The 288,358-nt window shown below is 35.1% G+C and overlaps 5 protein-coding genes across 6 annotated transcripts in view; 4 read left to right on the plus strand and 1 right to left on the minus strand.

Annotated features, from left to right (window-relative positions):
* Window positions 1–89,697: 89,697 nt before the first annotated feature.
* On the minus strand, window positions 89,698–231,390 carry LOC123537502 (cysteine--tRNA ligase, cytoplasmic-like). Its single transcript, XM_053529287.1, has 19 exons — window positions 231,233–231,390; window positions 225,360–225,454; window positions 133,892–134,077; window positions 132,796–132,894; window positions 130,497–130,646; window positions 129,608–129,748; window positions 125,686–125,774; window positions 123,719–123,840; window positions 123,240–123,352; window positions 122,786–122,914; window positions 122,013–122,246; window positions 121,572–121,672; window positions 116,649–116,689; window positions 115,645–115,790; window positions 112,417–112,488; window positions 109,192–109,273; window positions 101,637–101,785; window positions 101,076–101,219; window positions 89,698–99,728 (listed from the first exon to the last, which is right to left on the minus strand). The coding sequence occupies exons 1-19, from the start codon at window positions 231,246–231,248 to the stop codon at window positions 99,570–99,572; spliced, it is 2,268 nt and encodes a 755-aa protein (XP_053385262.1). The 5' UTR covers window positions 231,249–231,390; the 3' UTR covers window positions 89,698–99,569.
* On the plus strand, window positions 134,371–224,422 carry LOC123537501 (uncharacterized). Of its 2 annotated transcripts, none has more exons than XM_045321234.2 (7): window positions 134,371–134,825; window positions 178,664–178,750; window positions 203,883–203,980; window positions 212,659–212,785; window positions 216,255–216,431; window positions 221,836–222,017; window positions 222,662–224,422. In XM_045321234.2, exons 1-7 carry the CDS (start codon window positions 134,705–134,707, stop codon window positions 223,013–223,015), a joined length of 1,146 nt encoding a protein of 381 aa, XP_045177169.2. In that variant the 5' UTR covers window positions 134,371–134,704; the 3' UTR covers window positions 223,016–224,422. The 2 variants fall into 2 exon arrangements, with proteins under 2 accessions (XP_045177169.2, XP_053385263.1); XM_053529288.1 differs by lacking the exon at window positions 134,371–134,825 and adding an exon at window positions 147,072–147,117.
* Window positions 231,391–232,437: 1,047 nt separating the features above from the next.
* Window positions 232,438–236,380, plus strand: LOC128550163 (uncharacterized). Its single transcript, XM_053528620.1, has 3 exons — window positions 232,438–233,821; window positions 234,777–234,848; window positions 235,466–236,380. The coding sequence occupies exons 1-3, from the start codon at window positions 233,419–233,421 to the stop codon at window positions 235,729–235,731; spliced, it is 741 nt and encodes a 246-aa protein (XP_053384595.1). The 5' UTR covers window positions 232,438–233,418; the 3' UTR covers window positions 235,732–236,380.
* A 19,842-nt stretch (window positions 236,381–256,222) lies between these two features.
* On the plus strand, window positions 256,223–278,908 carry LOC128549926 (uncharacterized). The gene is made up of 4 exons (XM_053527711.1): window positions 256,223–259,461; window positions 272,110–272,353; window positions 274,507–275,101; window positions 275,155–278,908. The coding sequence occupies exons 1-4, from the start codon at window positions 256,223–256,225 to the stop codon at window positions 277,938–277,940; spliced, it is 6,864 nt and encodes a 2,287-aa protein (XP_053383686.1). The 3' UTR covers window positions 277,941–278,908.
* Window positions 278,909–287,558: 8,650 nt separating this feature from the next.
* LOC128550285 (uncharacterized) overlaps window positions 287,559–288,358 on the plus strand; it is a 6,741-nt gene continuing 5,941 nt past the window's right edge. Inside the window, exon 1 of the mRNA XM_053529023.1 lies at window positions 287,559–287,946. Within this exon, the coding sequence (XP_053384998.1) occupies window positions 287,616–287,946 (331 nt within the window). The 5' untranslated portion in view covers window positions 287,559–287,615. The remainder of the gene's footprint in view (window positions 287,947–288,358) is intronic.

Here is a 288,358-nt window from a genome sequence, read left to right on the forward strand (position 1 = left end):
TAGAAATGTGGTGAAAGCTAGAAAACAAATCGTGTATGAGGTTATTACTATGTAACTACTTAACAATTCCATCGAACAATTACATGTACATGTAGCTGATAAAATATCAATCAAACATTTACATCTTACATAATTTTGTTTTTGGAACACCTTTTACGTGTGGTAAGTTGCCATCCTTGAATTCCTGATAGATTCATGTTTGTTTTGTTATATTTTCTGAAGCAAACACATGCTTACCCTTTTCGAATATATATTTATGATGTATTCAATTTTAAGACGTTTTTTTTTTTATAAAGCAAAACGAGTAAACTTGTTTATCTCACATTCAACATACAATCATAAAGTCCTTATGTTTCAAATAATGAAATCACATTTTGATCTATATGGATTATATTACAAATTCTATCATCAAGTGAGTACTATAACTTCATTTTCAATAATCAAAAGGAATATTTTCAATGCAAACCTTAAGATAATTTTCGAATCAGTTTTTGAACAAAAGACAGACTGTTATCAAATCTGTTCTCGGCAAATTCGAAACCAATCAAAGATGTTGCACGAAATGATCTATAAAAACAAACCAATTAACTACCAGACACATTAAATGGTAACATTTCTTTCTTAATCGATACGGCTACAAAAGGCAATCCGTGTTTATTTTATTGCAATGCTGTTTTCGTTTTCTTTTATTTTATTACTCAACATATAGACTAAACAATCGTTATTCAGTATACTCTTTTTATTTGAGTATAAAAACAAGTTCTCAATAGTATAAATAGGTGAAAATATTTATATGACATGAACCCTATCGTATTCAATAAAGTGTTGGTGGAGTTTTCTGGCCGCTCGTGACTAAACAGGTTTCGCCGTGTTAAGTCATTTAAAAGGACAAAATCCGGTCGACCGAAAGGAGAACGAACCCCGCCATCAATCATTCCAATCTAACAACGCAAAAGTCATAAGTCCGATCCCCACGGGTCACTCCGTTAAGGGGTCGAACCCACAACCCACGTCGATTAAAAGGCTAGGCAATGCAAGGCAAGGCAAGGTAGTACCATACAGCTAACAGCAAGGCAAACAACGTATAAATCGATTTGCAAAGTGACCACTGTTTGCTAAGAGGTGAAATACATATGTAACTGCGAAATATCGGTCAATATTCCAGCATCAAATCGCCGACCCATCTACTCAGGTTGACTCCAAGCAGTAGGTGGTATCGGCAACCCGATCCAGAATGTAAGGAACGCTATGGCTATGTAACGCAGATCAACACCTTTCTAAGCAAGGAAGCAAAGCTAAGTAGGTATTGCCAAGTACTAGGGCAAAAACCTTTCCACACACGGTCACAATAGAGCGAGTGCTAAGTGGCAACATATCTCTCGAAGCAAATAAATAGGCGACATTTTAAACTTGAGTCCGTTCACCTCCCGGTCGACAGAATTTTCCGCCACAATAAATTTCTAAAATTTATCCGCCAAAATTCTCCAGATCTTAAAGACCTGCTCCGGCCCTACCTTTTAACCTTAAATTGTCACTTTAAAGGCATAAATAGTGCGCCTATCAAAATAAAGTCAGCCAGTTTATATAAAATTCTACTTAATTATCTTTGGTTTAGCGTGCGCGGCCATCAACTGTTACCTATTGTAATTATCAGTTGCATACACACCCTAGAATTAGAATAGCCGCGGAGCTGGGCTTAAGAAGTATTCCTTAATATGGCATCTCTTAAATAGTCAAGATAGAATTCTAAGCCTACATCATTAAGGTGGACACCGTCCCCTCGAAAAAAAAATTGTTTCTGTATCAATATCTGGTTCACAATGTCTGCCTTTCCAGAAGAGAGGACGAGCTGCCGCCCTAACCTGTTTAATCTGAGTAGTTTTTTCTCAATGGTTTTAAGATTTGTAGCCCCCCCCCCCCCCCCCTCCATGTGCGCCTAGGTAATATATCTACCCATATAAGTGTTGCTTCAGGGAAGGCTTCACGTAAATAGGTTATTTCCTCACGTATGATAATTTTGATTTGTACGGTGGTAGACGACGTAATGTCGTTCCCCACTAAATGTAAAATAATAATAGACGGGGGAGAAGAAAACAGAACCTTTGCTTCTATTTGGTTTCTCAATTCGCTCCAGTGAAGGCCTCTCACACCTTGCCACTCTACCGTCAGTCCATTGAGACGAAGGTGTTCTTTTCCCGTCTCCCTCGCTCGGACACCAGCCCAGTAGGGGATTGAGTCCCCAAGGACCCATACATCTATACAGTGAAAATCAACATTATTTCAGTAAATAAGTCGACATATACATGTAACTATGTTGTCCATTGTTTCTCTATAACGTTCGCGCCAGTGAGCTATTTTTAGAAATCTTTTCTTTATTTAGACAGGAAAGTTTAATTGCGAATATATAAATTAACACAATTGGAAGACCATCGACCCAGCCTCATAATTGTCTCTGATGGTATGCCCTGTGTTGCTAGATCAGTAGCCCTACCAGTTCTAAAGCTGTGTGTTTTATAACGGGATCCGTCGCACATACCAGATCCTATAATACATTTATCTAATACAGCTACAAATTGTGACCTTGTGACAAATCTGCCGTCACGATGAATGAATAGCGGACCTCCTACAGTGGGTCTGACTTTTAGAAATTCTGATAGCGCTCGGACTGGGCATGTGATGCCTATGTCCGTTGGCAGTTTTAATGTGATCTGATTTCCTGTTTGATTAGTTTTAGTAAAATAAAGATGAAAGATTACATACTTTGTTTCAATTAATGTTACATCCGACCGCTGAATAACTCTTTGTGTATACGTTTTAGAAGTGGGAACGAGTTCGCTCACCCGAAATAAACCAATATAAGCCGTAGTAAATAAAGCAAGAAATAATTTGGTCTCGTAATCATTATAGCATATTGTCGGTAAAACATTACCCACAGTAATCAATTTGTCTTTAGTCAAGGGGGCCCTATTGTCCCGTGTAGGGCGATTTCTACGACATCCTTCTAATAATTTACTTATTATGAAAACACTCAGTAAATCATAAAAACCGTGAAGTTTATTAAAATAATTTAAACCAGCCACGTATGTAGAAATCGTCTTGGGTGACTGCCCCTTTTCAAAAGAATATGCTATAAATAAAACAACGTCTTGTACAGGTGCAGGCCATTGAGAGCGTAAATGATATACACTTCTAAACTTTTCGAAGGCATTGATGGCATTACTATATGTTAAATGTGAATTTGGTGCTATAGCCGTCTGTAACAGTGTTCGAGCTCTAGATCGAAGACACTCCATAGGAATTCCGGAACCGGATGGGGTTCCCAGTCCGCATTTGGGGCTAGTTTTCTGAATCTGGTTGTCTGAAATCGAGATATTGAATCACAGATATCATTACATCGGCCTGGAAGATGGGCAGCTTTAATAAGGATGTTTAACCTCATACACTGTAAAGTTAAAAGTCTGACCAGGCGCATGACTAATTCGGACTTAGATGAAAGTTTATTAAGTATACTGACAACCGCCATATTGTCACAGTGGAATTTGATTTTCTTATTAACCAGCTCTGGTCCCCAAATAAAAACCGCTACAAGAATTGGGAATAATTCTAACAGTGTAATATCTGAAGTAAACCCCCGTGCATGCCATGGCTCGGGCCATTTCGCTTGAGACCAGTGACCCTGAAAATATATGCCGAAGCCCAAATTTTCTGCCCCTGCACTATCTGTGAACAGTTGTACATTCTCATTTGTGACCCAATATCGGTCATGGAAGACTGAAACTTTTCTTTTTTAACTCTTATGTGTTGATATGGTTTTGTAAGACCGCAGGTTGAATTTATCAAGCGGCGACAAAACGGGCGTCCCACTACTATCACCCTGCAGCAAAAATTCAGTGATCCAATCAAAAACTGGACTTTTTTAAGTGTCGATTTCGGATGGGCCAATAATTCTTTTATTTTCTGAACAACTTCCGCTAATTTCGAGGCTGGAATTCGTACGACCATTTTATTAGAATCTAGTTCAAGACCTAAAAACACTAAGACTTCCGTGGGTCCTTCAGTCTTTTCGGTCGCCAGCGGGACGCCTAGATCTGACATGGTGTTTTCAAATATACTAAGGGCCTGACTGCATGACACCAAATTTCTATCCCCGCCCAGAAAATCGTCAAGATAATGTATTAATTTTGCCGACGTCAATTTTGATTTTATACAAAATTCCAAAAACCTACAGAACCTTTCAAAAGTAATGCAGCTAATTGAAGCGCCAAACGGTAATGCTTTGTCAAAATAATAATTTCCATCAAAAGAAAAACCAAGAAGTTCGAAGTCTGTTGGCTTTATAGGAATCAGGCGGTATGCGCTCTTAATGTCTGCTTTAAATAATTTACAGTTACGTCCTAAATCTTGAACCATTTTAACTGCCTGATCAAAACTCGTGTACTGAACCGTGCAAATAGCTGGATCAATAAAATCATTGACCGACTGTCCTGACGGGTATGACAAATGGTGTATCATTCTAAACTCACCAGGAGTCTTTTTGGGGACTAGACCTATTGGTGAAACAATAAGATTTGGTAGAGGGCGCTCTTTAAAAGGGCCGGCGACTCGGCCTGCTTTCATTTCCTTATTTATTTGCTGACGTATCAACTCAGGGTTTAAATCAGTAGAGCGGAGATTATTAGAATCCCGGGCAGCACGCGGTCCTGTGTATTGAACGGGAAACCCAAACAAAAACCCGTTAAGTAAGAATTCCGCCTCTTTTTTATCATAAAATTTTAAATAGCGTTTAAGAACTGAAATGTTAATTGGTGATTTCGCCATATCCATAAATTCTGTGCGAGATGAAATTTTGGGGGATTCATTGTTTAAACTGACCTCTACCTCGTCCACGACCCCCAAACCCTGGTCGAGAAAATCTGCCACGAAAGGAGGACCGAAGTGAAAGTGGCCCTTGACCGTTTGATGCATTTTTTCTAGTACAGTAAATTTAAGGGTGAGGACCCGAACATTTAGAACATGCGTGAGAGAATTTACAACTCGGCCACGTGCATCTGCCGATGTTGAATTCATTACAGGTGTACCTGTACGTATTTGACTGATTCCCAAGCGCTGGTTTAACCTGAATACAGCGCCACCAAAGATCATTATTAATTTTCGACCATGACATAGGGGAGATGGCCTGACGTAGACGGAACTGCTCGTCATATGACTTCCAAGCTAGACCTCCCTGACGTAATGCACAGTCTCGTATGTTATACATGTAATGAAGCAGTTCGTAAATTCTATCTGAATGATTGGAGAGGTAAACCGAAGCGTAAATAATAAAGGCATTGGTCCATTTTTCTATGCACTGAATCTGTTCTCTGCATTCTTTTTGTGCCGACTCAATGTGTCCGTCACTATTAAGTTTAAACACTGAACCCTTGCAAAACTCAGACAGCTCAACGGCTCCTTTTAGAAGTAAAGCTAAATTTATATATTCCCCACGACAAATTTTTTGTTTAAGAGAAGCGGGCACGTGTGCCGCCAAGTCATCGTCGGCCAAGCGTAATATGGGTAATGTGTTTGTGGTACCTGAAGTTTCAGTAAAATTAGAATTCAAATTCACACCACACCCCGCAAGATTACTAGCAGTATTCTGTGTACTAGTACTCATACTCGGCCTATCATTTGGAACAATTTGAGCATCTTGAATTATTTGTTCAAAGTCAATAAAATTACCAAAATTAGACCTACCAGAGTTCGACTGCCTGACTCTGTCATCCAAAGCGTCCTCCTCTAACGTCTCATGTGTCCGCTTCTGGCCACGGCCTGTACTCCGTCTGTCCCCCTGGGCTCTGGGGCTTCCCTCAAGCGCCTCCTGTCGTTGTGGTTCTTCCTGCTGTGGTGCGGCTGGCTCCTGCACCTGCGGCCCCTGTATACGAGGGTACCGGCGTTCCTGCCATTGTGGTGCGGCTGGCTCCAGCACCTGTGGCCCCTGTCCACGTAGATTCCGGCGTTCGTGCCGCTGCGGTGCGGCTGGCTCCTGCACCTGCGGCCTCCTATTCCTAAGCACCCTTGGGGGTGTAGCTTCCCGCCTACGACGTCCGCGTGGCATTTTACTATCTCAAAATTCGTACGTCAAAGTTAGTGTGTAGCTAGCAAAAGTGAAGGAGAACACGAGTTTTCCTGTTTTTATATGCACTGTAGGCAGTGGTACCAATACGTTCAGTAGGAACCAGCCGTGCTCATTCAGGTATAACTAAACCCGTATAATAGTAATGAATAGGTAAAGCAGACGACTGAAATGCAGACGACAATATTGAGAAAAAATAAATGAAATTATTTTAATTCTAAATTAATTTGTATTATCGTTGAACAGACCCATCAAACACTCTCGTTGTAGGAAACTCTCGCGTTGTCGCAGCTGGGAATAAGACACTGGACAAATTAAATGAGATAACTGGAGACTATTCAAGATGTGACACAGTAGCGTAATAACCCCGCCTTCAATAATAAAACATGAAAAGAATACATCTTTATGCTGATTTTGTAAAATAATGGACTCAGACATTGCAAAAACTGGAATATTTGGCTCAATCCGGATTATTTATGTTGTTCAGACGTCCTCGAGAGACACGCTGCAGTGAAACTGGGATAGCTGGAACCTTTCTGTACATTAATTGTTATACAGTAAACTCCGGTTATAGTGAACTCCTTCGGATCGGCAAAATCTGTTCGTTATATCCTTAGTTTGGTTCAGTCCGGATTATCTTTATCATTCAGATACCCTTGATTGGCAGGCTGCAATAATACTGGGATAGCGGGACTTTTCGGTGTTTGAATTTTTATATAAATACAATTATAACTTTGAACTATTTACATATTCAGATAAACATCCTATTGACTATTGTTTATTGTTACTTTTTTCCAAACGTTTTACACATAATTTATGTCATAATTTTATTTGTTAATATTTTGAGCTATTATAATAAAACATATACACTTTCAAAGATAATATGATGCAACATTTTGAATTTGTTTTGTCTCGCAACTTGCCTTGTCGTGTCCTGAAAAGTTACGCCCTTGTTGCCCTGACTTAAGAAAAGAATATTGTACTGATACCTTGGACCAATATGTTTAATTAATAAACACACTTACATTAGAGCTTATTTCAGTGGTAAATTATTCCATTTACACTGTCTCAACCATGTCAAGAGTGAGATTAGCATATCCTTAACGCATTCAAATGTCGCTTGTTCTTTGACATAGGCTTCTGGCTGTTCCAATGGCGGTGATTTTATTGGCACGTTTACTTTACTTCTGCTAAAGACATTTTATGTGACCTAAACCATATCATGACATGCAATCCATTGTTAAAGGTATTGTCAAATCTATTTCTTAAAATGGTCTGCAATAGCAAATTAATTGGATATTTAAACAACAGTTCATATTTAATAATTACCTTTTAAAGCAATTAGACCAGATAGAAAAAAAACGGCATTCAGTCAGAAAGCCATCGATAAAATAAAAACACAACAAAAACTGTGGGTACAGCTTGAAAGACTTCCGTTATAGTAATCAATATGGTTAAAGCAAAATTTATAAAAACAAGCAAATTCGATGAACTGGTATCCCCCGTCAAACGGGTTTGTGGTGAGGAATGGCAAAAAGATATATCCGGCAAAAAGTTAAGGATGTTAATAAGAAGCAAATAAGTTCATTAGTCAAAATCAAGTTAACAGAAAACAAATGTTTAATTAAAGAGTACATAATAAATGTATGATGCTTTGATCCTGACTAAAGAATTTATTTTGAATGGGATATGCTCACTGTAATAAGCTTAGCTTTTAAAATTAAATGCAGTTAATTGAAATGTGAGCTTGAAGTTTAACTGGAACGAAATATTGTCTTTAAGTGGTTTGGCACCAGGTGTTGCTGTTTAACATGTACATTTGACCTTAAAAGAACAGATGTCCTTAAGAGAACACAGGTAAGATATCTTGAACATGGCTGAGGGCAAGGTTTGTGCAGTCACAATGCAGGGTTAGACATTTAAATACGGAAACTGATAAAAAAAGGCAGCAAAATATCAGTGATGATGCAAAGAAATAAATTTAAGCCCTTGACAAAAAAATAGTATGTAGGCTTCGCTATGGAAGCCCTGGAGGGACAATTGATTTCCGTACTTCCCACTTCTGACTTCTAACTTTTGCACTTCTCACTTCCAACTTCTTGACTTCCTACTTCTAACTTTCACACTTCTGACTTCTAACTTCCGCACTTCTGACTTCCAACTTCCCGACTTTCGACTTCTGATTTCCAACTTCCACACTTCTTACTTCTGACTTTTGACTTCTTTCTTCCTTCTTCTAACTTTCGAACTTTTGACTTCTAACTTCCGCACTTCCGACTTCCAGCTTCCTGACTTCATACTTTCGACTTCCAACTTCCACACTTCTTACTTCCGACTTCCAAAAAAAGAAAGTTGGCAGTCAGAAATGCGGAAGTTGGAAATCGGAAGTCGAAAGTCTGGAAGTCAGAAGTGCGGAAGTTAGAAGTCAGAAGTGCGGAAGTTAGAAGAAGGAAGTAAGAAGTCAAGAAGTCGGAAGTAAGAAGTGTGGAAGTTTGAAATCAGAAGTCGAAAGTCAGGAAGTTGGAAGTCAGAAGTGTGGAAGTTAGAAGTCAGAAGTGTGGAAGTTAGAAGTAGGATGTAGGAAGTCAAGAAGTTGGAAGTGAGAAGTGCAAAAGTTTGAAGTCAGAAGTTGGAAGTACGGAACTTCCAGGGCTTCCATACTTCGCCCATATATTAAACGATTTTCCTTGTTTTCCCTTAATTCATACATGCAACTTTTCTGCGCGAATTTATCAGTCGAACTGAAATTTGTTGCTGATCTAACATGCAGTATGCATCATTGGTTATTTTCATTTGATTTTGAAGATAGGATGACCAATTATATGCATTGCTTTCCCAACTGATGTGATAAACATGTACATGTACTTGTGGGAAGTTTAAATAACAGCAGAATAGGCGGGACCCTAATTAACAACTTGTCCGTATGTTTTACTGATGACCTAAATGCACACACAAAGGGCCTTAATATATATAAATAAGATGTCGTACGCTCGAGATAATATGTTGATCGCTCGAGATAAGATGTTGATCGCTCAAGATAAGATGTCGTGCGCACGAAATAAGATGTTCATCGCTCAAGATGATATGTTGATCGCTCAAGATAAGATGTCGTGCGCACGAGATAAGATGTTGATCGCTCAAAATATTATGTTGATCGCTCGAGATAAGATGTCGTGCGCACGAAATAAGATGTTGAACGCTCGAGATAAGATGTTGATCGCTCAAGATAATATTTTGATCGCTCGATATAAGATGTTGATCGCTCAAGATAATATGTTGATCGCTCAAGATAAGATGTTGATCGCTCGGTATAAAATGTTGATCTCTCAAGATAATATGTTGATCGCTCAAGATAATATGTTGATCGCTCAAGATAAGATGTTGATCGCTCGAGATAAGATGTTGATCGCTCGAGATAAGATGTTGATCGCTCAAGATAATATGTTGATCGCTCGAGATAAGATGTTGATCGCTCAAGATAATATGTTGATCGCTCAAAATAAAATGTTGATCACTCAAGATAATACGTTGATCGCACAAGATAAGATGTTGATCGCTCGAGATAATATGTTGATCGCTCAGGATAAGGTGTTGATCGCTCGAGATAAGATGTTGATCGCTCAAGATAAGGTGTTGATCGCTCGAGATAAGATGTTGATCGCTCAAGACATGATGTCGTGCGCGCGAAATAAGATGTTGATCGCTCGAGATAAGATGTTGATCGCTCAAGATAATATGTTGATCGCTCGAGATAAGATGTTGATCGCTCAAGATAATATGTTGATCGCTCAAAATAAGATGTTGATCGCTCAAGATAATATGTTGATCGCTCAAGATAATATGTTGATCGCTCAAGATGATGTGTTGATCGCTCGAGATAAGATGTCGTGCGCACGAGATAAGATGTTGATCGCTCAAGATAATATGTTGATCGCTCAAGATATGATGTTGATCGCTCGAGATAAGATGTTGATCGCTCAAAATAATATGTTGATATATCGAGATAAGATGTTGATCGCTCAAGATAAGATGTTGTGCGCACGAGGTAATATGTTGATCGCTCGAGATAAGATGTCGTGCGCACGATATAAGATGTTGATCGCTCAAGATAAGATGTCATGCGCACCAGATAATTTAATCTAAAAAAAAAATAACTTGTGTCCTAAGCATACCACCGTACATAATGGCTTTCCTTTGATGTTATATTCTTCAACAGATTTTTATTAGATATTGGTTTATACTCTTTCACACCTCTTACATCGTCAGATGAACGATTTCTATTTGATTGTCAACAAATCCTTGAACGGAATATTACTTTACGGGCTAAGTTGTGAATAGAGTGAAAGATTAATGAAATGTAGCAAAGGAATCCGGATGAATTAAATCCTTGTGCAAGAAGTTAAAAATAAAATAGACAAGACGGTCATTTTGGAAATACAGAATTGTAGTAATGAACTGTATAACTTAGATAAAAATTGTTCAAGTTACATTCATACAATTTGTATCTGGTTTTGTGCGTTTTACGTTTTGGAATTTCGATTTTACAACAAACGAATACCTTACACAATACTGCGATACTCTGTGACTGCACAGTTAAAACTACTTTAAATTTAATTTAACACATCTTTTGTTAAATTTACATTGCAATTCCTGACTTGACAATGAATTAGATAGATTGATGATAATTTAAGCAAAATTTCCAAGAAACAGTATAATGTTGCCCTGCGTTTATGTGTAAGTGAATAATGAATCTTGACACGTGTCATGCGGGTGTCTAGACTACTATTGAAAGAGATATGTTTCTTTAAATTTATTTATTTTGTTGGGTTTAACGTCGCACCGACACAATATTATGTCATATGGCGACTTTCCAGCTTTGACGGTGGAGGAAGACCCTAGGTGCCTCTCCGTGCATTATTTCATCAAGAGCGGGCACTTGGGTTTCATAAACCAGCTGAATGGCTTCCTCACATGAAAAATGCAACGCCCCGAGTGAGGCTCTAACCCTCATCGATGAGGGACAAGTGATTTGAAGCCAGCGACCTTAACCACTCGACGGAGGCCCAATGTTTCTTTAAAAGACTAAAACAAGAAGAAGCGGGTAATTTCTGAAATTACTTACATGTATTTCTTGTATTGAAATTCAAACATGTCTACATTGAAAAAAGAATTTCTAATTTGATGCAAAAATACTAAAGATTCTCTATGCAGACTGATGTTCTGTACTGGTTGCAAAGACAGAATCACTTGCCGTCTACAGGCTGAAGGTTAATGGTCTTCCAATTTGTGTATTATACTTGTACCCTTGTTTTGCCGTATAGTTGTAGTTGCATATTCGTGTTGCATAGACAACAATATGAGTTTACTCAATGTGATCAATTGTTGTGTTTCAAGAGAATGACCTGTGATGTTCTTTTTTTCAAATTTCCTCTTATTTATATTGCATACTGAGGAGGTATTTTTTGTGTGTGGTGATTTTTGTATGGTGTATTTGCCGCTGAGTGTGTTTTAATTTCTTTTTTCTAAATAATTGTGTGACTTTGTCTCTGCTTTTTGTGCATGTTTATTGTTTACACGTACACCAGGATTTTGTGAAACTATTTCTAATAAGTAAAACATTTAGGCACTTCGTCTACAATTGTGTCTATGATTATCTGTAGGATATTTTTTGTGGTTACGACGCGCCAAAAAAAAACGTTTAGAAAACCGTGGTGATTTAAAATCTATATTCAAGACATAGACAGTTTGAATAAAGTCGGTGCTTTCATTTTCCCTGTTATTTAGCAAAGCCACAAGTTATCATGTACGAATCATAGGTGAATTATACAGAATATTACAGTAATGTCAATGTTAAAATGATGAAGTATTTGGATTTGCATGCGTTTAGTTCTTGTGAAAAGATACGTGAAGCATGCGCACAATGCTTAAAAGAACTAGCGTGTAAAATGAAATATAATGCAACTAGTATGGCATCTTATCTACAAAAGTCGTACCATACTTTAACCATTTTAAAACATTAAAACATTTTTTTTCTTTGTATTGACTGTGTATGAATTGGATCTCCCTTGTGTTATAAGAAGATACAATATATCTGTATTTGTTTTTGGAGAAACATTTAAAAAATACGAACATATGGTTATTACGAAAGCTAAAAAATGTAATGAAACAAGATTTCCGATGTTATAAACATATTGCTTAACAGATAACAATCTAGAACAATTCCAGTGTAATATCTATAAAGTTTACAACTGCGAAGCATTTGACAGCTATTTGCTATTAATGTCATCGTAACTTAAGTCAAAAGAAATATCAACACGCAATCTGGTGCTTTTTCATGATTAAATGTACATGATATATAATCTTCACTTTCTCTACAGAAACTAGTTTCCAGACGTCGTTGATTTCAGTTTCTTACTGGAATAATTCAGTGCGATTTTCAAAATCAATAATCACGCATCATGCACAAGAGAGTCTTAACATCGGGGAAAATAAAGTACAAAAGTCCAGCAGAAAAAAGGCATATCTAAAGAAATCAAGAACCCATACAGCAATTCAAATGTAAGATAGATTTGGTAGGTGTAAATGTATAAACCTGCAGAACAACAATTTGTTTTGTTTGTTTTGTTGGGTTTAACATCGCACCGACACAATTATAGGTCTGGTGGTGGAGGAAGAACCAAGGTGCCCCTCCGTGCATTATTTGGTCAGGGGCGGGCACCTAGGTAGAACCACCGACCTTCCGGCTGGATGGTTTCCTCACATAAAGAATTCAACGCCCTGAGTCAGGCTAGAACCCACATCAGTGAAGGACAAGTGATTTGAAGTCAGCGACCTTAACCATTCAGCCACGGAGGCCCCCGCAGAACGTCAGAGTATACATAAACTCAAATGAATGCGATAATAAACAGAAGTCACAAACAACGACAAACATAAATGAAGAGGGAACACAACAGTAAACCGCATCCACCACCATCACTAGAGAATTGTTTTCGCGGTATTTGCAGGTATTTACAAAATAATATATTTGATAATAGATATCAGAGAATGGAAAAGCCATGTGTAAGCAGCTGCGTAATTGATGAAATATCAAAGACAGAATGCCTATAGTCATTCCGGATGGACGAAAATAATTACAATGTAATGATGTTGCTAAACAACAGCTTAACATTGCTAACAGTGGAAAGTAAATAGATTATGGATTTCATCCTGCCTCATAGCAACTTATATTAATACATAGAAATAACATTTTTATCAAGCAGTGAACACATTCAAAGCAATAAAAGTGCTACTGTCTGAATGGCGTGCGTCATACATTTACGAATTTCTACAAAACAACTTTATTTTGATATCCTCTACCTTTGACATTTTGCAGTTAAAGTGTTTCCAAGTCTTCCCTAAATCTTCACCTTTATAGAGATGTTATTTACAACCTTCGTAAGATAAAAGGTTATAGCAATTTTCCAATTGTACGTTTTATTACAAGCAGGTACGACCTGAATATTTTGGACACATTTTTTTGCAGTGTTCGATTTTCATAATATAGATGTTTAGGTAGTTTTTGAATCCTGCTGAGACTGAACTGCATTGATACTTCATGGTGTCTACTGGCCTGTTTTTTAAGAGTGAGGTTTGGTGCACACCGGTCCAAACTAAGTGGCGTTTTTCCCACTGATAGTTGCAGCACTGTATCCTTTATTTATTTATTTATTTTTGAAAATTGTCTGTGTGAATTTGTGCGTAAGTATCCATAATTTACCAATCCACATATACACTGCTGTAGAATTCCATTTTGAATAGGATGTGCTCTTAGTTAATCTTTGTCCTTTTCTTTCCAGAAAAGACGAAAAAACGGGTATTGATTTTTCCTATTGCAGTAACTGTGTATGTCGAGTATCGAAACAAACAATTAAAAGTCATTTTAACTAGTCCAAAGAAGAAGACCCGAAATGCTATTCGTAATTTTCCGTTAGGTTACGTTTTCTCCGTATGTGATTTTGGTACTTTCCGGCATTTAGGGAAACCACCGCTTCTATGAGGTAATAACGATCGTTAAAAGCCGAAATAACAGAATAAAATACGAAACTGATTGATTGTCATTACGGGTCCACTACATTAAGTTTGAAATATTTTCACTATGCAGAAACTTTAACGTGGGCACACGTTGTATGATGTATATCAGTTTCCCTGTTTTGTTAAATATTTATTATATTTCGAAACCAATTCAGTTTTTGCTTTTTTATGCTAAATTTCAAACATTTATGATGATTTCATGACCCTCCTTGATATAAGAAATATTCTAGGTAGGTTTTAATCATTATCAGAACATGCGGCAATGAGCTTATAAAAACACCTACACTAACATGGCACAGACAATATATTATTTTTACTTTTGAGTTTTCTGTATTTTGTTACACATTAATCCGGTATTTCTGTATTTAAAATGGAATGAGTACTAATAATTCAGTTGTACGGAGGAAATATTTTTAAACCAGTTTTGGGACAAAAATTATTATTGATTAAACCACTAGTGAACAAATTTTAAGACAGCAAAATATCTTGCAAAAAATGTTTCGTCTGCCTTTTCTATAAATAAAAAGCAATTAACTTAATGACATGCTTGCACTGAATATTTGCAGATATTTCCTGTAATGGAAACTATTTCTTTTTCAGTCAAAACGGAACTTAAGGATACCGTAATTGTGTCTTCATTTTCTGATTACTTTGAACATACAAAGAACACATCGGCGATTTTTCTCTTGACTTAGGGAAATTTCTTTTTGTCGCAGCAAAATGACTTTTTGGTTTTGTCAATCAGTTCTTAATTATCTACTGGGTTCCGATCTCGAGAGACCGGCTACTATGACGGTTCGTGCGTGTTTATGGCAAATATATAGTTTGAAAAACAGAGTGAAACTCTATACACTATTTCAAAATATATCAGACTACGTTTCTTGCTTAGTACTTAGAAATATTCTAAACATAAAATTTGTTTTGGTTAAATTTTCAACTAACACTAAAAGAAAATGTTTGAAAAGTAGAAAAATTGTCATCTTGAACATATTGAAGTGTAAGAGTATAAAACTAGTGAAGTAATTAGTAGTTGCCCTTTGCATGTTCCATACTTATCCTTCTTAATCAGGGTTTCTATGTTTATACATAAAGCAATTTTACTTTGCTATCGTAAGTCAAACTTTTGTGTGAAGTATGACATACCTAACAAACACCACGATACTCTGTAAATTAATCAATATGTATTTAATACATATTGAATTCAACTATCGGATCTTGACAATGTACTAGATAGATAAATGACAATTTTACGAAACAGTATTAAGTGTTGATATGTGCCTATATGAATACTTAGACAAGCTACGCAAATGTCTAAAGTTTTTTTTAAAATATGTAGTAAAAGCGGGTTATATCTAAACATTCTGGTCGGTATTCCTGGCATACAGGTTCCCAATGGGGTGAAAAGGGGATAAATAGATTGCCTAAAACTGAAATACTTACAATCTTGATGAAAATATTTATATTTCAAGACCAGCTGACGCAGAAAAACAGGTCCAGCTACGACGACTTTTAAACCAGAATATAGGACAAGACTAATACTTTCAATGCATATTATTTGCATGCGTTTGTACTGCTTTATATTAGGTTATTGACCCGAACAAATGGTGCCTAATTCATAGCCAAATTCCAAACGGCAAGACCGGAGGACCAATAACCTGTTTAGTTAGCAGTGCCATTGTCGTCTGCTAGCATAGAAGTAGCTTTATGCATAATGTCAAATAGCACGGTTTGTGACGATAAAAATATGTTCCTTGAAAATCTGTTCTGTTACACAGTATAAACTACTTTTCAAACTACCATGTTGATTGAGAATCAATATTCAAGACAGTTGAAAGATGTCATTCTGTCTCTGAATAAAGTTCTATAATAGCTTACCGTGAAGCGAATCTCTTATATGAATTCACTTTATATGAGATGATTCTACGCTGGAATACCGCTGGGTTCTTATTTATTAGCACATGCCTTTCAGCACTAAGCTTCTAGTGGAATGTACGCATATTTTGAAAAGAATGTCGTAGTAACAGTGTTGAAATATGAAAATTCGCATGTTTTTGTTACTCCAGAAAGAGAATGTCAAACAAGAAAACAATGCTTGCCACTAATAATATTTGAAGGCAGTTATGTTCCAAAGTATGACTTCTTTAGCTTGCAAACATGTGATTCGTTTTCTGCATTTGTTATCGTAAGAGCTTTTGAAAGTTAAGAACTTTTGTTTTTACAAAACTCTGAAACAAAAACAATTTACAATATATATATTATGTTAGGAATTAACCAATCCAATGTGATAAACTTATGCAAACAATGTACCAAATTTTCCTGGAATGTTTTCAGTATAATATCTATAAAGTAACAGGCTTCGCAGAATTTGGCAATTATTTGCTGTTAATGTCTTTGACGGTAAAATTTTGGATCATAACTTATCGCCATCGTTACTTGTGTATGACATACAACCAGAACTCTTTGCATCAAAATCAGTTTCCTGCTTGAGACGTAGTAATGCATCGTATGAAGAATCTAAATATTGTTGCAGCCACGATATGAATTAAACTGCGGAATAAATTGGACTATTGTTTTACAAACAGCTGTCTCAGTTGTCTCAAATTTGTGTCGTTACTAATTCATTTGCATCCTTAAAAGGAAACGTAAAACGGTTTTCAGGGTAAGGTGTAAATTTTCGGTAACAAACACATAAACTGATCGTGCATTTATGTTAGTACACAGTAAAAAGGCCATAGCAGACAATTTTGACCTAAAGAATATACAATACAAATTTTCTCTTACTTTGTAAATCTGCATATTTTTAAAACGACTTCTAACTAAAATATATAAGTTTGTGTTCAATTCCGAGATATTTGCCCATAATTATATATATAGATTATACTGATTTTATTACATTGCTTTGAATTATTTCAGGTGTTAACATTTTTATAATCATATAGAATCTTCATAGAGACAGAAACTTCAGCTTTAATGAACACAAATTCGTGACATGATTTAAGCTTCCATATGTCGTATGTCACCCTGGCATTGAAGAACATACGGGTCGTTGTATCCTAGAAAGTAGTTCTTTGAGAGTGTGAGTTCCATTTCAAATGTAATTATTGACATTTTGTAAATTTTATGTCATTTCTTATGTCCTAAACAGTTACTTCGTCTGTTTTCTGCAGGACTATATTTATGTTCAGATGGATTAAAAACATTACTCCAGGTCAGTCAGCCATGACAAATGTGCATGAAAATGTGGAATGTGAGTGTAAAGATTGATGTATAGCAAAACAAATCCTCGTTCGTGACATTCTACTTAAGTCTTGATTGACTTTGGTTGTGTTAAACTTTAGAAATACAGTATTGCCATTGTTATAATTTTGTTGTGAAATTCATCTTCAAAAATGGTTTTTTCTATACATCAGAGAAGGAGCTTTTTGTGTATATGTCTTTGTTGTTTGGCACAACGTCGCACCGACACAATTATAGGTCATGTGGCAACTTCCGAGCTTTGAAAATGGAGGAAAACCCCAGGTGCTTCGCTTTGCATTATTTTATCATGGGCGGGCACCTGGATAAAACCACCGACCTTCCGTAAGCCAGCTGGATGGCTTCCTCAAATGAAAACTTCAACGCCTCGAGTGAGGCTCGAACCCACATTGATGAGAGGCCTTAACCCGTCTGCCAGGGAGGCCCCATAGAGAATCTCTATGTATCACTAATAATACCGGGCCGACACCTTCATAAAAGATTATCCGGATAAATAACGTGACGGCATTACTTCTGGTTTATCAAACTTTCATAACAAGCTTAAAAGTTGACGTAAAAATAATTTGTAAAACTTTTCAACAGGACGCAATTTTGTCAGTACTGAGTTCATTCTATTAGAGATATATCTGATATATAATATTTATTCTATAAAGTTACAAAATGAGAAAATGGATATGCATCAAGGTTTAATGAAAATATTACTTGACATATATATATATTCAGTTAACATACGTTCTTTGTAATAATTTCCCACACACATGGAAAACCATTCAGAAAAGAAGAAAACAAGAGGGCCATGATGGCCCTATATCGCTCACCTGTTATCATTGCACTTGAGGACAAGAAGGTCCTCAGAAAAAATATCTAAGTCCATAGGACAGGAACAACAAAGGGAAGAAATTTAACCAAAAAGAAAAAAATTCTTACAAGGCATAGATATTTCAAAATACACCTAAAATTGGAGGTACCATCCATGTTGTACCACAGAAAAGTGGTCGCGGGTTTTCCCTCCGACCAATAATATAAGTTTCTAAAAACTACAGATGCTTTTGAGAAAAGCGCATGTCTCCCACAACTGCCCCTTTGAAAAATGTCTAGTTTCTCTAGATGGTTTAGACGAGTGGATCCAATTAGATGGTCTGGATGAGCGGATCCAATCAGTAATTCAAGGGCCATCAATCAAAAGTGCCTTGACGGATTTGGTTAGTTATCGTACTTGGCTAAGGTCTTATGGCCAAACACATTTTGTTCAAGTTTGGTGAAGATCGGGTGGGAAATGTTCGACTATAAGAGCGGATAAAAGTAAAATGTCGGATTTTTCGGTAATTCAAGGGCCGTAACTCCAAAACGCCTGGACCAATTTGGCTAGTTATCGAACTTGGCCGAGGTCTCATGGTCAAACACATTTTATTCAAGTATGGTGAAGATCGGATGAGAAATGTTCGACTTAGAGTGCGGACAAGAGTAAAAAGGCCGATTTTTCGATAATTCAAGGGCCGTTACTCCAAAATGCCTGGACCGATTTGGCTAGTTATCGAACTTGGCCGAGGTCTTATAGTCAAACACATTCTGTTCGGATGAGAAATGTTCGACTTAGAGTGCGGACAAGCTTTGTGACAGACACACACACAGACACACACACAGACTGGAGTAAATCAATATGTCTCCCATACCACTGCGTGGTGGGAGACATAATAAGCTATTTATAGTAACGTTAAAGGGAAGTTATTAAAAAAAATAAATATTGTAAGTGAACAAAAGAAGGGTCTGCCAAATAAATCTGTTGACATAAATGAAATTTCAGATCAGTATCTTCATTAGTTACGAAGATATACGAAGATATACCTATCTTAATTTGAAATAAATGGAGGTAATTTGACATAAAATCAGTCCATAGTTATCTACCTTGATTGTCTCAGTCCAACTAATAACAATAATGAAATTTCAAATAAGTCCTATAAGTACTTATTGATATAAATCCATTTTGATTACAATCAGGGGAGGTAATCAGATATAGAATAACTCTGAAACCTACGATTGGATCTGACTTGTCATGGAATCCAAGATTTATTGTTGTTGAAGATACTTTGGAAGTTTGTATCAAACAAAACCATAGATGAAGTCTCTATATGGCTGCAAAAGCCAAAATAGCCAATTTTGGACCTTTAAGGGGCCATAACTCTGGAACCCATTATGGAATCCGATCAATTGAAGAAAGGAACCAAGATCTTGTGGTGATACAAGTTGTGTGCAAGTTTGGTTAAAATCAAATTATAAATGAAGCTGCTATTATGCCGAAAAGGTCAAAATAGCTAATTTTGGCCCTTTCAGGGGCCATAACTCTGGAACCCATAATGGGATCTGGCCAGTTCAAGAAAGGAACCAAGATCTTATGGTGACACAAGTTTTATGCAAGTTTGATTAAATTCAAATCATAAATGAAGCTGCTATTGTGCAGACAAGGTCAAAATAGCTAATTCTGGCCCTTTCAGGGGCCATCACTCTGGAACCCATAATGGAATCTGGCCAGTTCAAAAAAAGAAACCAAGATCTTATGGGGATACAAGTTTTGTGCAAGTTTGGTTAAAATAAAATTATAAATGAAGCTGCTATTGTTCAGACAAGGTCAAAAAAGCTAATTTTGGCCCTTTCAGGGGCCATAACTCTGGAACCCATAATGGGATCTGGCCAGTTCAAGAAAGGAACCGAGATCTTATGGTTACACAAGTTTTGTGCACGTTTGATTAAATTCAAATCATAAATGAAGCTGCTATTGTGCAGACAAGGTCAAAATAGCTAATTCTGGCCCTTTCAGGGGCCATCACTCTGACACCCATAATGGAATCTGGCCAGTTCAAGAAAGGAACCAAGATCTTACGGTGGTACAAGTTGTGTGCAAGTTTGGTAAAAATCAAGTCATAAATAAAGCTGCTATTGTGCAGATAAGGTCAAAACAGCTAATTTTGGCCCTTTCAGGGGCCATACCTCTGGAACCCATAATGGGATCTGGCCAGTTCAAGAAAGGAACCAAGATCTTATGGTGATACAAGTTGTGTGCAAGTTTGGTTAAAATAAAATCATAAATGAAACCACTATCGTGCAGACAAGAAATTGTTGACGGACGCACGGACGCACAGACGACGGACGACGGACGAAGGGTGATCACAAATACTCACCTTGTCACTATGTGACAGGTGAGCTAATAACTATTTAGCAATGTCTCTAAGAACACCTTAGCCGTTATAGCAGTCGAACGTATAATCGATTGTAGATTTTAGTCTGTCTCATAGCAACTTATGTCAAACGAAATAACTACATCATTTCGCTTTTTAATTTAATCTAAACTATGTTACATAATATTATATTGAGCATATCAAATAAACGTATATATCAAACATCACAAATATTGAATTATATTCCCTTATGGGTTAACGAATGAAATTATGGTGCAGACGCAAATAATTGAATTTTAGTGACGTGTTTCAGCAGAATTTTAGCATTGTGGAGCATTAACAGATCAATTGTCCGCAACCTCCACCCAATATTCCTGTCTGTATCGCCACAATGTTCAAATGTTTAAAGACAGTATAAATTAAGCTTTCTCCGCTGGCGAATTAAAAACAAACGTACCGGTACGAAAGGAACAATGCGGATACTCGATCTAGACATCTACGAGGCAGGACTGTCACGATTATTATATCGTTTCAACATTGGTGTACCGGCTTTTTTGACAGGGAAAGTAAGAACAATTTTAGTTTTGTCTTAGAATAAACTTTTTTCTGAAGAACACGAATATTTAAGAAGCTGAAAGTTTTTCTCGGCAAAGTGTGTGTGTTAAGTGCTTTGAAGGATTCTACATACAGTTTTGGTTATAATAAAACATAGAGTTGTCACTTGTAAATATTGAAATATGATATCTAATAATGCAGAAAAGACATTTGGAATACTGTCACTTTTCATTTTTGCGGTCTTGGTTTACCAAATTCCTAATTTGCATACACTTTGGTTTTATTATAATTTACTATCATAACATTATGTTCAAATAAACTCAACAGGCACAAAATGTATCAAAATATTATCTAAAAAGATATGGCGAAATATTTATTTTTCTCTAAGTTCGTTCTGATCTCTAATGTCGTTTTCATCATCAGTTACACTTACTAGGAAAAACCCGTAAAAATAGACAAATAAGATAAAAGTCACTGTTTTACAGAAACAGTTTGAATCGGACAGTGTTATATCGTCTAAATTAAACGCATCGTGCAAATCAGATTAACATTGTTTTATCATGACACATTCATAAAAAATTTATAGTTGGCTTAACACGTTTCAAAGTTTCGGAATTGTGATGTAACAGTATTTGACAAAACTTAGGTCGAAATTGTGCGATGTATGACATAGCCCACAAAAGCCGTGGTACAATGCAGCTCTACATAATTTTTGCAGTCTTACTTGCGACTTGATAAGTAAGCTTATAGATCTAGTTTGGTGTCTGTGACATGTTCTGCGATTTAACATGTTAAACTTTACAAGCAATATAACCGATAAACTAGCCTAGATGCACTAACTGTATAATGTTAGTTTATTTCGTTTTATGAAATACGACTGTGAAAAAAAATGGAAATAATTGATGGTCTCTGTGAAATAATAAAGCATAACAGGGTATGGACTTTTGTTCAAACTATCATGATGATTGAGAATCAACATAGAAGAAATTGGAGTAATGTCATTCTGTCCCTGAACGAACATCTATGATAAATGCCGGAAAGCGAAACATTTTTAAGAGTTCAACTTGTGTGAGCTAATCTCCACTTGAAAAGTGTCAAGCGCAAATCCCGTGTCATATTTATTGAGCGTCTTTTTAACAGCAAGTCAATCTGTACGAAGCTTAGTTGAATAGTATGCCATGTTATATAATGAATGTCTCGTTGACAATATTGAAATACAGAAGTTTGTATGTATTCGGTCACTATGGAGACGAGACGTAGAACACAGGCACAGTGTTTACACGTATCAATCTGTTAAAGGAGTTACAATGCAGTTTTGCGTCTTATCTTGTTTTCGCATTTTAATAATTTGTAACATTCGGAGCAGGTCCTCTATTTGTTTTTGCAAACACATTTGATAACATTTTGTTTACTTACATTTTAATGAATATAGTGCGAAAAATGTATGAACAGAAACCAATCGCTCCTAGAATATTTCCCTTAAAATATAAAACAATGGACAGCATTTGACAGATATTTACTATAAGATTCAATGTAACTAAAATAGTAAGATATATCAGCACGACATAGTTCGTGTTTTCTTGACTACATGCACATAATATATAATATGTACTCTGTGCTTTGAAACCAGTTTACAGACGTTAAGATTTCAGGTTTATATGAAAAGTTTTCTAGTCATGCATCATACAAATAAGAATCTAGACGAAGTGAGGCCGCAATATAAATCAAGAAGAGAGATTCATTTATTTGTTTACAAAGATAGTATATTTATCTACATTATTTGACGTCACTGACTCAACACCGAAAAAAGATTTTGAGATTCAGTCTAAACCATTGATGGTCATATAATAATTGACAGCTCACATGTATTTCAGTGAACTGTAGTATCTGTTTTTATAAACGGCCAATATATAAATAACTTAGGCATTGTATTCATGAACATTTCAATAATAGAAATTGACATTCTGATATGTAGATATGAACCTTGATTCAATGCGGAGTATATGATATACCCAGGCATGTACTTGCCGGCGATCTCATGTACACATATAAAACTAAATGTCTATTATGTGAATCTTTTGTATATAGTTTCAATCTGAAACTGAATATTTTCTAAACAAATTTGAGATATTAAAAAACAATAAGATTCAATACATTCTTGTTTTTGTTTGTTTGTTTGTTTTGGGTTTAACGCCGTTTTTCAACAGTATTTCAGTCATGTAACGGCGGGCAGTTAACCTAACCAGTGTTCCTGGATTCTGTACCAGTACAAACCTGTTCTCCGCAAGTAACTGCCAACTTTCCCACATGAATCACAGGTGAAGGACTAATTATTTCAGACACAATGTCGTTTATCAAATTGTCACAGAGAACATATGCCGCGCCCGAGGATCGAACTCACGACCCCGTGATCCGTAGTCCAACGCTCTACCTACTGAGCTAAGCGGGCGGGCTAATATATTCTTGTTAAAGTAGCTTTGAACTGTACAAGACGAACATTTATTATACATTTTAAGAGTTATGAAATTGAACTTTATACCTCAAAAAAGTAAAATCAAGGACGTCATGTAAAAATGGACATTCTGTAATATGACATTACTTCATAAATACGTGAAAAAAAGGTGTACAATATCTATGTTTAATGATATGCAATAAAGAAATATATTACATTACTTCTTTTCTGCAATGTAGAATTTGTACAACCTTGATCATTAAAAGCATCATGATTACAAAGGAAATTACGCTAATAAAACTAGAGGTTAACCGCATTTGATTTTGCCGGACCGATACAATGTATGAGGTTAGTAGATCTCAAGCAAGTTTTTGAAATGGTGATCTATGAGAAATCACACTTTAATTTACACTTTCGAAACAAATTTCTAGATTTTAACGAACACTTTTCATCGTATTTTCAAACACGTTGTAAGTTTATAAGTATTGATCCCTATTCAAAAGATGTCTGTCCTTGATTAAAGAGTTCACCAAATATCAATTTGATTTTATTACGTTTTTAATTGTTGTTCTTTTCAGCTGATTTTAATGTAAAAACACAAGAAATTTGAGCAAATTAACAAAACCAAGATATGTGTCCATACAACACTGGTGCTTCCTCTTATTGGCATATGTTACTTGTTGAAAATTAGGTTTACTTTGGCTAAGTGATTCAAAAAGCATCATCCAAAAGACAAAAGAAACTGAGAGTGATAAAAAAATTCGGATGTGGCATAATGTAAGTGTATGAATGGCGGGGGTAAATCCTAAATAAAAACCTTGATGCACAATTTCACATCCTAAAATGCTTCATAACGCCCTGTCAGATACTTACGACACCAACTTTTAGGCGCATTAAGCATATTTCTTATTAATTTTAATGGCCATAACTCTGGTCTGGCTGAGTAAATATCCAAGCAGCCGTAAGTAAACAACTTCATATGCTTAATAATATTCCGAAAATATTTAGGTCATTTATGCATATTTTGACTACATGTAAGTCAATGGCCATGTCTCTGGTATGACTGAAAGAATCCAATGGGCACAGCTTTACATGCTGAATAACAATTGTATGGAATTTGATGATGCTAGGTCAAGTACTGTTTGAGATATCTACGACACCAATTCAGACTGACAACGGACGGACGGACGGACGGACGGACGAACGTACGGATAAAGGCAAATCTTAGTGCCTCTCTCCCTCCCGCCCAAACCACCAAGCCAACATCGGGTCAAACACTTGCGAACAGCTGAAAGGAAAATATAATGTAATTATAACAAAGGAATTCTGTTTTTCGGAGTTCATGAAAAAGGAACAACAGGATATGATGGGCAAATAAGCCATTAATGCTGTGTGTTTTCTGAAAAGGTATTGAAAATATTGATTTTTTATATATATTTAAGTTTCAAAATCAATTATGTGTTTTACATACCGTGCTTTTGGTTACCATAAAAAGTGCAAGGAATCACCTTTATTCTCACTGTCCTTTGTTGTATCATTAACCATTATGCATCACGAAAACATATCATTTTCTACAAGCACTAAACATAGACTATTTACATCTCAACTAAACTTAAGTGTTTTTAGAATTTCCTCTGCCAGTCAACCTGCCAGTCAACGCCTGCTATTTTCTTAAAGTGCCAAACCATGTGATCATTATGCCTTACAAATTTTCATTAAAATACATAAGCCTTATAATAACAGATGCCAAATCGGTTATGGATTGTATTCTGTCTCATACAATGTAGCAACTCATGTAAGATGGAAGTTATTATATCGTTTCACTTTTTGATTGAATTTCAATCGTGTATTTTAGTAGTACAAACATATTACAAATAATGAATTTTATTCCCTTATGAATTTACAAATTACGTTATATTGTAGACGCAGAATATAAGACTGCTTACATCAAACGTGAAGTTATTACTCAGTATTAAAATGTAAAGTAGTCCAAATATAGTTCTATGTTGTTGAAAATAATTATACAATGAGGCATATATAATGATGTTACAGAGAATGTTTTGGTTTAGTTTTATTTCTGTTGTATGGAGAACAAAAAGTCATATTCATTTTGCATTTTAAGGTTTTAATTGTTTTCAAGTATATGTTTACATACATGTAGTTGCTCAACAAAAATTTACATAACAGCATTTTCAAAATGTATTGTTTTCGAAACTTATAATCTTAAATCTACAGATAAGCGGCTGTTTTACTACTGTTCGCGTAAAGTTATGCTGTTCTCAGAATTCGAGAAAACTCTAAATTAAGTCTAAATTCTCGTCTTATCAATGAAACTTACAGGTGAAAATGACGTCATGGGCAATGCATTGCGCAAAGTAGATTAATATTTTTTTCTACGTGCATTCATAAAATTTTCAAAATTGACGTTTTCAGAATTCTATGAAACGCTATGTAGCAGGACACTAGTGTAGCATTGAGTGTTCCACTTTTTCTATTTTATTATCACAGCAGCGTTGTTTGTGCCGTGTGGCAGCCGTAAAATGTTTCCCCGTACATTCATTCAGGGCCGTTATATTTCGATCTTCTAAGATCGTTCAACACAATTTTTATGTCGTGTTATTGGTACTGTTTAGTTTCTCAGCATGGACATTTCGGTCTGGGTGGTTCCAACACTCCCGCTTTCACAGCTTTCAGTATTGTATAATCACCCCTTGGATATAGTGCCTGCTTTTTAATTTTGTCTTTTGGCAGTTTTTGTGATATGCAGGCTCCATAACCTCAGATTCCCTTTTGTTTAGTTCTGCCCATTATTTTCTCGTTTAGGGCAAACCCATTATTTTAACTGGGGACCATACGCCGCTTTTCATGGAATTACACACTAGTGTAGCATTGAAGGTTCCATGTGCACCACCATGAACACATCTGCGGATTTCTCTAAATTGTTTTTTGTATTTTTGGCATGTGTAACTTTTGAGTTCTGCTCAACCCGGGGCTAGAGGTCGTAGATGATAGCATGCATTTCCACTACTGTCCATGAACAGGCTCAATCAAACCGAGCCTGCAACATTTTCGTATTTGTTGAGCGAACTGTGGAGTTTCCACTTCTTCTATTTTAGGAACTATATTGCGAAAAATTGAATTTCTAAAACAAGTTTTGATATGCTGTAATGTAGAGTAACGTGTTTTGGCATTAATTGAACACGTTCGTTCTTCCTAATTACAATTTTATTCATGGCTTGACAAGGAATTAGATGGATCGATGATAATTCAACGAAAGTTTCCAAAAAACAGTATGTGCTTTTCTGTAAGTGAATAATTAACACTGGCATATGCCATTCAGGTGTCTAGACTACCATTGAAATAGATCTGTTACTTTGAAATATTAAATTGAGCAAAGCGGGTAATTTCAAGACATTTTACCAGTATTCTTTGTATACAGGCTCTCAATCCCAAAACGTCTGCATAGATAAAATACCTACGATCTTAATAACAATATAATGTAGCTTCAGGCCGAACATATGGAGAGACGCACATACGACCCTTACACAACTGTACATGCTCAGTTTACTTACAGAATACTTTTGTCTTCATGTCAGATAACTCATTTCAAATTTCTATGAGGCGGGTCAATGTTCGTATGTGTCAATGTCAAGAAACAAATGCGTGTTCTGACGTCACGCCGATAACTCAGTGGTGTAGTGTATCTGCTATTGGTCAGATACATCTATAAAGCTCTCTTATTGTTCTTAAAGAATAAGGTATTCAGACAGTGGTTCTGAGGCCTCCCTGGAAAACTAGGTCAAGAGATAATGCCTTCTGGTTACTTGCTTTTGCATAAATGCCCAGTTAAAATTGTTCCTCATACAAACAGCAGAGGAATTCAAGCAGAATAATCGACCAAGTCATATGAATAAAAATAACTGTCACAACGCACAGCGACGGAAGCAAACGATGTTAAAGAACATTTTCGTAATTTGCCAAAATGAACACCTGTTTGGTGATTCCGAGCCCAGGTATAACCAATGAATTACTAATGTTTGTTTACATCAACATTGGAATGAGTTTCGGACCAATATTATCTGCGGTTGTATAGAGGCAGAACGGACTGATTTTTATTCGAATTGGAATAAACAGAAATGTGTCTAACATGTGACCGCCAACAAGTATAAACTCACTGTGTTGCTATATTATCAGTGCTTGATATTAAAATTTGTTCTACCAGCTTTTAGATACAATATTTCTGCATTTGTTTTCGGAGAAATGCTGGAATAATACGAAGTAAGGGTTATTACAAAAGCTCAAACCTATGATTATACCTAACAAACAGTGTGGGATGAATGAAATATCCGATGCGACAAATATATTGCAAAATAGCGCAGCATTTGGCAGCTTTTCGCCATCAATGTCACAGCAGCTAAATACATTTGATATATGAGAACGACATCGTCAATTGTGCATATTCAATGCACTGAAATTGACGATTTCAGTGCCTTTCAACGTGATGTCTTAGGTCACACAATTTTCAATATTTACGAAGCCGTACGTTTCATTTAATGAAAATTAATGTTGCAAAGGTATGAAATGATAACTGTTTGCATAACTTCTGATAAATGTTAAACAGTGGTAGGTAGAGAACAACGCTGTTATCATTTCTGCAACATGTCACGAAATAACACATGATAGTTTTAAAATGTAATTACTAGGTAGCACTGTTGTTAGGTTTGAACTGATAATTATTACAATTATATCACATTCGTTTATATTGTATCGTTTGTACTGAAAACATGCACAATTAATCTGTGGGATGGATTTAACTGGACACACAAATGTACATGTTCTGAAAATGTATGGATAGGTCGAGTCAAAATAGGCCACGACCTAAGGATAGCAACAATAGTGAGGCATCACAACACTTTGGACAGATCAGTGCCATTTGGGAAATTTAATCCGTTTAACTGTTTAAATAGAAAAAGTGGAAACTCCACAGGTCGCTCAACACAACAAAAACGAAAATGTTGCAGGCTCGCTTTGATTGAGCCTGTTCATGGACGGTTGTGGTAATGCATGCTACCGTCCACGCCCTCTAGCCCCGGATTGAGCAGAACTCAACATTTACACATGTAAACCCTTTTTCCGACTTCTATGTGAATTGTTCAAGTATTGTACTATCAAATTGATATCTAAACCTCTTATATCAAATTATAGCTGTATTAAATTATGACTTTTAACAATGCCCTATTATTTTCGAACTAAATACTAGCTATCTGCATAATATCCCATTGGTACTCTATATTCACCTGCGTAATTGTTTTTGGATAAAATAATGAAAACGTTATTTGCTCAAAGAATCTCTTTTCTGTGTTTTATGCGTTGTATAACAAGGACAATATATTTTCCAGAACAACCTGTTAGTTGTGAATCAATACACGATACATTGGAAATATAGCAATTCAAGTTTCTGGATACAAGACTATAATATATGTATCTAGGGTGGGGGATTAAATATTCTATACGACTTCACTTTGTGAGGGTTAATCTCCTTTTGAAAAGTGTCAAGCGCGATTTACATGTTGCAGTCATTGAGTACAGTTTTAGCAGCATAGTATACCTTATGAGGCTTAGGAGGATTATGTTATGTCAGTGCCATGGTAACAATATTGAAGTGTTGATGTTTAAAGTGATTTATTGCAAGAGAGGAGACAGAATAGGGTCACGTCTTTGATAATTAAAATATGCCTACCTCGTCTTTGAAAAAGATGCATTTATCATTACGGTACTAGGAAAACTATATATTGAATGATATCTAAATGCTAAATGGATCTGTGAATATGATCACATATTATGATAAATAATAATATATTTAATATAAGCATACTTATTTTGAAATATAACTGCCATAATATACACATTTTTTCGGCTATCATAATCAGCAACTTCGCCAATGTTCTACGAATCATGAAAAAGTTAAACTACAAAAATGATCACGTTTGCAGCGTACTGTTAAAGTATTACTGGCTCTCGACGGCATAGTGGTGGAGTGTCCGCTTAGGTTGTGAGAGGTCGTGGTTTCTATCGACGGCAGCGTGATATCATAGACGTGAAAATGTACCAGTAACCACCTTATTTGGCGCTGAGCATTAAAAAAAGAAACTAGTTTCTCTTCTCTCATGCCCTCCGGCGACGGAATCCATCGAGAATCATGTATCGAGAGTGATAAATATAGTTTACAGAACTTTATTCGCAGTCGACCTGCAAAAAAATAGTATCTGCTAAAGGTATGGGAATTTGAATTGAAACAAATTTTAAGTCGGTGGCATCTGACTAATATGTCGTCAACTATTATTATGTTTATGCAGCAGTACTTTTCTGAGAAATAAAACCAACTAATATAATGCGTACAAGATTACTCGCCTAGCTAGCATATGAAGTGAACAATTGCGCAGTATTTGACAGCATTTTGATATTAATCATACTTGCTAAACTCGTTAGATATATTATAAAGTCAACGTGGGGTTTAATGACTGTTTTTGCAATAAATACTAATTAGCAGTCTGCGCAGTTTCCAGACGTTGAAGATTTAAGTGTCTGAATACAGTGCCAAGGAGACACAATACTGCATTTTCAGATGTCAAATTCAGTTTTTTTTTTATGTTTGCATTCGAAATCCATGAAGGATTGATATTTCAATTAGAATGGAATATCTAAGTACATGTGAACTCACTTTGAAGCTCAAATCCTGTCGTCCCAGTTACTTTTTCATGTTCTTATATTAAACCAAAAGACAATACTAAATACATACTTTAAGATATCATTTATGATTAAACGAGTTTATATTGCAAACAGATATTCAAACAAATTGAATAACAATATATTTTGAACCACGAACCTTATTAAAAGCAGTCTATTATTTTATCTTTACAAAACCAATGTAAACTTTGAAGATTTTCAAAATGATAGAAATATTGCAGGGTTTAATAACACAAACATTTAAAAGCTCTTACACGCCTGGGAAACAACAGAGCTAATTCTTTCAGAGGTATACGGTAAATCGCTCTGTCGCAACTTCCGAGCTTGTGCACGTCGCGATAAAAGAACATCTAACAAAGGTGGGTGTCATCACATACTTTGCATTTTAACAAGCATTGTATCGAATATCAAAAATCGGGGAATGGTAGGCGATGTAAATATAATTAAACTTTACAGAGAAGTTAAAGTAAGCTCATTTATTCTTAATTTGTGGCCGTGGTGATGTTTACCAGCAAGCTGATCTAGCAGTGAAATGGGCTGTTTCGTCATGAAAATACTTTCATTGTCAAATATTTACATTTTAACTAACATTAAGAAGCAAACCGAGTAGGCGTGATATAGCTGTGAAGTATACAATTCATTTGGAAATAACATGTGTACCGAAAATGGTTTGAGAGTAAAAATATTCTTTTTTTATTGTCAGAGGCAACTCTGTCGTGAAGGAAACAGTCATGTCGCCAAGGAGATAGCTCTGTGTTGCATTAACATAGCTCTTTGTTCATAATTTTAATGCTATACTGAAATGTTTACAATATTTACGTTGGGTTGTCCCATTTTGAAATAATATAAAGTCACTGTTCCGTTGTATATACATATGTATGAATGTGCCAAGTATTGCTTTGATAAAGATTTTTCATAAGGCTATTATTGTAAATTTTGAACAGTTGTACATTCTATTAACGATTAAGCTCACCTGCGTTCCTGTTAGTTATTGTGATAGTTCGATGTCCGTCGTCTGTCGTCTGACTGTCTGTCAACATTTAGCTTCTGTATGCGATAGAGGCTGTATTTTTCAATTGATCTTCATGAATTGTGGTCAAAATGATTGCCCTGTTTAAATCTAGGCCAAGAAAATGTATTATCTGGGGTCAAAACTAGGTCAAGTCAAAGATTTTCATACTCTATTTTCATCATGAAATTTGAACAGAATTTTTGTCTGGATAAAATCTAGGTCAAGTTTGAATATGGGCCATCTTGAATAAAAAACTCGGTCTAGTATTTGCGATAGAGGCTTTATTTTTCAACTAATTTTCATGAAATTTTGTCAGAATTATTGCCTTGTTGAAATCTAGGTCAGATTTGAATATAGGTCATCTTTGGTAAAAAACTTGGTCACTAAGTCAAATCAAAGAAAAACATTGTGTATGCAATAGGGACTGCACTTTACACCGGATCTTCATGAATTTGATCAGATTGTTTGTCTAAATAAAATCTAGGCAACATTGAAATAGGGGTCATCCTGGGTAAAAAACTAGGTCGCCTGGTGAAATCAAGGAAAAACCTTGTGTACGCAATAGGGGCTGCATTTTACACTGGATATTTATGGAATTTATAAAGAATGTTTGCCTTGAAAACATCTAGGACAAGTTCGTATATGGGTAATCTAGGCTCAAAAACTAGGTGGTTATGTCAAATCAAAGAAAAACCTTGTGTATGCAATAGGGACTGCATTAATTTTTACACTGGATGATTCATGAAATTCGATCACAATGTTTGTTTGGATGAAACCTAGGTCAAGTTCGGATACGGGTCATCTTGTGTGAAAAACTAGATCACCTGATCAAATCAAAGAAAACCTTTGTGTATGCAATAGGGACTGCATTAATTTTTACACTGGATGGTTTATAAAATTCGATCACAATGTTTGTCTGGATGAAACCTAGGTCAAGTTCGGATATGGGTCATCTGGAGTGAAAAGCTAGGTCACCTGGTCAAATCAAAGAAAAACCTTTTGTATGCAATAGGGGCCACATTTTATAATGGATATTCATGGAATTGGACCAGAATGTTTGTCTTGATAAACTCTAGGAGGAGTACAAATAGGGGTCATCTGAAGTAAAAAACTAGGCCACCCAGTAAAATCAAAGACAAACTTTCAGAATGCAATAGGGGCTACATTTAAGGATGTTCATGAAATTTGATCAAAATGTTTGCATTGATGAAATCTTTTTAAGTTGAAAATGCGCGAATTAAAGCCCGTGCGAAACTGTCTTTTTGCCGTTTGTGCGCAATTTCATGCTAGCGAATTTAAATGACTTCACTGTACATGAATAAGGAAATGCGATTACCGGCTCGGGCATGTTTTTATCCTTAATTTCACATTTTTATGATGCTAATCATTGCTCTTACGTCATAATATGACGAACTTTCAATTCTAAACAAAGATAGTTTTACACAAAATCTGAAGTCCAATCCCTTTCGATAAACACGTCTGATCGGTTCAGGGAAATGATAGATTGATAGAAATAAAAATAGCCGCGAATATAAGAATTTCAATTATACAGAAAGTTCTTAAATTTAAATTTGTATGTGGAATTGAGGTTGCTAATTTAATGCGTACATTGATAACACACTAAATGCATGATGATTAGCTTCTACGTAAAGTTGTCCTATAAATTTGATTTAGCTGGTAAATCAGCATGACTGTTTAAAACTTCAGATTTTAGATTCATAAGTGCACTTGAATGTGCTCGTACAATGATGAAGTCACAGCGACTGTAGTATCTGTACAAAGTACACATTTTATTTACCGGTACGTACAAACAAACTGGTCGTGTTCTCAACGTAAACCATGTGACCCCCAGGGTGGGGCCACATTTGACCCTAGGGGCATAATTTAAATAATATTGGTATAGGACCACTTGATGAGGCTACATACCAAATATCAAAGCCATAAGCACTGTGGTTTTTAGACAAGACGATTTTCAAAGTTTTCCCTGTATAAATCTATGTAAACAAGAGTTCTGTATGGAGTTCTGTATGGAACTCAATTCTTTGAACAATTTTTAATAAAGTCAGGCAAGGAACATCCCTGTGAAGTTTCTTCAACATTGGGCTGGTAGTCGACGACGGACGCCGGACAATCACTGACCACTAAAGCTCACCTTTGAGCACTTTGTGCTCAGGGGAGCTACAAGTAACAAAATGTATATAAACCTTTACAGTTAAGAAACGCGTAGTATTTGACAGCATTTGATAAAAAGTCGCTTTCATCAAAATCATTACACGTTGTATCACAACAAATTGTGCTTTAAATGATTGTTTGCGCAATAAATGAGACTAGTGACTAACTGTTTGTGTGGTTTCCAGACGTCGAAGATTTGTTTCTAAAAATGCTACAATTACCCATGAAGAATGGTTAATTCCACCCAAAGAAACTCTTTCTGAACGAAAACAGCTTTCTTATTTTGCGTAACTAGTCGGTTGTTTACCAGTAAATATCCTTGACAGATATTTCAGTCTAAGATATGATGAACATGTGCATAAAAAGGACCGTTGACTACAGCTTTAAAGAAAGCTAACCGTTTTAATACACCAAAACAACCTAGAAAACGAAATTAGGTGAACCGATGTAAATTTTTATGCTTCTTTTAACAAATTGTACGAGATAGAGCAGTCTATGAAAATCAAGCATGTTCAAACACTTGACATTAAGTTGTGATCTTCACACTTTTTTCTTGTGAACAAATCTTAATGCAAGAGATACACGCGCTGTTTTCTGGAATGTGATATTCCTTTCCGAAATTCAATGTATATGTCAGTATTCTGATATTTTTTGTAGAGTAATATACATGTTTTATATGCTGTTCAATTTTCATGTAAAACAACCCATTCTTTCTATGATTTGGTTTTGTTTGAAATTCTTTCTCAAAATATAAGGCTAATCGTTAAAAATGCTTGTTCTTTTGTACATTAGAGAAGGAGAATGTTGATGTTTTTGTTAGGTTTAACGCACCGACACAATTTTAGGTCATAAGGCGACTTACCAGCTTTGATAGTGGAGGAAATCCCCAGGTGCCTCTCTTTCCAATATTTCATGACGAGTGGGCACCTGGGTAGAACCACCAACCTTCCGTAAGCCAGCTGGACGGCTTCTTCACATGAGCAATTCAAGGCCCCGAGTAAGGCGTGAAGTTAGATCGGTGAGGTGCAAGTGATTCGAAGTCAGAGACCTAAACCACGCGGCCTAGAAGGCCCCTACAGAGATGGAAAAATGATCCCGGGCCAACATCTTCATTAAAGATTATCAGGATAACAAACGTGGCGGAATTACATCTGGTTTATCAACTTAGAACTGGATGTGAAAATAATTTGAAGCCTTTTAAACAAGATGAAAAGTTGCAAAATAATAAAGGTATTACCCAAGGGTTCATTGAAAATATTACTTGACATATATGTTCTGTTCAATAAACATATGTTCTTTGTAACAATTTCCCACAAACATGGAAAACCATTCAGAAAAGAAGAAAATAGATACTTAGCAATGTTTCTAACCATTATAGCAGTCGAACGTAAAATCGACTGTAGATCTTATTCTGTCTGATAGCAACTTACGTCAAAAGAAATAACTGTATCATTTCGCCTTTTTATTTGATCTAAACTGTGTTACCAAAAAATATATTGAGCATATCAAATAAACATATATATCAAACATCACAAATTTTGAATTCTATTCCCTTATGGGTTAACGAATAAAATTATCCTGGAGACGCAAATAATTTGTTTCAGTAGAATTTTACCATTGTGGAGTATTAACCGATCAATTGTGTGCAACCCCCGCCCCACATTGCCCGTCTTTATCGCCACATTGTTCCAACGTTTAAAGACAGTATAAATAAAACTTTTCTTCTCTAGCGAATTATCTAGACAAAGCAGGACTGTCCAGATTATTTGTATCATTTCAACCTTGATGTACCGGCTATTATGACACTGGGAAGGTAAGAACAATTTTTGTTTTGTCTCAGAAAAAAGAACATGAATATTTAAGAAGCCGGCAGTTCTTTTTCTCGGCAAAGTTTGTGCTCAGTGCTTCTAAGGATTCTACTTACACTTTTAGTTATGATAAAATATAATGTTCACACAAATAGTAAAATCTGATATCTTATCATGCAGAATTGACATCTTGAAAACTGTCACAAGTAACGTGACACAAGCTTGATATAACACAACCGTTCTTACGTTAACTGTAATAATTTTAGCAGATAGAAGACGATCAGCTGATAGTGAAACAACACATTTCCGGTCTTAGTTTTCCTAATTCCTAATTTTATAAAGACTTTGGTTTTATAATAATTTACATGTACTATCATAAAATTATGTTCAAATAAAATCAACACAAAATGTGTTAAAGTATCACCTTGAAAGATATGGTGACATATATATTTTTCGCCTTTATTTATGATGATCGTTACTTTCCCTTTCTATTGTCTTTCCATCATCAGTTACACTTACTAGAAATAAACCGTTAAAATTAGATAAATTCACTATTCTACAGAAACAGTTTGAATCAGACAGTGTTATATCGTTTAAATGTAAACGCATCTTGCAAATCCGATTATCATTGTTTTTCATGGCACATTCACAAAAATTTCATAGTTGCCTTTTAACGTTTTCGGAAATGTGTATGAAAGTCATGATACAATGCAACTCTACATAATAACTACAGCCTTATTTGCGACTTGATAAGTAAGCAAATATATCTAAAGTCTATAGTTTGGTGTCCGACATGTTCTGCGATTTAACAAACAATATGACCGAAAGACCAATCACCCGTTAGAAAGCAATGCCATGGTATTGTCGTTCGCTAGCAAGGATCTGCTAAATGTATAATGTTCGTTTATTTCTTTTTCAGAAATACAACTGTGACACAAAAACAAATTAGTAATAATTGATGGTCTCTGTGAAATAATAAAGTATAATAAGGTATGTACTTTTGTTCAAACTAGCATGACAGCTGAGAATCAATATAAAAGAAATCGGAATAATGTTATTCTGTCCCTGAATGAAAAGCTATGATAGATGCCGGAAAGCGAAACATTTTTAAGAGTTCAATTTGTGTGAGCTTATCTCCACTTGAAAAGTGTCAAGCGCATATCCCGTGCCACAATTATTGAGCGTCTATCTAACAGCAAGTCATTCTGTACGAAGACTAGATGAATAGTATGCGATGCTATAATTATAATGAATGTCTTTTTGACAATATTGAAATACAGAAGTGTATATATGCGGTCACTATGCAATCTGACTAAAGTACATCTCCTATTACGCTACGCATAGGATCTGAAAACGACCTATTCATTGCCTCGTTCTGACGGCCCTTTCACTAGCCAATCAGAGCCTAGCTTACAACATCTTGCAAATCTACCTCTAGCATTGACTTTTGATATTTACAATTCTTATGTCGTAATGTATCAGATAGCCGGTTAGCTCAGTCGGTAGGCCACTTGCTTTGTAAGCGAGGGGTCCCAGGTTCGAGTCCTGGAATAACTGCATATTTTTCTTACTCTTTGACAATCGAACAAGTCGCCTGATTGGATAACATAAAAATAGCAATAATGGAAATCCAAAATATACAGAAGACGAATGTGAATGGGTCGTTCTCAGATCTTCGTTTAGAAGATCAAGTACTTTAGTCAGATTGGGTCACTATGGAGACGAGACGTAAAACACAGGCACAGTGTTTACAAGTATTAATCTGTTAAACGAGTTACGATACAGTTTTGCGTTTTATCTTGTCTTCGTAATTTAATAACTGTTTATGTTTCAAGCAGCTATTTCTTTGTTTCAACAAACAAGTTTGACAAACTAGAGATTTGCCGCGTTTTATTTTCTTACATTTTAATGAAAATGCGGAATGTTCGTTTTTTTCTTCAAAAACTTAAAACAAAAAATTAACTGCAATAGATACTGGAATTTACAATATAGTGCGAAAAATGGATGAAGTATGAACAGAAACCAATCGCTCCTGGAATATTTCCAGTAAATTCATAAAACAACTGCGCAGTATCTGACAGCTACAAGAGTCATTGTTACACCAAGAGGGCCATGATGGCCCTATATATCTATCACCAGAGTTGATCTAGCCTACTGACCTAGTTTTTGACCCTACATGACCCACTGTCGACTTTGACCTAGAGATCATCAAGACTTACATTCTGACCAAGTTTCATAAAGATTGGGTCACAAATGTGGCCTCTAGAGTGTTCACAAGCTTTTCCTTTGATCTGGCCTACTGACCTAGTTTTTGACCCCACATGACCAAGTTTCAAATTTGACCTAGAGATCATCAAGATAAACATTCTAACCAAGTTTCAGAAAGATTGGGTTACAAATGTGGCCTCTACATCGTTCACAAGCTTTTCCTTTGATCTAGCCTACTGACCTAGTTTTTGACTCCACATAACCAAATTTCAAATGTAACCTAGAGATCAACAAGGCAAACATTCTGACCAAGTTTTATAAAGATTGGGTCACAAATTTAGACTCTGGAGTGTTCACAAGCTTTTCTTTTGATCTGGCCTGCTGACCTAGTTTTTGACCCAACATGCCCCAGTTTCAACCTTGACCCAAATATCATCAAGACTAATATTCTGATCATGTTTCATAAAGATTGGGTCACAACTGCGGCCTCTAGAGTGTTCACAAGTTTTTCCTTTGATCTGGCCTACTGACCTAGTTTTGACCCCACATAATCCAGTTTCAAACTTGACCTAGAGATCATCAAGTCAGATATTCTGACCAAGTTTCATAAAGATTGGGTCAAAAATGTGGCCTCTAGAGTGTTCACAATCTTTTCCTTTAATCTAGACTACTGACCTAGTTTCTGACCCCACATAACCCAGTTTTAAACTTGGCCTAGAAATCAACAAGACTAACATTCTTACCGAGTTTCATAAAGATTGAATCACAAATGTAGCCTCTGGTGTGTTTACAAGCTTTTCCTTTGATCTGGCCTACTGACCTAGTTTTTAACCCAACATGACCCAGTTTCAAACTTTACCTAGAGATCATCAAGACAAATAGTCTAACCAAGTTTCATAAAGACTAGTTTACAAATGTGGCCTCTAGAGTGTTCCCGAGCTTTTCCTTTGATCTAGTCTACTGACTTAGTTTTTAACCCCACATGACCCAGTTTCAAACTTGACCTAGAGATCATTAAGATAAACATTCTGACAAAGTTTCTTTAAGATTAAGTCCTAAATGTGGCCTCTAGAGTGTTCACAAGCTTTCCCTTTGTTCTGGCCTACTGACCTAGTTGTTGACCCAACATGACCCAGTTTCAAACTTGACCTAGAGATCATCAAGACTAACATTCTTACCAAGTTTCATAAATATTGGGCCACAAATGTGGCCTCTAGAGTGTTCACAAGGCAAATGTGGACGGACGACGCACACCGCTCGACGCACGCCGACGGACGCCGGACAATGACCAGTCACAATAGCTCACCTTGAGCACTTCGTGCTCTGGTGAGCTAAAAATCATAAGATATATCAGCACGGCATAGTTTGTTTTCTTGACTACATATACATGATATGTTATATGCACTCTGTGCTTTAACACTAGTTTACAGACGTTAAGAGTTTAGATTTATATGAAAAGATTTCTAGTCACGCATCATGCAAATATGAATCATAGTAAGGCCACAATATAAATCAAGAGGGAAAGATTTTTTTTGTTTACAAAGACGTACGTATATGTCACTGACTCAACACAGTAAGAGCAAAACAGAAAATGGAGTTTGCGATACAATCTAAACCTTTGCCGGTCATAGACATAATGATTGACAATTCACATATATTCCAGTGAACTGTAGTAAGCGTTTTGTTTTAGAAACGACCAATAAATAACTGAAGCATTATTTTCATGAACATTTTAATAATAGACATTGCGATATGACATTTTGATATACACCATGATTCAATGCGAAATATATGATATACACAGGCATTTACTTTTGACCTAGCCTCCGTAACATTTCATGCACACATGCAAAGCTAAAAGTCTTGTATATGTGTACTTGATTACATGGAAATTTGAATTCTAGTTTTGTGATATTTTTTTTTGTAAATAGATCCAACCTGAAACTCAGAATATTTTCTACACAAATAACAAATATTAGATCAAAAACAATAACATCTGCTCATTTATTTTGTTCCAAAGATTCATTATGTTCTTGTTAAAGTAGCTTTAAACTGTACAAAACGAACATTTATAATAAACTGTAGTAGTTTTGAAATTTGTTCCTCAAAAGAATACATTCAACGATGTCAAATGAAAATGGTCATAGTGTAAAGTGACGTTTCTAAATAAAGACGTGAATTTGTAGAACAATATCAATGTTTAATGATGCCCAATAATGAGGTATGTTACATCAAAATTATTCTGCAATGTAGAAATTTGATTTAACCCTGGTCATTTGAAGCATCATGAATTCAGACAGTTAAACAGATAGGGTTATCTGTCTTGATTTTGCTGGACTGATATTGTGTACGAGATAAGTAGATCTCAAGCAAGTTTTTGAAATGGAAATCTATGTGAAAATCACACTTCTATTTCAATTGTTGGGACAAATTTCTACAATGTGAATTTTAATTAAACTTTTCATCGTATATCCAAACAGGTTGTTAGTATATAAGTATTGATCCCTCTTCAAAAGATGTCTGTCCTTGATTTACCAGATGACCAAATGTCAATTTTATTTTATTACTTATTTATTTTCTTTTGAGTCTTATGTTAAATACACAAAGATAATGAGCAAATTAATCAATCCTAATTTGTGTTCATATAGCACTTTTGCTTCCGCTTACATGTAACTTGTTGAAAATACAAGGTTTACTATGGGTAAGTGATTCAAAAAGCATCATCAAAGCTTCAAAAGAAACTGAGACTGATAAAGAAATCGGATGGGGATGTGGGACGGTAAATTCTCAATAAAAAATAAAAACTTAGTTGAACAATTTAACATCCTAAAATGCTTCATGTCGCTATGTCAAGTACTTACGACACAAACGTTTAAGCGCATTTAGCATATTTCTTACTAATTTGAAGGGCCATAACTCTGGTCCGGCTGAGCAGCCGTAAGTAAACAACTTCATGCGCTGAATAATATTCCAATAACGTTTCATAACTTAAGGTCAATTACTTTGTAAGATATGTACGACATAATCTTTTAATCATATATATGCATATTCTAACTAGGTCAATGGCCATATCTCTGGTATGGCTATAAGAACCCCATGGGCACAACTTTACATGCTGAATAACAATTGTATGGAATTTGATGATGCTAAGTCAATTAATTAGATATCTACGACACCAGTGTAGAGGGACGGACGGACAAACGTACGGACAACGGCAAATCTTAGTGCCTAATCCCCTCCCGTCCAAACCACCAAGAAAACATCGACTAAAAAACTTGCGAACAGATGAAAAAAAAATATAATGTAAATATAACAAAGGAATTTTTTCTTTCCGAGTTCATGAAAAATGAACGACAGGATATGATCGGCAAATAATCGATTAATGCTGTACCATTTGAAAGGGTGTTGAAAATATTATTTTTTATATATATATTTGAATTTCAAAATCAATTTTGTGCTTTACACACCATGCTTTTGGTTACCATTACATGTGCAAGGGATAACGTTTATTCGCACTGTCCTTTGTTGTACCCGTATCCGGTTTGAGGGGAGTACGTTATTTCTTTGGGATACGGTCTCTCAGGTGAATATTTATCTGTTTAAATTTGTTTTAATACAAGAGATGCCCAATTAAGTCTAGAGCTGTCATAGGAATGACGAATTATACCCCCACAATACGGCCTTGTCACAGACGTATGGCAACCATAAGTTGGAAAGCGATCATAACTACGTAAAAAAAAATGGTGGTTTATAGCCAGTGTCGACTTGACCTGTATTTTATGATGTTACACATGTGTACAAAAAATTATTTTAATTTGTCAAGCCTTTCATGAGTTATTGTCCGGAAACCATGAATTTGGCAAATTTTAAGTTGGAAAGGGGCTATATCTACGTCAAAATTGGTGGTTTGTAGCCAAAGTCGAACTTGACCTGTATTTTATGTATCAAAAATTATTTAAATATGTCAAGCCTTTCATGACATATTGTTTGTAAACCATGAGTTTGGCAAATTTTAAGTTAGTTGGAAGAGGGCCATAACTACGTCAAAAATGGTGGTTTGTAGTTCGGTTCGCAGTTTGTATTGTCCGGAAACAATGAAAACCAACGGACGGACCGACCGACAGGTTCATTCCTATATACCCCCTCCCGCCATTCCCCTCCCCTCGAACTTTGTTTGTGGGGGTATATAATGTTCCCTTTCAATCATTTTACAAGTAGAAGGCAGTATCACTTAATCAGACAAATGAACCAAGATATGTGTAATATTTACTCTTAAACGACCTGATTATCTAAAACGTTCAAACAGATTAAGCTGACTCTTATACAGTATGCATCACGATAACAGGTCATTTTCTACAAGCGCTTAACATATCGTTAGATTTTATATCTCAACTAAACGTTTGTTTTGTGAGAACTTCCCCTGCCAGTCAATGTCTACTATTTTCTTAAAGTACCAAATCATGTGATCATTATGCCTTTTATATAGAGAAAGAGGATTAAACAGTTTCTTAAAAATACATAAACCTTAATAACAGATTCAGGTCAAATCGATTGTCTCATATATGCTAAGCAACTCATGTAATATGGAGGTTCTTATATCAACTCGCTTTTTAATTTAATTTCTGCCGTGTATTTAGTAGTACAAACATATTACAAATAGTAAATTTTATTCCCCTATGAATTCACGAATGACGCAGAATATAAGACTGTTTACACCAAATGTGCAGTAATTACTCAGTATTATATGTAAAGTAGTCCAAATATAGTTACATATTGTTGAAAATAATTATACAATGAGGCATATTTGTTAAAAAGAATGTTTTGGCTTAGTTTTATATCTGATTGTATACAGAAAACAAAAAACAAAAAGCATGCAATTTTCATAACAGCATTTTCAAAATGTATTGTTTTCAAAACAGATAATTTTTCTTATAACCTTTAATCTACAAAAAGCGGGAGTAAGGTTTTACAACTGTAAGCGTAGAATTATGCTGCCCTCAGAATTCGAGAGCTCTAAATTAAGTCTCGTCTGCATTATCAATTAAACTTACAGGTAAAAATGACGTCATGAGCAATGCATTGCGCAAAACAGATAAATATATGCATTCATAAATTTTTTAAAATTGACGTTTTTAGAATTCTATGTAATTCTATGTATCAGGATTTAGCAAAATCATTGCGAAAATTGAACCTTTAAAACAAGTTTTGATATGCTGTAATGTAGAGTAACGTGTTTTGGCATTAATTGAACACGTTCGTTCTTCTTAATTACAATTTTATTCATGGCTTGACAAGGAATCATATGGATCAATGATAATTCAACGAAAGTTTCTAAGAAACAGTATGTGCTTTTCTGTAAGTGAATGATTAATAATGGCATATGCCATTCAGATGTCTAGACTACCATTGAAATATATCTGTTACTTTGAAATATTAAATCTAGCAAAGCGGGTAATTTCAAGACATTTACCAGTAATCTTTGTATACAGGCTCTCAATGGTATTACAATCCAAATATGTCTGCATAGATAAAATATGCGTCTCTCGATATGTTCGGCCAGAAACTACATGCGTATTTTTATCAAGATTGTAGATATACGACCCTTTTACAATTGTTCAGGATCAGTTTACTTAGAGAATACTTTTGTCATCATTTCAGATTAACTCGTTTCATATTTTTATGTGGTGGGTCAATGTTCGTATGTGTCAATGTCAAGAATGTCAAGAAACATATGCATGGTTTTGACGTCACGCAGATAACTCACTGGTATAGTCTATCTGTTGTTGGTTGATCAGATATATCTATAAAACTGTTTTTTTTCTTGTTCTTCTCATCAAGCACTCTAAATGTATTCAGACAGGGGTTCTGAGGTCCTCCCTGGAAACTAGGTCAAGAAATAACGCCTTCTACTTACTAGCTTTTGCATCTATAAAGCTGTTCTTTTTTCTTGTTTTTTTTGTTGTTGTTGTTTTTTTGGAATGAGTTTTGGACAAATTTATCTGCGGTTGTATAGAGTCAGAATGGACTGATTTTCATTCGAATAGGAATAAACTTAAATGTGTACAGTTAAACATAAATGTGTCTAACATGGGACCGCCACCAAAGTATAAACTCAGTGCGTTGCTTTATTATCAGTGCTTGATATTAAAATTTGTTCTACCAGCTTTAAGATACAATATTTCTGCATTGTTTTTGGAGAAATGCTGGAAGAATATGAAGTAAGGGTTATTACAAAACGTATGATTATACGCACCAGTGTAGGATGAACGAAATATCCGATGCGACAAATACATTGCAAAACAGCGCAGCATTTGGCAGCTTTTCGCTATCAATATCATAGTACCTAAATTTATTTGATATTATGAGCACGCCATCGTCAAATGTGCATGTTCAATGCACTGAAATGGACGATTTCAGTGTCTTTCAAAGTGATGTCATAGGTCAAAGTCACACAATTTTCAATATTTACGAAGCGGTAGGTTTCATTTAATGAAAGTTAATTTTGCAAAGGTATGGAATGACAAATGTTTGCATAACAAGCACAAAACGTTTGGTAAATGTTTAACGGTAAGTGTTTGGTAAAGAACAACGCTGTAACGATATAATTCATGATATTTTAAAGTGTAATTACTGGGAGGCACTGTTGTTAGGTTCAATCTAATAAATAATACAATTATATCACATTCGTTTATATTGTATCGTTTGTACTGAAAACATGAACAACTAATCTGTGCGATTTAACTCGACATACATTACAGTGAAAATTTAACAAGTACTCACAATATATGGATGGGTCGGGTAAAAATAGGTCACAATGTAAGGATAGCAACAACAGTGAGGCATCACCTTGGAAAGATCAGTGCCATTTTGGAATTCTAATCCGTTTAACTGTTTAAACCTTTTTGTCAGATCACTACATGAATTGTTTAAGTATTGTACTATTAAATTGATATCTAAACCTCTTATATCAAATCATAGCTGTATTTAATGATGACTTTTAACAATGCCCTATAATTTTGCAAGTACCAGGTGCTACCTATCTGCATAATATCCGATTGACACTCTATATTCACCTGCGTAATTGTTTTTGGATAAAATAATGAAAACGTCATTTGATCAATGAATCTCTGCTCTTTGCTATTTTATGCGTTGTATGACAAGGACAATATATTTTCCAGAACGGCCTGTTAGTTTTGAATCAATACACGAGACATTGGAAATGGTGCCATTCAAGTTTCTGGATACAAGACTACAATATAAGGGTGGGGGATTAAATATTCTTTACGACTTCAGTTTGTGTGGGCTAATCTCCATTTGAAAAGTGTCAAGCGCGATTTTATTGTTGCAGTCATTGAGTCCTTATTTAGCAGCAAAGCATATCTTATGAGGCTTAGGAGGATTATACTATGTCAATGTCATGGTAACAATATTGAAGTGTTTATGTTTAAAGTGCGTAATCGCAGGGGACAGAATAGGGTCATGTCTTTGGTAATTAAAATATACCCACCTCGTCTTTGAAAATGATGCATTAATCATTACAATAGTAATATAATGCAGCATTGACAGGCACTATGAAAACTGTGTATTGAACATGATTGATATCTAAATGCTCAATGGACCCGTGAATATGATCACATATTATGATCAATAATAATATATCTAATATAAACATACCTATTTTGAAATATAACCTTCTAAACATTGCAATTGCACTTAATATTTACAACAGTATTTCCAATTAATTCTTCTGCTATGATATACACATTTTTTCGACTATCACAATCAGCAACATCGCCAATGTCCTACGAATCATGAAACAGTTAAATAACAAAAACGATCACATTTGCCACGTACTGTTAAAGATTACTGGCCCTCGACGGCATAGTGGTGGAGTGTCCGCTTAGGTTGTGAGAAGACGACCGTGTGATACCAAAGACGTGAAATTGTTACCAGTAACCACCTTATTTAGCGCTGAGCATTAAAAAGAAACTAGTTTTTCTTCTCTCATGACCTCCGGCAATGGAGTCCATCAGGAATAAGGTATCGAGAGTGATGAATATAAATGTTACCAGTAACCACCTCATGTAGAAACTAGTTTTTCTTCTCTCATGCCCTCCGGCGATGGAGTCCATCAGGGATAATGTATCGAGAATGATGAATATAATTTACAGAACTTGTCTCGCAGTCGACCTGCATAAAATTAGTATCTGCTAAAGGTATGGGCATTTGAATTTAAATGTTCATAGTTGCTGAAACAAATTTTAAGGCGGTGGCATCTGACACGTATGTCGTCAACTATTTTTATGTTTATCCTGCAGTACTTTTCTAAGAAATAAAATCAACTGATATAATGCGCACAAGATTACAATCTCGCCTAGCTAGAATATAAAGTGAACAATTGCGCAGTATTTGACAGCATTTTGATATTAATGCCACCCTCGCTAAACTCGTTAGATATATTATAAAGTCAACGTGTGTTTTAATGACTGTTTTCGCAATAAATACCAATTAGCAGTCTGTGCATGTTCCAGACGTCGAAGATTTAATTGTCTGAATACAGTGCCAAGGAGAAACGATACTGCATTTTCAAATGTCAAATTCAGTTTTTTTATGTTTGCATTCGAAATCCATGAAGAATTGATATTTCAAATGGAATGGAATAGCTAAGTACATGTGAACTAACTTTAAAACTCAAATCCTGTGTATTGTAAACCCTGTATACTGTAAGACACATATTTTAATGGAACCGTCGTCCCAGTTACTTATTTTTCATCTTCTTATATTAAACCAAAACACAACACTAAATACATACTTAAGATATCATTTACGTTTGAACGACAGATATTCAAACAAATTGAATAAAATATATTTGAACCTCGAACCTTATTAAAAAAAGTTTATTTATTTTATTTTTACAAAAACAATGTAAACATTGAAGATTTTCAAAATGGCAGAAATATTGCAGGTTTTAATAATACAAACATTACTTCTTCTGACAATGTCAAAAGCGATTCATGAGCTCTTATCGGACATGTTATTCCATCAGTTGACATTATAAATTGGGTATGATATAGCAATACATGTACATGCACAGGCGATTTAACAATTTGTTCTACAGTACCTGTTGTTGACAACAGAAAGTTTGCCATCGCAATAAGAATAACATACATTTGTATTGTGGTTTGTTACAAACAACGTAATAAGACATTATTTACTGTCAGGAATAGGAATGCTATGCGCAAGATTCCAACATACCCTGAAACACTTACTGATTAATAACTAACATTTTGAATCTGATAAATAGTTGGCAACTATAATTTGTTATTAATGGCATTGCTACTAAAGTTCTATGTCATACAGCGTGTCCCATAATATTCATATGCTTTTCACGAAAATATGCATAATAAACGGGCCGCTGACTATACCTTTTACAGGAAGTTTACTTTGTTAATACACTACCAACCTTGTTTGTTTGGGTTTAACGCCGTTTGGTTTTTCAACAGTATTTCAGTTATGTAACGGCGGGCAGTCAATCTATCAGTGTTCCTGGATTCTGTACTAGTACAAACCTGTTCTCCGCAAGTAACTGTCAACTTCGCCCTAACGAATCAGAGGTGAGGGACGTATGATTTTAGACACAATGTCTTTTATCAAATCTTCACGGAGAACATTCGGCCCGCCTAGGGATCGAACTCAAGACCCCGCAATCCGTAGATCTACGCTCTACCTATTGAGCTAAGCGGGCGGATTACTACCAACATTGAGTATGGAATAGGTTTACAGATGTAAATATTGATATTTTTTTTACAAATTCTACGAACTACCAGAGCAAAGTGCATGAGCCATGCTCAAACGTTTGAGATTCAGTTGTGATCCTGACACTTTCTTCTTGTGAACTATCTTTATTTAAGAAGTGTCGAGTGCATTTTATGTGTCACAACAATTGAGCGCTTAAGATTGAACACATGTCTTAATGCAAGAGAAATACGCGCAGTTTCTCGAATGTAATGTGCGTATGTTTTTATGCAACGTTAAGCTCATCTAGAAATGCGACTGTTTCCAGGAAGAAATTAAACATATTGGATGCAAAAAATTAATTACGTAACAGATTCCAATTTCGCTATAATGTGTATGTGCAGTATTTTACAGTTGTTTGTTATTAATGTCAGGTGTGAACGTAGTTTTGATGGGTAGATTATTAAACCTATGCTTGTTAATTATCCTTCAATGAATATAGTAGTTAATTTGGATGGAATGACAGTGGGCAACATGAAGTACTCGGCGGAGATATAGAGCATCATAACAAAAACTGAACAACAGTTTGAATTATTAAATTGAAAGTCATCCAACTACACGAAACTAGTAACATTATATCTATTTGTCAAAACAGCTTGTCTTATCTAACAGTTCAATCTATATCAAGTCACAGGTGATAATGTCAGCATTAAAACACGTAACAGCTCTGTCTTTTATTACAAACATATCTGTTTATTCGACAAGCATGGCAGTTTGGAATCAGAAAATGATGGCATTCCGTCAGAGAATAACATTCTGCGATAGCTTGTCAGAAAAAATAGAATCTTATTAGTTTACTTTATACGAGATAATCTCTATCTAAAACGTGTCAAGCACCATTCATGTTTTACAATTACTGAGCGATTATGTATCTGCCAACCTTTCTGTATGAGGCTTCGGTTGATTGTATGTGTCATGGTATTGAAATTCCATTGTTTTCTTTCTGGAAAGAAATCAAGATTAAAGGATGTGCAATTTGCTTTATAACGAAACCGTACCAGACTCCTCTTTGCATTTACCAGAGATATAGAACAGACTTAACCATACAGTAGCTCTTGACATTTACATGGAAACTGCTGACTGTGTATTTACTATGCTTGAGATATCAATATTAAATGTCTTTTTTAAAATTTCTTCAATACATTTCTTACTGGGTTTTTTTTTTTTTTGTTAAAACGTCCAGTTTATACTTTTGAAATAATTCATACATTATTTCGTTAATTTTAAGACATATTGCAGTTGGCCCTCCAAGTCATATTCATGGTCATTGAAATTCAGTTTTAAGATCGGTGTGTAAAATTGTACATGTCATTCAAATTTCAAGGCTACGTCTTAAAAACAAGAAAGTAGGTCAGTAGATCACATTCATGGTCACTGAAAGTCAGTGTTAAGATTGATAAATTTCAAGTCTGTATCTTACATGTTATCCAAATTTCTGTATCTTTAAAAACAAGAAAGTAGGTCAATAGGTAACATTCATGGTCTCTTAAAGTCAGTTTTAAGATCGGTATGCAAAACTGTAAATGTCATCCAAATTTCAAGGCTGTATTTTAAAAAACAAAGAAGTAGGTCAGTAGGTCATATTCATTGTCACTGAAAGTCAGTTTTAAGATCGGTGTGCAAAACTCTACATGTCATCCAAATTTCAAGACTATCTTAAAAAACAAAAAGTAGGTCAGTAGGTCACATTTATGATCACTGAAAGTCAGTTCAGTTTTAAGATCGGTGTGCAAAACTGTACATGTCTTCCAAATTTCAAGGCTGTACCTTAATAAACAAGAAAGTATGTCAGTAGGTCAGGGTCACTGTTTGGTAATCTCTAATCACTTGGGTTCATCAGGTAATAATAATTAAACAGCCTAGGAAATATGATCTGATAAGTTTTGAAGTATTTTCCTATACATGTATAACTCACATAACAAGTGACCCCCGGACCTCTTTTCATCCCAGCGGCATAATTCGAACAATCTTGTTAGCGATTAACTAGGCAATGATACATACAAAATATAAAAGGCTTAGACCTTGAACTTTCAGACCAGAAGATTTTTAAAAAATATTCAACATAAGTCTACGTAAACTTGGGACCCAAGTGAGGGAGGTGGGGGGGGGGGCTCTTTTCATCCCAGGGGCATAATTTAAACAATTTTGGTAGTAGACCACTAGGCAATTCAACATGCCAAATATCAAAAGCCAAGGTCTTGCAGTTTTAGACAAGAAGATTTTTAAGTGTTTCCCTATATAAGTCTATGTAAACCATGTGACCCCCAGGGTGGGCCATATTTGACCCTAGGGGGGATAATTTGAACAATCTTAGTAAAGGACCACTAGATGATATCACATACAAATATCAAAGCCCTAGGCCCTGTGGTCTAAGACATGAAGATTTTCAAAGTTTTTCCCAATATAAGTCTATATAAAAAATGTGGCCCCAGGGGCGGGGCCATAATTGACCCTAGGGGAATAATTTGAATAAACTTGATAGAGGACCACTAGATGATGCTACATACCAAATATCAAAGCCCTAGGCCCTGTGGTTTTAGACAAGACGATTTTCCCTGTATAAATCTATGTAAACCATGTAACTCTCACCCCGCTCCCGCCACCCCACCCCCCCCCCCCCCCAAACCCAACCCCGACAGTTCGAAGCCATATAGCCATATTTGACACTAGGGGGATAATTTAAACAAATTTGGTAGAGCACCAAATTAGAATTAGAAACAAATGCACAGGTAACGAAGGGAACACTGTTAAGACTCCATCTAGACTACAAAGCAGGACTGTCCCGATTATTTATATTGTTCCAACATTGATGAACCGGCGATTATGACACTGGGAAAGTAAGAACAGGTTTGGTTTAGTCTTAGAATAAACGTTTTTCTGAAGAACACGAATATTTAAGAAGCTGACAGTTTTTCTCGGCAAAGTGTTTGTTCAGTGCTTTGATGGATTCTACTTACAGTTTTAGTTATAATAAAACATAAAGTTACCACTTGTAAATATTGAAATCTGATATCTTATAATGTAGAATTGACATTTTGAAAACTGTCACAAGTAACATGACTCAAGCTTAATATGTCACAACCGTTCTTACGTTAACAGTAGTAATTTTAGCAGATAGAAGATGATCAGCTGATAGTGTAACAACACATTTCCGGTCTTGATTTTCCACATTCGTAATTTTGTATAGACTTTGGTTTTATTATAATTTACTATCATAAAATTATGTTCAAGTAAAATCAACAGGCACAAAATGTGTCAAAGTATTACCTTGAAAGATATGGTGAAATATAAAACAAAACAAATCGCTTTTATTCGCGATGATCGTTACTTTCCCGTTTCTAATGTCTTTCTCATCATCAGTTATACTTACTAGGAAATAACCGTTAAAATTAGATAAAATTCACTATTTAACAGAAACAGTTTGACTCGGACAGTGCTATATCGTCTAAATGTAAACGCATCTTGCAAATCAGATTAAAATTGTTTTATCATGACACATTCATAAAAGTTTCATAGCTGGCTTTACACGTTTTACGTTTTCGGAACTGTGATGTAAAAGTTTGTGACAAGACTAAGGTCGAAAGTATACGATGTGTGACATATCCTACAAAAGCCGTGATACAATGCTACTCTACATAATAATCGCAGCCTTGTTTGCGACTTGATAAGTAAGCAAATGTATAATGTTTATTTATTTCTTTTTCTGAAATACGACTGTGACACAAAAAACAATTGGTAATAACTGATGGTCTCTTTTAAATAATAAAGTTTAATAGGGTATGGACTTTTGTTCAAGCTACCATGACGACTGAGAATCAATATAGAAGAAATTGAATGAAGATCTATGTTAGATGCCGGAAATCGAAACATTTTTAAGAGTTCAATTTGTGAGAGCTAATCTCCACTTGAAAAGTGTCAAGCGCAAATCCCGTGTCACAATTATTGAGCCTCTATCTAACAGCAGAAGAGGTGAATAGTATGCCATGTTATATAATGAATGTCTCTTTGACAATATTGAAATACAGAAGTTTATATGTATACGGTCACTATGGACACGAGACGTAAAACACAGGCACAGTGTTTACAAGTATTAATCTATTAAAGGAGTTACGATACAGGTTTGCGTCTTATCTTGTATTCGCATTTTAATAATGTGTAATATTTGGAGCAGGTCCTCTCTTTGCATTTACAAACACATTTGATAATATTTTGGTTACTTACATTTTAATGAATGCGGAATATTGGTTTTTACAAAAACTTAAAAAAAACTGTAATAGATATTGGAATTAACAATATAGGGCGAAAAAATGAATGAAGAGAAACCAATCGCTCCTAGAATATTTCCAGTAAAATATAAAACAGCTGCGCAGTATCTGACAGCTATTTACTATAAGAGTCATTGTAACTAAAATCATAGGATATATCAACACGACATAGTGCACATGCATATGATATATAATACGCACGCTTTGCTTTGAAACCAGTTTACAGACGTTAAGATTTCAGGTTTATATGAAAAGTTTTCTAGTCACGCATCATGCAAATAAAATCTAGACATTGTGAGGCCAAAATATAAATCAATAAGAGAGATTCATTTACTTGTTTACAAAGACTGTACATGTATCTACATTATCTGACGTCACCGACTCAGCACCAAAAATGGACTTTGAGATTCAATCTAAACCTTTGCCGGTCATATAATAAGATAATAATTGACAGCTCATATGTATTTAAGTGAACTGTAGTATCTGTTTTTAAAAACGGCCAATGAATAACTAAGGTATTGTATTCATGAACATTTCAATAATAGAAATTGCGATATGACATTCTGATATGTAGAGATAAAAATTGATTCAATGCGGATCATATTATATACACAGGCATGTACTTCTGACCTAGCCTCCCTCCGCGGTTTATAACATTTCATGTGCACATGCAAAGCCAAAATTCTGTTATGTGATATTTAGTAAATAGATGCAATCTGAAACTGAATATTTTCTAAACAGATAAAAAAATTTAGATAAAAACAATAAGATTCAATATATTCTTGTTAAAGTAGCTTTAAACTGTACAAGACGAGCATTTTTAATACATTTTAAGAGTTATGAAATTGAACTTTATACTTCGAAAGAATATAATCAAGGACGTCATGTAAAAATGGACATTGTGTAAAATGACGTTACTTCATAAAGACGTGAAAACACGTGTCATTTGTAGAACAATATAGATGTTTAATGATAATACAATAATGAGATAAGTTACATCAAAATTAAATTTTTTCTGCAATGTAGAAATTGATTCAACTATGAATATTAAAAGCATCATGATTTCAAAGGAAATTCAGCCAATAAAACAGACAACGTTAACCGCATTTGATTTTGCTGGACTGATACAATGTATGAGATAAGCAGATCTCAAGCAAGGTTTTGACAGGATGATCTATGGGAAATCACACTTTTATTTACACTTTCGAGACAAATTTCTACAATTTAAATTTTAACGAAACATTTCATCATATTTTCAAACACGCTGTTAGTATATAAGTATTGGTCCCTGTTCAAAAGATGTCTGTCCTTGATTAAACAGTTCACCAAATGTCAATTTGATCCTATTACGTTTTTTATTTTATTTATAGCTGATTCTAATGATAAATACACAAGAATTGTGAGCAAAATTAATAAAACCTAGATATATGTCCATACAACGCTGGTGCTTCCTCTTATTGGCATATGTTACTTGTTGAAAATACAAGGTTTACTATGGGTGAGTGATTGTTCAGGCTCAATGATCATGTAAACAAACACAATCTTCTACCAAAAAAACCAATCTGCTTACAGGAAAAACCATTCTTGCGAATCTGCACTGTTACGTCTTGTAAATGATTTACTGGATGCTATGGAGAAGAAAGAAGTTACGGCGCTAATTGCCATCGATCTCAGTGCCGCTTTTGAAACTGTAGATTATGACATTCTTGTTGATGTGTTAAACAAGCAGTATGGCGTTCGTGGAACAGCACTGAGCTGGGTTGATTCCTATCTGCGCCCCAGAAGTTGTCGTGTAAGTGTCAATTCAGCCATGTCATTTCCACGCCAATTAAATTGTAGCGTTCCACAAGGGAGCTGCTTAGGAACGTGGCTATATTTGACATATGCCGGGACACTGTTTGATGTTATTCCGCCGTCGATTTCAGTTTACGGCTTTGCGGATGACCACACTGCTAATAAACGCTTTAAACCATCATCTCCAACAGTAGAATCCCAGGCAATACGAGAACTTGAACAATGTGCTAAAACAATCAACAACTGGATGAATGAAAATAAGCTTAAAATGAACACTTCCAAAACCGAGTTCGTCATGTTTGGTAGTAGGCAACAGCTCTCTAAGTGTTCAACTGACAATGTATGCATTGTAGGTCATGAAGTGAAATCAGTGAGCTTTATTCGATATCTAGGTGCATTCCTGGATGAAAACTTGAATTTAAAAGAGCATGTAAAACGAAAGTGTAGAACAGCAATGCTCAACTACTTCAGAATAAAATGTATCCGGAAATATCTTACCAAAGAGCCTACCGAAACCCTTGTCCTGTCATTGGTGATATCCCATTTAGATTATTGTAATGTCATTCTGTATGGTATTGCTCAGAGCGAAGTAAACAAAATGCAACGAATTCAGAACATGTGTGCAAAACTTGTCCTAAATCGAAGAAAATATGACAGTTCCAAGCAAACGCTGTATGACCTTCACTTGCTGCCAATCAAAGCCAGAATCACATTCAAAATGCTAACCTACATGTATAATTGTTCAGTTAGAAACTCTCTAGAATATCTTTCTGAACTTCTCATAAAACAAACACAGACAAGGAACTTGCATTCTTCAAATTCTGTTACTGGGTGTTTCGTTGTTCTTTTCAACAAGCGCAAAACGTTCAGCGATAGAAGTTTTGGTACTGTTGGACCTAAACTCTGGAATGAATTGCCTCTCGAAATAAGGAACTCAGACACAATAGATGTTTTCGAAAAGAAGTTGAAAACACATTATTTTGGAAATTACTTTGCACTCTTTTAGAGACTGTGACTGTAATTTTTAAGAGATTGAAGTAACGTGAACTGGATGATTTTATTGTGTAAATACATTCGAATATGAACTATATTATAACAAATACAAAATACAGTTGTTTGTAATAACTTCTGGACATGTTGCAATAAGCCACTTATTCTTACTTAATAACAAACAGCTGTCTTACTGTATCTTAATATTCAAATATTTTATTAATCTTATCTGATATCTGATTTTTTTTAATGCTTACTAAATAGTTTATTCACAAAGATATTTATGCTCATTTATCTTATATGTCATTAAATATCTTAATTTTTGTCGTATTTTTTATGTATTTGTAAAACGCCATTGAATATGTTTTGCGTAAAAATAGGCTTTTAATCAAATAAAACAGTTTCAGTTTAAAGCAAACATCTGCTCAAAAACTTGCCAACAGATGAAAAGAAAATAAATGTAAATATAACAAAGGAGTTCTTTTTTCGGAGTTCGTGAAAAATGATCGGCAAATAAGCTATTAATGTTGTGTCTTCTGAAAAGATATTGAAAATATTGATTTTTATACTTATTTAAATTTCTAAATCAATTATGTGTTTTACATACATGCTTATGGTTACCGTTACATGTGCAAGGGATAACTTTTATTCTCACTGTCCTTTGCTGTATATTAACCGGCTTGACGGGAGTACGTTATGTCTTTGGCATATGGTCTTACCTTTTGAATATTTATCTGTTTAAATTTGTTTTGATACACGACATGTCCAGTTTTTGAAAAAAAAATCCATTCTGTATCAATTTATTTTACAAGTAGAAGGCAGTATCACTTAATCAGACAAATGAACCAAGATATATGTAATATTTACTCTCTCAACTAAACTTAAGTTTTGTCAGTATTTCCCCTGCCAGTCAACCTGCCAGTCAGCGCCTGCTATTTTCTTAAAATGCCAAGCCATGTGATCATTATGCCTTTTATATAAAGAAAGAGGATTACACAGTTTCTTAAAAAATACATAAACCTTAATAACAGCTGCAGGTCAAATCAATTGTGGATTTTATTCTGTCTCATACAATGTAGCAACTCATGTAATATGGAAGTTATTATATCATTTCACTTTTTGATTGAATTTCAACCGTGTATTTTAGTAGTACAAACATATTACAAATATCGAATTTTATTCCCTTATGAATTTACAAATTACGTTATATTGTAGACGCAGAATATAAGACTGCTTACACCAAACGTGAAGTTATTACTCAGTATTATAATGTAAAGTAGTCCAAATATAGTTTCATGTTGTTGAAAATAATTATACAATGAGGCATATATAATGATGTTACAATAAAAAAAATCGCTTAGTTTTATTTCTTATTATATGGAGAACAAAATATCATGTTCATTTTGCATTTTCAGGATTTAATTGTATTCAAGTAAGTGCTTACATACGTCTAGTCGCTCAACAGCAATTTTCATAACAGCATTTTCAAAATGTATTGTTTTCAAAACAGATATTTTTTCTTATAAACTTAAATCTACAGATAAGCGGTAATGAGGCTGTTTTACTACTGTAAGCGTAAAGTCATACTGCTCTCAGAATTCGAGAACTCTAAATAAAGTATAAATTCTCGTCTTATCAATGAAACCTATAGGTGAAAATGACGTCATGGGCAAAACATTGTGCTAAACAGATTACTTTTCGAAATGCATTCATAAAATTGTCAAAATTGACGTTTTCAGAATTCTATGTAATGCTGTGTAGCAGGACCTAAAAATATTGTGAAAATTGAATCTCTAAAACAAGTTGTGATATGCTGTAATGTAGAGTAAATTGGTTTGGCATTAATTGAACACTTTCATTTTTCTTAATTACAATTTCATTCATGGCTTGACAAGGAATTGGATGGATCGATGATAATTCAATGAAAGTTTCCAAGAAACAGTATGTGTTTTCTGTAAGTGAATAATTAATAATGGCATATGACATTCGGATGTCTAGACTACCACTGAAATAGATCTATTACCTTGAAATATTAAATCTAGCAAAGCGGGTAATTTCAAGACATTTTACAGTATTCTTTGCATAGAAGTTCTCAATATGGTATTACAATCCCAAAATGTCTGCGTAGATAAATACCTACAATCTTGATAAAAATATAATGTAGTTTCTGGCCGAACATATTCAGAGACGCACAAACACAATTGTACATGATCAATCTACTTACAGAATACTTTTGTCTTCATTTCTGATAACTCGTTTCAAATTTTTATGAGGCAAATCAATGTTCGTATGTGTCAATGTCAAGAATGTCAAGAAACAAATACGTGGTTTTGACGTCACGCAGATAACTCAGTGGTATAGTTTATCTCTTGTTGGCCAGATACATCTATAAAGCAGTTCTTGTTCTTCTCATCAAGCTCTCTTATTGTTCTTCAAGAATAATGTATTCAGACACGGGTTCTGAGGCCTCCCTGGTAAACTAGGTCAAGAAAATCACGCCTTCTGGTTATTTGCTTTTCTATAAAAGCACTGTTAAAATTGTTCTTCAAAAATCAGCAAAGGCATATGAATGAATAAACTGTCACAACGCACAGCGAAGGAAGCTAACGATGTTTTTGTGATTTACCAAAATGAACACCTATTTAGCGATCCCCAGCTAAGGTATAATCAATGAATTACTGATGTCTGTTTAAATTAACATTGGAGTGAGTTTCGGACAGATATTATCTGCGGTACGGACTGATTGATATTCGAATTGGAATAAACAGAAATGTGGCCAACCGAGTATAAATTTAGTACGTTATTATCAGTGCTTGATATTAAAATTTGTTCTGCCAGCTAATAGATTACTTTTTGGAGATATGCTGGCAGAATACGAAGTACAGGTTATTACAAAGCCTCAAACCTACGATTATTCGCAACACAGTGTAGGATGAATGAAATATCCGATGCGACAAATATATTGCAAAATAGCGCAGCATTTGGCAGCTTTTCGCTATTAATGTCATAGAAGCTAAATTTATTTTGATATATAAGCACGCCATCGTCAGTTGTGCACGGTCACTGCACTGAAATGGACGATTTCAGTGCCTTTTAAAGTGATGTCATTGGTCATAGTCACACAAATTTCAGCCGTAGGTTTCATTTAATGAAAGTTAATGTTGGAAAGGTATGAAATGATAACGGTTTTCATAACAAGCACAAAAATTCTGGTAAATGATAAACGGTAAGTATTGGGTAAAGAACAACTCTGTTATGATTTCTGCAACATGTAATGATAATTATAATACATGATAGTTTTAAAGTGTAATTACTGTGAAGCACTATTAGGCTCGATCTGATAATTAACAGAACGATATCACATTCATTTATATTGGTACTGACAACATGCATAATTAATCTGTGTGATTTAACTGGACATACATTACAGTGAAATTTTACACGTACTCAAAAGATATGGTTAACTCTGGTCAAATTAGGTCACGACTTACGGAAAGTAACAATAGTGAGGCTTGGAAAGGTCAGTGTCATTTTGGGAATTTTAATCCGTTTAACTATTTATCCCTTTTTGTACTATTAAATTGATATCTAAAACACTTATTTCAAATTATAACTGTATTAAATGATGACTTTTAACAATGCCCTATCATTTTCGAACCAAGTACTTCCTATCTGCATAATATCCCATTGGCACTCTTTAATCACCTGCGTAAATGTTTTTTGATAAAATAATGAAAACGTCATTTGATCAATGCATCTCTTTTCTTTGCTTTTTTGTGTTGTATGACAATAACAATATATTTTCCAGAACAGCCTGTTAGTTGTGAATCAATACACGAGACATTGAAATGGTGTCATTCAAGTTTCTGGATACAAGGCTACAATATATGTATCTAGGGCGGAGGAATAGACTTTCTTTACGACTTCACTTTGTGTGGGTTAATCTCCATTTGAAAAGTGTAAAGCGCGATAAACACGTTGCAGCCATTGAGTACTTAATCAGCAGCATAGCATACCTTATGAGGCTTAGGAGTATTATGTTATGTCAATGTCATGGTAACAATATTGATGTGTTGATGTTTAAAGTGTTTTATTGCAGCAGAGGAGACAGAATAGACCTCGTCTTTGAAAAACCTCGGCGATATATGACCATTTTGTGTCGATTCGCCGTAAAACCCAACTCACTCGTCTTTGAAAAAGATGCATTAATCATAACGATTGTTATATAATGCAGCATTGACAGGTACTATGAAAACTGTGTATTGAACACGATTGATATCTAAATGCTAAATGGATCCGTGAATATGATCGCATAATTATTATGATAGATAATAATACATGTATATCTAATACAAACATACTTATTTTGAATTCTAACACGACCAGCAAATAACCTACATACATGTAGAGCAAAATCTCTGGTTATTCTGCAATAAACCACTCGCGTGCAATGACGTCATCCGATCTAGGTGCGTAGCACGGTCGTAAAAAGTAGTTTCTATTTTTTCTAACACTGTTGATACTAGTATGCCGTGTTAGAATATTTAAGTGCAATTGCAATGTTTAGAAGTCATATTTAAGAAATAAGTTTTAAGTGTGATTTATCGTAGAATAACCCGAGTTTTTCGTTCTCATGCGAAACAATATATTACTCAGGCCTACGGCCTTCGTGATATATTCTTACGCATAAAAATTAAAAACTCGGGATACTCTACGATAAACCACGTTTGGGAACTTATTATTTCTTAAATATGACTTCTAAACATTGCAACTGCACTTAAATATTCATAACAGTATTTCCAATGAATTTTTTCTGCTATAATATACACATTTTTCCGGCTATCATAATCAGCAACTTCGCAAATATTCTACGAATTATGAATCTGTTAAATTACAAAAATGATAACGTTTGCAAAGTACTATTAAATATTACTGGCCCTCGACGGCATAGTGGTGGAGTGTCCGCTTAGGCTGTGAGAAGTCATGGCTTCTATCGACGGCCGCGTCATACCAAAGACGTGAAAATGTTACCAGTAACCACCTTATTTAGCGCTGAGCATTGAAAAGAAATTAATTTCTCTTCTCTCATGCGCTTCGGCGATGGAGTCCATCAGGAATAATGTATAGAGAGTGACGAATATAATTTAAAGAACTTGTTTCGCAGTCGACCTGCAAAAAATTACTATCTGCTAAAGGTATGGACATTTAAATAAAACATTTCATAGTTTCTGAAACAAATTTTAAGTCGGTGGCATCTGACTCATATGTCGTCAACTATTTTTATGTTTATGCTGCAGTACTTTTCTGAGAAATAAAATCAACTAATATAATGCGCACAAGATTACAATCTCGCCTAGCTAGAATATAAAGTGAACATATGCGCAGTATTTGACAGCATTTTGATATTAATGTCACCCTCAATAAACTCATTAGATATATTATCAAGTCAATGTGTGTTTTAGTGACTGTTTTCGCAATAAATACTAATTAGCAGTCTGTGCAGTTTCCAGACGTCGAAGATTTAAGTGTCTAAATACAGTGCCAAGGAGAAACAATACTACATTTTCAAATGTCAAATTCAGTTTTTTTTATGTTTGCATTCGAAATCCATGAAGAATTGATATTTCAAATGGAATGTAATAGCTAAATCCATGTGATCTAACTTTGAAGCTCAAATCATGTGTATTGTAAGCCCAGTATAATGTAAGACACATATTTTAATGGAACCTTCGTCCCAGTCACTTATTTTTCTTGTTCTTATATTAAACCAAAAGACAACACTAAATACATACTTTAAGATATCATTTACGTTTGAACGATTCTATATTGCAAACAAATATTCAAACAAATTGAATAAAGCATATTTTGAACCATGAACCTTATTAAAAGGAGTCTAATTGTTTTATCTTTATAAAAACATTGTAAAGTTTGAAGATTTTCAAAATGGTAGAAATATTGCAGGTTTTAATAACATAAACATTACTTCTTCCAGCAATGTCAAAAGCTGTTCATGAGCGTCTATCTGACATGTCATTCTATCACTTGACATTATAAATTGGTATGATGTAGCAATACATCTACATGCACAGGCAACTAATCAATTTGCTCTACGGTACCTGTTGTTGACAACAGTAAATTTGCAATCCCAATAAGAATAACATACACTTGTATTGTGGTTTGTTACAAAAAAAACGTAATAAGACATTGTTTACTGTCAGGAATAGGAATGTTATGCGTAAGATTCCAACATACCCTGGAACAATTACTGATTAATAAATATCATTGTGTATCTACGAAATAGTTGGCAACTATAACTTTGTTATTAATGGCATTGCTACTAAAGTTCTATGACATACAGCGTGTAACATAATATTGAAATGCTTTCATATGCATTATCTATGAAGGATGCTACAAATGTATTCATAATATGTAGTCGGAGATATTTATTCAGCATATATTAAAGTTCCGTTTGTTGTGTAACATGTTAATCTTTCAGCATGAAGAAACTCCATAGTTTCGATATATGCATAATAAACGGGCCGCTGACTATAGCTTTTACAGGCAGTTAACGTTGTTGATACACTACCAACCATGTTTGTTTGGGTTTAACGCCGTTTGTTTTAACAGTGGTTAAGTTATGTTATGGCGGGCAGTTAACAGTACAAACCTTTTCTCCGCAAGTAACTGCCAACTTCCCCACATGAATCAGAGATGAAGGACGAATGATTACAGTTAAACGTTTTTATATAAAACCTCACTGAGAACCTACGGCCCGCCCAGGGATCGAACTCAATTCATAGATCTGCCCTCTCCCTATTGGGCTAAGCGGTCGAGTTACTACCAACCTTGAGTATGAAATAGGTTTACAGATGTAAATATTGATACTTCTGTAAACATATTTTATGAAAGAGAGCAAAGTCTTTGAGGAATGCTCAATCGTTTGGGATTCAGTTGACACTTTCTTCTTGTAAACTTATCTTCATTTAAGAAGTGTCGAGTGCATTTCATGTGTCACAAATATTGAGCGCATACTTAAGATTGAACACATGTCTTAATGCAAGAGAAACACGCGCAGTTTTCTCGAATGTGATGTGCGTATATTATTATGCAACGTTAAGCCCATCACGAAATGAGATGGTTTCCAGGAAGAAATTAGATATATTGGATGCAGAAAAAAAAACGTAACAGATTCCAATTTTGCTATATTGTGTATGTGCAGTATTTTACAGCTGTTTGTTATTAATGTCAGGTATGAAAGTAATTTTGATGAGTAGAATATTGAACCTATTCTTGGTAATTATCCTTCGAAGAATATAGTCGTTAATTTGGATGGAATGACGGACAGATGATCAACTTGAAGTATTCGGCGGGATTATAGAGCTTCATAACAAAATCTGAACACCAGTTTGAATTATTAAATTCAAAGTTTTCCAACTCCACGAAACTTGTAACATTATATCATTCTATTTATCAAAACAGCTTATCTATTTTAACATTCCATCTATATCAAGTCACAGGTGATAATGTCAGCATTTAAAACTAGAGCTATCACTAAAGGTGATGAATGTACACCCCCCCCCCCCCCCACCCCGCATGCACTGACACAGTACATTGCAATTTGACGCACACAAGATTGCATAATTATGTGGACTGTATATATATAGACTGTATATATACAGTATAGTAACAAAAAACAAAGTCCTATAACTATGCAGAATATTTATCTAAAAGAATGTAACATGCACCATGCACAACTAGGGTTGGTACTGATCACTTGTGTGAAGTTTAATTAAATTGTGTGCAAGGGTTTGGTAGATTAGGCACGCACAAGATTGCATATGCAGACTGTATGTACATAGTATGTTAACAAGAAACAAAGTCCCATAACTCTGCAATTTTTGTCGCTGAAAGAACCTAACATGCCCCATGCACAACTACTGTTGGTACTGATCACTTGTGTGAAGTTTCATTAAATTGTGTCAAGGGGATGAGGAGAGATGGTGCGCACAAGATTGTGTCTATGTATATAGTATAGTAACAAAAAAACAAAGTCCTATAAATATGCAGATTTTTTTTCTGAAAGAACGGAACATGCCCCATGCACAACTACTGTTGTTACTGATCACTTGTGTGAAGTTTCATTAAATTGTGTCAAGGAGATGAGGAGAGATGGTGAGCACAAGATTGTGTCTATGTATATAGTATAGAAACAAACAAAAAAACAAAGTCCCATAACTCTGCAATTTCTTTTTCTAAAAGAACCTAACATGCCCCATGCACAACTACTGTTGGTACTGATCGCTTTGTGAAGTTTCATTAAATTGTGTCAAGGGGATGAGGAGAGATGGTGAGCACAAGATTGTGTCTATGTATATAGTACAGTAACAAAAAAAACAAAGTCCCATAACTCTGCAATTTTTTTTTTCTAAAAGAACCTAACATGCCCCATGCACAACTACTGTTGGTACTGATCACTTGTGTGAAGTTTCATTAAATTGTGTCAAGGGGATGAGGAGAGATGGTGCGCACAAAATTGTGTCTATGTATATAGTATAGTAACAAAAAAAACACAAAGTCCCATAACTCTGCAAATTTTTTTTCTAAAAGAACCTTACATGCCCCATGCACACCTACTGTTGGTACTGATCACTTGTGTGAAGTTTCATTAAATTGTGTCAAGGGGATGAGGAGAGATGGTGCGCACAAGATTGTGTCTATGTATATAGTATAGTAACAAAAAAAAAACAAAGTCCCATAACTCTGCAAACTTTTTTTCTAAAAGAACCTAACATGCCCCATGCACAACTGCTGTTGGTACTGATCACTTGTGTGAAGTTTCATTAAATTGTGTCAAGGGGATGAGGAGAGATGGTGCGCACAAGATTGTGTCTATGTATATAGTATAGTAACAAAAAAAAACAAAGTCCCATAACTCTGCAAATTTTTTTTTCTAAAAGAACCTAACATGCCCCATGCACAACTACTGTTGGTACTGATCACTTGTGTGAAGTTTCATTAAATTCTGTCAAGGGGATAAGGAGAGATGGTGCGCACAAGATTGCGTATACGGACAGACGGACAGACAGACAGACAGACAACCTGAAACCAGTATACCCCCCCCCCCCCCTTACAACTTTGTTGTCGGGGGGTACAACAAGTAACAGCTCTGTCTTGTATTACGAACATATCTATTAATATCCAGACAATCATGGTGGGAATCAATATACGAGATACTGACAATTATGGCATTCCGTCTGAGAATAACATACTACGATGGCTTTCCAGAAAAAATAGTATCTTATTAGTTTACTTTGTTCTAGCTAATCTCCATTTAAATCGTGTCAAGCACCATTCATGTGTCACAATTATTGAGCGATTATTTATCTGCAATTCTTTTTGTAAGAAGCTTTAGTGGATTTTATGTGACATGGTATTGAATTTATTTTTTTCTGGGAAGAAATAAAGACACATGCACATTGCTTTATATTGAAAATTTACCAGGCTCGTCTTTGCAAAAGATTCATCTATTGATATAAAAGCAGTTTAACATACAATAGCTAATACAAGTTTCATGGTGTATTTAACATGTTTGAGGTATCGATATTAAATGTCAAACGCAGTAGTAAACACACCTTCAATACATTAGTCACTGATTTTTGTTAAAACGTCCAGTTAATACCTTTGCCAAAATTTATACAATACTTTTCGTTAATCATAAGACATATTTCTAGATTCCACGATTCTCGAAACCTTTGAAAGAAATAAAGACTTTTGAAACAACATTGAAATGAAATTGACATGCATTAGTAGCATTTTGAATTGCCAGAGAATATGATTCATTCAGAATACTTGAAAAATTAAGTGAACTCATTTCATGCAAGTTGAATGCTCTGGCATTTTTGCAATGATTCTGACTGATAATTTGTCATGTAAAATCATTAAAAAGACCTAGAAGAACTAACAAGAGCGCCGACAAGCGGGGCAATATACGCCCGAAGGGTTACATCAGAGGATGGGTGCAAAATTTAAAGAACTTGACTGTTGAAGCCCAAAGGACAGAAACAACAAAGGGAAGAAAATAAAAAATCTAAGTCCAACAAAAAAATCCTTACCAGGTACATGTGTGTCAAAATACACCTAAAAATTGGAGATACCATCCATGTTGTACCACAGGAAAGTGGTCTCGGTTTTTCCTTATGGCCAATAATAAAAAAGTTTCAAAATAAGCTATTTATAGTAACATAAACGGGAAGTAATTCAAAAAGAAATATTGTAAGTGAACAAAAAGGGATCTGCAAAATAAAAACAAGAGTACTGCAATGCAGAGCAATATACACAAAGTAAAATTTGGAGAACTTGGCTGTTGAAGCCCAAAGGACAGGAACAACAAAGGGAAGAATATTTTTAAAAAATTCTAAGTCCACAAAACAATCCTTACCAGGAACAGGTATGTCAAAATACACCTTAAAATTAGGTACCATCCATGTTGTACCACAGAAAAGTTGTCTCGATTTTTCCCTATGGCCAGTAATAAAAAAAGTTTCAAAATAAGCTATTTATAGTAATATAAAAGGGAAGTAATTCAATTTTTTTATTGTAAGTGAACAAAAATGGAATCTGCCAAATAAAAACAAGAGCACTGCAATGCAGAGCAATATACACAAATCAAAGTCATATATGAAGTTTGACACCTAAGTGTGACCTTGAACTTGAAGCGAGTCATCCGAAACATGCGCTCTGCACGTCGTCTCAGTGTGGTGAACATTTGTGCCACGTTTCTTTGAAGTCCTTCAAGCAGTTCAAGACTTACAGAGCGGACACGAAACAAACCTTGACCTTAAAACGAGACATCCAAAACATGCGCTCTGCACGTCGTCTCTGTGTGGTGAACATTTGTGTCAAGTTTCTTTGAAATCCTTCAAGGGGTTCAAGAATTACAGAGCGGACACGAAATTGCTAACGGACGGACGGACGGACGGACAGACGGACACCGGAGGTATAACATAATACGTCCCTTCGGGCGTAAAAAACAGTAGTAAAACACACTAGATAATAATTCCGGCGATTTGTTTAAAAAATATTGTACAAAAGATTAATTCCAGAATAGAACCTACGAACTTAACAATTGTGCAGTATTTGGCGGCAGTTTGCTACTTATGTCACTCTTACTAAACTTATAAAAAATATCATCATGCCAGATAACCCTGCACTATATCTATAGAGTTAACAATTGCGTAGTATTTCCCAGCTCTTTGATAGTAATGTCACTCTCGCTAAACTCGTTAGACATATTATCACGCCAATGTGTGTAATATGTATATAAACCTGTACAGTTAACAATCGCGTAGTATTTGACAACATTTGATATAAATGTCACTCTCATAAAAGTCATTAGACGAAGTACCATGCACATGTGTGCTTTTAATGACTGTTTGCGCAATGCATAATAATTAACTGTCTCTGTGGGTTCTAGACGTTGAAATTTGTGTCTGGATTCGGAACTACGGGGCAACAATATTGACAAAACTGAAGTTTAAAGCTCATTGTCCTGGGGACTGTTTATTGTTTTTAAAATTGCTATATAGCTATATAACATTAACCCATGAAGAATGGTTAACTTGACTGGAATACCTTTATTTAACTAGAAATGTCAGAAGTAGGATTTTCATTACTTTTATCTCACAAGAAAATCACAAAAGGAAGAATCCGTCCTCAGTCATCATTTCTCGACTTGCATGTCAAATTACTTTGTTCAATGCTTACTTGCACGTAATGTATAATCAACACTGTTTATTCCAGACGCCGTAGAACTTTTTAATGTCTTACTTGAAAAATCAGTGTCCTATATAAATTGAGATTACTAAGCGAGAAATCCGGAAATTTGAAATGTCACATTGAGAATAATGTGTTTATAGTTTTCTGTGAATGATTTGACAAGCATTCGAGTATCTGGTTATCTCAATGGTAGCAATTGACTTCACATGACATTTAAACAAATGTTACAAACTAGTTTCGCCTATGATCGGATTTTGAGGTCATATGGAGAATTGTTTCTTATTCGAGCTACAGAAATCAAGTTTTCTAAACATTCTTTCGCTTTAACCAGAAGTAATGTACACATGGCATCGTTTTCAAGAGAGGGTCGAGACAAATTATAGGACAAGATTTAGCTTACAAAAAGGTTCCTTCTAGCGCATATGCAATATTCGGTCTTTTAAGAGAATCTCTTTTTTTTGCATCGTGTTATAGATGTTTATTATGACAGAGATGAAAATCTGTTTGGTTACTTTATGATAATTCTGTACAGAAGCAGGCCTCCCCGGATATTTTTGTCGCGTGATTAACACACGCGAGCACCAGCAAATAGATACACAAAGGTTTATACACAATTATGCATTTACCAAAATGCAAAAAGAAGATCTAGGTAGGTAAAAGAAAAATTAAATATGTGAAGAAGCATCTGCAAACTTGACCTTTAGCCTTTGCAAATTGCACAGATATATTTGAAGAGCTATAAAACATGATTATTTGACGAGGGTCTGTTTTAAATCTTGCATATTCATTGCATTAATTTGTAGTCTACAGTTACTGTATCAAATATTCAATGCATTGGTTACTGCTCTATACGAATTACAGTTTCTGGTCACCTGCTTTTATTCACTTGCAGACTTAAAGATGCACGAACGCACATTGGCATAGAGGCTTTTTGTAATAGATATGCATAAGTCCAAGATGGCGGCGCCCTACTGACGGACTACGAAAAACGGTACTACTATAAAACCTGCTAATAAAACATATTTTCTCTTCCCATTTTGCCACAAGTAGTGCAAATTCACCTATGTTGAGAGACCACCTGTCAATTAAAGACCATTTTCTTTATTTTGCAGGGGCTGTCTTTACAGACAGGACTGACTGTATTTATATCATATGTTTATTGAGAGACAGCTGCAGTAGATAAACTTTATAAACATCTTCTACACAATGCGTTTTCTATATAAAGAAACTGCATAACTATGTTGTTACTTCCATAAACAATTTCTTTTAATATAGACTCACTTCATATCTGGAAATGTGTCCAGATGAAAACATCTAAACCTAAACAAGCGACTTCTTTCGTTCAATTTGTTTCTCCCGTTGAATATGTTTTGCTCAGGTGAGGCTAATGAAATATTGCTAATGTGCTGTGGGTGCTATTTGACTAGAAATAGTAAGGTAGTAGGTTTGAACTATGTAAGAGCACCGGTAAACTTATAACTTGCAGAAACCAAAATAGCATGTAAGTATGCAGAGATTAGTTTTATTTAGATATATAATATGATATTGCTATAAGAGTTCTGTGTTACAAAATTAGAATAATTGATGTAAAAAAGGAAGAATGTTCTAACGTTTAGCTCCTCATAAAAAGGGATTGTTGACAACAAAGAATAAAACATATTCGAGACAAAAAAGAGAAAATGAATTACAGATTTCAATCCGTCTCGAATAATTCCAGTAAGTATCTATGCAGAGCATTTAACAGCTATTTGTAATTAATGCCACTGTAACTGAAGTCATTAGACATATCAGTAGGACATCGTGTGTTTTTCATGATTACTTGCGCAATATATGAGGGTCATTGGTGCGTTTCAATATTCCTGCTATACTGTAAACAGTAATATACCTTTGGACTTTTGAAGCGAGTTTAAATGATGCAAAATCGTATATCTAAAATATGCATTGTCTTAAAAATAATGCGACAAGTACATACCCTTACAGATTGACAAACGGGATTTTCAACTTATGGCTTTTTGTCTGTATCGTTTCTTTTTCTATATGTGTTGTATGTTACCCCTCACTCATCCTTTACATTATTCTTGCATCTTGCTGATGGGTATCTTTTAATTAAAGTGTCAGTTTTGTGGGTGGCCTACTTTACTGGGGACTCTGGTTGCGTTGTTGTGTGCTAAATTCTTCTAACCTTTTTCCCCACGAAAAACATTCAGTAATATTTTATCCTGCATGGAATAACATTTATCCGACGCGACAAATAAACTGCACAGCAGATTCCTGACACTCCTGGAATAGTTCTACAATGGTATCTGATGTGATATCTGTGAAGTTAAAAAGTGTGGAACATTTGACAGCAAATTGCTTTAATGCCACTGCAAGTAAAGACATTAGGCGTATCAGTACACCATCAGTCGTTGTTCATAATTACTTGTGAATAATACGAGGATCATCCAAGACCTTTTGATAATAAATAATTGAATGTTAATAGAGTACTATTAGCCTTTACGGGATTACTTTCTGACGGGTATCGTAGAAATAAAATATTTTAGGTGCTTCTACCCATACCAGAAAATCCCATCTTACATCCCCAATGCCAGATGGTCAGAGACGACTTATTTAAAAAAGTATTTGAATATTTATTTAGACACTATTGCTATATTTGGCGTGTATTGTTATAAATGTTGTATAAATGTTTAATGAAACACTTTTGTCCCACCTGTATACCGGGGATCATATTATCCCTACGAAAAATATAAAAAAAGTTATCACTACTCATATGTTTTTGTCTGTTAGTTTTGTGGATCTAAGAAAGCTTTTAAATAAAATGTGATCAAATGCATATATTTCGACAGGAAGGCCGTTTGCGGAAAAAAGTTAGTCATTAATGAGATTACCCTCGTGTTGTAAATGATGTCTAGCAAAATACATTTATTTAGTAAATTCGTGCATTTATGAAAAAAAAACATATTTAACTGGGTGAATTCGCATACCTTGACATTTGCTCCTTGTTCCTTATAGTATGTATAGTTCTGAACTCAGAAACATTTTTATGCTATGAATAATAAGACTTAACTGGTAATACACATTCTTGGGCTTGTATATATGAAATGCAAATCAAATACCGTTATACAGGACAGTATGATATGGATGACGGGCAATATGTGTTAAATGCCTATTTCAATCCCGAATATTAAAACGATAACCGACCGCCGCAATTAATTATCGCCTTGAAAACTTAATCCTAACAAGAGATGTTTGTAAAACTTAATCCTACAAGAGAAGTTTGTAAAACATGTATGCCCCAATGATGAATTTTCCCATTTTCAGTCCCGTGATCACTGTGACCTTGACCTTTGTCCTACTAACCCTCAAACCAAAAGGTGTTATCATTTCTACAAACCCAATCATGCTATCAAGCTGGATGATACTGGGTCAAATAGTTCTGGGGCTAGAGAGCAGAATGTTTTTTCAAAGTTCAGACCCCTGTGAATTTGACCTTTGACTAACTGATATCAAAAACTGTTGGGGTCTTCTACTTCATTCAGCTCGATCATGCTATCATTCTTTTTAGGTTCGTGGACAAGTGATTCTCAAGTAAACTTGCACAAACAGTTTTCAATGTTCAGGTCCATGTAATCTTGACCTTTGGGCTATTGAAACCCCAAAATGATACAGGTCACCGACCTTAAAAGCCTACTCATGCCATGAAGTTTGAAAGTTCTGGATCGAGTTGTTCTCAAGTTATTCGATGGAAATCTTTTTCAAAGTTCAGGCCCCTGTGATCTTGACATTAGTCATTTCTGTGACCTTGACATTTGACCTACTTACTTTGAAAACAATAGGGTACAATCAGCTTACTAAGTGTGACACACTGACCCCCCCCCCCCCCCCCCCCCCCCCCCCCCCCCCCCCCCCCCCCCCCCCCCCCCCCCACACACACCTCCCCCAACACACACAAATAAAAGACAAAAAAACAGCAACAGAAATCATCTAATTTATAAGCCCAATCATGAAAATTCTTGGTCAAATGATTCTCAAGTTACCGTGTACAAATATTTTTCAATGTTCAGGTTCCTGTGACCTTGACTTTTGACCTATTGACCCCCACCACACACACACACAAACTACCAAAAAGGGGGAAACAATAGTTGTCATCAACCTTTGACGATTCACCGTTAAACAGTAGGATTAATCTCCTTCGTAATCCAAATGAAGCTACTAAGATTGAAAATATTTGGTTAAACGGTTCTCAGGTTATTGGGCGTAAACCGTTCACTTTAACGACCGACGCGACCGACAGGTGGAAAGCAATATTCCGGGGGCATTTTTAAAGCACATCCACCCGTCACCATAACTCGAACAAAGGGAACGATTTATTAAAGTTTGACGCTTTTGACCTTAAGGTTCAAACTAAGTATAAGTTACTGGATCCGTAATGACAATCGGAAATATACGTCCGAGGAATGCCAAAACGCCATGCAATACCACGTAACCGCACGGTGTTCTTGTTTGTGACAAATGATTAATCATTTAACATCCAGGAAATAAAATGAGGATTTCAACAGGAACTTAAAATAGTGACAAAACAAATTAGACATACTTAAGATATCCAATTTAATTTTGCAAATTTACTAAACACAAGATCGAAGTCTCCTCGAGAATAATTCAAATAAGATATTTTTGAAGAAAAGCAGCAGCATCTGACAGCTGTTTGATATAAATGCCACTTTTACTAAGTTCGTTAGACGTATCATCACGCAAACGTGTGTTTTAAAGAAAATTGTCTAGAGCATTATGTATGATTAGCAATCTGTGCATAACAATTGGTTTTCAAATCGTGGAATACTTTAGTGTCTGAATTCAGGGCTACAGTGCAAAATCCCATTTTTCAAGTGTGAATAATTTGTTGACTGTTTGCTTTCGAAACTGCTCTTTCGCTCATGAAGAATACACAATTTAAAGTTTAGCAGTATATCACAAAACAACAGAATATATTAAGTAAACGAACAGCATCTTGACCAACAATTTATCTGTCCAATACATGTCTTACTGTTCTGTTCCATAGAGATGGATACTTAAAAGTTTCTAAAGGAGTTGTCCCCCTTTAGAAAAGAATGTCATTTGTAAAGAAATAAATGTAAACAATTGTCAAAAAGGATGTTTTACCTAGTTATGTTAAGTTTAAACACTGGTACTTTATTGCAAATACATTAAAACGAAGGCATGTAACAGCTTTTTAAAAATGGTGTTTTTTTTAAAGGCGCTAAACTGTCCAAAAGTGTCACACCTTCATGCAGTCCCATTCCGAAATTCAATACACATATGGGTAAATTTACAATGTTTTTTAGATTAATATAAATGTTTTTATTTGCTGTTAAACTTTCATATAAAACAATGCTTTCTTTCTATGATTTGGTGATGTTCAAACTTTTTTTCTCCGAAACATGGACCTAACTATTAAAATGGAATGTAATATCAACCTTCAAATATCAACCTTAATTTGTAAATCCTTTATAGATAGGATTGATTATTAAAAAAATATATGACAGTTTCAAATTTTAAAAAATGGCAGGTCAAAGGGGTAGCCATTTTAAAGTTTATAACCAAGATTTCATAGCTTTTTTCACTGATTAGACAAACTTCAAAATAAATCTCATCCCACTGATTACTCTTTATTTTTGTAGCTATATTTAAACACTTTCTTTTTGAGCGTGGTGAATATTTCACATATTTTGCTGTCAGTTTAAGAGGGTAATGTCTAATTATGTTCATATTTGCAAAAGCAACGCAATTTTCAAAGATTCCCAAATATGGTTAACGCAAATATAACTTCAATTTTCAAAGTGTCAACGCTTGTTTGACAATGAAGCTTATGTGGATAATATGTCAAGATGACAAGTAATTAAAATTTCAATTTTAAGATGCCTCGGAGAAAAACGAAGTGAAAAAAAAGAGCTTAAAAGTTATATAGTAAAAGCAACGTCATGATGTTGTGTATGTACGAAGGGTGATCAAGAATTAGCCGCATTTTTTTATAAATCAAATACAAGAAGGGTTACTTAAATATATTTTCATTTCTAAAATAACCAACATATTGCTCATTTATGTACGAAATTTTAAGTTTGTGTACCAACTAAAGACAATGCTGTCGTAGCAATAAATAAGGGTAGGAAAAACGGGGCAGCTTAGTAGTGACAATGCAATTTTTTTCGACGACTCCAGTAAATGAATAAAATCAGATATTGAATCAATATCTGCGCATACTGGTGATGATATTATGTATCAGGCAATATAAAACCTTGACAAGTAAATTTCCAACTGCTTGACCAGCAATATGCAATCATATCGCTAAGTTTTAGATAATACGAACGCACGATGTTGAAATTCTGTATTGTTCATAAAGCTTGCAGTACACGTGCAAATGTGCCACAGCTGATGTCAAATATATAAACATTTGAATTCTGTAGGAAACATATATTCTATTACTGTTTTATTATCGTTATGACCGCCTCATGTTTAAAAGGTATTTGTTTGTAAACTGAAATGTGTTGGTAAAAATGTAAAAAATGAGTTACGTTAGAAGACGTTCAGTGAGTGAATAAATGCCCTTATGTTTCCAATAACAACGAATGTTTTAATTCCATGATACGCGACAGAAAGTAATCCCGTAAAGGCCAATATCACCTTTCAATTACTTTCTGCAATATGGCAACATTATCACAAGTTCTTGGATTATCCTCATAACATGCACAAGTAATCATGACAAACGCTTGATGGTGTACCGATATGTCTAATGACTTTAGTTACAGTGACATTAATAGCAAATAGCTGTCAATTGTTCCACGGTTTTAACTTCACAGATATTACATCAGATATCATGATTAAACTACTCCAGGAGGGACTGGAATCTGTTTTGCAGTTAATTTGTCGCATCAGATAAATGTTACACCTTGCAGAATGTTATACTACTTGATGTTATTGTAGGAAAACTGAAAAAACAGAATCCCTGGAAGCATGTAGCACAAAAATGCAACCACAGCCACACACCGTAAAGTAGGCCACCCACAGAACTGATATATAGTGCTTCGAAAATGCTTTTTTTTTCATCATCTGTATTCGACCCAAAAGTCAGAAAATGGTATATTGCTTTACACAGTACTACAGCATTATCCCAAATTCAAAAATGACCCTCATACAACGCACCGTTGTTCATGAAAAACACACCATGACGTGATGATACAATGTATGTCTAATGATTTTAGTTAAAATGGCTAAAAATCGTTAATGTTGGATAACTTCTCGTAATATATATAGTGTAAAGTTTTATGAGCGAATTTAACAATCTAATATTTTAACACAAGAATTGTCTCCATAGTACATGGGTGCCCCCACATTCTGTGTCATCCTTTATGGTCGTATTGAGATAAGGTTGTGTATCTGAGCAATTTTGAATCCACTTCTTCAAACAGTGTATGAGAAATTGAACACAAAAAATTATATTCACTATGGCATATTTTGTGAAATTAAGGAAGTACCATAATTCTAGAAAAATAGCCACAGAAAAAAAGTCCATTATCTATTGTCATCTTTACAACAAGGTCCTTCGTCTGTGCAACTTTCAATAGTGTTTGAGGAGTAGGACACATAAGATTTTCTCTATATTCTGTATAGCAAAACTATCCTTCCTTTATGACCATCTGCACATCAAGCTTGTACATCTATGGAAATTTGAAGCAAATCAGGCTATTAGTGTTGGAGGAGTAGGACACACAATGTTTCGGGACGCACGGACGTACGGATAGCAGCAACGCTAAACATAATTGTGGGGGCATAAAAAGACGAAGGTATAATACACATATAAAATTTACGAACAGACCTATAGTAATAAGTATTAAGCGTATTGGTAAAAGAGAATTTATAATATTTATAATACTGGTATGATATAGCCTAAGCGGGAATGAATAGGCGGGTACCGTTTGTGCCACGATGTCTGTTGTTAATTTACAATATATCTGACAGAATATGCACCGTCACAGTTGATGATATAGTATGGTTTCTACGAAACTTAAAATAGTAATAAAACAGATTTAGACATTATTTACTGCCAGGCAGAGATATGCGAGGCGACTAATACATTACTTGACAGATTCCAAACCTCTCTAGAACGTTTTCTGATGAATATCTATGAATTCCATTACAGCGGAACAGCTTACAACTATTTTCTATTAATGTCAATGTAACTTAAACCTTATGACATATCAGTCAGTGCGCCATCGTGTTGTTTTCATTATCACCCTATTTTATGTATAATTATACCTTAAACGTACTTTCCACAAAAGTTACAAAAAAATGTTCTACTTTTACGTTGTCAAATAGTGTTGTTTTGAATATCTTAGCACTGTTAAATCGGCTAACTTTTAAAGATTTTGATGGAAAATACCTTGAAACCACCAACTATCGTCCACGACACTTACTAATAGGTAATTATAAAAAAGCACAGTTACCCTTGGCGCATGTGCAGGCATCTATTTCCGGATAAAAACAATGTCAATGTCAGGCTATAAGAAACCGAGATAGAAACGATTAACGGTTACGTGGAAAAATACAAGTTACGGTCAAGTTCTCGGAACTGCTGCTTGCAGTCGCCTTTGTAGTTTGTTTACATCCGGGGATTTTTTAACTTTTGGAAATTCGACGAAAATACTATACTTTCGATTTCACGTTCTAAAATAGGTTTCGGTACTCCAAGAAAAATAAGCGATTACAAAGTAGCTTAAAGGAATTTAAAGGCATGACCCCAGATCGTACGACAACAAAAAAGGACAATTTCAAGTTATCAGAAAGTTATTGCTATAATTCTTAAGAAGGTTTTAAAACTTAGTTACGGACAGGATATATAAAACACATAAGAATCAGTTATTTTTACTAATTTTCAAGATTAAAAAGAGTTTGTGACGGGGTACCGGAGGTAAACTCCTTTATATTCAACTCGGGTTCGACTCCCGACTCTAGCATGCTGTAAGTTTTTTTCTTGATTTTGGCATTTTTAAGACAGTTTAGAAACAAAAACTTATATTCTATAGTATGACCAAACTTCAATTTTAAAGAAAGATTATTTTTAGCCAAAACCTGACGGCCAGTGCCTTTAAATATAACCATTGCTATTTGCATAATCTGGGCTATAAATGGTTGCAAACCCATGAAAGGTATTTCAACAGGTTATCAATTAAGCAACAATACTGAAATGTGAAATGTGCGCTTTTTGGCAATTAACTTTTTTAATTTGTATTCATTTTTTTTTCTTTTTCTGACAGGAATGACTTTGTTTAAGAAATACTCGTGTAAGAAGTTTATAAATTTTGTGGTTACTTATCAATATTTAATTCAGTGATATGCATCGGATACACATGCCGTATGACGTCAGTTGTTACATCCCCAATGTCTGGTATCATTTGCATAACCCTAGAATTACTACTTCGAACACCCGTCTCCATCGAAAAAGTCGTTTTGTATATATATTACTCTCATATCAAGCAGGTTGGTTTCATTTATGTGTCATTGCTTTCATGAGGATTTTCTTTGCTTGTTGTCTTATAACAATGATATCGACAAAATGTTAAAAAAAGAAAACTCTTACAATAACGAAACTGATTATTTACATATACCACATGTGAAATTCTGCCTGAGGACACGCAACTGATTAGGCAGATTACAGAGAAGTTTCATAGACGAAACGTTTACAGAGAAGTTTCATAGACGAAACGTATCTACCTGAATATTACAAACATCTAAAATAGGCAGCTTACAGAGAAGTTTCATAGACGAAACGTATCTACCTGAATTTTACAAACAACTGAAATAGGCAGCTTACAGTGAGGTTTCATAGACGAAACGTATCTACCTGAATATTACAAACATGTGAAATTGGCAGCCTATAGTGAAGTTTCATAGACAAATTGTATCTACCATATTTATGCATATACGCAACGTAACTTCTTGACTTATAGCGTAGCTGATAGATACAACAACGAAAAGCGTGCTTGATTTCTCTTTCAGTCTCATAATTTCAGTTACACTCTAACCCTTTTAAATGCTTCACACTGTCTGGCTTATAACTTTTGTCTATTGAGACACCCTGCATGGTAACCATACAGCCCCTATTGTGGGAGGTTTATTCTCTCTCCCTTGTTTCTATTCATTCAAAGGATACTACAAGGGGCAAAATTCCCTCCCTAATTATTTATATGATTTTTTGTTGGATTAAACGTCACACAGTTATGGGTCATATGGCGGCTCTCCAGCTTTTGATGGTAGAGGTAGACCCCAGGCATTGTTTCACCATGGGCGGGCACCTAGCTAGAACCAAAGACCTTCCGCAAGCCAGCTGGATGGCTTCCTCACATGAAGATTTTTACATCCAAAGTGAGTGTTGAACCCACATCGGTGAGGGCCAAGCGATTAGAAGTCAGTGACCTTAACCACTCAACCACGAAGGCCCCATTTATATGCACAGGGTATGAGAGATGGTGTCCGAGTTCAGGAATAGGGTGTCATAATAGAGAAAAGTATAATACAGACAACGTAGATACTGCGATAGGATGTCAACAGTGGCTTGCAACAAAGATTTCCTCATTTAATTAAGAGTATAAACAATATATATCGGTAAAACCGCTTGATGCTCCCTGAAATATAATTCGTGTATATTTTAATAAGCAAAAGTGGACTTCACTGACTGGGCACATATATAGATTACTAATGTTAAATAATCAAAGGGCAATATATCATTGAAATATCAGTCCACCGAAACATGAAGAAAATATGCGCACCTCCTCTTGAGAGTGAAGCATCCTATGAATTTCCGCTGTATTCCAGTCAGTGGGTGCTGAGGAATACTCCAGACTTCGATGGCGCTATAGCCTTCATTGTACAAGATTCATATAGCGCCTTTTTCATGGAAAAACACTTTCAATATGCGCATCTCCTTTTAGGAGTAAAGCTTCCCATGAAGTTTCGATGAATTCCAATCAGTTGTTGCTTAGGAATACTCAGGACAAGAAATGGTACTTCAGTTAACTTATGTTGAATTATCAAAGGGCTATAACTCAATGAAACATTATCCGACCGGAACATAAAGACAATATGTACATCTCCTCTTGATAGTAAAGAGCTTCCTATAAAGAACGGCTAAATTCCAACCAGTGGTTGCTGGGAAATACTCCAGACAAGAATTTCACTATAGTATACTAATGTTGAATAATCGAAGAGCAATAACTCAGTGGAAATTGATCCGACCAAAACACGGAGACAATATGTGCGTCTCCTCTTGATAGTAACGCTTCCTATGAAGTATGACTGAATTCCATCTGTGGTTGCTGAGGAATACTCCTGACTTGGATGGCGCTATCGATTACATTATTTCAGATTTATATAGCACCTTTTCATGATAAACACGTGCATAAGGCTACTAATTTTGAATAATATAAGGGCAATAACTCAGTTTAAATCATCTGATCGGAACATGAAAATAACATGCGCATCTCCTCTTAGGAGTGAAGTTTCTCATTTATTTTCGATGAATTCCAGTCAGTGGTTGCTAAGGAATAGTCCAGACAAGATATTGTACTACAGTATAATATGTTGAATGATCAAAGGGCAATAATTCAGTGAAAAATCATCAGACCAGAACAAGAAGACAAATGCGTATCTCCTATTAGGAGTGTTTCGATGAATTCCAGTAAATGGTTGCTGAGGAATATTCCAGACAAAATATTGTACTACAGTATACTATGTTGAATGATCAAAGGGCAATAACTCATGCTTCCCGTCTTTAGTATGCTTTTACCGATCCTTTACATTTTAAAAAAAAATATGTGTATGTTCTCTTTACACACCTTTCTTGGACAAGAAAACCTTTTCATGAAATTTGTAAGCATCCGCTGGCAAAATAATTAGATAATAATGCAAGATCGGAACTTTTTCTAACACAAAATTCGATTTCAAACATTTTCAAAAACTCGAAAGATTGAACATTGTAATGAAAATATGTAATAAAACAAAAACGAAAATTCTAAAAATAAACCATTTTGGAACTATTTCAGGAGCTATACCTTTCAGTCGTACAATGCCATTCAATATGACACAAAACTGATTTCTCTTTGTAAACAATGGCAAAGTTCTATTCAATGATTTGCAGTAAAAAGAAAAATGCTTACTTGTTCAGTTGTTTCACGTTTACGTCTTGTAGAAAGCAATCGACTTGCAACTTCCAATGTATCTATGTTCCATAATTATTCCAATATTAAAACTGTCTAATCGTTTCCATGAAGAATAAAACGAATCAATTTTGACTATTTGTTTACACTTTACTTTGTGAATTAAAGGGATATGCTATCACGAGATTTCCGTGCATTTTGAACCTCGTGTTTACTTTAAAGTGTGGTGTCTCAGGCGAGCCGGTTATCTATTAATTTGAGAGAACATACATTAAAGGAGTAGTTGAGATTGTGCATGTGTGTAACATTATTGAAATGAATATTTCAAAGTCTTCTTTATGTAAATAATGATGATAGAAAGACTATTATTTTCAAATTTTAAATAAATTGGCGTAGCATAATATCTTTTACATAATCATATATGTATACAAATTGTTCACGGGTTAATTGTGACGTCTTAAATAATCATCGTCAACATCTATATGGGCAACTGCTCTAGAAGCTATAAGTAATTTTAGTGGCACAATAGTGCAAGAGACAGAAGACTCTCCGATTCCAGGAGCTGCCCTGGTTCTTTAGCATGCCAGGTGTAAACTGGACTCTTATCCCAATGTTAAAAGGTTAAATAGGCAGTAGCAATAGCAGCAGCAAACACGTAAAACTGGCAGTAGCAGTAGCAAAAATGTGAAACTAGCAGTAGCACAGTTCCAACACCAGTAGCAAAAAAAAACGTGAAATGGGCAGTAGCAGCAGTACATGTAGCAATAGCAAACACGTGAAACTGGCAGTAGTAGCAAAAGCAGTAACAGTACTGCCACTGCAAATTTCACATATTCTAATTTTGCTACTGCTACTGCAACTATAGTCTGTGTTCAGATCCTATGTTTTGTTCACAGGAGATAACTCCTGAGGCTATTCAAATTTTGTATAACTATGTCCCTTTTCTTCTCAAAACATATAAGATAATCAGAGCCAAGACTGATGAAGCCAGAATATATAAAAATTATTTTGTTCTAAAAAAAAATAAAAAAAAAATAAATAAAGATTATTTAGTCGGTAGCCAGACTACTGCAACTACTAATTTCACGTTTTTGCCGCTGAAACTGCTCGCTTAGCTCAGTAGGGAGAGCGCAGATCTACGAATCGTGGGATCGTGAGTTCGATCCTCGGGCGGACCGTATTGTCTCCGTGACAGTTTGATAAAAGACATTGTGTCTGAAATCATTCGTCCACATCTGATTCATGAGAGGAATTTTGCAGTTACATGCGGAGACAGGTTTGTACTGGTACAGAATCCAGGCACACTGGTTAGGTTAACTTTCTGCCGTTAAATAACTGAAATACTGTTGAATAACGGTGTTAAACCCAAGACATACAAACTGCTGCTACATTTCACTATTTTGCTACTGCTATTGTCACTGCCCGTTTCACGTATTTGCTATGGCTGCTACTGCTACTGTTGGTTTCACGGTTTTGCGATTGCTACTGCCATTGCCAATTTCTCACATTTGCTACTGCTACTGCTACTGCTGCTATTGCTACGGCTTGTTTCATAATTTTGCTACTGTCACTGCACATTTCACGTATTTGCTACTGCTACTGCTGCTACTGCTACTGCCCATTTCACTTTTTGCTACTACTACTACTGCTGGTTTCACTTTTTTGCTACTACTACTGCTACTGCCTATTTCACGTTTTAATTACTGCTACTGCTATAGCCAATTCTACTGCCATTTCTTAAAAGTTTTGTTTTCTTACTTTGCTACTGCTAATGCTACTACAAATTTCACGTTTTTGAATCTGTTACTGCTGTTACTGCTACTGCCCATTTCACGTATTTGCTATTGTTTCTACTGCTACTGCTGGTTTCACGTTTCTTCTACCGCTGCTACTGCTCATTTCATATTTTTGCTACGGTTACTGCTGCTACTGCTACAGCCCATTTCACGTTTTTGCTTGTTACTGTTGTTACTGTTGCTACTGCTTCTGCCGGTTTCACGTTTTTCCTACTGTAACTGCTGCTACTGCTACTGGTCATTTCCCGTTTTTGCTACTGTTACTGCTACTGCCCATTTCAGCTAATGCTGCTTATGCGCTTTTCATATTTTTGCTACTGTTATTGCTACTACTGGTTTCACGTTTTTGCTACTGCTAATGCTGCTACTGCTCATTTCAAATTTTACTACTGTTACTGCTGCTACTACTACTGCGTCTGCCCATTTCACGTTCTTACTACTGTTACTACTGCTACTGCTGGTTTCACGTTTTTGCTACTGCTAATGCTGCTACATGCTCATTTCATGTTTTTGCTAATGTTACTGCAGCTACTGCTACTACCCATTTCACGTTTGCTACTACTACTGCTGCTACAGCTTATTTCATGTTTTGCTACTGTTACTGCTGCTACCGCAACTGTCAGGTTTTGCTACTGTTACTGCTACTGCCAATTTCACATCTTCTAATTTTGCCACTGCTACTCCTACTGCACACTGCTACCGCTAACTTCCTATACAATTGGTGTCAACCCTTTTTTGTTTTGCTGTTAATTTGCCATAATTTACAAAGATATGAAAAGACGTGATTTTAGCTGGACTACACTTGGTTGGTAATGAAGCCATTTCAGAGAAATACTTTGCCCTTCATTGCTATGATTGTTTGCAAGATAAAGCATGTTAGTGCCACGTTCTTTGGAAAGGCGGTGCTTCTCTACTGAAACGCCCGATATCAACTTAGAACAGCTTGCCGTCCAAGCCTTGCGGCAAGTGGTCGGGGACTAGAATCACAATGTTCACGCTACTCTCTTCTTCTGTCGTTTTTACTCTCTCACAAACACTAGTCAAAATCGTGGTGGGACAAAATTTCTTTAATCATGTTTCGAGGCCTTGTGATTTAGAGGTTCTATTAAAACATTGGATTTCTCGGATGACATTATGGTGTCGAAACATGCCAATGACAAGTCTGGACACATGCATAGTCAAAGAAGTTCATACATGGCAAAAAAACGGTACTGCTCATTTTTGACTTGTAACTTTCTAGTCTAATATGCTGCAGTTGATCTTTTTTTAAACACGATAGTTCTACATGCGTTTGCATACAGATACATTATATTGACCTAGTACTTGATGCAAACGTAAACTTCTTTTGTAGGCGATTAACAAACTAGCTTGTTTTTTGTTGTTTTGTTGTTTTTTTTTTTTTTTGTTTTTTTTTTGTTGCTACGGTAGAAAATGATCTTGCAGACATAAGACTTATGTTTAATGCATTGTATTCTTCCGTATGAGATGGCATTTTCTATACTTTTTCTCAGTGTTTGTAATCCGACAACATTAAATCGTCCCTATTGAATGTACGCAGGGTTATGTTTAACATTGGTTTTAATATATACATTCAATGCATGCGTACACTCATTGCGGGAGATTTAATGCCAACCGTCTGTAATCGAAGAGAGTTAAATCACAAGGATTCTTTACAGTATGTTTGTACACTTGTGAAGAAAACGGATGAACATGCTTAATCGTTGTGTCGACGTTAGATCGTCTAGTTACTAGCATGTATCAAATTCATTCGTCTCCAGATTGAGTTCGCATGTGTGTGTCCATTATATTTGCAGGACGATGATGCAATGCCACGGTATTCAAGCTGCGTTTAATGTTTACCCAAGTTTGGAAGAAGGGTATAGAAGAACTGCTTTGGTGATAGTGATGTATTGTTGGGTCTTGCTTCTGTTTAATTTAATTGAGACATAGTCGTACATTTAATGTTGTTTGCCATATCGTAGTTCGTTATCTAAGAAGCGTTAGCATAAGACCAAAATACAAAGCAAAGCAGAGTAGGGTTGTAGTTGTTTTGTCATCATAATAAAGCAACTAAAATAACATCAGTCAGTCAGTCTCATTCTCACGCTCGATTTTACTTTCGCCAGACAAAAGAACACTTGCCCTTCGCTTGTATCTTACTAACACAGTCTTTTCAAAACTACAGTGCGTTCTTTCCTACCCGACAAACATATTACACATATCAGCAGTTCATCACTTGCCTCTTGCTTAAATTTTTGACAGTTCTTTCTGATGAGCCGTAAATAATTCATTTTCTCTTTTAATAGATAAGAAATGAATTTCACATAACTTGCTAGTCCAGCAAACATGCGTTGAATACAGACCGTTCACAAAGCGTAAACTATGAACCGGTGATTTATATAAGGAGTCATGTAATAATTGCTAATAATATCACAGTTAGCACGTCATCGTGTATTATTTTGATTACTTAAGCATTGCATGAGGGTCATTCAAGAAGACGTTCTGATAATATTTTCGTATTGTAGAAAGTAATACAATTTCCGGTATTTGGGACAAATTCATGAATTTAAACTGGACGTATATGCGGGCCGTACAACAAACTCAGGCTCCAAAGGTAGACCTTTAGTTATGACCTTGACCTTAGGTCAGTGCAGTTGGAACTTGGTTGCGCACGTTGTCTTGTTGAGTACAACATTTAAACCGTGTATCATGAAAATTCTTCAAGATGTTTAGATACGTAATGGACAAGAATCAGAGAAACAAACGTTTGACTTTCATTAGTGACATTGACCTTCAGTTGGTCTAAATGGAACAATATTTTTGTGCATCATCTTAATAAGATGGAATTTTCATCATATTTTCACATGAACAAGTAAAGAACATATGGTCTGTATCTGAAACGGGCGGACGGTGGACATAATTGCAAAAAAGTAGAATACATGTCTGCAATCGTGTAGTTCTTTAGGAATGGAAAAAATGTCAAATTTAATTGCTTCATCAATGGGAGAATGGAATGTGTAACACAGTTTATTACAAAATTGACATTTCTTTTCATCAAACAAATTTAATGTGCATAGTCATAAAATTTTCATACGCATGCAGCTGATTTAAGTAATGAGGGGAACGCAATTAGTTCATCTCCCTTTAGCGGATTTTTACACACAACGCACGTGCATGCATGTCATGAAGCGGAACTCGCAGCTTTTATGGGTTATGCAACTTATCATAATTAGTGTTTGCAGGATAATTTAATTTCTAGAACTTAACAGAAAAATGAAGAGGAGTGATTGGAAAGGTCCAATTTTAAATATTTACATTCTCTCCTATTCGTCCTATTGAAAAAGAATACGTTAATTTTGCTTGAACCGCGAAGTGAAATGCACGAAAGTTACGATAACGCCGCCGCTTTTGTATTCGTTTTCATGTAATAATTCCGTTGTCGATAAATTAAATACTTTTAGGAATATGTTTATGTGGTCTTCAAAAGTTATTACAAATCTAATTATCATTATTCAATTATGGGAACCTTTTATGAATCTGACTCCTCTTTAAAAAATGCATCGATCGCTGTTCAGTTATTAAATTTTACATTTGGGTGCAAAATATTTGTGCATTTTCAAAGCGTGTGGAGACAGAAGACGTAAATCTACCGTGATTTTTATCAAAATATTTCAAATCGCATATACGATTGAAAACAAGCAAGGCTTTCTTGTTGTTTTTCTTTCACATCATTTAACCATTTAGGTTAACGCCGTCTTGGTACAATTCCTGCGCATCTGAACTCTAGACAATGCTCGAAGACCTTGATTATTTCATAAAATAACACTAATCGAAAATTCGTTATTGTCTAATACAAGGTCATTCTGCTCTATTTTATAGACGCTGGCAGTGAGGAATCGATATACAAAACATTGAAAATATCTCTCTCTGAATAATAGTGTACAATAGCCAGCTGAGAAGAGAAAAACTTCCTATACGATTTCATTTTCTGAGAGATAATCGCAATCTGAAAAAAGTTAAGCGCAATTCACTTTATTGAGCGCTTATTTAACAGCAAATTATTCTCTGCGAGACTTAGTCGGATTGTATGCGTCAATGTGACAATATTTTTGAAACTGCGGATAAGTGGACTTCGGCGCGCAACAGTTGTACGAAGTGGATTTTTTATGCTATATATAGCTTTTCATAAGAGTGGTCCAGTGGTAACGCTGTCTGACTACGAAACCAGGGGTCGTGAGTTCGAGCATCCGCTCCTCCAACTAAAAATTACTAACATCTGGGACAACAGTCCCGTGTATTGGTGTTTTACACCCCGTACGCTAATGAACCAGGGAAGCTTCTGGAATTGGAGCATCTTCTGTATCTTGCACTATCTTCCCACTATCTTTACTAACATTCTTCTGGAGGAGTCGCTCATATGGGTTATCGGTTGCGACTATAAATAAACACGGTTTTTTACAGATTTTATTACATACAAACAATTATCACGTCAGTACAAGAAAAAGTTGTTTGTGGTGCAGTGTCAATTTGCGGGTGGCCTGTTTTGCTGTGTGCAGCACTGGTTGCGTAATTTTTTTCCAAAGATTCTTATTTTTTATCTACAAAAAAAATCAAATAGTACTGTTTTCAGCAAGGAATTACAGAATATCCGTCGCGACTAATAAATTGCGCAAGAGATTTCAGTCTCCTGAAATAGCTCTATGATGATATCTGATGTAATATCTAATAGTATGAAGGTAAAACTGTGGAGCATTTGACAGCTATTTGCAATAAATGCCATTGTAACTAAAGTCATTACACATATCAACACATCATCAAAACGTGTTTCATGACTGCCGGCGCATTGTATGACTGTCATTCAAGAAATTGTTATTATAATGCCACAATGCTGTATGTATATAGAAACTCTCGGCTTTTGGGGATTATAGTTTGACGTGTATCCGAGAGTCATCGATTCAAATTTATGAATAATTGTAGAAAGTCAATAAGAAAAAAAAATCTGATTATCAAAAGGCAATGTGGGTAGTACTAGGAGAATCAAAATGTAATATAAGGACGACTAGGATAATCAAAAGGCAATACAAGCACGATTAAGTACTCACAAGGCAAAATTAGTATGACAAAGCTAATTAAGGATAACATGGTGTAATAGCCATATTTCATATCTTGTAACTGGATGGTAATATTTAAATTAAATTTGGTCACTTTAAAGACATTCAAAATGAAAACTTTTCACCGAGAGATTTTTCAAATTTTATCATTTTTGGGGGAGATAATCGGTATTGAAGTTAACATTGATGCCTATGGGAAATATACAATTTCTTTGATTATGAGAATCTGAACTTGAGTTTCGAGAAAATATTGCAGTAGAAAGCTGCATTTTATGATTCTGATACAAATATTAAAAAGAAATTCCCCGTAGGGAAAAGGAGAAAATCATTTTTTTTCTAGTTTTCAGGGGAGGTAACTCATGAAAAACTAAAATTATTAGGGGAGGTAATCTAAAGGAAATTTTTGAGAACTTCTGTCACTATATAACTTGTCAGTATGCACCTTATTTCTATCGTTTGGCATTTTTAAAGCTTACATTATCAAGTTGTTTGTACGCTTTTGGTGAAATTGAGGCCTATTACACCATGTTATCCTTAAAAGGCAATGTTGGTAAGATGGCAGTTTGGGTACCATTAGGCGATTCAAAAGGAATTTTATGTCAAGACAACATGGGTATGAATAGGATAATATCAAAAGGCAATATGGGAATGTCTTCATGTATCAAAAGGCAATACGAGTATGACTAGTCGAATCAAAAGGCAATGTGGGAATGAATGCATGAATCAAAAGAAAATACGATTATGACTAAGTTGGTCTAATTGATTGAAAAAGCAATACTAGTATGTTGAATCAAAAGGCAATGCTAGTAAGGGTAGCACTATGATAATCAAAAGGCAATATAGGAATGACTGCGTTAATCAAAATAAAGTACGATTATGACTAGTCGAATCAAAAGGCAATACTAGCATGGGTAGCACTAGGTAAATCAAAAGACTACATGCGCAGCACTAGGAGAATCAAAAGGCAATATGTGTACAACTGATTGATGCAATCAATTTGACGTTTGTCATATATTTTCATGTCATCAAAAATGCATGGAAGTAAGATGTTTGGCACAAAGTAAGGCATTTACAAGTTCATGCAAATACGCAGCTATGTTAATTCTTGGGTATGTTATATCAGTTGCCTAGCAATAGATACTTATGTATGACTTTCCACGTAAAGATATATTACAAAAAATAACAACAGACTACATAGCCTCCCTGTGACAAGCACAGCAATGCTCACAGTGCAGTGTTCATGGCATTGAATTTAAGGTCGCTTAGCAGTGTTCATGGCATGGTTAAGAACTTTCATGGCACTAGGAGTACTGCTCACAGAGGTGTTCATGGCATGGTTAAGAACTTTCATGGCACTAAGAGTACTGCTCACAGAGAAATGTATCGGGGTAGTTAAGTCATTCCTGAGACTTAGACAAAATGTGTATTCTGCATTACTGCTGCATTAAGTTTTACTGATTCAAATGAAACTTTATCCACCAAATCATCAGCTGTACTGGGCATTTTAAGGGTCAATTTATTGCAGACTTATACATCATTTAGTGATGTTGCGTTCTTTTCATTCACTTTCAGTGACAGCTTAAAGTTTCAAACAAGTGCCATTGACTTTAAAGTATATTTTTTAATGATTAATTGAAAAACTGAACAAGGCCACTGCCTGAAAGTGTCTTGCCCGCAGGAGCTTTGACTCTTAAAATGAGTTTTAAAACCATCTTCCAGAGCTATATCTGTAACAATCTTCGTTATTTTTTAGTTCTTGAAACATCCTACAACGGTTCTTGAGAAATTGTCATTTTTGTGAATTTTTAAACTTAAGGTGTAAAAAATTCTAAAACATGCTAATTTCCTAAAAGTCAAAATCACTAGTGGACCAGGATTCGCCATGGGTGTTAAATTAGTTTTGAACCATCCCAAAAGGTTTCAAAGCAATACTATAATTATGTAACGTTTTGAGAAATTGCCATTTCTGTGAATTTTCAAAGGCATCAAAAAGATCCGAATTTCTTCAAGATCAAAGTCACTAGGGGGCTAGGACTCACCGTGGGGGTGTAAAAGTAGTTCTTGAACCATCCTACAAGGTTTCAAAGCAAAATACTTAATGGTTTTTGAGAAATAGTCATTTTTGTGGTTTTACAAAGGCATAAAAAATGCTAATTTTTTCAAGGTCAATGTCACTAGGAGGCCAGGACTCACCACTGGGTGTAAAATCATTTTCTAAATCATCTTACAAGGTTTAAAAGAAATATATGCAACTGTTTTTTGAGTTATTTCCAATTGTTAATGCCGTCACCGTCGCCACCGCCAGACATTGGATTGCTTAAGTCTCGCTTCCAACAAAAATGAATTCTAAAGTTCCTTTTATTTTATAGGGATTTAAGCCACACTAACATAGTAAAGGTCATATTGCAATTTTCTAGTTTCAATGATAGAACTTCAGATGCTTGTATATGCATGGCAAAGTTATTGAACAGAAAAGAATAGGATGGACAGACAATGCCCAAATGTACAGTTCTGAAAACCGGTTAAAAACCAGAATGGGATTGAAAAGGATAGAGATCGGACAACCAGAATACAAACGAATTAAATATAAAGTTACTCTCAAAAAATTGGCTTGATACTGGCATATTAAGTACCACTTGATAAAGAAGAATACCAAAGACAAAATAATTTCACATTTTAATTTTGACATGTATACATTGCCATTTATAATCATGCAAACACTAGAAGCACAAATAACATGTAAAAACAAGAGGACCATGATGGTCCTGAATCGCTCACCTATCCCCACATGACCCAGTGTTGAACTGAGTATGACGTCGTTATTTCTATTATTTGACACAGTGACCTAGTTTTTGAGCACATGTGACCTAGATATCATCAAGATAAAAAATTCTGACCAATTTTCATGAAGATCCATTGAAAAATACGGCCTCTAGAGGTCACAAGGTTTTTCTATTTTTAGACCTACTGACCTAGTTTTTGACCGCACATGACCCAGTTACGAACCTGACCTAGATATCATCAAGGTGAAAATTCTGACCAATTTTCATGAAGATCCATTGAGAAGGACGACTAGGATAATCAAAAGGCAATACAAGCACGATTAAGTACTCACAAGGCAAAATTAGTATGACAAAGCTAATTAAGGATAACATGGTGTAATAGCCATATTTCATATCTTGTAACTGGATGGTAATATTTAAATTAAATTTGGTCACTTTAAAGACATTCAAAATGAAAACTTTTCACCGAAAGATTTTTCAAATTTTATCATTTTTGGGGGAGATAATCGGTATTGAAGTTAACATTGATGCCTATGGGAAATATACAATTTCTTTGATTATGAGAATCTGAACTTGAGTTTCGAGAAAATATTGCAGTAGAAAGCTGCATTTTATGATTCTGATACAAATATTAAAAAGAAATTCCCCGTAGGGAAAAGGAGAAAATCATTTTTTTCTAGTTTTCAGGGGAGGTAACTCATGAAAAACTAAAATTATTAGGGGAGGTAATCTAAAGGAAATTTTTGAGAACTTCTGTCACTATATAACTTGTCAGTATGCACCTTATTTCTATCGTTTGGCATTTTTAAAGCTTACATTATCAAGTTGTTTGTACGCTTTTGGTGAAATTTAGTTTTGAACCATCCCAAAAGGTTTCAAAGCAATACTATAATTATGTAACGTTTTGAGAAATTGCCATTTCTGTGAATTTTCAAAGGCATCAAAAAGATCCGAATTTCTTCAAGATCAAAGTCACTAGGGGGCTAGGACTCACCGTGGGGGTGTAAAAGTAGTTCTTGAACCATCCTACAAGGTTTCAAAGCAAAATACTTAATGGTTTTTGAGAAATAGTCATTTTTGTGGTTTTACAAAGGCATAAAAAATGCTAATTTTTTCAAGGTCAATGTCACTAGGAGGCCAGGACTCACCACTGGGTGTAAAATCAGTTTCTAAATCATCTTACAAGGTTAAAAAGAAATATATGCAACGGTTTTTTGAGTTATTTCCAATTGTTAATGCCGTCACCGTCGCCACCGCCAGACATTGGATTGCTTAAGTCTCCCTTCCAACAAAAATGAATTCTAAAGTTCCTTTTATCTTATTGGGATTTAAGCCACACTAACATAGTAAAGGTCATATTGCAATTTTCTAGTTTAAATGATAGAACTTCAGATGCTTGTATATGCATGGCAAAGTTATTGAACAGAAAAGAATAGGATGGACAGACAATGCCCAAATGTACAGTTCTGAAAACTGGTTAAAAACCAGAATGGGATTGAAAAGGATAGAGATCGGACAACCAGAATACAAATGAATTCAATATAAAGTTACTCTCAAAAAATTGGCTTGATACTGGCATATTAAGTACCACTTGATAAAGAAGAATACCAAAGACAAAATAATTTCACATTTTAATTTTGACATGTATACATTGCCATTTATAATCATGCAAACACTAGAAGCACAAATAACATGTAAAAACAAGAGGACAATGATGGTCCTGAATCGCTCACCTATCCCCACATGTCCCAGTTGTTGAACTGAGTATGACGTCGTTATTTCTATTATTTGACACAGTGACCTAGTTTTTGAGCACATGTGACCTAGATATCATCAAGATAAAAAATTCTGACCAATTTTCATGAAGATCCATTGAAAAATACGGCCTCTAGAGGTCACAAGGTTTTTCTATTTTTAGACCTACTGACCTAGTTTTTGACCGCACATGACCCAGTTACGAACTTGACCTAGATATCATCAAGCTGAACATTCTCACCAATTTTCATGAAGATCCATTGAGAAATATGGCCTCTAGAGAGGTCACAAGGTTTTTCTATTTTTAGACCTACTGACCTAGTTTTTGACCCCACGTGACCCAGTTTCGAACTTGACCTAGATATCATCAAGTTAAACATTCTGACCAATTTTCATGAAGATCCATTGAAAAATATGGCCTCTAGAGAAGTCACAAGGTTTTTCTATTTTTAGACCTACTGACCTACTTTTTGACCCCATGTGACCCAGTTTCGAACCTGACCTAGATATCATCAAGGTGAACATTCTGACCAATATTCATGAAGATCTCATGAGAAATATGGCCTCTAGAGAGGTCACAAGGGTTTTCTATTTTTAGACTTAATGACCTAGTTTTTGATGGCACGTGACCCAGTTTCGAACTTGACCTAGATATCATCAAGGTAAACATTCTGACCAATATTCATGAAGATCTCATGAAAAATATGGCCTCTAGAGAAGTCACAAGGTTTTTCTATTTTTAGACCTACTGACCTAGTTTTTGACCCCACGTGACCCAGTTTCGAACTTGACCTAGATATCATCAAGGTGAACATTCTGACCAATTTTCATGAAGATCCATTGAAAAATATGGCCTCTAGAGAAGTCACAAGGTTTTTCTATTTTTAGACCTACTGACCTAGTTTTTGACCCCATGTGACCCAGTTTCGAACCTGACCTAGATATCATCAAGGTGAACATTCTGACCAATTTTCATGAAGATCCATTGAGAAATATGGCCTCTAGAGAGGTCACATGGGTTTTCTATTTTTAGACCTAATGACCTAGTTTTTGATGGCACGTGACCCAGTTTCGAACCTGATCTAGATATCATCAAGGTGAACATTCTGACCAATATTCATGAAGATCTCATGAAAAATATGGCCTCTAGAGAAGTCACAAGGTTTTTCTATTTTTAGACCTACTGACCTAGTTTTTGATCCCACGTGACCCAGTTTCGAACTTGACCTAGATATCATCAAGGTGAACATTCTGACCAATTTTCATGAAGATCCATTGAGAAATATGGCCTCTAGAGAGGTCACAAGGTTTTTCTATTTTTAGACCTACTGACCTAGTTTTTGATGGCACGTGACCCAGTTTTGAACTTGACCTATATATCATCAAGATGAACATTCTGACCAACTTTCATAAAGATCCCACAAAAAATGTGACCTCTAGAGATGTCACAAGGAAAAGTTTACGCACGGACGGACGCTGCTTGATCACAAAAGCTCACCTTGTCACTATGTGACAGGTGAGCTAAAAACAATATGGGTGTGGAATTCACAAACGTACACTGGGGCTTTTAAAACTGCATACAGTACAGACACAATAAACAAGGAAATAAAAAAAGTTTTCACTATCTTTTATCAAACTTACCAGTCGAACAAAAGTGACACTTCATAGTTTAATGTTTAGGAGTAGATCTTCAAATATTTGATAAAGGTACAACATCTTTATCAACAATCTACCTGACCATTATATGTTCTAGTGTACTGTCCCATACAATGGATACTTAAAATAGTCTCAAAAATTTGTCCCCCTTGAAAAATGAAGAACATAATTATGTTAAGAAATAAACAAGAGGACCATGATGGTCCTGAATCGCTCACCTCTTCCCACATGACCCAGTTTTGTGTATGACATCGTTTTTTCTACTATTTGACATAGTGACCTAGCTTTTGAGCTCATGTGACCCAGTTTTGAACTTGACCTAGATATTATCAAGATAAAAATTCTGTCCAATTTTCATGAAGATCCATTGAAAAATATGGTCTCTAGAGAGGTCACAAGTTTTTTCTATTATTTGACCTATTGACCTAGTTTTCGAAGGTACAAGATCCTGTTTTGAAATTTACCTGAATATCATCAAGGTGAACATTCTCACTAATTTTCATGAAGATCTCATAAAAAATATGGCCTCTAGAGAGGTCACAAGGTTTTTCTATTTTTAGACCTACTGGCCTAGTTTTTGACCGCACGTGACCCAGTTTCGAAACAGGCCTAGATATCATCAAGTTAAACATTCAGATCAATTTTCATGAAGATACATTGAAAAATATGGCCTCTAGAGAGGTCAAAAGATTTTTCTAATTTTAGACCTACTGACCTAGTTTTTCACCACAATTGATCCAGTTTCAAACTTGACCTAGATATCATCAAGATGAACATTCAGACTAACTTTCATATAGATCCCATGAAAAGTATGGCCTCTAGAGAGGTCACAAGATTTTTTTATTATTTGACCTACTGACCTAGTTTTTTAAGGCACGTTACCCAGTTTCTAAACTGACCTAGATATCATCAAGGTGAACATTCTGACCAATTTTCATGAAGATCCATTGAAGGGTATGGCCTCTAGAGAGGTCACAACGTTTTTTCATTATTTGACCTATGACCTACTTTTTGAAGGCACGTGACCCACTTTCGAACTTGACCTAGATATCATCAAGATGAACATTCTGACCAAATTTTATGGAGATCCATTCACAAGTCTGTCCTCTAGAGAGGTCACAAGGTTTTTCTATTTTTAGACCTACTGACCTAGTTTTTGACCGCACGTGACCCTGTTTCAAACTTGACCTAGATATCATCAAGATGAACATTCTGACCAAATTTCATACAGATCCCATGAAAAATATGGCCTTTAGAGAGGTCACAAGGTTTTTCTATTATTTGATCTACTGACCTAGTTTTAAATGGCACGTGACCCACTTTCGAACTTGACCTAGATATCATCAAGGTGAACATTTAGACCAACTTTCATGAAGATCTCATGAAAAAATCGTCCCTAGAGAGGTCACAAGGTTTTTCTATTATTTGACCTACTGACCTAGTTATTGATGGCACGTGACCCAATTTCGAACTTGACCTAGATATCATCAAGGTGAACATTCTGACCAATTTTCATGAAGATCTCATGAAATATATGGCCTCTAGAGAGGTCACAAGAATTTTCTATTTTTAGACCTACTGACCTAGTTTTTGATCAAACGTGACCCAGTTTCAAACTTAACCTAGATATCATCAAGATGAACATTCAGACCAACTTTCATACAGATCCCATGAAAAATATGGCCTTTAGAGAGGTCACAAGGTTTTTCTATTATTTGACCTACTGACCTAGTTTTTGAAGGCACGTAACCCAATTTCGAACTTGATCTAGATATCATCAAGGTGAATGTTCTGACCAATTTTCATGAAGATCTTTGTAAAATATGGCCTCTAGAGAGGTCACAACGTTTTTCTATTTTTAGACCTATTGACCTAGTTTTTGATGGCACGTGACCCAGTTTCGAACTTGACCTAGATATCATCAAGGTGAACATTCTGACCAATTTTCATGAAGATCTTGTGAAATATATGGCCTCTAGAGAGGTCACAAGCTTTTTCTATTTTTAGACCTACTGACCTTGTTTTTGATGGCACGTGACCCAGTTTCGAACTTGACCTAGATATTATCAAGATGAACATTCTGACCAACTTTCATAAAGATCCCACAAAAAATGTGACCTCTAGAGTGGTCACAAGCAAAAGTTTATGGACGGACGCACGCACGGACGGATGACGGACACCGCGCGATCACAAAAGCTCACCTTGTCACTTTGTGACAGGTGAGCTAAAAAAATAGACAATTGCTGAAAATTATGTTCCACTTAGATAAGCGAAATTTCAGCACTGGGACATTTTTGTAAATGCATTAAAAATAAGATATTTAAAAGTTCTTTGAAATTGGTGATATTTTTTAAAGGCGCTGAACTGTCTGTAAGTGTGGCCCCTTTAAGCAGCCATTTTCCAGAATTTGATGTATATATCAGCAAAGCCCTCTACAGACGGTAGGTTTTTGTTGTACAACACCAACTAAATTCAAGATGTACAGCCAAATATTATCATGTGTATGATGCTATTCCTTGATTTCGTAAATCTTAAGTCTTGACTTACAGATTAGGACATGTTCTATTTCGTAAGTTTTGCCTTACGTACCACCCAGGTTGACAAGCAACAAATTGGTAAATAACAAGTAAATTCGATGAATTGGAATTCCCCTGCCGAAAGGGTCAGAGCTGAGGAATGGCAAAAAAATATATCCAGCAAAAAGTTAAGAATGTTACCAAGAAGCAAATAATTTCATTAGTCAAAATCAAATTAAAAGAAAATGAATGGTTTGTTTGGGTGGGGGGTGGGGTGAGGATACAACAGTTTACATGTTGATTATAAATATTGATAGAAAACGAAAAATGAAAAAAAAAAAAAAAAAAAAAAAAAAAAATAGGGGTGGTGGGTGGGGGAGGGGGGGGGGGAGTGGTGAGGGGGAGGGGGGTGACCAAGGTAAGGTGGTGACCAGGTGTAGGTACACAACATCACATGTTTATAATAAATGTTCATGGAAAAGAATGAAAGAAGTTTAATGATATTCTTCCAATTGGTTGGTTTGTTATGTACAGATCTGTGGATTTTTAAACAATTAAAGGGCAATAACTATATGGAAAATTGACCAATCGAAAAAAAACTTGAAGGGCATCATCGCAGTATCTTGGTTCATGTCTATTTCAAGTTTGATGAAATTCTACCTGCTAGTTACTGAGAAATGGCTGCAGACGGACATTTTTCATTAAATCAAGGGCAATAACTCTGAGGGAAATTGACCTAACAAAAAAAAAACTTGACGGGCATCAGCACAGTAACTTGGTTCATTTCTATTTCAAATTTGATGAAAAACTACCTGTTAGTTACTGAGAAATGGCTGCAGAAGGACGTATTTTATTAAATCAAGGGCAATAACTCTGAGGGAAATTGACCAATCAAAAAAAAAACTTGACGGGCATCATCGCAGTATGTTGGTTCATGTTTATTTCAAGTTTAATGAAATTCTACCAAGTAGTTACTGAGAAATGGCTGCGGACGGGCGGACGGAGGGGATAATTAGCTGATAAGAGGCAAGTGAACGAAATTCCAGAAACAATTGCCCATAAAATAAACACAAATCTGAATATAAAATGGTTTCTAATGCATAATGGAACAAGGCAGTCCGAAAGACAGCTAAATCCCCCGCCACTGCTATGGATAGTGAAAGGGTAAACCTTTGATTTTAGCTGTGACCTTGACCTTGAACTGACATGGCTGACTCATGAATTCTGCACAACGTCTTGATGAGGTGATCATTTGACCAAAGTTTCATGAAAATCCTTCAAGGGGTTTAGGAGATACAGAGCTGAAACCTTTGACCTTCAGTTGTGACCTTGACCTTGAGTTGACATGGCTGACTCATGAGTTCTTGATGAGGTGATCATTTGACCCAAGTTTGATGAAAATCCTTCAAGGGGTTAAGGAGATACAGAGTGGACACCAAATGGAAGGCTCAAACCTTCGACCCTTAGTTGTGACCTTGACCTTGAGCTGGCATGGTTGACTCATAATTTCTGCACATCGGTCTGATGAGGTAATCATTTGACCCAAGTTTTATAAAATTCCTTCAAGGGGTTTAGGCTGACTCATAAGTTCTGCACATCGCCTTGATGAGGTGATCGTTTGACCCAAGTTTGATGAAAATCCTTCAAGGGGTTTAGGAGATATACAGGGGACACAAAATGGAAGGCTCAAACCTTTGACCCTAAGTTGTGACCTTGACCTTGAGCCGGCATGACTGACTCATGGGTTCTGCACATCGTCTTGATGAGGTGATCATTTGACCCAAGTTTTATAAAATTCCTTCAAGGGGTTTAAGAGATATAGAGCGGACACAAAATGGAAGGCTCAAACCTTTGACCTGGAGTTGTGATCTTGACCTTGAGCCGGCATGGCTGACTCATGGGGTCTTGATGAGGTGATCATTTGACCCAAGTTTTATAAAATTCCTTCAATGGGTTTAAGAGATATAGAGCGGACACAAAATGGAAGGCTCAAACCTTTGACCTGGAGTTGTGACCTTGACCTTGAGCCGGCATGGCTGACTCATGGGTTCTGCACATCGTCTTGATCAGGTGATCATTTGACCCAAGTTTTATAAAATTCCTTCAAGGGGTTTAGGAGATATAGAGCGGACACAAAATGGCAGGCTCAAACCTTTGACCTCGAGTTGTGACCTTGACCTTGAACCGACAAGGCTGACTCATGGGTTCTGCACATCGTCTTGATGAGGTGATCATTTGACCCAAGTTTCATGAAAATCCTTCAAGGGGTTTAGGAGATATGGACCGGACACAATTTTGTTAAGGAAGGACGGACAGACGGACGGAAGGATGGACGGACGGACGGACGCAGACCATTCCTATAATCCCTCCGCCACGGCGGGGGATTAAAAAGGATGACACTGAAAAGTTTAATGATTTGAGCCACGCCATGAGAAAACCAACATAGCGCGTTTCCGACCAGCATCCGCGCAGTCTGGTCCATGATGTTCGCTAACCATTTCTCTAGTTGCAATAGACTTAAAAAGGAAACATCAATGATCCTGACCAGACTGCACAGGCTGGTCTGCATCCATACTGGTCGCAAAGCCACTATGTTGGTTTTCTCATGGCGTGGCTCATTTGTGTCATGCGTAATCAAATTCATTGGACATAAAAAGGTGAATATTATTTTTTATTATTAATGGTTACATTCTTTTCAGTACCTGATGCATTATGTTTACTAGGTAAATCTCTGTGATTTATATGAGGATGGAATACTGTCTGTATGTGAAAAATGTACAATTGTACATCTTTGAGATAATAAGTGTTGTACAACAAAAACCTACCGTCTGTAGAGGGCTTAAGCTGACAGTTGTTGTGTAGAGTAAAATACATGTTTTATATGCTGTTCAATTTTCATGTGAAACAACCGCTACTTTCTATGATTTGGATATTGTTTGATTTTTTTTCTATCAACATGTTAGGCTAACTCTTAAACAAATTGTTATAAAGAAGCAAATCCATAGTACATGCTTTTGCTGAAAATGTAAGTATCTAACTTTACTGAAAATGTGTAGATATTGAATGAAACTGGTAAAGGGATCGCTATATTTTTTTAAGCATACTCAAACTAAAAGTGGAGAAACCAAAAGGCCAGAACTTAGTTAAACATAAATAATAGCATTGAATGAAAGTGTATCTGAACTATCAGTAAAAATATTAGATTTTATCAATATCATATATAAGAATGATGAAGAAATCTTTATGTAATTCATTTAGATTTAGTTACTGTGTTCTCTTCTTTACTTCAGGCATGATCTATTAACAAAGTTTAATCTGCATACTAATTAGTGATACTGAGGCTTTTTAAATATCGTTCTGCAATTAACTGACCAATTTGCCTAAACTTTTCAACCAACTGCAGTAGATAATAAACAAGAGCTGTCTCCATAGGATGACACATGCCCCCGATGGCACTTTGAATGAATAGTTATGGCCGATGTTAGAGTTTAGGACCTTTGACCTACGGAGCTGGGTCTTGCGCGCGACACGTCGACTTACTGAGTCACACATTCATGCGTAGTTATTTTAAAATCCATGCATGAATGACAAAGATATGGACCGGACACGCCCATCAATGCACTATCATGAAAAATGACCTTTAACGTCTAAGTGTGACCTTGACCTTTGAGCTACGGACCTGGGTCTTGCGCATGACACGTCGTCTTACTGTGGTACACATTCATGCCAAGTTATTTAAAAATCCATCCATCGATGACAAAGATATGGACCGGACACGCCCATCAATGCACTATCATTTAATGTCTAAGTGTGACCTTGACCTTTGAGCTACGGACCTGGGTCTTGCGCGGGACACGTCGTCTTACTGTGGTACACATTCATGCCAAGTTATTTGAAAATCCATCCATCGATGACAAAGATATGGACCGGACACGCCCATCAATGCACTATCCTTTAATGTCTAAGTGTGACCTTGACCTCTGAGCTACGGACCTAAGTCTTGCGTGCAACACGTCGTGTTACTGTGGTACACATTCATGCCAAGTTATTTGAAAATCCATCCATCGATGACAAAGATATGGACCGGACACACCCATCAATGCACTATCCTTTAATGTCTAAGTGTGACCCTGACCTTTGAGCTACGGACCTGGGTCTTGCGCGCGACACGTCGTCTTACTGTGGTACACATTCATGCCAAGTTATTTGAAAATCCATCCATCGATGACAAAGATATGGACCGGACACGAAAATTGCGGACAGACTGACAGACTGACAGACCGACGGACCGACAGACGGACAGACGGTTCAAAAACTAAATGCCTCCCTTCAGGGGCATAAAAACTTGACTAATTTATAGTATTTCATATTTTTCAACATAAAACATCAGCATAAATATTAAGTCAGATTTATCTTTTATTGAAATTTGTAAACAAATAAATCTTATGTTGGGTTTTGCTACAGCACAATGGGGTGTATAATTGTATATATATATATCTGTTGGGTTGTTTATATGAAAAAAGAATGTAAAACATGTACGTGAAAATATTTATCCACAAATAAATATTAAAACAAATATACTACAGTATAATTATACCAACTGCCATTATATCATTTTCATTTCAGTGTGTTACCCCATACCAACAATCAGATATTTTTTAAAAGATAAAACTGAACAAAAATATGACAATAATAAACTAGAGCTGCTTTTGAGAAAAGCCCATGTCTCCCAAAACTGCCTAATCATCTGAATAGTAGTATAAGATCGGATGAGAAATGTTCGAGCATAAACCCTACTCCCTATATATTTTTAATTCCCAATCAGACTTTCAGTGCTTTGATTATCAAAAACAACCCAATCAGACTTTTAGTGCTTTGATACAACCTGTTCATATGACTGAAAAAATGTTGAGAAAGACGTTAAATCCGAACACACACACGCACACACAACCTAATCAGACTTTCAGTGCTTTGAGTATCAAAAACAATATTTCAAGGACCAGAATTAGGAAGTGCCTGGGCCGATTTGGCTAGTTATCAAACTTGGCTGAGGACTTATGGCAAACACATTTTATTCAAGTTTGGTGAAGATCGGATAAGAAATGTACAACTTAAGAGTGTGGACAAGATTTGTGACAGACAGACAGACAGACAGACAGACAGGAGTAAATCAATATGCCTCCCACCACACAGTGATGTGGGAGACATAATTAAGGTGAAAATATTAGACAGAAATTTAACAAGCCATATCATTTAACTGTATGCGATAAAGCAATCTTCATTTTTTTTTTTTTTGACAAGTTTTAAAACTTCAAATATTGAAGCATGATTTTCAGAAAGTTAAGGTTTGGCCAAGCATTTCCCTTGACTATCCTAGTAGTCTTTTGTTTTAGTTTTCTATACCAATCAAATTCTTCACAACTTATAACTTGAGTTTCCTAATCACTTGCACTGTGTCAATATAAATATCCTGGTCCAGACTGGTTTCTATCTGAAATATGTCCCAGTCTATGACTTTCACTCAGTCTGTGTCACAGTCCTTTCTAGACTGGTTGCCTATTTTCTATCCAGACTGTGCCTCTGCCCCAGCAGACTGCTGACTGGTTTCCTGACTTTTCAAGAATTCCTTGTATTTCTTCTCTTGTGCCTCGTATACCTTCATGTTTTTCTTCAGAGCAGATTTAGACAGTTCCTTCCCTTCTGCATCATGTGTTGGAAGTCCCTGAAAAGAACAGTTTACATACGTGTCACTTTTGTAACAAAATTATCCTAATCTTTTACAGTTAAAATTTGTTCTCTCCAAATCGGATAATTTGAACACTGCCCTTTGCTCAAACTCCTTGTCAGGTGCAGGCAAAGTCCCTGTATAATAAATGCACTAGTCGATGGCTAGAATTACTGATATGAGCCATGCCACAAGAAAACCAACATAGTGGCTTTGCGACCAGCATGGATCCAGACCAGCCTGCGCATCCAAGCAGTCTGGTCAGGATCCATGCTGTTTGCTTTCAAAGCCTAATTCAATTAGAGAAACTGTTAGCGAACAGCATAGATCCTGACAAGATTGCGCGGATGCGAAGGCTGGTCTGGATCCATGCTAGTCGCAGAGCCACTATGTTGGTTTTCTCAAGGCGCGGCTCACATCAAGAACAAATTTTGCTTGCCCCATATAAAATGAGAGAACCAAGTTTGATTGTACTTGATTTTCGGTTTTTTTTTTTAGGTATATATTATTCATCTGCCCTACCAACCACTTCTTTTCAAGGACCAACAAAACAAATTGTCAGCTGGTAAAAGATTGCCACTGTTAGAAATATCAACCCTCTATTTCTTAGTGTTAATATTTTTTACCTGCATATCTTAATTCCCATTAAAAATTGTCTAAACACAATATATGTTTTTCTTTTTACAAATTATCTGAAATTTTAAACAAAAGTTAGTTATTTACAATGAAATCAATGCAAACTACTTCTGTTCATGCATGCATCTGAATTTCACTGGAAATGGAAATGTATTTTTTTTGCTGTTTTCTAAAAAGATTTAGCTTCATTTCAAATCTGGAATTCCTTTGATACAAGATATAAGGTTTAACCTTAACGTTCTAAAGCATTGATGTCATGTTAAACTTTAATTAATCATTCCCAATGCCAGTATTAATGATGATAGCTGGATGTGCTTTAATCAGGATCGCATTTTCAAGGTGACAATTATTGTTATCGCTCCATTATCAGTGACAATATCCGGTTATAAAATACGCTTGTCATTATTTCACACCGTGATATATTACCATATTAAACTCGTATTTTTTACATCAGAGCAGAATCTATATAAATGATGTGTTTAATATGTTTGTGTTGTATTTAATGTCATTGGATATAATTTTTGCAAGGTGACTGCAAGTAGTTAGCGTATATTTCTAACATGTGCTCAGCCTTATTCTTTCATGGAAGCCTAATTTGTTTCGAGGCATTTCCATTACCTTTCTTGTCCAAAACTTATACTTTGCTTTTATGGGCTGCAATCTGAATGCTTCTAACCAAATTTAGAAAAAAACTGACATTAAAGATACCTTTTCATCAAACTTGGAGTACTTGTCTGTCTCCTTTCTGAAGAGTTCTGATGGAGGTATTTTCTTCTGAGCTTCCTTTTCTGCCTTTTCTTTCTCTGCTTTCTGTTTCTTTAGTTCCTTTTCTTTTCTTTTGGCTTCTTCTTGCTATTAAACAGAAAGTACAGATTTAAAAAAAAATGCCTATATGGTCGTACACCGCTAACCTAAGTAACAAAAAAACTTTCCAGGTACGGCATGACAAAAGATTTTGAAGATGGGAAAACATACCAGTTTCAAACTTGACCTAGATTTAATCGTAATTTAGTTTCCAAAGATTTTTTAGCATAATTATGCAATAAAATACTGTACGTGGGCACAAAATTTCATTGTTTTGTTAACACCAGCTATTTTGTGAGGCTACGGATATGTGGATTTCTACCATTTAACACAGAATGAAGGAGTTTTACTTATTAGTTGGGATTTAATTAAGTGGAGTGACTCAACCATCAACCATGAAATCTACAAATTTAATCCCCCACTTATATTAATGGTTTCACAGTAAATATGCTGATTTATACTGACCCTGAGCTTTTCTTCTCTTTCCTTCAGAAGTGTTTCTCTATCAACCAGTTTGATGACTGGAGGCTGCCCTTCTTTGTCTTCCAATCTTACCCCCAGATTGGGGAGCACCTCATCACGTAGATTGTCACACACCTTCAGTACAGAGGTAACTGTTGAATAGAAACAGAAGTTCCTAATAATGTGACTTCACTCAATGTCAGGAAACAAGAATTCACATTCTTTTATATTCCCATTCTGTAACTGAAGGACCAAATGATATGTACATATTTTGTCCCCTTCAAAACATCATTTACTAACATGGGAAACCTCAAACGTCCTCACACTGACGTCATTTCTGACAGTGTCTTTCAGCATGCTAAACTGTTCATTGATGTTCATATTTTCAATTTTACTCCATCAATGGAACAAAATTAATGTCTATCATTTATATGTGTAAATTTTTTACTCAATCTATGAAAAAAATGTGAATCATTTATATGCTTAAATGTTACTCAATCTAGGGAACAAATGTTTATCATTTATATGCGTAAATTTTACTCAATCTAGGGAACATATGTACCGGTATATCATTTATATGCGTAAGTTTTTTTCAATTTATATGCGTAAATTTTACTTAATTTAGGGAACGTAATATGTATATCATTTATATGCGTAAGTTTTTCTAAATTTATATGCGTAAATTTTACTCAATCTAGGGAACGTATGTATATCATTTATATGCGTAAGTTTTTCTCAATCTAGGGAACGAATGTTTATCATTTATATGCTTAAATTTTACTCAATCTAGGGAACGAATGTATATCATTTATATGCATATTTTTTCTCAATCTAGGGAACGAATGTTTATCATTTATATGCGTAAATTTTTCTCAATCTAGGTAACGAATGTTTATCATTTATATGCGTAAATTTTACTCAATCTAGGGAATGAATGTTTATCATTCATATGTGTAAATTTTACTCAATCTAGGGAACGAATGTATATCATTTATATGTGTAAATTTTTCTCAATCTAGGGAATGAATGTTTATCATTTATATGCGTAAATTTTACTCAATCTAGGGAACGAATGTTTATCATTCATATGCGTAAATTTTACTCAATCTAGGGAACGAATGTTTATCATTTATATGCGTACCTTTTACTCAGTCTAAGGAACGAATGTATATCATTTATATGTGTAAATTTTACTCAATCTAGGGAACGAATGTTTATCATTTATATGTGTAAATTAACAAATGTATACCATTTATATGTGTCAAGTTTACGCAACCTAAAGAACAAATGTTTATCATTTATATGTGTAAATTTTACTCAATCTAGGAACGAATGTATATCATTTATATGTTAAAATTTTACTCAATCTAGGGAACGAATGTATATCATTTATATGTGTAAATCTTACTCAGTCTGAGGAACGAATGTATACCATTTATATGTGTAAATTAACAAATGTATACCATTTATATGTGTCAAGTTTACGCAACCTAAGGAACAAATGTTGATCATTTATATGTGTAAATTTTACTCAATCTAGGGAACAAATGTTTATCATTTATATGTGTAAATTTTACTCAATCTAGGGAACGAATGTTTATCATTTATAAGTGTAAATTTTACTCTATCTAGGGAATGAATGTATATCATTTATATGTGTAAATTTACAAATGTATACCATTTATATGTGTAAAGTTTATGCAACCTAAGGAACAAATGTTTATTATTTATGTGTAAATTTTACTCAATCTATGGAACAAATGTATATTATTTATTTGTGTAAAAAACCATTACCAAAAAAATTATTAGTTATGCATTGAAAACGTTACTCTTATTCTCTTACAAAATATTTAGTTTGCTTCTGAAGTACCACAATAACCCCTCTACAGAACTGGTGCATATTCCATAAAACAAAGCAAATAGCCTGTGTTAATACTCAACTCCTTACATAAAGTCAATAGTTTGTGTTATGTGACTTGTCAGTATTCAGCATTAAAATTATCTGGGCTAAATTCAAATGTAAAGAAGAAGTAAAGAACGTTTCAGAAATGCATTTCTTTTGTCATATAATAAACACTGAATGGCTTACCAGTCAACAGTCAAAACAATTGGTCCTTCAGACCACGGGCAATAGATTTGATAATTAACTGGCAAGCCATTCAGTATCCTTTCAAGTCAATGTTTTATGGGTATAAATATAACAAGAAGGTCATGATGACCCTATATCGCTCACCTGTTAAACCTGGGCCCGTATTCATAAAGCTCCTAAGGAGAAAACTTAGGAAAATCCTTAACTTTGTAAACTTTCCTGAACAACATAGCACAAAAGAAAAGTGTAGACTTTATAAGATTTATTGATAATCTTCAATACTACGCCAGACTGTATGTGACAATATTGTTAGACATTCCAACTATCTCGAAGATTGTCAAATGCTTTGGAACTTTTCCCTTAGTTAGTCCCTTAGGGAAAGTTTTCCCTTAGGAGCTTTATGAATACAAGCCCAGGCCTTTGAATCATAAAGATAAACATTCTGGCAGTTTCATGAAGACAGTGGCATAAATATGGCCTCTAGAATGTTAACAAGCTTTTCCTTTGATTTGAGCAGGTGACCTAGTTTTTGACCCCACATGACCCAGTTGCGAATTTGGCCTAGGAATCATCAAGATAAATATTCTCGCCAAGTTTCATGAAGATAGGGTCATAAATGTGGCCTCTACAGTGTTAACAAGCTTTTCCTTTAATTTGACTGGGTGACCTAGTTTTTTACCCCACATGACCAAGTTCTGAATTAGGCATAGGAATCATCAAGATAAATAATCTGACCAAGTTTCATGAAGATAGGGACATAAATGTGGTCTCTATGGTGTTAACAAGCTTTTCCTTTGATTTGACCTGGTGACCTAGTTTTTGACCTCACATGGCCCAGTTTTGAAACTGGCCTAGAGATCATCAAGATAAAATATTCTTTGCAAGTTTGCATGAAATCAAAGTATAAATGAATCCTCCATATGGCTGAAAGGGTCAAAATAGAAAATTTTGCCCCTTTTGGGGGCAGTAAGTCTAGAACCCATGAGGGAATCTAGCCGGTTTTTGAAAGTAACCAAGATCTTATTGTAACTTAAATTGTGTGTAAATGTGGTTAAAATCAAATGTAAAATGTCACCCCTATCGTGTTCACAAAAATTAACAAAGTTTGGCTCTTTCAGTGGTCAATCTGTGGTCGTAACTATGGAACCTATCATTGGATCTGAAGGACTCATCTTGGAATCCAAGATCTATTGTTGTTTAAGATATTTTGCAAGTCTGTATCAAATCAAACCATAAATGAAGTCTCTATATGGCTGCACATGCCAAAATAGCAAATTTTGGTCCTTCAAAGGGTCATAACTATGAACCCCATGATGGGATCTGGCCAGTTTTCGAAAGGAACCGAGATGTTATGCCAGTACAAATTGTGTGCAAGTTTAAATGAAATTGATTGCAAAATTTGGTCTCTATCGCGTTCACAAGAAATTGTGGATGCACAACAGATGATCACAAAAGCTCACCTTGTCACTATGTCACAGGTGAGCTATTAAAACATACTGCAAAATTCCTGCCAAGTTTCATCCTTTGTTTAATGTGTCACTAATGTCTACATATTTCACAGACTACAACTGTGTTTTTATAAAAAGATAAAGCCTTGAACACAGTGAATCACCTTCATTTCAACTTTTAATTTTACTACCTCGAAAGTTTTGGAATTATCAAAAAACACCTGAAGTCAATCTGTAGGCTGCTTTGATGTGCAAATTAAACAATATTTTAAGAGGCTTAGTTTGCCACACTGGCAAAAAATGCTTTGACTAGTGCTATATTAAACGACAACAATCTCAGCAACACCAGTGATTAGATTATTGGGGAATTTAATCCTGCTGGTGCACAGAGTTCTTAGGCTTAAGTTTGTAACGTGTTCAATCTGCAGTTTATTACACGTAATGCTTGTTAAAGCATGTTGTTTTAGGTCAAATCGCAGGGGACTGTTTACTGGTGTTTAACCTTTACCCTGCTGAATTTCTAAAATTGACTGGTCCATTCAATTTGGACAGTACCAATTATTATTCAAAGGGGTGTTCATAAAAATTTTACTGGCTGAATAGCAAACAGTGCAAACCATAATTCCGAGTCTGCACGAAAGTGCCGTGCAGGCTGATCTAGGTCTGCACTGATCGCATGGGCAGAGTCTCTTGCCACCAGCAGGCCAAAGGCTAAACATGTACCAGAATTTTTTTGGGTCATAACTTTTATTGTTTCATTTACATCTTTATCTGTTATGATCAATTTTTAAACAAGAGTGCCAGAATGTCACAATATATGCCCGTCACAGCAAATTTCTTTACTCTAGCTGCTGTATTGCAAATGAATTTTAATTTTGTGGTTGTTTAGTAATCATTGTAAGTCTTTTGTTTTCCTAAGTCCACAAAAAAAATTCCTTACCAGGTAGAGAGACCTTAAAGTACACCTAAAATTTGAAAGTAACATCTATGTTGTACCACAGAAAAGTGGTCTTGGTTTTTCCCTACGGTCAATTATAAAAAAGTTACAATATAAGTTATTTATAGTACTAAGGGAAGTTAATATTTAAACAAGAGGGCCAAGATGGCCCTAGGTCGCTCACCTAAGAAACACTCCATAACAGTGTAAAACATGTTTGACCTAGTGATTTCATGGAAACAAATATTCTGACCAATTTTCATTAAGATTGGACCAAAAAATTGGTCTCTTGCCATAAAACAAGCATTTTCTTAGATATGACCTAGTTTTTGACCCTAGATGACCCATGTTCAAACTCGACCTAGATTTTATCAAGGCAATCATTCTGACCAAAATTCATGAAGATCAACTGAAAAAAACAGCCTCTATCACATACAGAAGTTTTTTGTTTGATTTGACCAAGTGACCTAGTTTTTGACCTCAGATGACCCATATTCAAATTCGACCTAGATTTCATTAAGGCAATCAACCTGACCAAATTTCATAAATATCAACTGAAAAAAACAGTCTCTATCGCATACACAAGATTTTTCTTTAATTTGACCTAGTGACCTAGTTTTTGACCTCAGATAACCCATATTCAAAACCAACCTAGTTTTCATCAAGGCAATCGCTCTGACCAAATTTCATGAAGATCAATTGAAAAATACATCCTCTATTGCATACACAATGTTTTTCTTCGATTTGACCTAGTGACCTAGTTTTTGACCCCAGATGACCCATTTTCGAAATCAGCCTAGATTTTATCAAGGTAATCATTCTGGCTAAATTTCATGAAGATCAGTTGAAAAATACAGCCTCTATTGCATACACAAGGTTTTTCTTTGATTTGACCTAGTGACCTAGTTTTTGACCCCAGATGACCCATTTTCGAACTTGGTCTAAATTTCATCAAGGCAATCATTCTGACCAAAATTCATGAAGATCAATTGAAAAATACAGCCTCTATCGCATACACAAGGTTTTTACGTGATATGACCTAGTGACCTAGTTTTTGACCCCAGATGACCCATTTTCGAACTCGGCCTAGATTTCATCAAGGTAATCATTCTGACCAAAATTCATGAAGATCAATTGAAAAATACCGCCTCTATCGCATACACAAGGTTTTTCTTTGATTTGACCTAGTGACCTAGTTTTTGACCCGAGATGACCCATTTTCGAACTCGGCCTAGATTTCATCAAGGCAATAATTCTGACCAAAATTCATGAAGATCAATTGAAAAATACAGCCTCTATCGCATACACAAGGTTTTTCTTTGATTTGACCTAGTGACCTAGTTTTTGACCCGAGATGACCCATTTTCGAACTCGGCCTAGATTTCATCAAGGATATCATTCTGACCAATATTCATGAAGAAGAATTGAAAAATACAGCCTCTATCGCATACACAAGGTATTTCTTTGATTTGACCTAGTGACCTAGTTTTTGACCCGAGATGACCCATTTTCGAACTCGGCTTAGATTTCATTAAGGTTATCATTCTGACCAATATTCATGAAGATTAATTGAAAAATACCACCTCTATCGCATACACAAGGTTTCTTCTTTGATTTGACCTAGTGACCTAGTTTTTAACCCGAGATGACCCATTTTCGAACTCGGCCTAGATTTCATCAAAGTTATCATTCTGACCAATATTCATGAAGATTAAATGAAAAATACAGTCTCTATCGCATACACAAGGTTTTTTCCTTGATTTGACCTAGTGACCTAGTTTTTGACCCGAGATGACCCAATTTCGAACTCGGCCTAGATTTCATCAAGGTTATCATTCTGACCAATATTCATGAAGATTAATTGAAAAATACAGCCTCTATCGCATACACAAGCTAAATGTTGACAGACGACGGACGACAGACGCCAGACGACAGACGACAGACGCCGGACATCGAGCGATCAGAAAAACTCACCTGAGCATTGCTCAGAAGAGCTAAAAAAAAAAAAAAAAACAAAAAAAAATCCAAAAAAAAATTGTAAGTCAACACAAAAATCTTTACCAGGTAGAGATTGGTCAAAATACACCTCAAAATTGGATGTAGCATGCTGTACTACAGAAAAGTGGTCTCGACTTTTCCCTATGACTAGTAATGAAGAAGTTACAATATAAGCTATTTATAGTAACAACAAAGGGAAGTAATTCTAAAGAAAGGAACTGCGCATGACACTTCCTCTCATGATGGTGTATAATTGTGCCAAGTTACATCAAAATCCCTCCATGCATGAAGAAGAAATGCTTCGGACAAAGTCATTCTTGTATTTGACCTTTGGCCTCTAAATGTGACCTTGACCTTAGACCTAGGGACCTGGTTCTTGCGCATGACACTTCGTCTCGTGGTGGTGAACATTTGTGCCAAGTTATATCAAAATCCCTCTATGCATGAAGAAGAAATGCTCCGGACAAGGTTTTCATTCTTGTATCCTTTGACCTCTAAGTGTGACCTTGACCTTAGACCTAAGGACCTGGTTCTTGCGCATGACACTCTGCCACATGGTGGTGAACATTTGTGACAAGTTATATCAAAATCCCTCTATGCATGAAGAAAGAATGCTCCGGACAAAGTTTTCATTCTTGTATCCTTTGACCTCTAATTGTGACCTTGACCTTAGACCTAGGGACCTGGTTCTTGCGCATGACACTCCGTCTCATGATGGTGAACAACTGTGCCAAGTTTCATCAAAATCCCTCCATGCATGTAGAAGATATGCTCTGGACAAAGTCATTATTGAATTTGACCTTTAACCTCTAAGTGTGACCTTGACCTTAGACCTAGGGACCTGGTTCTTGCGCATGACACTCCGTCTCATGATGGTGAACAACTGTGCCAAGTTTCATCAAAATCCCTCCATGCATGTAGAAGATATGCTCCGGACAAAGTCTGTGGACGCCGCCTGCCCACCCGCCCGCCAGGGGCGTTCCTATAATACGTCCCGTTTTTCAAACGGGCGTATAAAAGGCATACACATAATGATAAACTCACAACCAACTGTACAACTCATATCTATTCTGTATTAAACTGTACCTTTTTCCTCCCTTGCAACTTTCCTTATATCTTCTCTGAAGTTTGCAAAAACTGTTAAATACGGCATCACCATCTCTTCAACCTGAAATTTCAGACAGAAAACAATGGCACTGTAAACACTTGCTGAATGACTACCTAGTCAATAGTCAATTTTTAACTTTTCCTTTGGCAAACAGTGAACACTATTGACCAGAAGTCAATCAATAAGACTTAGTGTTTTATTATATGACGTCTGTAATAAATATTCACATCTTTTGTTATTTTGTTTCAATTCCATATCTGCATTAGTTCTGGAGACAGTAACTTGCAAGTAAAACTTTAACCAGAATTTTCTAAGTCCAAAAGGGGGCATAATTTGCTCAAAATACATGTTAAGAGTTATGGAACTTGACCGAGTGAGGTTGGTAACTGACCTAGAAAAAGAACAAAGAAGTTTCAAAGCTATACGCCTTTTGGTAATAGCTGTATGTACTTGCACGCAAAACTTTAACCAGGATTTTCTAAGTCCAAAAGGGGGCATAATTTGCCCAAAATACATGTCAGTGTTATGGGACTTGATTCTATCAACTAGTTTTATAACCCCGAAGACACATGTGAAGTTTCAATTTAATATCTGCATTAGTTTTGGAGATAGTAACTTGCATGTAAAACTCTAACCAGGATTTTCTAAGTCCAAAAAGGGGCATAATTTGGCCAAAATACATGTCAGAGTTATGGGACTTGACCCAGTGAGGTAGGTAATTGATCTAGAAAAAGGAAAAATAAGTTTCAAATCTATATGCCTTTTAGTAATAACTGTATGTACTTGCAAGCAAAACTTCAACCAAAATTTTCTAAGTCCAAAAGGGGGCATAATTTGACCAAAATACATGTCAGAGTTATGGGACCTGACCCAGTGAGGTAGGTAATTGATCTAGAAAAAGAAAAAATAAGTTTAAAATCTATATGCCTTTTAGTAATAACTGTATGTACTTGCACGCAAAACTTTAACCAAAATTTTCTAAGTCCAAAAGGGGGCATAACTTGGCCAAAATGAAGGTCAGAGTTATGGGAGTTGGTGCTATCAACTAGTTTTATAACCCCAAAGACACATGTGAAGTTTCAATTCAATATCTGCATTAGTTTTGGAGACCAAAATTTTCTAAGTCCAAAAGGGGGCATAATTTACTCAAAATACATGTTAGAGTTATGGAACTTGACCCAGTGAGGTTGGTAATTGACCTAGAAAAAGAATAAATAAGTTTCAAAGCTATATGCCTTTAAATGATAGTTGTATGTACTTGCATGCAAAAACTTAACCAAGGTGTGACGCCGACGCCGACGCCAGGGTGAGTAGAATAGCTAGACTATTCTTCGAAGTCGAGCTAATAAAAAATATGCTCTACATCATTTATTATAAAATCTCACTACACAGCAAACACTTAAGTTCTCTGCTACCAATTTCCTATCAGTTTACTTGTTCCTAAATGCAATTTAAAGCAAAAACATTCCCAGCAAATTTAAATTCACCAAGGAGATGGGTTACAATCTGTTACAATTTATTGGCATATAAAGTATGCCTGGAAACTGTGCTATTTCTCTTATTACCTCCTATATATGCAAATTAGATATCTATTTACAAAACTGCGGATTTAAGTAAAGTTTAAAAAAAACAAAGCTAGGTTAACTAAGCCATTTTCAGGGTAACCCACTTTTTAAAATTCCTAACCTGCCAATGTTTTGTATAAGATGGGAAATTGGGAAGTGGAGATGTTTTATAAATGTTCTAATGCAAGGGAAGTTACTAATATTTTCTTAGAATAGACAGTAATTATAAGAGTACACAGAATTTAACCTCTGTCTAGTACTATCTTAACTATACAATGTAACAATTTGAAATATGTCCAGTACTATCTTCCATATAGTACAATCTGCGATGCCTTCACTTACACTGAAGAATGGGGCCAGAGCCCTCTGGTTATTTTTTTTGCAGTAAATACATTTTTTGGTCTGGTAATATTGTGTTTTAATGGTCAATTTTGTTCATTTGTTTTGAGTTTAACGCCAATTTTCGACAGTATTTTAGTTATGTAATGGCAGGCAGTTAACCTAACGAGTGTTCTTGAATTCTGTACTAGTACAAACCTGCTCTCGGCAAGTAACTGACAACATCCCCACATGAATCACAGGTGGAGGATGAATGATTTCAGACACACTGTCTTTATCAAAATGTCACAGAGAACATACACCTTGAGCGGGGATCAAACTCACAACCCTGTGATCCAGATTTATGCTTTTCCCTATTGAGCTAAGTGCGTGTGTGGAGGGGGGTGCCTTTTCATGGTCAAAGCACAGTTATAATATAAGAGGGGGGCTACGACTTACATATCAATTCTTTATAAAATAGTATTTGGATGTCAAAAATTATAAAGGCATAAATATTCTTTTGGGATGTTTCAAGAGGAAAATTTCAACCACATAAATCAGGGAGAAAGAAAGTATTTTTCATTGTGGGGAGGAATCAAGCCCAATTTCAGCTTCCAAGTATGAAACAATGACCTTAAAATCACATACAGATTTAGCAAAAACTTCTTGAATGACAAAAGCGAGCACAGTTGCACCTGTCTTAACAACCACTTGCATTAAGCCAGCACCTGTATTAACAGGTCACCTGTCTTAAGCAGTCACTTGCCTTAAATAGCCAGTCAGTTGATTTCCAAAATTAAATTTTTATTCTAATTTCAACTTGTCTTAAACAGCCACCTGCCTTAAGCAGATAGACTGTGCCACTTCCTTTGGATAATTGCTTAATACAGATTTGACTGTGGATAAAATTCAGACAACTATTGTGGTAATTAGTAACACACATATTTTACTGCATGAATATTGGCATTTTATAGTATAATATCTGAATCATTACTTCTATTAATTTTCATTGTTCACATTGATTTTAAGATAACACAGTTACATGACAAAATTTATGACTGGTTTATGATGTTATAAAAAAAGTTCTGTTTAACATCTGACTTAAATATCAAGCCCCATATGTTCAATTATTTAATAGTAGAATTTTGTCTCAATAACAGTGACAGTTATAATTCAAAATGTTAAAATGGTCATTTTAATTGGAAAATGTCACATTGTTCATTCATATATTTCTAGCAGTAGTTCTTATATGGTCTTCTGTACAGGCTTGACAGTATACTGGTCTATTTCCAGTGGTTCGTGCACATTTCTACTACTTACATCAACACTTCCTGTGGTGGCTCCACTGGAAACTGTTAACCAGTCCTCATTGGCCTGCACTGCCCCAAATATCTGTAAGAGACAAATTCTGTGTGTAAAATAAAACCAACTTTTAAACATGAATCAGTTACAGTGATGTTAGATATTTGCAAAGAATCTATATTTGACTTTCTGTCATTCAGCTGATGAATAGATCATAATATTCCACATATTAAACTGTTTCTTTCTTGTTTATTTGAATTATTTCAGGACTTCCCCAACAAATATAACTCGGTCCTGACATGTCCCCAATACTCATTTAAGATTCGTTTTGAAGCAAAAATAAGAAATTCATCTGTCTGCAATTTTCTAACAGAATCAGCTAAAAAGATAAATTCTTAACCCAAATGTACAGTGGTAAATGAACTCTGAAAATATAGCATCCAAGTGAAAGCATAAGTTTTAAGTTTATTGGTTGATCCAATAATTCTGTGACATAGTTTTTCATCAATGTGTTTTGCAATAATTGATGAAAGTACTGGTTGTATACAAGATCATTTTAAAGAACTCATAAGATTGTAAAAAGATCTTTTTGGTTTTTCAAAATATATTGATTTGTTTTGAATTTATCATCAAACAAGCAAATTCAGTGAATTTATATTCCCCTACAAACAGGCTGTTTTTGTGAATGTTGGGACTATATTTTGAAAAATATTTAATTTCTAGATATACACAAGTTATGTATAATAGGACTGTGGCATGGTGTATTGATTCATATTTTCTCCATATCAATGGGAAAAAATCTACCCTATAGTGATCTATATATTAATGTATTAAGTTTTGTGAAGATTCATCAAAATGTTACTTTGTTCTGTTTGAATTTATTAATTTCAAAACAATTAAAGGGCAATAACTGAATTCCTGAAGAAAGATGTGTAAATGCCACTGCCCTATAGCAATCTATATTTGTGTTAAATTTCATGAAGATCCATCAATGGATTACTTTGTTATGTGGGAATTTATGGGTTGTCAAGGCAATTAAAGGGCAATCATTCTAGTTACTTAAGATGTGCATTACCACACTATAGAGATCTACATTTGTGTAAAATTTCATGAAGATCCATCTTGACAAAAGGTGACTTGGATACAGTCAAAATGCCTATTTTTACAAAATCAATGGGAGAAACTCTGTTTATACTAGGTCAAGTGGGTAAAGGTCAAGTACTATTTAATAATTGTGTGAGGTTTGGTGATTCTAGCTAAAATAATTTTTTGAATGATAAGCATTTTCAATTTTTCTTTACCAAATCAAGGGAAAAACACTGCTTCTACTGGGCAAGGGGGATAATACTAAATGTGAGCAAAGGTCATGTGCTAATTGATAATTATGTGAGGCTTGGTGATTCTAATTAAAATACTTTTTGAACTATAAGCATTTTAAATTTTTCTTTACCAAATCAAGGGGAAAAACTCACTTCTTACTGGGCAAGGGGGATAATACTAAACAGGAGCAAAGACTATGTGCTTATTACAAAGTATGTGAAGTTTATTGATTCACACTAAAATACTTTTTGAATTATAAGCATTTTCAATTTCAGACAGACAGATGGATGGATGCGCACGCACACACACACACATGGATGAACAAAACAGTATCCCTCTGCCTTCAGCTGGGGATTAAAATAATTTTGATTGCGATATTTCCAATTATTCTGAATTCCAAAAAAATAATTTAAATTGCACAATTATTTGAATTCATTTGTCAGTAGATTCTCGTATACATCTAAGGATATCTTAGATAGCATAAATTATCAAGAACACACACCATTGTGAACTTTCAAAAAAATAAACATGAGCAAGACTTTTTTTGCATAGGGAATTTTCCTATGAAAAATATATTTTTGGCCACAACATTAAAACAGATTTATTAAAAACTTAAGAAATTCTTAATACCACCATCTGACACCTGCAGAACAATGTATAATTTACAATCAAGTCATTGCAAAATTCTGTAACAAATTACATAGACCAAACAGTTGAAAACTGGGATAAGCTCCGCTGTACCATGACAGATTCGGGCTGTATCACACAGGTCATCTTAATACCATTATGTACGTTTTCCGTTGAAACTTTGAGACAGTTTTCGTCTACAGATTTGCAAATGTCTGTTAGTTTATAAATTTATAGCATATCTATTTCTAAATCTGACAGGCCCCTGCGGAAATATTCCCTTGTTATTTACAACATGATTTAGAGCCTTTTTGACAAAGCTGTTTTTCGGTATTACTTTTTAAATCAAATCATTTTCTTACTGCTGTCAAAAATGATCTTTCTACAGCTTATTTCAAGTTTAAAATGTTTATGTGTCCAGACAGACAACTACAGTAAATTTTTTCAAGCAATTTTCTCTTTAGAGACTTTAAAAGTCTAACATCCCAGACATTTTTTTTGTGAATCAAAAGGAAAACTAGAGATTATAGAAGCGATGAAAATATTTCAATTTATTCATTTATGTTTTAGAATAACCTTTGACCTTTGCACCGAACACATAAATATCAAAACTCAAATATGCTGCCCTTTTGAGAAAGATGTTATAGTGGACATTGAGCATATACCACAATTTTTGGAAGTACCTACAAATTAAACACCATTTCTCAGTTAATAAATCCAGAAATTCCTTGTCAAAGGCTCAAAGTAACTTCTCACCAAAAACTGTAACCTTCAAACAAGCTGACTACTTGAAATAAAACAACAAAATTAATTGAATTGGTATCCCTTGTCAAATATCTATTTGTCAGTTATGTATTGTCAGGCTTTATTTATAGGTTTTTACATTGCATCGACTAAAAGGTCTTAAAGCTACTTTTCAGCTTTTGATGGCCGATTAAGAAACAAAAATAATGCTCCCTCCGAACATTATTTCAGTCATTGGCAGACACCTGGATATAATCACCGACCTTCCCTAAACCAGCTGACGACTTTCTCATCTAGAATAATTCTACACCCCATGTGAGGTTTTGAAGCCACAGCTGTGAGGAGCAAATGATCCTAAGCCGTGACCTTAACCATTTGGTCCTGGAGGCCCCCACAACGTTTTCAGGCTACAGCAGTGAGGGGAATGTGATTTTCAGTCAGTGGCCATAACCACTTTGCACCAAAGGCCCCTATGAATGAATTTAATGAATACAGTATTTTGAACGTGTAGAACATTTTCATGTACAAACTCTTAACAATGCATTTTTGTATTACCTTGAAAATCCTAAGAATAAATGCTCCTATATTTTCCAACAGTATTCTGTTTGGCCTTCTTTTATTTCTAATATCTGGTACATATATATTGCAGGCTTTAATCAAGTCTTTAATTGCATCACATGTTCTTTTAGTGTCTATTGAATCTGAAAACAGGGAAAAAAAGCTATAAAAACAAGGAGCAGCATTCAATAAACACTTGATGCCCCCGGTGGCATCCTTGTCAATACAAAGCAGCCTAAGTCCAAAACGCGGTCAAGTTCAAGGTCAAGGTCAAACTGAGGTCAGGTGATGTCTGAAGATGAGGAATGGGTCACAGGATACATCTGCATTAGTATCAAGTCATTCTAGTTCGGGGTATTGATGATAGACGAAACGTGTCCAATTTGGTTAACCTCGTACGGACGGACGAACGTTCCTACATATGGATACTTATGTGGCTACTCTTTTGTTCTCTCTATTGTTCTTTTAGCCACGTAAGAGAAAAATAGCCACATAAAAGCCTTGCAGAATGAATGTCATCAAAGAAAAAGTACAGTTACCTATTGTTCCTAAAGCCACCTAAGTATGCAAATGTGAGCTCAAACAGATGAATGGACGGACAGGACAATCACTATATGCCTCTCGCATCAGTAGATGCCGGGGGCATAATAATTTTTCTGAACAAACTTAAGACATTTAGTTATGTTTTTAAACCAGGTTTCAAAGTGACTTTAAAAGCTGACATAAAAATTATGTACTCTAAAATAAGTAACAACATAGCATCTACTCTAGTCGAAGGGCAATAACTCTTGCATTTTTTCGTAATCTTGCAATAGATCACCCTTCAAGAGCTAAAAATAGAAATTTTTAGAATAACAAAGACTGTAAAAAATAATAAGTATATAAAAAATGTTTTTCTACTTGATTTATCACACAGATGAACGAAATGCTGCTGACACAAAATGTATCAATATTTTACTGCATTTGTCATATACATTCTGATATGTAGAAAGTTAGCATACCACAGAGGGCTTCATGTATCTCCTCTCTGCAGTCACTGTACCTGTAAAACAATAATATCATTCCTTCAATATATGGCAATATGTGAGTAAATTTTCCTCCGAATATCAAATTCTCTAAAACTGCCTATGATGGTCACAAAGCTATACAGCTGAACCTTTTCTCCTTTCCTAGCAGCCACCTGTAGCAAACAGCCACATACCTTAAGCAGCCAGTTATCTTAATTCCCCAAAAATACTTTTTGTTCTAATTTCAACTTGTCTTCAGCCTTCACCTGTCTTAACCCTTATCATGCTGGACATGACTGATTCTGCCTTTGCCACCAGCGTGATTATGATCAGTCTGCACATAAAAATTAATGAAGTCTGATCAAGATCTGCCCTGTTTACAGTTAGTGGTACTGTCTAAACTAAAAGATGGATAAGTTCATTAAAGAACTCAGTAGGGTAAGGGTTAAATAGTCAGAATGTGTTCTTTCCTTTGCTGGCTGTTTAATACAGGTGTCCAGCTGACCCGCCATATCTTTTATTGCTTGCTCATTAAAATCAAATACAGCCAAACGTGTATATGAAGACCACCTCTGAGGGAGCCAACAATTGTCTACATTGCAAGAGTGGTCTTTAATGAGGGGTTAAAAAAGGCAGTGCTAACATTTAATTCAGACCGACCATTTTAGAAATTCAGCAGGGTAAAGGTTATTCAAGGTGACCGTTAAAACAGGTTTAACTGTATATATTTTCTCAGATCAATTCTAACACGATCCGCAGCAATTGCTATATAAACATATAGCGAAATCACCTATACATGAATCTACGATAAAATATGGTTGGCTGATACAATTCACCCCCCCCCACCACACTGATTGTGGAATAAGATATTCTTCTTCAGTTCCATTACATACGATTTATTTCAGGGCCAAACGGTTGAAAACATCATATCAAAAACATAAATATGATAAAAAGTCATACTGACCTATGTGTAGGACCGTAAAATACGTTTTGATATCTACGAGCGAATTCAATTAGCTTAATTATGATTCAGCGGTGACGTCATAAACATATGACATAAGGTCTGACGTCATCATGATGTGACCTCATATAAAGTTAAGCTCCTAACTCGTAACACAGGGTCAACTCGCCTAATTTGATGATTCTCTTCATAATTAGCTTGCGAGCTGTTAGATTACTAATTCATAAATACTTCTCAAAATTCTGATAAAAAAGAAACAAATATCTATACGTTCCATTGGCTATGCAGCACTTTCTGGCCATAGGGGGTAAATTGTAACAGCATATGACCCGAATGGCATATTACGCTGAAAATGTAGTACTGTAAAATGCGAATTATTTGCGTTGTTAGAATTGAAATAATAAATATGTTCCAATAATTTTATCAATTAATAAAACATGGGCAGGAGTTTGGATGCGTAATAATTAAATCACGAGTGCGTAGCACGAGTGATTTAATTATTCGCATCCAAACGACTGCCCATATTTTATTAACTGATAAAATACAGGAACAGATTTATTATTTCTTAAATATAATACAGAGGAAATTTGTTTGACATACAAAATGATATGTGTCAACCTATATCAATCTTTGTCAGTTCTTCAATGATAACTTGTAAAAAAACCCTTGCATAAACACCAAGAAATTTTACCAATATTCCTAGATTGACCAGAACTACTTGCTCTCTACTGAATCCGTAACAGTGTTTTTTGTGAATTGCAGTTTTATTTTGCAAGATCCAGAAATAAACTTTACTTCATTCTAAATGTCTCATAGGACTGTAATATGATCATTCTGAATTTTAAAAAAAAAAACACTTTAATTCTGTCAATTTGACGTCAAAAACATATTTTTTGCCATTGTTAAAATCCAGCGAAATCACAAGATATCCTGGATATTCTAAAAGAATCCATTTACAAATAAAATCAAAATAGAAATTTTTACTAATTTTAGAGTTGAAAACTGTTGAAATTCATACAGGAAAAAACCAACAGATTCATTTTTTTAACAGTTAATTTAAAACTAATACAAGAGGACCATGATGGTCCTGAATCGCTCACCTTCTCCACATGACCCAGTTTTCATGAAGATCCATTGAAAAATATGGCTTCTAGAGAGGTCACAAGGTTTTTCTATTATTTGACCTAATGACCTAGTTTTTGAAGGCACATGACCCAGTTTTGAACTTGGCCTAGATATTATCAAGGTGAACATTCTCACCAATTTTCATGAAGATCTCATGAAGAGTATGGCCTCTAGAGAGGTCACAAGGTTTTTCTATTTTTATACCTACTGACCTTGTTTTGACCACACGTGACCCAGTTTCAAATTTTATCTAGATATCATCAAAGTGAACATTCAGACAAATTTTCATGAAGATCCATTGAAAAATATGGCCTCTAAAGTGGTCAAAAGGTTTTTCTATTTTTAGACCTACTGACCAAGTTTTTGACCGCAGTTGACCCAGATTCAAACTTGACCTAGATATGATCAAGATGAATATTCAGACCAACTTTCATACAGATCCCATGAAAAATATGGCCTCTAGAGAGGTCACAAGGTTTTTTTATAATTTGACCTACTGACCTAGTTTTTGATTACACGTGACCCAGTTTCGAACTTGACCTAGATATCATCAAGGTGAACATTCTGACCAATTTTCATGAAGATCCATTGAAAAATATGGCCTCTAGAGAGGTCACAAGGTTTTTCTTTTTTTTGACCTACTGACCTAGTTTGACTGCAGTTGACCCAGTTTCAAACTTGACCTAGATATCATCAAGATGAACATTCAGACCAACTTTCATACAGATCTCATGAAAAATATGACCTCTAGAGAGGTCACAAGGTTTTTCTATTATTTGACCTACTGACCTTGTTTTTGATGGCACGTGACCCAGTTTTGAACTTGACCTAGATATCATCAAGGTGAACATTCTGACTAATTTTCATGAAGATCCATTGAAAAGAACGGCCTCTAGAGAGGTCACAAGGTTTTTCTATTTTTTGACCTACTGACCTTGTTTTTGACCACAGTTGACCCAGTTTCTAACTTGACCTAGATGTCATCAAGATGAACATTCAAACCAACTTTCATACAGATCCCATGAAAAATATGGCCTCTAGAGAGGTCACAAGGTTTTTCTATTATTTGACCTACTGACCTAGTTTTTGAAGGCACATGACCCAGTTTCGAACTTGACCTAGATATCATCAAGGTGAACATTTTGACTAATTTTCATGATTATTCATTGAAAAGTATAGCCTCTAGAGAGGTCACAAGGTTTTTCTATTTTTAGACCTACTGACCTAGTTTTTGACCGAAGTTGACCCAGTTTTGAACTTGACCTAGATGTCATCAAGATGAATATTCAGACTAACTTTCATACAGATCCCATGAAAAATATGGCCTCTAGAGAGGTCACAAGGTTTTTCTATTATTTGACCTACTGACCTAGTTTTTAATGGCACATGACCCAGTTTCAAACTTGACCTAGATTTCATCAAGGTGAACATTTTGACTAACTTTTATGAAGATCCATTGAAAAGTACTGCCTCTAGAGAGGTCACAAGGTTTTTCTATTTTTAGACCTACTGACCTAGTTTTTGAAGGCACGTGACCCACTTTCGAACTTGACCTAGATATCATCAAGGTGAACATTCTGACAAATTTTCATGAAGATCTTGTGAAATATATGGCCTCTAGAGAGGTCACAAGGTTTTTCTATTTTTAGACCTACTGACCTAGTTTTTAAAGGTACATGACCCAGTTTCGAACTTGACCTAGATATCATCAAGGTGAACATTTTGACCAATTTTCATGAAGATCTTGTGAAATATATGGCCTCTAGTGAGGTCACAAGGTTTTTCTATTTTTAGACCTACTGATCTAGTTTTTGAAGGCACGTGACCCAGTTTCGAACTTGACCTAGATATCATCAAGGTGAACATTTTGACCAATTTTCATGAAGATCTTGTGAAATATATGGCCTCTAGTGAGGTCACAAGGTTTTTCTATTTTTAGACCTACTGATCTAGTTTTTGAAGGCACGTGACCCAGTTTCGAACTTGACCTAGATATCATCAAGGTGAACATTCTGGCCAACTTTCATAAAGATCCCATGAAAAATGTGACCTCTAGAGTGGTCACAAGCAAAAGTTTACGGACTGACGCACGCACGGACGGACGGACGACGGACGCTGCGCGATCACAAAAGCTCACCTTGTCACTTTGTGACAGGTGAGCTAAAAAGTAACATTGAACATTACAAGACCCTTTTACCAGCCTTAGAGTTCTTCCGAGTAATGTATAATATTAGTGACATTCTTTTATAACTAAAGAGGAATCAGGGAAAAGCCTTGTTATGGAAAAGGTGGGTCGATAGCAGTCATCCATTACATACAAATGTTTGTTCACTTTGCTGGATTTTAAGCCAAACAGACAAAATTTGCTTTAATGGTGTAGTAAGATCCTGGGTACCCTAGACATTTTAGATACAAGCAGGAATCCAGGTAGAACCACCAACATTCAAGGCAAGGCAGCCAGGTAGCTTCCTCATACACTATGATCAAGGCTTGGACTGACAGGGAAAATCTTCTGAAAAGAGCTTTGATGCACTGCAGGTCAAAGTGAAGGCTGTGCACATAACTGTGAAATCATTTATATTTGTGGGGGACGAATTTTTGTGGATTTCGTGGTAGAGTCAATCCACGAAATTTAATCCCAATGAACAAGTAAAATTTCCATTCATTTATGTTCAAAAGTTGAAATCCACGAATTCATGTCCCCACGAAATTCCCATTATGACCAAAACCACGAAATTACATGCCCACAAAATTAAATGATTTTACAGTAACTGTATAAACCTCAGCATTTAAGTCATAGTCTTGTGAGGTAAAATAAAAACGATACTTACTTTTGGTTTAGACTCAGTTCCTCTGGTCCCCATTTGTCAAAGGCCTCTACACCAGATCCTGGGGTATTTCGCTTTATATCTTTTAACATGTGGAAAAACTCCTGAAAACAACAGAAGACCAGATAGACCATTCCTAATTGTAGAGGCAAAAGCAAAAGTTTTCTAAGTGCATACAGAAAGAAGAATACAAGACAGGTTTGCTAGCCCCACTCCCCATACCTTGAAAGGCACTATCTAAAAGCACAAGTACTTAAACTTGATGTTTTATCAGCAAGCCTATGAAGGGAACCTTTCAAGATGACCTTCAAGATCATTTTCAAATCTGCATGTTTTTCATTTTTTAAATTCCAACCACAATTTTGCAATAAATATATGATCATACAAATGCTATTGTACTAATTAATTTCAAAGACATGAAAGTATTAAAAATTTCAAACCTACCGACACTAATTTCTCATATCTTATTGCACCAGTCATGGTATCGCTGCCATAGTCTAATGTATCTTTCCAAGAATGTAGTAGAAATAGCAACCTCAGCTGTCTCGCCGTGTGTTTCTTTAACGCGTCTTTGATGGTGATAAAGTTTTTAAGAGATTTGGACATTTTGCAGCCATCAATTGTCAGATGACCCGAATGGATGAAATACTGAACCCAGTGATCATTTTCGAAATATGCCTGCGAAAAGAAAAGGCAAAATTATTAAATCACCTTAAATATTCATCTTCTGTGAATTGAAGGTTTAGAGATTAATATAACATAATAGAGATTAAGGCCAAACATTCCTGTGACTCAATTATGTCAAGCAACAATGCATGCTTTCCACTGGCAACATTGACTAAAATGGTATTATGTCATACAGCAATGTGACTTATATAAACAATCATAGACAATCAACCCTTATAACCTCTGGAATATCCTGCCTTTGTGGGTCAATGGATTTTACAGGGAAATTGAATGCTACAGCTTTATACTGCTTCAATAAAGAAAAAAAAGTTCTGACATATTCAGCGTTTGATTACCACAATATTAATGAAAACATCAGTACTCAGAGGAAGTTGTCTAACAGCCAACTGCTGTGTTATAGACAGACAGCTGGACAGACAGACAGACATATTGATTACTACTAGACTTCTGCCAAATGATGAGGCCCTAAGGTAATAAATAGACAAACAAAACAATATTTTATAAATACAATAATTCAGAATTCCATGTACCTCTGCCTGAGCAAGTTCATTGTCATGATGTGGGAATTTGAGATCTACGCCTCCTGTGTGGATGTCTAGAGATTCTCCCAGTATACTGCTTGCCATCACAGAACATTCTATATGCCAGCCTGGCCGACCCTGTAATACACATCTTGAATAACTATCTATAAATTATGTGGCAGTTTTTAAAAGCAGTTATCAGAATCGTAAGCACTCAAAATATAGGATGTTGAATGATTTAGAATACTAATGTATGTAGAATCCCTTATACAGTTTAAAAAGTTACGTGCACAGAACAGAAGCAAATGTTTTGGTAGACAGACAGATGGAGAAATAACAGGTACAGTGCAATTACCATACGCAACCCTTCGAGGACAAAAAATATCTTAATTATATCATATTCCATATAACTTTTTTGTTAATGGATTTAAAAATACACTGTGCCTATAATAATGAACCATACCTTTCCCCAGGGGGAATCCCAAGTTGGTTCTCCAGGTTTACCAGCTTTCCAAAGGGCAAAATCATTGGGGCTTCTTTTTTCACTCATTCTGTCCTCAGATATGCTAAGCTCCCCTGAAAAACAGACAGAAGGTAAGTTTATTTTACCCTTTGTTATATTTGTTCCTATTCCTCGTCAAAAAGAGTTGCTTGGATTTTATGGCAAATGGATATAAAAAAGTTCAAATATTGCCGAAAAGATGTTTTACTGGAAACATAATCAGTAATTTCCATATAATTACGTATTCTTTATGGCATTTTGGCATTCTTTGGACAACAATGTAGCTCACACCAGCACCTAGCATTCTATTAATATCTGAAAATGCAGAAATTGCATTCAGAGAATAAGAGTATATACAATTGCATACATATTTCCGACTGTCTGACTGTTGTAACTGGTCCGCTACCTTAACATATGTAATTATTCATAACATGTCTTACCTTCTCCTTCCTTTAAAGCTTTCATATCCCCGTAAGCCTCGGGAACCAGTTTGGCATAGTGATGATTTGGAGCATTGCTAAACACACTTGTGTCAAAATATATTGAACCATTTGATTCATAGCTAAAATAGAAATGCGACAGTTAATAGCTTAATTTACAAAACTAATGATATCTGTAGATATAGACCTGTGACAATAATGAGAATGCAGGTTTAAATATTAATGAGCATTTTTTTTACATAAAGGGACAATGTCTACAATTTTCTCTTATGGCAAAAGCAGTACAATTATGTATTGAAAGTTATTACAGTCCAAATAAACACTATGCCTTTGGCCAGAATCTAGTGCTAAATATAACCTCAGTTATCTGCTAAACCTTCAATTGCATCAAAAATTACTTTAAAGTTAAAATAGGAAAAACTAGAAATTGCTTTTGTAAAACAGCGCATGTCTCCCCCAATGCAAAGTGCTATAGGCAAGAAGTCAATAGGGGTCAGGAGCGAAAGTCAAAGAGACACTGATGGTTGGCTGCAATAGGGATCATCATTTGGCATGTCCTTTCATCCCACTAAGTTTCAACACTCTTGGCCTAGTGGTTCTCAAGTCACTGTTAAGGCTCCTGTGACCCTGACCTTTGATCAAGTGACCCCAAAATAAATAGGTGTCGTCTACTTTGCATGTCCAATCATCCTATTAAGTTTCAACAATCTAGGTCAACTGGTTCTCAAGTTATTTTCTGGAAATGATTTTACATGACCAAGCCCCTGTGACCTTGACCTTTAATAGACTGACCCAAAAATCAATAGGGGTCATCTACTCTGCATGTTCAATCATCCTATGAAGTTTCAACATTCTGGGTCAAGTGGTTCTCAAGTTATTGATCGGAAATTGTTTTCCATGTTCAGGCCCCTGTGACCTTGACCTTTAAAGGAGTGACCCCAAAAACAAATAGGGGTCATTTACTCTGCAGGAACAATCATCCTATGAAGTTTCAACATTCTGGGTCAAGAGGTTCTCAAGTTACTGATCGGAGACGGTTTTTGATGTTCAGGCCCCTGTGACCTTGACCTTTAACAGAGTGACCCCAACATCAATAGGGGTCACCTACTCTGCATGACCAATCATCCTATGAAGTTTCAACATTCTGAGTCAAGTGGTTCTCAAGTTATTGGCCCCTGTGACCTTGACCTTTGACGGAGTGACCCCAAAAACAATAGGGGTCGTCTCCTCCATAAGCCCTACCAATCTATGAAGTTTGAACGTTCTAGGTCAAATGGTCAATCTCCAGTTATTGCTCGGAAATGAAGTGTGACATACGGACGGACAGGGCAAAAACAACATGTCTCCCCCAGAGGGAGGGAGACATAATTAAGTACAAAAGATCTGAAAACATTGCATGATAAAGTTTCCATATTTGCACCATCTCCTCTCATAGTCATTTATCTATATTCCTTATTTCATTCAATTGTCTTCAGTTATTAAACTCTTAGAATTATGCCCTTTGCAAGAAGTGTGACGGAATAATATTTTAAAATATACTTGCACTGCTAATATATGTCACTGTATAGAACTTGAATATTAAAACGTGGAGAAAGTGTGTAGGCTGCCGGGTAGCTCAGTATGTAGAGCATCGAAATGTTATTCAGAAGCCACGGGTTCGAGTCCAAGTCTGGCTGCACATTTTTTTCACCCTGTGACATATACTTCTAAAAGCAAATACCTACTTAGCTAGTTCATTATTTTAGTTGTTTATTTAAACAGCTACTTTATACCAACAGAATTATTACACTTTCAAACATATTTTCATATGACATACAGTCAGTTGGCAATTCTCACATAAGTCTAGACTTCATTTGTAAATTGTTTTAAAAATCAATGTACGGAAACACTTGAAGTTTCAGTTCAATTGCAAATTACATGATGAAAGTGAAAGCCTTAAAGCGAAGTTAAGTGAAAAGCTGTCTCACCCATAGCCGTTGTCGATGACTCTCTGCACAAAGTCAATAACTTCTGGCACGTAATCACTCACTCTTGTCAATACATCCGCAGGTAACACCTGTAACATTATTACAAGTTAAACATACACTTAGAAATGATTGCCGCATCAAATTTCATTCATCTACAGCTGAACCTTCCTTGGTGGCCACCTGTTTATTTGAATAGCCATTTCCTCAAAGCAGCCAATCAGCTAACTTCCCATACTGATTTTTATGCTCCTCGCAGGGACAGCATATAGTTACCACTATGTCCATCCGTCCATCAATCCATGCATCCGTCAGTCACACTTTTGTTGGGAGTCTATCCTGAAAAGTATTAATGGCATCAGATTGAAACTTCACATAATCATAGAGGCCATTGAGACAATGTGCAGTGTCAAAATATCATAACTCTACCTTACCTAGTTTTTGAATTATCTTCCTTTATTATACAAAATAAGGCTTGTCTGGAGTATAACTTGAAAAGTATTAATGGCATTTCATTGAAACTTCACAAAATGATAGAGGCCATTGACAGGAAGTGCAGCATCAAGGAACCATAACTCTACCTTACTTAGTCCCTTTATTCAATTTTCTACTATTTATTATCTCCATCTTTTTTCCAATAGGTTATTCCCCATAATGGGACAAGCACATGCATCAGGGAGCATTATTCGGTTTTACTGATGCCTTGTTCTGTTACAGTAACAACTTGTCTTAAGGAGCCACCTGCCTTAAACAGCCAGACTGTGCCACTCCCTTGACTGGTTGCTTAATACAGGTTAGACTGTATCAGATACCTTTCAAAGATGGAGTACAGACAAGTCTTATGGCCATTTCTAGAGCATTTTTTTTTTAAGTTTAACAACAGAAGGATTTTCTATTTTTGTCTCGTAGCTATCAAGTTCATCTTGTAATTAACTGACTGAGTTTTAGTTAAATAAAACAAATTTCTTTTTTGCTGTGACAGCAACTTCTTGTCAAGTTTGATATAGGGTATAATTTGCAAATTGGTATTGTTCAATTACTGCAGAAGACCCTATGTATAGCTTTAGCGGCCCCTTAAAGGGGCAAGGTACTGCATTTGAATAAATTGGGAGCAGTCCTTTAAATGCTGCTACACACCAAGTCTGATGAAGATAAATCGAGCGCTTTTTGAGAAGAATTTGTTTAAACATATTTCTGTTTTTAGCTCTAGCATCCCCTGAAAGGGGTCAAGTACTCCCATTTTAACAAATTTGGGAGAGAACCTTATAATGATGCTACAGGCAAGTGTGCATAAATGTACAACTGACCAACAACGAACAGTGAGTGATCACAACAGTTCAGCCTGAGCACTGTGTGCTCAAGTGACTTAAAAATACAAGTAGAAATTCTAAATTCATACCATGCAAAAAGACCTGGTACATTTAAAATTCTAGATGACAACATTAAGCATTTATGGACATATATCAAGGGACAGGAAGTGAAGTGGTTGTACACTTACGTAAGCCCTAAGTGGTTTCAGGGATTTCAGATTTGAAGAGTTTCAGGTATTCTAGGTTTGAGGGATTTCAGGGATTCCAGGTTTGAATGTGTTCAGGGATTCCAGATTTGAGAGGTTTCAGTGATTCCAGATTTGAGGGGTTTCAAAGATTCAAGGTTTGACAGGTTTCAAGGATTCCAGGTGTAAGAGGCTTTAGTGATTCCTGCTTTGTAGGGGTTTCAGTAATTCCAGGTTTCCAGGGTGTTCAGTGATTCCAGGTTTGCACCGTGTTCAGTGATTCCAGGTTTGCAGGGGTTTCAGCAATTCTATGTTTGCAGGGTGTTCAGTGATTCCAGGTTTGCAGGGGTTTCAGCAGTTCTATGTTTGCAGGGTTTCAGTGATTCCAGGTTTGGGTCAGTGATTCCAGGTTTGAGTCGTTTTATCAATTCCATGTTTGAGGTATTTCAGGGATTCCAGGTTTGAAAGGTTTCAGGGATTCTAGTTTTGATGGTGTTCAAGGGTTCAATGTTTGAGGAATTTCAGAGAATCCAGTTTTGAGAGTTTCAGGGATTCCAGGTTTGAGGGGTTTCAGTGATTCCAGGTTTATGGGATTGCAGTGATTCCAGATTTGAGGGATTTCTGGGATATCAGTTTTGAGTGATTTCAGGAATTCCAGGTTTGAAGGTGTTCAAGGATTACAGGTTTGAGGGTTCTCAGGGATTCCAGTATTGTGAGTTTCAGGGACTCCAGGTTTATGGGATTTCAGTGATTCCAGATTTGAGGGATTTCAGGGACTACTGGTTTGAGGGTTTTCAGGGATTCCAGGTTTGAGGGATATCAGGGATTCTAGGTTTGAGGGTGTTCAAGGAATACAGGTTTGAGAGTTTCAGGGATTACAGGTCTGAGGGTGTCAGGGATTCCAGGTTTGAGGGTGTTCAGGGATTCCAGGTTTGGAGTGTTCAAAGATTACACATTTGCGGGTTTTCAGGGATTCCAGGTTTGAGTGTTCAGGGATTCCAGGTTTGAGGGGTTTCAGGGATTCCAGTTTTGAGGGGTTTCAGGGATTCCAGGTTTGAGGGGTTTCATGGATTCCAGGTTTGCGGGGCTTCAGGGATTCCAAGTTTGGAGAGTTAAAGGATTACAGATTTGAGGGTTTTCTGTGATTATAGGTATGAGGGTTTTCATTGACTGCAGTTTTATGAGGCTTATGTAATTCATTCAAACCAGCAAAATGCGCTATGACAATTTACGAATATTCCAGACTGTATTCAGAAGTTATGATACAAATTGTAAACCATTCTACAACAAACAATTAAGTAACGGGTCCTATTTCAACCACGGTGTAGATTTCTATCATGAGACCTGATCCAAAGTCAAACAAAGGAGTTCCATCAAGGAATTATAAACATCAGAAACAAACTTTTTAAATAATTGTAGCTGCGGTAATAAATTTTACTTTGGATAAATGGATGACAAAATCAAGATCCAACTACATTCCATTAATGATCTATTTAACAGCACGTTTTTTTTCTCTCAATCAATTACTACAGACTGAACCACTCATGCTTTGTTTTGGGTTTAACGCCATTTTTTAAACAGTATTTCAGTCATGTAACGGCGAGCAGTTAACCTAACCAGTGTTCCTGGATTCTGTACCAGTACAAACCTTTCTCCGCAAGTTACTGCCAACTTCCCCACATGAATTATCACAGGTGGAGGATGAATGATTTCAGACACAATGTCTTTTATCAAATCGCCATCGAGAACATACGCCCCCACCCACCCCCCGGGGATCGAACTTGTGACCCCATGATCTGTAGACCAACGCTCTCCCTACTGAGCTTAGCGCGAATACATCTATTACTTTATTTTATGACTTGTAAATTCTGCTTATATCATTGGTTGGTTGATTACTGGTCACATGGAGGTCCACACACAGACAGTGATATTCACCACAAAAAGTGATACTTATAAACTTGACAGAGAATCTATTTTTCAAAACTAATACTGTATAATACCAGACCATCTGAAAAATTTTGTTAGTACATGTAATAATTATATGGGTTATCTGTAAACCTTTTTTCAATGACCACTCTAGCAATTATACTTACTGTAAGATGATGTAGTAAATACCAAGTCTTTCTACCTGACAAAGAAGATATTCACCTGGGTCTACCTGCTTCAGTGAATATCACCTCGGTCAGGTCGATTAACTTGGATATTCACCTCATCTGCATGCAATAGCTGTTTACTTTGTCAGCGGAATGCTACAAGTGACTCTTAACATTTCCGTGTACAATATGGAACATATCTGGCCTCATACCCATCATACTGGACCCACCAATCAGCTTGTCTAATAAGCCTTTCTGAATGGTTACTCGTCTATATATATCACAGTATTGTTTAGAACACTGTTAAATAACCTAGCATCAAACAAACTATACATACATTTAGACTTTCCATATCTACATGATAATCCCCTTCAAAATACTGGGATAGTTTGGAGAAGATAGATTTATCTGTGACCTCTGACCCATGCAGACTGTCCAGCCAGTCAGAGAGAATGTCTTTCGAGGCTACCAACAGTTGCTGAAAAGAAAGAAAACATAGTTGTGAATACCGAAGTATCTGACCAAACTTCTTTCTTAAACCTTATCATGCTGGACACAACTGATTCTACCTTTGCGGCCAGTGCAGATCATGATCAGCCTGCACATTCAGACAGAATCTTTTTGTTAAGCACCCTTTTAACAGTTAATGGTACTGTCCAAACTGAAAGACGGACAAGTTCATTATAGAAATTTAGCAGGGTAAGGGTTAACATGAGAGGACGCTACAACCCAAGCAGGTTTCAAACCCACAAAAGTAAGGAGCAAGTGGTTCAATGTCAGCATACTTTACACATCACTTTGGACAGTACCATTAACTTTAAAAGGGGAGCATATCAAAAATATATGAATGGCAAACAGTGCAGATCATGATCAGACTGCATGGATGCGCAGGCTGATCTTGATCTGCACTGGTCGCAAAGGCAGAATCAATCATGTCCAGCATGGTAAGGGTTAACAATAATTATTACGCCAAAGAGACTACCAAAAAAACAACAACAAAGATTCCTGTGAAGTCTGAAATTTACTTTGTGGTTTAACAGGAACTGTTATTTAAAGAAACTGTAGTTGACAAAGGATGGATGCACAACAAAGAACACCATGAGCATTTTTTGCTGCTTTGAGCACTTTATAAATTATAATTCTAATTTATGAATTTATATAACTTATATATATTTCTGTCAACACTTTATAAATAAATCTAATGCTATCATCTTTACACATTGTACCTGTCTAGCCTCTTTAATAACGGTTTCCCCACTATTGTTGTTGACAACGGTCTCCATGTTTGTAACGGCAGCCTCTATTCCAGCTTTCATTCTCTTATACATGTCTAGTTTATCTTTGTCTTCTTCCTTCTCCATTTTTTCTTTAAACGGCTAAAATACATAAACAGTTTAGGCAAGCAGTTACAATCTGATTCAGACAAAGAAATAATAACTTACTGTTTTATCCACCATATCTGTAACAAGGTGTATTTGTAAATTTAAAGAAGAAACAGACATATTATACATCATTCTGTATAAACGATTTACCTTTGGTAGTAAGACTGTTTTTCAAATTTAAGATATCTTAACAATTTGTTCAAGTTTGGTGAAGATCGGGTGAGAAATGTTCGACTTAGAGTGCAGACAAGCTTTGTGACAGACAGACACACAGACAGGAGTAAATCAATATGTCTCCCACACCACTGTGTGGTGGGAGACAAAATTCAGCAAATAAGAACGATAGGGTCATGCGCTTGATTTTCTGCAAGATTGATTTGAAAAATTTGGACCTCGTGCAATTTTTCATAATGGGAGTCTATGGAAAAATCATAATTTTCATAACATTTTCACAAATAGAAATTTTTCTACAATGTAGATTTCATTGAAACTTCTCACAGCTGTAATTAAACATATGGCCTATAATGTAATGAAATAAAATGTATCGATCCGTGTGCGATATCGATCCGTGTGTGATATTTGACCATGATTAAAGTGAGCCGCACATTTCACACTAATTTAAAGACTTTATTTTGAATTATTTAACGTGTCACATGTTTTGATATATATTTTAACTTTAGAAAATAGTAGCAGTGTCATTGTAATAAATTTACCCACAGGTTGCTATTAATTCATAAAGTGATTTTTCATTTCCGTTTGCCTAATCCAGGCTTTAGTCTATGTTTTCCAGATAAATGACGTAACTTCATCACTTCAGGTTTATAAAACGTGCAGAACAACCTTAAGTAATGGTTCATTCAGACCGAGACTGAACAAATTCGAGTTTTGAAACCAGTCTTTAATCCCTGTTATAACACTGAACAATGTATTGTTTCAGTCTAGAAGCAGACTATGTTTTCTCTACAATCAAAACTAAAATTGCTTGGTATAAACTAAATTTTATCAAGCTTAAGATGGTTTAGCAGATGAGAGAAAATGTTCTTTAGGATGTTATTATAATTGTCTCCACTAACTCTACATCACAGGCTTAATTTTGTCCCATATACTCTGAAAGCATATATATCTGTGAAGACTTAGTTTTAGTAGATATAGGGGTTGAGTAAATTGAGGAAATTAACCTTAAGCCTGCTAAATTTCTAAAATGGACTGATCCATCATTCAATTTGGGCAGTACCATTTATTATTTGAAGGGATGTTCAATGCAAATTTACTGACTGAATAGTGAACAGTGCAGACTGTGAGGGTGCAGGCTGATCTTGGTCTGCACTGGTCACAAAGGCAGAATTACTTGCTGACAGCAGGCTAAAGGTTAAATTCAAATGAACAAGTAAAATTTCTATTCATTATGTTAAAAAGTTGGAAAGTACAAAATCAATAATTACACCCATGAAATAGCCATTTTATCTCCTAATGAAAAATTTCTTTATCCACCATATTATAAATCATTTCACACCCCGGGTGTTAAATCATTTGAAAACATGTCTCCCTGGGAATAGCGTTCTAATGGAAACGAAATGCTTCATGAACACTTCAACATAAACTGTTCATGAACTAACCTTCAACAGTTCTTGATTTGTGTTCATAAATTTTTGGACATGAACTGTCCTTAAAGTGTTCATGAACTACTAAAGAATCACACTGAGTTCTTGAATTGTCCATGATAAAATGATAAACGATTAATCATGATGTTATTTTCTTGAATCTTTCATGCACTACTCATGACCGGTAGTTTTTGAACTAATGGAGAATCATGTTCATGAACAGTTCACTGCTAGTTCGTGAAGATAAAATGGCACAATAAAAACATATAGCAGGAAGTTCATGAACTATTAATGTTCAACAAAATATCAAGAACTATTCATGAACTGTTCATGTACATTAATTCTTGAAGTCAACTTTCACTTTTCATGCACTGTTCATGAACACGGTATTTAAGAATGTTTCAAGAATTTGTACCATTTTATCTTCACGAACAATTCATGAAGTGTTCATGAACTCCATTCATGAAATATGCATGCACCGTTCATGAACAGAAATGTTTCATTTTGCAGGGGCAGTATAACAAAACTGGCACTGTCCATACCGTCATAGCTGTAACAGTGTCTGCAATAACACTGTTCCAAGGTTTACTCTCTGCAACGTAACTGTTAAACAGGTGATTCTGTCTTGCACGCTTGATGATCTGAAGTAGAGTAATAATTTTTCAAAACATTCTTTCATTTAAAATACTGAAGATAATGTATACACACATGTATTACTTTTATAAACAATCTAATGTAGCAACTTGGTATTATTCCTTGCAAAATAGTCAAATCTGAGTTGCTAAAAAAATGGCACACCCACCTTCTCTGCCAACATATAGAAAGTGAAGTAAAATGTTTGTTTATTATAGTGTCACCACTACTGAAAGGGTCAGCCAAATTGGCTTATGAGACACCTACATACATTGAACAGCATTACTTCCTGATTCCTACTTTTTTAATGCCAGGCACCAGGCAGGTAGGCAATCGGTATCCATTATTTAACAAGCTGGCGGCTCAACAACCGGTCTCTCTTCAGTATCAAGACCCTCTTCTGACAGGGCTCGAACCTTCCATCTCCCGATTACAGGGCAGGTACCTTATCCCTTAGGCCACTGCAGCTCGGTTAAGTATGTCACCACAGTAGATAATGTCCTGGTTAGGATCTATTGACATCAGTGGGACAAAGTCCACATGGTATCAAAAGTATTCTATAAAATGTGCCATTCCCTCATTGAACTACGAAAAATTATTGGCTCAAGTCATTGCTGACCTGGACTGCTTGTCCTCATGTGTTAGCAGTAAGTGTTTTACTGTGTTGTATGTGTATTCCAATCCGTAGAACTTTAAACAAACTGCCTTTATTTTAAAGCTTTATATAACAGACCTCAAGTAATTCCTCCATGGTGTATAGCCTAGGTCAAGGTGGTAGAAAAGTTATATTGGCAAGGCAAACCGGAAAAAGCTGACTGGGGAAAAAACTGACTGTTACAAGGAGTTCGATTCCTGACTGACATGTCTATTTGTCTTGACTTTCTTACATAGTTTAGAAACAAAAAAGTCATGTTTTATTGTTCATAATATGACCAAACTACAACTTTGTAGAAAGATCATTTTTAGCCAAAATCTGGAATCCAGTCCCTTTAGAAAAGTACAAACCTTATCATCAATATCGGTGACATTCATACAATATGTAATATTGTAGTTGAAATAATCTGTCATCACCCTCCGCAGGATGTCAAACGAAATGTATGAACGAGCATGTCCCATGTGCGAGGAGTCATACACAGTTGGTCCACAACTATACCACAACACCTGGTTCCCATTCTGTGGCACAAAATCTTCCTGGAAACAAAAGAATCAAATAATTTATTTCCATTTATTCCTGCAACATCAAGCAGTCATATCTAGGTTTACTTCATACATAGCTCGAATTTTCTTCATTCAGGCCCAATATATATCACACTGCTTGCAAACATGATAGCATTTTATGGACCAAGGTAGAAAACCCTTCTAAAAATATTGTCTGTTCAATCTCAGTATCCAGATTACCTCCCCCAATGAAGAGTACAGCAAATCTGATTGGTTCTCCAATGTTGATTGTCAATACACTGTGCTATAATTAACCCAAGCACATGGCTAACTGTCAGTGTATATTGTAGTGTTCTGTGAGCTTCATTTCCTTGGATTTACGTGATAAATCATTTAAACAGTTACTTTCATCCCAGACTTAGCGGACTTAATGAAAAGTTTTAACAAAAATTAGGTTTAAATGGAACTTTTTTTGATAATTCTCTTCATCAAATTCTGATGCTGTGACATATGAGGTCAAGGGTTAATGCTCATGCATAAACATAGAGGTTAAACTTTTGTTTAAAAATTAATTCATAAATATTTATTTTAACGGATATTTAACAAAAATGTAACTAATTTTATTATCTTTTTGTGTTAGTTCAGCCATCACAGTGAGCCATGAAGGTACAGTGGAATATTATGCTTATGGATTTACCATTTATTTGCGTTCTTTTGTTTTTAAATTTTGTGGACAAAAGTTCACAAAGTCGCCAGCAAGACACATGGGAGCATATATCGAGTAAGTAATTCTTAACATTTCTTAGGCAGGTGCTGCATATCAGTGTACGTTTAAAAAATCTCATGAATTATTTATTGTTGATAAACTTGTGAAAAAAAATTCTGCACTTTATTGAACTTTACACAATAGCTTTGTGCTAAAAAATGTCTCTTGGGTATTCCTCTTTTTTAATCACTCAATCATTCACACATCAATCAGACATCACTTAAATTGACAAAGCTGTATTTAACAATGGTACTTAGCATTGTCAACTGCAGACAATGAATAACCGTGTAAAAAATTTAAAGCATTTTATCCAAGACTCCATAATATTGAGTAACACGCAAAACTGAGAGCAAAAATCTTACACAGAGTCATTAAAGTCGAGGGAAAATGTCCAACTTCGAAAATACGAGCAGTAATTGTTTGGGATTGGATTTCCCGAAAGAATAATCAACTTCAGCAGTTTGTATTGTCAGCATAGTATTGGTATTGATTTAGCGGGATCACCTGCCTTCGGTTTATGGCGATTATCTATATGACGGCAGAGTAATTGTCATTTTCTCTTACAGTCCGTATTCAGCGTGGCAGGATGCCGTTTCGGTATTAAATGACCAATTTGACGCATTGTATTCATGGCGAGATTGATTCAAAGTGCAATTTAAAGGAAGATCAATGTGTAATGCTCCTTCATTGTGAAATAACAGTCTTTTGTAATTATTAAGTGACAGGTTTGAAAAAGCAAACGAAAATAGCCCTGTTTACACAGCCTTGATTTGACTGCGGCAACTGTTTACTCTAGCCTGAAAAGCAGCAACTGAATGAGGCATTCCACGCGTCTCGACCTCTTTACAAATAACATTTTATGAAAATTAATTAAATGGTAAAAAAAGAACAACATTGAAAAAAACAAGTTATACTGAAATGAGCTTTAAGTTTAGTAAAGAGCTTGATTTTTTCTGCTTATTGTAATGCCTGTAATCTCAAGTTTTTGCCTTCTGCAAGGCCTGTAAACTCTTTTTTGGCCAATTGTCATGCCAGCAGACTCATATTTTGCCTATTGTAATGCCAGTGAAATCACATTTTAACCTATTGTAATGTCTGTAAACTCATATTTTTGCCTATTGTAATGCCGTAATGTCAGTGAACTCATACTTTAACCTACTGTAATGCCAGTGAATGCATACTTTAGCATACTGTTATGCCAGTGAACTCATACATTAGCCTACTGTAATGCCAATAAACTCATATTTAGCCTACTGTAATGCCAGTGAACTCATACTTTAGCCAACTGTAATGCCAGTGAACTAATATTTTAGCCTACTGTAATGCCAGTGAACTCATATTTTAGCCAACTGTAATGCCAGTGAAATCATATTTTAGCCAACTGTAATGCCAGTGAACTCATACTTTAGCCAACTGTAATGCCAGTGAATTCATATTTTAGCCTGCTGTAATGCCAGTGGACTCATACTTTAGCCAACTGTCATATTTTAGCCTGCTGTAATGCCAGACTGAGTGAACTCATATTTTTGCCTATTGTAATGCCAGTGAACTCATGCTTTAGCCAACTGTAATGCCAGTGAACTCATATTTTAGCCTACTGTAATGCCAGTGAACTCATACTTTAGCCAACTGTAATGCCAGTGAATTCATATTTTAGCCTACTGTAATACCAGTGAACTCATATTTTAGCCTACTGTGATGCCAGTGAACTCATATTTTAGCCAACTGTTATGCCTGTAAGCTCATTTTGTTGGCTTAGTGTTACAATGCCTGTAAACATCAAAGTCATATCAGCTTGATTTTTTTTTCCAATTTAGAAAATTAATTTATTTTGGGGTCTAAAAATGTAATTCACATGAATTCCTTACACAGTTAACCCTTAGCCTGCTGCAGGCGAATTTAACAGCCTTTGCAAACAGCTTGGAACCAGATCAGACGCCGATTAAATCGGCGTCTGATCAGGTTCCAAGCTGTTTGCTACTCTGACAATATTTCTTCCAATTTTGGAGCAAATTGAATGAACTTTACAATTTTAGCAGACGACATTTCCAGCAGACGACAATTTATCTAGCATGCTAAAGGTTAATCAGTCTGAGCCTATTAAACATGGTGCTATGGTCAAGACTTGTGTGATGTTGAGAATGAAAATGTCCACTGAAGGTCCAAATTTAACCAATTTGCAAGTGCCTATAGCTCTTTTGCCGTTTCACAAAATATAGTATATACAACAGTTTACTGTATGTAGTTAACTTCTTAGAACTCGGTTAGAGATTTCTGATCATTCATTCAATATAGAGGTTACAATTTACATAAAAATTCTGACAGACTGATGATACCACTGACAGTTTCTTCTATATCAGAGAAAGAGTACTTTCATACAGAAAAAAACCAACCCACAATGAAAATTGTCTTAAAGAAAAAAAAACTATCTCCGCTATTCTCTCCCGCTACAATCTTGTCGTAGAATGATATTAGAGAAAATTTAATTGTGTGTAACTCGGAGAGCAGCCTTCTATTTGATTACAGATAAATGGCGGATAGATAGCTTTCTATTCTCTGAACAACAATTTCCTTTAGCAATCGATAAATTAAACTCGTATCATTTCTAACTATAGATGGAATTCAGCTTATCAAGCCACTGTATCCATACACAACTTTCCTTCAATGCCTTTTGAATAGTCTGTAATGTCCGATCAATATAGTTCTTCAACAAAATACAAAGATTTTCATCATTCCGTCTACATAACAGCTCACTTTCCTTTTTTTTTAAGTATGTTTTTTCCTTCAGAAGAAAGTAATCGTATTATTACGGACACACTTGCTCTGACTAATTGATTCCTCACAAAGTATTATTGTTAGTCAGCAAAGCAGCTTAAAACAGAAAATTACGATAGTGCACCTAGTTTATGACACCACTGCACCTAATATTTATGACGGTGTCACACATTACATTATGACAGTGTCGCACCTTCTTTATGACAGTATCGCAGCTTATTTATTACGGTATCGCCCCTTGTTTATGACGGTTTGGACACAACTGCAGAACAGATCATGCATCTTAAATGCATCTCCTTGCTTGGGAAGCACCATTTTAAAATGATTTATTCTCAAGATTTTATCTAATGCAAAATTCTGCACTTTCATTTGCATAAATTTCAAACTCTGTTTCACATTCAGTTGTGTCTAGTGGTGTTTAATGTCTGAGTTATATTGTTTACGAACAGAAACATTTTTCAGACAAGATCATTGAAAGAAATTAAAGACAAGTGTTGTCCTCATCAACCTTATTCACATCAGGTGTGATATCATCTTTAATAAATGAGCCACGCCATGAGAAAACCAACATAGTGTGTTTGCGACCAGCATGGATCCAGACCAGCCTGCACATCCGTGCAGTCTGGTCAGGATCCATGCTGTTCGCTTTCAAAGTCTATTGCAATTAGAGAAACCATTAGCGAACAGAATGGATCCTGATAAGACTGTGCGGATGTGCAGGCTGGTCTGGATCCATGCTGGTCGCAAACGCACTATGTTGGCTTTCTCATGGCGTGGTTTAAATAATCCACAAGTTAAGTGGGCAGAAAAAAAAACTTGAACATTCAATGATGCATTCAAATTTACATTCACTTTTACAGTACAATGTACTTTCAAGATCTACGATATTAAACTGCACAAGGACTTTCTTAATGAATTTCATGCTTTACTCCTTATGAAATGGATCTATACTAAGTGCATCTACCTATAGTTGACCCCTGTCTTACCAGTTTTTAATCAACAACAGTGTTAGTAACTATATCAACTTTAATTAAGCTTGGTGAAGCAAGCTTAAGTCTTCCGAGCTAGCTATAAATGCTTTGAGATGGGGTGGGATATTAATTGTGCCCTGTGAGAACCCTCGGAAAAGCCCTGGAAAAATCCTGTAAAAATTATTCTTTTTAGCATTAAAATTAGATTAAATTACTTCATGTGTAAAAAATAAAGAAGAGTCAAATGAATAAGTATATTCCCATTTGGAATCTTTTTTTTCGCAATCATTATAGGCTCCTGTGTCGTGTTGTAAGCCTTCTTGTGTGGTCATATTGGCAATCACATTATAATCTGTTAACCTTGTTTACGCGGTGCAATCTCTGCACCAACGCACCAGCATTTAATGAAAGCTGCATTAAAAATTCTGTTTTCCAATGTAATTCTTGGGGATAAAACCTTGTCAACACCTCGATATGAACTTTGTCATAATCAAGCCAAGTACAACAACATTGATTTTCTTTTTCAAAATCGCTTTCTTTAATTGCGCATTCTGTCTACGTTTCCCAAGATTGCCCATGCCTCTATAATCCCCGCCAATACAGATTGTCACAAAGCAGAAACAGCATGCCACATGAGATCGGAGAACTAAATAAGATCAGAAAAATATGAGATTTTATATCGAGATAGTTTTTTTTCATTAATCGTAGAAAATATGTCATTATTTTTTTATCTCCCTATATTGCTTTCCTTTCATTAAATTTACATCAGATACCGCCAAGAATGTAAAGCTATACATTTTCCCTGAGCATTACAATAATGAATTACAAAGACGTTTACAGCAGTAAATTGCCAAGACAACTTTTCTTAGTATTCTTTGTTCTTCCGTTTGGCCATACACCCTTTAGGCCTCCTGACTGAGTCTATTTGCTGGATTTGTTACTTCTATGGGTTCAAGCCCCGCTTGGCCTGTAACAACAAATAAGCCATACCCCCATTGCCACTGCCAATACCCGAGAAATAATGCTGGGCGGGGTACTGTGGAATCAAATCATCCGCTATGAAAAGCTGGAAAGTTACCATAATGACTTTCAATGTATCATTGTGACATAATTACAGGTAATCAAGCTGTGTGGTAAATTTCATTACTGTTTCATTTGATTTACATGGTAAGCACCATAGAATTAAGGACAAATAATATGACTGCACAAAAAAGTTCCAATTGCTTCATAATGACTTCTCACGGGATAAAATAATGTTTTGTCATTTAATATAACTGTAATGGGAGGATGGAGAATACCTTTCAAGTTTTTGATGATTAATGATGTTTAAAATGAAATGCAATGACACTGTAAATATGAACAAATTACATTTAAATTAATTGAACTGGAATGTATATAAACTATGACTTTTATCAACATGATCAATGCAGCCTTTAAGCGCCAGAGTGATTATAAGGTCTCTAACTGCATATTGTTGATGGGGGTTTGAACGTTGCCTGAAATAAATGTCAGTGGGGACACACTTTGGGACATCCTCCAAGCATTCACCATAATTATGACCTATCAGTATGATTTAAAAACCATTGCAAACAAGCAAACAATTTTTACTTATTAATTAATAATCAAAATTAAAAACTACATCAAAAATGCAAAATTGGTCGTGTCAAAATTCCCAATTTTGGGGGTATAGGCTATGTTCCCAAAACAGCAAGAAAAAACCCTGAAACTTAACTCAGTTAACAACAATACTCCTGCATCAACATTTTTTTCTCACTTATCAATAATCAGATGATCTTTTATCTTTTATCTATTCCCATAATCTCGGTATATAAATTATTAATATGACAATTATGTCTAGAAACTTATTGCTGTTGAGAATGTAAGGATATAAACATAGTTAGGTCTTTTTTAAAATTTCCTCTTGATTTCAAGGAGCTGAAATTTCAGAGATAAACTGCAGTTTATCAGATGAGATAAACTGCATTTCACAGCAGTAATTTCTATTTCATTTGAAAACTTCAGACATCCATTTAGAAGGTATAGATAAATACCTCGATAGTGTCAAAATAACTGAGTTTTACCGGTTTTATTAATATATCATAGCTGAAACAAGTGGGAACCAATTCATAAACAAGTAACAAAGGATAGGCCTGTAACATCCAATTTGGAATGAAAAAAAAGAAGATGAACTGTAACTCTCAGACTTAAAATAGAATATTGAATATACATTGTGAAAATAGAATTAAAAACCTTGAAAAGAAATGCAACTGAGCCCTGTTTATGATCAGAATCTGTAATGTACTCAGTGCTAGTTATACTGTCACAAAATAATATTCTGGATAATGACATGGCTCACAAAATATCCAGAATAAATAACATTCTGGATAATGGCAATTGGCTCACAAAATAACATTCTGGATAATGGCATGGCTCACAAAATATCCAGAATAAATAACATTCTGGATAATGGCAACTGGCTCACAAAATAACATTCTGGATAATGACATGGCTCACAAAATATCCAGAATAAATAACATTCTGGATAATGGCAATTGACTCACAAAATAACATTCTGGATAATGGCATGGCTCACAAAATAACATTCTGGATAATGACATGGCTCAAGAAATAACATTCAGAAAAAAAAAACTGAAACTACTGGAGTTAAACAGCTCCTGCTTTGATGGTGCTTATAACACTTGGAGTTGAAACTTCACCCTTTAAAAGACCATTCTGCTTCATAATGACTTTGATAATGTGATTGTTTCCTTACATAGATGTCAAAGGTTTGAAAATTTAGTTCAATTAGTGGGAAGTATTGTTGAATCTACTGTTTCTGATTTACCTCCCTTTAACACTTTAATGATAGTCTATGCAATATTGAAAATTATAGTGCTTTTCCAACCATAAAAGTTTGGACAGCAGCTTTTTTTTTTACGTACATTTAAAATCATTATGGGACATTAAGCTGTATTATAAAGTACACCCATGCTACACTTTCATACTCTTCAATATTCATTACTGTAACTGTGCCCTGTAACTTCACATCCCTTTCCTTGAGTAATCTATTTCCAAAACAATGAAGCTCTGCTTCGGATACATGATTCTCACACATTGCTTGATTACTAGTAATACAAGTATCGCTTTCCATATCACCTCCCTAAACACACTTTGTTTATATATTCTTCGGAAACAAAAATATACACCGGATTGCCGAAAGATACTATCTTGATTTGATTACATTCTGTTATATAGAGTCTGCAAGAAATCTACACGGCCACATCAAAATATCATGTCCGTATAATAGGATATAGCCTGTATCAATACAAATAAAGTACTCCATTGATCTCTGGCCAGCTCCAAATTAGATTTTCCAGCCTCTCAGCAACAACTTGTAGGGAATCTCACTACAAATTCCTTTTTTATTTAGCGGCAAACATCGTCTCTCCCATACCAATAGGAAGAAATTGCGAAACCGTAAAAAACACGACGTAGATTCTATGGCGGTAGAGTGTTTAATGTAAGTGTTTTGCAGAAGTCGTCACAAACATTTTATAAGTTCCTCGTGCAATTAACGCTTACTGCCAACACTTCATTTACAACCCCACAATTTCTTTATGGTTAAAAAAACGTGAATTCTGTAAGCAAAAACAAAAGTTATTGCATGTGAAGATTTTCCAACGTTTATTGTATAAACATACACAATAAAATGTATCTCTACAATAGATACCTTGTTGATGACGTATATCTCGACGATGTTACTAAAGAGATAATTTAGCAAATGAGAACCATAACTTATAAGAGAACTATAATAGCAAGAACTGTGTTGTGTGGCGGGTTCTGTGGCAGAGTGGTTAAGAGTGGTTCACTACAAATCACTTAAGACCCTCACAACTATAAGTATAAAGCCCTTCTGAATGAGGAAGCATAATCATGCTGACTGAAGGAAGGTCAATGGTAACCACCCAACAGGCCTCCCATGCCTGAAAGAAATCAAATAATGGCCGGACATCCTCCAGCATTAAGCTGTAAAATCACCATAATTATCACACAATTTCCTTAATTGTGTAGGAGCAACTGAAACAAAATAAACAAAACAAAATACAACCTCTTGAAAATATTCCTGTTTGAGATTAGAAACACTGCATGTAGCAAAAATGTCAGACAAGACAGAAAATAATTAAAACCAGCATCATTACAAACTTTCTTTGTTTCACGGAGCATTCTCATGGCGAACACGGAGACCAAAATGAAATTTTACTAGACAGTTAGGTCGGGGTTCAGAAATAATTTCACAAAAACTTTACAGACAGAGCCCTGTGGTGCCTTGATGATTCAGACATGACTCTCCTCTCCGCTCATCCTGTCTGTAACTTGTGTAGGGTGTTCAATGGAAGTACCATAAAATGAGACTTTTTCGCGAGGTAAAACGTGCAAATTTTTTTAATCTGCACTGGTACTTGTGGTCAAAATATGCATTATAAATATCTCACTGGCTTAAATTGACAGAAAATAAATCTCTGCAGAAAATTTCTAACTTTCAGTAAAAACTACTGCCTCCAAGACCTGACTATCAAACTTATCCATACCCTTAAAGGACACGCATTCAGCCGAGGTAGGCAGATTTTAATCAGATCTCAAGCAGCTGGTCTGCAGTGGTCGAAAAGGCAAAATCATTTGCTGCCAGAAGGCTAAGGTTAACAAGAGCTGTCGGAGACAGCAACGCTCGACTATTCAACAGCCTTGTCATTGAATGAATACAAGTTGAAAAAGGGGCATAATTTTGTAAATGCAAGTGAGGTATTGAACCTCTGTACGCATGTCATATCATGACAGTGACAAGGTGTGAAGTTCAATCCTTTCAATTGTGGATCTGAGATACCAGCTTATACAAAAACTTACAAAAACTGCTAAGTCAAAGGGGCTAATTTTGTAAAAATGCCAAGTAGAGTTATGGGACCTTCACAGTGCATGTTAGATCATGACAGTGAACAAGTGTATGAAGTTTCAATCCATTCTAATTAGTGGATACTGAGATATCAGATTACAAACAAAAATTTAACCAAAAACTGCTAAGTCGAAAAAGGGGCATAATTTTGAAAAAAAGAGAGTAGAGTTATGGGACTTGCTTAGTGCATGTCAGATCATGATAGTGAACAAGTATGTGAAGTTTCAATCCATTCCCATTAGTAAGTACTGAGATACCAGCTTACATACAAAACCTTAACCAAAAATTTCTAAGTCGAAAAAGGGGCATAATTTTGTAAAAAAGCAAAATAGAGTTATGGAACCTGTGCAATGTAGATCAGTTCATCACAGTGAATAAGTGTGTGAAGTTTCAATCCATTCCCACAAGTGGTTACTGAGTTACCAGCTTACATACAAAACCTTAACCAAAAATTTCTAAGTCGAAAAAGGGGCATAATTTTGTAAAAACGCAAAATAGAGTTATGGAACCTGTGCAATGTAAGTCAGTTTGTCACAGTGAATAAGTGTGTGAAGTTTCAATCCATTCCCACAAGTGGTTACTGAGATACCAACTTACATACAAAACCTTAACCAAAATGGGACGCGGACGCGGACGCTGACGCATGGGCGAGTGCAATAGCTCACTATTCTATGAATAGTCGAGCTAAAAAGCATGTTTCTTAAAACTATATCACTACCGACAATGTCATATTCTATGAAAAGAATTGTCTAAACTTCAGTTAAATATCAAATACTTCATCCCAAGACATCTTATCTACTTCCAAAAAAAAAGAAGATGCCGTTGACTCATTATGGCAGAGTTGTATCAAAGTTTCTGAAAGTTTTTGCAAGCACTTCAAACTTCAGCAATGTTGCCCAAGAGTATCGACTGTAATTAATTAATTAGAATTTGCCAGTTTTTATATTTGTCGTTCAATCTATCTTAATTAGTTGTGAGTAGAAGCCATCCAATTCCTGATAAAAAATTCCCTTAGAACAAAAACAGTAGCCATATTGTGTCGAATACGCCATAGCTCTAGACAATGGCTGTATTAAAGGATTACCGTCGCCTGATTAAACAAGAGCATTATGGGTATAAGTGACTGAGCGTGTGTAAAGACCACATGCTTCATCCAGCATTTGAACATCTCAATTCAAATTTGACACCCCACAATCTGTTGTTAGACAAAATATTTGTCAATGAACATATTCAGACTTTTTATTGAATTTTATGATGGATGTGACTACTTTTGCCTTTGATGTTTTTTATGGTCAATGATACCATCTGTAATCTTAGTCCAGGAATTGGCATACCAAAGAAGTCTTGACATGCATCTGTTGCTCAGACATTAATGTCAATATCTTTAAATCATGGTCGCTGATTCCAAACCCAACTTGGTACATAGAATTTCTTTCAAATCAAATCAAATCAAACTTTATTTATTGTTGGAGAGATTTCAACAAGTTATCATAAGCTTAATAATGTATAGCTTTTTACCGACACCCATGTATTTAATCTAAGTGGGTGGTAGTGCCTGGAAGGTCAGTGGCAGATGTCTTTTACCATTACAGTCTGTCTGACTTAACACTGGTCATCTTCAATTTTCCAGAACTTAAAGGAAAGGGCAATTGGCGGGTCTAGTTTCAATATGCTAGCTATTAAGAGTAATAAAATGCCTGGTGGCACATCAGCTTGGCATCAAAATTTATTCCATGACAATAAGCATATAGACAATAATTATTAATACATACATTTTGTTCCATTTTTCGAGCAACTTTTGCACATTTTTTTAAGAAAAAAATTCACTCTTCCTCATGAAAATTACACTGCCACTGCCTTCTTATATTTCTCTTTTTTTCTTTAAGTAAAAGTTTTGAGATTATAAAAGAGCTATTGATACCCGCAGTTATCTTGTTTCGCTGTTGCTGACATGTCACATTGAAATAAACACGGAGGCAATATATGGAGGCAATATCCCAGAAGGGGAAAATTGGTTTTATACTGCTTATTTAAAGTTTTCTCATATTGAACGCAAAACTTGAAAAGAACGAACAAAAACATTGTTAATGTTTTTTTGATCTTCTTTTGTTGTGATACTCTTTGGAGAAATTTTGAAATGAAAGTCAATTACACTGCGCTACATTACTCCCCTCCATTTGTCGTGATAATTTAGTCTTGATCCGTATCATGATATTTCTATGAAGAAAACTCGAGACTGCTTTTGAAAAATAAATGCATGTCTCTTCATACCACTTCATTTAAATGGATTTGTTGGGTTTAACGTCGCACCAACACAATTATAGGTCATATGGTGACTTTCCAGCTTTGATGGTGGAGGAAGACCCCAGGTGCCCCTCCGTGCACTGTTTCATCATGAGCGGGCACCTGGGAAGAACCACCGATCTTCCGTAAGCCAGCTCGATGGCTTCCTCACATGAAGAATTCAACGCCCTGAGTGAGGCTCGAACCCACATCGATGAGGGGCAAGTGATTTGAAGTCAGTGACCTTAACGGTTAACCTGACTCGGCCACGGAGGCCCCTCATTTAAATGGAAGAGTACACTGATATGTAATATCTGACTATAACAAAAGAAGATTCCTTGATTTTATAGTAGAAGACACATTTCTGCTACCCAAGATTGCAGTGAACATTTGTGCCAAATTATTTGAAAATCCTCAAAAGTCTCAGTTAAGAAGATACAGAGTGGACTCTGTCTATCTGACCTTTGATCTTAACAGCCTTGACCTTAAACTGATCAAAATAAAATTTGTGCTCTGTATGACATGTGCTAAGTTGTTTTAAAATCCTTTCAGGGGGTTAAAAAGCATGCAGCAGACTAAAAACCTAGTGGACAAACATATGGACAAGCAGCTTGTACAAAAAAAGTGTGTCTCCCGAAATCACACGTATCAATTTTAACATTAAGGAAAAAAAATTGAATAAGTAACTGGAATGGATAATTGTTTTCCTATATATGTACTTGAGTAGAATTTTTACTAATGTGGATCAGGTTACAATGCCGAGACATCAATGCACACAACCTTACTCTCAAAAGTACAGTTTTAAACAGTTTTATATTGCAAAACTATTGACTCTATATATAGGTTCAGTTACAATAATATCACACCCGGTTCCCAATTAATTTAGTATCAAACAACTTCTCCACATGCATGAGAAAGGAAGAAGAAACTGACAGACGTCTACGGCTGTAAAACCATGTTTCGAGACCTATCTCAAATCTCCAGCATTCTGATTGGTTGATTTCTCAGCAAAAATTTGAAATTGACCAATGGCAGAGTTGCATTCAGAGACTGGTCTCTAAACCTTGAAGCTAAAGATCTTGTGCCATGCAGTTAATGAAATAAAATTGTTGTGTGGATGTTAAACGTATTAAGTCGTGATCTGCAGTATACACAAATGAGAGGCGTATTTAATTACACGTACGGAGAATGCTTTGGCACATAGTTCCTTCATTTCTCGTATCATACGTGTTTTTGTTTCAGTGCATGGCATTTTAAAGCTTGCAATTGCTGTCTATTAGGACTAGAGGAAATTCCTTCCTCTTCATGACATGTGACATTTTTATTAAAGGTGAGAAAAAAATCTTATTTTGAAACAGATTTTTTTGTTTCAAGCAGCTATTAAGATTAGCAAAATAGTTCGGGCTATTTTTCTTTTGTGGTATCAATTTGCTATCAATTATTGGAAAATAAATCATCCCTACATAATACAAGAAATCCCAACTTAAATCGCTTGTAATATCTATTGGATTTTTTCTCTAAAATCAATCACAATTTTTTTCTATTTCAAAATGTCATGCTACATAATTCAATTACCACTGTCCACAGAAGCGTGATTTTGTCACCAGTATGGGAGTAATTATTTAAATGAAACCGATACCCTCAAACTTGAAATAAATTTATAGAAATGTCATGGTATTTGAGCAGTTTCCAATCCATTTTTACAAGGACTTTTTTTAAAACAAAGACAACAGCTTTTAGACCAGTTTGAAGGGCAATGATGACAAATATATAAATATACATGCTTGAGAGGCCTTATGCCTTTGTTGAAAATCGCTGATTTATAATTGGGAGAAAAACAAACAATGATTTTCAAGTTTTAAAAATTACTTGTTATCTTTCTTTATGTACGGACATTTAATGTCAAAATGACTCATATTTAATAAAACAAATTTATGCAATGAGTAATATGAAATATTATCCAAAACAATTAATGTAATGCCCAAAACAATATAAATAAATGGTTGATGAATTTTAAAGAATTCCATAAAATTTCCATTACGAAAAAAAAATGTCCAAGGGCAATAAACTCTAACTGATTAAATGCATGGGAGAACACTTAAGTTCTCACAAAAAGCAACCTTCATTCCGCTATATTAACTAACGAACTAAATGATTAATGTTCAGAAAATAAATGAGACCTTATATGAGCCGTGCCATGGGAAAACCAACATAGTGGGTGTGCGACCAGCATGGATCCAGACCAGCCTGCGCATCCGCGCAGTCTGGTCAGGCTCCATGCTGTTCGCTTTTAAAGCCTATTGGAATTGGAGAAACTGTTAGCGAACAGCATGGATCCTGACCAGACTGCGCGGATGCGCAGGCTGGTCTGGATCCATGCTGGTCGCACACCCACTATGTTGGTTTTCCCATGGCACGGCTCATATACTGATAAAATTATATCAAACTCATCAAATATTTATGTGAAGCCATCACAGTCTAGATTACTTAAGGAGGTAGGTTACCTTCATATTTGTAAGTGCGCATGTCCAACCGGAAGCTAACGTGACGATTTGCGACGACGTTTACGACAAACTAAATGTGTTTGTAAATCCATTCTTCTGAAAACAAATCATGAACCTGTCTCCGAGCTGATGCTTTATGGTTTAATAATGCAGAAATAATGAATAAATTGCCGCAGAAACGCTTCAAAACAATGTTGCTTTAAAATGACGTCATTGACGTCATGACGTTACGTGTCAGTTACCGCGCAAATTTAATAGCTTTTATTTTGAAAGTACGTAATTCTGTGCATTTTCTTTATTTGAACTATTTTCAAACAGCTATTATTTGCTGAAATATTATTTATGAGTCTTTTGCTCTGAATAACAATCAATATTTTGCTTCTTTTATGTAGTTATATTGAAATGTTATGCGGAATGTAAGAAAATGGATGATGGTAACCGATGTTATTTGGAATATAATTGGGTGAAAGGTTACTTGTTACGGCCATTTTCAAATAAAAAACTTGCAGTTTGATTTGTATTACCTATTTTTCAGTTTTCGTTGATAATTTGTTAGTTATATACTAAAACTAAGCTCTAAAATTGTTCAAATTTCAGTAGAAAATTGTGATTTCTTGAATTGAATTGATGTTACCATGGAAACGAAGCCCGTGACCTATATATCTAAATGTAAAATTCAAAAGCGTTGACACTGGTCTATTTAAGGAACACAGCTTCGGCTTTTTATTTTCATTTCAACAACATCCACGAGAATAATAGCACATGCTGAACGATTTTTCCATGAAAAATGCAAGACGAAGGGTACTGCTGTAAGTATTTTAAGCTGTGAAATTTGTTTGAATAAATACAAATAACATGAAAATATAACTTACGTTTGAAATAATATGTTTTGAAGCTACATTAACAAGAAAGATAATTTTATGCAATATTTTTTATAAGAAATTGCGACAAAAAGCAAGATATAAGCTATTTTAAACATCTCTGTTGCCATGGTTACTTTAAACTTTAAGAAAAATAGGGTACCATGTAAAGTGCTTGGTATTTTGCTAATAATATTACCCAAATATTCCATGTTGGTTATTAACAGAATGGCACTGAAGCCGTCGAAAACCCCGTTTTTATACATAGTTGTTTAAAAATGAGCGAAAATGCGTTACCAAGGAAACACGAGCCCCGCGACATATACATTTTAAGCTTATATTAGAAAGCTAACGCGCATACTAGTAAAATTATCAATTATGCAGACTTCTACGGATATCAGTGAAACTAAAATACACTGAAAAGTGTTAAATATCCGTATTTTCCTTCTTCTTTCAATATAAAATACCTTTGGAGGGTCATGTTCTTTAAACCTGGATAAAAATTGAACTTGAAGGGCCAGAGAAAAACGAAATTGAGATTGTAGCTGTTAAAACATCATATTACACAAAATACAAAAAATTGATGCGGTTCAACTAATTTGAATTTACCCTGGTAACAAGGTAACCTACCTCCTTAATAAACACTATTGTCATTAATTATATGGAACAGCAGTTCCACCAAAATCTATTTACTCTTCATTTCCATATCATGGTGTGAATTAGCTGTAAATCATTGCCTCTCATTACTTTTTTTTCATTTCCTATTTCAATAAATTTTTTACACACAAAATAAGTACAATAAATGACAGTTTTGTTTGGCGGAAAACAACTTAATTGCCATATTTGCGCAATTAGAAAAAAAAACTCCTTTTTTCATGAGCCTTTAAACTGACAGACTAAATTTATATGGATGGCACATAAACCATTGATGTTAAAGGTAATTATATGGGCAGAAAAAAGATATCTCAATCTGATGCCTGCAGTGCTAAATGAATAAAAGCATATAATTAGCTGCCTTCATTTGAATCATACTGTTCTCTTAAAGTCAATCTGACCTCCGTCTGTATCAAAGTTTGTATCCACAGTGTAACACTGTTATGGCAGAACAAAGAGAAGTCCTGAAAAGATTTGGTTGGTGACACAGACAAAGAAAACACTGCTACAGAGCCAAATAGTGATGTATCTATCATAGTTCGTCATCCCCAAAGGACCGATGCATATCAACTCTAATACAAAATGTCCCCCATCACACACATGTTGTTGGTAATAAATCAGGGACTGTTGACCACCTTTATTAATCTGAACACTATACTCTCCTCTAAAAAGAAGAGCTTCTTCTCCTCACTAAAGGAGAGCTTCACCCATTAATAGATACATGAAATTACAGAAAATACCATGATGGCAAGACATGAAAATCCTATTGCTACAAATACCCATTGTCTGTCTTGATAGTTTCAATGAAAGGGGCCACTCACAGTGGCCGAGTGATTAAGGTCTCTGACTTCACTTGCTCCTCACCAATGTATATTGAAACCTTCAATGTCAGGAGGCTATCCACTGCAGTAATTTTAACTTGGCTTAATTCTAACACACCTGGGACTGTCCATGATGAAATAATGCCAAGAGGGTCTCAAATTGTAAATTTGAAGTTTCTTAAAGTCAAGGTTTAAGCAAATTTTGTGCAACCCCCCACCCCCCAAATAACCAAAAAGAACAAGGAAAATTATAACAAACAGTTTTTGCAAATGATTGATGCAGGTCCTTATAATCCAAATCCAATGTTTTGATACTTGTTCTTTTAAAATGAAACAATATAGGGTATGATATAGTTCAGTAGTAACTTGCAGAGCTTGCAATGAACATCTCCTCCTCTCCTCAAAGGTGATCCCTTGGAACAGCTGAAAATGTTAGATATGATAATGTCCCTGCATGGATAGCTGTAAACTGTGATAAAACCTGCTCCAGTCCATCACATCTATCACAATTATGTCATTTCTCAAGTAAATTTGCATGTAAAATTGTAAAATAATTGACTGTTATGATCTCCATTGCCTGTACAAATTTATTTTTTTATCTATTATATGTATGTATGCTCTTCTTTTTTATAATGAGAAACTGGCTGGCTCATTTCCCATCTCAAAAACAGCATTGAACAATGCAGCATAATATCGGAATGGCCCAACTTAAAATTCATGCTAACATAAAATTTTGCTAAGACAGAAAAAAAAAGATTAATTATTCACAACAATCCATGGCTGATCAATTGCTTTGATCATTTTTAGGTCATTCCTGATAATGGGTAATTAATGCACTGATTAAATCAGTCATTATTGGAAGTTTCCAGGAACAACTTTAACTACTTGGAAATCAAAGTGAAATGAAACTTATGTTAACTGTCTCCATTTAAAATACACATTTGTATTTCTAAAGTGACCATTATACTCAATGAACAATGTACATCAAGTTAAACTTGCTTCCATCTGAGTGTAATTAGGAAGAACTCCAGCTAAACTTAAGGATATCCAATGGGTATCATTTACTAAAACATTTTATTTTGATATTTACTTCAGATGTAGAAAATTCCTATCAAATTTGTGTAATTTAGTAGATATATAACTTAATTGTTTATGCAGAGCTACAATCATAATTAAATGCCATTCAGTTACAGTTGATTGTTAAAAAAAACTTGCAGTTTTTTAGTGGTGAAGTACATTTGCACTGTGTTCTGCCATACAAATGTACAAAGTGTGTACTATTTTTAACATAATGCATAGTACTGTAAATACACATTAACTTGTTAATTTAATGTTTACATGAAAAAATATGTAGTATTTATTCATGTTTTCAAAGATGAAATCTGGGTCTAGTATACCTTTAACTTTCTTCCATTAAAGATATATGACTGTCTGCATGAGCAATGAACTTAGAGCTTAACTTGTTTCCATCTAAATACAAATACCAATAATCAAACTAAAGGAAATACTGCAGCTGAACAATTTAACTTTCTTCCATTTAGGATTATATTTGAAATCAACAATTTAACTTGCTTCCAAGTTCAACTTTTTCCTATCTTACACAAAACCCAACACATGTAAATACCAGTGATCATTCTAAATGAATCATGCTGGGCATAATTAGGACAATTTTATGAACAAAGGCAAACATAATAAATATCTGTAAATATGGTGTGTCCCAATGGAGGCATATAGCTCCATGTAGAATGTTTCTGTATTGACAGACTGGAGAAATGATCAGCTCTGTTTCAACTGGCCATATTCTGCTATACATGTTTCAATGCACAAAAATCTATAGATTGCATGATCCAATTGTATTCAGTCATTTAGGCAATTCCAAAACCAAACAATATCATATACTGAAGAAGAGCCATTATTCAGTTTTTATTTATCATTTCGATGTTTTTTCCTAATATTTTTGTTTGTTACTGAAAAAGTACAATTAAATGTCATTATAAAATTATACATTATTTTGCTCTTTTGTGTGTGTGTGTGTGTGTTTTTTTTACATAGACCTTATATACATCACACTATAAGTGAAGGTTCTTAAACCTTTAACCTTTAGCCTGCTGCCGGCAAATGATTTTGCCTTTGCGACCAGTGCAGACCAAGATCAGCCTGCAGATCTGTGCAGTCTGATCATGGTTACATATAATGCACTGTTCGATATTCAGTCAGTATAAATTTTCAGTAAACACCCCTTTGAATAATAAATGGTATTGCCCAAATTGAATGATAGACCAGTCCATTTTAGAAATTTAGCAGGGTAAGGGTTAATGGCACTGGGATGCCACTATCCTTTTAAAAGTTAGACTGATTATAAACCATTCCATATTGAAGAACTTCCATCTGTGCAGTGGATTAAACAGTGGTCACAGAATGATGTGATAGGCAAGTAAATCAGTCAAAAACTTTTCATTGTTCAGTTACAGAAGCCTAGATCTCTGGCCTGCTATTTTTAGATCTGTGTACCTATTTTTAGATTTAGCTTGCATGGGTTTCTCTAGTTTTGTTAGGCTTACACAGTCACACCTTATAATGATCCCGGAAGCAAGTTTAGATGCTAATATTAAATCAAACATTTTGTGACTTATATCTGTTGTAATGGGAAATTCATTATAGAAATTATTAATTTCAGATAATGTGATTTGAACTCCCTCGAGAATTCAGGAATTATCAATAAAGTGTTTTGAAATAATTAAATGTTTGAACACAATTACTGAAGCCTCTGAAAATTAAATTCAAAATTTTAATAAATCAGAAAGATGAAAGAAATAAAAGGATTAGCAAAGGAAACGTCAGGTTCAACATGTCACTTTAATGTAACTTTATCTTAGAATATTGCTTAATGCTGGTTTTCAATGCATCTTTGTGAAACTAAAATTAAATTTTCAGTCATCCCCAATTTATAAAGACATCAGATGGTAAGAGAATAGCACATATAACTGACATGTAATAAAGGCATGAAAATTGGACTTTAAAAGATTGCATCTCAGGAGATACACGATTTTGGAATTTTCTCACTTTTACAAATACTGAAAATGATGAAGAAAACTGATCAGCTAAGCATTTCTATGCATGCTATAAGCAGTGATTCTTTGATATTGCGGGTCTGAATCAAAGCTTCAAATTGTTGACATTTCCTTATGGAATCCAAGGATGCCTGTTAAAAAGTGATATTTTTCTTACTGCTTACCAATTACATGCTACAATATCTCTGCTTACAATCGAAGTAATATCATTTAATATATGCCTAGTCAAGATTATTTGAAAGTTTTGATTAAATTTCTGAAATTAGAGCACCATTTCAACTCTTGACAGATTGATCCAGCATTTGGTTTCAGGCAACAGTTTTTTTTTTTCATAACATTTTATTACCTTAAATTGAAAATCATATAGTGTGACAATTCGGGAGGGATAATTCCATCAGACACTATGATGAAACAATTAACACCTGCAGACAGTGATGCAAAAGTGATGGCGCTCATGATCTCTGATTATTTTTTATTTTCCATTTTTTTTTTGATTTAACGTCGCACCGACACATGATAGGTCATATGGCGACTTTCAAGCTTTAATGGTGTAGGAAGATCCCAGATGCCCCTCCGTGCATTATTTCCACCGACCTTCCGTAAGCCAGCTGGATGGCTTCCTCACATGAAGAATTCAACGCCCCGAGTGAGGCTGATCTCTGATTAAGCCGTATTAAATTCCAATACCTGAGTAATGGCTGAGGCAAAGTTTTAAAGGCACAAACAAACTAAGGGCATGAACTTAGTAGATAAAAAGCAAAAAATTTATAAATGAAAACAATCCAACTTCATGATCACCTAGAGCTGCTTTTGAGAAAAGTGCATGTCTCCCACAACTGCCTTATCAGACTTTCAGTGCTTTGATTATCAAAAAACAAGTTTCAAGGGCAATAATTCCGAAGTGCTTGAGCTGATTTGGCTAGTTATCTAACTTGGCCAAGGACTTATTGGCAAACACATTTTGTTCAAGTTTGGTGAAGATCGGATGAGAAATGTTCGACTCTAAGAGTGCAGACAAGATTTGTGACAGACAGACACACAGACTGACAGACACACACATAGACAGGAGAAAATCAATATGTTCCCACACCACTGTGTGGTCGGAAACATAATTAAGTGAATTAACTCCTTAGCATGATCATATATATTATTTTCCTTCATCTATATATACATATTGCTCCACACCTGCAACAAAAGCAAATAAAATGCTGCATTTTTGTACCATATTACATCCTAACAACCCCAGTGATTTCCATACACAATATTAATTATGATATCTGATCAGGACAAAACTATCCAGGGAAAATTGATAACTATAATGGGTATTGTCTATATGTCAACAGTAATCATTTGCAATCATTTTCTATAAAAAAAACTTCTTCCATATAATAGCAAAAAATTAGTATCAATTTAATGATAAAAACCCAGCCATGATATAGGAAGTCATGTTGCAGGATGAACAAAATTCTCCAAAGCTTTTATGATTATCCTATAAATGGAGAGATCTTATCAGAATGGCTGCCAATTTCAATAGCAACTGAACTCTGTACCATATTTCTTTAAATGAATACCCATTATTTCAGAAAGTGCCATATTAGGCTGTGGTTTGAAAATAACCTTCATCAAATTGAAGTATTAGGTCTACAAAGCCTTTTTCCTACTTTATTTGTTTATTTTAGGTTAGCTGACAAGTCTCTCATTAAGGTGTATTTCAATGCTTCTACATAATTAAACATTTGTTGCGAAAGTCTCTGCCATCCTTCGGAGTTCTTTGAACTAGAATAGGGCTTGCCAAATCCATTTGCCCCCTTCTAATAATAAAAAGAAATCAGCTCCTTGTTCATGGCAATGGCATTAAGACTTTTTTTTACCAAAAATGTAATATCCAACTAAAACCCAGTTGTACAGTAGCCAGCTGATAGCTTAAAGATCAACAATTTTACAGTAATATATTAAATGAAAGTGCCTACTTGTAGCAGTAGGCCAAATGCCTCACTGGAATATCACACCATTATGATACATGATATATGATAACATTATCCAGTCACATTATAATGCCATCTAGTCCTAGAACTATCCTCTTAATACTGAGCAAGCTTAGGTACCATTTTTTCACACCTTAGGTGTGACACGGCCAGGGACCATGCAAACCCTTGACCTCTTGCTCTCAAAGCATGCACACAAAAACAAAGCTACCAAAGTGGTTTAATCATTATAAGGTAATCATCTAAAATAGGGACAATGTTATACAATATTATAACATTCTATAGTATTTTCACAACAGTTACTGCTGAATGTTCAGTTTAATAGTAAGTAAAACAGAAACTATAATATAATTCTATGGTAGTTACACAACTGCTGAATGTAAAACAGGGATTATTATAACATTCTATGGTATTTTCACTACTGTTATAACGTTATTTCATTAACTGCTGACTGTTTAGTTTAATCATTTTTAAAATAGGAACACTACATAACATTCTATGGTACGTTTGCATTACAACAGAATCTTTAAAGTAATTTGTAAAATAGGCCAGTATAATATATAACATTCAAATATTTTTTCCTGACATTAAGTAATGCATTAACTGTATGTGCTCAGTTTTCATGATTCCTTAACAATGTACAGAAATAATTCAACACACAACGTCATGTATTTATAATCAAGTATTCATGCAATGTGTAAAATGTACACTCTGTTCAAACAATGTTGAAGAATATCATTTGTCTCATAATTCTCACAACTGTCATTTATTATTATCAAAATGTTACTATTTTAATCACAGCTAAGCAATGCGTACAGTTTATACCTCAAAAAGACAGATTGTTAAAAAATAGACTTATAAATACGGAGTAATAACTGGGGACATAATTATGTACAGACAAGATTTATAATAATGCTGGGAAGTCCTTAACTAAAATGGATGTCTCATGTATATATTGATCACTTAACAGTAATAGATGCTGGAGCTTTTATTTGAGAGTTCTCAGTAATGCAAAACTGTGAGAATATTTCTTAATCATGAATGAATTGAGAATCATGCTTGCCATAGAGGGTCCCCTTGGGACCATCCAGTGACAGATCATGGAGATAGCATGAGTATTTGTGGAACTCATAAACTTCAATAATCTGCCTCTATACATCCAACAGATATGCAACATTCTCCTTATGTTATCCTGTTCATTTATTTCTAGAAATGAGAAAACAACTTTATCCTGCTTGTTTTGGCTTTTCTTTAGAGGATTTTTTCTTTTTATATACACTGGAAAAGGCCTGAAGATTGTACATACAAAGAAAGTAAAGGAAACTGCAAAACCTCAAAATCTACCCTTAAATTTACTCTTTGATCACTTACCTGTGCATACTTTTTTTTGTTTTGCTTTTCGCTTTGCAAACAGTATTTCAATTTTCAAGAAGTCAATTTGTTTAAAAAGCCGAAAAGTACCATCATTATTCTATCTACCACCAAGTTCTAGGTCACATGAAAACAAAAACTGGATAGAGCACAAGTTTCTACACCTGGGACTGCAAGTGATATCAGGCCATTCATAGGTATTGTATGTTACTATTGTAGCTGTTTCCTTCTTAATTATTTTCTACAACCACTGAGCCTTAGTAGCCAAAACGTGCTCTCTAAAAATGGTTAAACATCTACAAGACAGAATAATCTTCCAGTCCTTTCTCCTTTCATATAAAATTAACTTACTCATGATCCTAGTGAGCTAGCGAGCTATTTTTTTTTTTTTTGTTGGAGGTAGGTCGGTGGGGGTGAAGAAGGTTTACAGTCACACTGACACATGGAGGCACCTGGGTAGAAATACTGACCTTCCATAAGCCAGCTACATGTGATCCAGAAATGAGGAAATCTATATCCCCATTAGCAAGGTTTGAACTCACATCAGGGGCAAGTGACTTTAAGTCTGCTAAGCCTTCAGCTACAAGAAAACCATAATAAGCTGTACACTGATGACAAAGGTACTCCATGTAAATTTAGGTGTAAACCCCACAGAAAAAATGACTGGAAATCCCACTGGGATAAAGGTGGGATCCCACCAGGAAAATTTGTTCAGATCCCATCGGGATTCCCAGTGAGAATCCCACTGGGAAAAATGACTGGGAAGGCCATTGGAAATCCCACTGGGAATTTCATCCCACTGGGAAAATTTGTGGGGATCCCTGCCGATCCCAATGCTGATCCCACTGGGAATCCCACCATGATCCCAGTTCAATTTTCTGTGTGGAAGAAATGTCCATTTTTTCATTAAAAAATGGGGACTGGTACTGTTACATATTATTGAGCACATGCAGGCAATAACTGGAATATCTGAGTTAAATAATTATAATGTAGACTGCAGGCTAAAAATTTTAAGAATAGTTAACATCTTTTAATGTTTTGTTTAAAAGCTGGGTATTAAATTCAAATGAATTTAGCAAAACCAATTTGTGGCAATAAACTGCATGGAATAAAACTTGTATAATGACATTGAGGACACACATTATGTATTATTACAGCTTGCATTTTTGCTACTTCTGCCTCCTGAAACTCTTGTTAATCTGAAAAGATTAAGACGTTTGCTTAGAGAAAAAATCCAACAGAGAGGCTTAATGCAAAAAACAATATTTCCTGGCCTGTTTATTCTAGATGAAAAAAAAATCTTAAATATTTGCATTATGCCCATGCATTTCCTAGTAAAACGTAAAATGCTTGGTAATAATGAACTGTAAAGTTGTTTTTTTCATAGCAAAACATCTAAAATTACTTAACTGCTTTTACAAATCTGTTAAAGCAATAAAATTAGGAAATAGTGGGATTGTTTAGAAAGTTGTGCAACCAGGGCATGTGATCTGTTAATAGCCATTCTCCAATTTCAAAACATTTTTTTATTATATTAACATAGAAACCAAAATCTAAAAAGTATTTTTTTCCAAAGAACGAGATCAATTCTCATTAAGTTACAGTAAAGGGATAGCAGGGGTATAAAATGCAACAATTTTCAGTAATCTCCAGTCCACCGTGAAAAAATCTAAATCCCTTAAAACCAGAAAATGAAACTGGCTAATAAATTATTCATATCTTGTGTCTACCTCAACAGATTTAGCAGATGTCCATGGCTTTCAGGCAAAACACGTGTCTTTCGAGACTTATAAATTCCTTTTAAGGGATTAACTCCAATGCTTAGGCCTATACTTTATTGCTTTTTGTACATTTCTTGGCTCATCTAGCTATCCCATGTGTCCATTAATATCTTTGGGTCCAATTTTCAGCCAGCTCATATTTTATGATATCAACTTCTGATATTATCTTTTCAAGTCTTAAATCTTACTCAATGTGCACACTCCGGGAAACGAAAAAAGTGAGTCTTTTATTTGCAAAATGTTGTAATATATTAATATTGATATTTGTATGTAAAACGATTACAAGGTTGAATCTGACATCAGACATTGTTTCCGTACTTGGTTTACAAGGATACTTGGCACAGTATTATGTAACATTTTTAATAAAATGATTTCATACTGACAAAGTATTGTTGTTTGTCCAAGCATGGACAGAAGAAAAATAGTAAGGCCAGTACAATCACTCGATTAATGATAATTATGCATTATTCCACTCTATATTTGTCCCCTGAAATGAACCAATTATCAAAATCATGCTTGAATTCCATAATTTGGCCATTTTCTCATATTGACCCAGATTTTTTCATATTGGCCCTGGTTTTTTCATATTGGCCCAGTGGTTTTGGTGTTTGCTGATCTGTTTCATATAGTATGCACAATTTATACAACATAATAATGTGTCCCATACTATATAGTTGCAAAAATAATAAATTATACAAATAAATTTACATAAAAGATGACATTTACAAAACACAACATTTGATCAATATAGGGAGAACTACAATTTTCTTTTTTTTAAATAATAAAAAATTTGAGTTGTTTCAAAAATTTTAGTTTTTTTTTTAAAGCAGCTGCGTCCACAATGCACATCATTAATTTTAGTGGCTGAATAAAACAAAGCCTTAATAATCAAAACTGGTAAAATTATGGTTAACATGATTACTGGGCCGATTGTAAAAGGAATGTGATATATTGCCCACAGTGAGTTATAAAATCAATCACAATGGTGGGAAGAAACAAAGCTCTGTTAAGGTGACAATTTAATCAGGCGACTGTCCGAGAGCAGTCTGGCATTAAAGAGCACTCTATGGTCACACTTCATGGGAAAATAACTGGCTTACACGGACTTGAAGGCAATTACAGTTTACCGAAAATGGTCAAGCTTCCCATTGAGTATAAATTATACAAATCATTCCTAATATTTGCCCTTGCCTCTTTGGCTAACAATTAAATATCTCCTGTAATTATAGAGTAGAGTCACTAATGTCTGACCCCAGGAGTCTGTCACCTGAATATACAATGATTTCACTGTGCTACATTCTGCCCTTGGCATTCGCGAAATCTTGTCCTCTGATGAAAGTGCATGCAGTCGAAGAAAATTTTGCCGAAAAAAAAATTCAGTTAATTTGATCGTCTGTCAGGGCATTAGGGGGAAAATGAGACAAAATTATGGCTACATTACTGTAGTATCAATTAAAATGGTTTATTTGATAAAGGCAAAAAGTCATTATGAGACACCCAAGGTTGACTCATACAGCCCCTAATGGACCAAAAAAATTCACTTAAAAATTCTCTCCTTTATCATTATCCTCGCAATGAGAGTGCCTGTCACCAACTTGTTGGAATAAGGAGACAATTTTAGCCCCATTTTTCTCATTACAAACCATAAAAGGTTTCCTCCAAAAGGCTGATCTTCTTTCTTAGAAGATGTTTTTTGTCATCGGAGACAAAATACTTGTGTCAAATAGAGCACATCAGAATTAATGTGAAAAACATTTATGAACTCTATTACTGAATATTCCTGAATACATGAAGTGGATTAATGATTTATATCCTTTGAGAATATAGAAATATTCATTTATGTCTATCATGAAATAAAAAATTGCCTGCTCTCATTTAAAGCACATGTAACCTTTTCTGGAAATCTCAGCTGTATAAAGAAACATAAAATTACCCAAGTACCTTTTTCAAAACGGGGGTTCTGCAAATTACCGTTTAGACCTTCATAAAAACATCCTCCTCTTTCTATAAATACCTCCTACTTCTTCCTTCTTCAATTAATTTAGGTCATTAGTTTATACCAAAACCATATTAACTAAAATTCTTTGTAAAAGAAGCCTGTCTGGGATTTTAATTGCTGAAAACTTCAATATTTTGCTCTTATTCTGTATTCCAAGAGCGAAGTATAGATCTAGTATTTTTCATATATCATGTATGGAAAATTATGCAAATCATATTACAGTAATAGCATTGGGTCAGAAGGCCACTCTTTTAGATTGCCTCCCTTTTCATTCTCCTATTATCTGTATACATGCAAACACAACATATATTTCCCAGGGAAAGTTCATTCTTAATGGCGTCATACTAAATTTCCTGTGTTATAGGATCTTGTATGCAACAAATGAAAACCGTTCACTAACAGCAAAACAAATAACGTTTCACTAATAGCAACAAACAACAGGGAACTCAAGTGCTACCTGCTTTAAATATGAAGAAGTCAGAAAGCATCTTTTTATGCTCAAGCTCAAGCCTTTAAAAATAAATTAGAACCCAACAAATGTGACAATCTAACGTGCTCTTAAGTAATGGTCTTAACCCTTTCGCTGCCTTATACAAGACCGGTATACCCGTCCCACTTCTATGTCAGCCTATTATCCTACAAGACGGGTTTACCCATTTACCCGTCTTGGGATTTCCCAACATTCCAACATGTAAACAATTCAAATAACGTCACATGAATTCATCCCAGAGCAACCAATCATTTTAAAAGAATGTTTTCCATCTGTGTTTACTGTAGTATTTTTAGAATACTGTACATAGGAAAGCCCACAATGACCAAAGTGACTGGTAAATTTCCACATTTCAAAATGGTGGACGGCGATTCAGCTGCGGGGTAAAGTAGACAAAACAACTGCAATATTACCTCTAATCGTCGAAGATTCGATAAGGAGATTAGGTACTTCATATTGCATTGTTTTCCCTATAAAGATTTACAAACTAAGCAAATTTATAGCTGTTTATGGTGATTCTTCACCATCTATAGGCCCTTCGCTGTCTACATGTATGATGGGTATACCCGTCCCACATTTATGTCAGCATATTTCTAAGTAAAACAGGATTTCTTTTAGAATAGATCTATTCATCTGTATGCATTTATTATTTTTCTTTCTAAAACTTATAGGTTCTATATACTTTCTGCGAACATTAAAGCCTCTAAACTATTCTGTCAAAAACGAAGGAAATTTCCAGGAAAGTGCTTTGGCAAATACAGTCTACATAATGTTATCGGGTCCTCGGCAGCGAAAGGGTTAATAGAGGTGTAATCCAATTAAAACTTTCAATAAAACTGGTACCTTATAATTATATATGTATTTGGTTGATACAGAAAGAATGGAATATGGTTGCTTATATTTCAATGATGTTCATGTGGCCCCAGTTCTGTGATTACATTGTGAATCATAATATCATTTTGCATTATTCAATTTGGCAGAACTGATTAAGACCTTAGTTGCAAAATCATTTGGAGCCAGACCTAGTGTCATTTCTTATCATTTATATAGTATAAGGCAATATTTGTGAATAACAAATCTATCAAGCATCACAATACACACAGAGAACATTCCTTTCATTCAAGTTTTGATTACTTTCCGAAAAAGCAATTCTGACAACATGCAGATAAGAATATTTGTATCTTAAGATTTTCTCGGATTCTCATGTATCATAAATATGAACACATAATGCCACATCTTGGTTTGGCTATTCTGGGATTAAAGTCTAGCCAACATAATTAAAAGACTACCTATAGGAAGATCGAAGATGACCTTTCTTGCATTATTTCTAGCATGACTTCCCATCTGTGACCATAAGTTTGAATTCCATTATCATCTTATGTGAATTCTACATTTTTTTTTTTATTTCTGTAAGGATTAGTTCAGCTTTGGTGGAGGGAGGAAGACCCAAGGTGCCCTGCTGGTCATTGTTTCAGGTATGAAAAGGGCACTTGGGCAGTTCAACCTCCGACTTTCAAAAAGTCAGCTGGAGGGTTTCTTTACATGAAAGGTTCTACAACCATACTGAAGACAAGTGATTTGTAGTCAGCAACCTTAACCACTCAGTCATGGAAGCCCCTCTTGTGGGAGTTATAACTGATGCAATTGTAAAATCCTAGAAATCAGGTCACTGCAGAATAGTTTACGTACAACAAGCCTAGAGTTTACTTTATAGTAAAAATACAAATTATAAGTGGAAACATAACCCCTTTAACCTAATGCCTAAACTCCTGTAATGTTGGGCAACATCATGTCAATCAAAGACGACAAAAAATCAATTTAACCCTTCAAAGAATGGTATAAAAGAGCTATGAATTACACTGTATCTGATTAACAAGGCGAGAAAAAAGTTCAGAGCATTGAAATAAGCGTCAATTGACAGTATGACGGACAGGAAGCCGTCCACTACACGATACGGTGACATCTTGGGTAAACAGACCAATGTTAAAAGGTCCTTGACTATAATTCTAGAAGTGAGAACTCAATGGACGTATTGATCACGCATGTTATTATATGTAAATGTTTGTTTGAATGATTTATAAGAAAAAATCATCCAATATTTATCGCAAATCGGCTTATAATACATTGGTAAAACTTCTGTTTTCTGGAACAGAACATGTCTTACAAGTCCCACCTTCTTATACTGTGATCCAGCAGCTTATAATGAACAGGGGCAATTGTTACCTCTCATCGAAGCTACTGTTTTATAGACCAGTGTCTAGTTTATCAAATGAAAATTACTAAAATTGTATCTATAAATAAACTAATCTTGATATAATTATGGTTTGTTCATGACTCAAATCTGCTAGGGTTTTTACATTATAATTATATGCCAAATTTGTATCTGACTTTTCAGTCTAAGCAAAATTTTTAAATCTACCAATTTCTGGAAAAGCTTAAAACTTTTTCACCTTTTCGGACAAATTCAGTAGCTCAATTTGTATTTCAAATTTTGTGCCTGGTTTTGGTAATTGTTTTACTTTTCAGCTTGGTTTCAGCATAATTATGATGTGAAATAATGCATTTTATTTTTTTGTGCTTTGGTTTCTGTTTCGTGTTTATTTATGTGAAATGGCCTTTTAGAATAACATAGCTGCACTCTATTTAGTATTTATAACCAATAGCAGTTTTAAAAACTTTTTTTTTCGATATTCTAATCATTTCTGTGAATCTCAAATCATCTTGTAACATACCAATAAACAGAAAAAAGCTCTAAATTAAACCCCTACATAATTATCTGATCTTTGTACTGGATCTAAAGCTGTTGTACTTAAAAGCCAGATTGACCATAATGAATCTTAAAAATAAGAATTTGTATGCTTTATAGAACTAAGTATCTCAGAAATATATCTTTCAAAGATCTATCAAACAGTAAAAGCTCTCATAATAATTGAAGGTTTATCGTTATTGGAAGAGATATGTCAATTAAATACACATGTATTTACAGACAGTTTCCACTGCCTAATGGCCATATCATGATAGCGATGATTTACAGTCTGGGTTCCGGCCTTTTATCTTCCTCAGAATTATGATAGGAGACAGATAGCAGGGAAACAGCACCAGCAGCTTCTGTATACAGTAGCAAGATCACATGTAAATACAGACTGTCACTTTAAAGGTCTCTGACAGATATGTAACATTTCATAGTGCAAAATGTTACAAGCCAGACAAGCTGTGTTACAACCCAGACAAATTATAGTGTACCTGGCACTATCATTAGATGAAAGAAACATCTGCCTGTTTATTGTCACCAAATGTGCACACAAGACTTACGCTTTGTCCAAAATCTCTTTTCTCCTACCTAATCTTTACAGATTTATAAACAAATCCAAACTGTTTACAAGTGGTGGAAGTGTTTTTGTATCTTTAAAATATTCATTGACCAAGAGAGATTCATAAATTAATTCTTTCTTAATGTTAAACTTCTTTGCATGAAAAAAGAAATGTAATAAAATAGTCAAGTAATAGATTTAAATTATAAAATGTTTAATTCCCCTAGCACCAGAATGAGCCAGAATTATAATGCATTGGAACTAATTGCAGCAAAGTTAAATTGAATGTAGAAGAATTTCATCAACACCCCGTTCCAGCAACGGATAATGTGCAGCTTAAAGGTATATTTATTAAGGTTTCAAGAACAATAAAATCAACCCATTAGTGTGAATGACACAATAAAATAATTAACACTAAATAACCCTTCTTCAGTTAAACTAAAAGTATCACCAAATCTATTCAAATGATTGCAAAAAGCGAATAAAAAAAACAATTGCTTCCAAATATGCACAAGACAATTGCGTCTTTTTTTTAGTTAATCAAGCAGGCAGTGACAAATCGGCACCGTTATTTCAAGCTTCCGAAATAAACTTACCTAGCTATCACAGCATGGGCATTGTCTTAATTAGATTTTCAAAAACAATTGCCAAATCGAGAAAAGAAATTAGCTTCTTACATCAATTATATATCTAAGCCCCGCTGTTTAATAGCATATCGTAAATCACAGTCAGGTAATTATTCAATTTGCTGGTAATTTAAGTCATTTAGCTGCTCAAGCATTGTGTTTTATTTAATTCCATTACATACCAAGGGGAAAAAAACAAGAATTTATGCCATAAAAGAGGGAAGCAATTCTTCAGACAAGATAAATTGAAATAAATCCATTGGGGACTGAAATCTAAACTCCTAATATATTGTCTTTTTGGCCCTAGAATTAGTAACAAAACTAAGTTGTTTTCTCCGGCACTTATAATCAACCGCATGTGGTGACTATAAAAAAATACTAATCTGACTGTCCCTCTTGCTGGTTTTGATTTTGATGATCAGCCGCCAGCTAACTTCGGTGACATTACAGACAATACATAACGAATTTAACAAAACCACAACTTTTGGCGATTATTCTCCCTGCAGGGCGACTTCAACCAATGGCTAGCTCTGCATCAAAGTATTTACCTCTGCTAATAAGAAATTTAAATCTCCAAATATGCTTTCATCATAGCTTCCCATCAGTTAATTTTATCTGCATGTTTTTCAATCTCAGCAGTTTCGTCAGCTTTTTTTTCGATCTCATCAGTTTTGCCGGCATTTTTTCAATCTGACATTACGTCAATTTCGTCAGCGTTTTTCCGTTCTCACCAGATCATAACTGATCTTTTTAGGTATAGCTCAAGACAGGATGTTGTCTTTTAGTTTGAATCCATTAATTTGATTTAAATGCTAGTTTAAACCCTCTTTCTAAGTACAGTTATTAGTAATAAGCAGATAAATGGGTCTTAAAATCAAGTGAACATAGTGAATATATCTTCTTTAATTACTTCTAGAAGTCATTATAATTACTGGGATTTAAACCAAATAAATGAGCCGTACCATGAGAAAACCAACATAGTGGCTTTGCGACCAGCATGGATCCAGACCAGCCTGCGCATCCGCGCAGTCTGGTCAGGATCCATGCTGTTCGCTTTCAAAGTCTATTGCAATTAGAGAAACTGTTAGCGAATAGCATGGATCCTGACCAGGCTGGTCTGGATCCGTGCTGGTCGCAAAGCCACTATGTTGGTTTTCTCATGGCACGGCTCAAATAATAAGTTAGTCTTATGATTCTACCAACTGATCTTAAAAAAAACCCCCAACATTTTTGCTAATCAGCTGAATGTTCCAGGTGACCAGCAATTTCTAGATCTGAGCAGGTACAAACAGTATGTAATCATGCTCAAACATGATTTTAATTAGGTTTGGCTCCACTAAAACACCATCAAATTAAATCCTTAGATTACAATAGAGGCCCGATGCCAAAACTTTTGTTTGTTTAACTGCCAAAGATCAAATTATGTTCTGAGGTGTATGTAAAGTAGCTAAACTGGTTGCCCTTTTGCACGCTGCTGCATACTCGCGCATTAGCTCAAATCATCATGGTCAAATGCAATGTGCCATAACAAATGGTTGATGCTATTCATCACAATCATCTAACATGAAGTGGTGCCAATTACATCAATTAAAGCTGATATGCTGGGGTGTTCGGGGTGTTTAACTGTTTAACTTCCTGGGAAGCCAGACAAAGGCATTCTGGGTAATACATCATTTTTCTTCACATTTTGTATTCTAACATGAGGACACATTTCCAAATTTTTCAGAGCTGATCTGTTTCCACAACCTTTCATCAGATCAAAGTTAATCACATTTTGTTAAATGATTTACATAAAATTATACCAAAATTAACAAATCTTGTGAAAATGTATTGTGAAGAATGTTCAGATGATGTATGCTGAATTCTGTATAAAATTATAGAGCAGTCTGCTATTGTTTATTTTATGTTCAAGAGCCCTGTAATCATGTCAGCCACACCATTCATTAAATGATATGGATGAGAGACTGTGGTTAATATTTCATTAGTAATTCTCCAGTCCCTTCAATGTAATTTTTTATGCAAAATAAATTCATTTGAAAAGTCATTATGCTGATTTCTCAGATTTTCTTAGAATTTTCTCTAAATTTCTCAACATTGCTGACAAGCATTTTTTGTATATGACTTGAGCAGATTACTTGCTTTAAAAACAAACAAACTTATGGATTTCTATTTCATGAAAAAAAAAATATATACGAGCATACTTAAATTAAGTATCAAAATGGTTACACTTAATATGTTTTTTATGACTGATATTTCAAAGCTCTGTTTTAAATTCTGATTGGCTACTTCAAGTTCCGCTGAAGCCAATCAAAAGACTCCTTTCTCAGTCACTCTAGCATAACTTCTATAAATACAAAAACTTTTTCTCCTGCAACAAACACTGAAAAAGTAGAATTTCTAAAAGTTCTGCAGCTTGTCTTGACTATCATTCTGTTCCAAGGGAGCTGAAATGGCAAAATTATTCCAATTCGTGGCGGTCTTCAAGAACTGTATTGGCATTGTATTACCTAGTCCATTCAATGCATTATTGGCTTCATGATTTGGAAAATCAATGTCATTCTCTAGAAATAGTTCTATAAGTAGCTACAAGTGGTGGTTAAGTTGGGAAAATGTCAACAAAACACATTATTTTCTATAAAATCTAATAAATCTTTGCCATCTACAAGTATACATACTTACAACACAAATCATATGGTAAATAAACATTATAGTGTACTTGTGGACAATTCAGACAGAAAATTATTCTGATTTTTCTAGACACAAATATTCAAAGTGTTAATATACATTTTGAATGTGTTAGTGTTTGAGTTCTAAGCATCCTTTTCACCAATTTTTCAGTAATAAAATGATGCTGTCTACTTGTAGCAGTGAGCACAATGCCCAGCTTCACTGGAAATTCACACCACAGACCCGACCGTAATGCTTGATACCCCATCCTGTCACAATATATTGCACCTTAGTTAATTAGTCCTCTTTAAATGCTATGTCCTCTTAATTAAGTGCAAAGTGATGAAAATGCTAGTACAACTTTTCACATCTTTGATATGATGCAGCCAGGCAGTAAATCCATAACCTACTGCATTTGAAAGTATAAAAATTAAGTTTTTGTTTGAGGTTCAATTTGTAAATCATGTAATTTTCTCTGTAGTTCAGTTTTGCTAATAACCTGTGAGTTAGTGCAAATTGCAGTGTAAACCAGTCTTGCTTACATTTGTGAACATTGCAATTTGCAAAATGAATGTAAAACAGTAACTGTTTTGCTAATATTTGTGAACATAACAATTTGCAAATGTAAAACAGTTTCGCTAACATTTGTGAACAGTACAATTTGCAAATGCAAAACAGTTTTGCTAATATTTGTGAACAGTAAAATTTGCCAATGTAAAACAGTTTTGCTAATACTTGTGAACAGTGTGTCTAACCATTGTAAACAGTTTTAATAATATTTGAGAACAGTACAATTTGTCAATGTAAAGCAAATTTGCTGATACTTGTGAACAGTACAACCCACCAATGTAAAACAAAGATTTACTAATAGTTTTGAGTTAAGTTTTACTAATATTTGTGAACAGATATTAGAGAAGTTTTACTTATTTTTGTGAACAGTACATCTATGGCATGAATAGTATCAATTGTTTCTAATAGCGCATTCTTAACAAAGCGAACAACGCAGCTGACCTAATATATTTATACTTTATTTCTACATTAACCATACTGTGTAATTTGCACTGCCAGATATGTCATCCACCATAAATAAAGTCATTTTTACTTACTTACTTTAAAATACATATCATGAAATAAAAGTAACTCAAATTTATCCATTCTACAGTAACACTACCTATCATTAGAAGTCAGAGCAATTTTTTTAATTTGTATACTGCCTCATACTCTTTCAGAATGAAGAGTCCTAATGGTCTTCCTGGATTTTCTGAATCTTGTAACTTAAAACCAAAATTCTGATTTATTTCTTAAAACCACTTCTAAAATTCCTACAAAAAAAATTAAAATCCTCTTAAGTCTTGTTTTAACAAATACTGAATCATGCTGCAAATGGCTAAAAATAATGCATGAGTTGATCCAACATGTGGAATCTCTAGACGCACTCCGGAGTGTCATCACTTGTAAGAGCCGGTTCTAATCCATCAAAAATAAGAACAGGATTTTGAGCATGTCGGCAAAGATTTATCAAATGGTGAATGTGTGTCACTGCCAAACACTGCGACTTAATCAGCATTTCTTGCAGCTGATTTGAATACATCAGCAATTCAATAAGGGTCATCTGTCTCTTGAGCTTTCATATTCTTAATTCCTTGGACATGAAATTTCATTTTTTTGCTAAATCCGCTATAATCATGGATTTTAACTTTGGTAAATAAAATGAAATGGGAATTTTAAAAAATGTTTGCTCAGATTTTATTTCGTAGGTTGGTGCATTTATGAAGTCCATGAAAAAAAAGTCTGGAACATTTAATAGAATTTTAATTTATCTATTTTGCCTATCATATTGCCAATCCAATCTGGAAAGCATTTGATTCAAGCAGTCCACAAAATGTAAAACTGCAATCCACTGCGAAAGAAAAAATAAAAATCATAAAATAACAAAGGGCCTCACCAGGGGCCTCCAATACCAGATTACGTAACAGTCATCCTCTTAAAGAAAATTAAAAGCAGCACAATTAAATTGGGTAAAGTCAAAACAACAAAATTTTGGGTCAAATTGCGACTTTCCAGCTTTTCACCATATATAAAGACTGAATGTGCCCCAATCGAAACATTGTTCTGGGCACAGACAGGCACCTCGGGTAGGACCACTGACCTTCAGCAAGTCATGGCAGCTGGATGGCTTCCTCACATGAAAGAATTCTACACCCTAACCCTAATATGCTCATTTCAAACAAATCTATATATAGAAAAATATCCAAGATAAAACTTCACCTTTTTGCAGACAAAACTCAAGACACATTACAAATTATATGCCGACAATGTCGGTTGTCTGAACATCAAAATTACATAGCAAAGTATTTGTATGAACTAGAAAAACTTATGTTAAGTTAATGTAATTCTCCAATTTACATAAAAAAATCACATTCTGTACTTAAAGCCCGCCACAAACTATACGAATATACCCATATGACCGTAATTTTCAATACATTACTTCTAAGTGCTGTCTCTTTCATATCGAAAAAATCAAAGAGCTGAATAAAATCTCACAAATGGCATCTACAATTTGAGAGAGCATTTCAGTCCAATTTGTCCACTCAATAACTTCTGATTTACTCCATTTATTAGAAATTATTTATATAATAACTCATCCCTAAAAAATGTTCAGTTATGTACTTGGATTTTAGTTAAATTTTATGACTGATCAATTCCCTCCTTGACTCAGAGCCTGGGAGAGCACAAAACTCAAGTGATTTAACTCATAGGAAAATTTTATGCCTTAACGGATGAGAATTCATACCTGTATGGGTATGGGTAAGGGTATGTGGGTACCAGCAAGTGTGTATGGGTACTAGCAAGGGTATATTGTAGTCATAGCTTCTATGCCGTCTAAACAGCTGATCGCATGTACTGACATGCTGCCGTTTGACTGAGGCCCGTTGGGGTAGCTGAATTCAGAGCTCTATGTATAGATCTAGGGTATATGGACAACAGTAAGGGTATATGGGTAACAACAAGGGTATATGGGTGGTCCAGAAAGGGTACAATTATAATATATCCATCAAGGGTATAGTGGAACTGCATAATTTCATTCCATTAACATTTCAATAAGAATGTCAGAAATTAGACCATTACAATCAATGAACTCAACTGATAAGCCAAACATAAATCAAACTGATTACCAGTAAACTCTAAATATTCACTTATAAACATGTAGATGAATGATATACTCTCATACATTTTCAGACAATTCAGACACTTTATAACTTTTATTCAACTAAGTATATTTGTGGTTTGCACACTGGCCTTCCAATCCTGAGGTTGGGGGTTCGATACCCGGCAGCTACTCGGGAATTTTCAGAAACGCTTTTCAGTGTTTCCCACCCAACTAGAGGTGTACTGGTCAGGAACCCAGGCAATCCTTGCTTGTATCAGTGCTATACACTGGGCACGTTAAAGAACCAGGCTGTCTATTCGCAACGAGCTAGGCTATTTTAGTTAGCCGGACATGCCTGTATCTGATTTCTGATCTCTCTGTCATGGGGGCTTTGACTCACTCTGTCCCTCTGGTCAGATCGCTCTGTGTCTGTACTAGTAGAGGATGAATTATGCGCCCTGTGTGGTTGCATTTGAACTATGTAAAGCGCCTTTGAACGTGAAATTGATCATGAAAAGGACGCTATATAAATCTGGTATAATAATAATAATATATTTCTTTTTACAGTACATATACCCAAGTACAAAATTAAGCTAAATGTACTCTGTGTAATGTATTTTGCTAGAGGAAAAAGGCTAAATGCATTCCATTTTGATACAGGAAAAGAACTTCTCTATCGACAGTTATTACCAGAGACAGTTCATTTAAGATGACTAACCCTTATTATCAATTACAAAATGATGAAATATATATTGATGAAAATTAAGCATCTTTATATGAGGTATCGTACTGAGTTTTATATTTAATTATTTGTCTAAATGTTTGTATATGGCATATAATTGGAAAACAACATTGATTTCCTTAATAAAACGTACAAAACAGTTTCTCGGAATTCCTCTGACGGCCGTTCTTGCAATAAAACCTACCATATGAATGAGGAATTAAATTATATTCGTTGATATCACATGACTATTACATTTGAAACATTTCATATCCCTATTTTGCAGTTAAATCTAATTTAGTTATTATTTACATCCTCACTTAATGTCAAGTTCAAAGTTGTGGAAAAAAGTAATTTGTATTAATTTAGATCAAGTTCAAAATTTGATAAAAGTTTTTTTTTTACAGGCCAAAAAAAAACAAGAGGGCCAAGATGGCCCTAGGTCGCTCACCTAAGAAACACTCCATAACAGTGTAAAACATGTTTGACCTAGTGATTTCATGGAAACAAATTTTCTGACCAATTTTCATTAAGATTGGACCAAAAAATTGGTCTCTTGCCATAAAACAAGCATTTTCTTAGATATGACCTAGTTTTTGACCCTAGATGACCCATGTTCAAACTCGACCTAGATTTTATCAAGGCAATCATTCTGACCAAAATTCATGAAGATCAACTGAAAAATACAGCCTCTATCACATACAGAAGTTTTTTCTTTGATTTGACCAAGTGACCTAGTTTTTGACCTCAGATGACCCATATTCAAATTCGACCTAGATTTCATTAAGGCAATCAACCTGACCAAATTTCATAAAAATCAATTGAAAAAAACACTCTCTATCGCATACACAAGATTTTTCTTTAACTTGACCTAGTGACCTAGTTTTTGACCTCAGATAACCCATATTCAAAATCGACCTAGATTTCATCAAGGCAATCACTCTGACCAAATTCCATGAAGATCAATTGAAAAATACATCCTCTATTGCATACACAATGTTTTTCTTCCATTTGACCTAGTGACCTAGTTTTTGACCCCAGATGACCCATTTTCGAACTCGGCCTAGATTTTATCAAGGTAATCATTCTGGCTAAATTTCATGAAGATCAGTTGAAAAATACTGCCTCTATTGCATACACAAGGTTTTTTTTTTATTTGACCTAGTGACCTAGTTTTTGACCTCAGATGACCCATTTTCGAACTTGGTCTAAATTTCATCAAGGTAATCATTCTGACCAAAATTCATGAAGATCAATTGAAAATTACAGCCTCTATCACATACACAAGGTTTTTACGTGAAATGACCTAGTGACCTAGTTTTTGACCCCAGATGACCCATTTTCGAACTCGGCCTAGATTTCATCAAGGTAATCATTCTGACCAAAATTCATGAAGATCAATTGAAAAATACTGCCTCCATTGCATACACAAGGTTTTTCTTTGATTTGACCTAGTGACCTAGTTTTTGACCCAAGATGACCCATTTTCGAACTCTGCCTAGATTTCATCAAGGCAATCATTCTGACCAAAATTCATGAAGATCAATTGAAAAATACAGCCTCTATCGCATACACAAGGTTTTTCTTTGATTTGACCTAGTGACCTAGTTTTTGATCGGAGATGACCCATTTTCGAACTCGGCTTAGAATTCATCAAGATTATCATTCTGACCAATATTCATGGAGATTAATTGAAAAATACCGCCTCTATCGCATACACAAGGTTTTTCTTTGATTTGACCTAGTGACCTAGTTTTTGACCCCAGATGACCCATTTTCGAACTCGGCCTAGATTTCATCAAAGTTATCATTCTGACCAATATTCATGAAGATTAAATGAAAAATACAGCCTCTATCGCATACACAAGGTTTTTCTTTGATTTGACCTAGTGACCTAGTTTTTGACCCGAGATGACCCATTTTGGATCTCGGCCTAGATTTCATCAAGGTTATCATTCTGACCAATATTCATGAAGATTAATTGAAAAATACAGCCTCTATCGCATACACAAGCTAAATGTTGACAGACGACGGACGACAGACGACGGACGACGGACGCCGGACATCGAGCGATCAGAAAAACTCACCTGAGCATTGCTCAGGTGAGCTAAAAAAAAGAAACATTATGTTTCCAGACTCAGAAATACTCTGACAGGGTTCCCTGAAAAGGTGACACTGATGCTTGTCTTTACTGATTTTCCCCCATTAGATTTTACCATTGAGATTAGTAAAATATTAAGATACCTGTAGTCTGAGCGACTGCACTATGTTTGTATGGCATTTCATCATTTTTCAGATTATTATATAATTTTACTTAAATCAGTACCAGGCTTTCTGTTCATACTAGTGCAATCATGGTGCATTTTTTGTGATTGTATTAGGACCTGGTGCAATTTGACTAAAAGTTTTGTGCCGAGTATATTTCATTTGAGTGGTTGCAAATTTTAGAACTGCACCGTGTTCACATGACAAATGATTTTGCTCTTGCACAGACACAAAGTCTGCACCCTGGTGCAAATCTTGCATATGTGAACAGTGCTTCATTCAATTATGTAAAAAGTAGGACAATATTTGAGCCGCGCCATGAGAAAACCAACATAGTGGCTTTGCGACCAACATGGATCCAGACCAGCCTGCGCATCCACGCAGTCTGGTCAGGATCCATGCAGTTCACTTGCAGAGTCTATAGCAATTAGAGAAACTGTTAGCAAACAGCATGGATCCTGACCAGACTGCATGGATGCGCAGGCTGGTCTGGATCCATGCTGGTCGCAAAGCCAATATGTTGGTTTTTTCATGGCGCGGCTCAATTAAAGGTCAAGTCCAGTTTGAATATTAACCCCGGCGAAATGGAATTCATGAAATCATGAATTTTTCATCACCATTATGAATTATTCATGAACTGTTCTAGATTACTTCTTAATCTAACTTCATGAAGTTTTATGCATGAAATGTCGTTTGATCTACTTCATGAAGATATCAAGCATTATTGACAGCTTCATAAAATCCTTGAAATATTCATGAACTAGCTTAAGAATGAATCAAGATTTTTTCATGAATGTCAATATACCTATAGAATTCAAGAAAAATTCTTGAAAAAAATTATGAACATTTTATTAGCAGTTTAAGAATATTAAATTCTTAAAACATTCTTTATGTGTTCTTAAGAAAAAGTCATGAATATTTAATGAGTATATCTATGATTTATTAAAAGTACTAAAATTCAAAACCTTTTTCTAGTTCAGTACCAGTTCTTGAACCCAATTGTGAGTTTATGAACTGTCCATTCATTAAACATAAAACTTAGTTTTACCTTTTACAATAAATGAATAAGTTCATGAACTGTTCATGAATGTTCATGAACATTAAATTCATGTCACATGATCAGTTTCCATTATTTTGTTGCATGCTGGGAAATTTTTTTGCACATGTGATTCAGCAATTTTTGAGAAGTTTGTGCAGCAAATGAGAAGGAAATATATAATATACTACAGTTAGGAATGGTTTAAAAGGAACATGAGTATACTGAATATCAAATAAGTAATTATGGTGTTGTTATAAATTGTTCATTTTAAAAATATAAAATCCTTCTAAAATGTCACAAGTTTTCACGACCCTGAAGCTAGTATCTAAATTTCAATCTTGAGATTAAAGTAAATTATATCTTATTTAACTTAATGTTCTGTATTTTATACAGCAATTGTTTACTTCTTATTATGCTACCAATCCCACTCCAGTTTACTGTTTGACTCAACATTTCATTTGTTGAGGGTGGAAAATGTCACTGTCACAGACTAAAACAATCTCTAGCCACTAACTGAACAATGCTTTGACCTACAGGATTTTACTTGTATCAAGCTATACTGATATTGTTCAAAGAATCCCATTACATGCAGATCTCTCAGGTTTCATTCCTACCATTGGTTACCTTGACTAGTTCATGAAACTCTTCTCTTTTTTTACAAAAATAGTTCATGAATAAATATTCATGAAAATCAAAATTTATGTTTCATGAATTTCAATACATTATCTCAGCTCTTAATAACAAGTGCATGGATACTACTTAATACTAGTACTTAATTAGTACAGGTATTATTTAGTAACTGAAAATATGATGGATTACTGTATCATCTATGGCAAAGAAGTCCTTTTATAATGTTTTGTATTGTTCATGAAATATTCAAGAATTTAAGCACAAATGTCTTCATGAAGTTATAAGAATATTTATTCTTGAAGTGTTCATGGAAAAAACATGAAGTGCAAATGAGGCATTGAAACAAAGTACAAAAATAATGCATGAATTGTTCATGAAGTATTTTTTTCGGGAATACTTTCATGAATTCTTCATGAAGATTAATAAATACAAACTTCATGAATTCTTCATGAACACAGGCTATGCTTAATGTCATGCATTTTTAATGCATTTACCACTTCATGAATAATTCATGAATCTGTTTTCATGAGCTGCTGATGCATTTGTCTCATTTGCACTTCATGTTTTTGTCATGAAGACTTCATGAAGTCTCCTCATGAAGAAGTCATGAATGCTTCATGAGTACTTCATGAAGTATGACTAAACATTTAACAGGGGAAAGCCTTATTATAATAGACCTTACAAAGTGAGTTATGATGTAACTATGTTTTACTTGGAACTAAAGCCTTGGTTCCACCTGAACTCAGAGGGAGGTTCTTCATCACTGTAGCTTGAAACATCTGAGACCTACCCAAGCTCTCCATCACTTTAACCTCCCAATGATTTTTACTAAGCTTTTTACATTTTCTTGAAGTGCAATATCTACTATGCTTCTCGAACCAAGCAAACATTTCTTTCTCCAACATTCAGTATTAAAACCGATCAATTAAGTACAGAAAAAAACAACAACACTACCAGCTTATTTAGACAAGCATTTTGCTGCCAACATGAATTCATCATGCTTAGAACACATGTAACAAAATATATTAGCCGCGTTTGATATCTGTGCCATTCAATCAAATATGCAAGTGTTAAGCTTGCAATCATCTTAAAATGTCGTCTAATAGGGCTTACACGGGCTCATAGTCCTCCCCCGATAAGCTGATTACTAGCCCAATATTGCTCGTTTTTATCGATTGCGCAAAATCAACAACATTATGAAAAGAAACAGATCTTTGAATTTCTTGCACTGTTACGGAAAGATAAATTAAGCAAATATTGCAGAAATATTTCTGTCACCAGAGATAGATAAAACCATTTCTTACACAAGTTATTTGGCGATTGCAGCAGTAGTTTTTGTCTCTACGGGGAATTTTATTCAAAACTTGTGCTGCGAATTGTGTGATTAAAACTTAGATAACACTGACAATTTTATGTGTGTGAGAAATTAAACAATCATAGAAACGAAGTGTTTTTACAATCTGCAACATCTTTCAAGGATTAGCTTCTGCACAATAAACTTTAAAAGGGAGATAATTAAAGTGTCATAAACATTATTTATCTGCCATAACTTCTCGATGAAATTTTATAGGTATTTGCAGATATTCTAATGCACAATACTATCTGTGATGCAGCTATTTTCTAGGTAGCATCAGTTAAAACAAATAACTGACAAATTGTCGTTGCAGTGAATCAGAGACAAAGGGGCTTCTATAAAATTGACACAGGGAACATTAAATTTTACCTATAATTATATGCCTAGTTGAGGGAATATTTACCTACATTTGACCAGTTTAAGTACAACATCACTAGCATTTGCATAGAAAACATTTGCCTACATTTTCCTAGCTCTGATAATATTGACCTACATTTGCCTAGTCAGGGAACTGTATATTCCTATATTGCCCTAGCACAAGGCATATAAATATATCTGCCTTAGCTCAGGCAACATACCTACATTTGCCTTTGCTCTGGAAGCATGCCTACATTTGCCACATTTGCCATTGCTCAGGGAACATAGTTGCGTGCATTTGCCTTTGCTAAGGAAACTTACGTACCTTTGCTTGATCAAGTTATTCAGCTTTAACTAAACTGGCTGACAAAACTGTATCTGCTTAGAATGTCATACTTTCCGCTCACAGTGCACATTATAAAACTATGCTATACATGCGTTATGAGCACCTCTTCCTATTCATCAACCTTAGCTATATTCAACACGCAACAGACTCATTGGTATTCCATATATCTTTTTTTTAAAGGCGATGTCGGTCATTTTTCAGAACCTGATATAAATGTGTCTGGATATGGTTAAAGGCTATCATTACAGAGCAGTAATTAACATAAGAATACAAAAGTTAATTGCAGTGCCATCACAGTTCATTGTCGAAACAATTCATCTCTGTTACATTTTTCGTTACATTTTACACTATGATGGGGCATTTTGTCAATATTTCTTTAACTCTTTGATTAACCTAATGAAAGGTTTACACTTGCCTGTCTAGAAAAAAGTGTTTGGAAGGAAAACGGATGTGAAATTGTGACAGTAAATCACACCATGAAATGTTTGATTATTTTCTGAGAGAACTATATCAAGGCCCGAGAAAAAAAATGTTTCCTGCGTCTTTAATAATACTAATTAAGGAAAAACTTGAGAAGAGAACATGATCCTATATTTGATGGAAGTCTGTATAAGAAATTCAAACAAAAATTATTTACACAGACAGATATCTTATTATTATTTTTTTGATATCTTTATTTTCCTGGCATCTGTAAAAGATGTATTTCAGAATGATACTTTTAGGTTTTATGAAAAAAACACTTTATTACTTTAGTTTTGGAATGATTTTGGTAAGTGACTGATATCTTCAATTTATTTTTTGTGGGGTCTAATTTCTGGTCAATATTTGAGTGTTTCATTTTAATCTTTCAATACATTTTTTGTCTAATTTCAGTTCGTTATGGATTTTGGTACCACCTACCGCAGTACGACAGAGCTGCCTTTGATGAGGGGTATACTAGACTTAATGATGTTTGCAAAAGTAAGTATCATTATATGTATGTACAGGGAACAGTATTTAACCTTATTTATAGTTGCCACTTAAGCAACCCATCTGGGCAATGTTAGTTCATAATTACAATGGGGAGATTAAGTACAAGATACAGAAGATATATTCCAATGTTTAGATGCTTCCCTGGTTCTGCCAGGTGAAAAGCGCCCATATACATTAGAGACTTAATCATCTCAATGTTAGTTATTTTAGTTAAAATCAAGCTCACAAGCCCAAACTACAAGTTTCATGGTCAGTGTTACCAAAGGATCAATGTGTCCGCCGTGCAAGGCCTGCATACCCTTAAAGAAATAGTACTGAGTGTAGACTTGCTAAAGCATGATTTTCTATTAGCACCATTAATCTGCTTATATAAATATTGTAATTAAATGCAAAGTGTCCAAACTGAACAACAATATAGACTACGCTATTGTTAGAAACTGGTAAAGAAACGACCATTAAAGACAGCTAATCATATTTAACAATTGTAAAATCATTTTCTCCATTTCGTAAAACAACTTCTATGAACTATCACACTGTAAAATCAACTGTCACAATGACAAGACTTCTAAAAAATTGTAAAAAAAATTTAAACAAGACGGTTATTTTATATCAGCAGCATTGATGAAATTGTGTTCCCTATTCATTGTGACTCAGAATTATGCCACTGTTTGGGAGCCATTACTCTGGAATTCTGGGAACAATTTCCCATAATTCAATTGTCAACAGTGTCATTAAGAAGCTTATAATTGTTTTATCAAGCTCCTGGAATGTTGTCTGTAATCACTGTTGAAATCTATTGTTTCTTTCACATAGTTGAAAAGAATGGGCAGTTCAATATGCTATCAGAGCTCAAAAATATCAGATACAGTAACTGTTGTTCAACACTATCTCAAATTCAACACTATATCATAGAGTAATCTAAATACTTAGTAAAAATGCTGTGTAGTTTAAAGTCCCAAAAGGCATTTAATTTCGTGTTAAAACAGATAAATCAACTGTCCAAATAGAGAGCATTCATAATGACGTTGTTATCAAAGCATCACATAAAATGATCTTATAAGATTCACACCATAAAGGGAGGTAATCAGAAACAAATAGATTCAATAATGCTTCTCAGTAACTGAAACAAATATTAAAACCTTTGACAGATATAGGAGAAAACAATTATCAGAAGTAAGATTTAACCAACTATTAATGTATTTTATATTTGTAACAAAAAATGCAACAGCCACATTATAAACAAACTCATTATGAGCCTTTAATTTGTTCACTTCTGTCATAGCATTTCATTACCTACAAATTTTGAAAGTTTATTAAGTGATGCTTAAACTTCAGTGTCAAGGTCACTTTAAATAGTTCGAGCTAAAAAAGAAGAGACAAACTTAATAAGTAAGAGAAAGATATGAGCTTAAAAGGGAGAGAAGAGCTTTGAAAAGAAGGGGAAACAGATGAGCTTAAAACTGCAACTGTTTACAGCCAGACAAGTTTGATATGTATCACAGGATGGGAAGTCGGGTATACATGTAGTCTACTCAGTTAGTTAAAGTAGCTTAGGGCTAAAAACAGATGAAATAGCTGTCCAATCAGATGTTGTGCAGAATCTTATGGTCAGAGTTAGAGCCAAAAAGGGAGGTAATCAAAACAGTAGATTCAATAAAACTTTCTTCTGTGCTCATCAATATTCAAACCTTTGACAAATATTAGGGAAAACAAGTATCAAAGATAGGATTTAACAAGAAATTAGTACATTATATATTAGCATATTTATGTTCATAATGGAATATGTGGCAGCAACATTTTAATCAAAGGCATTAAACATTGTTCTGTACAATATGGCAGTCATATTTGGAGGAGCTGTTGAAGCTGAAAAATATACTGGGCAGGCCCATAAAAGCTTGATTTAATTACTTGGTGAAAAAAAAGGAGACAATTTTGTCAGGCACAATCTTATTAGATACAGGTGACCGAAATGACTACTTAACCAAGATGTTGTGTGTTAAGCATATACAGACATTAAATTTAATATGGATGTTTCTACTGATAATGAATTATAATTATTTGAACTAACCAATATGAGGTATGGTCATGTGTTGCTAACACGTAATGAAAACTGGTATAGAATAAATATACAAATTCAAATAGAGAATAAAATGTTTAATATGAAAGCCTAGAGAATACAAATGACTTGTGTTTAATGATGACAATGTACTGACACGGAATGATAGTTCAAAATTTTTCTCATGATGCCTTATTTAGAGTGTCCATATTATTTTAAAGTGAATATCCATGTGTCAGGAATGAGAATATCTCTCGTGATGCAATATATTAACCGACTGTTCCGATTTTGTACCTGTAAGTTCTGGAGTGAATATCCGTGTACTGGGAATGTCCTAATCAAGACTACAACTGGCTGGAGATGTTGAGAATTGTAATTACCTTAGAAATGTAATTAGATCAGTAATAAAATGACAGTAAACTGAGGTTTTCTCAATCTATCTCAGACTGACATGCAAGCCATGGCCAAAGATGAAATGTTCACCTTGATTTAATTACTGCAGACATGCAGTCAAAAACTACAGCAAATGAGACATCAGATAAAAGCTTGACTGAAGTATTTGAGGACAAAATAATGAAATTAAAGAAGAAAAAAAAAACGAGTTTATTTGCAAGGTCTCAGTTTTAATTGATGATAAAGTTGTTGTCTTTAAAATTTGATTTGTATACCATTCTTTTACTTTGTTTCCAATTTATAGTAAAACACTGATCAATAGCTTAAGGTTGCATGGGGACCAGAAAGATGCTCGAGTTTATTAGTCTAGGGATCCAAACTTAGCACATGTATAGCAAATGACTGGGGACCATTGCTTGTGTAAGGCCAGGTGCTTGGGCCATTGATGCCTGAGCGAGCTGTGTTTCATGGTTTTAGACTATCTTTTAATATATATGGAGTTATGTTTACCATATTTCCACATAAAAATGCCCTCCAGTATACTCAATAATCACAAAAAAATTATTCATCCATCAGAAGTTGAGTTCATTCACATACTTTTTAAGTATAATTTGACCCCTAAAAAAATACCCCATCTCCCACCCCCCCCCCCCACCACCTTCCCCTATCCTATTTTGCAGCATGCCATGCAACCTGGGCATCAATTTAAACACAAGATCCTTTGGAAGCACAGAATGCAACCAAACAAAATAGCAGACTCTGTCTGACTGATAGTAAGGAAATATGTACCAACACCCCTAGCACCGGCTTAGTCATTTTTATCGGATAGGCACATTATACTTGATGCATTTTACCTGATTCACCGTTTTCGCAGCTACAGTATTACAGCTGTATAAACAAATACACCACTGTGACTTCTTAATGACTAAACAAAACAAGGTGTCAGTAAAACATTAATCCTTGACAGAAGGCTGGTGTCCTTAAGAAAGAATGAGAAAGATTTAATGGGGGGTGTATGTAAAAATTACTTCTGAAACCATATATCAAGATTACAATAAATAAAATATGGGACGTAAGAGATAAATGGGCGATATTTAATCCATATCTTACAAAGTTAAGCCAAAATGGCAATATTTGCGGACTTGCAATATTTGAAATAGTGCGTATTAATCTCGTCTCGAAGACGCTGAATGCATATAAATGAACTCATTAATAGCTAAGTACGTCTTCATTAACAAAAAACAATATTTCATCTAATCAGACGTGTGAATAATTGATAAAGTGACGAGGATTATCACTGATCATCCAACGGTAATTTCAGGGTAAATGCCTTCTGGAAATGTTTAAGCTATTATGCAGTGATTCAAATGTCACTTTATCTTTCAATGTTTAAAAAAATCTTTGCATATTATATCTTTAAGATTAACAACACGAGAGTTCTAAAACTAGACAATCTTAGAAAACACTCACGCTGCACTTACTTAAGGGGAAAAAACTTTTAATACACTTGGAAAAATATGGTTAAGGTCTGGGGAAAAAAAAATAACGTTATGAAAACTTTTCAATTCAATGCTTTTTTCTTAAAAAATGATTTATTTGGAAAAAAAAAGTGTGTTCTTGTAAAGTAAAACAATAACTTATAAGAAGAATGAGGTGTATTTATACAAGACATGACGTTTGAAATCAGTAAAAATTTCCAAGTTAATTAACTTTTTAAAAAAAAAAGTGCCAGATCTTAAGTCCATTTATCATGTTTGAAATCAGCTGTCAGATGGACAAAATTTGTCCACATATTTAATGTTTTTGATTCAGACACCAGTTAATTTCTCTTCTTTTGAGATTATTATAGGATCAGGACTGCTTTATCTGTCATAATTCTGTTTAAACAATCTATTATCATTTCACATGCAAATCACAGATAATTAAGAACAGTGATTTTGTCAAATGAAAGGTTATTCAACACTATAATTAACTTATTCTGAGATATTGTAACAAGACGTCAGAATTCGTCAACAATGAAAATTTCATCTACAACGTTCATTTATTTATATATCTATTTATTTGGGTTTTACGGCGCACCAACACAGTATAGGTTATATGGCGCCAAACAGGACTACAAATTTTGGTTTCACATCATTCTCATTTACATCGAAATAAAAACATGAGGTATATGGAATCAAAACTTGCATACCTGCTGGAATCACAGAGTTACAGCAAAACCAAGTGTTAAGACCCTATTAGTCGCCTCATAGGATCATGCAAGGGTAAGGCAGTGGTTCCAATTCTTTTCATACTTAGAACGTCCCAGAACCACATGGGGCAATCTACAATGTTCAACATTTAACTACGTCATAAGTAAAATTACACTAATAAGTAGTATGCCCTGGTACAAAAACTTAATATATTTTTTAAAATTTTAATCTTTTTCTCGAATTCTATTGCTTTACTTCTATTAATTACCTCCGCAAAATTCTGCTGGTCCAACAATCACTTACTTTTAAAGTTAATTAAATAGCCTAGTTTTAAACACAGTACACTGTCTAGCCAATTCCAATTTAATTTTGAAGATACAAAGTCACAGTGAAACACTAATATATTCTCTATAATCCAATTGCTTAAAGCAACTAATACATTAACATTGGAAGAATTACCTTACAAGTTAGCTAACTAATTAGAGATTTTGAAAACAACTGCATAGTGATCTCTAAGTTTCTTAAATTGTCTGGAAATACAGTGTAAATCCCCTATTGACAAAAGTGTTCAGAACCGAAGTTCAGAGACCGATGTCATTAAAATTACAGCATGTGTTGTTTTTTTTATAAAAATGATTTTAAAACAGTAAAATATATAAAAATATTTTTGAAGAGTCAAAAAAGAAAGCAAACTTAAGAATGAAATTCTAACCCTCAATTTACTTTATTGCATAAGTCTTCAGTGTACATGGAGATCAGGTTATTATGGTGACATTTCAGCTTAAATGGTAACTGAAGACTTTAAGTGCCACTCTGGGCACTTCAGGCAAGCCCTGGCACCTACGTAGAAGCACAGACCTTCTGTAAGCCAGATGGACAACTTGACCTCACAAGACTACCCCCATCAGGGCTCTAACCACCTATGAGGGGCAATTTACCACTAAACCGCTGAGTTCGCCCTTGATGTACTAAAAATTAAGCTGAAATTACCTTAATAATCAATACAGACTGAGTGTGCTACAACTACAAATTAACAAACAAAAAACTTACATTTAACTGAAAGTTTTAATTGCACTTTTAACCCAAGGCAGAGGGGTAAAACCCCCATAATTAATATATTAATACAAAAACACATGGAAATTTCCCATGAGGCATGAATTATTTAGACTTATTTAGGTGAATCATTTCAAAGCAGTTTTATCCTTACAGGCTATCTCCGGTAAAGCCTGATTAAAACGGAACTCATCTCTGTCGCTATTCAGAGACTTAAAAAATTTCAATCGAGCAACTCCTGATGCTGGGTAATGAATGATATAACTTTGTGCTAGATGACACATGGAAATTGTTCAATTACTTACAAAATACTGTGAAAACATTAATATTCATGTGGGGCTCGTTTTCGTTGATTTCGTGGTCGTTTCCCACAAAATCATACCTTCCTGACATAGCCGTTTTGAAACCACAAAATGTCATGCCCACAAATAACATGATTTCACAGTATACAACAATAATGTAAAGCAGTATTTTGTCCAGGTCTAAATTTTGATAATTTAGAACAAGATTGTGGGAGGGAAATGTTGGATAAGGAAAATAAGTTAAACTCTGCAGGACACTTTTTAGTGAATTATACTATACTCAGGTTGTAAAAACCCTCATATTAATTAATATGGTCTGGCAATCAATTAAACACACAAAGTCATCAAAGTGAGGTTCGAAACCCCTGATTACAACAGAGAATTATGTCATGTGAGGAAGCTATCTAGCTCATGTGGGTTCACTTAAAGACAGTGATTCTACGCAGGTGTCTGCACGTGCCTAAAGTTATTCCTTTCATCTTTCCTTAAAACTGGAAAGTCAGCGTATGATCTAATGTGACTGAACTCCACAAAATTTTTAAGAACAGAAACAGAGTTTAGAAAAATTTTAACATTTTAAACTTGCAGTATTAATGAATTCCAGTCCTGAAGTGATACGAATTACAGATAAGCTAGACAGAACAATGAATAGTAAATTATTAACCGCCCCAAGGGAATGTGCAAGACAAATAAAATCGTTAAAACCTTGAGACCTTTTAACAAGTCTGAGATTTTTTTAAATGAAGGAATTTTAGTAGGTAGCGAACATGAGTCAATGTTTAAAGCTTAGCGAAAATACCATAAAACATAATTGAAGCCTCCGGTTTATGACTTGCAACAAGACGAGAATTTACGCTTCATCGACCCTTGTAATCAGTATACATTTATGACGAGCAAAAATTATGACAGGATGAATGGAACAAACGTATCTCGTGCAGTAAACTACAGACAAGATCATGCGATGGTAAAACAGATATTTTTTTACAGCAAACAATGAAAAGCACTTTAAGAAATCATGAGAAACACATGAAAGATAAATGAGCAAGAATAAATCTGAAAAGCTCTCGTTTTCAATTAAAAATCATTCTGACATAACAAGTTGTTCTTAATTTTGCAGGCAAGCCTCTTGAAGGCTTATCTGTAAGGCTCACATGGAGAACAATTTAAACTTAATGAAATAACAAGGTTACAACTGATTCGCACATGAACTTCAATTGGATACATACTACAAGTGCCTCTTCTACGGTCTGACACATAGCGTCCGGTAGCGCGTCATGTTGCAGCTAACAAACAGACTTATCATAATTGTTAATCACATTCTAACTTGACATTAGTTAAAATGAGTGTACATACAACAAAATGAACAAAATATAAGCTTTTTTTTTATTTGTTGCTGAAACTGTTTCTCATTTGATGTATTATTTAGCTTGCATCAGAGTAAACTGACATCTCATTCTGAGATGTGTCTGGAGTGATTTATACAAGTTTTAGAACTTGCTGGAATAATCAACTTAAAAACGATTAATATAAACTGAACTGACATCAATTATCAGATCATGACTTAAACTGATCTAATCCTCAACATAAACAACTGAACTCCATTTCTGGGGTACTTGCACATAATATAATTTACCTTTAAAACACTGTAACCTGCTTCCCAAGGTAACAAGACCTGTCTCCTAATTCATCTTTATCATTAGTCAATTTCAAGTCAGAAATTAAACAATCAGATGCTGAAGCTTTCAGACTGGTCTCGAGATTCAGCTTTGTCACTCGTCAATATCAAGACTGAAATCAAACAATCTGATGCTGAAGTTTTCAGACTTTTCTCCAAATTCAGCTTTGTCATTCATCAATTTCAAGTCTGAAAAATCAGATGCTGAAGTTTTCAGAATTTTCTCCAAATTCAGCTTTGTCATTGCTCAATTTCAAGTAAAATCAAACAAGCAGATTCTGACTGTTTTCCAATTTCAGCTTAAGTTTGGAGCAAGAAAACTGACCATGAGGCAAGAAAACCTCCTATATTGTGAGGTAGCAACAAGGATTGATTGATATTAGAACATCTTAAAATTTTTATGCAAAACTATAAGGGGCCATAACTCCAGTCACAAAAATCAAACTTTAACGGACAAGACCCTAAGTATTATTGATTCAGAAACAGTTGAGAAATTTAAACTTTGCTATTCTACTAAGACTCTATAAGACTTATAATAGGAAATTAGTGACACAGTGACATGGAAGACAAACTAATAAAATGACTCAACATCTAGATGTGAAAAACTGTTGCAGTTTAATGCAACACACAACAACCCAAATTATATACCAAGCAAGCATTTCTGGCAATAAAACAGTCCAATTTCTCTACAAGAGTTTAAATATATAAAAGATAAAACCAAATTAAGACTAAACAGAAAACTTTGGTGCAATTTGCTGCATTTAAACAAAAACTTAAAGGTGGTCAATCACACTCAATCAACATTAAATGACATTTTACATATATCCTTTTACAGATATATCAGGAACAAACTGACCCATGACATAGGGTTAGAGTCCTATTTTCTTAATTCACATCCTGCCCCACTCCATAACTCACACCCCCTACCCCTATCTCCCTTTGATTAAAAAACGGAGTCTTTCTTTTGATTTCAATTTGTAGTTTTACATTTCCTTTTGATATATTGGGATATTTCAAAACTTTGAACCAAAAGACAAGTTTTAAAACCATGTGTACTTCAATTAAGAATTCATTTATTTCCAATCTGTCCATGTATCTTGCCGGCAAAGGGAGGTAATAATAATTTTACAAACTTCCATTTTTTTCTTAAATTTCAGCTAAATACATAAATTGCAAAATCAAATATCTAACTTATATAATATTTATTATAGTTCTTATATTCAAATCAATTCCTTAGGCAAAGTATTGTTTATTTATACATATGCTAAAATAAGGCTATCCTGGTTGGGCATCCTTAGAAGACCGTACACGTATTAAGCACTCAGTGAACACAAATATATCTAAATGATCGGCTGATAAAGTTTCAAACAAAATCATTACTTCAGCAAAACTTGATTAACCACCTTTAATACTGACTTTTCGCAAAGCCTTCAATATATATACAATTTCTTATGATTGATGGTTTCATTTTCCTAATGCACACGGAACCACGGAAGAAATCAAACAAAGGGGCTAAATTTAATCAAAGACATTTCTAGATTTTGTCTTTCTCGCTAGAACTTCAATATACGTGACAAATGCACCAGCGGAGACTTTGATAGATATTATTATATATCATTACTTCTGTGCAAATAGTAAAATGATACGAGGGTCAAAATCCGTATCTGTCAGGGAAAGCCGTTTTTTTTTTTTTCTAGAATATGCAGCGTCATCGCATTATTGTTTACTGCCATAACATAAACAAAAGTTAAGAAATATTATTTTCCACACCCAAGAGAATACAGTGTGTTCTCATGTTACAAAATGCACTTGCTAATATCAATTTAATGAGACAAAACATCAACTATAATATTGGTTTTACAAACAGAAAGGCATCTTTCAGACCATGTTCAAACAGAATGCCTTCCTTTTCTTTTTTCTATATTATTCACTTCAGTATCATGTAATAATAAGTATACACTTGGTCACCTCAGAACAAAAGGCAGTCAACTGCACTGTCATACAGAAGCAGGGAACTACTTTTTGTGCCGAACCGAAGGTATGTTTCTTCTACCTTTCCTCCAATTTCTCAAACAAAACAACCATAAGTCTTTCCTAACAGATTTACTTCGAGACAATAATGTTAACTATAAGTATGTTTACATTCTATTGTCAGTCGGTTAGTTTTTATGCCTGCCTGCCTGTGTAACATACCCTAGTTACATAGGGCTGACACATAAATCGCTAACTTACTAACATTCCAAGCATTCATAACCTAAATTATTTACCCAGACTGGGCCCCAGGTTATAAAACTAGAGTTAGCAGACCAGTCACAAACTTTAGCATCTGATTGGCTGTTTCTAAGCTTCAGTTTGCAACTGACCAATGGCAGAGCTGCATTTAGAGACTGGTCTCCAAACAAAACTTTTATACCTTATCCCGGTCCAGGCACTGGAAATTTCTGAGATGCTCTTGAGTGTCTCCCACCTAACTAGAGGCCTGTACTGGCTCTTCTCAGGAAAGACTGCTTCGCATGTATCGGTGCTATACACCCGGCCATTAAAGAACCAGACTGTCTATTCGCAAAGAGCTACTACGGCTAAGTTAGCCGGACAGGCCTGTATCTACAAAGGATTTCTCTATCTGTTCTGGGGGCTTTATCTCACTCTGTCCCTCTGGTCAGATCGCTCTGTGTCTGAACTAGTAGAGGATGAATTTCGCGCCCTGTGTGGCTGCGTTCACTATATGTAAAGCGCCTTTGAACATGTTTATCAAGAAAAGGGCACTATATAAATCTGGTATAATAATAATAATAATAATAATACCTTCAAAGTGAAATTATTTTGGAAATTACAACTTTTTGTTTTTAGTAAAAGCTTTCCAATATCAAAACAGTTACTGTTTTTGAATAATTTTAAGAACATGCATCCAAAAATTCTGTATGCTCATCTGCAGCATTCACAGCCTTAAGAGAGACTGGTTCACAGATTATGTAGAGGAAGTTGATATAGAGCATAATTTTAAGTACAGATAAATTCCAATCACATTATGTCAAACAATTACTGCTTTAACTGATGCTTTTTGAAAGTTTTTTAGATCATTATGTATACAGCCTATGGTTAATTTTCAATGAAATAATAGTCTGCCTAGAACCTAGTAAAGTAATGCAATTATAACTACAGTCAGCAATTTCCGAGTGATTGTATTTGATAGTAAATGCATCACGTAGAAACAGTTTTCTGTAATGACGTATTTATAGTATGTGGTTTTGGTGGCTACATTTACTATCATATGAAAATTTGCCAACTGTGATTATGAGTTCAAGCTACCCTTAAGTCACTTGACTCACTTCGTTGACATTTACTAAACACATAAACGAAAATTATAAAATTCTGAATTTCAAACAAAAAATACATAAACCTAGTGGCATAATGCACCAAAACTTATGCAATTTTATTTCGAGGCAGGAAACATAATAAATCATAAAAGTTACGACACATTAATTTTACCTTGTGGACCAGAATATATTTCTCGTAATTAAGTAAGACGACTTTCATTTTGCCTATTATCTTCATTGCATGTTTTTTTTCGTAATATATTTGCTAAATAGATTTCCCAGTAGACCATTAGCAGGGTATACCAGAAATAAACAGCCTGCTGATTTTATGGCCAAATGTCACCAAATATATCTGGTGTCTAAAATGATTTTGTAGAGATATGAGTTCTGCTCTATATGTGGTCGCCCATTTCTTTGTCTGATATTAATTGTTTATGTCACAGAAGCTCTCTATTTATCTGGCTGAAATTATGAGTATAACTTTTATCATTAGTTTTAATAAAGCACAAAGTAATGCAGCACCTCATAAAATGTCCCCACTTATTAAGGTGGTTTTGCATGTTTGGATATTTCCAACAAGGTAAAATTTAACGAAAAACACAACTTTTCAAAACTTAAGAAATACTCATAATATAAGTAAAAACACAGAGTCTTCTACTGGTAACTGATTTCTTTGCTGGACAGTCGGACTGATTTGAAAGTTTGGACATCAAGTAAGTTTTCATATAGAATGTCTATTGGTGGACGGATAGCTCAGTGGTTTGCACACTGGCAGTCTGGTCAGGATCCATGCTGTTCGCTTTCAAAGTCTATAGCAATTACAGAAACCGTTAGTGAACAGCATGGATCCTGACCAGACTGCGCGGATGCGCAGGCCGGTCTGGATCCATGCTGGTCGCAAAGCCACTATGTTAGTTTTCCCATGGCACGGCTCATATAATGATCATATTACAAACCATTCTCTGAGAAAATCTCTAAAATAGACTGGTATTTGACACTACTGCACAAATGAAAAGAAAAAATACAAAAATCGAAATTTTGTGAAAAATTCATTATTATCAGTCTAGTGGCTAGACTAAGGAATACCATGATAATTTCATCATAAAAAATTGCAAAATAATGTAAGTATTATGCACTATAACCAGCAAGGTAACATCAATGTTATACTGTAATCTTAACTTCAAAGACTTTCTCATTATTATAAATTTCAACAAACAAAAAAAAAAAAAAATTTAAAAATCTTCCCTGCTTTTTTTCTTACTTAATCAACTTTGTAATGAAATTACCTTTAATTGCTTTTTATGAAACAAAATATGAAAGAAAAAAAACATTTTGCCATTAGACAAATTAGTATAACCATGGGGATCACTTAAATATTTAATTTTATTTGTACAGGCTTTATATAAAAATAAAGGTTTTAATACCCCATTAATCTGTGGGATTATTTCTATATACTAGGAAGCGCCAAACATATTATCCGTCCTAAATATTTGTGTCACGCCATGAGAAAACCAACATAGTGCATTTGCGACCAGCATGGATCCAGACCAACCTGCACATCTGCGCAGTCTGGTCAGGATCCATGCTGTTCGCTTTTAAAGCCTATTGCAATTAGAGAAATTGTTAGCGAACAGCATGGATCCAGACCAGCTGCGCATCAGTGCAGTCTGGTCGCAAATGCACTATGTTGGTTTTCTCATGGTGCGGCTCATTTGTACTTGCAACAAAAGTTAATGAAAATACTTCAAAGGGTATCAAAAAATAGACACAAAAAACTGAAAAATTTCATTAAGCCATGTAATGACTATACTAATCTGCCTTAAAACAAGAATAAAGTATGAGAAATACGCATGACCTTGACCTTGAAGACCTAGCTGTTATGGGCAACACATCTTCTTGACATGCATGTATTTTTCGTTGTAATCCTGTGTAATATTAAAAGGGCATGTCTAAAGCAATACCAGACAATGTCAATAAACTGTAAGTACCCTACACTGTGATCTTCTGACTTAGGATATATATACACACCTCAACATGCTGAATATTTTTTGTGAAATTTCAATCGGATTCTCATTAAATACTTCAAATGTTATGCCCGAGGTACTAAATACTAAATCAAGTATAAGCTTGAAGTGTCCTTGCCAGTGACTTTGGTCTTGCAGGTAGATATTCGACTGCCTCTTGCCTGTGACACACCTGCTAATCACTCTAAACATTTAAGCAATCCCTTTACTTGTTCATCAGACACACCCCAGATGCAACCTGTTTTGGGGCATAGTAATAAAATAGCTGCTACTCAGTTGCCACTATCAACCATTTCATCAACATGGCAGACAGACAGTCCACGAAAATAAAAAAAAAATCATTTCACATGAAAATTTCAATCAAAACTTGGCAAAATTTCATACAACATGTCAAAACATTTCATCATTATTCAAAGAAAGGCTTTATTCAGGAGAAATAGACATTTAGGTGTAATTCTAGAACATTCAAACTGTAGTAGCATTCTTCCTTCAAGATCCCTGGGGTATACCAGTAAGTCTAGCCTGGGCTGCCATGATGCACTTTCTTCTTGCTGTCTGATTCATGTCATTTTTAACAAATTTTTACTGCTACGTCTTTGTTCACCTAACCAGTCTTCAATGTTTTTAAGTAAAGTAACTGACAACTTCCCCATATGAGGTGAAGGATGAAGGACATTGTATCTTTAAAGATATACTATGCCCATTTTTACTAAAATGCTTTATCATTAGATAGTGTCTTATAGGCTAAAAATTTATAAACTAACAATGTATGTAGAGCTACAACTTAACTAGTAACAGCCCTCTGTTAAAAAGCTTCCAGGTCTTCTGTTTTCCATTGTAAATACTACATGGTGGTATTTTAAACCTAACTCACACAAAATTTAATGAATTTACACAGACATGTTTATCTTATGTTTACACAAATACTGTTTGGTAATTGTTAAATATTTTCAAATATGAAATTTATAGGCATAATATATCTTTAACGATCAACTTTAAAGATGACTGGGTACTCAATACCCTTGGAAAGTTTCCTTACCAATGAATGAACTGATGTCAGTGATATTGGAGAAGGATTGCTGATCTTTACTGCAATTTACAGTGCACATATTAACCAAGCTGCTCTTACCATTTCTCATTGTGCAGTGGTCAGTAAATGATGGTCGGAAATCAGGCATCCAATTACTGGCACAGTTTGTGAGCCAAAGGGCACATAAATCAATTAAGGCCTCCAGGAAGTGCTGTAGTGAACGACTCATTTATATCAATAATATTTTCTGAAATAATTGCACCCTTGGAAGATAGATGCCACCCCATGTTGTCATGGTTATGAAAATCTGTACATTTTCTATGAAATATGGACCCAAATTATTCTGGAATTAATGGAAAATGTCTGAGGGCTAAATTGAGGAACATACAACATATGACATCTGATGGGGTAAAATATTGTATGCCTCATTAACAATTTAACAAGTGTTGTGTTAGATTGAATATTTATTCCCCTAGCAGGTGGATGGTACAACATTATCTCATGTCACCATTAAAATGTACTCTCCAATATCTTCTTAGCTATGTCTCCATAAATCATTAATTTTTGAAGAAATTCCTTCTTCATTTAGTTATCAAATTGGTCCTTGTGATGCTAAAAGTTTTGTGTGTGTTTTTTTTTTGTGTGCAATAAACCATAAGATCAGCTACATATCAGTGGCTTTACCATAAGGTTGAATAAATTGTATCACTCATGAGGTCAACTACATACCACTGGCTTAGCCATAAAAAAACCATATTTGTGTCTCAGCAATTAGGTTAAATACAGAAATTGTATCAGCCATGAGGTCAACTGCATATCACCACCTTTGCCATGAGGTTAATTACACAAATGTGTATCAGCCACTTAGCATGAGTTTAGCAATAAGGTTAAATAAATAGTTGTTTTTATCAGCCATATATAAGCTACTTATCACCTAACTTAGCCATGAGATTAAAAATACAATATTTATACCATACATGTGTCAGCTACATATCATCAGCCTAGCTATGAAATTAGATATTTAGCAATGAGGTGAGCAAAGTACAATGCTAGCTTAGCCACCAGATTAATTAAATAAATACATTTGTATAAGCCACAAGTTCAGCTTAAACCATTCTTGGTAAGTCATAAGTCAAACTCAACAAATCCTTTGAATTAGCCATGAGGTAAGCTTAACTGATCGTAACTGGAAATTAGTCACAAGTTCAGCTTTACAAACTGGTAATTAGTCACATGCTCAACTTTACAAATCTGGATTTTCTATAAATTCAGCTAAATGAATTTAAAACCTCTATTCTATGGGACTGACCTCTAACTGAAGATAACACTTACCATGCTGGGCACGATTGATTCTGCATTTGCGACCAGTGCAGATCATGATCAGCTTGCACATCCATGCAGTCTGATCAAGATCTGCGCTGTTTGCCATTCAGTCAATATCTTTTAACAGTAAATGAGTTCATTATAGAAATTTAGCAGAGTAAGAGATAAGAAATTACAATGAGACTGCCTTAACAAATACAGCGGAATAGCACTGACGTGATGATGTAAATTCAAAACTACATATTCATTTTTCCCAGAAGACAGTTTGGAAGTAAGTAATATACATTCCACAGAAAAGCATGCAACCTGGCACTTGGGAAATGCTAGACTCATAGCATGATGTAAATTGACACTGGCTTATCGTAGGTCCCTACAATTCTATTGCATAATTAGCTTAACATAAAACACAAATTTCTTTGTCTGATGTACAAGTTCAAGGATTTTTATAATCCTTTAGGAATTGGCTGGATGTTGCTGGCAGCTGAATATATTTTGATGGTTACACTTTAATTCAAAAGATACTGGACTTGCTGATCATTAGTTTTACAGTCTAAACATATCATGTATTGTACTAAAAATATTAAGTAACATTTTATTCTGTGCCTGTTTGTCTTAATCATCACTAAACAAGAGCTGTCACTAATGGTGACAAATGCCCCCTCCCCCACGCAGTGCCTTGATCTTTGACCTGGTGATCCCAAAGTCAACAGGGGTCGTGTACTCAATCTGTACTACTAGCATGTGAAGTTTCAAGGTCCTGGGTGCAGTGGTTTGCGAGTAAAGTGCCTTCATGCAAAAAGTTTACGTTGTGACGAACGAACGAACTAACTTACGGATGGACAGTTGAAAACTAATATGCCACCCTTCGGGGGCATAAAAATCCAGATGAGCAAAACAAAACCACTAAAAAAGAATATATTTACAAGAAATAACTGAAGCCGAATATGTGGCAGATTATCTATTAGTCAACAGCTTAAACCAATTATTTTACATAGTTATTATTTTATTTACTTGAGCCAGTTTTTGAGCTGTCCAATATGGAATATATTGTATTCAATAAGAAAAGTTTATAATATGGTCACATGACACAAAAATTCAAATTGTTGATTGGAAGGAAAAATAGGTATAGAATATATAGTATGTAGTAGGGGATAATTTTGTTATTTTCATGTCATTTTGTGGAAAGTTACCACTTAATGTGATCAGATATATCATAAATTTTCTAACATTCAAACCTATTAAAAACTTAGTACATTGCTAAAAAATGCCAGTAAACTCATGTCAAATAATGTGATTACTTGCTTCATAATACTGTCTTGTATTAATTAATCGATCTTGCGATGAAATCAAATATTATATAAATATTGCGCACCTCTTCAAATTTTAAATTTATAAAATATAACAATGTTAGAACAATAACTGCATACAACATTTGCAGATTTCAGAAATATTGTTCTCATGCAAAATTATAGTGCTCTGTTCAGGGATAATAATATATAAATCTTAAAATGAAATCAATATACAGGAATATATATGATAAATCATGAATTATGGAGTAGGAGCATTGCTCTTGCTGACAGTAACTACCAGCATGGGAAACAAAATCACTGTATTATAGGCAATAAACAATGAGCTTTGACTTTACTCATACAGACACACCATAATTATCTTACATTAAACATTGAAAAGTCTATAATGTCCTTGAATTCTTGAGTATGGTACAGATTTGAAATAAATCAATAAATCATCTTATAGTAAAACACTGAAAAGTCTTTACCATCCTTGAAATACTGAGTACTGTACAGATTTGAAATAAATCATCTTACATTTAACACTAAAAGTCTATACTATCCTTGAATTATTGAGTACTATACAGATTTGAAATAAATCATCTTACATTTAACACTAAAAAGTCTATTCTATCCTTGAATTATTGAGTATGGCAGAGATTTGAAATAAATGATCTTGTATTAAACATTGAAAAGCCTATACCATCCTTGAATTCTTGAATACGGTGCAGATTTGAAATAAATGATTTTATATTAAACATTGAAAAGTCTATAATGTCCTTGAATTCTTGAGTATGGTACAGATTTTACATAAATGATCTTGTATCAAACATCAAAAAGTGTATAATGTCCTTGAATTTTTGAGTATGGTTCAAATTTCAAATAAATGATCTTGTATCAAACACTGAAAAGTCTATATTCTTGAATTCTTGAGTATGGTTCAGACTTTAAATAAACGATCTTGTATTGGTTCAGATTTTAAATAAATGATCTTGTATCAAACACTGAAGTCTATAATGTCCTTGAATTCTTGAGTATGGTTCAGATTTTAAATAAATGATCTTGTATCAAACATTGAAAAGTCTATAACAATCCTTGATTTCTAGAATACGATAGAGAATTTAAATATACAAGTCAAACTGATCATGATCTTGTATCAAACATTGAAAAATCTATACAGTCCTTGAAATCTTGAGTATGGTAGAGATTTTACATATACAAGTCAAACTGATCATGATCTTATAATCGACAATGAAAAGTCTATATAACACCTAATTATAGCAGAAATTATAAATATGTAATACTTAACAAATAATCAAGGCCTTCGAATGGTTAATCGTCTGATTTACCATGGTTCAGAGTTCTGATGCGTAGGAATTGAACCACGAGGGCGTTAGCCCGAGTGGTTAAATACTGAAGCACCTGAACGATGAACCGTGGAAAATTAGAGGATAAATCACAAGAAGGCATTGATTGTTTTCATTCTGACATGCTCACTGACATATTTTGATAAATATTATGCTGGACTTCATTTACCCGAGGAGTAATTATCGAACATCATGTGGCAATTAGACGTCATAATGCTATCTTATCGTCAACCGTTGTTTATCGCAGAATATACAGAGCTTGATTTCCTTCTTTGTTTAACTGGAAACCAAACCGAGTCATGTTAGAATTAATATTAAACACTTAAAAAATCAAGCAAAAAAATGATAATGATCTATTATTTAACCTACGAAAACAACTGACAATGATCTTGTATTAAATATTGAAAAGTTTACCCCGTCCCTGAATACGGTAGAGATTTTAAATATGCAACAAATTAGCCTGGGTGACAAAACATATTTGAGCCGTGCCATGGGAAAACCAACATAGTGGGTTTGCGACCAGCATGGATCCAGACCAGCCTGCGCATCCGCGCAGTCTGGTCAGGCTCCATGCTGTTCGCTTTTAAAGCCTATTGGAATTGGAGAAACTGTTAGCGAACAGCATGGATCCTGACCAGACTGCGCGGATGCGCAGGCTGGTCTGGATCCATGCTGGTCGCACATCCACTATGTTGGTTTTCCCATGGCACGGCTCATTTGTCATATTCTCCAACATGCTAATAAAGCAGTCTCAAGAATAATCAACTACCAATTTACAGTAGCACTGCGCTTTTGTCAGCATACACGTATCATTGAAACATGACCCTCAGCATGCCAATGCAAAGTCTATAGATTCTAAAGACCTCTTATTGACTAAGTCTTTGTCACTAAATGCAGTTCTGTCATCTGAGAACAAACATTATAAAGATCAAACGGTTCCAAGTATAAGATCAAAGAGTCTTATGTCCACAGGTAATTCTATCAATATCCAATATTGCTGCATCGTAAATATTAAGAAAATTTCTATTAAAGATTTCTAATGGAAGTATATATATCATTCTGTCATCATACCTTAGGAAAAATGACTAATAAAGGATTAAAAATTTATATCATGGAGAATCCATAAGATGTGTTGCGAGAAATATCTGTTTGATTCTTCAATAATTCAAAATCCTGACTTTAAACAAAATGAAATACGCGTCTAGAACTAACCATGCATAATTATAAAAATCTTATAAACTAAGCTATACAGCAGTACTTGTGTGCATTTCTCTGTCCCTAAAGCTCATTTCCTGCATCTTCCTTTGAGCACATCATCTTTTTCAATTGTGCTTGGTGTCTTCTGAATAAATTTGTACAGTTGTAACTGCCTTTATATGGGCCACCTGTATTAAGTAGCTACCTGCCTAATGCAGCCAGCTGACTCACTTCCCAACATTTTGTTCTAATTTCAACTTGTCGAAAGCAGCCCGATTGTGTCTCTCCCTTTGCTGACTGCTTTACCCTAACCCTGCTAAATTACTGACTGAATAGCAAACAGTGCAGACCATGATCAGCCTGCACAGATGTGCAGGCTGATCATGGTCTGCACTGATCGCAAAAGCAGAATCATTTGCTGCCAACAGGCTGAAGGTTAATATAGATCTTTACTATACATTGTATTGATAACACTTTTCTGTATTTCCGATTGCACAACCCTTTTCTATATAAACTGCATTACATCTTCAATAATTTTCATCTGATCAGCATTTGATCACCTTCATTTATCAAAATTTTCAATTATTTCCACCAGGGCTTCGGAAATTTGCCGGTTTGTCGGTTTTAGACCGATTTTTGACTTTTCAGACCGATTCGTGAAGTGAAAAAACGAAAAAAATCGGTCCCGTAAAAATGGAGAAAAGTATAAATTTCGGTCTGATATCTCAATACACGACCACCTGCCAAGCAGGAAATTGTTGGTCACACCCTCATATAATCAATAAACGTGTCAATCGGTCTGATTGTCACTTCTTTACTCTATCACGTTTTACAAAATATGTAATATTGGGAATGCGGTGGGTGGGGTAGCGCTGATGTCAGGATTTTTGTTTCGGACCGATTGAGTTATCAAAATTTCCGGAGCCCTGATTTCCACTGAACTTCTCCTTACCACTTGCACAGATTATAATATTTTACATTTCCATTTTTAACAAAATTACATGGTCAGTATTTTTATTTCAACATTTTTTCTTTCTTTTAAACTTCACTTTCATTGGCTTTAAATTCAGCAGATTATTTCACATCAGTCACAGGCTTCCAACCTGCATTCAGGATTGAAATGTTACACCAAGGACAGGTAACACTGGTTCGTCTTTGTGGTAACAGTATTTTGTCACACATTTTAAGACTTTGTGGTAACGTGCTCTACATTTGGATCATACGTGCAGCAACAAAAATACACTTACCTGAAAATAGAAACATAATATTCAACAAGACACAAAATAATAATAATAACAATAATTATTAACACATTAAGTATGTTAATAACACAATCTTTATGGAACATTTAGCTACTGACATGCAATGGCAATGTTTTGTAACAACAAGCTGAAAACTCTCTAATCTTATGAATTATTACAAAAAATACAATTTGTTCCAATTATTAAGAGGTTTTTTTATAGTTTATATAAAGTGCCCTTTAAATCCTTTTGAGCAGGTCTGATTATTATGCTGTTCCTGCTTATGGAATTTACACCGGTCATGCACTCTTTATTGCTAGCAACCACTTAAGTTTTTCTTTCATTTCATTTCCTTCTGCTGCTAAATAAGTCTTGTTCAACTATTTTATATTAGTTTTGATTTTTGCTGGTCACCTCTGTGGCTGGGTAGTGTAGGTTGCTGATTTCGAATCATTGCCCCCCGCCCCTCCTGCCCCCCTACCCCTTCCACCACTACTGAGGGTTAAAAGCCTTGCTTGGGCTCTCTAGATTTTTTCACGTTTAAGGTCGCATGATCCAGTTGGCTAAATGAAAGTCAGTGATATTACTTCAACTTGCAGTCATGTCGGAAATGTTACACCAAAGACTCGTCTTTGTGGTAACACCACTATGACACATTTCAGTCTTCTTGTTAACTGATTCTTACCCCAAAGATGGAAAGTCGAAATCTGACCTTAATTGTGTCAAGTGAATTAAAGACAAACAAAACAAAACAAAATTGTTAAGTAATAGTACTTTGTTTAATTAATAGAAATATTATGGTTTGTGTTTATGCCAACATCGCAAAAAAATTTCCTATAAAGTTTCACAAAGAAGAAAGTTTGTATCCAGGTGCTTATCAATAATTTTGTACATATGCAAATATTTTGATTATTTTTACAACATCAGATTGAAAATCTTATACCAAAAACAAGACAGTCATGTACTATTAAATTTTGAAAATAAAGTTTTAGTGACAAGTTTTAAACAAGAACTCCCCTGAATTTTATGGCTACTTAAAATTTACATATCCTCAAGGCAAGCTCCTCTCACATATTAAATTAAATCTTTCTATTTGTATTATTATAACAAATTCAGAGCTGTTGTGTTTAAATCACCAAATATTTTAAGAAACAACTGTGTATTCAAACAAAATCCATCCAAAGAAACCAAAACTACCCTAAAGGCATCGTAATTACAGGCAAGAGGTATGGTTGACACTAGGGATTTTTTGTTATTACATTAATATGGGGAAATTTAGGTGAAAACATTAGAAGGAGCAGCTGTTTTCTATATCTGCAAGGCAAGAACTGACAATATAATTGTCACTCTATCAAACATCAATATTCTTGCCTCACCCGCACAATTATAAAAGCTTAGGAAGCGCGTGCCATGCATTTACCATTGCTTTTGATATTTATTTGCTCCGAAGTTTATAACCTAGCATTTTTTGGATGACACATGCTTAGTAGCTCCCCTGGTTTAAAAAATCACGAACTGCTAAGCCCAAGTAACTGTAGTTATATATACTATAAATATTTAAAAATATTAACTGTAGTTCTTAGTATTTTGAAGCTTTAAAAATCAGCCGTCACACATTTTCTATCCCGTTGTTGTAAGAAATACAGTTAACAACAAACATTCCATGAGGGTACAAAGTACAGAAATTACGGTTTAGAGGTTTTATACAGACTTTTTTCACGGGTTTAGAGGCTTTATTATGACTTTTTTACATTGGTTTAGAGGCTTTTTCAAAACTTTTTTTTTACATTGGTTTAGTGGCTTTTTAAGACTTTTTTTACATTGGTAAAACTTTATATAGAGGCTTTACTTAAGACATTGTCACTTTAGTTTATAGGCTTTATTTAATGCTTTTTTCATACTGGTTTATAAACCATGTTTAGAAGACTTTCCTCCCTGGTTTACAGGCTTTGTTTTCGAGACTTTTTTACTACAACAAAATATTGACAGTGTCTTATTTTAATATGTCTTGCAAAACCTACTCAAAACAGTCGTAATTCTGGATCAGAATTGTTAAGGATTCAAAAAATGGTTAAGTATCTTCTGAGACAGTGAACAATAGAGATCAAAATGTTGTAAAATAATTAATCTGACATTCTGCCATACGGAGGAGGAAGACGTACAGCATGTCTCTTGCGCTTGTCTCAGATTAAAATTAATTTTGCAGCAAGTTCATTTTTTTTTCTGCCATGATAATGTTGCCATATAAACGCAACGTCAACAATAATATGGCATGCACAAATATATCATCACAAAAATAGTTGGAAATTAAATTATCGACAAAAAGGCAGTTAATGTATACATGCATAACCGATGGTTTAATGTATATTACAAGCCATGACATAACTATATATATATATATATATATATATATTAAAGATTCTGTACTGGTACTTCTAGTAGTCAGTGATAAAGTCTTAAAACAATAAGACCATCAAAATATTTTAATTACATTAAAACCGATGTCTCAAAAAAGTTCAAAAATAAGAAAAAAAAAAGAATTTCTTGAAACAAGGCAGTCTGAAAGACAGCTAAATCCCCCGCCACTGCTATGGATAGTGAAAGGGTAAAACCTTTGATTTTAGCTGTGACCTTGACCTTGAACTGAAATGGCTGACTCATGAATTCTGCACAACGTTTTGATGAGGTGATCATTTGACCAAAGTTTCATGAAAATCCTTCAAGGGGTTTAGGAGATACAGAGCTGAAACCTTTGACCTTCAGTTGTGACCTTGACCTTTAGTTGACATGGCTGACTCATGAGTTCTTGATGAGGTGATCATTTGACCCAAGTTTGATGAAAATCCTTCAAGAGGTTAAGGAGATACAGAGTGGACAACAAATGGAAGGCTCAAACCTTCGACTCTTAGTTGTGACCTTGACCTTGAGCTGGCATGGTTGACTCATAATTTCTGCACATCGTTCTGATGAGGTAATCATTTGACCCAAGTTTTATAAAATTCCTTCAAGGGGTTTAGGAGATATAGAGCAGACACGAAATGGAAGGCTCAAACCTTTGACCTTCAGTTGTGACCTTGACCTTGAGCCAACATGGCTGACTTATAAGTTCCGCACATCGCCTTGATGAGGTGATGGTTTGATGAAAAACCTTCAAGGGGTTTAGGAGATATAGATCGGACACAAAATGGAAGGTTCAACCTTTGACCCTAAGTTGTGACCTTGACCTTGAGCTGGCACGACTGACTCATGGGTTCTGCACATCGTCTTGATGAGGTGATCATTTGACCCAAGTTTTATAAAATTCCTTCAAGGGGTTTAAGAGATATAGAGCGGACACAAAATGGAAGGCTCAAACCTTTGACCTTGAGTTGTGACCTTGACCTTAAGCCGGCATGGCTGACTCATGGGTTCTGCACATCGTCTTGATGAGGTGATCATTTGACCCAAGTTTTATAAAATTCCTTCAAGGGGTTTAGGAGATATAGAGCGGACACAAAATGGCAGGCTCAAACCTTTGACCTTGAGTTGTGACCTTGACCTTGAACCAACAAGGCTGTCTCATGGGTTCTGCACATTGTCTTGATGAGGTGATCATTTGACCCAAGTTTCATGAAAATCCTTCAAAGGGTTTAGGAGATATGGACAGGACACGATTTTGTTACGGACGGAAGGACGGACGGAAAGACGGATGGATGGAAGGACGGACAGACGGACGGAAGGACGGACGAAGACCATTCCTATAATCCCTCTGCCACGGCGGGAGATTAATAAAAAGCTCATGCAAATCAGATTATACATACGTGTAACATTTTAAAATAGGCTGCTTGTTTAATTCAGTCTGTGATGTTTATTACGGAAGAAATGTGCCAAAGATAACTAATTTCACCAAAATCACCAGCTCTGCCTTCTGGCTATCTCTAAAATTGCTCATTGTTCTTTTCAAGATGTGACAATTAAAATTTATTAAAGGTCTTTCTTTAATTAGACAAAATTACAAAAAAGAATGAAAATTTAGAAATTGAAGAGAAGATTTGAGACTACTTTCACACATACCATGCCTTGTTTTCGTCAAGTACTGAATAAATGTTAGTCATGTTTATAGCTAGCTTAATGCCTTAAATAGAATTAAACAGTCCAAGAAATATTTTATGTTGACATTTTACCCCAGTGCTCACAGAAGTGCCATATGGCCAAAAGGACAAGAGCAAAACTGATAGAAATTTTTCCAACAGTTGTGATATTTGGATAATATCTATTCAATAAGCATGAAATCGGAGACAGGCTGAACAATAAAGACAGACACTAGGGGTCAACTTGGCCAATGAAATAAATGAATTAACTTGCACATTTTTTCCCAGGAGGTACAAGCAATTGCAGACTGGACCACAATTTTCTGATATGAAAGGCAGATAAAACACGACTCATTTTCCTTAAAAGTATGAGAAAATATCTTGCTATGAATGGTCTTAGGAGAAACTGTCCCATAATGAAAAGTATAACTTCTATAATCAAATCTTGGTCTTGTACTCCAAAACTTTAAAGTGAAAACACCAATTGCTTAGAATCCTAAATACTCCTAAAAGTTAGGTTAATAAGAAAATTATCGCTTTATTAACATTAATGATATTTTTTTTAAAAAATGTTTGGTACTTTATTTTCAGCGGACAACTACCATGGATTTCTGTTTTCGAAGGATGGCAATACGAAAGTGATGCCAATATATGATCTCAACGGTAACCTCGCAGGAATACAATCAGCAGTAAGTTTCTTCTTTATCAGAGAGGTTGTGATGTGTACTGCAAGATTTCTTTGTAATAATGTTTGTTTCTTTTCAGTTTAACGCTGTTTTTCAACAGTATTTCAGTCATGTAATTGGGGACAATTTCCTGGATGGATTCTCTACAAACCTGTTCTCTGCAAGCAAATGGCAATTTTTCCACATGAATCAAGGATGGAGGGCAAATGATTTCAGATATAATATCTTCTATCAAATCAACATGGAGGACGTAATATTATGCCTTGCCCAAGGATCGAACTCATGACCGAATGATACGTAGATCTGCACTCTCCCTATTGACCTTACAGCGATGTTTAATAATTTCAAATGCTTCAAGTTATTCACATGATATATACTATGTTCATTCAACTGTGGTTTTAGGGCTCATAAGCATCTGAAATAAAGTGTTCTTCCTCATATTTCCAATTGGCAACTAACAGCTTTAAGGTTCATAATGCTTTAAATTTTTATCTTAAACAAATGAAACAGCTTTCCAAATAGATGTTATATGCATACTTACATGGTTAGAAAAGCACTACTTTTAATATTTAAAGATAAAATTTTAATCTTTGTTTCACTTAGTATGGTATTTATAATATGGTACTTTTAACATGACAACAATTAAAGGAATGCTAAGGGATATAATTGAACTTGACTTAATATGACAGTAATATATTACTTTATTTCACCACTGTAAATTAACATTTTATTCCCAAAGCATTGTTTTCCAATTAGGCCATTTTAAACATAAGGACAATAATAATTATAAACAAGGCAGTCTTAAAGACAGCTAAATCCCCCGCCACTGCTATGGATAGTGAAAGGGTAAAACCTTTGATTTTAGCTTTGACCTTGACCTTGAACTGACATGGCTGACTCATGAATTCAGCACAACGTCTTGATGAGGTGATCATTTGACCAAAGTTTCATGGAAATCCTTCAAGGGGTTTAGGAGATACAGAGCTGAAACCTTTGACCTTCAGTTGTGACCTTGACCTTCAGTTGACATGGCTGACTCATGAGTTCTTGATGAGGTGATCATTTGACCCAAGTTTGATGAAAATCCTTCAAGGGGTTAAGGAGATACAGAGTGGACACCAAATGGAAGGCTCAAACCTTCGACTCTTAGTTGTGACCTTGACCTTGAGCTGGCATGGTTGACTCATAATTTCTGCACATCGTTCTGATGAGGTAATCATTTGACCCAAGTTTTATAAAATTCCTTCAAGGGGTTTAGGAGATATAGAGCGGACACGAAATGGAAGGCTCAAACCTTTGACCTTCAGTTGTGACCTTGACCTTGAGCCAACATGGCTGACTTATAAGTTCTGCACATCGCCTTGATGAGGTGATCGTTTGACCCAAGTTTGATGAAAATTCTTCAAGGGGTTTAGGAGATATAGAGCAGACACAAAATGGAAGGTTCAACCTTTGACCTTAAGTTGTGACCTTGACCTTGAGCCGGCATGATTGACTCATGGGTTCTGCACATCGTCTTGATGAGGTGATCATTTGACCCAAGTTTTATAAAATTCCTTCAAGGGGTTTAAGAGATATAGAGCGGACACAAAATGGAAGGCTCAAACCTTTGACCTTGAGTTGTGACCTTGACTTTGAGCCGGCATGGCTGACTCATGGGTTCTGCACATCGTCTTGATGAGGTGATCATTTGACCCAAGATTTATAAAATTCCTTCAAGGGGTTTAGGAGATATAGAGCGGACACAAAATGGCAGGCTCAAACCTTTGACCTTGAGTTGTGACCTTGACCTTGAACCGACAAGGCTGTCTCATGGGTTCTACACATCGTCTTGATGAGGTGATCATTTGACCCAAGTTTCATGAAAATCCTTCAAGGGGTTTAGGAGATATGGACAGGACATGATTTTGTTACGGACGGAAGGACGGACGGAAAGACGGACGGAAGGACGGACAGACGGACAGAAGGACGGACGGATGCAGACCATTCCTATAATCCCTCCGCCACGGCGGGGGATTAATAAGACCTATTTTTGAATGGGAAGTAATCATTTCATCTTTTTTGTGTTATCCCTGGTATTGGTGAGCATTACATGGCTTTGCTGAGTAACATAATATAACTGTCTAATGATTTGTTGGTTTGTCACTATGTAATATTTATTATATGCATTGAGTTGTCATTTGTTTTATCGCCATATTGCCATGTCATGTACACTTGTGCCAAATAAAACTAACTTAAAAGCATTAACTTTTCCAAAATTGACATAATGCAAGGGAGGTAATTATAATCATCAACTCTTTGTTTTAAAAATGTGTGATGAAGTGGATCAATAACCCAAAGTCATTTCACACTTTTTTTTCAAAATCAAATTTGCAAACCTCATTAATGCAGCATATTTTCAACAAAGGCATCGTGGGGCTTTAATAAGTACCAAATTAAGACAATGAATTCAGTAAGACATAGTGAAGTCAATAAGCCATTGAAGATATATATCAAAAGTCCAAAACTGCATCTTTGGCACACCAGTATCAACAATTAAACTAACAATTTAATGAATCATTAATCTAAATCAAACATTCATTAAGCTCATTAAGAAGGCTTTTAGTGCAATCGCCAGATGCTTTTTTTTATCTTTTTTGTGGGAGAGTTTAGAAGCAGGAACATGTGAGACTATGCTCCAGGGATTAGTTCTCCTTTTATGGCCTTTAATGTGTTTCTTTCACATTTCTTGCCTTAATTAGCTCTCCTTTTAACAAAGGAAGGAAATCTGATAGATTGTCAGCAACAGCAATTGTCCATTTGCGCACAAACAACAAAAATAACAACATAGATGATTGTTTTCAAGAAAATATTTTTTCTAAGAACATGACAAATAAAAACTTATTTCTCTGGAAGTATTGTGTTTATAGGTATTTGACACAAATTCTGTTGCTGAGTTATGTAGCATTTATTTTCATCTCTGAAAATTTCATGAAAGAGCATTTTTCTGGAAAATGCATTTGGGTTGCGGTCCACGGACACTCCCTTTTCAGCAATTAAAAGTGGTTAAACTATATACCCAGTGTTGCTGGATTTCATGCTGGTTTTAACTACTCCTCTACAACCAGCGGACAACTTCCTCACCTGGATCAAAGGTGGAGGCCAAATTACTTCACACTCAAATATAATTTGTTGATAATAAGGAATAAAATAAACTAAAAAGGGTGAAAGAAAGGGTTATTCCTCAACAAAGCCTCAATATGGGGCCACCTAGGCGCTAACAGGACCAGGACACAGCCCAAGGGCTAGTTACATGAGTTTCATCCTAAATTCTCTCCCAAATATGCTGACTATGAACACACATTGTCTTTCATACCTATTACTTGTATCAATTTATAAAGGAGTTGTTTATTCAGTTCAAGGGCAAAGCTTTCGTATTCTTGTTTGGCACAACTTCTTAACTAGCCAAATAGTAAAATTGAATCTGCTTACACCTTACTCTTGTTAAAAATTTGTCCAAATTAAGATCAGTAAAATGGGTCCCTGGGGCCAGAGATATTTTCTTCATTCAGTCAAACATTTTTCAACTTTCTGAAAGTCAGATGTGCCTACAATAAATACAACTAGCTGAACTGCAATGCAAGTTTAATATAACTCTTACCCTGCTAAACTTCTATAACGAACTTGTCCATCTTTCAATTTGGACAGTACCATTGACTGTTAAAAGAGATGGTTTCTAAAAAGATACTGACTGAATAGCAAACAGTGCAGATCATGATCAGGCTGCACATATGTGAAGGCTGATCATGATCTACACTGGTCGCAAAGGCAGAATCAGTCATATCCAGCATGCTAAGTGATAAATAACTGAATTTTTTATTGACAAAAACGAAAAGAAAAAAAATCCCAAAACTGTAAATAAATGTAGGTTCACGTGTGTAACTGCATATTATGTAAGGTACATGCCTGCACTAATGCTGCCTTCTGGTTAGAAATTACTACTGGTAGTTTTCCTTTAATCTATTTTGTAATAGAAACATAAAATAAACAGAATGTCAAGGGATTTACTTCAAATTACTAAATACGAAAATATTTCTTGCAAAGACCAATGATGACTCCTATAATTTCAAAGGTGCTCTGGGAGTTAATTTGTCTTAAGGCTGAAAACCTAGCATGTTTTATATCTTTGATACATAATTAATAATTTGTCTGTTGCCCATGACGACAATAAAAAAATCGAAGTACGGTACAAATTTTGCCGATTCCTTGGAACTCAATTTAGATTAAAAGGTAGTAATTATTTTTTCTCAGCGACAAACAAGAATGGTAAAATAGATTGCTAGAAAACTTATCCTTTTAAATGATGATTTACCTGGTTGCTATGGCAACGGAAAATAATGACAGCTACTTAAGTTATTAGCTGCTCTCTCAGACTTTCGCCTGACTAATTCTGACACACAGCCATCTATTAAGGAAATTGAATATATGTATATGTAAGGTAAAACTTTATACAGTAGACATTGTATAAAGGGACACCACAAGGGACCGCCTAGCCTGGCTCCCTGGCTGCATGATTAATTTTTTATATAAATAAAGGAAACATTTTATTAGAAAATTTTAAACCTCTAAAATAGCACAATTTTATCTGATGGCTGAACCATATTTGGAGCCAGGGGCAATAAAAAATGTCAATGCAGAAACAACCTTCTGGAGTTACTTCCCTCTTAATGAAGAAAACTGATATATGTAAATAAGAACACACATAGGGACGAACTCAAGTCGAGGGACCGCCAAAAACCGGTCTCTTAATAGATTCTGGTAATTTCAGAATAACAAGTAATATGCTGAACTGCTGATATACAATATCTAAGCCTTATCCTGCTAAATTTCAATAATGAACTGGTCCATCTTTCAATTTGGACAGTACCATTAACTGTTAAAAGGGGTGCTTACCAAAAGTATACTAACTGAATGGCGAACAGTGCAGATCATGATCTACACTGGTCGCAAAAGCAGAGTCATTTGTGTCCAGCATGATAAAGGCTACTGACCATTGAACTTGTTTGTCTGCTTGACAGTTATAAAGGTTAAGTATAACATGTGCAAACATATCGGCTAATAAGACATGTGTGAAAGCTTTTTACATTGTCACTTAATAGACCAATACTTTAATTTGCAGATAATTTTACTTGCTGGTGCTGGTTTCAGATGGTCACAGGTCATGAAATGAAAATGCCCTTTAATGGGATGTATTTATAACTTATAGTAAAAAAAAATTCTGGCAAGATTTTAAGCAGTCATTCAATAAAACAGTCATTCAATACAGGTGGCCGCATGTACGATGTGGACTGTATCTCCTTAGAGAAGGAATAATGAAAGACAATTCCTAGAGAAAATACAATATGTTACTTGATATTATTCTGTAAGGAAAATGTTTATCAAAGGCAAAATATACAGAGGACCATAACTCACTAATACAATTAGTGGAGAATGATAGATCATTCCTGTTTCTTCTACTCAGAAAAAGCAAAGAATTGATCTCTGTACATTTTAATTTCTTTTTTAAAACTGATTTATTTTGACTTCTACATGATTCATTCCTGCTGTAATGTGAAATTTTCAGAATGATTTCCCTTCCCTTAAAATGTCTGTTGAAGTTCTTTGTGTATATCAGGCTTTATCAGCAAGACACTTCATTTCTTTTACTTGTATTTAAATCAGTAAGAGATCCAAGTTGGTCCTAGATTGCTCACTTGACATTCCAACTTGATGAAGCTAAGTATACTTGAGCATAATAACAGAAAATTGTTATTCAGGTGAGCTAAAACTAATACGTTTTTAAACCAGGTTCAGAAATCTAGAACAAATCTTTACCCTAACCTTTAGCCTGCTGATGGCAGATGAGTCTGCCTTTGTGACCAGTGCAGACCAAGATCAACCTGCACATCATTGTCTGCACTGTTAGCTATACAGTTACTAAATTTTCAGTGAACACCCCTTTGAATGATAAGTGGTACTAACAAAATTGAATGATGGATCAGTCCATTTAAGAAATTTAGAAGGGAAATGGTTGTTTTTATTGCTTTTTGGGAGAAACTTAACTCAGGCTTTGTACTTTTCATAAATTCCTAGATAAAAACTGGTAGCTTCCTTAATTTATCATTATTCCTTGCTATTTTCAGTACCATATAAAAAGCAAAACTAAATAATAGAAAAGTCTAAAAAATAAACAAAAATATATGTAAGATCCCTATTCCAATGACAATAATTTGCCCAAGTCAGCCAAAGTTGTCAGGTATCGTACAAGTAAGAAACTTCAATTATTAATTGATGCAGCAAAATCTTGTCTGATTTTCTTTTAGATATATTACAAAACCCATTTATTTCTCGCTCTTTTTCATTGTGAGACGTTAATCTCGCATACACATTGGTCAGTTCTTCTGACAAACTGACCACATAATAACACTGCCATCTATCTGGCTAAACATTTTATCCCAACTCGTAAGTATTTTCAATCAAGAATGTCAATACGCGATAGCGTCCAAATTTCTCTCTGCTTGAAACATCCTACTGCTGCTATATAAGGCAAGCGAGGCTTGAAATCTAGAAATTGGAAAAGTCCTTCAGAGAATGAGCCTCGCTAATGCACAAGCCATTGTGTAAATGACATGCATGAATAGAAATACATTGTCGAGCGAAGCAGAGTTGACAGTAACTTACATCTCAATAGCGGGAATTCTAAATCATTTTCTCCTCCATCGCTTGCAGCAGTTTCCTGTAAATTATTCATGTACGCGTTCACATTTTATAAGGAAACTGATAATATAGATCGCTAGATCTTATCTCATACAACATAATGTCATTCTTTTTCCCTGAACTCTGATTAAATACAGTTTTTATTTGTTATTTTCCAATTAGATGTATTTTTGAAAGAAAAAAATTCAGACAATCATATTATTTGAGGAATTACAGAAAAGCAGATCTTTTAGCTAGAATGTTCTATTGTTATGAATTATCTTCGAAATCTCGTATTTTCTGCATCAAGCAAAAAACAGAAAACATGATAGGGTTGATATATCAGTAAAAATAATTACTATACGTATAACTGTAGATCAAATCATATACCGTATATATTTGCTTAAGTAACTCTTTATGTAAATAATGGTCAATGTTTCATCAGAAATTCAAATTATATACAAATTCAGTCATCAGCTACAATCAGAAATTCAAATTTCCCAGACATCTTTATTGGTAGAAAACAATGATAACCAAAAAAAAAAAAAAAAAACATTCCTAAGAATTACTAAATAATATATTCATTACAACTTATATTCATTATTACAACAGACTAGAAGAAATTACTGATTGAATCAGTACGAATTTTTCAATTTCCAATTCGCCTGCCTGCTTAGCTCAATAGCGAGAGTGCAGATCTTCAGACTGCCTGGTCATGAGTGCGATCCCCAGGTGAGGTGTATGTTCTCCTTGATGATTTAATATAAGACATTGTGTCCAAGGACCATCAAAAACCATGGTCAACCATGGTCATCATTTTGTCTCGGTCCACCTTTGATTCATGTGGGGAAGCTACTTGCAGAAAACAGGTTTGTACTGGTACAGAATCCAGGAACACTTGTTCGGTTAACTGCACGCCATTTTCATAACTGAAATACTAATGAAAAACAGAGCTATAAACCCAAAACAAACGAACAATTCAATTTCCAATTCACAGAGAATGTTGTTCTTCCTCTTCAATTTCAGAAGTATTTCCCTCTACCTATACTGTGTTGGTGTGCCGTAAAACCCAAATAAATAAGTAACTCCCTATTGACACTGTCTCAAGACTGAATCTAGTGAAAGTTAAAATCTTAAATATGTGACTATTAAAATGTGACATTTTTCTTGTAAATAAGATTTTGTTAAGTGTTTATTGGCAAATTATGTTATTGTAAAATTAGATGGGTTTTTATTTTTTTTAACTCAAGATATTTTCTGAGCTGTGATCTGGTGCATTTTGTAGTTAGTTTGTTCATGTTTTTTTTTAAATGATCTACTGTAAAACTGTTAATTCTTCTATTCTTCTCCTGATAAGCCAAACATGTGATTTGTTACCTGTCCATGCTTAAATGCTCAATATTATCTGATGTTTTAACTTAAAATAAATACTTGTCCTCAATGGACAGTTCATGTGATGCTAAAAAACTACTTTGTACATGTTTACTGAGATAAAATCACAGAGTGGAAAGACAAAAATTGTCTATATAAAAGCGACTGGGACTATTTCTTACTTATTTTATTTAGCCTGCAATGTAATTCTTACATAAAAATTTTAATTGTATAATATGTATAAGGCTGTTCAAAGGCAAAGCAGACAAGACTGCCATTAAGAAACCAATGTTAGATCTTCAATTATGCTGAATGATTAAAATGATTGTGGATATTTTAACCTTTAGCCTGCTAGTGGCAATCGATTCTGCCTTTGCGACCAGTGCAGACCAAGATCAGCCTGCACATCCATGCAGTCTGATCATGGTCTGCACTGTTCGCTATTCAGTCAGTAAATTTTCGTTGAATACCTCTTCGAATAATAAATGGTACTGTCCAAATAGAATGATGGACCAGTCCATGTCAAAACATTTAGCAGGCTTAAGGTGAACATTTACTCATAAACAGCAACTCACATGACTGTATACTATTTGCAGATCCCAGGCAATATGCGAGGATACAACTCCCTCAACGAGACGATAGATTTACCACCAGTAGAGATTATGCCCCCTGTACTGAAAGGACTTAGAGACGCTAAAGGAATTCTATATTATACAGTCACAGGTAAAAAAAAAAAAAACTATTAATACCTTACGCTAACAAGATCAGTGGTAAAGTTATGAGTCAAGCCTTTCATTAATAAAAGTACATAATTATTTGATAATACCAAATAAGTGTCATGAAGGTGATACATATGAAAAGTTTGTTTTCTACAGTTCATGTTTGGGTTAGTTGCTTTAACCAAGGTTATAGCATAAAACCGTCAAAGTCACCATAAAATGAAAAAAACAATTGTTCTATATTCATTGCCCGATTCATTTTCCTACTAAACAAAGACGACCCAAACAGTGTGTTACCGGGCAACAAATTAACATTCTGTTGTCACAGTTATTACATCATAGCGTCAAATGTCATAGCAGCATGCTGGAAAACTTAAACAAGAGCACCGCCTTGCGGGTGCTGACGCTCATCTGATTTTTTTTGTATAATAGAAATATTGTCCTACCCATGATTTTCTAAGTCTTAAAAGGGCCATCACTCTTGCAAAAAGCAGGATAGAGTTATGTTTCTTGATGTACAGTGTCCACTTTTGATGGTGAAAAACTGTTGCAAGTTTTAAAGCAAAAGCTTTGATAGTTTAGGAGAAAAGTTGACCTAAACATAAAACTTAACCAAGAAATCTGATATTTTCTAAGTACAAAAGGGGCCATAAATCTTGCAAAAAGCAAGATGGAGTTATGTTTCTTGCTATACAGGGTCAGCTTATGATGGTGAACAAGTATTCCAAGTTTCAAAGCAATAGCTTTGATAGTTTAGGAGAAAAGCTGACCTAAACATAAAACTTAACCAGGCAACGCCGACGCCGACACCGACAACCGCTCAAGTGATGACAATAACTCATCATTTTTTTTCAAAAAATCAGATGTGCTAAAAACCACACAAAAAGCAGGCAAAAACTTGGACAAGGATGTATAGTAAATAATTCTTGATATTGTTTTTGATTCAAAATGATAATTGAGCCACGACATGAGAAAACCAACATAGTGGGTTTGTGACCAGCATGGATCCAGACCAGCCTGCACATCCGCGCAGTCTGGTCAGGATCCATGCTGTTCGCTTATAGTTTCTCTAATTCCAATAGGCTTTGAAAGCGAACAGCATGGATCCTGACCAGACTGCGCGGATGCACAGGCTGGTCTGGATCCACGCTGGTTTTCTCATGGCACAGCTCATATATCCAATTCTAATTGACTATCTCTTATATTACAATCATATGATGACTATATTATTAAAAATATTAAATCACTTGTGCTGCCCCCTGATATAATTCCTTCGCATTTGATCTTAATAAAAAATTGATTAGAATAAACATCATCTCAATACAGGAATAAAACTTCTTGCCATTTTTACAAAATTTAATGAAAGCACCAAACAATTTTATTATTTTGCAAACAACTTCTTCCATTTTCAATGACATGTAAAAAAGTCCATGATACCTCAGATTTATATAATGGATTTATCTTTCATATTCCATTTATATCACAAAAAACTTCACAATAATCTTACTGCAGGCAGATGGTGCTATCATTCCTAAAGCGCTATTTTCAATTTAAATCAGACTAAAAATAAAATATGCCCTCACGCATAATTCTAATTTTAGGTAAATTTTTCCCAACATTTTGTAGTTATGACGAGTGAGAAATTTTCTGTACCAAATATGGCCAGACCTACTCAGTGCCAAGAAGAGAAAGCACGAAGGTCTTAATTTGCAACTACATGGTCATAAATCCAGCGATACACATGTGTGTAATTGTTCCGTCGGTGGAATAAAGCGGTACAGACCATGAGAATTTGCTGATCTTCCTGTCCTCATACCAGCGTGCAGTTAACTGGACGTGTGTCGCTGCACGTGTCACTTTCTTCGTTCTTTACTTCCAATGATCGTCAATGCACTCTCATTAGAATTAATTGTGAAAAAATGTCACTCGTGACATATTTATTTCACATTCCGAATCCTTAATTTGCTGAATTTTTCTACACAATAAAAAAATAGGGGATGCTTCAATTAATGGGACAATTTCAGGCCCGCCTCCTGGGAATTTTCTAAATTATATCATTTTCATTATAGCAGAGTTCTAAAATATAACACTGCTTCATTATGTGTTGTAATGTATTATAATAAAAAAATCTTTTGAAATTCAAGTTTGGCATGTAATTTATTATAATAAAAAAATAATTTTGAAATTCAAGTTTGGCACTATAATACCATAACACATAAAAATGAGTTGGTTTATCAAGATACATTGCATTTTTTTTTCAAAAGATTGTAATGTCAGTTTCAAAATGACTTAGGTATTTTTCCTTTAATTACTGGACTGACTTACATCCCCTTGGTATAAACAGTATTTACTGTGAAATCATTTAAATTCGCTGGCATGAAATTTCGTGCAAATATGAAAAATGACTGGTTTGAGCGGGCTTTAATTCGTGCATTTTCTATTTTAGAAATGAAAAATAAAGTTAAAAGTAATAATAGCGCGGTCTTTAATTCGCGCTTCGGTCCTAGCGCGAATTACGCGAATAAAAATGATTTCACAGTATTGATATATTTACAACTGTTACCATTTAACAAATATACAAACATAGAGGACTGAGTAGGAAGCTATAAGCTTTTTTTATTTTTTAGAAACTCTCATCCCCTTCATGTCACTCTTATGAATGTGATTTTTTTGAAAAAACATAGGTAAATCCATCATGCCAAAGGAAACATTTTCTTTAACTGATGTTTAGACTGATGAGTTCATTAAAAATTCTGCAGTACAATTAGAAAGGACCCTGTGGTGGCTCAAAAATTATAGCAGAAAAGATACTTAAAGTAATCCTGTCAGCCAGTCCCTGTGGTTCACTGTCAGCAAACAAAAAGTTAATTCCATGACAGATCAAATGAGACAAAAAATATGTGCAATGAAACCCATAAAAATTCTTAATGGTGCAAAGATTGTCAACTGATTAGCTCTGCCATGAAATTTTTTCTGGTGCATGATGGGTAATCTGATAGACTGGTTCCAAAAAATCAAACTGCATGATGGGTAATCTGATAAGACTGGGACCTAAAATCAAAGAACATGTCTGGTAAATCTTCTAATCAGACTGCTGTCATTATAGTGAAACAAATAATTGTCAGTAGAAACAAAAACTGCTGCATTTTGTACTCTATGTATAGACTAAAAGCTTTGAAATTTTCTGATTAGAATAATGAGAGGCACAGTTGTGTGACTAAAACATTAAACTTCTGGTCAGAAGGTTGAGATTCAATTCAGAAAGCGCAGAACTTGGACTGTTGGTATAGCTTTAATAATTAGAAATCACTAAAGCAGTATACTTAACACAAGTTAATGAAACATTTTCTAAATTAACTGACTTAAATTATACTTTCCTTTTGACTAAGTATTATTCTCAACTCTTTTATTAGCTAAAACTTAAATGTATCTGTAGAAACCTTGAAATAATAGTTGTATGCTCTTTATTTCAGCTTACTTCAAACATCCGAAACTGATCTGTAGTCCTATGGCCCCTAAAGGAGTCACTCCTGGTCGAGGACTTTATATACAAATGGGTTTTAATCCAGAACATGACTTCCTGCACATTCCGAGAGAAAATCGACATTTATCTCCCCTGTGGAGACGCGGAAACTGTGTTCCAATGATGGGTGAGTGTAACTTCAATTACACAATTTTCTCGGAGTTCTTATTCACCTAGTTACATTTATTCATCACCATCTAGCATTCACCTTATTCGTAATCATCTTAAGAGTCCTTAGTCCTAATTCACTTTATTTACCAACTTATTTTGGGTCATTATTCACAAACATCTGGTCCTTTTTCACCATCATCTGGAGTCTTAGTTCAGCATTATTCAGTTCTTATTCATAAACAATGTGTTCTGATTCACAAGTACAAACTCATCACGTTCTGCATTATATGTACCTTATTCACCATCATCTTTTGTCCTAACTAACCATCATCTGGTCCTTATTCAAAATCATTAAGCAAATGCGTGGCTCTGAGGCTGTGTTTTTGGTGCTCTATGCTTCGGAGAAATCTACCCTTACCTATTATCTTTTTGTAATTATGCAGATTGTGTGGAATTATACCCTTTACTTGTATTGTAAATGACCAAACTGTGTGGAGTTGTACCCTCTGCTTGTAATTGTGAGCAAAACTGTGTGGAATATTAATATTCTCTGCTACAAGATTACATCAACATAAAATACTTGCTATAAAATGCAATGACCTTGACCTCAAATTAGTTGAGGGAAACATTTTTAAAGAAGAAATACAATAATGATTTGAATAAGGAACTACGAAAATAAACATATTAGAATTACAAGTTAAAACAATAACAACAAAAAATTCTAATAAACTGGGTATTTTTTTATAAAATTTCGTACAAACTGGCCTAATGAGTGGTCACATTAGTCAGGTTACTCTAAAATCAGTGATACCTAATTTGTGTCATCAGTGCAATGTTCAGCAAAATAATTTATAGTGACATTGGACACTGCACAGGTCTTTATTAATGCCAAATTAAAGGGTACTAAATTAAATGTCAGAATGTATCACCTGAGGAGATATATAATGCAGGTTATATGACCTGTCATGTGACCTTTCATTTACATTAAATTAAAAGTGACCTTTAAAATAATGGGATGGGTCAGTATACTGCTTACTGTTTAAAGGGAGACACGGAGACACTCCCATTTTAGCGAGTCCGGCAATCTCTTACCTGTCCCATCCCAGCAACTTTCTTCAGTAAGAAAAATAAAAATTGACTGACTTTCCCACTTTAATTTAAAAAAAAAAAACAGAATTCAAATTAACGAAATGAAGTGCTAATTTTTTTTTGTAATTATCTGGATTCCATTTGCAATGCTGTCTATAAACAATCATGGTATCTGGTATACCATTACCGAAATAAGCTTGGAAGTTTCTCCAATTTTAAATTTCAAGTTTTTTTAATCATTTTTAAGCTGTTATGTAGATTGCTTTACATTAGCAGACCTCCTGTTTTAAGTGTTTAGTAATTCTCAAGAGAGTGTTATGTAATGAAACCCCATTTTTAAGATTCAATTCTTTTGCATTTTGCACCATTAACTGTTGCCGTTCATAGATGCAAATGTCACTTGTATGAATTCTCGCAAATGGGGAAAAAGGTATTTCCACTGGTTCATCAATATAACAACTTTTCAGACAATACTCTTGCAGTAAGTAGATGTCAATGGATGTGTTAATTACATTGCAAAATTAAAACTGAAATTGAAAGCTAACTGATGGAGTTCAACCATTGTTGATCTAATTACTTATTACAACCTTGACGAAAATTATGAGGCAATGTTCATCGTGCTTTATTTGAAATCTTACGGGTTTGTCTAATGATATCACCAATCACAGTTCCATCAGACGGCAATTTGTAGACAAAGAAAACATGAGGTTATATTGCCTACATGTAAATTTTGGTCCCTGAACAACTGCTAGAAAACCTGCGTAACGCAAGCATTTTGCTCAACACCTTTACGACTTCTAGCGATCAGTGTTTTACTGCATAATTATGTTACAACTCACAACATAATTATAACTGAGCCGCACCATGAGAAAACCAACATAGCGCATTTGCGACCAACATGGATCCAGACCAGCCTGCGCATCCACTAGTCTGGTCAGGATCCATGCTGTTCGCTAATGGTTTCTCTAACTGCAATAGGCTTTGAAAGCGAATATGCTGGTTGCAAATGCACTATGTTGGTTTACTCATGGTGCGGCTCATATTTATTGTGTTTTTTTCTGCTGGACTGTCTTTATGGTCTAAGCGGACTATGTAGCGGAGCAATTAAGTAAGTAAGCGGAGACTTGCAGAAGGTCACTTTTTTTTTATCTATGTCAAGGTGATGCCTGCACCTAAAATAATATCTGAAGGTTGGGTACCACAGGTTCTTCTCAAACATTGCAATATGACATTGCATTGTGACTTTAAAAAAAAAATACAAAAAAACATTAAACAAACAATCAAACAAACTGTCTCACTGAACTCTCAACAAACTCTACCTCATGGACCACAACTGACCATAACCTTCAACTTAACACCTGCCATTAGATCAAATTATTCGCAATTAGGACTTACAGCGCCTACCAATTACACCAATTAGGCTCAGTGGTTACAAATTACCTGCCTATTCAGGTATGGTGTGTTCAGGTAAATGCTTAACAGTAACACTATCATTACTTCCAATTATACCTGCTTCATCAGCTCTGATGCTGATGTTACCATGTAATTACGTTGAATAACATGCCTTTTGCTTGACCACACAATGGTCAGTTTCTCAAAAATGAATAAGAAAATTCTCTACATCACCTGTGGCCTAGCATTTCTTTTCCCTAAACATTTGTATATCTTAAAAAGAACTTTAATTAAATGCAGAATATTAAAACTTCAAATATAATTTATTTGTAACAGAGAGAGACCAATTTTCATGACAAGACCAAATTTTCTAAAATATTTGATGGATCAACATACAGCTGCTTTCAATGACTGGTCAAGCCAGACATTGCAAAAATTGAAATAAGGTTCAGAGCCTGAAGCAATCCATTGTGTTTTTTCCACTTTGGAGAAAGACAGGTGTTGGAATTTTAACAAATGACAGATCCATTAGTGTAATGATTAAATTTGGGGGAATTTGAGTCACACCAACATAATAGAGGTATTTTTGTAAAACTGTTTAATTTGAGAAGAAAATGGTTCAAAAAGCACACAACCTTGTGTTTCAAATACTACTACGTGCCTATTATTACAGCTTTAGTGTGTGGGTTGTGTGTGTGTGTGGGGGGGGGGGGGGGGGGGAGGCAGCATTTTTTATCAAAATTAGGGGTAGAAGGAATAACTTTAAGAAGAGAAAAATTTCAGCCCAGGAAGTCTTTAAAATAAAATACTGAGCTCATTTGTACAATATATTCTGTCAAACCTGAAAAAATATTAGTAGGGTTAGTAGGGTTGTGCATTTGCAAGTGTCTTTCCTGTTCCATTTAATTTTTCAGTCGTATTACTATCTCAGGGGATAAGGTAAATTAACCTTTGTTTCTCTCAGATTTCTTCAACATGTGTACAATTATTTGATTTCATCTACAGACACTTAAATAACATAAACATTCCGTTTTACACCTCAAGGGTCACAGAAAAAAAAAATTCCTTAACTTTGGGAGACATCTTGTGAAACATATCAAAGATTGTATTTTTGCTACCAATTTTAACGATTAACTAAAAAAATGCAGCGGAAAATGGTAACTCCAGTCTTAGGGGAGTAAAAACAGGAACGGTTGTTTACAAAAGCAATTGAAGAGTTACAAACTGTTTATACAAGGTCTGTGAGACTGGCTAACAATGTTGATATGGATGTAATAATTAGAAAGTAACTTTCTGGCAGATGTTTTCACAGTGAGAAGATAATAAGTAATTTTTTTATGCTTTTAAAGCTGCTGTGTCATATAATACAAAAGTTGATTATTTGCAATGACTGATTAAAATTCAGTTGTTGTGTTTTGATTTTAATTTAGACTTGCACAATTTAGGTCATACGGTGACCTTCTGACTTTTGATGGTACAAGAACACCAGGTGCCCCCTACGGACATTATTTCAGGTGCAGGCAGGCACCCGGATAGAAACCTTCCATAAGCCAACTTGATGGCTTCCTCACATGAAAGTATTGACCACATCCAAAGCATGGTTTCAAACTCAAACAGCGGTCAGGGCGGGTGATCTGAAGTCAACTATCTTAACCGCCAGGCTGTGGACTGAAAATCCATCTGTTTGTAGAAAAATTTTCAAAATCACTTCAATAACCTGAACTTTATTGAAATTTTATGGGACTTTAATGGTTTATTTTACAGAAATTGAACAGGATTTTAATACTTTATTTTATTGAAACTTAATGGGATTTTAAAAACATTTTCATAGCAAACATGCGTCTTGGTATCATGTTTTTTTTTACAGAGTGAATGCAATTTTGAAATAAAACAAATTTTGTTGTCAAATCAGTATTTGCTAGTATTCTAACTACTGATAATTTCCCCACATGAATCAGTGGAGGATGAATGACTTGTCCTCTGTAACTATCGATATGTGTAACTTCCCCACAAGAATCAGTGGAAGATGAATTTCTTGTCCTCTGTGTAACTTCCTCACATAATTCCGTTGAGAATAAATGACTTGTCCTTTGTAACTATTGATACATGTAACTTCTTCACATGAATGAGTGGAAGATGAATGACTTGTCCTCTGTAACTACTGACAACTTCTGCACATGAATGAGCTGAGGATGAAAGACTATTTACCTGTAACTACAGTACTGACAACTTCCCCTCATGAATCAGTATGTCTTCTGCAAACATTTTGACTGGTACATTAGTAGTCATACACTCTTCCTAATGGGTTAATTGGTAGGTCTTGAACAAATAAAAGACATAAGTTTATATGATAACATTACAGTCGGACAAACACTTCTTTAGAACATAGAAACTGTAAGCAATCTGAATGGCCGCCTATTTCATGCCTTATACATGATGTTTTTGTTTTAAATTGCTGTGTGTACTGGTAAACAGATCAAATGATTTTTTTTTCAATAAGTAGACAGGTAACATAGTCACTTGTAATCATCAGAAGCCGAGATCACAGCTGCAAACAATTACAAGATGGCCATGACAGCCCAACGTGACTTGCCTGAACACATATAGATTCTTTTAACCAAACATGGTGTTATTTCAGCAACTTGTGCATTATCTAACACAGAGCTACATAATTATATTCTCTGTGTGTTTACATGAAACAAGAGACTGGTCTCTACAGTAACTGTGAGAAATAAATCTCTCTCTCTTTTTTTACTTTTTTTTTTAAACAGATTCAAGGGCAGTAACTCTGTTGTTACAAGAGCAATCATGTCCACTAAAGTACTTATAAAGAGTTCTTATGAATATATATATATATTCTGTGAACATCTCGTGAAGATTTCTGTATATTGCATAGGGTTCCAATATTTTGTTATCAGTATTGTTTGGTATATTTACAGGAACCCATTACTTTATGAACCTGTCACAAAACTTGCCCTGCGAGAAAATCTATCCCCTGTTCTTGATGTACGACATGGAGGGAAACCTCGGTGCCTTTGGATGGGTGTTCCAGGGGCGACCAAACAACTTGTACTCAAAGGGTGGCACTGGATGGTTTCATTTAATACCAGAAACGTACCCAGTAAGTATGGCTAAAAATTTCAACCTTCATACAACATCATGGGTGCAATCAAAAGTAACATAAACTTTCACAATTGCTAGTTATTAAGACTCTGCACTTTTTTGGCAACTGATCCAAATTTTTGGTCAGCAATCAATTCCACTGTTCTTTTCTTGACAAAGTGCAATTCTTGCAGTATATTTTGTGGCTTTTGGTGGTCATAAATGGAAGTTTTCATTTAATACTTGCCTCATGCATATGCCTATTCAATGGATGACAAATCCATAGACATATTATACTGATGACGTTTACTGCATGTTTTGTAGTGTAGTGAGCAACAAGAATAAATTCATAAAAGACATTATAACAGACATTTTTTAGTATCCTACGGGTATGTGTGTATGTGTAATAAATTCAATACATACACAATATGTATAGAAATCTATTACACATACTCACATATTTGAACAAATATGAAAATGCAACCTCTCTAATATCTCAGAACTGGAAACTGCTGACCTTAAGTCTGTATTGCAGTGACTTTTAAAACTTATCTGCAGTTTTAATTACAGGAGAAAACAATCAAGACTTTTTAGAGTATTACTAGTTTCAGTCTGTCTTCAATTGTTTTATATATCTGACAAAACCACTTCTTTGTCTTTCAGTTCCTTTATAAATCCAGTATGCTACCACCGTGTATGTTCTACGAAAAGTTTCAAGTCTTCGGAATACATATATATCTACAAGACCCAAAAAACCTATTGTGTACAATATCGAATGTTAAACAACGCAAGACAACAGAAAATCCGCAACATCACAACCCTGCACGACCACCTCCAACTTATATTACAGCTATAGAAGAGGAAAAGTATAAAAATATTAATTCTGAAAACTACGCTATAGAGGCTTTTGACTCAAATTCATCGTCTAGAAGTGTTAATTTAAACAAACACCTATTCACATTAGTTTTAGTATCAGTGTCTAACTTTATATGCTTAAAATACGTGATTCAAAGATAGGAATACTGTAGACTAATAAAAAGAGTTTGGAGATTATTTAAAGTGATAGGAGTGACTGAAGTTTTTGAGAAGGTACTGTATATTCATTGATACAGGATGTGGGTATAAAAATCCAACCACTTAAATTAATGCCATAAAAATTACTTATAGTGCCATTATTTGCCAGAGCTAATAAGAAGTGTTGTTTAAACACCACACTCTTATTTGTTAATAAAACAATACAGGCAGGGACCATAGGCTTCAGTGGAATGTACCTCAAAACAAAAACAATTCCTCAATGACTGGAGAAAGATTGTTAAAAGATTACATAATTATGGTGCTTACAATGATGAGGATAATAATTCCAGTGCTATGTCATTTAAGTTTATGACACAGGAAATTCTGTATGAAGATATGACCATGTAATAACTGTCCCGAGTATATTCTAGTCATATGAACTGTAATGTCAACCAAATTAAGGCTGACTTCACGTGAAAAGCTTGCTGAACTAAGGATGAACAATTTCACATTAGCTACAACCATGGTTTGAGAACATGGCACAGTTGGCCTATGGAGTATCAAATTTAAGTTAACAGCAACCATGGCTCAATACTATGGCACAGTTGACCTATAAATGATCAAATTTAAGTTAATGGTAACCATGGTTACAGACCATGGCATGTTTGACCTATGGATGATCGAACTTGCAATCATGGTTCGAGACTATGGTTTAACAAATGTTCAACCCTGTCCAGACCATAGCATAACGTGTGCAAGAAACAAAACAGAAAAATGTATACTAATATTTGTGAAATAAATGAGACATTCACTACAACATTGTGACGTTTGCTGTAAACGGTTGTATCTCCTTTATTTCATATGAGTCACAAGTTAAAAACCATCTTCTTAACTGACTTTTGTATTACTATAATAGTTCGGAGTATACAGACGATGTCAAGTATAAAAAGTGTACAGAAAGATGTTTCTGCATGCCTGTAAAACAGAATGTGTGCACCCTTTGTGTAGATAAGTGTCTTTTATTTTTGTTACCGCCACATTTGCACTTACGTGTGTATGTATAAAGTTCAAATTGTATGTGGATGAAGAATATAATTATAATGTATGTACTTTGATGAGAATAGTGTATGTGAAATGTATAACTGGGATATATGTGTACACAGTAAAGAGAATTATATGTGAGAGGAATACATGTTTATGTACATGTGTACAAAATAATGTTTGTAAAATTGAGAATATATGTGAATACATTTATGAGAATTATACATGAGATTATACATGAGAAGAATATATGTTGATCAACTGCCACTTCCACAAAATGTGATATCTAATCTTGTGCTACACAGTACATCTTTTTTATTATTTGTGTACCGACATGTGTTTCTTGAATAAAATATTTAAAACAGAGAATCTCAATTTTCCTTTACTGCAAGATCTAAGAGAGAGAATCCCTACAATATTTGTTTACAGCAAATGGTTTTTGTTACCTCCCTTGACACTGAAGTATCAAATATTTCCTTTAACCCTTATCATGCTGGACACGCTTGATTCTGCCTCTTTTGCGACCAGTGAAGATCATGATCAGCCTGCACATCCCTTCATCCTTTTATCAGTTAATGGTACGCTCCAAATTGAAAGATGGACAAGTTCATTATAGAAATTTAGCAGGGTAAGGGTTAAAAGGTAGTGATAATGTCCCAATTTTTTTTTTCAATTTTATCAGCAAACTTAAGATTTCCTTTCTGTAACAAAATCGATATCAAAATAACAGTTTTCAGAATTTTTATTTGAATTTTTGAAATAGAACATAATTTGTCACATCAGCACGAAGAGTGGATATGCAGCATTCACATAAAGAAGTACCTATCCACTTTTTTTGGCTGAGGTAATGAATTATGTTCTACACTCCTAAAAAGATGTGCTAAGGAAAACCCTGCCACTGTGTGAAGAAAAAAAGAACCCACAGTTTAAAAATTGCTCATGTGACTGATATTAAATAAGATAGGACTGCTTGCTCCCATAGAGTGACAACAATGTCTCATCAGTTATTGTAACAGACAAATGTTACGCAGCAACTTTCCAACATTTACATGATGTGTAAAACCTGATGTGAGGAAAACCCCTCATGCCCTGCCTGGCATTATTTGACATTTGGATCATCAACAGAACCCTTATTGACATTCCGTTAGATGGCGGGATAACTTTCGAACACAAAATAATTCTACACCCATTGCCAGATTTCGCACCTACAGCAGTGGGGGTACATGTAGGTGATTCGAAGTGTGCAACTCTAACCACTCAACCATAGAAGTGCCCTTAAATAATCCAGGTTTAATGAAATTCTTACCTTTTGTCTTGTGAGGCTGTTGTACAGCTTGAGCTTCGCTGGTTCCCTCTTCGGCTCAGGTGGGGACCAGGCAGGCTGTGACCTCTTCACCTTCCCTGAAACAAAAAACAGTTAACACACCTTATTACATACTCGTTTTTATTCCCCGTTAAGTTACACTGGTACCGGAAACGTCAATATTTTTCCATACACTGACGCCTGAATTTCCTATCGGGTGCGTGACGTAATTCAGTGTGTGTTGTTGCACTATTTTTTCCTGTTTAGTTCAGTATTGTCAATCGTATTCAGGCTATTGAACATATTTATGATATTTAAATAATATCTATACGTGTAGATGCGTATGTAATAAAAAGGTTATTATCTTTGCATCGGGAAATATGCACTCGTTCTTCAGTGGAAGAAACCATCTCTGCTGAACCATCTGAGGACATTGTCAGGATGCCACAAACCAAGTTTTGTGTAATTCAGAATAACAGTTTTGGAGGAGATGTATCAGTTAACTGTTGACAATGGCTGACTGATGATTATTCCCAACCATTAACCTATAATTCCAAGTAATAAAATCAACAGGAGGGCTATGGTGATCCTAGATCACTCACATGAGAGATATTGAAACCAGCACAACCAGCTAGCAGACGTGTGTCTTTTTACAAATTAAAAACTGAACAATCATCAATCAAGACAAACATTCTGACAAGTGACCTAGTTTTTTTCATGAGATGATCCAGTTTCATACTTTATCTAATTTTCATAAAGAACTGGAATGATGTCAACAATGTGTTACATGTGCCATCTGACAATGCTAGATAATAATACAAGGAGCTGCATTCAATAAACGCTTGATGCCCCCGGTGGCATCCTTGTCAATACAAAGCAACCTAAGTCCAAAACGAGGTCAAGGTCAAACTGTGGTCAGGTGATGTTTGAAGATGAGGACTGGCCACAGGTTACATCTGTATTAGTATCAATTCATTCTTGTAAGCGGTATTGATGCTAGACGAAACGGTCCCATTTGGTTAACCAAGAGATAGCCATATAAAGCAATCTAAGTCCAAAACAAAGTCAAGGTCACGGTCAAATTGAGGTCAGGAGATGTTTGAAGATGAGGAATGGTCACAGGTTACATCTGTATAAGTATCAATTCATTCTTGTAAGCGGTATTGATGCTAGATGAAAAGGTCCCATTTGGTTAACCAAGACAAGGCCCATATAAAGCAACCTAAGTCCAAAATGAGGTCAGGTTGATGTCTGAAGATGAGGAATGGTCACAGATTACATCTGCATTAGTATCAAGTCATTCTAGTAAGGGGTACTGATGCTAGACGGAACGATCCCATTTGGTTAACCTCGTACGGACGGACGAACAGGACAATCACTATATGCCTCCCGCATCAGTAGATGCCGGGGCCATAATTAAGTAGAAACTTGGCTAACTCGAGAAAAAATAATCAGACATAAAACTGCAAAGAATATGTGCATGTCCTCTTGATGTTCATGATGAATACCGGGTTGAAGTTTCATTTGAACATCACAGAAATTGTAAGAGGAGGTGAGTATACAAGGGACTAATGTAGTAATCCTTTGAAGTAAAAAACAGGAGCATAACTCAAGAAACAAGAGCTGTCTAATGACAGTGCACTTGACTATCTGAAGCCCTTGCATTTAATACTAGTTTCTAACACAAGCTTTACTAAATTAGCAATGTTTTCCTAATTGAAAAAGGAGTATAATTTTTCTTAAAAGTAAGCCAGAGTTATGAAATTTGCCAAGTGAGGTCATCCCATGATCAATGCAAAAAACGAGTTGAGAATCTGAAAACATTTAGTCAAGTAATTCTTGAGATACATGTTTACATGCAAAGACGTCATAAAATTTCTATGTTTAAAAAGGGGCATAATTTTAATGAAATAAAAGCTAGAGTTATGTAACTTGCCCTGTGAGGTCATCTCATGATACTGAAGATACGTCTGAAGTTGAAAAGCCAATGAGTTTCTGAAAACCCTGCTTACATGCAAAACTTTAACCTGTCTGTTGACAGGGCGCTCGACTATTCGCAAAATTGATGGAAGTATGGGGTCGAAATATTACCAAAGATTTTCAGACAAAAGAATAAAAATATGAGCCGTGCCATGAGAAAACCAACATAGTGGGTGTGCGACCAGCATGGATCCAGACCAGCCTGCGCATCCGCGCAGTCTGGTCAGGATCCATGCTGTTCGCTAACAGTTTCTCCAATTCCAATAGGCTTTAAAAGCGAACAGCATGGAGCCTGACCAGACTGCGCGGATGCGCAGGCTGGTCTGGATCCATGCTGGTCGCACACCCACTATGTTGGTTTTCTCATGGCACGGCTCATATATTAAAATGTACCTGTATTTGTGGATTTGGATAGGTGTGGCACTATATGGCAATGTGTGACCATGATGTTAAGTAAGTGTTCAAAGTTTTAAACTCAAGGCCATATATCAAACAGTTATGACATGAAATGGTATGCAAAACTTAACTAATTTCTATATCAACAGCCATAACTGACCTAAAGTCCTTGTCCTAGTTATGTACTCTTGCCTACATATGCAGACTATGGTGGTAAGCAAGTGGTCAAAGTTTCAAAGCCATATGGCAAATAGGTTTGGCAAAATATGGACTTGTATGAAAAACTTAACTGATTTCCAAGTCTAAAACGACCATAATTCAGCCAAAATAGTTGACAGAGTTATGTTCTCTTGTCTACAGATGGAAATCATGATGATAAACAAATGTTCATAGTTTCAAAGCCACAAGTCATGAAAAAATTAACCAAGATGTGATGCCAACACCGTGGTGAGTAAGATAGCTTTATTTATTTCTTCGAATAGTCAAGCTAAAAAAGGGGCATAAATTTAACAAAATAAAAGCTAGAGTTATGTAACTTGTCCTGGAAGGTCATCTTATGACACCAAAGACGTGTGTGAAGTTTGAAAGCATTTGGCCTGAGAAATCTGCTTACATGCAAACATCAACTTTTGTGACATAGACCCGAATGAAAGGGTGATAACAAAAGCTCTATTTGAAAAATTTCAGTCCAAAAAAACTACCATTAATTTTGTGCCTCTTATGTCTTTACCATTGTCGGCATAAAAATACTGACTTAGTTCCATGAACATAAGGTAGAAAATTTGGGATCTAGGGTACTAACAACACTGTTCTTATGATTTGACCTAGTGACCTGGTTTCTAACACCAAATTATCCAGTTCAGACCTAACCTATATTTTATAAAGACAAACATGATGATGAAACATCTTGACAAGGTTTCATGTATCATCAGGTTGAAAATGTGGCCTCTTGATTGTTGGCTAGGATTTTTTTTGTTTATTTGTTTTACCTACATTCTACTACCTAATTCATGTACTTCAGATCCAATCCATAAGATAATTGTGTTTCATGTACACACACTATAAACAACGAGATTCGTTACCTTGTTTTTTAATTACAGGCTTATCGAGAAACACTGCAGAGCACTTACACATTAGAATTTTTTTGACAGTCAAGTGGACAGAGTTAACGCTTCAGGAACAAGTTGACATGACATCGTGTATTCGCTTTGTTGTTGGTTGGAAGTTGATTTCAAAGTGAAGTATGGGGCATAGAAACTTCAAAGTGACTTCTTCGCTCAAGTCGCTCCCTTGCGTGACCCCTGAGATAATATTAGCGATCTTTTGACAATATTTTGTATGACAGGACTGTGCAAGGAATCAAGTTTTCATCCACAGCCCAGGCAATTCATTTACTGAAATTGGCCTTATTTGAAATAAATTTTGAAGTAATTTATAATAAAATCAAGAAGTAAGTTAAAACATAATTATGACTGATGCATAAGATCATGTTGAAGGAGGTTTAAGCCTGCACTTGTTAAAATTTATCGGCTTTTTACACAGATTGAAAATTTTCTAGGTGATCTTAAATTGGACGACCTGTTATTTTAAAATAAAGATGCGACAGTCTATATTAAAATCAATTTTAATGTTTTTTTGTATCATTTTTAAGCTTAAACACTAAATTAGTTAAATATGTACACATCACAATCATGATTATATTATTGAACAGTCAGAATCGTAACAGGATCATTTTTTTTAACTACGAGCTGATTAAACCCACAGGCGTGAAAAATCAAATAAATGTCGTAAGTAAGGAAGTTATTGTTTTTTCCAGTATTTCGTTCCGACCTACTGACCTATATTTTTTTAAGCCTGTGACCAGAAACAAGACTATTTTTTTAGGCCTCATACAAACTTTAACCAAGGTGTGACATCGACGCCAAGGTGAGTAGAATAGCTTGACTATTCTTTAAATAGTCAAGCTAAAAGTAAGTTCTAGTTATGACTTAAAGATGATAAAATATTAAATATAACTATTACATAAAAAAAGGAGCATCACAATGCAGAGCAATATGTGCCCAAAGGTATGATTGTATATGATTGGTTGCTTCGCCTATCTCGTAAGACGCACATGGCTTATTCTGGCAATGCAAAAAACGAATGCCTAGCCTGTAGTCCAACTAATTGTACACAAGTCACGATATTGTGATAATTTTTGGTCAATATCTCTCCATGCACAACATAGGAAAGATCTTTTCAGTGGCAAACCTTCCGCGTTGATTCTATGCTGTGATTTTAAATCGCATTTTATCTATTAAAAAACAAAAATATTAGTGAAAGTTTAAGATACCTCTAGGATACCTGTAGGATGATTTTGGGCTCTGTAGTAAAGACTACGACCTTTTTAAGCCTCTCTTCTTGCAGACTTTACCTTGAAAGAATATCTGTTTTTTTCCTTCCATTCAATTGATGTTTATATGAATAAACGTTAAAAGACGAGTTTGTCACTGATTTAAACAACGCACCCTAAAGTTTACACACATTTTACAGGGCTCCGTTTCATGTCACATGATTGATAACAGTAACAAGAGTGTAATGGCTGACATGTAATACAGTGCAGTATAACCACAGGCGTTGAACTGTTGCATGACGTAATTGGTTTCTCATGAAAGACTGTGCGAGATGTTGCGGTTTGATACTGGTTAATTAACCAAATGGGGTTTCGCCATAACTTAATGGACGCCACCATCAGAAAATAAAAACAGCGTCAGTTAAGTTATGGTAGCCAGAACTATGCACCGTAATGCCAATTTATCTGGACTACCTAGCCTGATGTTTGTCATTTTTGGAGAAACGGCATACGCCCTGAAACCAACTGGCTCATTGACATAACCTGATAATACCGGTAGTGCCGGAAAGTCAAAAGAATGCCAGCGTCAAATTAGCGTTTTCTGCAACAGGGTTTTCCCTGACGCACAAATCCTGCGTCATAGTTGCACTTTTCTGAGAAATGACCCGTAAAAATTAATTCTGTGCATCACAGTGGACGCAATTTCTTGAAAATATAAATCAGGCTATATAAATTTGTTTACAAAGAGCGATTTTCTGAAAATGTACTTTCAGTTTCATAATTATAAATATGCATGACTGTGTCACCGATTTTCTATATTTGCGTCTATTCTCATTTCACAAATTTAATACCCAGTCCGATACTTTGATTGATTAACACTTTGTAACAGTTGTTTTTATCGCTGCCCGCTGCTTGTACCAGTAGCACCAGTCTGCTGTTCGCTCAAAATTAAAATGGCTCAAAAGCAAAGCAAACTGACGATGTTTATGACGTTGTCGGCAGCAAGTACAGTAAGACCCAGCAGTTCAAATCACCTGTTTCTACTAGGATCACTGCCGCAAATGTAAAACCAATTTGCCCAACACTCAGTCAACGTCACCAAACACTGAAACAGACACAAATTTGCCGATGCCGGTGGTGTATTCTGAGAAAAGTAAGAATAATTTACCTGTAGTCTCTGCCATTTCAGTTAAATTATTTTAAGTCCTACTCGTAAACAGCAGTATATCCCTTGACGTCTCAGAAATCACTGTTTACAGTGCAAAAATCCAACTCACCAATGACGAAATATTGTGAAAGTTATTCAGAGTAACGTCCCTTTACTATTGCCGGTGTTTATTCACATGATAAACTGTGAATTTAGAATACAGAGGCAAAAATTGTCTAAATATTTAGATGGATGCTCTTAAGATTGAACACCACTAAATCAAATTAATATATACTTTTTTAATTTATATACCCTATGTATCTAGAACCTATTTATTTGATATCGTTATTTCGACGTTTTTCTACGATATCACATTTTTAGAGACTTCTGTTGCCATCAAGAATCATCTCTACTAAAGAAAAGGAAAAGTAAAAAGGGGTGTTAACTCGATTTGCATGATTTGGTAGTGATTAACCTTGACAGCCTAAAAGCTGACAGAAATAAGCAAACTTCCAAAAGCAATAGATTGTGTGGATCTAAATGTCTTGTTAATCTCCACCGGTCTACCGGTCTCCCATATGGACGACTCCTCTAGATGAATCAATTTAGTAACTAAAAATTTTGCAAATGAAACTAGAAATCCCATTTTATCTATCTTTTAATACTAGCTCACACCTCTTACGGGTACTATGGACAGGGAGCGCGTCATCTGTTAGTGAAGATTAACGGAGAATTCATACCTTTTTAAAGAAATAACCTTGTTTAAAATTGCCATTAAGCATTATCTAAAACATGCTGATGAAATTCTTTTTATTAACTTACTTATTAACTCTTTCTTAAATCAGTTTCAGAAGGGACTATTCGTCCAAAGCAGTTTGATTTTTAAACCATTTAGAAGAAACTGTATCAAATCATTGTCGGATTACGAAAAACACGATATGTAGTTATTTATTATGAAATAATTTGCAACATTTTTTAATTGTTTAAAATGAAACCAATTATAACTGCCGCAAGAAGGAATACAAATACACATGTATTTATTTCTTCAAGACTGATGCTATGTAATACTACAAAAATCAGTCATTTCGACACCTTTTATTTAGGTCTTTGTTATGATTTTTTTACCCTTCAAAACCTGCTAAGCTATCACCAGCATGGCTTTCAAACTAAACATAGATAAGAAACTCTTTTACAAACTTGAAAATGGTACAAAATGGATAAACCTGAAGAACTTTGAGTTCACGTTCACAGTAGATTAAATGATTCTCAAAGCACCGCATTTGGAGAGTTGACGTAGATGGCTTAACTCCAGATATACTACCTGTCTAAGCTGGGCCGATTTCCATAAGGCATTGTCCTTGGCCCTTGTCTCTTCCTCCCCTACATAAACGGCCTTCATGATTCAATAAAAAGTAATCACTTAAATAGGTGTTGATATCCGTATGTGTGCAAGGGAACTGTATTTTCGCCGGAACTTGTAAAACGTCTGATCATGGAATCTAGTCAAAACAGCAGCGGAACGAAATGACGCATAGAGAAACATATGTTGACAGTATGAGATTGCGTCTAAATGAATGCCTATTTCATGCGGGATATGTCATGCGATAATCAGGACGGACACAACTTTACGAAAATGCTGCTGCGGATGTGTAACAATTTAGTTCTATTTAATTTTCTCTTAGAATACTTCAAGCTTATAATTGTTTTGTGTCTGACATATTTACTTTATACGCAGACGATGTGATCTTTTGTTGGCTAATAACTTTAACAAAGGACGTTATAAGCCAAGAGTTTTACAACCGACCATGGGGATAAAGAGCAGATACAGTCTCAAACGAAACTGCCACATAAATGTGCGTGCATATTTATATCTTCCGAACAGCAAAATTACATGGAAAAGAATCAGATAGCTGGTAACATTGTTAATTAGCTCGAACAATTGCTTGAGCCGGTTCATAGGAGGTAATGAAATGAGCAGCACCCCTCACGGCCTGTCGCACCGGCTTAAGCCAAACTCTTCTATACATAAACATTAAATGGACTCGATCCGAGATCCAAATAGGACAAATTCATACAATTCATTACGTGCAAGTTTATAAATGCTTTTAAAACAAGGTCAAGAAAGATAAGAAAGAACTCTGTCTGATGTAATACAGCAAATGTTAAAACTATAGTATCTAATAAAGCAATTTTGTGAAGAGTGGATTATGTATATTCCGGAAGTGTTGTTTATATTTACATTTTATATATGCTCTTGTTATGGTGGAGAAGAGGAGAAGAGATTGATCCTACACAGCGGTGATGACATAGCCCAAGAGTTCCAGAAATTACGACAAGAATTGCAGTCTCTACAGATGAATCACACTCGGGAAATACAATTGCTTATGACAAATTACACGCAAGAAGTAGAGTCGCTCAAGAAGAATTACACCCAAACAATAGAATCGCTCAAGAGGAATCACACGCAAGAAATACAAGCACTCATGTCTACACAAACGGCTGAAATAGATTCAGTTAAAGCTACACAAAAACGTGAAATACAGGCGCTAAACGACACGCAATCACAAAAGATAAAGAGCTTGAAAAATGAACTGACAACACTTAAACAAGGCAAGCAATCTTGTAAAATTTTGATGCTGTCTGGTCATTCAGGACTGTCACTGATAACTGGGCCTTAATATACTTATGAATAATAGAAGAATGGTTTACTAAATGTTTTAACTGCGCTCTTGTCACACAGAGAAATTATTTTTCTACGGTCGAATATCCTCCATACAAGTATCGGTTTTTGTTTGCCGATCATAAGCGAGTCCAGATGTAAAACTGAACGTCTCAATAGACACCGAGACGAGTAATGTTATGTAGACAGTCTTAAAAGAGTTAGATAAAATCATTATGGTAAGTTACCTAGTTAAGGAACTCTTAAAAAGAAGGTTTGCAGACTGGTGCAACAAGTGTTGTTTAGGGGAGAATAAGAGAACACGAAAGGCTATACCCATACCATGGGAGAAGATGAAATATGTTGAGATAATCTGGCGGACACAAGGCGTCAGTACGATTTGTGATTTGTACAACACTTGGGGATATCGGAAATCATTTGTATCCATTGGAAGCCGCATTCGCTAGACCACCTCATGAGTGTTTGTTTAACTGAGAGTAATGCGACTACCTTGATACCTTTCAGAAAGGCCGTGGCGTCTATGGCCGTGAGGTTCGAAAGCCCGTTTGGGGTGTAGCTAGAATTCTTTCATGTCTGGAAGCCATCCAGCTGGCTTACAGAATGATCGGGGGTTCTGCTCAGGTGTCCGCTCCTTTCTGATATAATGCCCGTATGTGCACATGGCCACTTCCTCTACAATCAAAGGCGGAAAAGTCGCCAAAATGACCTGAATTGTATCGGTGAATGACTTAAAAGTTTTTTGTTAGTTTATTCATTTTATAGTCTACATGCTTGAGTATTTCAACCTATGTAATCTGCAGTGCTGATGCTTACGTGTTTTGAACCACTTATAAAATATTCAAATAACTCTCTTTTACAAGTAAACGTTATGTATTACTATTTCAGACCAAGGATCAACATACATCAGATGGGGTAAAACGACTTGCGGTGGAAATGGAACACATATTGTTTACACGGGTAAAAATTACTGAATATATCAAAACTCGCAACATGCCTTGAATACGCAAGTAACTACACTGGGATATTTCTGCAATGTGCATGTTATGAAAAGTGAATATTAAAAATAAGTTGTTATCCATGTTGAAATTCTATGTGTAAACCACTCCTGTAAATTTCCCAGATTGACAAATCCCCTCCTGCTAACTTTCAAAGTAGACAAAACCTCTCCCGTGATTTTGAACAGGTTGGGCACGTCTCTCTCCCATCACAGACACACTTTGCTGTAGAAGGGCTACCGTAGATTGGGCTTTGTCCTACCTGCTCCAAACAACGTGAGAGCTTTTGTTCGCTTATTTAGGGGAAGGGGTTTTGTCCGCTTTGTCAAAAATCAACGAGAGGGGTTTTATTCGACTACCATAGTTTTAGGTTCAGTGATTGCAGTAATAATAATTATACTAAGTACATTTGAAAACACACATTGCAGGTTTTCTCATATACTGATAAAGTTATTGAACAGCTGTTTATTAATTATACATTCATTTTGTCCATTGATAAAACAGTCCGTGTTTTCGCTTCCATAAAGTAATATGTTTTGCCATCGCCAATCAAATGATTTGTTTCTTTTTTGAATAAAGGGTTTACATCTGGATCTCCTTATGATAAGGAAGGTGGTGCTGCAAAATACATCTGTCTTCCGAAAAATCCTACAAGGGCAAAGTACGTTGACGGTATACAAAACATTGGTGGATATATGACCGGAACAGAATTTGATATATACCTAAACATATTTAACCCGTTTCCTCGAAACATGCAAGATCAGGATGCGCCATGCGTTCTGTGCCGCAGCCCAAAACCAACTACAGTTATGGTTCCTGGAAGGACAAACTGCTATCCTGGTTAGACAATGGAATACACCGGATATCTAATGACGGACCATTTGAACCACAATTCTGCGAGTGACTATGCTTGTGTCGATGTTAATCCAGAAGCTGTGTACCATGGTGAAGCAAACCAAAATGGCAAACTATTTTACTTTACGGAAGTGAAGTGCGGATCTCTGCCATGCCAGGAGTACCCGAATGGTCGTGAACTTGCTTGTGTTGTTTGTTCGAAATAAAGAGTATTACAAGTTAAAGCATAGCAAAAGTTCCTTCTAGGGCACATCTATATAAATATATAATGATCATCTTGTAAAATTTTGGTTGCAATGTCTGTTTTATACTGCCAAAAATGTCAAGTAAGTATTTACGCTAGTTATTTAACATAAATTGTTAAATCCAACAACAAATTAAATCTGTTACCACTTTTAGTAGAGTAAATACGGCAATAAGACATTGACCCGGTCAATCTATTACGATTCGATGCGTGAATCTGAACATTGCGCATAATTAGAGGGTCGCAATGGGGTTTGTTTACACATATTAACTATGCATTTGAAGGTGACGATAATGTTTAGTTGTTTACATGTAAATTTGCTGATATATGTTTATCTGGTCGACTGAATGTACATATGTTATGTTCTTCAAAAATGGAGAAAATAAAAGAATCAATCAATCATCCTCGGGTTTAGTAATATGTATTCCACGGAACGCGTTTAGTCAGAGAGTATTCCACGGAACGCGTTTAGTCAGAGAGTCGCCTCAATTAGGAAAGAAATAGTTTAACGTCAGAGGTTATTTCTAAGGTCACGGAGTTTAATTGGCCAGCTTGTAATGACAACAGCTTTCGATATCAGTAGCTCAGTTAAGTGTGACTTACCAAATTAAGATTTTCCTTCTCAAATGAAGGAACAATTACTTTGCCATAATCAAGAGTATTATACATACATGCGGTTATAGTCATACATTCATTTAAATACCATGCATTTGTGTAAGTAACATTTTTTGGTCTAGTTAAAAGATAATTAAGAAAAGTACAAATGCCATTGTTACGAACAGATAGATATATAGGTAGGTAGGTAATAAAACAATTCAGTTTAGCGGGTAGGTAGGTAGGTAGGTAGGTAGATTTTGGCATCAAATATATAACGTGGGTATTAGAACATGGTACAAATTGACACAAAGACATACCGTAACGTCAGATCTTAGGGCTAATTAGCGTAATATAACAAAATTTAAAAAAAAAAAAAAAAAAAGTTTATGAATTTAAAGTGGTGCGAAACATTGTGTGTTGTTTTTTAGTGTAATAAGGCACGGGTCACCAAAGACTAAAGTTACTCTTCCTTTTCTATCTTTTTTATTGTACGAGGCAGTTAGCAACGCTCAGCAACATCCACAGAATAACTTCATGCAGAAAACAATTGGTCGGCAACGTCGGCATATTTGATTCCTACTGAACACTTATGGGGACCATCTTAAGGTAGTTCTGCTTTGACAAAAGTCATGTTGAATAGTTTGGAGTGATTAATTCTATGAGCAACTTCTTTATGTCAATGGCTTATTTGTGTTATTATGTACAAACAAGTAAGAATCAAGAACGTTGCAATATAGCCCAGTACACAACGCATTGTGACAAGCGACTTGCTATAGCAACGTACCATCGTTTTCTTAAACATTTTATCCCATTAACATCTATAGATTAATCATAGAAAGCGTGAGCAGATATCAAGCTGACATTATTTTTAAATGTATATCAATGAGTTGTTTAGATAAATATGAAAGTATTTTTCTTATCCCACGGCAGTTCCGACGGGAAAAATTGCTTTACTGTTTGTTTGCCTTTAAAGTATAGCCACAAAATCAGAAAAAAAATCGTTCAAAAAGATTTATTTAGCATAACAAACTTATATAAAAAAATTTATTTCGATAGAAAATATGAATAAAGAAACGCTCAGAATTAAATAAACGGCATCTGTTCTTTCAACGATGCGTCATATAGGATAAAAGCATCCTTTTTCCATAGCGTGGATATCCCTGTTTTTCATTAATCTTAGATTTTGTAGAATATTCGATAGAGGTGGTATTTTAGTTAAATGATACAAGAAATAATTCAAGACTTTGTCTAAACATATATGAAACCTTTATAGTGTTCCCGCCGAAGGATTCGTTAGGACAAACTACGACACTTTAAATTAAACTTTTTTTTGAAAATGTGCTTACGTGTATTTGTAAATGCATAAGCAGTAGTGTCGGATTTTACTTTAGAACTCCATTTTTCATATTACCATTAACCTGATGGAACAGGCTTTTTACCCTTAAGACTATAGTTACGCCCGGGTCAGCGTCAAAGGTCCGGTGATATTCCAAAACTCTTTTAGACAGCCTCCAAGTGGTCACCGAATAAAAGGACTACTAGTATCTAAGAGAAGTTCAACGACACAATTTAGAAATCCTGGATGGTCCTTGGGTTGAATCAGGTCGGACCCAGCACCCTATTATATATATCAGATTTAGTTATCTTACTTGACCCCTCCCCATGTCCTATCTCAGAGGGTGATAAGTGAAACGTGTACAGCTATAGCTGGTATAGGTTACCTACCATATTTCCATGTATGGCCTCTGGAGTTTGATATCGCTGGTTCTCTTTCATTCTTGCTCACAGTTTTGTTGACTTTGTGTATTTTCGTTAAACGCAAAAAGGCATTTTCGCGGCATTGCGTTGTGTGTGTTTTTGTTTCTTCTGAAAATAGCGACGTTATGAATAAAATATCACAAAAAATAACTTGAATCGCTCGAAACATGAGGAGTTACTACCATTCTTCATTATTATCTTAATTCATGAAAAAATATTATCACCTTGCTTTAAAATATAAATCTAAAAACAATTCTCCATCAGCTTGAATATCAAACTTTAAAGATCACAAAGCAGTAATTTGTTCACACCTGAGAAAAACTGTTGCCGTAACGTAAATTTGTTTAGTTACTTTCCTTATTTCCTACTGGGCCCCGATTTCATCGCCTCCTCTCTATTTTACTATGCGTGAGGCTAGGTACCCACCGTATACTGGTTTGGGCTTTCAAATGGTAATTTTGCAACCGGCAGCAACGTCAATGACGATGGATTTCAGATATCGCTTGAATGTTTCGGTGACAAGTTAGAAGGACAAACAGATAAGGTATCTATTATCTATATAGAACAAGTGAATTAGTGCAAAAACACACATTGCTGGCAACTCAAATAGTTTTAATAGCTGGTGCTTAGCAGCTTTCTATAATGTTCTTTGCGGAAGTTATAATTGTGCTGGTAGCGTTTCATGGTGTAAATTGTGAAGAACAAAAGCGACTTGTTTTTCACAGCAGCGAAGACATTGCGTTGGAGTTCCAGACATTACGCCAGGAAATAGAAGCTCTTAAAGTAAATCACACAAACGACATACAAATGCTCCAGAGTTCACACGCACAAGAAATACAAATGCTCCAGAGTTCACACGCATAAGCAATACAGTCGCTCAATAGTACACAAGCACAAGAAGTGCAAGCACTCAAGTCTACGCAAGCGCAAGAATTAGCAGCCCTAAAAACAGAATTTTCAGTATTAAAGAATGGTAAGTGAAGTAGTAGCTTCTATTAAAAAGAGACTAATCGTTTGTGAAAGGATTTGCATTGCTTAAAGGGTGACTGATACGAAAGGCTATCATTTCGCGAGGTAGGATTAGTTCAACCTCTGGAAGATAACGATGTGAAATAAGGCACTGCCTAAATCGAAAATCGACCTGCCTTCAACTTATCTGAATTAAAATCGTAAATGGATCCTTTATGAATAATGTTCTTTTAAGTAATTTACTTGAATGTAGAAAATGTGTAATGTCTTTTTGTACATTTATAATTTATTCTTAATTATCTTACTTACGACAGTCTTGGCAAATGTCAAGAACTTCTGAATATGTTTATTCCAGTACTTCTACAATATTTTACCTGTCATAGATCAGATGTCATAATCAATCTTCATCTTCGAAATATTTCATAATCTATAAATGTAATTGCACGGCCGCTAAATATTTGCATGACCCTCGCGAAAAATGGGGAATAGCTAGATAGTTTGCCACTTTACTCGTTTGTTTTCATTTTGTTGATGCGGTTCACCTGCCAACACTGGGTTTTTCGAACGTAAAACCAGATTTTTGGAATACTAACCTATATTTTCGAAGGGAGTAAACCGTAGTTTACCCTCGTGAACCCAGGTTTACGTCCAGTAAACGAGGTTTCTCGATTGAACTATGAATTTCGGTCGTTATCCTAAGATCAGGTGCGTGAATCTGTGTTTACGGGCGTAAACCTGGGTCCACGAATAAAAACCATAGTTTACGAACGTGAACGTAGGGTAAAGTAAACTACCGTAAATGAGCTCATTTAAACATAGTCAAGTGTACATAGGAACGGAAATCATAGATTTTGAAAAGTAACGTGTATTCCATATATAACAGTTTCGTGAAACTTAATTTGTGTTTTAAGTAGTTCATTGTATTACGCGAAACCTGGTCCACGAATAAAACCTAGTTTACGAACGTGAACTATGTAACGACCGTGAACTTGGGTTTACGACCGTGAACATGGGTCTCGATCTTAAACATAGGTTCAAGCTCGTAAACATAGGATAACGGCCAAAAATCATAGCATTGTTTGAGAAACGTAAGTTCACGTTCGTTAACTATGGTTCGCGGTATGCCAATTATCCAATAATTACTTTCTTGGTCGAAAAAATAGGATTATTGAATACAAACCTATTTTGTTTTAGCGAAAACAAATGATAATGTGGATAAACCACAGTTTACGTTTATGGCACGCCAATTGTCCAATCATTACGCGAACCAGGTTCACGGTCGAAAAACTAGGAATAACGATCATTAAACTAGGTTTTTCGAACATAAAACCGGTAGTTTTGGAATACTTATCTACATTTTCGAGCGAAAACATAAGATAACGGTGGTAAACCGTTGTTTACGCTCATGAACCCAGGTTTACGTTCGGTAAACGAGGTTTCCCGATTGAATTATGAATTCGGGTCGTTATCCTAAGTTCATGTGCGTGAATCTATGTTTTCGGGTGTAAACCTGGGTCCACGAGCGTAAACCATAGTTTACGAACGTGAACCTATGTTAACGACCGTGAACTTTGATTAACGACTGTGAACATGGGTCTACGACAGTAAACATAGGTTCTAGCTCGTGAACATAGGATAACGACAGAAAATCATAGTTTTGTTTGAGAAACCTATGTTTACGCTCGTAAACTATGGTTCGCGGCATGCCAGTTATCAAATAATTACCTTCTTGGTCGAAAGACTAGGAATATTGAACACAAACCTATATTTTCGAGCAAAAGCATATGATAACGGGCATAAACCATAGTTTACGCTTATGGTAAGTAAAGTGTCCAATAATTACGTGAAGCTAGCTTCACGGTTGGAAAACTAGGATTAACGATCGAAAAACAAGGTTTTTCGAACGTAATACCAAGTTTTTCGAATACTTACGCCTATATTTTTCGAGCGGAAACATAGGAAGGATAACGCTCTTAAACGTAGGTTCACGCTTGTGAACCCAAGTTCACGGCCGTAAACATAGGTTCACGTTCGTAAACTATGATTTACGGGTGTGAACTGGGGTTCGTGAGCGTAAACATAGGATAACGACCGTAAACATAAAATAACGACCGAAATTTGTAGTTCAAGCGATAAACATAGTTTATCAAACGTAAACCATGGTTTACGGATGTGCGTGAAATTAGCCAGAGCAGCCAGAGTTTGGCCAGGGTAGCCAGAGAAGTCAGAACTCTGGTTATTCTGGCTAGCCAGAGTAGCCAGAGTTCAGTCCGAGTAGCCAGAGTTCAGCAAGACTAGCCAGAACTCTGGTTACTCTGGCTGGCCAGAGTAGCCAGAGTTCAGTCAGTATCCTGGTTATTCTGGCTAGCCAGAGTAGCCAGAGTTCAGTCAGAGTAGCCAGAGTTCAGCAAGAGTAGCCAGAGATTCTAGGATTTTAACACGTTTTTGCTACTCTGGTCAGCCAGAGTAGCCAGAGTAACCAGGTCCCGTATTCACAAAATATTTTCCGTCTTAGCAGAGTTTGATTATGAAACTTAATATGTCATTTCTATCTAAATAGCATGTTTAAAACTGATTTTCAAGTTAATAACTATTTTCAAGTGGCTATTTAGAGTAGCTCTGGTTACTTTGGCTGGCCTGAGTAGCCAGAGTTTCTATGATTTTAACATGTTGTGGCTACTCTGGTCAGCCAGAGAAACTTAGTCCTAGTCCCATGTTCACAAAACTATGTTGGTTTTCTCATGGCGCGGTTCAGTTATAATTAAATTTCATTATCAAATTCAGCTAAGACTGAAAAACTTTTGTGAACATAGGACTTGGTTACTCTGCCTACTCTGGTTGACCAGAACTGAATTTCAAGCTAATGACTATTTTCAAGTGGCTATTTAAAGTAGCCAGAGTAGCAAAAACTCTGGTCACTATGGCCAAAACTCTGGTTACTCTAGCTGGCCAGAGTAGCCAGAGTTAAGAAAGAGTAGCCGGAGTTCAGCCAGTATCCAGAACTCTGGTTACTCTGGCTGGCCAGAGTAGCCAGAGTTCAGCAAGAGTAGCCAGAACACTGGTTACACTGGCTGGCCAGAGTAGTCAGAATTCAACCAGAGTACTAGGCAGAATTTCTAGATTTTTAACATGTTCTGCCTACTCTGGTCAGCCAAAGTAGCAACAGTAGCCCGAGTCACCAGGATATCATTTGCTCTGGTTACTCTGGCTGTTTCTAACAGAGTAGCCATAGTTCAGCCAGAGTAGCCGGAGTTTCTAGGATTTTAACATGTTCTGGCTACTCTGGTCAGCCAGAGTAGCCAGAGTAACCAGAGTAACCAGGTCCCGTCTTCGCAAAACATTTTCAGTCTTATAGTAAAGGCCTTTATGGCCAAAATACCAAATAAAGGAAAAAACTCGCAAAGAATTGACTTTTTTGTGTAAGTATTATTCAAGATGTATGTCACAACATATAAAAAGTATAGAAATGTAGTATCATGATGCAAAATGTCTATGTTTGGGGTAAAATGTTAAAAATATGTATAAAACTGCTGATTTCTGGAATCAACCCATAACAACAGAGGTATGCTTCTAAAGAAGTCCAAATTTGGCACAACATTAGATTACTATATTGTGCAAAATGTAAACTAATTAGAAATTTGAAAAAAAAAAAAAATGAAACGGCGTCCTAAATCCAATATGGCCGCAATAAAATCGACATTTAAACCAGATTTTATGTCAAATTGTCTCATATCATTGCTTTTACATATAATAAGCTGGTTATTGTAAGAAATAGTATGCAGTTTACCTAAGATGAAAAACAATTCAATACGGGGCAATAGTGAAGTATACAGACAAAATTGCCGAGTCATTCAGCAGTAGAAATTGTCGTAAAGCAGCGATAACTTCCTCATTTATTAACAAAACATATCAGTATTAGTACATTTTATCTTAGTTTGATCATTTCCCATCTGATAATCATGGTTTTTAGGGAAAATTACATTAAAAGGTGTTTTCAGTTTTATTTCTTTTCCAATAAACAGGAATACGGCGCGAAAATAATGGTAGATTCAAATAGTCCTCAGTTATTCTTTTTCCTCTGTAAAGTTATTTTCCTTGTTTTCATTGCAATTAATTTGCTGAAATGACATAAAAGATCTATGCTTGGCATGTAGGTAGCATTTTCACAATGCAATAATAACATGGCAGTATTTGTCATGGAAACTTAGATCATACACCACCACTACAATTTGGGGTCTCATTTTTAGCTGATTTTGCAGTTTATGTGTTGGACTGAAAATATTTTTCTTGCATAAAACATGACTCCCACTTTTTGTTTAATATTTTTCAGCTCTGATAATATTCTTCGAGAAAATGTAAGTTACAGACATTTTAATTGGTCTTGATGTGTGCTGCGGTCATTGGAAATATGTCATTTTTAAATAGAATAAAGAAGAACAGCTATTTAGTGTGTTGTAACCTTATGGACAACTTGGGTTAATAACAGCGATAGCTGGATCACAGCAACACACACTATGTTATGTACGATAGTAAAAGGGAACCGACTATTTGTTAGAGCAAGTACTTGTGTACTCGTTGTAAAATACATTCGAATTTGGACCAATCAGAAACAAGTTCCATAAAAAGCACCAACCAAATGACATCTCTGCTAGGGTGTAGATAAGTAGACGGATGACAATGAAGTAATTCTGTATCCAGCGATTGATGTAAACACACCGAGGATTCAACTTTTAATTTATCCCAGTACCTTGATATATGGGCTGTTGCAGCTACACTGTCAGGGCAGATAAATTATATAAAATAATACGCTTGAGACTAAAGAAGAGTTGCAGTAGTGTAACTAGGTTTCGAGCTTTAGGGCCAGCGTAGAAATTAAACGTTAACGGGATAGACAATAGCAAGAACAGGCTGAGCATCGGAAAACTGAGACAGAGACTTTTTGTTTGGTATTCTTCTGAGTCAGTAAGAGAGTTCAAGCCTACAGACAAGGTTCAACGTATTAGCAAGTAAAGCCAAGGCATTGGGGTCATACCTAAAGTCTGTCCCACCAATCTGGTTAACATCATTTTTAAAGTTATGATTAACGTTATGATGCCCTAAAATATGTTTTTATATAGTGCAGGTCCATATCTCTAGGCACTTTTTTCATTTTTCCAAAAAAATTTTTTTTGAAGTTGATATGTTCATTTTTGTATTTTTCTCCATAGACCGTAATGCTAAATGACGTCGCGTCGCTTCTTGTACATAAACAATATGGCGGCGCCCTGTAATACTTTTTTGGGGGGACAATTCAAAATTATCGACGTTTAAATGTATTAGAAAATAAAACTCGGACCGAGTTCACACTATATTGCTAAAAAAGTCTCATTGTTGTATGAATTAAAATATATGTTATTAATAAAAGATAATACAGGGAACAATTGGCATGTTTAACTTCCAGTGATACTGAGTAATTTAAATATATTTTTGATGTTTGAGTATTAATCGTTAGTAGATCTAAATGTTTTTAAGAGCTTCCCTAGATTTGGGTTGATTTTAAGATTAATGTCACCCGTAAAGCAGAAAAAGGTAGAATTTTGTACCCTTTCTCATCCCCAGCTTAATTTCCCCTCGTGCGTATCTGGGTCGCCCGCATTTGCGTTACGAATTGTTCTATTTTCTTAAAAAATACTTAACTATAACTTGCCTACCTGCATATTTAAAAAAAAACAAAAACAAAAGGATATATCTTAGATGACGCCGCTTTGAACATTCTCATGAACAGAATAAGGACAAGATTCCCGATCCCATGGATAAACCAACTGACATAGCGGAAAAAACACTTGCATTTATTCCCGAATTAAATAGCGGAGATCAGTTACCGATATTTTGTCATGAAGTTTGTCTTGATAACTTTTTCATTTAATCTTTTTATTTATAAAAATCTAAAATTGATACTTCTCAAGTGGTGTTGCGACCGAACTCTTACCAGGACAAACAAGACTGTCTGTATGAACTTAATAATTTGAGGATATTTATGTGGATGTTAGCTGTTTACAAGACAAGAGTTGTCAATAAGTATTTGTTGAACAGGCTGAAAGAGATAATAGCGGGACATGCTCCCCCTGAATACTTTGAAAATCAGGGCTTCATTTCCTGCATTCTGGGACATTTTAGGAGCATTTAATAACATCTTTTCCACTGACATTGTATATACAATATACCCCTTATTTTCACATTTTTATTAGCTCATCTGCTGAATTAAAAGGTAAAATTATTTGTATCTTTGAGATAATTAACATAAATATGAATTAGCACTCTACGTTGAGCAGCCTTATACACTTTGAATGCGTTCCCTAATGTTTTCGAACTTTGCTTTTTTAGGATTTTCCAAGGGGGGTCCCCCTTCTAGATCCGCGCATGGACGTACCATAAATAAATGAGCCGTGCCATGTGAAAACCAACATAGTGGGTTTGCCACCAGCATCCGCGCAGTCTGGTCAGGATCCATGCTGTTCGCTAACAGTTTCTCCAATTCCAATAGGCTTTAAAAGCGAACAGCATGGATCCTGACCAGACTGCGTGGATGCACACGCTGGTCTGGATCCATGCTGGTCGCAAACCCACTATGTTGGTTTTCTCATGGCACGGCACAAATTGTTTTCAAAGGTTCATTACATAGTCTCATGCGACGTAACGCAACTTTCAACAAATCAAAACTATCCCAGTTGGACATATAGAAATGTCCTGACAAAACAGTGACCATTGTGATATAAAAACTAGGTGAGCTTATTTTAATATTTTAAGCTTATCTTTTTCACCATGAAAACAAAATTTCGGCTCCATTTAAACATTTTGCTAAAGTTAGAAGTTTTCGAAATTGTGATTTAAGAGCGATTTTTACACAGGTAAAAATAATTTGACAATATTAAAACTAGAGCTCTATAAAATTATAAATTCTATTAAACTTTCAAAACCCTTAGAGATCTTTAAATGATGTAAATCTACAGTCTAGATTGATCTGGCTTAGCATTTGAACCGCGATTCACGCTCTGAACATTACGGATTTATAAATGATGAACAGTAAGGCAAGTCTACTGTGACGTCATTCAGTGTTATGTCATTTGTGATGTCACTTTCAAATCGGACGCGATATAAAAGTGTAGTGTGTTTTCAAAGCAATAGTTTTACGGGAAATAAATCTTGGAAAGGGTGATATATCGAGGATAATTGTTTGAAATACATCCAATGGGAAGGAAGGATTTTTAAATCGTAGGATACTGGTTTCCCAGTAGTTTCCGGACCCAAGTAGTTTTCCGGACCTTTTATATTTTGTGCTGTACAGACTTTACGCCGTCGTAAAGCATCTGGGTAACGATATCATATCATCTAGACCTTTGTTACCTTTACATAGCAGCAAAAACCTAGCATTACCGAACTTATTTATTATTTGAATATCCCGGTTGTTTTAACTTACTTCGATGTAATGTTTACACAAGAGATTGTCAACTGCAGGGGAATGCCAGTTGCAGTGCGCATGCGCAGAAATTGAGGCCCCTTGAAGGTAAACATCAGTCAATTGAGGCTTCCATTTACAGACGATACAGAAAAAATATTCCGAAAGTAATAAAATAAAACAATGAAAGTCAGAAAAAATGAACCTATTCACTATACTACGGCATTAAATCATCGACTGAAAATAAGAACCAAAATAGACAGGGATTTACCTACGATACCGTCAATCAATCAAATGTTTAGCAGCAGTGTCCATGCCCGAGTGGTCAGGGCGTTAGACTAGCAATTTTGAGACCGGTCTTGTTCTTTTTTATAAAAAATGTTGTTAATTATATTAAAAGCTCTTAATTTCTTTTTTGTAATATTACCAGTCCGCTAAATACATCCCGTCATTTTAGTGTGACGTTGCAAACGTCATTCAAACGTAATTAGACGTAACTGAAATGAGCGTATTATAAATCTAGTATTTGTTAAATTCTTGAAATATACTTTTCAAATCATCATCACGCCTTAGAATTATATTTTAATTTTTGATATAAATAACGAAATCGGAAATGTTTGCTTTTACAGTAAGGTTACAACAGGTACAATAGAAGGTCCGGAAAACTACTCGGACTAACTGAGATATTAATGGAATTAACTGCCCCGTTTGAGGCCTCATTTACATTTGTGTTATGAACGCAACTGTAATACGAATTCTGCATGGTGGTAACGAAGAACCTAGCTTTTTTCTGTGAAAATTTTATGTTTCTACTATGTTTTGTTTGAAAGTTACTGGCAAAAAATAGCGATTTCGGTCCGGAAACTACTGGGAAACCAGTACAGGTTATATTTTGAACCATGTGTATGAAAAATGGTGTAATCAACGCATTGTTTCATATGTATGGTGCAACTGGTGCCTGAATATCATCTAGAGTGCCACTGACTGAGGGTGGTTGTTCGACAAACACATAGAACAAAAATGAAGTTGTATTCCGATTGGACAGTGGAAAAATAAATGGGAAGGTGATTAATTTGTAAATCGGACTTCGGGATACAGCATGCACAGTTAACTTGGAATTTGCAAGTTGCATGTGAGTAAATTTGTCTTCCTTGCATTTGAAATTTGTTTTGAATATACTAACTGTTCAACCTGTCTATCTTTCAAGGTATTTCAGTACAAAACGACGATTATTCATTTTTAAATCCATTTTGAGTTGCTCCCCAAGTAATTCACGTGAACTTTCATGTTCTCCTCCTTTTTAGAGAGTAAGCGCCAATGGCGGCCGATTTTTTACAACAGTGAGCTGCCGTTGGAAAAATATATGTGGCATTCATTTAGCAATTCGAGAACTTAGAGAAAAATCCTTGAAATTCTCGAGGGTGACTTTTTTGTAGTTTAATTAACCCTACTTACTTTACCGATAGCTGCACCAGTTTTGTCACCGTGAATCTAAGTTGATGTTAATCGATGGGATGGGACAGACTTTAGAAGGTAGTTTAATGCTATATGTTAATGAATATAAGCGCTGCGCATTCAGGAATCAGAGCAATCATACTGAGTTGCAGCTTCATGTAAGAGAACTTCGGCTGCAGATCTCGTATGTTATCGATTCAAAGACATTGTCTGACGGAAACTTCAACAAAACGATTAGTCAAATATACTATCCCTGTTCTACAGGAGTTTGAGCTGATTATCATTAGTTGAAGGTTGTTAGTTATAAACATTGCGTGGTTCACCTTATCCCTAAAATTATCTAGCTCATTATTGAAATCATTTTTGAATCATTGGTACACGAATCATTCAGGCGAGGTAGCTAGAGAAAAAAAAGATATATATGTGGTACTGTATATGGTCTCACCAGCTTTACGTTTTAACAAAGGACATTCTACATAGTTTGTTAGCTAGTCCGAGCCATAGCAGCCTTAGCCATTGGACCCATTGCATTGTTCTAGATACTGAAGGCGTAAGAACTTTCCTTGGGTCATATAACTCGTATCCTGACATACATAATATTGATATACATATGCTATGTGGAAGTGTTGTTATGATATAGATTTATCTGCTATTGCGAATCGTATTTTATTAAAATGTATTCAATTATTGTTATTGTTAAAGGTTATGACACACTTTATAGCTGTTCCTCTTTGTTCTTTATCTATATTTCCAATGACTGCAGCACACATCAGGGCCTATTTTAAATGTCTGCATGTAACTTACATTTTCTTGTAGAATATTATCAATACTGAATTAAAAAAAAGAAAAGCGTGGGTCATGTTTGATGCAGAAAATGTATATTCAGTCAAACAGTGTCACAAAAACTGTAAAATAAGCTAAACAATGAGACCCAAAATTGTAGTGGTGGGGTATGATCTAAGTATACATGACAAATTATTTCGTGTTATTATTTCATTATTAAAATGCTACCTGAAGATGCTACCTACATTTCAAGCATAGGTCTGTCATGTGATTTCTGCAAAAAGTGAGGAGAAAATAGCTGTACAGACCGAACAACTGAGGACTATGTGAAATCGCCATTATGCGACTGCCATTTTGAACCATTATCATATTTTGTGTCTGTTTGCCTATAAGAAAAACTTTTCTCTAAGATTGTGTCAGTTTCATTTGAAATGTACAAACAACCTGGATGCATAAAAAATACTTGGTTTTAGTTTGATAGTATCATACCAAAAGATTCTCAAAAGAATTGCAATGACAAGAGTTCAGATATTTTACATATGGCGAGACTTTTTAAAAGTTGTTCAAATCAATACCCCAGAGTCAAAATGGTTCCTACTTAAGTTTTATATATATAAAAAAACATGATACACTTACATTTCAAAAATCGTTTTCAGAGCCACAAGGGTAAGAGCTGAAATATTTTGCATGTAAATTAGCAAAATTTATAACGGAGTTCTTTCAAACTTGATTGAATCACCACCCCCAGGGCGTTTAAAATTTCCAGAATGCCCAGAATTTAGAAGTTAACAATTACAAATTGTAAATTTTTTCTATGACTGTCATAACCCACAAGGTCCAGGTGAGCGATTCAGGACCATATTCAGGACCATATGGGTCCTCTTGTTTATATTTATATCATAAACAATTGCAGTGAATTCCATATAACTTTGCGTGTAAAAATAAAAAATATTCATTTGAAGGCTTCTGCTTTTGTATTTATTTAACTTCAGTGTTAGACTTGAATTTGTACCAGATAAATTAACTTGAAGACATAATATGAAAGAAATTGGAGAATAAATTTTTCATACATGTTGACAGCAACCAATTCCTGAAATTTGCTTTTTAAAGTTGTGGAAGTTGACGAAATGTTGACATATGAACACATACATTTAAAGCGGCTTAATAACGGTATTTCATCTAAAGCCTTGGAAAAAGGTAGGTACCTGTGACATGCCAATAAAAACGCAAAATGCCATTCAAAAATTGATTGTGGTCAACTTATGCCATCAGACAGACAATCAACACCATTCCATGTTGTATTAACTCGGTATTACTTGTGTATGTGTATGAAACGATATTGACTGTGTTTGGATTAAACAGTTATAGGACTGCTAACTGATAAGTAAGACAATTCTTTGAAGTCCATTTGATGAATCACTTGATACATGAAACACTAAAAATTAACCCTGAGGGTACAAAAAAGGGTCATTTCGCAACCTGTTGAAGCCCTAGAAACTGGCTACTCTGGCAGAAGTCCGTTTTATGAATCACTTGATACATAAAACAAAAAAAAAATCAACCCTGAGAGAACCAAAATAGTCAACAATATTCTCACACCTTTCCAATATAGCTTCCGTTCCAAACATAGCTGTGAGACTTAACTATTATCCTTTACACAAGAAAGTTTTGACAATCTCCAATCTGGAAACAGACAGATCTCATTGTAATGGATTTCTCGAAAGCTTTCGACAAGATCGATCATCAACTCCTTTTCTATAAACTCGTGAAACGTTGGGTCTACAGAATCTCTCTATCCTGGATTCAATCTTTCCTTAGTAACCGTTCTCAATCTGTAGTAGTTGAAGGCTCACACTCTTTACCAGTTCTATCAGGGGGTTCCTCAAGTTTCAGTGTTTTGTCCTTGTCTCTTCCTTTGTTTTATCAATGACCTTCCTGACTCTGTTAAAGGTAGAATACGCTTATTTGCTGATGACACCATCATATACCTCAACATTGACTTGTTAATAAATTCTTACAAAGTTCATGGTGATTTGACAAAATTAGAAGAATTAGAACGTGATGGGTCTATTGATTCAATCCTGATAAATGCGAAGTAATAGGAATCTCAAAATAAAGAGAGAAAATATATCATCTTCCATATAAATTACTTAATCAAGAACTCAAAACTACAGAAAATGCTAAATATCTTGGGATTACTATTAGTGATGACTTCAGTTGGAAACACAGATTGAAATTACATCTTCAAAAGCTAGTAACACTCTCAGATTTATAAAAAATATGTGCAATGCAATAACAATAATATCGGAGAAACTGCCTTAAAACACATTCGTCCACAATTAGAATACTGTAACACCATATTGCATCCATTGCAGAATAATCTATGAGATTATTATCATTATTATTATCATTATTATTATCATTATTATTAGTAGTATTAATATTATTATATCAGATTTGTTGAGTGCCCATTTAATATAAAATACACGTTCAAGGGCGCTTAACAATTAAACATGTTACATATCGCAACTATGTAGGAAAATCACAAAAAAAAACATGGCATATGCAATATTTAAACTGAAACTGAATGATTTGATTAATGGATATTTGTACAACATTATTCGGGATGCATGTATTCTTCAATGTTCCAGTGTCTGCCATTTAAGAGTTTCAAGCATTGATGTTACGCTGCTTAGGTATGAGAAGCCAGAACTTGTTAAAACCCTAGTAAAGTCTTGCTTCTCTGGCTGAACTCTGCCTAATCTGGCCAGACAGAGTAACCAGAGTTCTGGCTTCTCTGGCTGAACTCTGCTTACTCTGGTTACTTTGGCTACTATAACTAGCCAATTGAAAATAGTTATTAACTTGAAATTCAGTTTTAAACATGCTATTTAGAAGGAAATAACATATTAAGTTTCAAAATCAAATTCAGCTAAGACTGAAAATGTCTTGCGAACAGAGGACCTGGTTACCCTGGCTACTCTGGCTGCTGACCAGAGTAGCCAGAACATGTTAAAACTCTAGAAACTCTGGCTACTCTGGCCAGTCAGAGTAACCAGAGCTACTTTTATTAACCTCTTGAAAATAGTTATTGACTTGAAATTCAGTTTTAAGTATGCTATTTAGATAGAAATGACATATTAAGTTTCATAATCAAACTCTGCTTAGACTGAAAATGTTTTACGAACACGGGACCTGGTTACTCTGGCTGACCAGAGTAGCCAGAACATGTTAAAATCCTAGAAACTCTGGCTACTCTGGCTGAACTATAGCTACTCTGTTAGAAACAGCAAGAGTAACCAGAGCAAAAGATATCCTGGTGACTCGGGCTACTGTGGCTACTTTGGCTGACCAGAGTAGCCAGAACATGTTAACAATCTAGAAACTCTGTCTACTCTGGTTGAATTCTGGCCACTCTGGCTAGCCAGAGTAACCAGAGTTCTGGCTACTCTTGCTGAACTCTGGCTACTCTCTCCAGCCAGAGTAACCGGAGATCTGGATACTTGCTGAACTATGGCTAAATTGGCTAGCCAGAGTAACCACAGTTCTGACATCTCTGGTTGAACTCTGGCTACTCTGGCCAGCCAGAGTTATTATTATAATTATTATTATACCAGATTTATATAGCGCCCTTTTCATGACCAATTTCACGTTCAAAGGCGCTTTACATAGTTAAAATGCAGCCACACAGGGCGCATAATTCATCCTCTTCTAGTACAGACACAGAGCGATCTGACCAGAGGGACAGAGTGAGACAAAGCCCCCACGACAGAGAGATCAGAAATCAGATACAGGCTTGTCCGGCTCACTTAGCCTAGCTCGTTTCGAATAGACAGCCTGGTTCTTTAACGTGCCCAGTGTATAGCACTGATACACGCAAGGATTGCCTGGGTTCCTGACCAGTACACCTCTTGTTAGGTGGGAAACACTGAAAAGCGTTTCTGAAAATTCCCGAGGAGCTGCCGGGGATCGAACCCCCGACCTCAGGATTGGAAGGCCAGTGTGCAAACCACTGAGCTATCCGTCCACCGAGTTCCGAGTTCTGACTTCTTTGGCTGAACTCTTGGCTAGCCAGACTAACCACAGTTCAGACTACTCTGGCTGAACTCTGGCTACATGCCAGCACAGTGTAATCAGAGTTCTGACTTCTCTGGCTACTCTGACTAAACTCTGGCTGAACCCTGGCTACTCTGGTTACTCTGGCTGCTCTGGCTAATTTCACGCACATACTTCTCTAAGCTGAGTTTTAGCGTTTTTAGCTAGTCATAAATAGACATTTACGAATTAAGTCTACGTGGACTGTGAACACCTAAGACGATCGATTTTTCAAGGGGACCGTCTCAACATGATAATTTTAATTTATGTGTAGTAGGAAAACATTCCAATAATGATGTTAAGGTCTGGCTTATTATGTTACCGCACAGGATAAAATTTGGATTTGTCTGTCCGTCTGTCTGTTCGCCAGAGAAGTGTTTTGTTATGCATATCGCAAAAAAGTATTTGATCTAGCGTCATAACACTTTCCCGAAAGGTTCTTCAATATTATAAGTTGTGCATCTGCGACAAAGTTGAAAAGATGAGCTTATCTGTTCGCAATGTATCCGTATTCCATCGTCGTCGTCGTCCGAAATGAAAATAAATCTTAACTGGGTTAGCTGGGATCAAAATGTAGGTCAGCTGGTAAAACATTGTGAAAACTGTAGAAAACGTAATATCTTGCGTCTCCATTCCTTTGTTGTTATTATACGCCCGAAGGAACGTATTTTGGTGTTCGTCTGACCGTCTGTCCGTCTGTGTGTCCGTCTTAGGGGTCAAAGGTCATATTATTTTGTTTCGAGTGCGATGTGTAACTCTTAAACAGCTTGAAGGATTTAAAAAAAAAACTTGGCACAAATGTTCACCACATTGAGACGACGTGCAGAACACAAAGCTCGCTTCAAGATAAAGGTCACACTTAGAGGTTAAAGGTCACATGACTTTGTTTTGTGTTTATGTTGTTTTGCATTGCGGTGCTCTTGTTTTTATTTGGCCGATTTTTTTTTTTGTTCACTTACAATATTTTTATTGAATTACTTCCCTTTTATGTTACTAGAAATAAGCTATTTTGTAACTTTTTATTATTAGCTGTAGGTAAAAACCGAGACAACTTTTCTTTGGTACAACATGGATGGTACCTGCAAAGTTAAGGTGTATTTTGACACATCTGTACTTGTTAAGAACTTTAGTGGACTAAGAGTTTTTCGGGAAATTTCTTCCCATTGTTGTCATTTTCCTTAGGACCTTAACAGTAAACTTCTTTAAATTTTGCTCCCATCCTCTGATATTTGACTTTATCAAAACCTTTGGGGGCCTCCGTGGCCGAGTGGTTAAGGTTGCTGACTTCAAATCACTTGCCCCTCATCGATGTGGGTTCGAGCCTCACTCGGGGCGTTGAATTCTTCATGTGAGGAAGCCATCCAGCTGGCTTACGGAAGGTCGGTGGTTTTACCCAGGTGCCCGCTCGTGATGAAATAATGCACGGAGGGGCACCTTGGGTCTTCCTCCGCCATTAAAGCTGGAAATTCGCCATATGACCTATCATGTGTCGGTGCGATGAAAAAAAAATAATATCAAAAACTTTTACCAAAAAATTCTAAGTTAAAAAGGAATATAACTCTGTCAAAATTCAAATTACAGTTATGAGGATTGTTTTTCCTGGTGTAGACTTCGATAGTAAATGACTATTTTAAGTTTAAAGTCAAAAGCTTTGATAGTAACAGAGACATTTGACTTTATCAAAACCTTTAACCGAAAATTCTAATTTAAAAGGGGGCATTATTTTGTCAAAATTCAAACCAGAGTTATAGGGATTGTTTCTTCCGGTGTAGACTTTGATAGTAAATAAGTATTTTAAGTTTCAGGTCAATAGCTTTGGTAGTAACAGATATATTTGACTTTATCAAGAGCTTTAACCAAAAATAAGAACTTTAACCAATATTCTAAGTTACAAAGGGGCATAATTCTGTAAAAATTCAAATCAGAGATATAGGGATTATTTCTTCTGGTATAGACGTTTATAGTAAATAAGTATTTTAAGTTTCAAGTCAATAGCTTTGATAGTAACAGAGATATTTGACTTTATCAAAAATTTTAACCAAAGATTCTAAGTTAAAAAAGGGGAATAATTCTATGAAAATTCAAATCAGAGTAACGCAGATTGTTTACCTGGTGTGGACTTCGATAGTAAATTATTATTTTAAGTTTCAAGTCAATAGCTTTGATAGTAACAGAGATATTTGACTTTATCAAAAACTTTAACCATAACTTCAAAGTTAAAAGGGGCATAATTCTATCAAAATTCAATCAGAGTTATGGGGATTATTTTTCCTGGTGTAGACTTCGATAGTAAATAACTATTATAAGTTTCAAGTAAATAGCTTTGATAGTAACAGAGATATTTGACTTTATCAAAAACTATAACCAAAAATGCTAAATTAGAAAGGGGCATAATTCTGTAAAAATTCAATCAGAGTTATGGGGATTGTTCTTTCTTGTGTAGACTTTGATAGTAAATAAATATTTTAAGTTTCAAGTCAACAGCTTTGACAGTAACAGAGATATTTGACTTTATCAAAACTTTAACCAACGGAGACGCCGACACCGACGCTGGAGCGAATGCAATAGCTCTACTTTTTCTTCGAAAAGTAGAGCTAAAAACAGGCACATCCAAATTTTATATCACCTACCGCATAGTGATGATTTAATAACTCAAACCCTATTGCCGTTATAAACTCTTTTTCATATCGCGCATAATATAATTAAACTATGTTGAGACGGTCCTCATGAAAAATCTATCGCCTTAGGTGTCCACAGTCCACGTAGACTTAATCCGTAAATGTCTAATAACCGGTAGGTTAACTGATAAACAGTTACCTTTAGATTGTATAGGTTATCTTTCAATATATTACTAATATTATCTTCATGAAAAATGTATATAACACAGTTTCAAAGTACAAGATATAGCTATATATAGTGATTAAATTGAAAATCTTTGTTGGATTAAAATTGATACTTACAATAAAATCTATGTATAAAATAATTTAAAAAAGTAGTATTTTATTGACCATAAGCGCTATCTAGAGAAAAGAATCACTCATATTATGAACAAGGACCAAAATTCACAAAATACACGTATGTAACTTTTGCTTAATTTATACAAAAGATATCATGGACATGTGATATTTAAGAAACGGTTTTGATAATGGATCACGCTGTGAGCCCAAAAACTTTACAAGAAATTATTCTTGATAAAGAGCCAATATCTTTGTCATTAGTTCTTGCAGTTAAATTATTAAACGAAAAACTAGTGCAAAAATACATTGATGGAGGAGCCGACGTAATGCCAGAACTAAACGGAACAAGATATAGCCTTCTTCATTTCGCTTTACGTTTTAAGATGATTAACATTTCTGAAGCATTTGTTAGATTTGGTGCTGATCATCATTATCAAGATTTTAATGCACTTCGTTCAATATTTAAGACAAAAAGCAGTGAAATTGTTGAAGCATTGATTAAAGCTGGCGCTGATGTTAATGTACAAGACGTGAAGGGAAATACCGCACTTCATCTCGCAGTAGAAAGGGAGAACAATAAATGTGTTAAAGCATTAACTGAAGCCGACGCCGATGTTAATTTACAAAATAATGAAGGTTGTACTGCACTAATTCTAGCATCTGGATTAGATATTACAACACTTACTGAAACATTAATTAAAGCGGGTGCAGAAATAAATATACGGGCTTTAGAGGACGGAGGTACGGCACTCCACAACGCATGTGCAGCAAGACCTCTTAGAAACGTTGAACTTTTACTGAAAGCTGGTGCCGACGTTAATGTAATTGCCACAAATGGATGGTCTGCATTACATTTTCTTTTTTGCGGTTTACCATATTGTTATATTAAAAATTATGATTACAACTATCTGAATGAGAACTTTTATGATACATTTAACGATTATCTTAAAGACCTAAATCAAACTGTAAAATTACTAATTGATGCAGGAATTGATGTGAACCAAAATGGCTATGGGGGTACAGCTTTGCATCGAGCTGTAACTTTGCCCGACAACGTTAAACTTGTTGAAGAACTGATTCGTGCAGGGGTTGATGTTAATATACAAAATGGTTCCGGAGCAACTGCCCTAGATGTTGCTTATTTATCAAATGACGGGAGAATTGTTCAGATATTGAAAGAAGCTGGGGTTGACGTAAATAAGCAAAACAAAGATGGAGATACCGCTTTGCATCTTGCATCTAAAACGGCAGCAAATGAAACTGTTAGGGCACTTATTATAGCTGGAGTAGATATAAATAGACAGAACTATATTGGGGACACCTCACTGCATCACAATATAAAAGAATTTTGTGACTTTGAGGTTCTGAAAATATTAATTACTAATGGTGCGTGTGTAAATATTAAGAACAAACATGGACTGGATCCATTACAGTGTGCAAAAAGTAGTAAGTCACTGGTTGGCGTATGTAAATTACATGAACATTTCCAATTATATAGAGATGCTTACGGAAATACAATATTTCACTCTCTTGTCAATTACTGTTATCATGGGGACGAAGTTGTGAATCTAATTCGGGCTCGTCAGTTTGAGTTTGCAAAGTGTCTAAACTTCAAGAATATGCTTGGACGAACCCCTTTACACTTTGCTGCATCTAAAGAAAGTCATAGAGAAGAAACACTCGATCTAATATTTTCAAACTTTGATAAATGTGAACTAGACCTGCTCGTTGTGGATGAAAATGGTAACGCGTTCTTCCATACATATTTGTCCTTGTTATTGTCTCCTGTCCGTAGCAGCTATAATATAACATTCATTAAACGTCTTTTGGGGGGAGAATACATAAACTGTTCTAAAACAAATATAAAAAAACTCGTGCAGCTCAGAAATAGGACAGGACACGCGCCATTTCATATCTTTGTTAACAAGATGCCCGATTATCATAAGGGCCAAGATGTTCAACTGGTAGTAGAAATGTTTCTGAAGGCTGGGGCCAATATCAACTTATGTAATAATTTAGGAGAAACAGTTTTACATTCCTTAATTTATTGCAGACAGCAAGCAGCGACTGAGCTTGCAGTTGAAAACGGCGCAGAATTGAATATTCAGAATATCTTTGGTGAATCTCCAATATTCGTAGTTCCTTCATATTATAATATTGAAAACTGGAATTCAGATTACACGAAGAGCATGAAGCTTCTGGTGAAATACGGTGTTGAAATGGATGTATGTAACAAGATTGGACAGACTCCGTTAATTGTGCATATGACGAAGGTGTGTGCAAATCGTGATGTAATTTCAATGTTTGAGAAGAATGTGGATATCAATAAGCAGGACTTTTACGGTAGTAATTTATTGCATTATATAGCATGGACATATTGGTTTGAATTGGATTACTTTGTTGATATTGTAGATTTATTAAAGTGGGCTGGTTTCCGTGTTCTTCAAGATAACCTTGGATTGTTTCCTTGTGATGTTGCCTATCTAAGGGGGCATAAAGACATACTCCGCGGGATTTGTATTTGTAAGAATGGCGTTCATAAAGAGAAGTTAGTTTTCTGTCCGGCAATGATATTATTCGAGTCATTGAAACAAAAGGATGATGCATTCAAAAACTGCGTACAGACAAAACGCAAATACTTTTCAGAAGCGTCGATAAGAAATATCATGAATGAACCCTTCGTAGGTATTGTAAAATTTGAAGAAGACATCGAAGCAAAAGCGATTGAAACTGAAATTATGAGTATTGTCAAATATATATGTAGAAGAATTGAAGAGAAGGATGAATTACTTGCCAATACCGTCATTATGTCTGGAAGTGTTGCAGAAAATACAAAAGTTGGTCTTCCAGATGAATTTGATTTTTTATGTGTGCTAAAGAAAATGCCAGAATTATTTGACACAGAAGAGAGTGCCGACAATAGTTATGTGCATCTAAAATTAAAGGAGGTGCATAGGGGAACTGCTCGCGGTCGTTTCTTTGGACCCTATCCTTATTTCTCCATTTCGCAAAGGAGACTACTTGACAGGTTTCATGATGTCTTACAGGAAATCATGCAACTGTCTGCAATATATAAACACCCAAACATATTTCAAGTTAAACAGGGCATACAAAAACCATATGATACACCAAACTTTGCATTAACTCTAAGGTGGTGTTGCTTAAAATACAAAAACATGACAGTGAAAATTGATCTTGTCCCTGCATGTCAAATAACCTGTCATCCTGATTCAAAATTTTGTTCTAACACATTCTATCCTGATACAAATGAAAATGAGGGACTCTTGATACTGTTCCAAACTGTACCTGTGACAGATGGGAGTTCTTCTACAAGCAGTTTTTACGAGTACAAGTCCAAAGTTCGTACATCGGCAGTAAATGCAGAAAGAAAACTTTTGAAGGCACTTCGACAAGAGGGTAGAGACGCGTATGTGATATCAAAAATTTTATGCTGTGATCGCGTATGTCCATCAGTGATAGATGTGAACCACGCTTGTCGAAAACGAAATCCAACTTGTGCATCTATTATTTCTAGCTATATGCTCAAAAACTGCTTATTTCATGTTGCTAAAGAGGAGTCGGTAGTAACATTGTCAAAGTTATCAGTACATGGATACGTTTGCAAAATATTTGAAAAACTTCTTCAGTGTTCGCTTGAGGGAAATCTGCCATGCTACATGTTTCCGTGGCAGAATATTTTCACGTTTCAGTCTCAATATAATGAGCATGATATTAGTATTACATGCATGTGCAGGGCTATGTATTCAAAAATAATCCTGAACATCATTGGTAAAAATGAAGATTTTAATAATATCAGCCCGCAAATGATCAATGGGTCTCGTTTTCATGATTCAGCTGAGATCATAAAAGATGAATACATTTGTGCAAACTGTAAGAAGAATCCTGATCAACATGGAATAATTCTAGAGACATGTTTCAGATGTAAGCTATGGACATACTGCAGTGTTAAGTGCCGGGAGGAAAACTGGGACAGACACAAGCTTGCTTGTGATTATCATTATAATAATTTATGTAAACCAGTGTCTAACCAGTAACGGCAAGGTAGGGAAAAGGCGGAAATAAAAAACGAGGGGTAGCAGTTTCATCGCACTTATAAGCGGTTTTTCGGATGAAATCTTATATTGTAAACTGATGTCGTTTTTAATGATCTACATCAAATATCCATGTCCTATATATTGGCAATAGACATCGGCGTATATCGTAAATATAAGATTTGTCAGAAAGTCGAGCATCATATTCTATCTTCCATATGTTTACAGGAACGGACCTTTATAGAGCTGAACGTCTTATTAGAAAAGTATGTTGATGATAAACAAACTCATATACATCTATAGACATGTTACAGGTCGTTTGTTGTAATATATCGAGAATATTGTAGTACTTCCACGGACAATGAGTGTGTCTATAAAGAAGCAATGTCTAACTACATATGATAAATCTACTATTTCTCTCTTCCGTAGTTATGTTTGTTTCATTCAGATCAAAATGAGAGTTAGAAACTTTTCATTTAATGCCTGTTATAATCCCTTATTTAAATTTCATCTATTGATTTTGTTTATTGTTGTAATAAAATCCGAAGTGCCATTCTTTGTATTTTTGATAGACATTATTATGCTCTACATTTTTTTAAGAAAGTGTTGTCAGTACAATTTGGACAGATTAAATTACCCTTTGTCAGACAGCTGACTAACGAATAACGGCATAGCTACATCGGGTGCCGTTTTTCTATCTTTTCATTATTTTATTATATCTTAAAAGTTATTTTACTGTTTTTTATTTTTACCTCCAGTAGCACCTAAAATGGGCCAAGCGTTCCCATTGGAACAAAATTAGCTGACATAAAATGATTCAACAGACCAAGCAGATCATGAGAAGTCATTTTAAAGCATTTCTATTTTTAGCTCTAGCGTCCCCTAAAAGGGACCAATCATTGAATAAATGTGGGAAAGCACCTTATATTGGTTCTACAGACCAAGTTTCATGTAGATACATTGAGCGGTTCAAGAGAATAAGTTTTATTTATGGCCCTATCGACCCCAAAAAGGGCCGACTGCCTCCATTTTTTTTTTAAATTTGAGAGACGAACAAAGGATGATGCTACAGACCAAGTTTAATGGATATCCATCAAGCCGTAAATGAGAAGTCGTTTAAAGATATTTCTATTTTTAACTCATGTGGCCCAGTACAGGAGCCACTTTGCCTCGATTAGAACAATTTTGGCATAAGACCTTAAAATGATGATATAGACCCAGTTTGATGAAGATCAATCAAGCAGTTCACGAGACGGTCTGTATTTTTATTCTTAGCTTTAGTGGCCCCCTAAACGGGGTCAAGTGCTCCCCATCTTAACAATGTGTGGAAAGGAACTAATAATAATGATCCAGACTAGCTTTGATGAAGATTCGTCCAGCAGTTCATGAGAAGTTATTTCAAGATATTTCTATTTTGAATTCTAGCTGCCTCTAAAAGGGGCTTAGTGTCCCGAATTAAATAAACTTGGTAAAGGAACTTATAACGATGCTACAGTTCAAGTTTAATCAAGTGGCTCATAAGAAGGCATTTAAAGAGTAAATAGAGCCAAGTGCCCCTATTTGTACAGATCTGGTGAGTGTAGGACAAAATCCCCTGCGGACAAAAACCCCTTCACTAATTTTAGCATAGGCAGACAAACCCCCTTCATCGTTTTTACAAGGAGAAAATCCCCTTCGCTGAATTTTACATGGAGGACAAAAACCCCTTCACTTTTTTACAAGGAGGACAAAACCGCCTTTCATTTTTTCTTCAGGGGGGACAAAAAACGCGAACGGGATTTTGTCCTTGTAAAAAAGATGAAGGGGGTTTTGTCCGCCTTTGCAAAAATGAGAGAAGGGGGTTTTGTCCGCAGGGGACTTTGTCCAGATCCCCTGAGAGAGGACCAAGTTTAATGACGTTCAATCCAGCGGTTCATGAGAAGCAGCATTTTTAAGGTATTTTCTATCCTTAGCCCTAGCGACCAACAGTCCCGATTTGTACAAATTTCAGATAGGACCTTATAATGATGCTACAGACCAAGTTTGATGAAGGTCCATCAAGCGATTCATAAATTCATTTCTGATATCTGAATATACACTTTATGACACCAATTTATCATTTAAAGGTACCTCAAAATGTGTGGTTTTATGATACCCTTAATTTCATTAATGGTTATCAACCTTTCTTCAGATTTATTTTACTTCTAAGATATACCATACAGTCCATAAAATAAACAAACGTGTTTATAAACATGGACGGGTCCAAACGGAAGGGGAAGAAGCATTTTATAGAAATATTTCGATGGCAAAATACAGTACATATCCGTTGCCCTGACCAACCTATAAACCGGGTCAGTCTATTTTATATGTGCAATAACACGGCTGACCCATTTAAACGAGCTGTACATTGTGATATCAGTAATTTATTGATATCATTCTTATAATAAAAGTAACGATTTGTTAAATTAAACTAAGGATAACGTTAAATAAAACTCAACTTAAAGATTAATTATGAATAACTGTAAAACATTTTGTGATATTTTTAAATGCATTTAATATTATCAAAAAATTGATGAATGATACCATGTAATGAATCTATGACATTTAACAAGAGTGCCGGATTGTCACAAATTAAATCCAACTTAATATTTAGTTACGTCAATTCAAAGACCATAATCCAAGAGTGCCTAGGGCGATTTTGGTGGTTATCGAACTTGGACGAGATATAATTTAAAACATTGTCACCAAGTTTGGTGAAGATCGGATGAAAACTGTTCGACCTAGAGGGCAGACAAGGCTAAATTGGCAGTTTTTCGAGAAATGCAAAGGCCATAATCCAAGGCCGATTTGGGTGGTTATCGAACTTGTAGGAGATATTATGCCTACAAACATTGTCAGCAAGTTTTGTGAAGATCGGATGAAAACTATTCGACTTAGAGGGCGGACATGCCTATATTGGCAGTTTTCGAGAAATTCAAGGGCCATAATTTAAGAGCGCATAGGGCGATTTGGGCGGTTATCGAACTTGTCCGAGATATTATTCACAAAAACATTGTCAGTAAATTTGGTGAAGATCGGATGAAAACTATTCGACGTAGAGAGCGACATGCTTAAACTGGCAGTTTTTTTCGAATAATTCAATGGTCATAATCCAAGAATGCCTGAGGCGATTTGGGTGGTAATCGAACTTGACCGAGATATTATACCCACAAACATTGTCAGCAAGGTTGGTGTAAATCGGGTGAAAACTGTTCAATCTTGAAAGCGAACATGCTTTTAGGTGCCAACCGCCACGGTATTCACATAATACACCCAGCTCAGTCAGAGCTTATAACAAGAGCACTGCCTTGCTGGTGCAGACGCTCATCTGATTTTATCTTTCTCTATAATATAAATATTGTCATATCCGCGTTTTCATATTTTCTTAGTCCAAACGGGGCCCTTATTCTTGCAAAAAGCTGGATGGAATTATGTTTCTTGCTGTACAGAGTCAGCTATTGAGGGGGAAAATTGACCTAAACGCAAAACATAATTCTTGCAAAAAGCAAGATGGAGTTATTTTTCTCTCTGTATAGTCAGCTATTGATGGTGAACAAGTGTTGCAAATTTAAAGCAATAGTTTTGACAGTTTAGGAGAAAAGCTGACCTAAACATAAAACTTAACACCGACCAAGGATGAAAATAACTCCATTAAAAAAAACAGATGAGCTAAAACTGAAGTACTAGTAATGACTTCACAGACCGTACTTTTCTACTGCCATTGTACAACTGATATGCAAAAGTAAACACATTAACTGTTTTAATTACCTAAAGTAATTCAGAAAATGATACAAAGGACCAACTTGTTTAGTTTGTTTAGTTCAAAGTCATACGGACACAGTTACGTCATATGATGACTTTCAAGCAGAATGAGAAAGCATCTGTGTAGATCACAAACCTCCCCAAAACAAACTGGACGTCTTTGATATAGGACAACTCAAGCGTTTGTTTCCACAGGGCTGAGAGACAGGTGATTCAATGTTAACAATCTTACTTTCTCATTCAGGGAGGAACTGATAATAAAAGGAAGAAACACTTTATAAACTTGTTAGGAATATTTATTTTTGTTGGTATTCATGCATATTTTCCCTATGATTTAAGAGCTTAGTTTTGTTCTGTAGAATATAACAAAATCAACAGTATAATATTCATTCACACACTAGATAACTATCAAACACATGAATATAGTTTCCTTGATAAAAGTCTTATAAAAACACTAGTAATTTATTCTCATCAATATATTAATTTCTTCTTATCGGATCATTTTGAAACTGTTGTCAAAACCAAAGAATCCTCAGCTACAGAATATAACTTCAACGGGACTGTATGCAACTATGAAATATTCTAATCTGAATACATCTACATGTACCTTTAGTTAAATTTAAAGTCACAAAATGCTAAAACTCATATCGTAAAAACATGCTACTTCTTCTACTAGACACATAGTTCCCATCTTACCATTTTATTCCTATCACTTTCAATTTTTTATCCAGGTATATTAGCAAAATGTTTTAACACGGCAAAATGGCTAAATAGAGAAATGGCTAACGGAAAAACCTTATACAAAACAATTAACAATTATCCATTTTTCCATGCTTTACAAAATTAATCCAATGACAGTCTACAAGTCTGGTTACGATTATTAGATCTAGTAGCATATCCAGTATATTAGGCATCTATGGTTACATGTAAAGAAAAGCAAGACGGGGTCCACGGTTGATAAAATATAATGGAGACCAGTCAAAAACCTCCAGCATCTGATTGGTTGATTGTGACCTAAGTCCTAAAATTGACCAATGCTAGAGGCGAATTTTCAGAGTGGTCTCCAAACTAGGATCCATACACACTATAAAAGGTCATGATTAAAACACATTTAACAATGACAATAAGTAGTACTATGTATGTGGATTTACACAGACTAACTAAATAACAGTCTTAACATACAAACTTTTAGGGTGAACACTAAAATTCCTACAGAAATGAATATAAGAACTGTATACATGTACCATTAATAGGAAAAGCAACAGAAGAAGCAGAAGCTTATTTCTCTTTATGTTCTCCGCGCTTGCACAAAGTAATACAGTGCTATTTTCTTTCTTAAATGAAATGATATATAAAACGGAATATAGGTCCAAATTCTAAACTTCATATTCATTTTTTGAAGTGTTGTAATTATCACAGCTTTCGGATCTAATCCTTTTTCAACATGTATGATAACAATACTGTAAATTGTAAATTGTAGTAAGCACATAATATGTTTGAAATAAAATATGTTTTAACTAATTTTTGAAGCCATTTGGATTGATGGACTTATTTCATATTAGTAACCATTTCATTCTCTCTCACATTTAAATTCTACAAGGAAATATTCACTTTCAATCAATTCAAGAAATTTTCTAAATATATATACCATGATATACAGTATAAACTCCTATCAATACAATAGCATCACTTTTTCGGTAATCTATAAAGGGTTTAAATTCATTTGTATTCCCATAGAAAACAGTTTCGACATGAAGTACACAGACCAGGCTATCACAGAGCCACAAGACAAGGAAGTTACCAGTATATATAAGATGTATTTTTAATCCTTATCGATGTAAAAAATTATGTAATGTATCTATATCAATAAAACTGTACCAATCTTTAGACTAAAACGAACAGTCCATTTTTTCTGTAAAACTGTTCAATCTTTAAAAACGTTCAACCACAAACATGCCTATGTTATGGCTAGAACCTTGACAGTTCAACTGTTATGTACATGATAAATAAAAATCTGCAACAGCGATAATGTATAATCTAATAGTACTATAAAAATAACATGTGTAAATTATAACAAATTTATTATAAACCGTGCATTTTTACATATATTTCTCCAGCTCTGGTCCCTTAAGGAATCAAAATATAACTTTATATAGAAATACAATTCTTGGTACTTGCTTAATTCTACATAAACTTATCGAGGTATATTTGAAATAAAACAATAAACAATACTTATTTTAATCGTACAACGCAATGGAAATTAATATAAATCCTATTAAATGCGTAAGCAGGGCTGTATATGCAAAATTTGTTCAAAATATAATTGATAAAAAATAAAGATTTTCCAGCTATAAGTCGAAAAAGTGTTGGCATTTATCGCAATGAACCCGATGTGTCCACAGGGGACGCGATTGAAAACATATCAAATTTTCTGCACGCGTCTGATCTTACACGAGATAATTATATTTGTGCAAACTGTAAGAAGAATCCTGATCCTGAATAACTCTAGAAGTATGTTCCAGATGCAAGCTATGGACATACATACTGCAGTGTCAAATGTCAGACAGATATCTGGAAAAGACATAAACCTGCCTGTGATTATCATTATAAAGAGGGACTTTGTTGAGTTTCAAATTGTCTCCCTTACTGGATTATGTCCAAGATAATAAGTAAGTAGGTACCATCATTTGGAATCCTTTGACTTTAACGATGTGTTGCCTATGATAAATCTCAGTTCTAAGATATGAGATATCTTGCATTTTTGTTAAATTAAATGTCTGGAATGTCAAAAATAGACACTTGCGTGTTTATAAAAGATGTAGTTGAAGCTATTTTTAAATTAACAGTCATGATGATGACACATTTAGCTACATTTACATCATATTGTTACAAATAAAACAACAGAGTAATCCAAAATGACCTATTTACTTTAGAATGTTTCTCATTGCAGAGTTGGGGCAGCCGTTTCTGCTCATGCCCGGAATTATAATTAATTGCAGCGCACGCAAAATTACTCATTTTTGGCATGTCCGCACGCATTTAGTGTATAATATGCAGAACATACTGACTAAAGGTTGGGGTTAGTATCACCATGGTTACAAAACATATACATTTAAGATATTTTCGTTCAAAAATAGTTAATCCGGTATATACCGGAGTCTGTAATATATCACAGGCACACCAACTCTGTATTTGGTCACAGCCTTTACTTTTAAATTAATAAAGAATGAAAGGGAGTTAACTGACCAGAGTCCCATATCTCGTAGTAATCAGTGTTTTTGAAAAAGAACTGTGTGATATGATTAGGAGTTATGACACCGACATTTGTATACTAATCCATTGTTCGTTATCTTATTATTGATCTTTATATGTTGTTCGAATTACCGATGTTTGTGTACAGCGTATATAACATGTCTTCAGGTACGTTACTAGTAATTATTAACTTAATAATATACCCCAGTAATATTTGGAAATATATTACAAACCATTGCTGTTTTGCTAGCTGTTACAATTTGGCTATATCTACAACAGGGTGACCAGCAGAATTGACATTTCGGTATCGTATACACGAAGAAATTGCTCCATTCAGGTAAAAGTTTCGACTATATTTCTCTTTGAATTAACTTGACTTACTTTAATCATGTTAAAAGCGTTGACAGGAAAACGAGTGCTTTTCTCTACGCAAAACGTCTGTCAGACATTTTCATTGCTTTTCTCAAACACTTCACCGAATTTTTTTCTTAACGAACCAAAATTTATGTGTAGGTAACTCGCACACAGTGATTTGGGGATGAAGTGGTTATATACATTTTTGTTCATTTAAAGCGTTGACTTTGTCTCATTGTTATATTATTGCTCTTAGAAACATGTCTTGATGTGTTCCTTATTCCGAAATATTACATGGGTACATTTGCGCAGCTGTAGATTATGACCAAGCTGACAATAAAGGTGCCTTTGAATCATTAAACAAAGACATCAAAGCTGAGAGTTTTAATACACTTATGACCGGGCAGACAATATAAATAGATATATCTTAATCTTAAACAACAATATCTAAACTGACAATTATTTCAATACATATTCATAACCGAGTATACAATGAAAGTAGACCCGTCCTTGAATCATTCTGGAGAATATTACTCCAGCCGATAATCGATGGCAGTCAGATTCTCTATATAGAAATAAGGAAAACATTTTACTTAAAGTTTCATAGGGCATCAGAATTTTATGTTAAAATTTTCTGGCGGTATTTAAAGCTTCAAAAGAAAAGAAATTTATTTAAATGTTTTCATTTTTTTGTTACAACACGAATTTCACAATATCGTAAGATGACATAATGTTGTTGCTACTGTATTTTTTTTCCTATAGAAATGCTTTATATCTTTTCAACAGTAATATTTCTACATGAATTTATAAAACAACATGATTTGTATATATAAAACAGCTGGCTACATATTTTGTTGCTTTCTATGGAGTGATATGCGAGCTTAAATTCCGTGTATTGCGCAAAGGAAAATTTTAAAATCAATGCAGAATCCATGACAAAGAATTATCAAATTGGGTCATGAATGACACGACTTTAGCTAATGTAAGGGAGACAATCCAATTTGAAGGGAATTGCTTTAACACAGTCAATAATTAAGGGAGAGAATTCATGAAAATTCTCGTTTATAGCTGATCTGTCTCTCCCCACTTTCGGAATTTTTTTATAGTAAACTATACCTTTGAATATGATGAGCATCCACTAGCATCTGGACCGGTGTGGCGATGTAAATACAGGTAAAATTCACTTGTATATTTCGGGGTTATAATTGCTATTAGGTAAAACAAAGGTGATAACTGTCTAGATACCATCAGCGGTACAAGCAGTATGATGGGTAGAGAAATGGAGAAGAAGCAAAATATCTTTTAAAACTAGAAGCAGTGGTTCTATTTTGTGGTCTCTCCAGTACTTCAGCTTAATATAATACTAATAATGCCAGATTTGTGCGCAACGAGTAGAAAATTCCCTTTCTAGGCTTTACCAAATGTGTGCTTGCAGTTTGTTAGGAACAATAGTACGTTGGTGCACCCCTGATTCAGATAGCGTATACACAGTATTGAATAATGATTCATGGGTGTACCAAACTCAGTTTTGTATATATGCGTACCCATGTGTTGGCGGGTTGCGGAAATTATACGAGTGTGAACCCCATCCTGCAATATTTGATATTTTAAACACTAAATCCTGCAGTTTGTTGGGATTTAAGGTAAATAGTTACCGTCAGGAACTGAAGATTTTCAAATGTTTTACTTTTTTTGCCTGAGAAAATGCGTTTGTTTTAAATGATATTTTTATTAAAAAGAGTCAGAAAATATAAATAGTGTTATTCACATTCTTTGGTCTATGTATTTAAACGCTATTTATCTTATTTTGCGAAAGTTTTGTAATATTTTTGAGCAAGGGTATGGGCGTCTTACCCTGCAAAAAATAAAATGCAAATTATGCATACCAAATCATGAATTCTAAGAGGATTTTAACACTAAATATCATGCCTGTTAACAGTAAATAGCAAATATGAAGCATGTAACATATTAGTGATGGGCGATTTAAATGCCAGATGTGGCGAACTTAGTGATTGTATAAATAGTGAAAATAATATTACACTATTGGAACAATATAATGATATTTTTCAATGCCCTATCAATGAAAATAGACAGTCTTGTGATAAGATTGTTAATGCACAAGGCCGACAATTGATAGAATTTTGTAAGGTTTTTTCATTATATATTATGAATGGTAGGATGGGTGAAGATAAAGATATTGATAACTTTACATATACATCAACAAATGGCTGTAGTGTTATAGATTATTGTTTGGTTTCAAAGGATATTGTAAATCTTATAAATAATTTTTGTGTAGCCGAACGAGGTAAATCTGCACATTTTCCAATAAATGTGGAATTAAACGTTCCAATTAAAAATATAATAAAGAGAAAAGAAACTGTATATAAACTAAACTGTACACATAAACTGTCATTTCAAAATAAAGCTGAAGAGACATTCTCAAAGGATGTACTTAACAAACTTTTATTTGAAATAGACAACCCAAAGAATAATATTAATGACACCGTATCTAACTTTGTTGAAATGTTAAGAGAAGTTGGTAAACAGTTTGAACATTCTTTCGAAGCGAGAACTGCTGACAAAAATCCAAGATGGTTTGTTAAAGAATGTAAAATTTCAAAACGTTTAAAGTATCAAAAATTGCGAAAATACAGACATCAAAAAAAAAAAAAAAATGATGAAAATCTTAGGTTCTACATACAGGCTAGGAAAGATTGCAAAAATTTATGTGAAAATAAGTGTAAACAGTTTTATGTGAAACAGTTAAATCAGCTTACAAATGAAGTAAATGACTAACGATCATTTTGGTCAAAACTTAAACAAATTACATGTCATAATCAAACAAGAAGTAATAATATAAGCACTTCTCAATGGACAGAACATTTTGAAGGTCTATTAAATCCTACAGTTGCAAACGAAAATAATATAGGAAACATTGACATTTCGATAGATGAACCAAATAATGATATTGAAAATTATATATTTAATTCAGAAATTTTAGAAGATGAGTTAGACTCGCAATAAAGCATCTCAAGCAAGGGAAAAAACCTGGTCCAGGTAACATATTGCCAGAATTTTATTTATGGTATTGAGAGTATTATTCATATTTTAGTAAAATTGTTTAATAGGCTATTTACTATTGGGGAATATCCTGAAAGTTGGTGTGAATCTATTATAATAACACTTAATAAGAAGGGAGACGTAAACAATGTAGAGAACTATAGAGGCATCTCATTACAGAATGTTTTGAGTAAAATATATTGTGGAATTCTTGTCTCGATGTTAACTTTTTATGTACAAATGTACCATAAGATTTTGGAAAATCAAGCCGGATTTAAAACAAGTTATTCAACTGTTGATAATGCCTTTATTTTAAAGTCTGTTATAGACCGCATTTTAAAGAAAAAGAGACAGAAACTGTATGTTGCTTTTATTTTCATAAGTGTTTTGACACTATAAATAGGCAGATCCTATGGAATATTTTAAAGGAAAATGGTATGAAAGGTAATTTGTTTAAAAGTTTTCAAAGTATGTATCATAATGTTAAGGCATGCGTTAGATGTAATGGTTCAAGAAGTGAATATATACAAAGAACGATTGGCTTAAAACAGGACTGTTTAGCCAGTACTATCTTGTTTTGTTTCTTTATAGATGAACTAGAACGATGTCTTTCAAATAATAACGTAGGTGGTATACAATTGCACCCAGATACTATTAAGTTATTCCTTTTAATGTTCGCAGATGATGTTGCATTATTAGCAGGCACAGTGTATGGCCTTCAAAGGCAACTAGATATTTTGTCAGATTTTTGTGATACATTTAAATTAAAAGTAAATGAAGGCAAAACTAAAATTATTGTCTTTAAAAATGGCGGCGTACTTGCGAGAAATGAAAAATGGAAATATAAAGATGCTGAGATTGAAGTTGTAAATAAATTTGGTTATGTTGGATCGACATTTACTAGACAGTTATTTATGAATTGTACGGTTAATGACCTATGTGTTAAAGGGAAAAGAGTACTAATCTATATTCTAAATTCACTGTATAACTGTGGTCAATTGTCAAAATCTGTATTTTTTTGTATTTTTTGATTGTAAAGTTTGTCCTCAATTGCTATACGAATCTGAAATATGGGGCATATATAAGTTTGACGAACTAGAACGTGCTTGGTATAACGCATGTAAAAGGTTTATGTGTGCTAAACAGAAAACATCTAATGTTGCAAATTTAGGAGACTGTGGTAGATACCCATTATACATAACAACATACAAAAGGTCAATTAAGTACTGGATGAAAATTCTGAAAAAACCCAATGATAGGCTTGTGAAGAAATGTTATAATATGATGCTAAATGATGATACGAATAGGCATGTTAACTGGGTAACTGCTGTTAAAAATTGCTTGATGAGTCATGGTTTTGGTCATGTATGGTTAAGTCAAAATGTGCAGTATGAGTAGGGCTTTTTAAAAATGTTTGAAAATAGGTTAAAGGATGTTTATAAACAAGATTGGAATGTAAATTTAAACCTAAATGCTAAACTTGTGCATTATAAAGAATTTAAAAAATGAGTTTGATTTGAGCTATACCTGCATGTACTTAATTTTAGAAAGTTCAGATACGTCTATGTTAATTTTAGATTAGGTAGTATGGATTTAGAAATTGAGAAAGGAAGGTATACTAATACCGCAAGAGAAAATAGAAAATGTAAACTATGCGATACCAATTCTGTTGAGGACGAGTGCCATTTCCTGTTGCGCTGTGGATGTTATAGAGATCTGCGTGAACTACATATACCAAGCAAATATTATACTCGCCCAGATGTTAATAAATTTAATATTCTTATGTCTACAAGAAATGAAGAACTGATAAAATCAACAGCGGTATTTCTTTATTATGCATTTGAAAAAAGAAAGAAACTTTTACAAACTTTATTAGAACAAGATATTTAGATGTTAGATTGATGGAGGAAAATACTTATGAAACAAATACCCATATTGCAACACTGTTATATTATATGTTTATATCTATATACGCACACTATACTGATTTTGAAAGCTTTGTATATGTATATTGTATATACCTTGCATGGGTCTGAGGCCTTGAAGCAAATAAAGAATTGTCAATGTCATTGTCATTGCCTGTTGTCGATTACTCTAGAATTAAGTTATATAATGCCAACGAGACTTGGAAAAATGGCTTATGAATAATAATAAAATAATTTTGTCTTTTGACAGTTCCTGTGATACGCAGGCTCCATAACCCCAGATCCCCTTTCCTAAATTCCAGTTTGTTTAGTTCTGCCCATTGTTTTCTCGTTTGGGGCAAACCCTTTACTTTATCTGGGGACCAAACGCCGCTCTTCATGGAATTACACGCCTCAACACGTGTATCATTGAAGGTTCCATGTTCACCGCCGTTTGAATACATCTGCGGATGTCTCTAAATTGTTTTTTTTTTTTGTACTTTTAGCATGTGCAAATGTTGAGTTCTGCTCAACCCGGGGCTAGAGGGCGTGGACGGTAGCATGCATTTCCACTACCGTCCATGAACAGGCTCAATCAAACCGAGCCTGCAACATTTTCGTTTTTGTCGTGTTGGGCGACCTGTAAAGTTTCCACTTTTCTCTATTTTATGAGTAAAACCTTTATTAGGGTGCGAAATCCTTCTGGGAAGTGGTACTTTAGATGATTTTGAATATTTCAAAAGCAAAATTGTACTGAATTCTAGTTTCTAGCTTTAAGGATGAAATTATCAGATGTCTTATAAATAAGAAAAAAAGGGATATTTTCTCAAAACATCGTGCTCCCCTCCTCCACCCCCTGCTCTTACGCCTATGTGTCCAGAACAGCTAGTTTCTGTTCATATACCGAACAACTCATTATAACATATTGCACTAAAATTTACAACACACAGCTTTAATTTTTTCTAATCAGTCTCGCACTCTTCAATATTTGAACGTAGTGGAAATGCCGCTTTTCCGTAATAATGAATATTTTCTCATGAAGTGACCAACTAGATTTAATTTTAAAAGGGATGTACATAGAAACAAAAAAGTATTTTGTTTTGCTGAAATATTTTCAGAAAATTCACAAGTTTCGTTTTATCAAGATACCATTTTTTAACCTCAGCGCAGGAATATTGTCAAACAATCTTCTGTAGCGATAAGGAGAAGTAACATTGTATTTGAGGTTGACAGTTTTTTAAGTTACCTATCTATCTTGTGGAAGAAATATGCCACCATAGATTATACCTGTTTATGACTATCTGTTTCATTATTTGCCTACGTCATTTTAGCTTAGTTTCTACTAATTTAGCTTTTGCTTTAATTTAAATTTCTACATGGATCATGACTGGGCCCATTTGTTCGAAACTTTCACGGGCTGTTAAACTAACCGCCATTTGATTCAAAATACTGGTATTGGTGGGAAACATTAGTACGATGTTTTAATTTGACTGCTCATAATAATTAACTTATACGTTTGTTTTTCTAAGTTTTATAAGATGTCGAATATAATTATAAAAGTCAATCGTCCGTTAGTTAAACAACTCGTTGAAGTTTCGAACAACTGGGCCCTTACTAACTTGCTCTCTGTTTCCATTTTAAGAGTCGGGGAAAAGTGAAGTTTTCTTTAAAAACCAAATATGTGTTTTAATACACTTGACATAAACTACCGGGTAATTAATTTCCAATGTTCAATTGATTAAGAATTGTAAATGTACAAGTAACATTTAGAGAGCATAGGTTATCTTTGATAAGATTACTTTCATGAAAAATGTAAATAGTAGAGTTTCTAAATACAAGGTATGGCTAGTGATTATAGGTTGAAAATTGTAGTTGGATTAATATTGATTCTTACACTAAAACTACGTATAAAATAGTGTAAGAAAAGTAATATTCTATTTTCCCTAAGTGCTACAATGTATCTAGAAAAAAAGGATATCATATTTTGACCCAGGACTGAAATACACAAAATACACGTATCTAACTTCCGCTTTATCTATAAACATATAATGCGCCTGTGATATTTAACAGGCGGTTTTGAAAATGGATCGCGGTGTGTACCCTAAACTTTTACAAGAAATTATTCTTGATAAACTGCCAATGAATATTTCATTAGTTCGTGCAGTTGAATCATTAAACGAACGACTAGTGCAAAAATATCTTGATCGAGGAGCCGACGTAATGCCAGAACTAAACGGAATAAGATTAAGCCTTCTTCATTTCGCTTTAAGTTTTAAGATGGATAACATTTCAAAAGCATTTGTTAGAGTTGGTGCTGCTCATCAGTATCAAGATTTCAACGCACATTATTTAGTATTTCAGACAAAAAGCAGTGATATTGTTGAAGCATTAATTAAAGCTGGCGCTGATGTTAATATACAAGACGAGAAGGGAAATACCGCACTTCATCTCGCAGCAGAATGGGGAAACAGTAGATGTGTGAAAGTATTAACTGAAGCTGACGCCGATGTTAATGTACAAAATAATGATGGCTGTACTGCACTACATCTAGCATCTAGATCAGATATTACAGCACTTACTGAAGCACTTACTGAAACATTAATTAAAGCAGGCGCAGAAATAAATATACGGGCTTTGGACGGCACTAAGGCACTTCACCACGCATGTACAGCAAGACCTCTTAAAAATGTTGGACTATTCTTGCATCTGAATCGGCAGCAAATGAAACTGTTCGGGAACTTATTACAGCTGGAGTAGATATAAATAGACAGAACTATATTGGGGACACTTCACTGCATCGCAGTATCAGAAGTTTTTGTAACTTTGAAGTTCTCGAAATATTAATTACTAATTACGCGTGTGTTAATATCAGGAACAAATATGGACTGGACCCACTGCAGTATGCGAAACATAATGATTCACTGCTTGGTGTATGCAAGTTACATGGACATTTCCAACTATACAGAGATGCTTACGGAAATACAATATTTCACTTTCTCGTAAAATATTGTGATATTACAGAAAAAGTAGTGAATCTAATTCGGACTCGTCGGCTTAGTTTTGCAAAGTATCTAAACTTAAAGAATATGTTTGGACAAACCCCTTTACACACTGCCGCATCTAGAGAACGTTGTAGCGAAGAAACACTCGATCTGATATTGTCTAACTTTGATAAATGTGAACTAGACCTGCTCGTTGTAGATGAAAATGGTAACACGTTTTTCCATACATATTTGTCCTTGTTCTGCTCTTCTAACCTTGGACACGATATAACATTCATTAAACGTTTTTTAAAGGGAGAATACATTAACTGCTCTAAAGAGAATATAAATAAACTTATGCAGCTCAGAAATAAGACAGGACACGCGCCAATGCATATCTTTGTTAACAAAACACTCGATCATCATAAGGTCATGGATGTTAGATTTGTATTAGAAATGTTTCTGAAGGCTGGGGCCAATATCAACTTGTGCAATAGTTTAGGTGAAACAGTTTTACATTCCTTAATAAATTGCTTTTGCGAACAGCAAGCAGCGATTGAGTTTGCGCTTGAAAATGGCGCAGACGTGAATTTTCAGAACATCTTTGGTGAATCTCCAATATTCTTATTTCCTTCATGTTATGATTTTATAAACTGGAAATCAAATTATAAGAGGAGCATTAAGCTTCTAGTGAAATACGGGGTTAAAATGGATGTATGTAACAAGATTGGACAGACGCCGTTCTTTGTGTATATGATGGAGCGCTCTACTGACTTTTGTATTTTAATTTCAATGTTTGAGAAGAATGTGGATATCAATAAGCAAGACATTTACGGTAGTCATTTATTGCATTATATAGCATGGAAATATTCGTTTGAGACATTTGATCACCATGATCCTCTGGATTTATGGCCTGGTTTCCGTGTTCTCAAAGATAATCTTGGATTGCTCCCTTGTGATGTTGCCTATCTAAGGGGACATAAAAACGTGCACGGTGGGATTTGTATTTGTAAGAATGGAGTTCATAAAGAGGAGTTAGTTTTCTGTCCGGCAATGCTACGATTCGGGTCATTAAAACAAAAGGATGATGTATTCCAAAGCTGCATACAGACAAAACGCAAATATTTTTCAGAAGCGTCGATAAGAAATATCATAAATGAACCCTTCGTAGGTCTTGTAAAATTTGAAGGAGAAGCACAAGCGATTAAAACAGCAGTTGTGAGTATTGTCAAAGATATATGTAGAAGAATTGGAGAGAAAGATGAATTACTTACCAATACAGTAATTATGTCTGGTAGTGTTGCAGAAACTACAAAAGTTGGTCTTCCAGATGAATTTGATTTTTTATGTGTGCTAAACAAAATGCCAGAATTATTTGACATAGAAGAAAGCACCGACAAAAGTTTTGTGAATCTAAAATTAAAGGAGGTGCATAGGGGAACTGCTCGCGATCGTTTCTTTGAAAACTATTCTGATTCCCCCATTTCGCAAAGCCTATTAATTGACAGGTTTCATGATGTGTTACAGGAAATCATGCAAATGTCTGACATATATAGACATCCAAACATATTTCATGTTAAACATGGAGTGCAAAAACCAGGCGGTTCTCCAAACTTTGCATTAACTCTCCGGTGGTCTTGTAGTAAATACAAAGACATGACACTCAAAATTGATCTTGTTCCTGCATGTCAAATAACCTGTCCTCCTGATTCAAAATTCTATTCTAACACATTCAATCCTGATACAAATGAAGGTCTCTTGATAATGTTCCAAAATGAATTTGTGACAAAGGGAAGTTCTATTACAAGCATCGAAATCAACGAAAAAGTGCGTACATCGGCAGTAAATGCAGAAAGAAATGATTTGAATGACCTTCGACAAGAAGGTAAAGACGCGTATGTGATATCAAAAATTTTATGCTGTGATCGCGTATGTCCATCAGTGATAGATGTGAACCACGTTTGTCGAAAAGAAAACCCAACTTGTGCATCTATTATTTCCAGCTATATGCTCAAAAACTGCTTATTTCATGTTGCTAAAGAGGAGTCGATAGAAACATTGTCAAAGTTATCAGTACATGGATACGTTTGCAAAATATTTGAAAAACTTATTCAGTGTTCACTTGAAGGAAATTTGCCATGCTACATGTTTCCGTGGCAGAATATTTTCACGTTTCAGTCTCAATATAATGAGCATGATATTAGAATTACATGCATGTGCAGGGCTATGTATGCAAAAATAATTCTGAGCATACTTGGTAAAAATGAAGATTTTAATAATATCAGCCCGCAAATGATCAATGGGTCTTGTATTCATGATTCAGCTGAGATCATAAAAGATGATAACATTTGTGCAAACTGTAAGAAGAATCCTGATAAACATGGAATAATTCTAGAGACATGTTCCAGATGCAAGCTATGGACATACTGCAGTGCCAAGTGTCGAGAAGAAAACCGGGACAGACACAAGCTTGCTTGTGATTATCATTATAATAATCGATGTAAACCAGTGTCCGACCAGTAACGGTAAGGTGTAGGGGAAAGGCGGACATGAAAAACGAGGGTAGCGATTTAATCATACTTATAAGAAGTGCTTTTATCTATGCCGTTTTTGGTGATCTACATCAATAACCCATGTCCTGTATATTGTCAATAGACATCGGAGTATATCGTAAATATAAGATTTGTCAGAAACTCGAACATCATAATCTATCGTCTATAAATTTGCAAGAACGGACTTTTACAGAGCTGACAGCCTTATAAGAAAATCATGTTCATGAAAGACATGTTACAGGTCGTTTGTTTTAATATATACTTGGCGTCATTGAAAAGTTACCACTTACATATATCTCTTTACTTTTTATACACCTTTTCATGGCCTGTTTCACAGACCCTGTCTGATTATGTCTCCTTACCAGTTTCATGATTGTCAGGTGAGAACAGCCCATACGACGTGCAATTTCACGATATTTAAGTCCGGCGTCAACCATGCCATTGGCCTGATGACGTGTAGCGTCCCTTAAATGTGGCATTCTTAACAAGATGTTCTGGCTTAGCTTTTAAGTGAAATGAATGATTTGAGATAAAAGTTGCGTAAATGTCGACTTTGCTCGAAAAAGACATTTTGCACGTGCAGTCCGTGACTTAAAAGGAGTTCATCAAATTTGACAAATCTTTACACTTTTGACTACTCAGCTCGGTCAAAAGCATCCTGGTGGTATAATTTTTAAAATACAAGGGTCAACAGAGAGGTAACTTTTCAGTGACGGTGAGTATATCAAGAATAATTTTATACATTCGTGGGCAATGAGTGTGTCAATAAAAATGCAGTGTCAGACTACATCTGATACACCCACATTTCTGTCGGTTTTTTTTTCCATTCAGATCAAAACGAACTGTTTAAATTTTTTCATTTAATGGCTGTTATACTTCCATATTTGAATTTCAACTATTGATTTTGTATATTGTTGTAATAACGTACCATTCTTTGTATTTGTGATACACTGTGTTTCCCCTTTTCGTTGGGTTTTAAAAAGATATACAAAGATCTTAGTAAACCTTAAAGGCATTAGTATGCTCTACATTTTTTAAAAGTGTTGTCAGTAAAATTTGGAGATGTTAAATTACCCTTTGTCAGACAGCTGACTAGCAAATAACGGCATAACTTCATTGGCTGTCGCTTTTCTATCTTTTAATCATTTTATGATATCTTAAAAGTTCATTTATCGTATTTTATTATTTGTTGCAGTAGACCCTAAAAAGGGTCAAGCGTTCCCATTCGAACAAACTTAGAAGGTGACATGAAATGCCAATCGCCCTTATTTGAATAAATTTTGGAAAGCACCTTATATTGATTCAACAAACCAAGTTTCATGTACATCCATTGAGCGGTTCAAAAGAATAGGTCTTAGTTTTGGCCGTATCGACCCCAGAAAGGTCCCACTGTCTCCATTTTATAAAATTTGAGAGAACAAAGGATGATGCTACAGACCAAGTTTGATAAATATCCATCAAGCCGTTTATGAGGAGTAGTTTAAAGTTATCTTTTTTAACACATCTGGCGCAATAAAGGAGCCACTTTGCCCCGATTAGAATAATTTTGGCATAAGACCTTAAAATGACGATACAGACCCAGTTTGATGAAGATCAGTCAAGCAGTTCGTGAGGTCTGTATTTTTATTTTTAGCTTTAGTGGTCCCCTAAAGGGTGCCAAATGCTTCCCATCTTAATATTTTTGGGAGAGGATCTTATAATGATGCTCCAGACTAGATTACATAGTTTATGAGAAGTTATTCTAAAATATTTCTATTTTGAACTCTAGCTGTGCCTAAAAGGGGCTAAGTGATATTGACTTGTAAAAGTGATATTGACTCTAGTGATATCACTTTTTCTTATAGGTATGAAATATGGGCCAGTCAAATGAGTTGATTTGAGAAGGGCATATAATATAACAATTATAGAGTTATGTGTTGGTCAATACGTGTTTTTACGGATCTTATAAATAATATCAAGTTTACAGGTCCGTAAAAAACACATATTGACCCCAACATAAGCCAGTAACGGTATAATATAAAACATGTTATGTAAGAACTCAACATTTTGGAGCATTACCACAATAAAACATATGTTGATCTGCAAACTGTGTATAACGGGCATTTTGGAGCATTACCATAATGAAACATATGCTGAACTGCAATCTGTATGTACCGGGCATAACACAGACTTTGGACCATCAAGGTACAGATTACCCCAAAAACTAAGAACGTACACACTTTTTAAAAGCTAATTTACGCAAGAACAATATACCAGTTTAAATCTAAAGAAATATGAACGTTTTCTTTTAGCTCAATTTAGATGTGGGGCATTACCTTTCGGGGTGGAAACCGGTAGATATATTGGAGAACCACTGAATGAGAGACTATGCAAATTTTGTGAGAACTCAGAAGTCGAAGATGAGATTCTTTTTGCCATTACTTGCAACAAAATCAGATCTAGTATTTTCGCTGATATTTTTAACAATAATAATTTTGTTCAATTACCGCCTGCTCAACAATTAACATATTTAATGCAAAACCATGTTCAAAAAATATGTGCGTGAAATTAGCCAGAGCAGCCAGAGTAGCCAGAGTTCAGCCAGAGTTTAGCCAGAGTAGCCAGAGAAGTCAGAACTCTGGTTACTCTGGCTAGCCAGAAAAGCCAGAGTTCAGCCAGAGTAGCCAGAGTTCAGCAAGAGTAGCCAGAGTTCAGCCAGTATCCAGAACTCTGGTTACTCTGGCTGGCCGGAGTAGCCAGAGTTAAGCAAGAGTAGCCAGAACTGTGGTTACTCTGGCTGGCCAGAGTAGCCAGAGTAACCAGGTCACGTATTCGCAAAACATTTTCAGTCTTAGCTGAGCCAGAGTAGCCAGAGAAGTCAGAACTCTGGTTACTCTGGCTAGCCAGAATAGCCATAGTTCAGCCAGAGTAGTCAGAGTTCAGCAAGAGTAGCCAGAGTTCAGCCAGTATCCAGAACTCTGGTTACTCTGGCTGGAGTTAAGCAAGAGTAGCCAGAACTGTGGTTACTCTGGTCAGCCAGAGTAGCCAGAATAACCAGGTCACGTGTTCGCAAAACATTTTCAGTCTTAGCTGAGTTTGATTTTGAAACCTAATATGTCATTTCTATCTAAATAGCATGTTTAAACTGAATTTCAAGTTAATTACTATTTTCAAGAGGCTATTCAGAGTAGCCAGAACTCATGGATGGCCATAGTAGCCAGAGTTCAGACAGGGTAGCCAGAGTTCAGCCATAGTAGCAAGATTTTTTAGGATTTTAACATGTTCTGACTGCTCTGGTCAGCCAGAGTATCCGGAGTAGCCCGAGTCACCAGGATTTCATTTGCTCTGGTTACTCTGGCTGGACGGAGTAGCCGATGTTTCTAGGATTTCAACATGTTTTTGCCAGAGTTACCAGGTCCCGGTTTCACAAAACATTTCCCGTCTTAACAGAGTTTGATTATGAAACTTAATATGTCATTTTTATCTACATAGCATGTTTAAAACTGATTTACAAGTTAATAACTATTTTTCAAGTGGCTATTTAGAGTAGCTCTGGTTACTGTTTCTATGAGTTTAACATGTTCTGGCTACTCCGGTCAGCCAGAGTAGGCAGAGTAACCAAGTCCCACAAAAGTATTTCAGTCTTAGCTGAATTTGATAATGAAATTTAATAATAATGAGCCGTGCCATAGGAAAACCAACATAGTGGGTTTGCGACCAGCATTCGCGCAGTCTGGTCAGGATTCATGCTGTTCGCTTTTTAAGCGTATTAGAATTGGAGAAACTGTTAGCGCATCCGCGCAGGCTGGTCTGGATCCATGCTGGTCGCAAACCCACTATGTTGGTTTTCTCATGGCGCGGCTCATATGTCATTTCTATCTAAATAGCATGTTTAACAAGTGGCTATTTAGAGCAGCCAGAGTAGCAAGAACTCTGGTCACTATGGCTGGCCAAAGTAGCAAGAGTAGCCAGAGTAGCCAGAGTTCAGCAAGAGTAGCCAGAATTAAACAGAGGAGGCAGAGTTTCTAGATTTTTAGCATGTTCTTGCTACTCTGATCAGCCAGAGTAGCCTAATAGCCAGAGTTACAAGGTCCCGTGTTCGCGAAACATTTTCAGTCTTATAGTAAAGGCCAATTATGGCCGAAATAACAAATAAAGGAAAAAACTCGCAAATAATTGATTTTTTTGTGTAAGTATTATTCAAGATGTATGAAAACATATAAAAAGTATAGAAAAGTATTATGATGCAAAATGTCTAGTTTTGGGGTAAAATGTTAAAAATATATATGAAACTGCGGATTTCTGGAATCAACACATAACAACAGAATTATGCATTTAAAGAGGTCCAAATTTGCCACAACGTTAGATTACTATATTGTGCAAAATGTAAACTAATTAGAAATTTAGAAAAAAAGTTATAAAATAGCGTCCTAAATCCAATATAGCCGCCATTAAAACGACATTTAAAACAGAATTATTGTCGATTTTATGCCAAAATGTCTGATATCATTGCTTTTACATATAATAAGCTGGTTATTGTAAGTAATAGTATGCAGTTTACGTAAGATGAACATCAATTCAATACGGGGCAATATCGGAGCATACAGACTAAATTGCCGAGTAGAAATTGTCGTAAAGCAGCGATAATTTCCTCATTTATTAACGAAACATATGAGTATGAGTACATTTTATCTTAGTTTGATCATTTCCTATCTGATAATCGTGGTTTTTAGGGGAAAGTTCAGTTATATTTCTTTTCCAATAAACAGGAAAACGGCGCGAAAAAATGGTAGATTCAAATAGTCCTCAGTTATTTTTTTGCTCTGTAGAGTTATTTTCCTTATTTTCATTGCAATTATTTTGCTGAAATGACATGAAAGATCCATGCTTGGCATGTAGGTAGCATTTTCACAATGAAAATATAACATGACAGTATTTGTCATGGAAACTTAGATCATACGCCACCACTACAATTTGGGGTCTCATTTTTAGCTGATTTTGCAGTTTGTATGTTGGACTGAAAATATTTTTCTTGCATGACTCCCACTTTTCGTTTAATGTTTTTCAGCTGTGATAATATTCTTTGAGAAAATGTAAGTTACAGATATTTTAAACTGGTCTTGATGTGTGCTGCGGTCATTGAAATATGACATTTTTATATAGTATAAAGAACAGCTATTAAGTGTGTTGTAACCTTATGGACAACTTGGGTTAATAACAGCGATAGCTAGATCTCAGCAACACATATTATGTTATGTACAATAGTAAAAGGGAACCGACTATTTGTTAGAGCAAGTACTTGTGTACTCGTTGTAAAATATATTCGAATTTGGACCAATCAGAAACAAGTTCAATAAAAAGCACCAATCAAATGACATCTCTGCTAGGGTGTAGATAAGTAGACGGATGACAATGAAGTCATTATGTATCCAGCGATTGATGTAAACACACCGAGGATTCAACTTATAATTTATCCCAGTACCTTGATATATGAGCTGTTGCAGCTACACTGTTAGGGCAGATAAATGATATAAAAGAATACGCTTGAGACTAAGGAAGAGTTGCAGTAGTGTAACTAGATTTCGAGCTTTAGGGCCAGCGCATAGAAATTAAACCTTATGGGATAGACAATACCAAGAACAGGCTGAGCATCGGAAAACTGATACAGAGACTTTTTGTCTGGTAATCTTCTGAGTCAGTAAGAGAGTTCCAGCCTACAGACAAGGTTCAGCGGTATTAGCAAGTAAAGCCAAGGCATTGGGGTCATACCTATAAGGTAGTTTAATGCTATATGTTATAGAATATAAGCGCTGAGCATCCAGGAGTCAGAGCAATCATAGCGAGTTGCAGCTTCATGTAAGAGAACTTCGGCTGCACATCTATGCGAAAGGACTCGTATGTTGTCGATTCAAAGACATTGTCTGACGGAAACTTCAACAAAACGATTAGTCAAATATACTATCCCTGTTCTACAGGAGTTTGAGCTGATTATCATTAGTTGAAGGTTGTTAGTTATAAACATTGCGTGATTCACCTTATCCCTGAAATTATCTAGCTCATTAGTGAAATCATTTTTGAATCATTGGTACACGAATCATTCAGGCTAGGTAGCTACTAGAGAAAAAAATATTTATGTGGTACTGTATATGGTCTCACCAGCTTTACGTTTTAACAAAGGACATTCTACATAGTTTGTTAGCTAGTCCGAGCCATAGCAACCTTAGCCATTGGACCCATTGCATGGTTCTAGATACTGAAGATGTAAGCACTTTCCTTGGGTCATATAACTCGTATCCTGACGTACATAATATTGATATAAATATGCTTTGTGGAAGTGTTGTTATTATATAGATTTATATGCTATTGCGAATCGTATTTTAGTAAAATGTATTCAATTATTGTTCTTGTTAAAGGTTATGACACACTTAATAGCTGTTCATTTTTGTTCTTTTTCTATATTTCCAACGACTGCAGCACACAACAGGACCTATTTTAAAAGTCTGCATGTAACTTACATTTTCTTGCAGAATACTGTCAATACTGAATTAAAAAAAAAAAAAGCATGGGTCATGTTTGATGCAGAAAATGTATATTCAGTCAAACACACAAACTGCAAAATTAGCTTAACAATGAGACCCCAAATTGTAGTATGTGGTGTGTGTGTGTGTGTGTGTGTGGTGGGGGGGGGGGGGGGTGTATGATCTATGCATACAGGACAAATTATGTAGTGTTTATTATTTCATTATGAAAATGCTACCTGAAAATGCTATCTAGATTTCAAGCATAGATCTGTCATGTGATTTCTGTAAAAATTGAAGAGAAAATAGCTCTAAAAAGCGAAAAAGTGAGGACTATGTGAAACCGCCATTATGCGACTGCCATTTTGAACCATTACAATATTTTGTGTCTGTTTGCCTATAAGAAACACTTTTCTCTAAGATTGTGTCAGTTTCATTTGAAATGTACAAACAACCTAGATGCATAAAAATACTAGGTTTTAGTTTGATAGTACCGTACCAACAGATTCTCAAAAAAATTGCAATGACAAGAGTTAAGATATTTTACATGTAACATTGGCAAGTGGGTTAAAAGTTGTTCAAATCAATACCCCAGTGTCAAATTGGTTCCTACTTAAGTTTTATATAGAAAGAAAACAGGATACACTTACATAGCAAACATCCTTTTCAGAGCCACAAGGGTAAGAGCTGAAATATTTTGCATGTAATTTAGCAAAATTTATAATGGAGGTCTTTTAAATTTGATTGAATCACCACCCCAGGGTAATATTGGTCTCTCTCTATCAATATACGTCTAATCTTATACAATATAAGTTTAAAATTTTCAGAATGCCCAGAATTTAGAAGTTAACAATTACAAATTGTAAGTTTTTACTAAGACTGTCATAACCAACAAGGCCCAGATGAGCGATTCAGGACCATATGGGTCCTCTTGTTTATATTGATATCATAAAGAATTGCAGTGAATTCCATATAACTTTGCGTGTAAAAAAAAAGAATATTCATTTGAAGGCTTCTGGTTTTGTATTTATTTAACTTCAGTGTTAGTCTTGAATTTGTACCAGATAAATTAACTTGAAGACACAATTTAAAAATAATTGGAGAATAAATTTTTCATACTTGTTGACAGCAACCAATTCCTAAAGTTAGCATTTTAAAGTTGTGGAAGTTGACGAAATGTTGACATGTGAACACATACACTTAAAGCGGCTAAATAACGGTATTTCATCTAAACCCTTGGAAAAAGCTAGGTACCTGTGACATGCCAATCAAAACGAAAAATGCCATTCAAAAATTGGTTGTGGTCACCTTATGCCATCAGACAATCAACATTCCATGTTTTATTAACTCGGTATTACTTGTGTATGTGTATGAAACGATATTGACTGTGTTTGGATTAAACAGTTATAGGACTGCTAACTGATAAGTAAGACAATTCTTTTAAGTCCGTTTGATGAATCACGTTCGTAAACCCATGTTTATGGTCGTTAACTATGGTTCACGTTCGTAAAGTATGATTCACGCTCGTGAACCCCGGCTAACACTCGTAAACGTAAGATAACAACCGAAATTCATAGTTACAGTTAAAACTAGATTATCGAACGTAAACCATGGTTTGCGATTGATATACTACGAGCGTGAACCTAGGTTTACGTTCGATAAACTAGGTTGTTCTAACAAAAATTTCCGGTCGTTCGTAAACCAAACTACAGTTTACGAACGTTAACCCAGGTTTACGCACGTAAACTTAGGTTTACGCTCGTTATCTTTGGAAAACGACCGAATAGAATCGCTGAAGAGAAATCACACGCAAACGGTAGAATCGCTCAAGAGGAATCACACGCAAACGATAGAATCGCTGAAGAGAAATCACACGCAAGAAATACAAGAAATAAAGTCTACACAAACGACTGAAATACAGGCGCTAAACGTCACGCAGTCACAAACAATATTGATCTTGAAAAATGAACTGACAACACTTCCACAATGCAAGTAATCTTGTAAAATTTAGATGCTGTCGGGGTCATTCAGGACTGTCACTGATAACTGGGCCTTAATATGCTTATGAATAAAGGAAGAATGGTTTACCAAATGTTTTTACTGCGCTCTTGTCACACAGAGGAATTATTTTTCTACGGCCCAATATCCTCCATACAAGATTTATTTAGCATAACAAACTTATATAAAAAAACAAACTTATTTCGATGGAAAATATGAATAAAGAAACGCTCAGAATTAAATAAACGGCATCTGTTCTTTCAACGATGCGTCATATAGGATAAAAGCATCCTTTTCCATAGTGTGGATATCCCTGTTTTCATTAATCTTAGATTTTGTAGAATATTCGATAGAGGTGGTATTTTAGTTAAATGATAAAGAAATAATTCAAGACCTTGCCTAACAAATATATGAAACCTTCATAGTGTTCCCACCGAAGGATTCGTTAGGACAAACTCCGACACTTAAAATTAACCTTTTTTGAAAATGTGCTTATTTGTAAATGAATAAGCAGTAGTGTCGGATTTTACTTTAGAACTCAATTTTTCATATTACCATTAACCTGATGGGACAGGCTTGTACCTTTAAGACTATAGTTACGCCCGGGTCAGCGTCAAAGGTCCGGTGATATTCCAAAACTCTTTTAGACAGCCTCCAAGTGGTCACCGAATAAAAGGACTACTAGCATCTAAGAGAAGTTTAACGACACAATTTAGAAATCCTGGATGGTCCTTGGGTTGAATCAGGTCGGACCCAGCACCCTATTATATATATCGGATTTAGTTATCTTACTTGACCCCTCCCCATGTCCTATCTCAGAGGGTGATAAGTGAAACATGTACAGCTATGACTGGTATAGGTTACCTACCATATTTCCATGTATGACCTCTGGAGTTTGATATCGCTGGTTCTCTAGGCTAGGTACCCACCGTATACTGGTTTGGGCTTTCAAATGGTAAGTTTGCAACCGGCAGCAACGTCAATGACGATGGATTTCAGATATCGCTTGAAGGTTTCGGTGACAAGTTAGAAGGACAAACAGATATGGTATCTATTTCTGTAATCTATATAGAACAAGTGAATAAGTGCAAAAATACACATTGCTGGCAACTCATATAGTTTTAATAGCTGGTGCTTAGCAGCTTTCTATAATGTTCTTTGCGGAAGTTATAATTGTGCTGGTAGCGTTTCATGGTGTAAATTGTGAAGAACAAAAGCGACTTGTTTTTCACAGCAGCGAAGACATTGCGTTGGAGTTCAAGACATTACGCCAGGAAATAGAAGCTCTTAAAGTAAATCACACAAACGACATACAAATGCTCCAGAGTTCACACGCACAAGAAATACAAATGCTCCAGAGTTCACACGCACAAGCAATACAGTCGCTCAACAGTACACAAGCACAAGAAGTGCAAGCACTCAAGTCTACGCAAGTGAAAGAATTAGCAGCCCTAAAAACAGAAATTTCAGTATTGAAGAATGGTAAGTGAAGTAGTAGTTTCTATTAAAAAGAGATTAATCGTTTGAGCAAGGATTTGCATTGGTTAAAGGGTGACTGATAGGAAAGGCTATCATTTCGCGAGGTAGGGTTAGTTCAACCTCTGGAAGATAACAACGATGTGAAATAAGGCACTGCTTAAATCGAAAACCGACCTGCCTTCAACATATCTGAATTAAAATCGTAAATGGATTTTTTTATGAATAATGTTCTTTTAAGTTATTTACTTGTAGCAAATGTGTAATTACGAAAGTTTTGGCAAATGTCAAGAAATTTTGCATATGTTTATTCCAGTACTTCTGCAACATGTTGCCTGTCATAGATCAGATGTCATAATCAATCTTCATCTTCGAAATATTTCAGAATCTATAAGTGTAACTCAGCACGGCCGCTAAA

This window comes from Mercenaria mercenaria, chromosome 17 (genome assembly GCF_021730395.1).
Source record: "Mercenaria mercenaria strain notata chromosome 17, MADL_Memer_1, whole genome shotgun sequence".
NCBI classification, from domain to species: Eukaryota; Metazoa; Mollusca; class Bivalvia; order Venerida; family Veneridae; genus Mercenaria; species Mercenaria mercenaria.

What these genes read in the sequence shown, in the direction of transcription:
- LOC128550163 (XM_053528620.1), top strand. Translation starts at nt 233,419, where the DNA reads ATGTATATTCCGGAAGTGTTGTTTATATTTACATTTTATATATGCTCT. An exon ending in ACTGACAACACTTAAACAAG is followed by an intron (nt 233,822 to 234,776) that starts GCAAGCAATCTT and finishes TTACTATTTCAG; the next exon opens with ACCAAGGATCAACATACATC. An exon ending in AACACATATTGTTTACACGG is followed by an intron (nt 234,849 to 235,465) that starts GTAAAAATTACT and finishes TTTTGAATAAAG; the next exon opens with GGTTTACATCTGGATCTCCT.
- LOC123537502 (XM_053529287.1), bottom strand. An exon ending in TCACCGATATTGATGATAAG is followed by an intron (nt 132,895 to 133,891) that starts GTTTGTACTTTT and finishes ACTCTACTTCAG; the next exon opens with ATCATCAAGCGTGCAAGACA. An exon ending in ATGAACTTGCTCAGGCAGAG is followed by an intron (nt 122,247 to 122,785) that starts GTACATGGAATT and finishes TTCTTTTCGCAG; the next exon opens with GCATATTTCGAAAATGATCA.
- LOC123537501 (XM_045321234.2), top strand. Translation starts at nt 134,705, where the DNA reads ATGAAGGTACAGTGGAATATTATGCTTATGGATTTACCATTTATTTGC. An exon ending in ACTTAATGATGTTTGCAAAA is followed by an intron (nt 178,751 to 203,882) that starts GTAAGTATCATT and finishes CTTTATTTTCAG; the next exon opens with CGGACAACTACCATGGATTT. An exon ending in TCTATATTATACAGTCACAG is followed by an intron (nt 212,786 to 216,254) that starts GTAAAAAAAAAA and finishes TCTTTATTTCAG; the next exon opens with CTTACTTCAAACATCCGAAA.
- LOC128549926 (XM_053527711.1), top strand. Translation starts at nt 256,223, where the DNA reads ATGGATCACGCTGTGAGCCCAAAAACTTTACAAGAAATTATTCTTGAT. An exon ending in CGACAAGAGGGTAGAGACGC is followed by an intron (nt 259,462 to 272,109) that starts GTATGTGATATC and finishes TGTTAATTTTAG; the next exon opens with ATTAGGTAGTATGGATTTAG. An exon ending in TAAGGCACTTCACCACGCAT is followed by an intron (nt 275,102 to 275,154) that starts GTACAGCAAGAC and finishes CTGAATCGGCAG; the next exon opens with CAAATGAAACTGTTCGGGAA.